Genomic DNA, 288,358 nt, shown 5'->3' with positions numbered 1-288,358 from the left:
CTCAGCTCACCTCTACTCACACACTCACCGCACACACTCACCTCACACACTCACCTCACCTCACACACTCACCGCACACACTCACCTCACTTCACACTCTCACCTCACACACTCACCTCACACACTCTCCTCTCCACACACACTCACCAAACATACTAACCTCACACCTCTCCTCACACACTCAGCTCACAAACTCACCTCACACACTCACCTCACCTCACACTCTCATCTCACACACTCAGCTCACAAACTCACCTCACACACTCACCTCACCTCACACTCTCATCTCACACACTCAGCTCACAAACTCACCTCACACACTCACCTCACCTCACACACTCACCTCACACACTCACCTCACACACTCTCCTCTCCTCACACACTCACCTCACACACTCACATCACACACTCACCTCACAACCTCATCTCACACGCTCACCTCCCCTCACACACTCACCTCACACACTCACATCACACACTCACCTCTCCACACACACTCACTTCACACACTCACCTCACACACTCACCTCACACACTCACTTCTCCTCACACACTCACCTCACACGCTCACCTCCCCTCACACACTCACCTCAAACACTCACCACTCCTTACACACTCACCTCTCCTCACACACTCACCTCACCTCATGCACTCACCTCTCCTCACACACTCATCTCACACACTCACCTCTCCTCACACACTCATCTCACACACTCACCTCTCCTCACACACTCACATCCCCTCACACACTCACCGCACACACTCACCTCACACACTCACCTCACACACTCATCTCATGCTCAGCTCACCTCTCCTCACACACTCACCGCACACACTCACCTCACACACTCACCTCACCTCACACACTCACCGCACACACTCACCTCACACACTCATCTCATGCTCAGCTCACCTCTCCTCACACACTCACCGCACACACTCACCTCATCTCACACACTCAACTCACACACTCACCTCTCCTCACACACTCACCTCACACACTCACCTCACGCACTCACCTCACCTCACACACTCACCGCACACACTCACCTCATCTCACACACTCAACTCACACACTCACCTCATCTCACACACTCACCTCACACACTCATCTCATGCTCAGCTCACCTCTCCTCACACACTCACCGCACACACTCACCTCATCTCACATACTCAACTCACACACTCACCTCTCCTCACACACTCACCTCACAGACTAACCTCACACACTCACCTCTCCTCACACACTCACCTCACTCACTCACCTCACACACTCACCTCTCCTAACAAACTCACCTCTCCTCACACACTCATCTCACACACTCACCTCTCCTCACAGACTCACCTCACACACTCACCTCTCCTCACACACTCATCTCACACACTCACCTCCCCTCACACACTCACCTCACACACTCACCTCTCCTCACACCCTCACCTCACACACTCACCTCTCCTCACAGACTCATCTCACACACTCACCTCTCCTCACACACTCACCTCACACACTCACCTCTCCTCACACACTCATCTCACACACTCACCTCCCCTCACACACTCACCTCACACACTCACCACTCCTCACACACTCACTTCTCCTCACACACTCACCTCACAAACTCACCTCTCATCACACACTCAACTCTCCTCACACACTCACCTCACACATTCACCTCACACACTCACCTCTCCACACACACTCACTTCACACACTCACCGCACACACTCACCTCTCCACACACACTCACTTCACACACTCACCTCACACACTCACCTCACACACTCACCTCTCCTCACACACTCACCTCTCCTCACACACTCACCTCCCATCACACACTCACCTCACACACTCACCTCACACACTCACCTCACACACTCACCTCTCCTCAAACACTTATTTCACACACTCACCTCACACACTCACCTCCCCTCACACACTCACCTCACACACTCACCTCCCCTCACACACTCACGTCAAACACTCACCTCACACACTCACCTCTCCTCACACACTCACCTCCCCTCACACACTCACCTCATCTCACACACTCACCTTTCCACAAACACTCACTTCACACACTCACCTCACACACTCAACTATCCACACAGACTCACCTCACACACTCACCTCACACACTCACCTCACACACTCACATCCCCTCACACACTCACCTCACACACTCACCACTCCTCACACACTCACTTCTCCTCACACACTCATCTCACAGACTCACCTCACACACTCACATCACACACTCACCTCACAACCTCATCTCACACGCTCACCTCCCCTCACACACTCACCTCACACACTCACATCACACACTCACCTCTCCACACACACTCACTTCACACACTCACCTCACACACTCACCTCACACACTCACTTCTCCTCACACACTCACCTCACACGCTCACCTCCCCTCACACACTCACCTCAAACACTCACCACTCCTTACACACTCACCTCTCCTCACACACTCACCTCACCTCATGCACTCACCTCTCCTCACACACTCATCTCACACACTCACCTCTCCTCACACACTCATCTCACACACTCACCTCTCCTCACACACTCACATCCCCTCACACACTCACCGCACACACTCACCTCACACACTCACCTCACACACTCATCTCATGCTCAGCTCACCTCTCCTCACACACTCACCGCACACACTCACCTCACACACTCACCTCACCTCACACACTCACCGCACACACTCACCTCACACACTCATCTCATGCTCAGCTCACCTCTCCTCACACACTCACCGCACACACTCACCTCATCTCACACACTCAACTCACACACTCACCTCTCCTCACACACTCACCTCACACACTCACCTCACGCACTCACCTCACCTCACACACTCACCGCACACACTCACCTCATCTCACACACTCAACTCACACACTCACCTCATCTCACACACTCACCTCACACACTCATCTCATGCTCAGCTCACCTCTCCTCACACACTCACCGCACACACTCACCTCATCTCACATACTCAACTCACACACTCACCTCTCCTCACACACTCACCTCACAGACTAACCTCACACACTCACCTCTCCTCACACACTCACCTCACTCACTCACCTCACACACTCACCTCTCCTAACAAACTCACCTCTCCTCACACACTCATCTCACACACTCACCTCTCCTCACAGACTCACCTCACACACTCACCTCTCCTCACACACTCATCTCACACACTCACCTCCCCTCACACACTCACCTCACACACTCACCTCTCCTCACACCCTCACCTCACACACTCACCTCTCCTCACAGACTCATCTCACACACTCACCTCTCCTCACACACTCACCTCACACACTCACCTCTCCTCACACACTCATCTCACACACTCACCTCCCCTCACACACTCACCTCACACACTCACCACTCCTCACACACTCACTTCTCCTCACACACTCACCTCACAAACTCACCTCTCATCACACACTCAACTCTCCTCACACACTCACCTCACACATTCACCTCACACACTCACCTCTCCACACACACTCACTTCACACACTCACCGCACACACTCACCTCTCCACACACACTCACTTCACACACTCACCTCACACACTCACCTCACACACTCACCTCTCCTCACACACTCACCTCTCCTCACACACTCACCTCCCATCACACACTCACCTCACACACTCACCTCACACACTCACCTCACACACTCACCTCTCCTCAAACACTTATTTCACACACTCACCTCACACACTCACCTCCCCTCACACACTCACCTCACACACTCACCTCCCCTCACACACTCACGTCAAACACTCACCTCACACACTCACCTCTCCTCACACACTCACCTCCCCTCACACACTCACCTCATCTCACACACTCACCTTTCCACAAACACTCACTTCACACACTCACCTCACACACTCAACTATCCACACAGACTCACCTCACACACTCACCTCACACACTCACCTCACACACTCACATCCCCTCACACACTCACCTCACACACTCACCACTCCTCACACACTCACTTCTCCTCACACACTCATCTCACAGACTCACCTCACACACTCACCTCACACACTCACCTCTCCACACACACTCACTTCACACACTCACCTCACACACTCACCTCACACACTCACTTCTCCTCACACACTCACCTCACACACTCACTTCTCCTCACACACTCACCTCACACACTCACCTCCCCTCACACACTCACTTCACACACTCACTTCACACACTCACCTCACCTCACACACTCACCTCACACACTCACCTCACTTCACACTCTCACCTCACACACTCACCTCACACACTCTCCTCTCCACACACACTCACCAAACATACTAACCTCACACCTCTCCTCACACACTCAGCTCACAAACTCACCTCACACACTCACCTCACCTCACACTCTCACCTCACACACTCAGCTCACAAACTCACCTCACACACTCACCTCACCTCACACTCTCATCTCACACACTCAGCTCACAAACTCACCTCACACACTCACCTCACCTCACACACTCACCTCACACACTCACCTCACACACTCTCCTCTCCTCACACACTCACCTCACACACTCACATCACACACTCACCTCTCATCACACACTCACCTCACAACCTCATCTCACACGCTCACCTCCCCTCACACACTCACCTCACACACTCACATCACACACTCACCTCTCCACACACACTCACTTCACACACTCACCTCACACACTCACCTCACACACTCACTTCTCCTCACACACTCACCTCACACACTCACCTCCCCTCACACACTCACCTCACACACTCACATCACACACTCACCTCTCCACACACACTCACTTCACACACTCACCTCACACACTCACCTCACACACTCACTTCTCCTCACACACTCACCTCACACACTCACTTCTCCTCACACACTCACCTCACACACTCACCTCCCCTCACACACTCACCTCAAACACTCACCTCCCCTCACACACTCACCTCAAACACTCACCACTCCTTACACACTCACCTCTCCTCACACACTCACCTCACCTCATGCACTCACCTCTCCTCACACACTCATCTCACTCACTCACCTCTCCTCACACACTCATCTCACACACTCACCTCTCCTCACACACTCACTTCTCCTCACACACTCACCTCACACACTCACATCCCCTCACACACTCACCTCACGCACTCACCTCACCTCACACACTCACCGCACACACTCACCTCATCTCACACACTCAACTCACACACTCACCTCATCTCACACACTCACCTCACACACTCATCTCATGCTCAGCTCACCTCTCCTCACACACTCACCGCACACACTCACCTCATCTCACATACTCAACTCACACACTCACCTCTGCTCACACACTCACAATGAGAATCCCTACGTGGTCAGTTTTCGGTAAAATATTAAGATGCCTACGTGGCAAAGAAGCAGAATGCAAAATGGTTAGAAAGGGTTAATTAGTTAGTAACTGAGATTGGTACAAGTGGCCTGGCCTCCTGCTGGGCCATATGTTTGCTTAGTCAGCAGGCCTGCATGGTCTTATCAATGATAGGTCTTTGATGTGAGTCAAGGACTGGTCTGAATGTCTCCATGTTTATGGCAGATCAATATAGGGAACGAGCTTAGCCAAAGTTGAAAGACATTCCAGGTTGGGAGATAAGGAACAGAAGGAACAGGGAAGAACATTCCAAGTTGGAAGGTGAGGAAGTTATCCCCTTTGATGTCTAACAGCAGCATGATCAGCACATGGACGATTTATGATTGGCCGGAAATAATGTAACCTCGCATGGCAACCTGTGCCCGGCTTATGATTGGTGTTGACCCTCGTTAAGTATGTTCCAATTGGTGTTGACCCTCGTTAAGTATGTTCCAACCCCTATTCATCTGTATAAAAACGTGTGGATTTCTGTATGTTTCTTGTTCTTGCTCTGCCAGCATAGAGGGACTCTATCAGGAGTCCAAATCAATGCTGCAGACTGAGAACCCTGCTATTAAAGATGTGTTGAATTTTAAAATGTATTCGACTTCAGTTTTTACTGAACCAGACTGAGGGGAAAGAATCCGGATCGTCAACCTCACACACTCACCTCTCCTCACACACTCACCTCACACACTCACCTCTCCTCACAGACTCACCTCACACACTCACCTCTCCTCACACACTAATCTCACACACTCACCTCCCCTCACACACTCACCTCACACACTCACCTCCCCTCACACACTCACCTCACACACTCACCTCTCCTCACACACTCACCTCACACACTCACCTCTCCTCACAGACTCACCTCACACACTCACCTCTCCTCACACACTAATCTCACACACTCACCTCCCCTCACACACTCACCTCACACACTCACCTCCCCTCACACACTCACCTCACACACTCACCTCTCCTCACACACTCACCTCACACACTCACCTCTCCTCACAGACTCACCTCACACACTCACCTCTCCTCACACACTAATCTCACACACTCACCTCCCCTCACACACTCACCTCACACACTCACCTCCCCTCACACACTCACCTCACACACTCACCTCTCCTCACACACTCACCTCACACACTCACCTCTCCTCACACACTAATCTCACACACTCACCTCCCCTCACACACTCACCTCACACACTCACCTCTCCTCACACACTCACCTCACACACTCACCTCTCCTCACACACTCATCTCACACACTCACCTCCCCTCACACACTCACCTCACACACTCACCTCTCCTCACACACTCACCTCACACACTCACCTCCCCTCACACACTCACCTCACACACTCACCTCTCCTCACACACTCACCTCACACACTCACCTCCCCTCACACACTCACCTCACACACTCACCTCTCCTCACACACTAATCTCACACACTCACCTCCCCTCACACACTCACCTCACACACTCACCTCTCCTCACAGACTCACCTCACACACTCACCTCTCCTCACACACTAATCTCACACACTCACCTCCCCTCACACACTCACCTCACACACTCACCTCTCCTCACACACTCACCTCACACACTCACCTCTCCTCACACACTCATCTCACACACTCACCTCCTCTCACACACTCACCTCACACACTCACCTCTCCTCACACACTCACCTCACACACTCACCACTCCTCACACACTCACCTCTCCTCACACACTCATCTCACACACTCACCTCCCCTCACACACTCACCTCACACACTCACCTCTCCTCACACACTCACCTCACACACTCACCTCTCCTCACACACTCATCTCACACACTCACCTCTCCTCACACACTCACCTCACACACTCACCACTCCTCACACACTCACCTCTCCTCACACACTAATCTCACACACTCACCTCCCCTCACACACTCACCTCACACACTCACCTCTCCTCACACACTCACCTCACACACTCAACTCTCCTCACACACTCACCTCACACACTCATCTCACACACTCACCTCCCCTCACACACTCACCTCACACATTCACCTCACACACTCACCTCTCCACACACACTCACTTCACACACTCACCGCACACACACACCTCTCCACACACACTCACTTCACACACTCACCTCACACACTCACCTCACACACTCACCTCTCCTCACACACTCACCTCTCCTCACACACTCACCTCCCATCACACACTCACCTCACACACTCACCTCACACACTCACCTCACACACTCACCTCTCCTCAAACACTTATTTCACACACTCACCTCACACACTCACCTCCCCTCACACACTCACCTCACACACTCACCTCCCCTCATACACTCACGTCAAACACTCACCTCACACACTCACCTCTCCTCACACACTCACCTCCCCTCACACACTCACCTCACACACTCACTTCACACACTCACCTCACACACTCACCTCTCCTCACACACTCCAGGAAGCTGTGGAAGCTACATCATTAAATAAATTTAAAACAGAAATAGACAGTTTCACAGAAAATTGGACATGAATTTATATTTGAGGTTAGGATCAGATCAGCCATGATCTTATTGAATGGCGGAGCAGGCTCGAGGGGCCGATTGGCCCACTCCTGCTCCTATTTCTTATGTTCTTATGTAAATAACCTTTGCAAATTTGAGGGAAGATTATCAGGGACACATCGGGAGGATTATCAGGGGCACAGAGTGAGGATTATCAGGGGCACAGAGTGAGGATTATCAGGGACAGAGAGTGAGGATTATCAGGGACACAGAGTGAGGATTATCAGGGACACAGAGTGAGGATTATCAGGGACAGAGAGTGAGGATTATCAGGGACAGAGTGAGGATTATCAGAGACACAGAGTGAGGATTATCAGGGACACAGAGTGAGGATTATCAGGGACAGAGAGTGAGGATTATCAGGGACACAGAGTGAGGATTATCAGGGACAGAGTGAGGATTATCAGGGACAGAGTGAGGATTATCAGGGACAGAGTGAGGATTATCAGGACACAGAGTGAGGATTATCAGGGACAGAGAGTGAGGATTATCAGGGACACAGAGTGAGGATTATCAGGGACAGAGTGAGGATTATCAGGGACAGAGTGAGGATTATCAGGGACAGAGTGAGGATTATCAGGACACAGAGTGAGGATTATCAGGGACAGAGTGTGAGGATTATCAGGGACAGAGAGTGAGGATTATCAGGGGCACAGAGTGAGGATTATCAGGGACACAGAGTGAGGATTATCAGGGACAGAGTGAGGATTATCAGGGACAGAGTGAGGATTATCAGGGACAGAGAGTGAGGATTATCAGGGGCATAGAGTGAGGATTATCAGGGACACAGAGTGAGGATTATCAGGGGCACAGAGTGAGGATTATCAGGGACACAGAGTGAGGATTATCAGGGGCACAGAGTGAGGATTATCAGGGACAGAGTGAGGATTATCAGGGACAGAGAGTGAGGATTATCAGGGACAGAGTGAGGATTATCAGGGACAGAGTGAGGATTATCAGGGACACAGAGTGAGGATTATCAGGGACAGAGAGTGAGGATTATCAGGGACAGAGTGAGGATTATCAGGGACAGAGTGAGGATTATCAGGGACAGAGAGTGAGGATTATCAGGGACAGAGAGTGAGGATTATCAGGGACAGAGTGAGGATTATCAGGGACACAGAGTGAGGATTATCAGGGACAGAGAGTGAGGATTATCAGGGACACAGAGTGAGGATTATCAGGGACAGAGTGTGAGGATTATCAGGGACAGAGTGAGGATTATCAGGGACACAGAGTGAGGATTATCAGGGACACAGAGTAAGGATTATCAGGGAGAGAGTGAGGATTATCAGGGACACAGAGTGAGGATTATCAGGGACACAGAGTGAGGATTATCAGGGACAGAGTGAGGATTATCAGGGACACAGAGTGAGGATTATCAGGGAGAGAGAGTGAGGATTATCAGGGAGAGAGTGAGGATTATCAGATACAGAGTGAGGATTATCAGGGACCCTCCTCCTCCAGAATGCCCTGCAGCCGCTCTGTTACATCCTTGACCCTCGCACCAGGGAGGCAACCTACCATCCTGGAGTCACGTTTGCAGCCGCAGAAATACCTATCTATTCCCCTTACAATTGAATCCCCTATCAATTGAGGAAGGACAGGCAAAAAGGGAAAGGAGGTGGGGCAGCATTGTTCGTAAAGGAGGAAATCAATGCAATAGTGAGGAAGGATATTGGCTCGGAAAATCACAATGTGGAATCTGTACGGGTGGAGCTAAGAAACACCAAGAGGCAGAAAACTTTGGTGGGGGTTGTCTACAGGCCCCCAAACAGTAGTGGAGATATAGGGGAGGGCATTAAACAGGAAATTAGAGACGCATGCAAGAAGGGTACAACTATAATCATGGGTGACTTTAATCTACATACAGATTGGTCAAACCAAATTAGCAATAATACTGTGGGGGAGGAATTCCTGGAGTGTGTATGTGATTGTTTTCTAGACCAATACGTTGAGGAACCAACGAGAGAACAGGCGATCCTAGACTGGGTATTGTGCAATGAGAAAGGATTAATTCACAATGTTACCAGGGCTGGAGCGCTTCAGCTATGAAGAGAGACTGGGAAGATTGGGTTTGTTTTCCTTGGAGCAGAGGAGGCTGAGGGGGGACTTGATTGAGGTGTACAAAATTATGAGGGGCGCAGATAGGATGGATACTAAGGAGCTTTTTCCCTTCGTTAAGGGTTCTATAACAAGGGGACATAGATTCAAGGTAAAAGGCGGGAGGTTTAGAGGGGATTTGAGAAAGAACTTTTTCACCCAGAGGGTGGTTGGAGTCTGGAACTCACTGCCTGAAAGGGTTGTGGAGGCAAGAACCCTCACAACATTCAAGAAGCATTTGGATGAGCACTTGAAATGCCATAGCATACAAGGCTACGGACCAAATGCTGGAATATGGGATTAGAGTAGACAGGGCTTGATGGCCGGCGTGGACACGATGGGCCGAAGGGCCTCTATCCGTGCCGTATAACTCTATGACTCTATGACTCTAATCTTGTTGTGTGATGTCCCTTAGGGAAGAGCGACCATAACATGATAGAATTCCTCATTCAGATGGAGAATGAAATAATTGAATCCGAAACTAGAGTCCTGAATCTAAATAAAGGAAATTATGAAAGTATGAGGTGTGAGTTGGCTATGATAGATTGGGGAACTTTACTAAAAGGGATGATGGTGGATAGGCAATGGCTAATATTTAAAGAGCAGGAATTACAGCAATTATTCATTCCTGTCTGGCACAAAAATAAAACAGGAAAGGTGGCTCAACCGTGGCTTACAAAAGAAATTAGGGATAGTATTAGATTCAAAGAGGAGACATATAAAATTGCCAGAAAAAGCAGCAAGCCTGAGGATTGGGAGCAGTTCAGAATTCAGCAAAGGAGGACAAAGAGATTGATTAAGAGGGGAAAAATAGAGTATGAGAGTAAACTAGCAGGGAACATAAAAACTGACTGTAAAAGCTTCTATAAATATGTCAAGAGAAAAAGATTAGTGAAGACAAATGTAGGTCCCGTACAGTCAGAAATGGGGGAAATTATAATGGGGAACAGAGAAATGGCAGAACAATTAAACACATACTTTGGTTCTGTCTTCACAAAGGACACAAATAACCTGCCAGAAATGTTAGGGAACCAAGGGTCCAGTGAGAGGGAGGAACTGAAGGAAACCAGTACTCATAAAAAAAATAGTGCTAGGGAAATTAATGGGGCTAAAGGCTGACAAATCCCCAGGGCCTGATAATCTACATCCCAGAGTAATAAAGGAAGTGGCCCTGGAAATAGTGGATGTATTGGGGATCATCTTCCAAAATTCTATAGACTCTGGAACAGTTCCTACAGATTGGAGGGTGGCAAATGTAACCCCACTATTTAAAAAAGGAGGGAGAGAAAAAACAGGGAATTACAGACCAGTTAGCCTAACATCAGTAGTGGGGAAAATGCTAGAGTCTATTATAAAGGATGTGATAACAGAACACTTGGAAGGCATTAACGGGATTGGACAAAGTCAGCATGGGTTTATGAAAGGGAAATCATGCTTAACAAATCTACTGGAGTATTTTGAGGATGTAACTCGTAGAATAGATAGGGGAGAACCAGTGGATGTGGTGTATTTGGATTTTCAGAAGGCTTTTGATAAGATCCCACACAAGAGGTTAGTGTGTAAAATTAAAGCACATGGGATTGGGGGGAATATACTGGCATGGATTGAGAATTGGTTGACAGACAGGAAAGAGAGAGTGGGAATAAACGGGTCTTTTTCCAGGTGGCAGGCAGTGACTAGTGGGGTACCGCAGGGATCAGTGCTTGGGCCCCAGCTATTCACAATATATATCAATGATTTGGATGTGGGAACTAAATGTAACATTTCCAAGTTTGCAGACGACACAAAGCTGGGGTGGAATGTGAGCTATGAGGAGGATGCAAAGAGGCTCCAATGTGATTTAGACAAGTTGGGTGAGTGGGCAAGAACATGGCAGATGCAGTATAACGTGGATAAATGTGAGGTTATCCACTTTGGTTGTAAAAACAGAAAGGCAGATTATTATCTGAGTGGTGATAGATTGGGAAAAGGGGAGGTGCAACGAGACCTGGGTGTCCTTGTACACCAGTCGCTGAAAGCGAGCATTCAGGTGCAGCAAGCAGTTAGGAAGGCGAATGGTACATTGGCCTTCATTGCAAGAGGATTTGAGTACAGGAGCAGGGATGTCTTACTGCAGTTGTACAGGGCCTTGGTGAGACCACATCTGGAGTATTGTGTGCAGTTTTGGTCTCTTTATCTGAGGAAGGATGTCCTTGCCATGGAGGGAGTGCAACGAAGGTTTACCAGATTGATTCCTGGGATGGCAGGACTGACGTATGAGGAGAGATTGGGTCGACTAGGCCTATATTCACTAGAGTTTAGAAGAATGAGAGGTGATCTCATCGAAACATATTAAATTCTAACAGGACTAGACAGATTAGATGCAGGGAGGATGTTCCCGATGGATGGGGAGTCCAGAACCAGGGGTCACAGTCTCAGGATACGGGGTATGCCATTTAGAACCGAGATGAGGAGAAATGTCTTCACTCAGAGGGTGGTGAACCTGTGGAATTCTCTACCACAGAAGGCAGTGGAGGCCAAGTCATTAGATGTATTCAAGAAGGAGATCGATATATTTCTTAATGCTAAAGGGATCAAGGGATATGGGGAAAAAGCGGGAACAGGGTACTGAGTTAGATGATCAGCCATGATCATTTTGAATGGCGGAGCAGGCCCGAAGGGCCGAATGGCCTACTCTTGCTCCTATTTTCTGTGTTTCTATGAAAGGGAGCGTGCAGTGGAGAGAACGGGCGGTGGAGGGAAGGTGTGGAAGGAGGGAGCGGGGGGAAGGAGGGAGATGGGGTAGGAGGGAGGGGGGAAAGGAGGGAGGGGGAAAGGAGGGAGAGGGGGGAAAGAAGGGAGAGGGTGGAAGGAGGGAGAGGGGGGATGGAGCTAGGGTGGGAAGGAGGGAGAATGGGGGAAGGAGGGAGGGGTAGAAGGAGGACGAGGGTGGGGAAGGAGGGGGTGGAGGGTGGGGGGTGGAGGGAGAGGGATGGAGGGAGAGGAGGGTGAGGGGTGGAGGGAGTGTAGGGAGAGGGGTGGAGGGGGTGGAGGGAGAGTGGTGGATGGGGTGGAGGGTGAGGGATGGAGGGAGGGGCATGGAGGGAGAGGGACAGAGGGAGTGGGACGGCAGGAGATGAATGGAGGATGACGGAGGGATGGGATGGAGGGGGAGGGATGGAGGGAGGGGGTGGAGGGGGAGGGATGGAGGGAGGGGGTGGAGGGGTCTGATGGAGGGAGGGGGTGGAGGATGAGGGATGGAGGGAGGGGGTGGAGCGTGAGGGACGGAGGGAGGGGGTGGAGGGTGAGGGATGGAGGGAGGGGGTGGATGGGGAGGGATGGAGGTAGGGGGTGGAGGGGGTGTGGTGGATGGAGGGGGTGGAGGGGAGGGACTGAGGGGGGGGGTGGAGGGTGAGGGACGGAGGGAGGGGGTGGAGGGGGAGGGAGGGAGGGAGGGGGGTGGAGGTGTGAGGGACGGATGGAGAGGGTGGAGGGTGAGGGACGGAGGGAGGTGGTGGAGGGTGAGGGACGGAGGGAGGGGGTGGAGGGTGAGGGACGGAGGGAGGGGGTGGAGGGTGAGGGACGGAGGGAGGGTGTGGAGGACGAGGGCCGGAGGGAGGGGGTGGAGGGGGAGGGAGGGAGGGAGGGGGTGGAGGGTGAGGGACGGATGGAGGGGGTGGAGGGTGAGGGACGGAGGGAGGGGGTGGAGGGTGAGGGACGGAGGGAGGGGGTGGAGGGGGAGGGCCGGAGGGAGGGGGTGGAGGACGAGGGCCGGAGGGAGGGGGTGGAGGGGGAGGGAGGGAGGGAGGGGGTGGAGGGTGAGGGATGGAGGGAGGGGGTGGAGGACGAGGGCCGGAGGGAGGGGGTGGAGGACGAGGGCCGGATGGAGAGGGTGGAGGGTGAGGGACGGAGGGAGGGGGTGGAGGGGGAGGGGACGGAGGGAGGGGGTGGAGGGTGAGGGACGGAGGGAGGGGGTGGACGGGGAGGGCCGGAGGGAGGGGGTGGAGGACGAGGGCCGGATGGAGAGGGTGGAGGGTGAGGGACGGAGGGAGGGGGTGGAGGGGGAGGGAGGGAGGGAGGGGGTGGAGGGGGAGGGCCGGAGGGAGGGGGTGGAGGGGGAGGGAGGGAGGGAGGGGGTGGAGGGTGAGGGACGGATGGAGAGGGTGGAGGGTGAGGGACGGAGGGAGGGGGTGGAGGGGGAGGGTTACGAGCGGTTCCCTTTCGCCGGGGCTCCGGGCGTTCTGTAAACAAAAAGCAAGACTAATTAATTACAAATTAATCAGAAATCAAGCTGAAACCATCTCCTAAATATAATCTAGATCTCCAGTAATTGTATTATATCTAGAATTAAATTACTACTAACCCATAAATAAATAAATCCATTTTTAAACACTGGAAATGGCAGTGCAGGCTGTGTGTCGGGACTGTAATATGTGGGAGTTTGTGGACAGCGAGACTGTCCTGGATTCCCACATCTGCAGTAAATGTCTCTGGCTTGAGACAGTCCGGCTCAGTCTTTGAGCTGGAGTGCGAGTTAGAGACACACCAACACATTCAGGAGGGGGAGAAATTTTTGGATAGTTATCACCAGAGTATGTTCACACCTCAGAGGAAATAAGAACATCAGAACATAAGAAATAGGAGCAGGAGTGGGCCAATCGGCCCCTCGAGCCTGCTCCGCCATTCAATAAGATCATGGTTGATCTGATCCGAACCTCAAATCTAAATTCATGTCCAATTTCCTGCCCGCTCCCCGAAACCCCTAATTCCCTTTACTTCTCGGAAACTGTCGATTTCTGTTTTAAATTTAAATTTAAATATGGAGAGGTTGGATAGACTGAGACTTGTTTCCCTGGAGAGCAGGAGGTTAAGGGGTGATCTTATAGAAGTCTATAAAATAATGAGGGGCATAGATAAGGTCGATAGTCAAAATCTTTTCCCAAAGGTAGGGGAGTCTATAACGAGGGGGCACAGATTTAAGGTGAGAGGGGAGAGATACAAAAGGGTCCAGAGGGGCAATTTTTTCACTCAAAGGGTGGTGAGTGTCTGGAACGAGCTGCCAGAGGCAGTAGTAGAGGCGGGTACAATTTTGTCTTTTAAAAAGCATTTGGACAGTTACATGGGTAAGATGGGTATAGAGGGATATGGGCCAAGTGCAGGCAATTGGGACTAGCTTAGTGGTATAAACTGGGCAACATGGACATGTTGGGCCGAAGGGCCTGTTTCCATGTTGTAAACTTCTATGATTCTATGATTCTAAATTTATTTAATGATGCAGCTTCCACAGCTTCCTGGGGCAGCAAATTCCACAGACCTACTACCCTCTGAGTGAAGAAGTTTCTCCTCATCTCAGTTTTGAAAGAGCAGCCCCTTATTCTAAGATTATGCCCCCTAGTTCTAGTTTCACCCATCCTTGGGAACATCCTTACCGCATCCACCCGATCAAGCCCCTTCTCAATCTTATATGTTTCAATAAGATCGCCTCTCATTCTTCTGAACTCCAATGAGTAGAGTCACAATCTGCTCAACCTCTCCTCATATGTCCGCCCCCTCATCCCCGGGATTGACCGAGTGAACCTTCTTTGTACTGCCTCGAGAGCAAGTATGTCTTTTCTTAAGTATGGAGACCAAAACTGTATGCAGTATTCCAGGTGCGGTCTCACCAATACCTTATATAACTGCAGCAATACCTCCCTGTTTTTATATTCTATCCCCCTAGCAATAAAAGCCAACATTCCGTTGGCCTTCTTGATCACCTGCTGCACATGCATACTAACTTTTTGATTTTCTTGCACTAGGACCCCCAGATCCCTTTGTACTGCAGTACTTTCCAGTTTCATGCTACTCACCCAGCCTGTCTATATCCCCTTGTAGGTTTTTTATGTCCTCCTCACTCTCTACTTGCCCTTCCATCTTTGTATCTTCTGCAAACTTTGATATGTTACACTCGGTCCCCTCCTCCAAATCGTTAATATAGATTGTAAAGAGTTGGGGACCCAGCACCGACCCCTGCTGAACACCACTGGCTATTGGTTGCCAGTCCGAGAATGAACCATTTATCCCAACTCTCTGCTTCCTGTTAGATAACCAATCCTCCACCCATGCCAGAATATTACCCCCACTCCGGTGATTCTTTATCTTGAGCAATAATCTTTTATGTGGCACCTTGTCGAATGCCTTCTGGAAGTCTAAATACACTACGTCCACTGGTTCCCCTTTATCCACCCTGTACGTTATGTCCTCAAAGAACTCAAGCAAATTTGTCAGACATGACTTCCCCTTCGTAAAGCCATGCTGACTTTGTCCTATTAAATTCAAAATTTTACCCACCACAGATGTGAGGCTAACTGGTCTATAATTTCCAGCCTTCTGCCTACTACCCTTTTTAAATAAGGGTGTTACATTCGCAGTTTTCCAATCTGCCGGGACCTTTGCCGAGTCCAGAGAATTTTGGAAAATTTTTACCAAAGCATCCACAATCCCGACTGCCACTTCCCTCAAGACCCTCGGATGTAAGCCATCAGGTCCAGGGGATTTATCCGCCTTGAGTCCCATTAATTTACTGAGTACCAATTCCTTAGTGATTTTAATCGTATTTAGCTCCTCCCCCGCCCTCGAGCCCCCTGTTTGTCCAGTGTTGGGATATTCTTAGTGTCCTCTACCGTAAAGACTTAAACAAAATATTTGTTCAGCATTTTTGCCATCTCCATGTTTCCCATCATTAATTTCCCGGTCTCATCCTCTAAGGGACCTACGTTTGCCTTAGCCACCCTTTTTCTTTTTATATAACTGTAGAAACTCTTGCTATCTGTTTTTATATTTTTTGCTAATTTATTTTCATAATCTATCTTCCCTTTCTTAATCAATCCTTTCGTTACTTTTTGCTGTCTTTTGAAGACTTCCCAATCTTCTATCCTCCCACTAAGTTTGGCTACCTTATATGTCCTTGTTTTTCGTCGGATACTATCCTTAATTTCTTTACTTAGCCACGGATGGCAGTCATTTCTTTTACACCCTTTTTTCCTCAGTTGAATATATATTTTTTGAAAGTTGTAAAATAACTCCTTGATTGAACACCACTGCTCATGTACCGTCTTACCCTTTAATCTATTTTCCCAGTCCACTTTAATCAATTCCACTCTCACACCATCATAGTCTCCTTTATTCAAGCTCAGTATGTTTGTTTGAGAACCAACCTTCTCACCCTCTAATTGGATATGGAATGTAACCATGTTATGGTCACTCATTCCAAGGGGATCCATAACTCGGACGTTATTAATTAATCCTGGCTCATTACACAGGACCAGGTCCAAGGTTGCTTGCCCCCTTGTAGGATCAGTTACATACTGCTCAAGAAATCCATCCCTAATACACTCAATAAACTCTTCCTCAAGGCTGCCCTGCCCAATTTGATTTGTCCAGTTAATATGATAGTTAAAATCCCCCATAATTATAGCTGTTCCCTTATTACATGCCCCGACTATTTCCTGATTAATACTTCTTCCAGCAGAGTTGCAACTATTAGGAGGCCTATATACTACTCCCACAAGTGTTTTTTCCCCTTATTATTCCTTATCTCTACCCAAACTGTTTCATTATCCTGATCCTTTGTCCCAATATCTTTTCTCTGTATTACAGTGATTCCTTCCTTTATTAACATAGCCACCCCACCTCCCTTTCCTTCCTGCCTGTCCTTCCTGATTGGTAAATACCCTGGCATATTTAATTCCCAGTCGTTGTCACCCTGCAGCCATGTTTCTGTAATAGCCACAAGATCATACCCATACGTAGTTATTTGTGCCATTAACTCGTCCATTTTGTTACGAATGCTACGTGCATTCAGATAAAGAACTTTCAAAAATGTTTTGTGACACTTAGTTCCTGCTTTTTCCTTTTTTAACACTTTACCTTTTACTCCATACCTTCTGTCCCTTCCTGACACGCTTTCCTCTGTCTCCCTGCTCAGGTTCCCAACCCCCTGCCACGCCTATCTGTTCCCCTTACAATTGAATCCCCTATCACTATAGCCCTGCCACTCTTCTTCCTCCCCTCCTGTGCAGCAGAGCCACCCGTGGTGCCCCGAACTTGGCTCTTGCTGCTTTCCCCTGATAAGCCATCTCCCCCAACAGTATATAAAGCAGAATATCTGTTTGAGAGGGAGATGGCCCCAGGGGACTCCTGCTCTACCTGCCTAGTCCTTTTACTCTGCCTGGCGGTCACCCATTTCCTTTCTTCCTTCATAATCTTTATCCCTGATAATCCTCACCCTGTCCCTGATAATCCTCACTCTGTGTCCCTGTGGAAGCTACATCATTAAATAAATTTCAAACAGAAATAGACAGTTTCCGAGAAGTCAAGGGAATTCGGGGTTACGGGGAGCGGGCAGGAAATTGGACATGAATTTAGATTTGAGGTTAGGATCAGATCAGCCATGATCTTATTGAATGGCGGAGCAGGCTCGAGGGGCCGATTGGCCCACTCCTGCTCCTATTTCTGATGTTCTTATGACCCAGTCAGCCAATCAGGGATGAGTATAATGAACACTACAGCGCCACCTAGTTTTCAGCCAGGAAAACTGCATCACGGCTCAGTGTAATAAACAGGAAATTGAAGCGTGACAGGAATTGTGTGACAGGAAGCAAGAGTGACATTTCCAGGCAGTGTGTGTTTTGGCAGCACCTTGAATCTATTCTCACTGTGGGGAACACTGGTAGAATGTTGTTATTCTTCACATCTTTTGCTGTCCTCATCTCTACCATTTAATCTGTTGGAGGAAATTCCTCTCCTCCCAGAGCCCCTTTTCCCTGCAGTCCTGCACCGTTTGATGATCTTTCTTCCCATTTTATTGCCCCGTTGCCTCATTCCGGGGACTTTCGTTATTTTTGGGAGGATATATTTATCTTCCATACTCTCCATTAGTGCAGCTTTCAATCAGTTCCAATTTCCATCGACAGATTCCTCTCAGTGATATTTCCCCATTAATTCCATCTCATCCCTTTAAAGTTTGTCTTTTTCAAACCAAAAGGTTCATATACTGAAAGTTAATTTTATAAAGTCTGTGTGGCCTTCTCCCTAATGCAGTATTGAGTGAAGAGGTGGGGAGAGGGTCCAGTGGGTCAGGAGGGCTCCTATAAACTAGACTCACAGCATCAAACACAGCCCATGATGCAATTACCTTTATTATTGGTTAACAGACTGAGTCAGTACAATCACCACAGGCAGTGAGTGCGGCTACAAACAAATCGAGGATCTGAATCCACTCCGGGAAAGGATCCTTGGAGCATCGCTGGATTCTTCTACCAGTCGTGCGGTTTGTAGGAGCAAATGAAGGGAAATTTGCATGCACAGGGCACATCATTCCATTTATCTGAAAAAAGAATTGATTTCGACCTTTACCCATTGGTGAATCAGGCTGCTGTTTGTGTAATTATTTCATACAATCCGAGATGATAAAGCACAGAAGGAGGCTATTCGGCCCATCATCCTTGTGCTGGCTCTTTGAAGGAACTTTCCAATCAGTCCCATTCCTCAGAGCCCTGCTAATTTTGTCTCTTCAAATATTTATCCAAATCCCTTTTGAAAGTAATTATTGAATCTGCTTCCTCCCCTCAGGCAGCACATTCCAGATCAGAACAACTCGCCGCCCAACATTTTTTTCCTCCTCATCTCCCCTCTGGTTCTTTTCCCGATTATCTTAAATCTGTGTCCTCTGTTTACTGACCCTCCTGCCACTGGAAACAGTTTCTCCATATTTACTCTGTCAAAACTCATGATTTTGAGCCCCACTATTAAATCTCTCCTTAACCTTCTCTGCTGGAAGGAGAACAATCCCAGTTTCTCCAGTCTCTCCACGGAACTGACTTCTTTCAGCCTTTCTATTTAGTCAGAAATATTAGCAATGGATCAATCTGTGAGTCAGTGTCTGTGATCCATTAATTTTACCAGTCTCTTCACCCATCAGTTCACCTTGTGAAGAAAATGAGCCACTTCCTGTTCTGATGCCGTGTACAGTCAGTCAGTGAGCGCCTCACTGAAATCCACAAACCTTACAATATTCAGTGGGGGTTTTGGACAGTTCCTGACTGAAGGTGTGGAGCACACCCTGGGCTGGATTTCCCAGTGTGGGATGGACAGGAAGTCCTCACCCCCAGCCCTAAACACTCACCTCCCCCACTGCACACGATTGGAGCAAAGTCTGGGATTTCTGGAACCAATTACAACATTTTAACTCTGGGACATGAACCCGCTGTGGAACGAGGGGGGAGGGGGGACGTTTCCAGCATCAGTAAAGTGAGGGGCGGATGCGGGAAGCTTGAGTGTGTTTACACAACATTCCCTGAAAATCAGAATGGAGTCCTGCCACTGGGAGCACGGCTCCAGCCTGACACATGTCAGGACCAACTCATTAAATGTGGGCCAGTTATAAGGCCCGCCTCGGTATGGCCTCATCACTGCAGGATCCACACAGATGGACAGTTGAGCAGGAACAGACAGTGTAGAGTTTACACCCAGTGTACGTCCCTGTGTCGGCAGTGTTCACACCCAGTGTACGTCCCTCTCTCTCCAGTGTTCACACCCAGTGTACGTCCCTGTATCGGCAGTGTTCACACCCAGTGTACGTCCCTGTATCGGCAGTGTTCACACCCAGTGTACGTCCCTGTATCGGCAGTGTTCACACCCAGTGTACGTCCCTCTCTCTCTCCCCAGTGTTCACACCCAGTGTACGTCCCTGTATCGGCAGTGTTCACACCCAGTGTACGTCCCTCTCTCTCCAGTGTTCACACCCAGTGTACGTCCCTGTATCGGCAGTGTTCACACCCAGTGTACGTCCCTCTATCACCAGTGTTCACACCCAGTGTACGTCCCTGTATCGGCAGTGTTCACACCCAGTGTACGTCCCTGTATCAGCAGTGTTCACACCCAGTGTACGTCCCTGTATCGGCAGTGTTCACACCCAGTGTACGTCTCTCTCTCCCCAGTGTTCACACCCAGTGTACGTCCCTCCATTAAACAGCTTGAGCTGGAAGCTGGCTGCAAATTGCTGCAAAAAGGGTCAGGAAGTCCAGTGCTGTCAAAGTCTAAAAATCACCCACACTGAGTCTCAGTCTCAATCCATTTGTTTGGATTAATTTCCCATTAAATACCATTTCTATCACACGTTTCAATATCAACTTACCTGAATTAATTACCACACAGTTCTCTCGTTCTTCATAATTATTGGGCTCACCCAGATGCCAGTTTGTGAAATCTGATAAAGATCCATCAGTCCAAAGAAAAGTCCCTTCCTGTGAGAGAGAAATAATATCATTTATAAATGTATATTCCTGCTCCAATGAACAATTTATGATATAGTAACTCAGAACATTACCTTGTGGCGGTCACTCAAACCAATCCAAACACGATTATTTGATTGGTGTTCTGCCTTTAACAGCCGTCCAATGAAATGATTCTGTTCTTCCCAATGTATGGAGGCAAGATGGCCGTCTGGAGCCAGTTGTTGGCAGGACAGCTTTAAATAAAAACAAAACATAACATTTGTTGTTTATCATCATTTCACATTGACTGTATTCAGATCTGTTCTAGAACGTTCTGCAGGGTCGCTGGAGTTGATTCTCCTGTTCTCCCCAACTTTTATCCATCCAGCTGCTGTCAATACAGATGTTGACGGCCACTGCAGTCCACGTCACTGTAAAGTGACAATGTCGACACTATCAGATTGATCAGAACGACAGACCACTGCTAATATTTCTAAGTGTGTATCTCCAGTTTAATTTAGTTCAGATAGAATTACTATCTGGAGATTGTGGCTTCATCTCAGGGTCACAGAGGGAATTAACAAGTTGATGCAGTGGGAGGTGAAAAGTTACCCAATGAGCTGCTCCGGTTTGACCTCGAATGTGAAAACAACAAATGAACATTAGGGTTTGACCACAGATTGAAAGGTGTGTGAAAACTGGAAGGTCATTCTAAAGGGGAACTTCAATCAACGAAACCATCCGAAAACACGCGTCAGGTTCCACATGGACGCTGACGACACCCAGCTCTACCTCACCACCACCTCTCTCAACCTCTCCTCTGCCTCTGATTTGTCACACTGCTTGTCCGACATCCAGTATTGGATGAGCAGAAATTCCCTCCAATTTAATATTGGGAAGACCGAAGTCATTGTCTTTGGTCCTCGCCACAAACTCCATTCCCTCGCCACCGACTCCATCCCTCTCCCTGGCCACTGTCTGAGGCTGAACCAGACCGTTCACAACCTTGGCCTTCTATTTGACCCCGAGTCGAGCTCCCAACACGATATCATCTCCACTACAATGACCGCCTACTTCCACCTCCGTAACATCACCCTTCTCCGCCCCTGCCTCAGCTCATCTGTTGCTGAAACCCTCATCCATGCCTTCATTTAACCTCCAGACTCGACTATTCCAATGCTCTCCTGGCCGGCCTTTCCATCTTGGGCCCTTTGTAAACTTCAGCTCATCCAAAACTCTGCTGCCCATTTCCTAACTCGCACCAAGTCCTGTTCACCCAGGAGAGCATTGCAACAGTTGAGTCTGGAGGTAACAGAGGCAAGGTTTCAGCAGCAGATGAGTTGAGGCAGGGGCAGAGACGGGCGATGTGACTAGATTCTGTTATTAGGGACAGAGTGACGGACACTTGGACAAATATGAACTGATCAGAGAGAGAGCCAGCATGGATTTGTAACGGATGAGACATGTCTGACGAAACTAGTTACATTTTTTGAGGGGAACTAACGTGGTGGATAAGGAAGTGTCGATGGATGTTATTTATATGGACATCCAGAAGGCATTCGATAAGGTTCCACATAAGAGGCTTAACTAAAATGAGAGCGCATGGAATTGGAGGCAACTTCTTGACATGGGGAGGGAATTGGTTTGGAGGAAGGAGAGAGAGAGTCGGGGTAATGGGCATGTACTCGAACTGGCAGCATGTGACCAGTGGGGGGAATTTTAATCCCCAAGAACGGTTGGATTGGGGGCGGGTGGGAGGTGAAAACCGCTGGTGTTTTGATCGCGACCCCAACCTGGTTCAAACACGCCCACAACCGGGTTTAACGTGGGCACGTTGGGATGTGTGCGCCCAAAGTACCAGCCAAGGTCACGTCCCTAATTAGTGCCAGTGAGTGGGTCGTTAGTGGGGCAATTAACATCATTAGTAGAAGTTACATTGAATTTGACCTAACTTTAAATTTCATGTTTCCAGTGGGGGTTTCCCGGGACTCGAGAATCTCGAGTGAAAGAGGCGAGGAGGCCTGGATCATGAGGTGAGTGAGGGTCTTTATTGCACTGCTTGTGGGCCCAGAGGAGCAGGAGTGTTTCCCCCAGACCCAACAAGACCACCTGCCGCGATCAGCCGATTCCCCCCCCGATGGCCGAGACCCTCCCCCCGATATCAGTGACCTTGGCCCTGCTGCTATCGCCCTCCCATCCAGCCCACAAAGATCCCAATCTCTCCCCCACCCTCCCCCCCACTCCCCATACAATCCCCGAGGTCTCAGATCTCCGATCTCTCCCCAGCTGCTTTCCCACCCGACATGCAGCCAATCCGTCAATCTGGCTGCTGGGCCCAAAACCAGGAAATAAAATCTTCATCATCCAATTGAGTTGTGATCGCAAATTCCAACCGGTCAACTTGACTCCCGAGTCTGGTGTCCAATAAACCTTCCCCCCTCTCTCTTCCCGGCTCCAAGTCAAAATCCAGACCATGATGTCCCCAGGGGACCTCAGCTTTTCACTCGATTTAGAAGTGACGAAGAAGAAGAAAGAGTGAGTCGTATATCCAAGTTTGCTGACGATACCAAGTTAGGAGGCACAGTAAATAGTGGAGATGGGAGCAGACAGTTGCAAAGGGACATTGAGAGGTTAAGTGAGTGGGCAAAACTGGGGCAGATGGAGTTCAATGTGACGTCATCCTCTTTGGACCTGAGAAAGATCGATCAGAGTATTTTCTAAATGGTGAGAAGCTCGGAACGTTGGAGCAGCAGAAAGGTTCACAAGTCCAAGTACAAAAATCACTAAAAGCCAGTGAAAGGTACAAAAAATAATTAAAAAGGCTAAAAGTACAGATTCACCAGAATGATACTGGGGCCAAACAGGTTAAATGATGAGGACAGGTTGCACAGACTGGGCTTGTATTCGAGTTTCGGAGATTAAGGGGTGATCTGAATGAAATGTTTAAGATGATCAAAGGAGTTGTTCGGGGAGATAGAGAGAAACTATTTCATCAGAACCTTAAAATTAGAGCTCGGCCGTTCAGGGGTGATGTCAGGAAGCACTTCTTCACACAAAGGGGAGTGGAAATCTGGAACTCTCTCCCCCAAAAAGCTGTTGGGGCCGGGGGTCAGTAGAAAATGTCAATAGTGAGATTGATCGATTTTTGTGAGGCGAGGGTATTAATGGGCACAGAGCCAAGGCGGGTAGATAGAGTTAAGATACAGATCTGCCAAGATAGAATCATAGAAAGATTACAGCACAGAAGTAGGCCATTCGGCCCATCGAGTCCGTGCCGGCTCTATGCGCGAGCAATCCATCTAGTCCCACTCCCCCGCCCTATCCCCGTAGTCCTACAAATGTTTTACTTTCAAGTACTTATCCAGTTCCCTTTTGAAGGCCATGATTGAATCTGCCTCCACCACCCCCTCGGGCAGTGCATTCCAGATCATAACCACTCAGTGTGTAAAAACGTTTGTCCTCATGTCACTTTTGGTAAAAGAACCAATCACCTTAAATCTATGTCCTCTGGTTCTTGACCCTTCCGCCAATGGGAACAGTTTGTCTCTATCTACTCTGTCTGGACCTTTCATGATTTTGAATACCTCGATCAAATCTCCTCACAACCATCTCTGTTCCAAGGGGAATAACCCCAACTTCTCCAGTCTATCCACGTACATAAAGTCCCTCATCCCTGGAAACATTGTAGTAAATCTCTTCTGCACCCTCTCTCAGGCCTTCACATCTTTCCTAAAGTGCAGTGCCCAGAACTGGACACAATATTCCAATTGTGGCCAAACCAGTGTTTTACGAAGGTTCATCATAACATCCATCCTTTTGTACTCTATGCCTCTATTTATAAAGCCCATTATCCCGTATGCTTTTTAACCGCTTTCTCAACCTGCCCTGCCACCTTCAATGATTTGTGAACATATACCCCCAGATCTCTGTTCCTGTACCCCTTTTAGAATTGTGCCCTCTAGTTTATATTGCCTCTCCTCATTCTTCCTCCCGAAATGTATCACTTCGCATTTTTGTGCCATGTGTCCGCCCATTCCACCAGCCTGTCTATATCCTCTTGAAGTCTATCACTATCCTCCTCACTGTTCACTACCCTTCCAAGTTTTGTGTCATCCGCAAATTTTGAAATTGTGCCCTGTACACCCAAGTCCAAGTCATCAACATATATCAAGAAAAGCAGTGGTCCCAGCACCGACCCCTGAGGAACACCACTGTACACCTCCCTCCAGTCCAAAAAACAACCGGTCACCATTACTCTGTTTCCTGTCACTTAGCTAATTCTGTATCCATGTTGCTACTGCCTCCCTTCGGCTCCATCCCTCCTCTTACATGTCTAAAGACGACTTTTGGATTCCCTTTTATGTTGTTCGCCAGTCTATTCTCATACTCTCTCTCATCCCTCTTTTTCCACTTTCCCTCTGAACTTTCTATATTCAGCCTGTTCTCACTTGAGTTATCAATCTGACATCTGTCATATGCACCTTTTTTCCACTTCATCTTACTCTATCTTTTGTCATCCATGGAGCTCTGGCTTTAGTTGCCCTACCTTTCTGCCTCGTGGGAATTTGCCAAGACTGTACCCGAACAATCTCCTCTTTTAAGGCCGCCCACTGTTCAATTGCAGGTTTACCTGCCAGTCTTTGATTGAATGGCAGAACAGGCTCGAGGGGCTGAATGGCCTCTTCTTGTTCCTATGTTCCACCCATCACCCCTGTGTTCACGCACCGACATTGATTCCCGGTTCAGGAACACCTTGGATTTAAAATTCTAACCCTTGTTTTCAAACCCCTCCATGGCCCTCGCCCCTCCCTATCTCTAACCTCCTCCAGCCCTACAACCCTCCAAGATCTCTGAGCTCCTCCAATTCTGGCCTCTTGCGTAACCCTAATTTCCATCGCTCCACCATTGGCGGCCGTGCCTTCAGATGCCTCGGCCCTAAGCTCGGGAATTCCTCTCTAAACCTCTCCGCCTCTCTCTCCTCCTTTAAGACGCTCCTTAAAACCTACCTCTGTGACCAAGCTATTAGTCACTTGTCTTAATATCTCCTTATGTGGCTCAGTGTCAAATTTAGTCTGATAATCGCTCCTGTGAAGCGCCCTGAAATGTTTTACGACGTTAAGGCGCTGTATGAACACAAGTTGTTGTTGTAAATATCAATTGGAAATCGCCATGTAGTTTGGAGTCAAGTTGGGAAATGGAGACATGAGGATTTCATTGTGTCAGGGAAGACACAAGAGGCTGTGAATAACTTGATTTGGTAAATGGTAAATGACCCAGGCACACACAGCAAACAAAGGCTGAGGCTCTATTGGAGGAATTGGGACCACAGAATGGTCAAGGGTGGAATGAGCTAGAATTCAGAAATATCAGGAGCCAGGAAGGGCCAGCTTCAAATAAATGAGGGAACAGCTTCAGCCAATCGACTTGGGAGTGTGGAGAATGGTGTTTCGAACAACACCTCACTGGAGGACAATTGGAGAACCTTTAAAGGCCTCGGGCCGGAACCCTGCAGCCCTTCCAGCACACTCCTGCTGCAACTTCAGAGGGTGCAAATTTGTCTGGGACCCGGATATACAGGGTCTCAATCTTGCCCTTGAGCCCTTGAGCCCTGGGCATCAGGAGTTGCCACATTCTCAGTCTCTGAGGCCTGCCAGAGTAGCAGTAACCCATCTGGTGAAAGCAGGTGCAGGAGGCTGCTGAGTGGTAGATGGGAAGGGGAGGGGGGCGGGGATGTGGTCTGGGCCTGTGAAGAGGGGAGACCCTTTTTATGCAAGAAATTTTGAGGCGACAGCCCAGTCTCTCCAGATCGGGAACCCAGTAACCCCACCTCCACCGACCCTCCCCTGACCACCAGTCTTGGCTCAGACTTTGTGCATGTGACGAACATTGCCCAATAGGAAGGGAGCAAATGAAATGACATGGGGAGACATTACTGACCATTGAATGAAAGTTTTCAGTTAACAAGACTAACCAATCACTGGATGTATCTGGATAGATTTTGAAAATGTCTGAAGACTTAGCTGAGCAGTTACAGTGTTGGGTTTTTAACACGATCTGCCCTCTCAATGGCCCCACAGCAGATCCTTTAAATGGACCTTGTCTCCTTTGATCTGAAGATCAGGAGACCAGAACACAATCGTATCCCCACCAAACTTCCACACAACACCTTTTGCAGAAAGTGTCACTGGATGGTGATCAGGATCAGGGACCAGTGCTGATTTTACTCTTTTCTAATCCAGAGACACTCTGACCCATTGTGACCCTCCCCACTGTCCATCGATGGGCCTGTGACCCTCCTTGTCTGTAGGTTCAATATCACAGTTCAGAGCCCTCAGTGTTTAATGTAGAATACAATGTAGATCACGTTTCCCAGGTGATGGAACGCACCGAGTCAATCAGAACTGTCCAGATACAAACAAGAAGGTTCTTTCATTCTCTGCGTCCTGTCACATTTAGAAACACTGAGGAACAAACAATAACTTAAAATGGAGACTCCAGGGACTTACCTCAGCTTCTATCCAAGTCTTTCTGTCAGGGACAAACTGGTAACAGGAGGAGACATAATTAAAATAAAACCAACCATTGGAACAAGGTCCTCTCTCAGGGACATCACGTTGGTCACGATCCTGATCCTGATCAGTCTCCGCCTCCTGTTGCTGATTCTCCGATGTTCCATTCAGAGAAACATCAGCTGCAGTTAAAGAGAATTAGATTAAAACAAACTGAATATTCACAACAGCAATCCCCAAACCTTCACTTTATTTCTGATTCAAGGAGTCAGTCTTTGTATTTGAGATAAATCTGAAGCCAGTGCCAATGCTCCCCATCAACTACCATCAGCCCTTTAAACACTGCCAGCCCCTGGACTGTGATGCACCCCCCGGTTAAAGGATACGTGTCGTAAACAGAATACGGTCTCTTCTTCCAATTAAAAGAAAGTCTATCCTTTATTAAGTTCAGCGTGGAGAGCAATTGAATAAACAGAGTACAATCAAACAGAGATGAATGTTCTTTAATTCCAGTCTTTCTCTGGGTACAGTAGAGACATCACCGTCACTACTGTACTCCCAAACAGCCAAAAGCGTGGTCTTTTTATGGACCTTTTCCTCATACTTTGGATGCACTCACCGAAACCTATTTAACACACACTGACTGAGCGTCTGTGTTACACTCAAACACAACTGGTTTTCAAACAGTCATTTCCCCACAAATATTGCAGTGTCTTTGTTCACTCAAACCATGTGTGACACTCCTCTCATACACTGATCTTATGCACATTACCGTGTCCTTGTTTCATGTGAAGTGTGACTTCCCTGTACTTGATCGATCTTTCCCTAGACGACCGTATTCTGTTTACTACACGGACTCGTTAACAGGGGGGTGCATCCCTGTCCAGTGTTTAATAACCCCAGGGGGGGGCAGTGTTTAAAGGTCTTTATTGGTTGTTTATCAAGTAACAAGATCAAAGGCGCCCAGTATAAGACATAAGGAAAGGGCATACAAAAAGGCAAAAAATGGCACAGATCCTGGCGAATGGGAAAGATACAAAGATCAACAAAGGTACATAGATCATTGAAGTGTCATGAACAGGTGCAGAAAATAATCAAGTTAGCCTAACATCTGTTGTGGGGAAAATGCTGGAGTCTATAATTAAGGATAGGGTGACTGAACACCGAGAATTTTCAGTTAATCAGAGAGAGCCAGCATGGATTTGTGAAAGGTAGGTCGTGCCTGACAAACCTGATTGAATTTTTTGTAGAGATGACGAAAGTAGTGGACAGGGGAATGTCAATGGATGTTATTTATATGGCCTTCCAGAAGGCATTTGATAATGTCCCACAGAAGAGACTGTTAGCTAAGATAGAAGCCCATGGAATCGAGGGAAAAGTACAGACTTGGTTAGGAAGTTGGCTGAGCGAAAGGCGACAGAGAGTAGGGATAATGGGTAGGTACTCACATTGGCAGGATGTGACCAGTGGAGTCCCGCAGGGATCTGTCTTGGGGCCTCAATTATTCACAATATTTATTAACGACTTAGATGAAGGCTTAGAAAGTCTCATATCTAAGTTTGCCGATGACACAAAGATTGGTGGCATTGTAATTTTATGTTTTCATCCACAAAGGGATATTGATAGATTAGGTGAATGGGCAAAACTGTGGCAAATGGAATTCAATGTAGACAAATGTGAGGTCATCCACTTTGGATCAAAAAAGGATAGAACAGGGTACTTTCTAAATGGTAAAAAGTTAAAAACAGTGGATGTCCAAAGGGACTTTGGGGTTCAGGTACATCGATCATTGAAGTGTCATGAACAGGTGCAGAAAATAATCAAGAAGGCAAATGGAATGCTGGCCTTTATATCTAGAGGACTGGAGTACAAGGGGGCAGAAGTTATGCTGCAGCTATACAAAACCCAGGTTAGACCGCACCTGGAGCACTGTGAGCAGTTCTGGGCACCGCACCTTCGGAAGGACATATTGGCCTTGGAGGGAGTGCAGCGTAGGTTTACTAGAATGATACCCGGACTTCAAGGGTTAAGTTACGAGGAGAGATTACACAAATTGGGGTTGTATTCTCTGGAGTTTCGAAGGTTATGGGGTGATCTGATCGAAGTTTATAAGATATTAAGGGGAACGGATAGGGTGGATAGAGAGAAACTATTTCCGCTGGTTGGGGATTCTAGGAGTAGGGGGCACAGTCTAAAAATTAGAGCCAGACCTTTCAGGAGCGAGATTAGAAAACATTTCTACACACAAAGGGTTGTAGAAGTTTGGAACACTCTTCTGCAAACAGCAATTGATACTAGCTCAATTGCTAAATTTAAATGAGATAGATAGCTTTTTGGCAACCAAAGGTATTAAGGGATATGGGCCAAAGGCAGGTATATGGAGTTAGATCACAGATCAGCCATGATCTTATCAAATGGCAGAGCAGGCACGAGGGGCTGAATGGCCTACTCCTGTTCCTATGTTCCAAAGTAATTCAACAGTCAACGAGGTTATCTTTGTTTGAGAAGACAGAGCTGGTCAAACTCCTTATTCTCCAGCAACACCATTTACATCTACACAATAGAAAGACAATTGACATGTTTCACATTGTTTGTTCCCAGGAACTCCCTATAATTTATACCAGTATCGATCATCTCTCTCACTTCCCTTTAATTGGGTGGCTGTTCAACCCTATCAGTCTTCACACTGTTTCTCTTCCCCTCATCGATGTCTCAACACCCCGAGGAGGAACTGGACACCCCCTGGATGGCAGCAGGTGCACGAGTTTCAGGCAGTGTGGGGCCAGAGATGCACCCACAGTGACACCAGTGTCCACTGGCCCCATATTAATGAGGGGCCTCACACTTACCCCCATACTCAGGGGCAGCGTCAGTCCTGGAGGGCACTGGTGGGCACAATCCCAACGTCACTCTCCAGATCGTGGCCCATGGGATTTCAGAGCCTGTTTCCCCACAGCGGATGGTGAGAATGTGGAATTCTCTCACAAACTGGTGATGAAACACAGTCCATCAAATCCAAAAATGGGAATGGGAGGGAGGGATACTGGAGGGTACGGGGAGGGAGGGATACTGGAGGGTACGGGGAGGGAGGGATACTGGAGGGTACGGGGAGGGAGGGATACTGGAGGGAGGGATAGAGTCAGATCAGACTGGGTGGGATATGAAGGGATTCGCAAAATTTCACATGTTCCCCCCACCCCGAAGATTTATTGGAGTTATTAAAGAAACCCTGGTGTGACTGTTTTAAAAAATCCAAGGTCTCTCAAAATGGCTGCAGTCAGACACATGGCCGAGGACCGGCAGATTTGAAATTGCATTCTCAACAACTCGGCAGGCTTCGTGTCTCAGACAGGTTTCTTTAAACAATGCAGCTGCATTCTAGCCCTGAGGCAAGCTATCAACATGGCCGGCCAACACATCAAAATTCGAGCAGGAAGTGATCGCAGGACAAAAGGTGAACCATCAAGGTACATTCGGAACAATGGTAAAGCAGTTAGCAAACAGATCGATACAGGAAATGGCCATTAATGTAAATGGGCCAGAGATGGGGTCCTTTGTCTTACGTTTCGTGCTTAAATCAAACAATGAAGCAAGCTGATAAGGTATGAAAAAAAAAACTGTTACCAAGAGGGTATAACTGGGGCTGCCCAGTATCTCTCTCCCCTCTTCTCTCTTCGCCTCTTGGCCCTGTCCTGTCTGTCTGCTAGCACCTAAGAAGGAAGGCCATTCAGTAAACCTCGCAACCACATGTCGACGGCAGCAGCAGGCACAGAGGCCAGGCCTTTTCATCTGTTTTCACCGGTGAGCATTAATTTTCTGGCCGCCACAAGACAACCTAGCATAAGTGTAAGGTTGGGGGTTAAAGGGGATATTGCTAAACTTGTGATTTTAGAATTTTCCCTCGATGTGTCCGTTTCTTCCAATCCGTTAAGCGTAAGACTGTATTACATCCATAGCGATTTCTTTTTATCTTCTGTATTATACTGTTTACCTTGTAGTTTTAGTTTTCTTATTAATAAACATTGGTTTTCCTTGTACCAATCCACTGGTCTGTTTGTCTGTCTTTGTTACCACTCGATAAGTCCTCAGCTCAGAATCAGGAAGGGGAAAGCGATTCGCAACCGCACTGCGGGCAGGGCAGCTCAGGAAAACATAACTGGCTGACCTATTATAAGCCCGAGAAACAGTAAAAAAGAAACCCCTTACAGATATTAAAGGGTATGGGGAGTGAGGGGGGAGAGTGGGATATTAAAGGGTATGGGGAGTGAGGGGGAGAGTGGGATTCGACTGGGTGGGATATTAAAGGGTATGGGGAGTGAGGGAGAGAGTGGGATTAGACTGGGTGGGATATTAAAGGGTATGGGGAGTGAGGGAGAGAGTGGGATTAGACTGGGTGGGATATTAAAGGGTATGGGGAGTGAGGGGGAGAGTGGGATTAGACTGGGTGGGATATTAAAGGGTATGGGGAGTGAGGGGGAGAGTGGGATTAGACTGAGTGGGATATTAAAGGGTACGGGGAGCGAGGGGGAGAGTGGGATTAGACTGGGTGGGATATTAAAGGGTATGGGGAGTGAGGGAGAGAGTGGGATTAGACTGGGTGGGATATTAAAGGGTATGGGGAGTGAGGGAGAGAGTGGGATTAGACTGGGTGGGATATTAAAGGGTATGGGAAGTGAGGGGGAGAGTGGGATTAGACTGGGTGGGATATTAAAGGGTATGGGAAGTGAGGGGGAGAGTGGGATTAGACTGGGTGGGATATTAAAGGGGATGGGGAGTGAGGGGGAGAGTGGGATTAGACTGAGTGGGATATTAAAGGGTACGGGGAGCGAGGGGGAGAGTGGGATTAGACTGGGTGGGATATTAAAGGGTATGGGGAGTGAGGGAGAGAGTGGGATTAGACTGGGTGGGATATTAAAGGGTATGGGGAGTGAGGGAGAGAGTGGGATTAGACTGGGTGGGATATTAAAGGGTATGGGAAGTGAGGGGGAGAGTGGGATTAGACTGGGTGGGATATTAAAGGGTATGGGAAGTGAGGGGGAGAGTGGGATTAGACTGGGTGGGATATTAAAGGGTATGGGGAGTGACAGGGAGAGTGGGATTAGACTGGGTGGGATATTGAAGGTTATCAAAGTCCGACAGCTGCTCATTTTACGACATTCCTTCAGGTTCCGGCCCTTTCTCTTCTCTCTAATTTACTCAGCGGCTGTTCCACTAACTCGTCACCTCACATCATTAACCTGTCCTCACACACCATCTTTGATTGACCCTACCTGCCACATCACTGACGAGCAATGCACTCAGAAGCAAAACCGTCCCCAGCATCATGTCTGCAGTGAAGTTCCTTTCCTCCAACCTGAAACACAAGAAAAAGATTGAACATTAGTGTCGAGGTTTCAAAGTAAAGGTGGGGATTTCCTGCTCCCATTCCTTCCTACCTCTCCCCCAGTTGTCCAATGTGATGAGGTTTCAGGAGCTGCTGCACATATATATAGCAGATTGTGCCACTGGAACCATTGACATCAGTTCCAATTGGCTGGACCAATAATGATGTCAAAATCACTGCTGGCCAATCAGTAACTGCCGACTCAGAAGAGGAGGGACTGGAAACCATGAGAATGTTCCGTGTGTTACACATGAGATTTTACAAGGTGTCACTTTACCTGCTGAGTGAGAAATGGAAAGTACAGTCATAGTTCCTGACCTCATTAATCAGCCTGTGAGTGAATGTATAGATAATATTAGGATTTAATGAATATTATCGAGGAGAACATTTCGGATTTAGTGAACAATATATTGAGGTGAAGACCCCAAAAATAAAAAGATAATAATTACAAAGACATGAGAATTTTTACACTGACCAATCCAATCCCTTTTGTAATCGATCTGAACCCCATCTATTCCCCCATTTCTCCCCATGGTGGAAGGTCTCCTCTGTGCACTGGCTGCAGTGAGATTGGAACCCGTTTGTAGAGAACAGGGTCGATTCGGAGTCATTGGCACCTTTCAAAAAGGAGCTGGATCGAAGGGCGATGGAGAGATGAGGAGATAACGGAACAGGTCAATGTTTTCCAGGGACAGAACAGAGCGTTCCCTAAACCAATAGGTCATGTTGGTGAAATGAATCAGTCACTGTAGAAGGGCTGTAGAAACCTTCACGGATACTAAGCCGGGCAGTGCAGGCAGACATGGCTGGGACTGAGCCTCAGCACTCCTACCAGAGGCCAGCAGAATGAGCAGGGAGCTCAACGACAGCTTCCCCATCGATGGTAGGACTTTCAATCTATGGTGTCCCACCACCAGTTATCTGCCGCTCGTGTCTGTTGGGTGCCAGCTTCTCCTGAAGGCAGAATGACTGTATTTTTGGATTATTGTGCATTTTCCTTTGGCCCTGAAGACAGTGTGAAATGTTACTGGAATATTGGGATAATTTTCCCATCAGGATATCTGGAGCAGCCCCTCGACCCTGGCCGATTCTGCAGGGTCCCTTCATTTAAATATTTTGAACAAATTCCTTGCGCATTGTCCTCAGTCCAATCCCTGTGAGTGTCACTTGTTGTTTAAAAATACTGGGAACAATCCCAAGTTTGTTACTTGACTGACAGGTGGGACAATGGTGCAGGGAGTGAGAGTGTCTGTAAATAATATCATTAATAAATCCCATTAGTTAATGTGGGGAAATAAACAAGCTGGATTAATATGTGCAGGAGGTGAGTTACACGGAAACATCTGATGCAAATCAGCTGATGTTAGTCCAACAGATAAAGATCAGTCTTGGCCTTTCTACTTGTCAGTGGGAATAAGATCTTTGCAAAAACAAACTCAGCCACTGTATCGGGCCTCAAACCAGCTGAGAACCTGTCTGCTCGACTCTCCACGAGCTTCACTTAACCCTTTCCACATGCTCCCACGAGGTAACCATCACACTTTGTACTGAAATAACTGCTGGTGATATCAGTGGGACAGACACTCGGTCTGTTCCTATCACACTCCACCATTCACTGCTGTAATGGAGGTCTTGACCCAGTTACAATAAACGGGTTATCTCCTGTGTTAAAATTGTGGAGAGGGGAAGGTGTTAACCGTTTCTTGCACTAATATCACCAACAATAACTTCAGGCTTTTATCATTACCCCATGAACCAACTGTTGTGAACTCGTGGGATTGGCTGAAAGCAGCAACTGAAGAAGCTGATTACCACCGACCGTCCTCCCTCAGCTGATGAATCAGTCCTCCTCCATGTTGAGCACCACTTGGAGGATGCACTGAGGGTAGCAAGGGCACAGAATGTACTCTGGGTGGGGGACTTCAATGTCCATCACCAAGAGTGGCTCGGTAGCAGCACTACTGACCGAGCTGGCTGAGTCCTGAAGGACATAGCTGCCAGACTGGGCCTGCGGCAGGTGGTGAGCGAACCAACACGAGGGAAAAACTTACTGGACCTCGTCCTCACCAATCTACCTGTCGCAAATGCATCTGTCCATGACAGTATTAGTAGGAGTGACCACCGCACAGTCCTCATGGAGATGAAGTCCCGTCTTCGCACTGAGGACACCATCCAACGTGTTGTGTGGCACTACCACCATGCTAAATGGGATAGGTTCAGAACAGATCTAGCAGCTCAAAACTGGGCATCCATGAGGTGCTGTGGGCCATCAGCAGCAGCAGAATTGTATTCCAGCACAATCTGTAACCTCATGGCCCGGCATATTCCTCACTCGACCATTACCAACAAGCCAGGGCATCAACCCTGTTTCAATGAGGAGTGTAGAAGAGCATGCCAGGAACAGCACCAGGCGTGCCTAAAAATGAGGTGCCAACCTGGTGAAGCTACAACTCAGGGCTAAATGCATGCTAAACAGCGGAAGCAACATGCTATAGACAGAGCTAAGCGATTCCACAACCAACGGATCAGATCAAAGCTCTGCAGTCCTGCCACATCCAGTCGTGAATGGTGGTGGACAATTAAACAGATAACGGGAGGAGGAGGCTCTGTAAACATCCCCATCCTCAATGATGGCGGAGTCCAGCATGTGAGTGCAAAAGACAAGGCTGAAGCGTTTGCAACCATCTTCAGCCAGAAGTGCCGAGTGGATGATCCATCTCGGCCTCCTCCCGATATCCCCACCATCACAGAAGCCAGTCTTCGGCCAATTCGATTCACTCCACGTGATATCAAGAAACGGCTGAGTGCACTGGATACAGCAAAGGCTATGGGCCCCGACAACATCCCAGCTGTAGTGCTGAAGACTTGTGCTCCAGAACTAGCTGCGCCTCTAGCCAAGCTGTTCCAGTACAGCTACAACACTGGCATCTACCCGACAATGTGGAAAATTTCCCAGGTATGTCCTGTCCACAAAAAGCAGGACAAATCCAATCCGGCCAATTACCTTCCCATCAGTCTGCTCTCAATCATCAGCAAAGTGATGGAAGGTGTCGTCGACAGTGCTATCAAGCGGCACTTACTCACCAATAACCTGCTCACCGATGCTCAGTTTGGGTTCCGCCAGGACCACTCGGCTCCAGACCTCATTACAGCCTTGGTCCAAACATGGACAAAAGAGCTGAATTCCAGAGGTGAGGTGAGAGTGACTGCCCTTGACATCAAGGCAGCATTTGACCGAGTGTGGCACCAAGGAGCCCAAGTAAAATTGAAGTCAATGGGAATCAGGGGGAAAACTCTCCAGTGGCTGGAGTCATACCGAGCACAAAGGAAGATGGTAGTGGTTGTTGGAGGCCAATCATCTTTGCCCCAGGACATTGCTGCAGGAGTTGCTCAGGGCAGTGTCCTAGGCCCAACCATCTTCAGCTGCTTCATCAATGACCTTCCCTCCATCATAAGGTCAGAAATGGGGATGTTCGCTGATGACTGCACAGTGTTCAGTTCCATTCGCAACCACTCAAATAATGAAGCAGTCCAAGCCCAAATGCAGCAAGACCTGGACAACATCCAGGCTTGGGCTCATAAGTGGCAAGTAACATTTGCGCCAGATAAGTGCCAGGCAATGACCATCTCCAACAAGAGAGAGTCTAACCACCTCCCCTTGACATTCAACGGCATTACCATCGCCGAATCCCCCACCATCAACATCCTGGGGGTCACCGTTGACCAGAAACTTAATTGGACCAGCCACATAAATACTGTGGCTACGAGAGCAGGTCAGAGGCTGGGTATTCTGCGGCGAGTGACTCACCTCCTGACTCCCCAAAGCCTTTCCACCATCTACAAGGCACAAGTCAGGAGTTTGATGGAATACTCTCCACTTGCTTGGATGAGTGCAGCTCCAACAACACTCAAGAAGCTCAACACCATCCAAGATAAAGCAGCCCGATTGATTGGCACCCCATCCACCACCCTAAACATTCACTCCCTTCACCACCGGCACACCGTGGCTGCAGTGTGTACCATCCATAGGATGCACTGCAGCAACTCGCCAAGGCTTCTTCGACAGCACCTCCCAAACCCGCGACCTCTACCATCTAGAAGGACAAGAGCAGCAGGCACATGGGAACAACACCACCTGCACGTTCCCCTCCAAGTCACACACCATCCCGACTTGGAAATATATCGCCGTTTCTTCATTGTCGCTGGGTCAAAATCCTGGAACTCCCTTCCGAACAGCACTGTGGGAGAACCTTCACCACACGGACTGCAGCGGTTCAAGAAGGCGGCTCACCACCACCTTCTCAAGGGCAATTAGGGATGGGCAATAAATGCTGGCCTTGCCAGCGATGCCCACATCCCGTGAACGAATAAAAAAAAGAAAGAGTAGACAAGGGTGATGCAGTGGATGTGGTTTACATGGACTTTCAAAAGGCCTTCGATAATGTGCTGCACAAGACTCATGACAAAGGTCAGGGCGTGTGGAGTCAGGGGCCAGGTAGCAGAATGGATTGAAAGAGGGCTACAAAACAGAGAACACAGGTTAGGAGTTCAGGGAAGTTTATCGGATTGGCCGACAGTGGGAAGTGGCAGAAATTATTTGACTCAAATTTGGAGTTGAAATTTCCAGATGATACCAATTTGGGGAGTACAGTTAATAATGTGGAGACTGGATCAAAACACAGGAAGACATAACCAGGCTGGCAGAGTGGGCGGGTGAAGCTGTGTAAGAATTCCACACTGTAATGGTCCTGAACAGGTGACAGCAGAGGAGGGTGACATCACTGACTAACTGACCGAGACGGGACAGAAAGTTCTTTCACTCCTCAGTTCTCACTTGTTCAGAAACAGAAGGTGTGGAATTGTTGCAACTTTCAGTCATTGGCTTGAAGCAAACCAGGTCTGTCCAATAGATTGTGTGAGGGGAGTGACGGGAACTGAAATTCCAGATACGATTCCTGATCGTGGAAGGGAACACATTTTTTTATCTGTTCTCAGGATGTGGGTGATGCTGACAAGGCCGCATTTATTGCACTGAAAAGGTGCAATCATCAGTGAACAGCCCCAGTCCTGACCGTATGGTGGAGAGAAGGTCACTAATGAAGGAGATGAAGATGGTTGGGCCGATGATGCTTCCTTGAGGAACTCCTGCAGTGATGTCCTGGGGCTGCGAGGATTGGTCCCTGACAACCATGACCATCATCCTTTGGGTCAGGTGTGACTCCAGTCACTGGAGGGGTTTCACTTTGAGCCCCATTGACCTCAGTATTGCTCGGGCTCCTTGGTGCCACACTCGGTCGAGTGCTGCCTCTATGTTGAGAGCAGCTCCTCTCACCTCTCCCCTGGCACTCGGCTCTTGTGTCCATGCCTGGATCAAGGCTCTGACGAGGTCTGGGGCCTCTCAGTGTGAAAGTAGATGGAGGTGCAGGACCTGCTGAACGATGTATCAGTTACCTGGTTAATGTATCTGTGGGCAGCAAACTGGCCGAGAATGCAGATGATCCCTATGCTGGTCTGGAGGCAGAAACGTTGAGAGGAGGTGACCTTGACTGCAGCTGGCAGTGCCATCCCTGTGGTGTCAGTGGGTTAAGAATTCATCGGATTAAGCAACAGTTATTTGTACAGTCGAGTGTGACGGCGACACAGTGAGAGCACGTGGAAAGGGTTAAAGGAAACTGCGGGGAATTTGAGTGGACAGGTTTTGATTTGGTTTGGAGCCGATTCGTTCCCACGCCCTCCATTTTAACTCACCTCAAATCAGGCACTGGAAGGCCACCCGTCCCAGAGGCGTGGGGACCTCATTTAAATAGCAAATGATGTCATCGGGACGTGCACGCCATTTTAACCGTGGGCCCGACTAAGGCCCAGACCGTCTCAAACCCAGCAGCAAAAGCGAGGAGCAGCACCGATCCTGGGCACAGGAGGCCCAGGAAATGTTAGCTTTCAATGTTCACATTCCTTTCTGGCCAGGAGGAGCAGGAGTGCTCCCACTGACCCCACTAGGACACCTCGGGCCTCCCCTCCTATCCCAATCCCCAATATTCCCATTTTACCCACATTTCCTTCTTTACCTTTACCTTTAAACTCTCCGTGGGGTCAAAGAGAGTGAGCGACAGAGAGAGAGAGAGAGAAAGAAAGAGAGGGAGAGTGATTGAGAGAGAGACCGGGAGAGAGAAAGAGAGAGAGACCGAGAGGGAGAGAGAGAGAGAGAGACGGAGAGGGAGAGAGAGAGAGAGAGCGAGGGAGATTGCGAGCAAGAGAGATTCTGAGACTGAGAGATAGAGAGAGAGACTGAGATAAAGGCGAAGAGAGAGAGAGAGGGAGAAAAAGGGAGAGACTAATGGACAGAGAGTGAGAGAGAGAGACAGATTGAGAGACTGAGAGAGAGAGAGAGAGAGGGAGAGAGGCACAGAGAGAGAGAGACAGGGAGAGAGATACATCGAGAGATAATCCCCAAAGCCTTTCCACCACCTACAAGGCACAAGTCAGGAGTGTGATGGAATACTCTCCACTTGCCTGGATGAGTGCAGCTCCAACAACACTCAAGAAGCTCGACACCATCCAAGATAAAGCAGCCCGCTTGATTGGCACCCCATCCACCACCCTAAACATTCACTCCCTTCACCACCGGCGCACTGTGGCTGCAGTGTGTACCATCCACAGGATGCACTGCAGCAACTCGCCAAGGCTTCTTCGACAGCACCTCCCAAACCCGCGACCTCTACCACCTAGAAGGACAAGGGCAGCATGTACATGGGAACAACACCACCTGCACGATCCCCTCCAAGTCACACACCATCCCGACTTGGAAATATATCGCCGTTCCTTCATTGTCGCTGGGTCAAAATCCTGGAACTCCCTTCCTAACAGCACTGTGGGAGAACCTTCACCACACGGACTGCAGTGGTTCAAGAAGGCGGCTCACCACCACCTTCTCAAGGGCAATCAGGGATGGGCAATAAATGCCAGCCTCACCAGCGACGCCCACATCCCATGAATGAATGGAAAATACACATAAAGCGAGAGACAGAGAGAGAGTGAGACTGAGAGAGACACACAGAGAGACAGAAAGAGAGACTGCGAGAGAGACAGAGAGAGAGCGAGACTGAGAGAGAGACACAAAGAGACACAGAGAAACTGCAAGACTGAGAGAGAGATACAAAGAGACACAGAGAGAGAGGGCGAGACTGAGAGAGAGCGAGACTGAGAGAGAGAGACACATAGAGAGACAGAGAGACTGAGAGAGAGTGCGACTGAGAGAGAGATAATTGTAAACAATTTTACAACACCAAGTTATAGTCCAGCAATTTTATTTTAAATTCACAAGCTTTCGGAGGCAACCTCCTTCCTCAGGTGAACGATGTGGATCATTTCCATATCGTTCACCTGAGGAAGGAGGAAGCCTCCAAAAGCTTGTGAATTTAAAATAAAATTGCTGGACTATAACTTGGTGTTGTAAAATTGTTTACAATTGTCAACCCCAGTACATCACCGGCATTTCCACATCGAGAGAGAGATGGACAGAGACTGTGAGAGAGAGAGAGAGGCACACAGTGAGAGACAGAGAGAGCGACACGGAGAGAAAGAGAGATAGATGAAGAGAAAGACAAAGAGTCAGAGAGAGTGAGACATTTAGAGTGAGACAGAGAAAGCAAGATACATAAAAAGAGAGACTTAAAGACAGAGAGAGATACATGGAGACAAACATAGAGAAACAGAGAGAGAGACACACATAGAGAAATAGAGAGAGAGAGAGACACAGGGGCCGATTTTCGGATGGCCGAGCGGGTACATTGGGGGCGGGGGGCTCCTAAAATGGCGGAATCGCGGAGCGGGATCGGAGCCCGGCTCCAACCTGCTCACTTCTGGGTTCCCCAGTGACGTGTTCGGGTGCGCGCAGCTCCCAAATGTGGGATTCCCACCGGCAATTAAAGCCGGCGAGATGCTGCTTTAGATAATTAGTCAGATACTTGAGGTACTTGAGAGACCTCATTGAGTGGAGATTTTGGCAGGGGTGCAATTTTGAAGGATCCTCAGCGTGTTTCCCGTGCTGTGGGAAACACTCCCTGTTGGAGCAGACGTGTTTCAGCCAGCAGCCAGTGGGAGATGCACAGGATTATTTGACAGTTGGGGGGAAAACCTTATTGATTGCAGCAGGGCACTCTGTCACTTCAGACAAAGTTTTGACTGCAACACCTTTGTCTTTCCACTCAAAATTATGAATTTATATCCTAAACTCTGCTGTGCAAACGCATTTACCTATTTTGCGGACCCCCTCAAACTCACACCGTCAGGATGGGGGAGACGCCATTACTGCATTCATCACTTCATCCGAGGACGAACAACATCACCAGCCTCGCCAGGCACGATGTCCACCTCCGCCACGTGGAGCTCCACAACACAGTGCTGCACCACAGGCACCTGCACAAAATAGTCGTGCAACTACACATACACCCACTGGAGGGTGACCGCATGGGTGGCATCAAGTGTGGGTGCTCATGGTGAACCTCATGAAAGGGACTGATTACACAAGCCAGTCTAGAATGGCCAAGAGTGACAGTAGTGGGGACAATAATAATATTTAATGTGCCATTAACAAAAATCAAATATAAATAAAAAACATGACAAACCATCAAACACCCTTGTGCATCCCCTTTGTGCTCACAAAACCTTCGCCTTACGTTTACGAGTACTCCCACGTGGTGCATCCCCTGAGGCTGCAGCAGAGGTAGTGTCAGGTTGCTCTCGTTCATGCCCTGACCGATTAGATGCTTTGGGCCTTCGCCCTCTGGGTTTCGATGCCCGTGAGGGCCCCTCCAAAGATTGCTCCACCTGCACCTGTGCAGGGGCAGACTCGGCCACCCGGAGAGGAGGCAGCATTGTGGGTACTGGGTGAGAGGGGGGCAACGGGTGAGACGTGGGTGCGCTTTGAGTGGCGTCCCCACTTCCATGTCCCCTTCCGCCATCATCCCTCCCCTGGGCCAGGCCCACATCACTCCTACCACCCTGCTGGATGACAGTTTGGAGGACACGTGTGAAGCCTTGTAAGGCCAGTGCCAGAGTATCTGCCTGCCTGTTTAAGGTGGCAGAATGTTGCTCACCCTGAGTCCGAAGGGCCGTTGTCAGGGCCTCAATGGAATCAATGGTGAGCCGTGCATGAAGCTCCATGGAGGCTAGCCTTCCCTCCATCGCAGACATTCCCGCACTTACCCACAGCACTATCTCAGAGATGCCCTCACGTCCCTGTGACACTATCTCAGAGATTCCCTCATGTCCCTGTGACACTATCTCAGAGATGCCCTCATGTCCCTGTGACACTATCTCAGAGATGCCCTCATGTCCCTGTGACACTATCTCAGAGATTCCCTCACGTCCCTGTGACACTATCTCAGAGATGCCCTCACGTCCCTGTGACACTATCTCAGAGATGCCCTCATGTCCCTGTGACACTATCTCAGAGATGCCCTCACGTCCCTGTGACACTATCTCAGAGATGACCTCACGTCCCTGTGACACTATCTCAGAGATGCCCTCATGTCCCTGTGACACTATCTCAGAGATTCCCTCACGTCCCTGTGACACTATCTCAGAGATGCCCTCACGTCCCTGTGACACTATCTCAGAGATGCCCTCATGTCCCTGTGACAGTATCTCAGAGATTCCCTCATGTCCCTGTGACACTATCTCAGAGATGCCCTCATGTCCCTGTGACAGTATCTCAGAGATTCCCTCATGTACCTGTGACACTATCTCAGAGATTCCCTCACGTCCCTGTGACAGTATCTCAGAGATTCCCTCATGTCCCTGTGACACTATCTCAGAGATGCCCTCATGTCCCTGTGACAGTATCTCAGAGATTCCCTCATGTCCCTGTGACACTATCTCAGAGATTCCCTCACGTCCCTGTGACAGTATCTCAGAGATTCCCTCATGTCCCTGTGACACTATCTCAGAGATGCCCTCATGTCCCTGTGACAGTATCTCAGAGATTCCCTCATGTCCCTGTGACACTATCTCAGAGATTCCCTCCTGTCCCTGTGACACTATCTCAGATATGCCCTCATGTCCCTGTGACACTATCTCAGAGATGCCCTCATGTCCCTGTGACACTATCTCAGAGATGCCCTCATGTCCCTGTGACACTATCTCAGAGATTCCCTCATGTCCCTGTGACACTATCTCAGAGATGCCCTCACGTCCCTGTGACACTATCTCAGAGATTCCCTCCTGTACCTGTGCCACCATTCCACTCATGCAGGAGTTGGACTCCTCCATCCTCTGCCCGATTGTGGAGAGTGCGCGTGGCACCTGTTCCAGCACCTCGCAAATGTGCTGCTGCCTCTCGATCATTCTCCTTTTAAAGGATGGCCCCCAGGGTTCAGCATTTGTGTCCAGCTGAGCAGAGCCTGGAGAAGAGTGCTCCCACTGACTCGGACTCTGCACAGCTGCCCCTGACACCAGTGTCTGCTCGTGCTCACATGTGTGTGGTGACTCACCATGTGCGACCCCAACTAACTGAGGACGGGGACCCACTGAGGTGTGAGTATCTGCGCTGGTGGATGGCTCGCTCAGATGTGACGGTGCCCCCTCAGAGGCCGGCAGGTCCTCTGAGGAATCGCCCTCCGCCGTCAGGGCGGTCGCTGAAGGCCCTGTAAGAGAACAGAAGGCAATATTAAGCATGATGACAGATGTTGGCTCGAGGTTGCAGAGGAGGTCACCAACAGGAGCAACATCTCCCACACCTGGATCCAGTGCAGGAAGTGTTTCAATGACCTAACCAGGTCAGCAAAAGTGAGTAACTTACTGATTCTCCTGCATTCCGTCTTCCACATCACCGTCCCACCCCCCAACTCATTCTGCACTGCCAACACTACTCTATCACATCACTCCTCACACCCACTCAAAGCTCATCCTCAACTTACCTGCTATTCCTCAGCACTTCCTCATCTCCCCATTAGTCACCCCACCACTACCACTCACCCCAATCCTGATTCAATGTGATGTCTCTGTCTGATATTCACCCTCTGATGCTCCTCTTTCACGGTCAGCCTCACCACTTCCTGGCACCACGGGTAGCTCTGCTGCACAGGCTGGGAGGAAAAAGAGTGGCAGAGCTATAGTGATAGGGGACTCAATTGTAAGGGGAATAGACAGGCGTTTCTGCGGCCGCAACCGAGACTCCAGGATGGTGTGTTGCCTCCCTGGTGCAAGGATCAAGGATGTCTCGGAGCGGCTACAGAACATTTTGGAGGGGGAGGGCGAACAGCCAGCTGTCGTGGTGCACATAGGCACCAACGATATAGGTAAAAAAGGGGATGAGGTCCTAAAAGCAGAATACAGGGAGTTAGGAGGTAAATTAAAAAATAGGACCTCAAAGGTAGTAATCTCAGGATTGCTGCCAGTGCCACGTGCTAGTCAGAGTAGAAATAGGAGGATATTTCAAATGAATACGTGGCTAGAGGAATGGTGCAAGGGGGAGGGATTCAAATTCCTGGGACACTGGAAACGGTTCTGGGGGAGGTGGGACCAGTACAAACCGGACGGTCTGCACCTGGGCAGGGCCGGGACCGCTGTCCTAGGAGGAGTGTTTGCTAGTGCTGTTGGAGAGGGTTTAAACTAAAGTGGCAGGGGGTTGGGAACCTGAGCAGGGAGAGAGAGGAAAGCGTAACAGGAAGGGACAGAAGGTATGGAGTAATAGGTAAAGTGTTAAAAAAGGAAAAAGCAGGAACTAAGCGTCACAAAACAGATTTGAAAGTTCTTTATCTGAATGCACGTAGCATTCGTAATAAAATGGACGAGTTAACGGCACAAATAACTACGTATGGGTATGATCTTGTGGCCATTACAGAAACATGGCTGCAGGGTGACAACGACTGGGAATTAAATATGCCAGGGTATTTAACAATCAGGAAGGACAGGCAGGAAGGAAGGGGAGGTGGGGTGGCTATGTTAATAAAGGAAGGAATCACCGTAATACAGATAAATGATATTGGGACAAAGCATCAAGATAATGAAACAGTTTGGGTGGAGATAAGGAATAATAAGGGAAAAAAAACATTAGTGGGCGTAGTATATAGGCCTCCTAATAGTTGCAACTCTGCTGGAAGAAGTATTAATCAGGAGATAGTCGGGGCATGTAATAAGGGAACAGCCATAATTATGGGGGATTTTAATTATCATATTAACTGGACAAATCAAATTGGGCAGAGCAGCCTTGAGGACGAGTTCATTGAGTGCATCAGGGATGGATTTCTTGAGCAGTATGTAACTGATCCTACAAGGGGGCAGGCAACCTTGGACCTGGTCCTGTGTAATGAGTCAGGATTAATTAATAATGTCCTAGTTAAGGATCCCCTTGGAACGAGCGACCACAACATGGTTGAATTCCATATCCAATTAGAGGATGAGAAGGTTGATTCTCAAACAAGCGTACTGAGCTTGAATAAAGGAGACTATGATGGTATGAGAGCGGAATTGATTAAAGTGGACTGGGAAAATAGATTAAAGGGTAAGACGGTACATGAGCAGTGGTGTTCATTTAGGGAGTTATTTTACAACTTTCAAAATAAATATATTCCACTGAGGAAAAAAGGGTGTAAAAGAAATGACAGCCATCCGTGGCTAAGTAAAGAAATCAAGGATGGTATCCGACTAAAAACAAGGACATATAAGGTAGCCAAACTTAGTGGGAGGATAGAAGATTGGGAATTCTTCAAAAGACAGCAAAAAGTAACTAAAGGATTGATTAAGAAAGGGAAGTTAGATTATGAAAAGAAATTAGCAAAAAATATAAAAACAGATAGCAAGAGTTTCTATAGTTATATAAAAAGAAAAAGGGTGGCTAAGGCAAACATAGGTCCCTTAGAGGATGAGACCGGGAAATTAATGGTGGGAAACATGGAGATGGCAAAAATGCTGAACAAATATTTTGTTTCAGTCTTTACAGTAGAGGACACTAAGAATATCCCAACACTGGACAAACAGGGGACTCTCGGGGGGGAGGAGCTAAATACGATTAAAATCACTCAGGAGATGGTACTCAGTAAAATAATGGGACTCAAGGCGGATAAATCCCCTGGACCTGATGGCTTCCATCCTAGGGTCTTGAGGGAAGTGGCAGTAGGGATTGTGGATGCTTTGGTGATAGTTTTCCAAAATTCCCTGGACTCAGAAGAGGTCCCGGCAGATTGGAAAACTGCTAATGTAACACCGTTATTTAAAAAGGGTAGTAGGCAGAAGGCTGGAAATTATAGGCCAGTTAGCTTAACATCTGTGGTGGGTAAAATTTTGGAGTCTATTATTAAGGAGACAGTAACGGAACATTTAGATAAGCATAATTTAATAGGACAAAGTCAGCATGGCTTTATGAAGGGGAAGTCATGTCTGACAAATTTGCTTGAGTTCTTCGAGGATATAACGTACAGGGTGGATAAAGGGGAACCAGTGGACGTAGTGTATTTAGACTTCCAGAAGGCATTCGACAAGGTGCCACATAAAAGATTATTACTTAAGATAAAAAATCACGGGATTGGGGGTAATATTCTGGCATGGGTGGAGGATTGGTTATCGAACAGGAAGCAGAGAGTTGGGATAAATGGTTCATTTTCGGACTGGCAACCAGTAACCAGTGGTGTTCCACAGGGGTCGGTGCTGGGTCCCCAACTCTTTACAATCTATATTAACGATTTGGAGGAGGGGACCGAGTGCAACATATCAAAATTTGCAGATGATACAAAGATGGGAGGGAAAGTAGAGAGTGAGGAGGACATAAAAAACCTGCAAGGGGATATAGACAGGCTGGGTGAGTGGGCGGAGATTTGGCAGATGCAATATAATATTGGAAAATGTGAGGTTATGCACTTTGGCAGGAAAAATCAGAGAGCAAGTTATTTTCTTAATGGCGAGAGACTGGAAAGTACTGCAGTACAAAGGGATCTGGGGGTCCTAGTGCAAGAAAATCAAAAAGTTGGTATGCAGGTGCAGCAGGTGATCAAGAAAGCCAACGGAATGTTGGCTTTTATTGCTCGGGGGATAGAATATAAAAACAGGGAGGTATTGCTGCAGTTATATAAGGTATTGGTGAGACCGCACCTGGAATACTGCATACAGTTTTGGTCTCCATACTTAAGAAAAGACATACTTGCTCTCGAGGCAGTACAAAGAAGGTTCACTCGGTTAATCCCGGGGATGAGGGGGCGGACATATGAGGAGAGGTTGAGTAGATTGGGACTCTACTCATTGGAGTTCAGAAGAATGAGAGGCGATCTTATTGAAACATATAAGATTGTGAAGGGTCTTGATCGGGTGGATGCAGTAAGGATGTTCCCAAAGATGGGTGAAACTAGAACTAGGGGGCATAATCTTAGAATAAGGGGCTGCTCTTTCAAAACTGAGATGAGGAGAAACTTCTTCACTCAGAGGGTGGTAGGTCTGTGGAATTTGCTGCCCCAGGAAGCTGTGGAAGCTACATCATTAGATAAATTTAAAACAGAAATAGACAGTTTTCTAGAAGTAAAGGGAATTAGGGGTTATGGGGAGCGGGCAGGAAATTGGACATGAAGCTGAGTTCGGATCGGTCAATGCCCTGTGGGTGGCGGAGAGGGCCCAGGGGCTATGTGGCCGGGTCCTGCTCCGACTTCTTGTGTTCTTTAGATTTGTGGTTGGGATCAGATCAGCCATGATCTTATTGAATGGCGGAGCAGGCTCGAGGGGCCGATCGGCCTACTCCTGCTCCAATTTCTTATGTTCTTATGTTCACCCAAAGCAATGCATTAATCGCTGGCCACTTCACCATCACTCACTCACACGTCTGCACTTTCTCCCCTTCGAGGAGAAGAGAGTGCAAAATGCACGTCAGAGGGTGAGGACTGGAGGGGGGGCTACAACAAGTGGTGGTCCTCACAGACAGGGATCAGGAGGTGCTGGAGATTGGCCTCACCCTCGAGTGCCTGTCCATCGGGGACGCCAAGACTGGCACCCCACAAACGTCTGGTGACACAACTTTAACATTCAGCACACACAATGTGAATTGATGTTAACAAGACCCGCCATCTTCAACACCTCAGTATGCTCATCGCAACATGACACATCTGTGATGATGCTTAATATTGCCTTCTGTTCTCTTCCAGGTCCTTCAACGACCGCAGTGACAGGAGAGGGCGATTCCTCAGAGGAGCTCCCGGCCTCTGAGGGGGCACCGTCACATCTTAGTGAGCCATCCACCAGCGCAGATACTCCCACCTCGGTGGGTCCTAGTTCTCAGTTAGTTGGGGTCACACCTGGTGAGTCACCACACGCAAGTGAGCACGAGCAGACACTGGTGGAAGGGGCAGCTGCGGAGAGTCCGCCTCAGTGGGAGCACTCCTTTCCAGGCTCCGCTCAGCTGGACACAGATACTGAACCCTGAGGGCCATCCTTTAAAAGGCGAATGATGGAGGAACAGCAGCACATTTACGAGGGACTGGAACACGGACCACACACACTCTCTACAATAGTGCAGAGGATAGAGGAGTCCAACTCCTGCATGAGTGGAATGGTCACACAGCTAAGTGTGGGAATGTCTGCGATGGAGGGAAGGCTAGCCGCCGTTGAACTTCAGGCACAGCTCACAAATGAGGCCATTCAGGCCCTGACAACGGCCGTTCGGACTCAGGGTGAACAACATTCTGCCGCCTTAAACAGGCAGACAGATACACTTGCACTGGCCTTACAAGGTATCTCATGTCCTCCAAACTGTTGTCCAGCAGGGTGGTACGAGTGATGTGGGCTTGGCCCAGGGAAGGGATGATGGCGGAAGGGGACATGGAAGTGGGGACGCCACTCAAAGTGCACCCACGTCTCACTCGTTGCCCCCCTCTCAACCGGTACCCACAATGCTGCCTCCTCTCCAGGTGGCCGAGTGTGCCTCTGCACAGGTGCAGTGGAGCAGTCTTTGGAGGGACCCTCATGGGCTCCAAAACACAGAGAGCGTAGGCCCAAATCATCGAAGCAGTCAGGGCATGAACAAGAGCAACCTGCCACTACCTCTGCTGCAGCCACAGGGGATGCACCACGGAGAGCGGGAGGAAGAGGAAATGGAAGGTTTTGTGATCACCAAGGGTTTGCACAAGGGTGTCTGACAGACTGTTATATTTTTCATTTCTATTTGGTTTTTGTTAAATTCACATTAAATGTTATCATTCTCACCACTACTGCCACGTCTTGCCCATTCTTGACTGTTTTTTGTGATCGGGCCCTTCCATGAGCTTCACCATGAATGGCGACACTTGATGCCACCCAGTGGGTCACTTTACAGTGGGTGTTTGTGTCGTTCCAGGACTGCTTTGTGCAGGGAGGGGTCGGGGGTGCTGGTGTTGATGCTGCTCTTTCCAGGTGGTCTGAGGACTGGACTGTTCACACTTTGTGATGTTGGGAGAACTGTTCACATATCAGTGACTCCCTAGCCTCACGGGCAGCCAGGTGAGCCGCTGCTCTGCCCCTGGGTTCATCACCCTCCTCCTCCTCCTCCTCCTCCTGCTCCTCAATGTGGATGGCAGATGTGGATGGGGCCTCCTCAAACAGCACCCCTCTCTGTTGTGCCATGTTGTGCAGGACACAACACACTACGATAAAGCGTCCCACTCTGTCTGGTGTGTATGGAAACGTTCCCCCAGAATGATCAAGGCACCTAAATCACATCTTGAGCAGCCCTACAGCAGGCCCAATTACAGACCTGGTGGCGATGCGGTTGTCTTTGTATCAACGCTGTTGCTCGGTGATGGGGTTCCTCAGAGGTGTCATGAGTCACGTGTGCAGGGGGTATCCCTTGTCCCCGAGGAACCAGCCATTAAGGGTGTTCGGTGCATGGAAGAGGCCTGGGATGTTGGATTCCCTCACAATGATGCCTCGAATCATTCTAATAAATCTCTTCTCCACCCTCTCTCAGGCCTTCACATCCTTCCCAAAGTGCGGTGCCCAGAACTGGACACAACACTCCAGTTGTGGCCGAACCAGTGTTTTACGAAGGTTCATCATGACTTCCTTGCTTTTGTACTCTATGCCTCTATTTATAAAGCCCAGGAACACATTTGCTTTTTTAACTGTTTTCTCAACCTGCCCTGCCACCTTCAATGATTTGTGCCCATACACCCCCAGATCGCTCTGTTCCTCCCCCGCTTTTAGAATTGTCCCCTCTAGTTTATGTTGCCTCTCCTCATTTTTCCGACCGAAATGCATCACCTCGCATTTATCTGCGTTAAATTTCATCTGCCACCTGTCCACCCGTTCCACCAGCCTGTCTCTATCCTCTTGAAGTCTATCCCTGCCCTCCTCACTGTTCACCACATTTCCAAGTTTTGTGTCATGTTTTGTTCGAGGAAACTGTCTCGAATAAATTCCATCAACTCGTCCTCCAAACGACCCGTGCCAATTTGAGGGAGGATTATCAGGGACACGGAGGGAGGATTATCAGGGACAGAGTGAGGATTATCAGGGACAGAGAGTGAGGATTATCAGGGACACAGAGTGAGGATTATCAGGGACACAGAGTGAGGATTATCAGGGACAGAGAGTGAGGATTATTAGGGACACAGAGTGAGGATTATCAGGGACAGAGTGAGGATTATCAGGGACAGAGTGAGGATTATCAGGGACAGAGAGTGAGGATTATCATGGACAGAGTGAGGATTATCAGGGGCACAGAGTGAGGATTATCAGGGACACAGAGTGAGGATTATCAGGGACAGAGAGTGAGGATTATCAGGGACAGAGAGTGAGGATTATCTGGGGCGCAGAGTGAGGATTATCAGGGACAGAGTGAGGATTATCAGGGACAGAGTGAGGATTATGTGGGACAGAGTGAGGATTATCAGGGACACAGAGTGAGGATTATCAGGGACAGAGTGAGGATTATCAGGGACACAGAGTGAGGATTATGAGGGACACGGAGTGAGGATTATGAGGGACACGGAGTGAGGATTATCAGGGACACAGAGTGAGGATTATCAGGGACACAGAGTGAGGATTATGAGGGACACGGAGTGAGGATTATGAGGGACACGGAGTGAGGATTATCAGGGACAGAGTGTGAGGATTATCAGGGGCACAGAGTGAGGATTATCAGGGACACAGAGTGAGGATTATCAGGGAGAGAGAGTGAGGATTATCTGGGGCGCAGAGTGAGGATTATCAGGGACAGAGTGAGGATTATCAGGGACACAGAGTGAGGATTATCAGGGACAGAGTGAGGATTATCAGGGGCACAGAGTGAGGATTATCAGGGACACAGAGTGAGGATTATCAGGGACAGAGTGAGGATTATCAGGGAGAGAGAGTGAGGATTATCTGGGGCGCAGAGTGAGGATTATCAGGGACAGAGTGAGGATTATCAGGGACACAGAGTGAGGATTATCAGGGACAGAGTGAGGATTATCAGGGACACAGAGTGAGGATTATCAGGGGCACAGAGTGAGGATTATCAGGGGCACAGAGTGAGGATTATGTGGGACAGAGTGAGGATTATCAGGGACACAGAGTGAGGATTATCAGGGACAGAGTGAGGATTATCAGGGGCACAGAGTGAGGATTATCAGGGACACAGAGTGAGGATTATCAGGGAGAGAGAGTGAGGATTATCAGGGAGAGAGTGAGGATTATCAGATACAGAGTGAGGATTATCAGGGACCCTCCTCCTCCAGAATGCCCTGCAGCCGCTCTGTTACATCCTTGACCCTAGCACCAGGGAGGCAACCTACCATCCTGGAGTCACGTTTGCAGCCGCAGAAATACCTATCTATTCCCCTTACAATTGAATCCCCTATCAATTGAGGAAGGACAGGCAAAAAGGGAAAGGAGGTGGGGCAGCATTGTTCGTAAAGGAGGAAATCAATGCAATAGTGAGGAAGGATATTGGCTCGGAAAATCACAATGTGGAATCTGTACGGGTGGAGCTAAGAAACACCAAGAGGCAGAAAACTTTGGTGGGGGTTGTCTACAGGCCCCCAAACAGTAGTGGAGATATAGGGGAGGGCATTAAACAGGAAATTAGAGACGCATGCAAGAAGGGTACAACTATAATCATGGGTGACTTTAATCAACATATAGATTGGTCAAACCAAATTAGCAATAATACTGTGGGGGAGGAATTCCTGGAGTGTGTACGTGATGGTTTTCTAGACCAATACGTTGAGGAACCAACCAGAGAACAGGCGATCCTAGACTGGGTATTGTGCAATGAGAAAGGATTAATTAACAATCTTGTTGTGTGGGGTCCCTTCGGGAAGAGCGACCATAACATGATAGAATTCCTCATTCAGATGGAGAATGAAATAGTCGAATCCGAAACTAGGGTCCTGAATCTAAATAAAGGAAATTACGAAAGTATGAGGTGTGAGTTGGCGATGATAGATTGGGGAACTTTACTAAAAGGGATGATGGTGGATAGGCAATGGCTAATATTTAAAGAGCAGGAATTACAACAATTATTCATTCCTGTCTGGCTCAAAAATAAAAGAGGAAAGGTGGCTCAACCGTGGCTTACAAAAGAAATTAGGGATAGTATTAGATCCAAAGAGGAGACATAAAACTGCCAGAAAAAGCAGCAAGCCTGAGGATTGGGAGCAGTTCAGAATTCAGCAAAGGAGGACAAAGAGATTGATTAAGAGGGGAAAAATAGAGTATGAGAGTAAACTAGCAGGGAACATAAAAACTGACTGTAAAAGCTTCTATAAATATGTCAAGAGAAAAAGATTAGTGAAGACAAATGTAGGTCCCTTACAGTCAGAAATGGGGGAAATTATAATGGGGAACAAAGAAATAGCAGAACAATTAAACACATACTTTGGTTCTGTCTTCACAAAGGACACAAATAACCTGCCAGAAATGTTATGGAACCAAGGGTCCAGTGAGAGGGAGGAACTGAAGGAAATCAGTATTTGTAAAAAAATAGTGCGAGGGAAATTAATGGGGCTAAAGGCTGACAAATCCCCAGGGCCTGATAATCTACATCCCAGAGTAATAAAGGAACATAAGAACATAAGAAATTGGAGCAGGAGTAGGCCAATCGGCCTCTCGAGCCTGCTCCATCATTCAATAAGATCATGGCTGATCTGATCCCAACCACAAATCTAAAGAACACAAGAAGTAGGAGCAGGACCCGGCCACATAGCCCCTGGGCCCTCTCCGCCACCCACAGGGCCTTGACCGATCCGAACTCAGCTTCATGTCCAATTTCCTGCCCGCTCCCCATAACCCCTAATTCCCTTTACTTCTAGAAAACTGTCTATTTCTGTTTTAAATTTATCTAATGATGTAGCTTCCACAGCTTCCTGGGGCAGCAAATTCCACAGACCTACCACCCTCTGAGTGAAGAAGTTTCTCCTCATCTCAGTTTTGAAAGAGCAGCCCCTTATTCTAAGATTATGCCCCCTAGTTCTAGTTTCACCCATCCTTGGGAACATCCTTACCGCATCCACCCGATCAAGCCCCTTCACAATCTTATATGTTTCAATAAGATCGCCTCTCATTCTTCTGAACTCCAATGAGTAGAGTCCCAATCTACTCAACCTCTCCTCATATGTCCACCCCCTCATCCCCGGGATTAACCGAGTGAACCTTCTTTGTACTGCCTCGAGAGCAAGTATGTCTTTTCTTAAGTATGGAGACCAAAACTGTAAGCAGTATTCCAGGTGCGGTCTCACCAATACCTTATATAACTGCAGCAATACCTCCCTGTTTTTATATTCTATCCCCCGAGCAATAAAAGCCAACATTCCGTTGGCCTTCTTGATCACCTGCTGCACCTGCATACCAACTTTTTGATTTTCTTGCACTAGGACCCCCAGATCCCTTTGTACTGCAGTACTTTCCAGTCTCTCGCCATTAAGTGGCCCTGGAAATAGTGGATGCATTGGTGATCATCTTCCAAAATTCTATAACTCTGGAACAGTTCCCACAGATTGGAGGGTGGCAAATGTAACCCCACTATTTAAAAAAGGAGGGAGAGAAAAAACAGGGAATTACAGACCAGTTAGCCTCACATCAGTATTTGTAAAAAAATAGTGCGAGGGAAATTAATGGGGCTAAAGGCTGACAAATCCCCAGGGCCCGATAATCTACATCCCAGAGTAGTGGGGAAAATGCGAGAGTCTATTATAAAGGATGTGATAACAGAACACTTGGAAGGCATTAACGGGATTGGACAAAGTCAGCATGGGTTTATGAATGGGAAATCATGCTTAACAAATCTACTGGAGTTTTTGGAGGATGTAACTAGTGGAATAGATAGGGGAGAACCAGTGGATGTGGTGTATTTGGATTTTCAGAAGGCTTTTGATAAGGTCCCACACAAGAGGTTAGTGTGCAAAATTAAAGCACATGGGATTGGGGGGAATATACTGGCATGGATTGAGAATTGGTTGACAGACAGGAAAGAGAGAGTGGGAATAAACGGGTCTTTTTCCGGGTGGCAGGCAGTGACTAGTGGGGTACCGCAGGGATCAGTGCTTGGGCCCCAGCTATTCACAATATATATCAATGATTTGGATGAGGGAACTAAATGTAACATTTCCTAGTTTGCAGACAACACAAAGCTGGGGTGGAATGTGAGCTGTGAGGAGGATGCAAAGAGGCTCCAATGTGATTTAGACAAGTTGGGTGAGTGGGCAAGAACATGGCAGATGCAGTATAACGTGGATAAATGTGAGGTTATCCATTTTAATTGTAAAAACAGAAAGGCAGATTATTATCTGAATGGTGATAGATTGGGAAAAGGGGAGGTGCAACGAGACCTGGGTGTCCTTGTACACCAGTCGCTGAAAGTGAGCATTCAGGTGCAGCAAGCAGTTAGGAAGGCGAATAGTATGTTGGCCTTCATTGCAAAAGGATTTGAGTACAAGAACAGGGATGTCTTACTGCAGTTATACAGGGCCTTGGTGAGACCACATCTGGAGTATTGTGTGCAGTTTTGGTCTCCTTATCTGAGGAAGGATGTCCTTGCCATGGAGGGAGTGCAACGAAGGTTTACCAGACTGATTCCTGGGATGGCAGGACTGATGTATGAGGAGAGATTGGGTCGACTTGGCCTATATTCACTAGAGTTCAGAAGAATGAGAGGTGATCTCATCGAAACATATTAAATTCTAACAGGACTAGACAGACTAGATGCAGGGAGGATATTCCCGATGGCTGGGGAGTCCAGAACCAGGGGTCACAGTCTCAGGATACGGGGTAGGCCATTTAGAACCGAGATGAGGAGAAATGTCTTCACTCAGAGGGTGGTGAACCTGTGGAATTCTCTACCACAGAAGGCAGTGGAGGCCAAGTCATTAGATGTATTCAAGAAGGAGATCGATATATTTCTTAATGCTAAAGGGATCAAGGGATATGGGGAAAAAGCGGGAACAGGGTACTGAGTTAGACGATCAGCCATGATCATTTTGAATGGCGGAGCAGGCCCGAAGGGCCGAATGGCCTACTCTTGCTCCTATTTTCTATGTTTCTATGAAAGGGAGCGTGCGGTGGAGAGAACGGGCGGTGCAGGGAAGGGGTAGAAAGAGGGAGGGGGGGAACGAGGGAGGGGGGAAGGTGGGAGAGGGGAAAGGAGGGAGGGGCGGAATGAGGGAGAGGGGGAAGGAGGGAGAGGGGGTAGGAGGGAGGGGGGCAGAAGGAGGGAGGGGGAAGGAGGGAGAGGGGGGAAGGAGGGAGAGGATGGGGAAGGAGGGAGAGGGGAAGGAGGGAGAGGGGGGTTGAGGGAGAGGGGGTGGAGGGAGATGGTTGGAGGGGGTGGAGGGTGAGGAGGGTCAGGGGTGGAGGGAGACGAGGGTGAGGGGTAGAGGGAGTGTAGGGAGAGGGGTGGAGGGAGTGTAGGAAGAGGGGTGGAGGGAGATGTGGTGGAGGGGGAGTAGGGAGAGGGGTGTAGGGTGAGGGGTGGAGGAGTGGAGGGAGAGGGGTGGAGGGAGAGGGGTGGAGGGGAGGAGGGAGAGTGATGGAGGGGTGGAGGGAGAGGGGTGGATGGGATGGAGGGAGAGGGATGGAGGAAGGGGTGTAGGGTGACGGATGGAGGGAGGGGGTGGATGGTGAGAGACAGAGGGAGGGGGTGGAGGGGGAGGGTTACGAGCGGTTCCCTTTAGCCGGGGCTCCGGGAGTTCTGTGGGACCGGAGTCGAGAGCTCCGTCCTGCGGTGAGCGGCCTCAGTGCCCGGGGTCTCGGTCTATCCCCGGCCCGGGGTCTCGGTCTCTCTCCGTCTGTCCCCGGCCCAGGGTCTCGGTCTCTCTCCGTCTGTCCCCGGCCCGGGGTCTCGGTCTCTCTCCGTCTGTCCCCGGCCCGGGGTCTCGGTCTCTCTCCGTCTGTACTGAGGGAGCGCTGCACTGTCGGAGAGTCAGTACTGAGGGAGCGCTGCACTGTCGGAGGGTCAGTACTGAGGGAGCGCTGCACTGTCGGAGGGTCAGTACTGAGGGAGCGCTGCACTGTCGGAGGGTCAGTACTGAGGGAGCGCTGCACTGTCGGAGGGTCAGTACTGAGGGAGCGCTGCACTGTCGGAGGGTCAGTACTGAGGGAGTGCTGCACTGTCGGAGGGTCAGTACTGAGGGAGCGCTGCACTGTCGGAGGGTCAGTACTGAGGGAGTGCTGCACTGTCGGAGGGTCAGTACTGAGGGAGTGCTGCACTGTCGGAGGGTCAGTACTGAGGGAGTGCTGCACTGTCGGAGGGTCAGTACTGAGGGAGTGCTGCACTGTTGGAGGTGCCGCCTTTCGGATGAGGCGTTCAATTGAGGCCCCATCTGCCCTCTCAGGTGGATGTAAAAGATCCCATGATGCTATTTGATGAAGAGCAGGGGAGTTCTGGCTCATATTCATCCCTCCATCAATATCATTTAAAAAAACAGATTATCTGGTCATTGTCACATTGCTGTTTGTGGGATCTTGCTGTGCATTTCGTATATTCCAACAGTGACTACATTTCAGAAGTACTTCATTGGCTGTCAAGCACTTTGGGACGGCCTGAGGTTATGAAAGGTGTGATAGAGAAGCAAGCCTTTCTTTTTCTCTTTATACATGAGTCTTTATTTAGATGTAAACAGAAGACAAATTATACAGATTGTAATATACAATTCTCCCCTCCTCCTTGTTCAATTGTGACTCACCTCACTTGTACCCTCCATCTGCACCCCCTTATTCCCACCTCCTCCCACTATGGGCAGGGAATGAGAAGCCAGAGGCTCCCTCACCCTCAACTTATTTTCCTCCTCTCCTGCCCCTCACTCTCCCTTTCCAACTGATACCCTCAAAGGTGCTTTATCTCAAAATTGAAATTACTTTGTTTTAAATAGAAATGAAATTTGAATGAGGAAAGACATGTTTGCCTGTTTGTCTAACTATCTTTTTCTCTTTCTCTGGCTCTGTCTCTCTATATCACAGGTATTAGAATCTGTGACTCACCAGTTTGAGCAAAATCACAAGCTATTTCAGACATGGAAGGAGATTCAGCCCATCCTAATTCACCTTTCGGCCAAGAAAAATAAATTACACGTGTAGTCCATGCACGGTGTTGAAACAGCTCAGGGTGAAGTTCCTTGAATTTAAAATTCTCATCCTTGTTTTCAAATCCCTCCATGGCCTCGCCCCTCCCTATCTCTGTAACCTCCTCCAGCCCCACAACCCTCCGAGATCTCGGCGCTCCTCCAATTCTGGCCTCTTGCCCATCCCCGATTTTAATCGCTCCACCATTGGCGGCCGTGCCTTCAGCTGCCTCGGCCCCAAGCTCTGGAATTCCCTCCCTAAACCTCTCCACCTCTCTCTCCTCCTTTAAGACGCTCCTTAAAACCTACCTCTTTGACCAAGCTTTTCGTCACCTGTCCTAATATCTCCTTATGTGGCTCGGTGTCAAATTATGTTTGATAATCGCTCCTGTGAAGCACCTTGGGACGTTTTACTACATTAAAGGTGCTGTATAAATGGGAGTTGTTGAAAGAGACCCAGGAATCTTAATAAACTCAACACTAAACATGTCCAACCAATGCAGAGCAAGAAATAACAAAACTGGATTAGCCCATAGGGTACTAGCTATATTGGTTAACTGGTGGTTTAGCTAGTTTGTGAACAGCTGGATTGGCCCTCAGGTGCTAGTTGTACTGGTGATTTAAAAAAGTTAATGTTTGTGCTATTTTATTTGTTTATGCTGTTAGAGACTGAGGGGCACATTATTCAGGCTGTTGGGGCATTGGGGAGGAACAGAGGTTCCAGTTGTCACCAGGGTATCAGATTGGAGGACGCAGATTCAGAACTAACAAGCTCCAGGATGCTCTCGGGATTAGAAGGAATTTCTGTTTTCACGAAGCAATGGATGTGGAACAGAATCCCAGCAACAGCAACTGAGCAGAGCGAGGAGTTTCAAACAAAGGAGCTTGCTGAAGATCACTTCACTGGTGAGATGTGGGTGAGAAAAAGCTTGGCCTTTCAATGCTGTTGATTGTGGGGGGAGGGATGAGTGAGTGAGGGGAGCACTTCTATAGTTTGAGATCTTGGGAAGGGGGCAAGTTAGAGTAGGAGATGGTGCAATGAGTCTTCGACACAGGGAGTGGGGCACATTTCATCCCCCGAATGGCACTGACCATAGTGCAATGGAGAAGATCGAGAGAGACGGGAGGGGTTGTGGCTGAGAGGTTGGAGGTGAATATGGGGATCCCTGATCAGACAACAAACATTACCCCTGAATCTGGGGGTTTTGCTCACTGGTAAAACTCTCCTGTATCTTTTTACAGTTTAGTTAACACTGGGGGCAGTTGAATGTTAATATTGAGGCTGACAGTAATCCCTGTGACCCTGCAGGTCTGTCCCATGAGGTTGGAGATCGGGAGGTGGGGGGGGAGTGTTGAGGGCTCAGCGTGGCTGAGATTGTGATTGGCTGGTTTTCTGTGTCCTGGGCCCTCTGTTTGTTTTAACCCCGCGGTGATGTGCTGACATGGCCTGGCTCTTTCTGCTGATCGATCACCTAACCCGACCCAGTCCATTGTCCTCACTTCAAAGAGAGGCAGTGAAGCAAAAAGCCCCTCTATTGGTCGCCCAGGGAATCCAACAATGACAGTCAAATAGTGACGTCCAACAAGGTGCACTAAAGCTGACCGACCTGTGGACAGTGAGAGGGCTGGGGACTTGGGACTCTGGCCGCACGATTCATCAGGCACCTGGGTGTCTGCCTGCTTGACTTGCGGGGGCATTGGGACGTTGACATTACCCAGCACAGACTGCAGGTGGGAGAGTGGGCAGGTACCAGAGGGAAGGGCAGTCCTCAATGGTCACTCCAAAGGAGGCATCAAGAAAGGTGAGACTTTCTAAACTGTATTTGTGAAAGTTTTTACAGATAGGATGGGCGCAAGATTCTGACCAGCAGCCCAATCCCAGCAGGACCCCACTGAACAGTGGCACCAAAAACCCTGAATTTACTGGCATCAAAGTGACTCCCCACTTCACCGCTGGAGGGTCCCTGCGTCACCTGAGACTCCAGAACAGCAAAGGAGCCCAAGCAACATGGAGAGTCTGCACAGGTATACTGAGCAAGAGCAGGTCCCCAAAGGGGCCAGCATACCCTGGAGGGGGGGGGTCTGAGGCAGGAGTCAATACTGTAGGGGGGTCTGAGACAGGAGTCAGCACTGGAGGGGGGGTCTGAGACAGGAGTCAATACTGGAGGGGGGTCTGAGACAGGAGTCAATACTGTAGGGGGGGTCTGAGACAGGAGTCAATACTGGAGGGGGGTCTGAGACAGGAGTCAGCACTGGAGGGGGGGTCTGAGACAGGAGTCAGCACTAGTGGGGGGTCTGAGACAGGGGTCAGTACTGGAGGGGAGTCTGAGACAGGAGTCAGCACTAGTGGGGGGTCTGAGACATGAGTCAGCACTGGAGGGGGGTCTGAGACATGAGTCAGCACTGGAGGGGAGTCTGAGACAGGAGTCAGCACTGGAGGGGAGTCTGAGACAGGAGTCAGCACTGGAGGGGGGGTCTGAGACAGGAGTCAGCACTGGAGGGGGGGTCTGAGACAGGAGTCAGCACTGGAGGGGGGGTCTGAGACAGGAGTCAGCACTGGAGGGAGGGTCTGAGACAGGAGTCAGCACTGGAGGGGAGTCTGAGACAGGAGTCAGCACTGGAGGGGAGTCTGAGACATGAGTCAGCACTAGTGGGGGGTCTGAGACAGGGGTCAGTACTGGAGGGGAGTCTGAGACAGGAGTCAGCACTGGAGGGGGGACTGAGACAGGAGTCAGCACTGGAAGGAGGTCTGAGACAGGGGTCAGTACTGGAGGGGGGACTGAGACAGGAGTCAGCACTGGAGGGGAGTCTCAGACAGGGGTCAGTACTGGAAGGGGGACTGAGACAGGAGTCAGCACTGGAGGGGAGTCTGAGACAGGAGTCAGCACTGGAGGGGGGACTGAGACAGGAGTCAGCACTGGAGGGGGGACTGAGACAGGAGTCAGCACTGGAGGGGAGTCTGAGACAGGAGTCAGCACTGGAGGGGGGACTGAGACAGGAGTCAGCACTGGAGGGGGGACTGAGACAGGAGTCAGCACTGGAGGGGAGTCTGAGACAGGAGTCAGCACTGGAGGGGGGACTGAGACAGGAGTCAGCACTGGAGGTGGGACTGAGACAGGAGTCAGCACTGGAGGGGGGACTGAGACAGGAGTCAGCACTGGAGGGGAGTCTGAGACAGGAGTCAGCACTAGTGGGGGGTCTGAGACAGGAGTCAGCACTGGAGGGGGGACTGAGACAGGAGTCAGCACTGGAGGGGAGTCTGAGACAGGAGTCAGCACTGGAGAGGGGGTCTGAGACAGGAGTCAGCACTGGAGGGGGGGTCTGAGACAGGAGTCAGCACTGGAGGGGGGACTGAGACAGGAGTCAGCACTGGAAGGAGGTCTGAGACAGGGGTCAGTACTGGAGGGGAGTCTGAGACAGGAGTCAGCACTGGTGGGGGGTCTGAGACAGGAGTCAGCACTGGAGGGGGGTGTTGTCTGAGACAGGAGTCAGCACTGGAGGGGGGACTGAGACAGGAGTCAGCACTGGAGGTGTGTCTGAGACAGGAGTCAGCACTGGAGGTGGGGGTGGGGGATCTGAGACAGGAGCCCATGATAGGGGAGAGTGTACATGGGCTGTGGGAGGAGATTAAATGGGTAACCCCAACAGCTCAGTGGATGAGCCCCTTCAATTGTGGCACTGAGATATACATACCAGAAAGGGTTCAGGTTCTATCCCTCATTTGTGCTGAATTCCCTGATCTCAATCAAGGCAGCCGAGGGGGTTACAATTGGCCTCAGTGCCCCTGGTCTAGGAAGTATGAATAAATCCGTCTGGGATCTAACCTCTGATCATTGCTTCTCTCCGGAGAAAGATGATAAGAATGATTCCTGCAATGTGAGGGTTGGGATATGAGGAAAAGCTGCCCAGCCTGAGACCTCACTGTGGAGAACAGGAGCGTGATTTGCCACCTGGGCCTGAGCTTTAAGGTTTTAATGGTTCTGGAGAAATTGGATCCAGGAGCGTTGTGTTGGGCCCAGGGTTCGAGGGCCAGGGAACAGTTTAAGGTGTCAGAGGAAAATAGAAGATTTTTTTTTAAGTGAAGAGAATGCTGGAATTGTGGAACAGATTGACAGCAGGGAATTGAAAACCATGGCAGCGTTTAAACGGGGACTGGCTTAATTCCTATCAGGAATGGGATTCAGGGCTATTGGATCCAGGATCACAATAAGGATACTGAGGGGAGGCTGGGAAGCCCTGCCCTCACATTACTATGAATGATAGTGGCCATGTGAGGCTATCCAGTCATAGGGCCAAGCCAGCTCCCCACCTGACACCAGCTGAGAGCACTGAGCACTGAGCAGGACTAGAGCTGAGACCTTCCTGCTTGGTGTGACTCTGTGACACATCACATGGTGCAGTTACCCTTGGGGCTAAGGGATAGCATGATTTCTATATTTAAAACTTATTCCCACATATCACTGAGAGATGGGGGTGACATTCTACCTCAGCTGGTGTAAAAAGACGGGCAGTGGTGGAGGGAACCCTTGTTAGGATACCAGCAGAATGTCCAATGGCATCTCAAACAGTATTTTCTGCTTTGTTTAGAATGGACAGCAATAGGGAACTATCAGACATTGCGCAGAGACTGTGGGACAATGATGTGAACAGACTTCAGCCGGGGATAGATTACAGGATCGACCTTCAGGTAGGTCAGAGTCAAAGGCAAGTTTATTTAGGAATTCTCCACAAACGCGATTTTGTTCCAACGAGCAGATTTTGTTTCCAGAGTGCTGGAAAAAGTGCTGGAAACCAATTGTTAATGTACACAAGGAGGAAGTTTCTCGTTTGGTCCTTCTCTCCAATCTGGCCTCAAGTCTCTCTGGTGCAAATCGTCTTAGAATCACAAATATTTCAGCTCAAAAGGAGGCCACTTGACCTGCTGTGCCAGTGCCAGTGGAATTGCCAGTGGAATTGGCAGTAGAATTGCTAGTGGAATTGCCAGTGCCAGTGACGTTGCCAGCTTCCCTTTGATGATCTCTACTCTAATCCCATTTCTCTGCTCTTTCCCTGAACCCATTAATAGCACCTTCCTATCTCTCCATTTTATCAAAAGGACAATGGTCAGTTCTTGTATGAATGTTCCTCCCTTGTCCCTCCTAAACATCCAAATCACCTCCCTGTCCCACCCATTCTCCCTCCTCCCTGTCCCACCCATTCTCCCTCCTCCCCGTCCCGCCCATTCTCCCTCCTCCCTGTCCCACCCATTCTCCCTCCTCCCTGTCCCACCCATTCTCCCTCCTCCCTGTCCCACCCATTCTCCCTCCTCCCTGTCCCACCCATTCTCCCTCCTCCCTGTCCCACCCATTCTCCCTCCTCCCTGTCCCGCCCATTCTCCCTCCTCCCTGTCCCACCCATTCTCCCTCCTCCCCGTCCCGCACACTCTCATAAGAGCATAAGAACATAAGAAATAGGAGCAGGTGTAGGCCCTACAGCCCCTCGAGCCTGCTCCGCCATTCAATCAGATCATGGCTGATCTTTGACCTCAACTCCACTTTCCCGCCCGATCCCCATATCCCTTCATTCCCCTAGAGTCCAAAAATCTATCGATCTCAGCCTTGAATATACTCAACGACTGAGCATCCACAGCCCCCTGGGGTAGAGAATTCCAAAGATTCACAACCCTCTGCGTGAAGAAATTCCTCCTCATCTCAGTCCTAAATGGCCGACCCCTTATCCTGTGACTATGCCCCCTAGTTCTAGATTCTCTGGCCAGGGGAAACAGCCTCTCAGCATCTACCCTGTCAAGCCCCCTCAGAATCTTATATGTTTCAATGAGATCACCTCTCATTCTTCTAAACTCCAGAGGGTATAGGCCCATTCTACTCAATCTCTCCTCATAGGACAACCCTCTCATCCCAGGAATTAATCCAGTGAACCTTCATTGCACTGCCTCCAAGGCAAGTATATCCTTCCTTAGATAAGGAGACCAAAACTGTACACAGTACTCCAGGTGAGGTCTCACTAAAGCCCTGTACAATTGTAGCAAGACTTCTTTACTCTTGTACTCCAACCCCCTTGCAATAAAGGCCAACATACCATTTGCCTTCCTAATTGCTTGCTGTACCTGCATGTTAACCTTTTTTTTCTTCTACCAGGACACCCAAGTCTCTCTGAACTCCAACATTTAATAGTTTCTCACCATTTAAAAAATATTCTGTTTTTCTATTCTTCCTACCAAAGTGAATAACCTCACATTTCCCCACATTATACTCCATCTGCCACCTTCTTGCCCACTCACTTAACTCACTATATCACTTTGCAGACTCTTTGTGTCCTCCTTCCAGCTTACTTTCCCACCTAGCTTTGTATCATCAGCAAACGTGGATACATTACACTCAGTCCCTTCATCTAAGTCATTAAATAGTAAATAGCTGAGGCCCAAGCACCGATCCTTGCTGCATCCCACTAGTTACAGCCTGCCAACCTGAAAATGACCCGTTTATCCCTATTCTCTGTTTTCTCTGCGTTAACCAATCCTCTATCCATGCTAATATATTACCTCCAACCCCATGAGTCCTTATCTTGTGTAACAACCTTTTATGTGGCACCTTATCGAATGCTTTTTGAAAATCCAAGTATACTACATCCACTGGTTCCCCTTTATCAACCTCAAAAAACTCTCATAAATTTGTTAAACATGATTTCCCTTTCATAAAACCATGTTGACTTGCCGAATCATATTATGTTACAAGTTCCTTACTGATGGATTCCAGCATTTTCCCGACGACTGATGTCAGGCTAACTGGCCTGTAGTTCCCTGTTTTCTCTCTCTCTCCTTTCTTGAATAGTGGGGTTGCATTTGCTACCTTCCAATCCACTGGGACTGTTCTAGAATCTAGGGAATTTAGGGAAGATCACAACCAATGCATCCACTGTTTCTGCAGCCACGTCTTTTAAAACCATAGGATGTAAGTCATCGGGTCCAGAAGATTTATTGGCTTTTAATCCCATTAATTTCTGTGGTACTTTTTCTTTACTAATAAAGTTCTCTAGATTCAGGAACTGTCCCTCTAGATTGGAAAATTGCAAATATCACTCTGCTTTTTAAGAAAGGAGAGAGAAGGAAACTGGGGAATTATAGACCAGTTAGCCTAACATCTGTTGTGGGGAAAATGCTGGGGTCTATAATTAAGGATAGGGTGACTGAACACCTCGAGAATTTTCAGTTAATCAGAGAGAGCCAGCATGGATTTGTGAAAGGTAGGTCGTGCCTGACAAACCTGATTGAATTTTTTGAAGAGGTGACTAAAGTAGTGGACAGGGGAATGTCAATGGATGTTATTTATATGGACTTCCAGAAGGCATTTGATAAGGTCCCGCATAAGAGACTGTTAGCTAAGATAGAAGCCCATGGAATCGAGGGAAAAGTACGGACTTGGTCAGGAAGTTGGCTGAGCGAAAGGCGACAGAGAGTAGGGATAATGGGAAGGTACTCACATTGGCAGGATGTGACTAGTGGAGTCCCGCAGGGATCTGTCTTGGGGCCTCAATTATTCACAATATTTATTAACGACTTAGATGAAGGCTCAGAAAGTCTCATATCTAAGTTTGCCGATGACACAAAGATTGGTGGCATTGTAAGCAGTGTAGATGAAAACATAAAATTACAAAGGGATATTGATAGATTAGGTGAATGGGCAAAACTGTGGCAAATGGAATTCAATGTAGACAAATGTGAGGTCATCCACTTTGGATCAAAAAAGGATAGAACAGGGTACTTTCTAAATGGTAAAAAGTTAAAAACAGTGGATGTCCAAAGGGACTTAGGGGTACAGGTGCATAGATCATTGAAGTGTCATGAACAGGTGCAGAAAATAATCAAGAAGGCAAATGGAATGCTGGCCTTTATATCTAGAGGACTAGAGTACAAGGGGGCAGAAGTTATGCTGCAGCTATACAAAACCCTGGTTAGACCGCACCTGGAGTACTGTGAGCAGTTCTGGGCACCGCACCTTCGGAAGGACATATTGGCCTTGGAGGGAGTGCAGCGTAAGTTTACTAGAATGATACCTGGACATCAAGGGTTAAGTTACGAGGAGAGATTACACAAATTGGGGTTGTATTCTCTGGAGTTTCGAAGGTTAAGGGGTGATCTGATCGAAGTTTATAAGATATTAAGGGGAACGGATAGGGTGGATAGAGAGAAACTATTTCCGCTGGTTGGGGATTCTAGGAGCAGGGGGCACAGTCTAAAAATTAGAGCCAGACCTTTCAGGAGCGAGATTAGAAAACATTTCTACACACAAAGGGTGGTAGAAGTTTGGAACTCTCTTCCGCAAATGGCAATTGATACTAGCTCAATTGCTAAATTTAAATGTGAGATAGATAGCTTTTTGGCAACCAAAGGGATTAAGGGATATGGGCCAAAGGCAGGTATATGGAGTTAGATCACAGATCAGCCATGATCTTATCAAATGGCGGAGCAGGCACGAGCGGCTGAATGGCCTACTCCTGTTCTTATGTTCCTATTAATTACTTTAAGTTCCTCCCTCTCATTAGACCCTTGGTTCCCCACTATTTCAGGTGTGTTTTTTGTGCCTTCGACCATGAAGACAGATACAAAATATTTGTTTAATGTTTCTGCCATTTCCTGATTCCCCATTATAATTTCTCCTGTCTCAGCCTCTAAGTGACGAAAGTTTACTTTTGCTACTCTCTTCCTTTTTACATACCTGTAGAAGCTCTTACAATTTTTATATTTCTTGCCAGTTTACTCTCATTCTACTTTCTCCTTTTTTATCAATTTTTTGGTCATCCTTTGCCGGTTTCTAAAACTCTCCCAATCCTCAGGCTTACTACTCTTCTTGGCAACATTATAAGCCTCTTCTTTTAATCTAACACTGTCCTTAACTTCTTTATTTAGCCATGAATGGATCACTTTTCCGTGGAGTTTTTATTTCTTAATGGAATGTATATTCGTTGAGAATTATGAATTTTTTTTTAATGTTTGCCATTGCTTATCTACCATCATATCTTTTAATCTAATTTCTCAATCTACCTTAGCCAACTCGCCCCTCATACCTAAGTAATCGGCTTTATTTAAGTTTGAAACTCTGGTTTCGGACTTAAGGATGTCACTCTCCAGCTCAATGTGAAATTCTATCAGATTATGATCACTCTTCCCCAGAGGATCCTTTACTGTGAGATTACTAATTAGCCCTTTCTCATTACATAATACAAGATCTAAAATAGCCTGTTCCCTGGTTGGTTCCACAATGTACTTTTCCAGGAAACTATCTCAAAAGCATTCCATGAAATCGTCCTCGAAACTAACTTTGCCAATTTGATTTACCCAGAATATATGATGATTAAAGTCCCCAACGATTATTGCATTACCTTTGTTATGAGCACCTCTTATTTCTTGATTGATACTCTGCCCAACAGTATAACTACTGTAAGGGGGCCTATAAACTCCCACCAGTGCTTTCTGCCCCTTGTTATTTCTTATCTCCTCCCATACTGATTCTATAAGGAGCAGGAGTAGGCCATTCGGCCCCTCGAGACTGCTCCGCCATTTAATGAGATCATGGCTGATCTAATTTTTACCTCAACTCCACTTTCCTGCCATTTTCCCATATCCTTTGACTCCTTTGCTGATCAAAAATTTGTCGGCCTTGAATGTATTCAATGACTCGGCCTCCACAGCTTTTTGGGGTAAAGAATTCCAAAGATTCACGACCCTCTGGGAGAAGAAATTCCTCCTCATTTCCGTCTTAAACGGGCGACCCCTTATTCTGAGACTATGCCCCATAGTTTTAGATTCCCCCATGAGGGGTAACATCCTCTCAGCATCTACCCTATCGAGTCCCCTCAGAATCTTGTATGTTTCAATAAGGTCTCCCCTCATTCTTCGAAACTCCAATGAGTATAGACCCAACCTGTTCAATCTTTCCTCATAAGACAACCCTTCCATACCCGGAATCAACCTAGTGAACCTTCTCTGAACTGCCTCCAATGCAAGTATGTCCTTCCTTAAATAAGGGCACCAGAACTGTACGCAGTACCCCCAACACCATGAGCTCTTATCTTGTGCAGTAACCTTTTATGTGGCACCTTATCGAATGCCTTTTGGAAATCCAAATATACTGCATCCATTGGTTCCCCTTTATCCACCCTGCCCGTTACTTCCTCAAAGAACTCTAATAAATTTGTCAGACATGATTTCCCCTTCATAAAACCATGTTGACTCTCCTTGATTGTATTATGAGTCTCCAAATGTCCTGCTACTACTTCCTTAATAATGGATTCCAGCATTTTCCCAATGACAGATGTTAGGCTAACTGGTCTGTAGTTACCTGCTTTCTGTCTCACTCCCTTCTTGAATAGGGGTGTTACGTTTGCGGTTTTCCAATCCGCTGGGACCTTTCCAGAATCTAGTGAATTCTGGAAGATTACAACCAATGCATCCACTATCTCTGTAGCCACTTCCTTTAAGACCCTCGGATGCAAGCCATCAGGCCCAGGGGACTTGTCAGCCTTTAGACCCATTAGTTTACCGAGTACTTTTTCTCCAGTGATAGTGATTGTTTTTAGTTCCTCCCTCCCCTTTGCCCCTTGATTTTCTACTATTATTGGTATATTATTAGTGTCTTCAACTGTGAAGACAGATACAAAATATCTGTTCAATTCCTCTGCCATTTCCTTGTTTTCCATTATTATTTCCCCAGTCTCATCCTCTAAGGGACCAATGTTTACTTTAGCTACCCTCTTCCTTTTTATATATTTGTGGAAGCTTTTACTGTCAGTTTTTATATTTCTTGCTAGTTTACTCTCATAATTTATTTTCTCCCTCTTTATTATTCTTTTAGTCATCCTTTGCTGGTTTTTAAAGTTTTCCCAATCTTCGGGCTTATCAGTAATCTTTGCCATGTTGTCTGCTTTTTCTTTTAACCTGATACCATCCTTGACTTCCCTAGTTAGCCATGGTTGGTTCACCCTTATTGTGGAGTTTTTCCTCCTCACAGGGATATATTTTTGTTGTGAGTCATAAAATATCTTTTTAAATGTTTGCCACTGTTTATCCACCGTCATACCATCTAATCTGTTTACCCAGTCCACTTTAGCCAATTCCACCCTCATTCCTTTATAATTGCCCTTATTTAAGTTTAATCTGGTAGTTTCAGACCCAAGATCCTCGCTCTCAAACTGGATGTGAAATTCTATCATGTTATGATCACTGCTTCCCAGGGGATCCTTTACTTTGCGATCATTAATTAATCCTGTTTCGTTCCCCATTACCAGATCCAAAATGGCCTGTTCCCTGGTTGGTTCCCTGACGTATTGGGGTACGGCAGCATAGTGGTTATGTTACTGGGCTAGTAATCCAGAGGCCTGGACTAAAATCCAGAGTCATGAGTTCAAATCCCGCCACGGCAGCTGGCGAATTTAAATTCAATTAATTAATTAAAATTCAATTAATTAAATAAAAATCTGGAATTAAAATACTAGTATCAGTGATGGTGGCCATGAAACTACCGGATTGTCGTAAAAACCCATCTGGTTCACTAATGTCCTTTAGGGAAGGAAACCTGCCGCCCTTACCCGGTCTGGCCTATATGTGACTCCAGACCCAGAGCAATGTGGTTGATTCTTAATTGCCCTCTGAAATGGCCTAGCAAGCCACTCAGTTGTAAAATCTCGCTACGAAAAGTCATAATAAGAATAAAACCGGACGGACCACCCGGCATCGGACCACTCGGCACCGGACACGACAACGGCAAAACACCAAGCCCAGTCGACCCTGCAAGGTCCTCCTTACTAACATCTGGGGACTTGTGCCAAAATTGGGAGAGCTGTCCCACAGACTAGTCAAGCAACAGCCTGACATAGCCATACTCACAGAATCATATCTTTCAGCCAACGTCCCAGACTCTTCCATCACCATCCCTGGGTATGTCCTGTCCCACCGGCAGGACAGACCCACCAGAGGTGGCGGTACAGTGATATACAGTCAGGAGGGAGTGGCCCTGGGAGTCCTCAACATTGACTCTGGACCCCATGAAATCTCATGGCATCAGGTCAAACGATGGGCAAGGAAACCTCCTGCTGATTACCACCTACCGCCCTCCCTCAGCTGATGAATCAGTCCTCCTCCATGTTGAGCACCACTTGGAGGAAGCACTGAGGGTAGCAAGGGCACAGAATGTACTCTGGGTGGGGGACTTCAATGTCCATCACCAAGAGTGGCTCGGTAGCACCACTACTGACCGAGCTGGCCGAGTCCTGAAGGACATAGCTGCTAGACTGGGCCTGCGGCAGGTGGTGAGCGAACCAACACGAGGGAAAAACTTACTTGACCTCGTCCTCACCAATCTACCTGTCGCAGATGCATCTGTCCATGACAGTATTGGTAGGAGTGACCACCGCACAGTCCTCGTGGAGATGAAATCCCGTCTTCGCACTGAGGACACCATCCAACGTGTTGTGTGGCACTACCACCGTGCTAAATGGGATAGATTCAGAACAGATCTAGCAGCTCAAAACTGGGCATCCATGAGGCGCTGTGGGCCATCAGCAGCAGCAGAATTGTATTCCAGCACAATCTGTAACCTCATAGCCCGGCATATTCCTCACTCTACCATTACCAACAAGCCAGGGGATCAACCCTGGTTCAATGAGGAGTGTAGAAGAGCATGCCAGGAGCAGCACCAGGCGTACCTAAAAATGAGGTGCCAACCTGGTGAAGCTACAACTCAGGACTACATGCGTGCTAAACAACAGAAGCAACATGCTATAGACAGAGCTAAGCGATTCCACAACCAACGGATCAGATCAAAGCTCTGCAGTCCTGCCACATCCAGTCGTGAATGGTGGTGGACAATTAAACAACTAACGGGAGGAGGAGGCTCTGCAAACATCCCCATTCTCAATGATGGCGGAGTCCAGCACGTGAGTGCAAAAGACAAGGCTGAAGCGTTTGCAACCATCTTCAGCCAGAAGTGCCGAGTGGATAATCCATCTCAGCCTCCTCCCGATATCCCCACCATCACGGAAGCCAGTCTTCGGCCAATTCGATTCACTCCACGTGATATCAAGAAACGGCTGAGTGCACTGGATACAGCAAAGGCTATGGGCCCCGACAACATCCCAGCTGTAGTGCTGAAGACTTGTGCTCCAGAACTAGCTGCGCCTCTAGCCAAGCTGTTCCAGTACAGCTACAACACTGGCATCCACCCGACAATGTGGAAAATTGCCCAGGTATGTCCTGTCCACAAAAAGCAGGACAAATCCAATCCGGCCAATTACCGCCCCATCAGTCTACTCTCAATCATCAGCAAAGTGATGGAAGGTGTCATCGACAGTGCTATCAAGCGGCACTTACTCACCAATAACCTGCTCACCGATGCTCAGTTTGGGTTCCGCCAGGACCACTCGGCTCCAGACCTCATTACAGCCTTGGTCCAAACATGGACAAAAGAGCTGAATTCCAGAGGTGAGGTGAGAGTGACTGCCCTTGACATCAAGGCAGCATTTGACCGAGTGTGGCACCAAGGAGCCCTCGTAAAATTGAAGTCAATGGGAATCAGGGGGAAAACTCTCCAGTGGCTGGAGTCATACCTAGCACAAAGGAAGATGGTAGTGGTTGTTGGAGGCCAATCATCTCAGCCCCAGGGCATTGCTGCAGGAGTTCCTCAGGGCAGTGTCCTAGGCCCAACCATCTTCAGCTGCTTCATCAATGACCTTCCCTCCATCATAAGGTCAGAAATGGGGATGTTCGCTGATGACTGCACAGTGTTCAGTTCCATTCGCAACCCCTCAGATAATGAAGAAGTCCGAGCCTGCATGCAGCAAGACCTGGACAACATCCAGGCTTGGGCTGATAAGTGGCAAGTAACATTCGCGCCAGATAAGTGCCAGGCAATGACAATCTCCAACAAGAGAGAGAGTCTAACCACCTCCCCTTGACATTCAACGGCATTACCATCGCCGAATCCCCCACCATCAACATCCTGGGGGTCACCATTGACCAGAAACTTAACTGGACCAGCCATATAAATACTGTGGCTACGAGAGCAGGTCAGAGGCTGGGTATTCTGCGGCGAGTGACTCACCTCCTGACTCCCCAAAGCCTTTCCACCATCTACAAGGCACAAGTCAGGAGTGTGATGGAATACTCTCCACTTGCCTGGATGAGTGCAGCTCCAACAACACTCAAGAAGCTCGACACCATCCAAGATAAAGCAGCCCGCTTGATTGGCACCCCATCCACCACCCTAAACATTCACTCCCTTCACCACCGGCGCACTGTGGCTGCAGTGTGCACCATCCACAGGATGCACTGCAGCAACTCGCCAAGGCTTCTTCGACAGCACCTCCCAAACCCGCGACCTCTACCACCTAGAAGGACAAGGGCAGCAGGCGCATGGGAACAACACCACCTGCACGTTCCCCTCCAAGTCACACACCATCCCGACTTGGAAATATATCGCCGTTCCTTCATCGTCGCTGGGTCAAAATCCTGGAACTCCCTTCCTAACAGCACTGTGGGAGAACCGTCACCACACGGACTGCAGCGGTTCAAGAAGGCGGCTCACCACCACCTTCTCAAGGGCAATTAGGGATGGGCAATAAATGCCGGCCTCGCCAGCGATGCCCACATCCCGTGAACGAATAAAAAAAAAAAAAAAAGAAACAGTCCCTAATACACTCTATGAACTCCTCCTCAGGGCTACTTTTGCCAATTTGATTTGTCCAATCTATGTGAAAGTTAAAATCGCCCATGATTATTGCATTACCTTTTTTACAAGCCCCCCTTATTTCCTGATTAATATTTTGCCCTACAGTGTAGCTACTGTTAGGGGGCCTATATACTACTCCCACCAGTGATTTCTTTCCCTTGCTATTTCTTACCTCCACCCAAATTGATTCAACATCTTGATCTTCTGAGCCAAGATCATTTCTCACTATTATACCAATTTCATCCTTTATTAACAGAGATACCCCACCACCTTTACCTTTTTTCCTAGCCTTCCGAAGTGTTAAATAATCCTGAATATTTAGCTCCCAACCTTGGTCACCTTGCAACCACGTCTCTGTAATGACCAGGAAGAAATGAATTCTACTTCCTGATCTTCCGAGCCATGATCATTTCTCACCACTGTCCTTATCTGATCCTTTATTATCAGGGCTACCCCCACCCCCCTCCCATTTTCCATTTTGTCTGTCTTTCCAAAACGTCAAGTACCCTGGAATATTTAGTTCCCAATCTTGGTCACCCTGCCACCATGTCTCTGTAATGGCCATCAGATCAAACCCATTTATCTCTATTTGTGTCACGAAATTGTCGATCTTGTTACAACTGCTTCGTGCATTCAGATAAAGCGCCTTTAATTTTAACTTTTTACCATTGGTCCCTGATGTGACCTCATTCGCTGATGCACTATTACCGTTAAACTCTGTGCCCCTTCCTGTCTCACTCTCTTTATCTTTACCCAAATCACTACACTGCTCTATGGCCTTGACTTTTCTCTTTAGATTTATAAATTTCCCCTCGCCTGACCCCTTCCCCCACTTTTTATTTTAAAGCCCTATCTACAGCCCTAGTTATTCGATTCTCCAGGATACCAGTCCCAGCCTGGTCTAAGTGGAGCCCATCCCAACGGAACAGCTCCCTCTTTCCCCAGTATTGGCGCCAGTACCCCATGAATCGAACCCCCTGTCTCCCACACACACACATGTCTCCCTCCTCCCCCTCCCCGTCCCTCACTCTCTCCCTCCTCCCCGTCCCTCACTCTCTCCCTCCTCCCCGTCCCTCACTCTCTCCCTCCTCCCCATCCCCGTCCCTCACTCTCTCCCTCCTCCCCGTCCCTCACTCTCCCTCCCTCCTCCCCGTCCCTCACTCTCTCTCCCTCCTCCCCGTCCCTCACTCTCTCCCTCCTCCCCGTCCCTCACTCTCCCCCTCCTCCCCGTCCCTCACTCTCTCTCCCCCTCCCCGTCCCTCACTCTCTCCCTCCTCCCCGTCCCTCACTCTCTCCCTCCTCCCCGTCCCTCACTCTCTCCCTCCTCCCCGTCCCTCACTCTCTCCCTCCTCCCCGTCCCTCACTCTCTCCCTCCTCCCCGTCCCTCACTCTCTCCCTCCTCCCCGTCCCTCACTCTCTCCCTCCTCCCCGTCCCTCACTCTCTCCCTCCTCCCCGTCCCTCACTCTCTCCCTCCTCCCCGTCCCTCACTCTCCCTCCCTCCTCCCCGTCCCTCACTCTCTCTCCCTCCTCCCCATCCCTCACTCTCTCCCTCCTCCCCGTCCCTCACTCTCCTCCTCCTCCCCGTCCCTCACTCTCTCTCCCCCTCCCCGTCCCTCACTCTCTCCCTCCTCCCCATCCCACACTCTCCCTCCCTCCTCCCCGTCCCTCACTCTCCCCCTCCACCCCGTCCCTCACTCTCTCTCCCCCTCCCCGTCCCTCACTCTCTCCCTCCTCCCCGTCCCTCACTCTCTCCCTCCTCCCCGTCCCTCACTCTCTCCCTCCTCCCCGTCCCTCACTCTCTCCCTCCTCCCCATCCCTCACTCTCTCCCTCCTCCCCGTCCCTCACTCTCTCCCTCCTCCCCGTCCCTCACTCTCTCCCTCCTCCCCGTCCCTCACTCTCTCCCTCCTCCCCGTCCCTCACTCTCTCCCTGCTCCCCGTCCCTCACTCTCTCCCTCCTCCCCGTCCCTCACTCTCCCTCCTCCACGTCCCTCACACTCTCTCCCTCCTCCCCGTCCCTCACTCTCTCCCTCCTCCCCGTCCCTCACTCTCCCTCTCTCCTCCCCGTCCCTCACTCTCCCTCCCTCCTCCCCGTCCCTCACTCTCCCTCTCTCCTCCCCGTCCATCACTCTCTCTCCCTCCTCCCCGTCCCTCACTCTCCCTCCTCCCCGTCCCTCACTCTCCCTCCTCCCCGTCCCTCACTCTCCCTCTCTCCTCCCCGTCCCTCACTCCCTCCCTCCTCCCTGTCCCTCACTCTCTCCCTCCTCCCCATCCCTCACTCTCTCCCCCTCCCCATCCCTCACTCTCTCCCTCCTCCCCGTCCCTCACTCTCCCTCTCTCCTCCCTGTCCCTCACTCCCTCCCTCCTCCCTGTCCCTCACTCTCTCCCTCCTCCCCATCCCTCACTCTCTCCCCCTCCCCATCCCTCACTCCCTCCCTCCTCCCTGTCCCTCACTCTCTCCCTCCTCCCCATCCCTCACTCTCTCCCTCCTCCCCATTCCTCACTCTCCCTCTCTCCTCCCCGTCCCTCACTCCCTCCCTCCTCCCTGTCCCTCACTCTCTCCCTCCTCCCCGTCCCTCACTCTCCCTCCTCCCCGTCCCTCACTCTCCCTCCTCCCCGTCCCTCACTCTCCCTCTCTCCTCCCCGTCCCTCACTCCCTCCCTCCTCCCTGTCCCTCACTCTCTCCCTCCTCCCCATCCCTCACTCTCTCCCTCCTCCCCATCCCTCACTCTCCCTCCCTCCTCCCCATCCCTCACTCTCCCTCCCTCCTCCCCGTCCCTCACTCTCTCCCTCCTCCCTGTCCCTCACTCTCTCCCTCCTCCCCATCCCTCACTCCCTCTCTCCTCCCCGTCCCTCACTCTCTCCCCCTCCCCATCCCTCACTCCCTCCCTCCTCCCTGTCCCTCACTCTCTCCCTCCTCCCCATCCCTCACTCTCTCCCCCTCCCCATCCCTCACTCCCTCTCTCCTCCCCGTCCCTCACTCTCTCCCCCTCCCCATCCCTCACTCCCTCTCTCCTCCCTGTACCTCACTCTCTCCCTCCTCCCCATCCCTCACTCTCTCCCCCTCCCCATCCCTCACTCCCTCTCTCCTCCCCATCCCTCACTCTCTCCCCCTCCCCATCCCTCACTCCCTCCCTCCTCCCCATCCCTCACTCTCCCTCCCTCCTCCCCGTCCCTCACACTCTCTCCCTCCTCCCCATCCCTCACTCTCCCTCCCTCCTCCCCGTCCCTCACTCTCCCTCCTCCCTGTCCCTCACACTCTCTCCCTCCTCCCCATCCCTCACTCTCCCTCCCTCCTCCCCATCCCTCACTCTCCCTCCCTCCTCCCCGTCCCTCACTCTCTCCCTCCTCCCCGTCCCTCACTCTCCCTCCTCCCCGTCCCTCACACTCTCTCCCTCCTCCCCGTCCCTCACTCTCCCTCCTCCCCGTCCCTCACTCTCTCCCTCCTCCCCGTCCCTCACTCTCCCTCTCTCCTCCCCGTCCCTCACTCTCTCCCTCCTCCCCGTCCCTCACTCTCCCTCCTCCCCGTCCCTCACTCTCCCTCTCTCCTCCCCGTCCCTCACTCTCCCTCCTCCCCGTCCCTCACTCTCCCTCCTCCCCGTCCCTCACTCTCTCCCTCCTCCCCGTCCCACGCCCTCTCCCCCCTCCCTGCATCCTCACTTTGCTGAAATCAAGACACATTGCACAGTCTGGGTGAATTGCCCTTGAGAGGATGGTTCACGTCGAGGGCAATTCGGGATGGGCAGTAAATGCCGGCCTTGCCTGCGACGCCCACATCCCATGAACGAATAAAAAAAAGTCTCTTCATTCTGACCGAGAACTTCAAAACGGTGGAATTCCTCACCTTCCTCGGTCTTCCCTTCGTCCTACGATCTTGGCCTCACCCAATCACTGCTTCTTCACTTGTCTTCTCTCCTCTTCTTTTCACCCTCACTGTTGTCCACGATCATGAGCGTCAGCCCCTCAGAGGTTTCTCAATAATGAAAAGAGTCTGTCATTCTCCTCAGAGAAGCTTCATCACTGAAAGTCTTCATTGGTGCAAGACTTGCTGGATGGAGGATGATGCAATTTTCATTATAACTTTGGCTTTTGTAAAGTGATTGCAAGGTCGTTCACAAGGGATTGTGCCACAGTGGTTGTGTACAGATGATGAAGCATGTGGCTTCAGTCAGCAGCTGCACAGGGAGTGTTTACAAATGAGGCTGTAGGTGACACTATTGTATTAAAAAGCAGACCTCAAAGGTAATAATCTCTGGATTATTCATGGGGCACTGGGCACCAGTAATGGGGAAAGTGGGAGCTGTACTGTTGGGATGGCCTTCATCTGAACCGTGCTGGGGCCAGTGTTCTGGTTGATCGTATAACTAGGGCGGTAGAGAAGGCTTTAAACTAAATAGTGGGGGCGAGAGATCAAGTAAGGGAAGATGTGATTAATTAAAGAAAGAAAACAAGGCAAGAGAGCAAGGTGGCAATAAGGGAAATGATAATCAGAGGGTGGCAGGAAGGGACAGAGCGTGCAAACTTAAGAGTGCGCCAGCAGATAAGGCTAGAGATTGCAAAAATAGCAAAAAGACAGCACTAAAGGCTTTGCATCTGAATGCGTGTAGCATTCGTAACAAAATGGATGAATTGACAGCTCAAATAGAAATAAATATGTACGATCTGAGAGCCATCACAGAGACATGGCTGCAAGATGACAAAGGCTGGAACCTGAATATTCAAGGGTACTTGACATTTCGGAAGGACAGGAAGCTCGGAAAAGGTGGAGGGGTCGCTCTGTTAATTAAGGATGACATGAGTACAATAGAGAGAAATGACCTTAGTTCTAAAGACCAAGATGTAGAATCATTTTGGGTAGAGATAAGAAATAGTAAAGGCAAGAAGTCACTTGTGGGAGTAGTTTATAGGCCCCCTAACAGTAACCACACTGTAGGACAGGGTATACAGGAAGAAATAATGGAGGCTTGTGAGAAAGGAACAGAGATAATCATGGGTGATTTTAATCTACACATAGATTGGAAGAATCTGATTGGCAAAGGTAGCCTGGAAGATGATTTCATAGAGTGCTTTCAGGACTGTTTCTTAGAGCAGCACGTTCTAGAGCCAACCAGAGAGCAGGATATTCTAGATCTGGTAATGTGAAATGAGACAGGGTTAATTTATGACCTCATTATAAAGGAGCCTCTAGGTAGCAGTGATCACAATATGATTGAATTTCGCATTCAGTTTGAGGGAGAGAAGAGTAAGTCTAAGACTCGTGTTTTAAACTTAAATAAGGGCAATTATGAGGGCATGAAGACAGAGCTGGCTAAAGTGAGCTGGGAAATTAGGTTAAGGGATAGGTCAGTAGAGATGCAGTGGCAGACATTTAATGAGATATTTCATAACACTCAGCAAAGATACATTCCAGTGAGAAAGAAGGACTCGAGGGGAAGGACGTACCATCCGTGGCTAACTAAGGAAGTTAAAGATAGTATCAAATTGAAAGAAAAAGCATACAATTCCACGAAGATTAGTGGCAGGTCAGAAGACTGGACAGAATATAAAAAACAGCAAAGAATGACTAAAAGAATAATAAGGAGGGAGAAATTAGAGTACGAGAGAAAGCTAGCTAGAAATATAAAAACAGATAGTAAGAGTTTCTCCAGGTATTTAAAAAGGAAAAGAGTAAGTAAAGTGAGCATTGGTCCTCTAGAGAGTGAGTCTGGGGAATTAATAATGGAGAATAAGGACATGGCGGATGAACTGAACAGATATTTTGCGTCCGTCTTCACTGTAGAGGATACAAATAACATGCCAGGAATAATTGTGAATCAAGAGGTGAAAGGGAGGGAGGAACTTAAAACATTTACAATCACCAGGGAAAGGGTTCTGAAAAAAATTATTAGAACTAAAAGCTGACAAGTCCCCAGGTCCTGACAGACGTCATCCTAGGATTTTAAAAGAAGAGGCTGCAGAGATAGTAGATGCATTGGTATTAATTTTCCAAAATTCCCTAGATTCTGGAAGGGTCCCATCAGATTGGAAAATAGCGAATGTAACTCCTCTATTCAAGAAAGGAGGGAGACAGAAAGCAGGAAACTACAGGCCAGTTAGCTTAACATCTGTCATCGGGAAAATGCTAGAATCTATTATTAAGGAGGTTATAGCAGGGCACTTAGAAAATCTCAATGCAATCAGGCAGAGTCAACACGGCTTTGTGAAAGGGAAATCATGTTTTACTAATTTATTAAAGTTCTTTGAGGAAGTAACAAGCAATGCGGATAAAGGGGATCCTGTGGATGTGGTGTACTTGGATTTCCAGAAGGCTTTTGACAAGGAACCACATTAAAGGCTACTACACAAAATAAGAGCTCATGGTGTAGGGGGTAACATATTAGCATGGATAAAGGATTGGTTAGAGAACAGGAAACTGAGAGTAGGGATAGGTGGGTCATTTTCAGGTTGGCAAGATGTAACGAGTGGAGTGCCACAGGGATCAGTGCTTGGGCCTCAACTATTTACAATCTTTATCAATGACTTGGATGAAGGGACCGAATGTATGGTTGCTAAATTTGCTGATGGTACAAAGGTAGGTAGGAAAGTAAGTTGTGAAGAGGACATAAGGAGTACACAAAGGGATATGGATAGGTTAAGTGAGTGGGCAAAAATTTGGCAGATGGAGTATAATGTGAGAAAATGTGAACTTGTCCACTTTGGCAGGAGGAATAGAAAAGCAGTATATTATTTAAATGGAGAGAGAGTGTAGAACTATGAGGTACAGAGGGATCTGGGTGTCCCAGTACATGAATCACAAAAAGTTAGTATGCAGGTACAGCAAGTGATTAGGCAGGCAAATGGAATGTTGTCATTTATTGTAAGGGGAATGGAATATAAAAGTAGAGATGTTTTGCTACAGTTGTACAGGGCATTGGTGAGACCACATCTAGAATACTGTGCGCAGTTTTGGTCTCCTTATTTAAGAAAGGACATAATTGCTTTAGAGGCGGTTCAGAGAAGGTTCACTCGACTGATTCCTGGGATGAGGGGGTTGTCGTATGAGGAAAGGTTGGACAGGTTGGGCCTGTAAACACTGGAGTTTAGAAGAATGAGAGGTGATCTTACTGAAACATATGAGATCCTGAGGGGTCTTGAAGGGGTAGATGCTGAGGGGATGTTTCCCTTGTGGGAGAGACTAGAACTAGGGGCCACAGTTTAAAAATAAGGGGTCTCCCATTTAAGACGGAGATGAGGAGAATTTTTTCTCTCTGAGGGTCGTGAGTCTGTGGAACTCCCTTCCCCAGAGAGCGGTGGAGGCAGGGTCACTGAATATTTTTAAGGCTGAGTTAGATAGATTCCTGATTAACAAGGGAGTCAAAGGTTATAGTAGGTAGACAGGAAAGCAGGTTGAGGTCACAATCAGATCAGCCATGATCTTATCAAATGGCAGAGCAGGCTCGAGAGGCCGAACGGCGTACTCCTGCTCTTAATTCATATTTTCATATGTACAGAAAAACAACTTCTAAAGAATGTTTTGAGAGGGTAAATAATGAAAGATTGGTCAAACTGGTTGGAGAATCAGTAACAAGGAGCGGAGGTGCCGTCTTTCAGGTGAGCCCTTTCAGGTGGACGTATAGATGCATTTAAGGGAAAGCTAAATAAACACATGAGAGAGAAAGGAATAGAAGGATATGCCAATAGGGTGAGATGAAGAGATGTGGGAGGAGGCTCGTATGGAGCATAAACACCGGCATGAACCTGTTGGGCCGAATGGCCTGTTTCTGTGCTGTAAATTCAATGTAATTCTATGTAAAAGATCCCATGACACCATTCAAAGAAGATCTCTCCGATATCTTGGCCAATATTTATCCCTCAACCACCATCACTAAAAAAGATCGCCTGGTCATTATCGCATTGATGTTGTGGGATCTTGCTGTGCTCAAATTGGCTGCTGCGTTTCCCAAATTACAACAGTGACAACAGTACAAAATGTACTTCATTGGCTGTAAAGCGCTTTGGGACATCCTGAGGTCATGAAAGGCGCTATATAAATGCAAGTCTTTCTTTCAGACTGAGGATTACCACTGGAACAATGAAAGAGGAAGTTGGAAGGAACCTTTTCACAGAGGATCATTAGAACATGGGTCCCTTGCAAGGGGCTTTACCTCTATTGAGGTCAACACATGAAAATTTAGAAGGGAATTGGGTAAGGATTGAAAAAGGAAGAATATAAATGAATAGAGGAAAAGGGCAGGGAAAGGGGATTAGTGCAGACACTGTCAGTTGAAGAACTAGCACTGGCACAGGCACGATGGGCTGAATGGCCTCCACCTGTGCAGTAATTTCTATGGTTCTATACAAGTCAGCCCCTTCTCTTTATCGTTGTTACCTACAGGAGAAAGCTAGACAAACATTACCCAACACAGACATCGCTGACGGACCATCACTCCCATTGTTTCTGTTTGTGAACGAGGACATTTTCAAAAAGAAAACATTTTCAGGTATGATCTGAGCCCTCGGTTACAAAATCAACAGGAGAACTCCAAGCAATGATCGGATTCAGTGACAGTGTTACAGGTTGAAAGTCCAAAGTGAGAAAAGGACATTCAGCCCATCTACCCCGCTACACGCAAAGCACACACATGAATACTGTAACATGGACAACGCCCAACAACCCCACTACATGCAAAGCACACACATGAACAATGTAACATGGACCCCTCTCACCTACCCCACTACATGCAAAGCACACACATGAACACTGTAACATGGACCCCTTTGACCTACCCCTCTACATGCAAAGCACACACATGAACACTGTAACATGGACCCCTCTCACCTACCCCACTACATGCAAAGCACACACATGAACACTGTAACATGGACCCCTTTGACCTACCCCACTACATGCAAAGCACACACATGAACACTGTAACATGGACCCCTTTGACCTACCCCACTACATGAAAAGCACACACATGAACAATGTAACATGGACCACTCCCACCAGTTTTTGGTCTTATACTTTAAATTCCTTTAACAACCTACCCTTAAAGAAAAAAAGCCGCCTTCTTGAACCGCTGCAGTCCGTGTGGTGACGGTTCTCCCACAGTGCTGTTAGGAAGGGAGTTCCAGGATTTTGACCCAGTGACGATGAAGGAACGGCGATATATTTCCAAGTCGGGATGGTGTGTGATTTGGAGGGGAACGTGCAGGTGGTGTTGTTCCCATGTACCTGCTGCTCTTGTCCTTCTAGGTGGTAGAGGTCGTGGGTTTGGGAGGTGCTGTCGAAGAAGCCTTGGCGAGTTGCTGCAGTGCATCCTGTGGATGGTACACACTGCAGCCACAGTGCGCCGGTGGTGAAGGGAGTGAATGTTTAGGGTGGTGGATGAGGTGCCAATCAAGAGGGCTGCTTTGTCCTGGATGGTGTCGAGCATCTTGAGTGTTGTTGGAGCTGCACTCATCCAGGCAAGTGGAGAGTATTCCATCACACTCCTGACTTGTGCCTTGTAGATGGTGGAAAGGCTTTGGGGAGTCAGGAGGTGAGTCACTCGCCGCAGAATAGCCAGCCTCTGACCTGCTCTTGTAGCCACAGTATTTATATGGCTGGTCCAGTTAAGTTTCTGGTCAATGGTGACCCCCAGGATGTTGATGGTGGGGGATTTGATGATGGTAATGCCGTTGAATATCAAGGGGAGGTGGTTAGACTCTCTCTCTTGTTGGAGATGGTCATTGCCTGGCACTTATCTGGCACGAATGTTACTTGCCACTTATGAGTCCAAGCCTGGATGTTGTCCAGGTCTTGCTGCATGCGGGCTCGGACTGCTTCATTATCTGAAGGGTTGTGAACATTTCTGACCTTATGATGTAGGGAAGGTCATTGATGAAGCAGCTGAAGATGATTGGGCCTAGGACAAAAACCTCTCTCTAACCCTCACTCCCCATGTTAATCTCTCTCTAACCCTCACTCTCCGTGTTAATCTCTCTCTAACCCTCACTCTCCGTGTTAATCTCTCTCTAACCCTCACTCTCTGTGTTAATCTCTCTCTAACCCTCACTCCCCGTGTTAATCTCTCTCTAACGCTCACTCCCCCTGTGTTAATCTCTCTCTAGCCCTCACTCCCCCTGTGTTAATCTCTCTCTAACCCTCACTCTCCGTGTTAATCTCTCTCTAACCCTCACTCTCTGTGTTAATCTCTCTCTAACCCTCACTCCCTGTGTTAATCTCTCTCTAACGCTCACTCCCCCTGTGTTAATCTCTCTCTAACGCTCACTCCCCCTGTGTTAATCTCTCTCTAACCCTCACTCATAGTGTTAATCTCTCTCTAACTCTCACTCCCCATGTTAATCTCTCTCTAACCCTCACTCCCCGTGTTAATCTCTCTCTAACTCTCACTCTCTCTGTGTTAATCTCTCTCTAAACCTCACTCCTCCTGTGTTAATCTCTCTCTAACCGTCACTCCCCGTGTTAATCTCTCTATAATCCTCACTCCCCGTGTCAATCTCTCTCTAAACCTCACTCCTCCTGTGTTAATCTCTCTCTAACCCTCACTCCCATGTTAATCTCTCTCTAACCCTCACTCCCCGTTAATCTCTCTCTAACCCTCACTCCCCGTTAATCTCTCTCTAACCCTCACTCCGCGTGTTAATCTCTCTCTAACCCTCACTCTCACACTTTTAAAATGAAATTGCTTGTTTATTCCCGCCTCATCTACACCTTCTGTTATTCCCAGACCTGGATCACGTACCCACTCCCCTTTCACTCTTTAATCCCTTGAGTTTTTCTTCATAACTCAATCCCCTAAAGACCTGAACCACCCTCGTCTCTCTCCTCTGACCCCCTCGAATGGATCTAGATATCCTGCTGAGTTGGGGTGCCCAATACTGGAGCCACACTCCACAACTGGCCCCACTGACCTGCACAATGTTTCTAGAACTTGTTTTGATCTGTAGCCCAGTTCTCTCCTGATTTACCTCATTAATAACGGCCCCACACTGACCAGATACTTCCTCGGTGTCAGTGACCAGACCCAAACATTTCATCCTCTGCCAACAGAAACCCTTCATGTGACACCATTATTTCTGAAATACATCACCTGACCTTTATATCCACAGTAAAACCAACTGCTGGATCTCAGCCCAGATACATCATTGGTCCAAGACTCCTCATACCCGCACCCTCTGATACGGCACCCTCCGATACTGCACCCTCCGATACTGCACCCTCCGATACTGCACCCTCCGATACTGCACCCTCCGACACTGCACCCTCCGATACTGCACCCTCTGATACTGCACCCTCCGATACTGCACCCTCCGATACTGCACCCTCCGATAATGCACCCTCCGATACTGCACCCTCCGATACTGCACCCTCCGATACTGCACCCTCCGACAATGCACCCTCCGACACTGCACCCTCCGACACTGCACCCTCCGACACTGCACCCTCCGACACTGCACCCTCCGACACTGCACCCTCCGACACTGCACCCTCCGACACTGCACCCTCCGATACTGCACCCTCCGACACTGCACCCTCCGATACTGCACCCTCCGATACGGCACCCTCCGACACTGCACCCTCCGACACTGCACCCTCCGATACTGCACCCTCCGACACTGCACCCTCCGACACTGCACCCTCCGATACTGCACCCTCCGACACTGCACCCTCCGACACTGCACCCTCTGATACTGCACCCTCCGACACTGCACCCTCCGACACTGCACCCTCCGATACTGCACCCTCCGATACTGCACCCTCTGACACTGCACCCTCCGACACTGCACCCTCCGATACTGCACCCTCTGATACTGCACCCTCCGATACTGCACCCTCCGATACTGCACCCTCCGACAATGCACCCTCTGACACTGCACCCTCCGACACTGCACCCTCCGACACTGCACCCTCCGATACTGCACCCTCCGACACTGCACCCTCCGATACTGCACCCTCCGATACTGCACCCTCCGACACTGCACCCTCCGACACTGCACCCTCCGACACTGCACCCTCCGATACTGCACCCTCCGACACTGCACCCTCCGACACTGCACCCTCCGATACTGCACCCTCCGACACTGCACCCTCCGATACTGCACCCTCCGACACTGCACCCTCCGATACTGCACCCTCCGACACTGCACCCTCCGATACTGCACCCTCCGACACTGCACCCTCCGACACTGCACCCTCCGACACTGCACCCTCCGATACTGCACCCTCCGACACTGCACCCTCCGACACTGCACCCTCCGACACTGCACCCTCCGATACTGCACCCTCCGACACTGCACCCTCCGATATTGCACCCTCCGATACTGCACCCTCTGACACTGCACCCGAAAATGCACACACCCTATAATACCCACTCCCTATATTACCGACTCCCTATAATACCCACTCCCTATAATACCCACTCCCTATAATACCGACTCCCTATAATACCCACTCCCTATAATACCCACTCCCTATAATACCCTCTCCCTATAATACCGACTCCCTATAATACCCACTCCCTATAGTACCCACTCCCTATAATACCCACTCCCTATAATACCCACTCCCTATAATACCCACTCCCTATAATACCCTCTCCCTATAATACCGACTCCCTATAATACCCACTCCCTATATTACCGACTCCCTATAATACCCACTCCCTATAATACCCACTCCCTATAATACCCTCTCCCTATAATACCGACTCCCTATAATACCCACTCCCTATAATACCCACTCCCTATAATACCCACTCCCTATAATACCCTCTCCCTATAATACCCACTCCCTATAATACCCACTCCCTATAATACCCTCTCCCTATAATACCGACTCCCTATAATACCCACTCCCTATAATACCCTCTCCCTATAATACCGACTCCCTATAATACCCACTCCCTATAATACCCTCTCCCTATAATACCCACTCCCTATATTACCGACTCCCTATAATACCCACTCCCTATATTACCGACTCCCTATAATACCCACTCCCTATAATACCGACTCCCTATAATACCCACTCCCTATATTACCGACTCCCTATAATACCCACTCCCTATAATACCCACTCCCTATAATACCCACTCCCTATAATACCCACTCCCTATAATACCCACTCCCTATAATACCCACTCCCTATAATACCGACTCCCTATAATACCCTCTCCCTATAATACCCACTCCCTATAATACCCACTCCCTATAATACCCACTCCCGATAATACCCACTCCCTATAATACCGACTCCCTATAATACCCACTCCCTATAATACCCACTCCCTATAATACCCACTCCCTATAATACCCACTCCCTATAATACCCTCTCCCTATAATACCGACTCCCTATAATACCCTCTCCCTATAATACCCTCTCCCTATAATACCCACTCCCTATAATACCCACTCCCTATAATACCCACTCCCTATAATACCCTCTCCCTATAATACCCACTCCCTATAATACCCACTCCCTATAATACCCACTCCCTATAATACCCACTCCCTATAATACCCACTCCCTATAATACCCACTCCCTATAATACCCACTCCCTATAATACCCACTCCCTATAATACCCACTCCCTATAATACCCACTCCCTATAATACCCACTCCCTATAATACCGACTCCCTATAATACCCTCTCCCTATAATACCCACTCCCTATAATACCCACTCCCTATAATACCCACTCCCTATAATACCCACTCCCTATAATACCCTCTCCCTATAATACCCTCTCCCTATAATACCCACTCCCTATAATACCCTCTCCCTATAATACCCACTCCCTATAATACCCACTCCCTATAATACCCACTCCCTATAATACCCTCTCCCTATAATACCCTCTCCCTATAATACCCACTCCCTATAATATCCTCTCACTATAATACCGACTCCCTATAATACCCACTCCCTATAATACCCTCTCACTATAATACCGACTCCCTATAATACCCACTCCCTATAATACCCACTCCCTATAATACCCTCTCCCTATAATACCCACTCCCTATAATACCCTCTCCCTATAATACCCACTCCCTATAATACCCACTCCCTATAATACCCTCTCCCTATAATACCCTCTCCCTATAATACCCACTCCCTATAATACCCACTCCCTATAATACCCACTCCCTATAATACCCTCTCCCTATAATACCCACTCCCTATAATACCCTCTCACTATAATACCCACTCCCTATAATACCCACTCCCTATAATACCCACTCCCTATAATACCCACTCCCTATAATACCCACTCCCTATAATACCCACTCCCTATAATACCCACTCCCTATAATACCCACTCCCTATAATACCCACTCCCTATAATACCCTCTCCCTATAATACCCACTCCCTATAATACCCACTCCCTATAATACCCACTCCCTATAATACCCACTCCCTATAATACCCACTCCCTATAATACCCACTCCCTATAATACCCACTCCCTATAATACCCACTCCCTATAATACCCACTCCCTATAATACCCACTCCCTATAATACCGACTCCCTATTATACCCTCTCCCTATAATACCCACCCCCATAATACCCACTCCCTATAATACCCTCTCCCTATAATACCCACTCCCTATAATACCCTCTCCCTATAATACCCTCTCCCTATAATACCCACTCCCTATAATACCCTCTCCCTATAATACCCACTCCCTATAATACCCACTCCCTATAATACCAACTCCCTATAATACCCTCTCCCTATAATACCCACTCCCTATAATACCCTCTCCCTATAATACCCACTCCCTATAATACCCACTCCCTATAATACCCTCTCCCTATAATACCCACTCCCTATAATACCCACTCCCTATAATACCAACTCCCTATAATACCCTCTCCCTATAATACCCACTCCCTATAATACCCTCTCCCTATAATACCCACTCCCTATAATACCCTCTCCCTATAATACCCACTCCCTATAATACCCACTCCCTATAATACCAACTCCCTATAATACCCACTCCCTATAATACCAACTCCCTATAATACCCACTCCCTATAATACTCACTCCCTATAATACCCACTCCCTATAATACCCACTCCCTATAATACCCACTCCCTATAATACCCTCTCCCTATAATACCCACTCCCTATAATACCCACTCCCTATAATACCAACTCCCTATAATACCCTCTCCCTATAATACCCACTCCCTATAATACCCTCTCCCTATAATACCCACTCCCTATAATACCCACTCCCTATAATACCAACTCCCTATAATACCCACTCCCTATAATACCAACTCCCTATAATACCCACTCCCTATAATACTCACTCCCTATAATACCAACTCCCTATAATACCCACTCCCTATAATACCAACTCCCTATAATACCCACTCCCTATAATACTCACTCCCTATAATACCCACTCCCTATAATACCCACTCCCTATAATACCCACTCCCTATAATACCCACTCCCTATAATACCAACTCCCTATAATACCCTCTCCCTATAATACCCACTCCCTATAATACCCACTCCCTATAATACCCACTCCCTATAATACCCACTCCCTATAATACCCACTCCCTATAATACCCACTCCCTATAATACCCACTCCCTATAATACCCACTCCCTATAATACCCACTCCCTATAATACCCACTCCCTATAATACCCTCTCCCTATAATACCGACTCCCTATAATACCCACTCCCTATAATACCCACTCCCTATAATACCCACTCCCTATAATAACCTCTCCCTATAATACCCACTCCCTATAATACCCACTCCCTATAATACCCTCTCCCTATAATACCGACTCCCTATAATACCCACTCCCTATAATACCCTCTCCCTATAATACCGACTCCCTATAATACCCACTCCCTATAATACCCTCTCCCTATAATACCCACTCCCTATATTACCGACTCCCTATAATACCCACTCCCTATATTACCGACTCCCTATAATACCCACTCCCTATAATACCGACTCCCTATAATACCCACTCCCTATATTACCGACTCCCTATAATACCCACTCCCTATAATACCCACTCCCTATAATACCCACTCCCTATAATACCCACTCCCTATAATACCCACTCCCTATAATACCCACTCCCTATAATACCGACTCCCTATAATACCCTCTCCCTATAATACCCACTCCCTATAATACCCACTCCCTATAATACCCACTCCCTATAATACCCACTCCCTATAATACCGACTCCCTATAATACCCACTCCCTATAATACCCACTCCCTATAATACCCACTCCCTATAATACCCACTCCCTATAATACACTCTCCCTATAATACCGACTCCCTATAATACCCTCTCCCTATAATACCCACTCCCTATAATACCCACTCCCTATAATACCCACTCCCTATAATACCCTCTCCCTATAATACCCACTCCCTATAATACCCACTCCCTATAATACCCACTCCCTATAATACCCACTCCCTATAATACCCACTCCCTATAATACCCACTCCCTATAATACCCACTCCCTATAATACCCACTCCCTATAATACCGACTCCCTATAATACCCACTCCCTATAATACCCACTCCCTATAATACCGACTCCCTATAATACCCTCTCCCTATAATACCCACTCCCTATAATACCCACTCCCTATAATACCCACTCCCTATAATACCCACTCCCTATAATACCCTCTCCCTATAATACCCTCTCCCTATAATACCCACTCCCTATAATACCCTCTCCCTATAATACCCACTCCCTATAATACCCACTCCCTATAATACCCACTCCCTATAATACCCTCTCCCTATAATACCCTCTCCCTATAATACCCACTCCCTATAATATCCTCTCACTATAATACCGACTCCCTATAATACCCACTCCCTATAATACCCTCTCACTATAATACCGACTCCCTATAATACCCACTCCCTATAATACCCACTCCCTATAATACCCTCTCCCTATAATACCCACTCCCTATAATACCCTCTCCCTATAATACCCACTCCCTATAATACCCACTCCCTATAATACCCTCTCCCTATAATACCCTCTCCCTATAATACCCTCTCACTATAATACCGACTCCCTATAATACCCTCTCCCTATAATACCCACTCCCTATAAAACCCTCTCCCTATAATACCCTCTCCCTATAATACCCACTCCCTATAATACCCACTCCCTATAATACCCACTCCCTATAATACCCTCTCCCTATAATACCCACTCCCTATAATACCCACTCCCTATAATACCCACTCCCTATAATACCCACTCCCTATAATACCCTCTCCCTATAATACCCACTCCCTATAATACCCTCTCCCTATAATACCCTCTCCCTATAATACCCACTCCCTATAATACCCACTCCCTATAATACCCACTCCCTATAATACCCTCTCCCTATAATACCCACTCCCTATAATACCCACTCCCTATAATACCCACTCCCTATAATACCCACTCCCTATAATACCCACTCCCTATAATACCCACTCCCTATAATACCCACTCCCTATAATACCCACTCCCTATAATACCCACTCCCTATAATACCCACTCCCTATAATACCCTCTCCCTATAATACCCACTCCCTATAATACCCACTCCCTATAATACCCACTCCCTATAATACCCACTCCCTATAATACCCACTCCCTATAATACCCACTCCCTATAATACCCACTCCCTATAATACCCACTCCCTATAATACCCTCTCCCTATAATACCCACTCCCTATAATACCCACTCCCTATAATACCGACTCCCTATTATACCCTCTCCCTATAATACCCACCCCCATAATACCCACTCCCTATAATACCCTCTCCCTATAATACCCACTCCCTATAATACCCTCTCCCTATAATACCCTCTCCCTATAATACCCACTCCCTATAATACCCTCTCCCTATAATACCCACTCCCTATAATACCCACTCCCTATAATACCAACTCCCTATAATACCCTCTCCCTATAATACCCACTCCCTATAATACCCTCTCCCTATAATACCCACTCCCTATAATACCCACTCCCTATAATACCCTCTCCCTATAATACCCACTCCCTATAATACCCACTCCCTATAATACCAACTCCCTATAATACCCTCTCCCTATAATACCCACTCCCTATAATACCCTCTCCCTATAATACCCACTCCCTATAATACCCTCTCCCTATAATACCCACTCCCTATAATACCCACTCCCTATAATACCAACTCCCTATAATACCCACTCCCTATAATACCAACTCCCTATAATACCCACTCCCTATAATACTCACTCCCTATAATACCCACTCCCTATAATACCCACTCCCTATAATACCCACTCCCTATAATACCCTCTCCCTATAATACCCACTCCCTATAATACCCACTCCCTATAATACCAACTCCCTATAATACCCTCTCCCTATAATACCCACTCCCTATAATACCCTCTCCCTATAATACCCACTCCCTATAATACCCACTCCCTATAATACCAACTCCCTATAATACCCACTCCCTATAATACCAACTCCCTATAATACCCACTCCCTATAATACTCACTCCCTATAATACCAACTCCCTATAATACCCACTCCCTATAATACCAACTCCCTATAATACCCACTCCCTATAATACTCACTCCCTATAATACCCACTCCCTATAATACCCACTCCCTATAATACCCACTCCCTATAATACCCACTCCCTATAATACCAACTCCCTATAATACCCTCTCCCTATAATACCCACTCCCTATAATACCCACTCCCTATAATACCCACTCCCTATAATACCCACTCCCTATAATACCCACTCCCTATAATACCCACTCCCTATAATACCCACTCCCTATAATACCCACTCCCTATAATACCCACTCCCTATAATACCCACTCCCTATAATACCCACTCCCTATAATACCCACTCCCTATAATACCCACTCCCTATAATACCCACTCCCTATAATACCCACTCCCTATAATACCCACTCCCTATAATACCCACTCCCTATAATACCCACTCCCTATAATACCCACTCCCTATAATACCCTCTCCCTATAATACCCACTCCCTATAATACCCACTCCCTATAATACCAACTCCCTATAATACCAACTCCCTATAATACCCACTCCCTATAATACCCACTCCCTATAATACCGACTCCCTATAATACCCACTCCCTATAATACCCACTCCCTATAATACCCTCTCCCTATAATACCCACTCCCTATAATACCCACTCCCTATAATACCCACTCCCTGTAGTACCCACTCCCTATAATACCCACTCCCTATAATACCCACTCCCTATAATACCCACTCCCTGTAGTACCCACTCCCTATAATACCCACTCCCTATAATACCCACTCCCTATAATACCCACTCCCTATAATACCCACTCCCTATAATACCCTCTCCCTATAATACCCACTCCCTATAATACCCTCTCCCTATAATACCCACTCCCTATAATACCCACTCCCTATAATACCCACTCCCTATAGTACCCACTCCCTATAATACCCACTCCCTATAATACCCTCTCCCTATAATACCCTCTCCCTATAATACCCTCTCCCTATAATACCCACTCCCTATAGTACCCACTCCCTATAATACCCTCTCCCTATAATACCCACTCCCTATAATACCCTCTCCCTATAATACCCACTCCCTTTAATACCCACTCCCTGATTCCATTCCCCTCTGATATTGAAAGTGGGAGACAAGGGGTGAATTTCATGCCCCCAGTTACTGATTTCACACAAAGCACAGATTAAATCAAAGACAATTTATGATTTCTTTTAGCTTTCATTTCTTTATTGAACAATTATGAAGCCGACACAGGGGAACCAGAGATCAGCACCCCAGAGGAGGAGAGGGAGATCCACAGCTTTCTGGACGCTGTCATGGAAACAGCGGTGCTGCAGGTAACATGATCAGTTGTCCACGGTAACTATTAGACAGTATAAATAGTAACTCCATCAGTTGTACACGGTAACTGTGAGACCATTGAGGGATATGATGAGATGTTGGCTCGATTGGATTATGTGATATGGTGAAAAGGTGGGTAGATGGGTTTGGGTCATATGGGGACTCGGTGGGGAGGTGGGGTGGAGGGTTATGGGGACTCGGTGGGGAGGTGGGGTGGAGGGTTATGGGGACTAGGTGGGGTGGTGGGATAGAGGGTTATGGTGACTCGGTGGGGAGGTGGGGTGGAGGGTTATGGGGACTAGGTGGGGTGGTGGGATAGAGGGTTATGGTGACTCGGTGGGGAGGTGGGGTGGAGGGTTATGGGGACTAGGTGGGGTGGTGGGATAGAGGGTTATGGGGACGAGGTGGGGAGGTGGGGTGGAGGGTTATGGGGACTAGGTGGGGTGGTGGGATAGAGGGTTATGGGGACTCGGTGGGGAGGTGGGGTGGAGGGTTATGGGGACGAGGTGGGGTGGTGGGATAGAGGGTTATGGGGACGAGGTGGGGAGGTGGGGTGGAGCATATGGAACGTAGATGGGGTTGAGGGGTATGGTGAGTATGTGGGTCAGTGGGTTTGATCTTCCAGGAACGGTTGGACCTGTTGGGTGATTGGCCTTTGCCAGTTCCTAAAAATTCTTCCATTTTCTTCTCAGATTGCTCACAGTTATTTAGTGGAGAAGGGAACGGGGAAAGTGACCAAGGAGGAATTCAAACAGCAGCTGTATGACATCTGGTTCTGCCTGTACGCTCGCAAAGGATCCAGTCAGTAAGTGATGTTAATAACAATTCAGAATCAAAGAGGATGTGTGTGTTTCTTTGTGTGTGTCTGTGTATCTGTGTCTGTGTCTCTGTGTGTGTGTGTGTCCCTGTAGGTCTCTGTATGTGTCTGTGGTCTCTGTGTGTGTCTCTGTGTGTATGTGTATGTGTGTGTGTCTGTGTGTGTGTCTCTCTCTCTCTGTATCTGTCTGTCTGTGTGTGTGTGTGTCTCTGTGTGTCTCTGCGTGTCTCTCTCTCTGTGTCTCTGTATGTGTCTCTCTGCGTGTGTCTCTGTGTCTGTGTCTCTGTGTGTGTCTGTGTGTGTGTGTGTGTGTCTGTGTGTCTCTGCGTGTCTCTCTCTCTCTGTGTCTCTGTATGTGTCTCTGTGTGTGTCTCTGTGTGTGTATCTGTGTGTGTCTGTGTGTGTGTTTGTCTGTGTGTCTCTGCGTGTGTCTTTCTCTCTGTGTCTCTGTGTGTGTCTCTGTGTGTGTGTGTCTCTCTCTGTATGTGTCTCTGTGTGTGTGTGTGTGTCTGTGTGTCTTTGCGTGTCTCTCTCTGTGTCTCTGCATGTGTCTCTGTGTGTGTGTGTGTCTCTCTGTATGTGTCTCTGTGTGTGTGTGTGTGTGTGTGTGTGTGTCTCTGCGTGTCTCTCTCTCTCTCTGTGTCTCTGTATGTGTCTCTCTGCGTGTGTCTCTGTGTGTGTCTCTGTGTGTGTCTGTGTGTGTGTGTGTGTCTGTGTGTCTCTGCGTGTCTCTCTCTCTCTGTGTCTCTGTATGTGTCTCTCTGCGTGTGTCTCTGTGTGTGTCTCTGTGTGTGTCTGTGTGTGTGTGTGTGTGTGTCTGTGTGTCTCTGCGTGTCTCTCTCTCTCCGTGTCTCTGTATGTGTCTCTGTGCGTGTGTCTCTCTGTGTGTGTCTGTGTGTGTCTCTCTCTCTCTGTCTCTCTGTGTGTGTCTCTCTCTCTGTCTCTCTGTGTGTGTCTCTGTGTGTGTGTCTCTCTGTGTGTGTCTCTCTGTGTGTGTCTGTATGTGTCTCTCTCTCTCTGTCTCTCTGTGTGTGTCTCTCTGTCTGTGTCTCTCTGTGTGGGTCTGTGTGTGTCTCTGTGGGGCCTGGCAGTGCACAACCAGGCAGTTACGATGGGAAGAGACCGAGCTCGACACAGGGATATCTGAGCCTGAATACTCACTGATCTGAAGCACCAACTGAGGCCAAGCTTTGCTCGTGCCGGTGACAGTGCTGTCACATGCTGCAGGCATCGAGCGGCCTGACACCGTGCTGAGGGTGGAGGGAGGCACATATCACTGGCCCAAGCTGGCACTCACTCTCTTTGAGGTCTGGGGAGACCATGGTCATAGTTTGGGCAGCTGCGATGCCTGTACTTACAGCTAACAGAGGATTTCGACAGGGCTCAATGTTTGGGTCATGATCAATGAGAGGTCAAGAGCGACTCAGAGAGGTCAATCTGTTAATGGAGAAAGGAGATGGACACAGTGCCCCTCGGCTGGGAGAAGATAAGCAGCCAGTGATCCTGCTCCATACCAGTGACCATCGCAGCAAAGACTTATAAATTTGGACATGGCCTCAGGACACGATGGGCTTGGTCGCAGTGCACTCCATGGTCAAATAGCCAGTTGCACCCAATGGCCCAGGATCACACAGGAACAATCATTACCTCTGTTAACCTCTGGATGGCAGCGAGAGCCCACTGGAACTGTACCCCAGTGAGAGTCAGTCCCTGTGGAACAGCAACCCAGTGAGAGTCAGTCCCTGTGGAACTGTACCCCGGTGAGAGTCAGTCCCTGTGGAACTGTATCCCAGTGAGAGTCAGTCCCTGTGGAACTGTACCCCGGTGAGAGTCAGTCCCTGTGGAACTGTACCCCTGTGAGAGTCAGTGCCTGTGGAACTGTACCCCTGTGAGAGTCAGTGCCTGTGGAACTGTACCCCAGTGAGAGTCAGTCCCTGTGGAACAGCAACCCAGTGAGAGTCAGTCCCTGTGGAACTGTACCCCGGTGAGAGTCAGTCCCTGTGGAACTGTACCCCTGTGAGAGTCAGTGCCTGTGGAACTGTACCCCTGTGAGAGTCAGTGTCTGTGGAACTGTACCCCAGTGAGAGTCAGTCCCTGTGGAACTGTACCCCTGTGAGAGTCAGTGTCTGTGGAACTGTACCCCAGTGAGAGTCAGTCCCTGTGGAACTGTACCCCAGTGAGAGTCAGTCCCTGTGGAACTGTACCCCAGTGAGAGTCAGTGTCTGTGGAACTGTACCCCAGTGAGAGTCAGTGTCTGTGGAACTGTATCCCAGTGAGAGTCAGTCCCTGTGGAACTGTACCCCAGTGAGAGTCAGTCCCTGTGGAACTGTACCCCTGTGAGAGTCAGTGTCTGTGGAACTGTACCCCAGTGAGAGTCAGTGTCTGTGGAACTGTACCCCAGTGAGAGTCAGTGTCTGTGGAACTGTACCCCAGTGAGAGTCAGTGTCTGTGGAACTGTATCCCAGTGAGAGTCAGTCCCTGTGGAACTGTACCCCAGTGAGAGTCAGTCCCTGTGGAACTGTACCCCTGTGAGAGTCAGTGTCTGTGGAACTGTATCCCAGTGAGAGTCAGTCCCTTTAGAACTGTACCCCAGTGAGAGTCAGTGCCTGTGGAACTGTACCCCTGCGAGAGTCAGTGTCTGTGGAACTGTACCCCAGTGAGAGTCAGTCCCTGTGGAACTGTACCCCAGTGAGAGTCAGTCCCTGTGAAACTGTATCCCAGTGAGAGTCAGTCCCTGTGGAACTGTACCCCTGCGAGAGTCAGTCCCTGTGGAACTGTACCCCTGCGAGAGTCAGTGTCTGTGGAACTGTATCCCAGTGAGAGTCAGTCCCTGTGAAACTGTATCCCAGTGAGAGTCAGTCCCTGTGGAACTGTATCCCAGTGAGAGTCAGTCCCTGTGGAACTGTATCCCAGTGAGAGTCAGTCCCTGTGAAACTGTATCCCAGTGAGAGTCAGTCCCTGTGGAACTGTACCCCAGTGAGAGTCAGTCCCTGTGGAACTGTATCCCAGTGAGAGTCAGTCCCTGTGGAACTGTATCCCAGTGAGAGTCAGTCCCTGTGAAACTGTATCCCAGTGAGAGTCAGTCCCTGTGGAACTGTACCCCTGCGAGAGTCAGTCCCTGTGGAACTGTACCCCTGCGAGAGTCAGTGTCTGTGGAACTGTACCCCAGTGAGAGTCAGTCCCTGTGGAACTGTACCCCAGTGAGAGTCAGTGCCTGTGGAACTGTACCCAGTGAGAGTCAGTCCCTGTGGAACTGTACCCAGTGACAGTCAGTCCCTGTGGAACTGTACCCAGTGAGAGTCAGTCCCTGTGGAACTGTACCCCAGTGAGAGTCAGTCCCTGTGGAACTGTATCCCAGTGAGAGTCAGTCCCTGTGGAACTGTACCCCAGTGAGAGTCAGTCCCTGTGGAACTGTACCCCGGTGAGAGTCAGTCCCTGTGGAACTGTACCCCGGTGAGAGTCAGTGTCTGTGGAACTGTACCCCAGTGAGAGTCAGTCCCTGTGGAACTGTACCCCAGTGAGAGTCAGTCCCTGTGGAACTGTACCCCAGTGAGAGTCAGTCCCTGTGGAACTGTACCCCAGTGAGAGTCAGTCCCTGTGGAACTGTACCCCTGCGAGAGTCAGTGTCTGTGGAACTGTACCTCAGTGAGAGTCAGTGTCTGTGGAACTGTACCCCAGTGAGAGTCAGTCCTGGCCTTGTGAGAGCAGTGAGAGTTCCGATTGCAGAGCCTGACACGCTGCCCTTATCTTCCTCAATCCAGCCCCGATTCGTCTGGTTTCGAGCACGTGTTTGTCGGTGAGACCCGTGGTGGGCAAAGGGTCATTGGATTCCACAACTGGATCCAGTTATACCTCCAGGAAAAGCTCGGACATGTGGATTACAGAGGATATAGCATGCAAAATAATCAGCTCACAGTGAGTAACACAGGGGACAGAGAGGGAAGTGAGTGACAGACTGGAATCTAATCGAGGGGTTCGGGGGGGTTTATACATAGAATAACAGATACCCGGGAGTGAGTTACAGACTGGAATCTAATCGAGGGGTTCGGGGGGTTTATATATAGAATAACAGATACCCGGGAGTGAGTTACAGGCTGGGATCTAATCGAGGGGTTCGGGGGGTTTATATATAGAATAACAGATACCCGGGAGTGAGTTACAGGCTGGAATCTAATCGAGGGGTTCGGGGGGTTTATATATAGAATAACAGATACCCGGGAGTGAGTTACAGGCTGGAATCTAATCGAGGGGTTCGGGGGGTTTATATATAGAATAACAGATACCCGGGAGTGAGTTACAGACTGGAATCTAATCGAGGGGTTCGGGGGGGTTTATATATAGAATAACAGATACCCGGGAGTGAGTTACAGACTGGAATCTAATCGAGGGGTTCGGGGGGTTTAGATATAGAATAACAGATACCCGGGAGTGAGTTACAGGCTGGAATCTAATCGAGGGGTTCGGGGGGTTTATATATAGAATAACAGATACCCGGGAGTGAGTTACAGGCTGGAATCTAATCGAGGGGTTCGGGGGGTTTATATATAGAATAACAGATACCCGGGAGTGAGTTACAGGCTGGAATCTAATCGAGGGGTTCGGGGGGTTTATATATAGAATAACAGATACCCGGGAGTGAGTTACAGACTGGAATCTAATCGAGGGGTTCGGGGGGGTTTATATATAGAATCACAGATACCCGGGAGTGAGTTACAGGCTGGAATCTAATCGAGGGGTTCGGGGGGTTTATATATAGAATAACAGATACCCAGGAGTGAGTTACAGACTGGAATCTAATCGAGGGGTTCGGGGGGTTTATATATAGAATAACAGATACCCAGGAGTGAGTTACAGACTGGAATCTAATCGAGGGGTTCGGGGGGTTTATATATAGAATAACAGATACCCGGGAGTGAGTTACAGACTGGAATCTAATCGAGGGGTTCGGGGGGTTTATATATAGAATAACAGATACCCAGGAGTGAGTTACAGACTGGAATCTAATCGAGGGGTTCGGGGGGGTTTATATATAGAATAACAGATACCCAGGAGTGAGTTACAGGCTGGAATCTAATCGAGGAGTTCGGGGGGGTTTATATATAGAATAACAGATACCCAGGAGTGAGTTACAGGCTGGAATCTAATCGAGGAGTTCGGGGGGGTTTATATATAGAATAACAGATACCCGGGAGTGAGTTACAGACTGGAATCTAATCAGGGGTTCGGGGGGTTAATATATAGAATAACAGATATCAGTGTCTTAATTCCCCTTTCTCATCCCCTTTCCCCTTCCCACAGCCGGACGAGAACAAGCACCTCCTCACGCTCCAGTTCAGCTGGAAGAATGGGATTAAGCCCCGGGGTAGCTGCTTCATGGGGGTGAGCCCGGAGTTTGAGTTTGCCCTCTACACCATCTCCTTCCTCAGCTCTCCAGGCCGACACCTGAAGCTGAGGTTCAGTCAGTACGAGGTGGAGATCGTCTGTCACAGCAACATCCACAAAAACATTGAGACCACCTACCCCATTCTGCTGCGGTATTTATCAGTCACTTCATAGAAGCACAGTAGGTACAGCACAGGAAGAGGCCATTCGGCCCATCGTGCCTGTGCTGGCTCTTTGAAAGAGCTATCCAATCAGTCCCATTCCCCTGCCCTTTCCCCGCAGCCCTGTAAATTTTTTCCCTTCAAGTATTTATCCAATTCCCTTTTGAAAGTTATTATTGAATCTGCTTCCACCGCCCTTTCAGGCAGCACATTCCAGATCATCACAACTCGCTGCGTAAAAGAATGTTTCCTCATCTCGCCTCTGGCTCTTTTGTTGATCACCTTAAATCTGTGTCCTCTGGTTACTGAATCTTCTGCCACTGGAAACAGTTTCTCGTTATTTACTCCGTCAAACCCCCTCATGATTTTGAACACCTCGATCAAATCTCCCCTTAACCTTCTCTGCTCTAAGGAGAACAACCCCAGCTTCTCCAGTCTCTCCACATAACTGAAGTCCCTCATCCCTGGTACCATTCTAGTAAATCTCCTCTGCACCCTCTCTAAGGCCTTCACATCCTTCCTAAAGAGCGGTGACCAGGATTGGACACAATCCTCCAGCTGAGGCCGAACCAGTGTTTTATAAAGGTTGAGCATAACGTCCTTGCTTTTGTACTCTCTGCCTCCATTAATAAAGCCCAGGATCCCATATGCTTTTTTAACAGCCTTCTCAACTTGTCCTGTCACCTTCAAAGATTTGTGTACATTCACCCCCAGGTCTCTCTGTTCCTGCACCCCCTTTAAAATTGGACCATTTCGTTTATTTTGCCTCTCCTCATTCTTCCGACCAAAATGCATCACTTCACACTTCTCTGTGTTAAATTCCACCTGCCGTGTGTCTGCCCATTTCACCAGTCTGTCTCTGTCCTCCTGAAGTCTGTTACTATCCTCCTCATTGTTTACTACATTTCTGAGTTTCGTGTCAGCTGCAAACTTTGAAATTCTACCCTCGAGACCCGAGTCCGGGTCATCAATAAATATCAAAAAGAGCAGTGGCCACAAAACTCAACCCCGAGGAACCCCTAAACCCTCGTGGACTCGGTGAACCACGGAAACAAAACCCAGTAATCGTCAGTTTTTAAATTAAAATTGTTCTGAATATTTTGCACATCAGGTGAGATCTGTAAATGAGATTCCACAGCTACTTTTCCATTCGTGGTCAAACACTCCCAGGGCAGGTACAGGGTGAGATACAGAGTAAAGCTCCCTCTACACTGTCCCATCAAACACTCCCAGGGCAGGTACAGCACGGGTTAGATACAGAGTAAAGCTCCCTCTACACTGTCCCATCAAACACTCCCAGGGCAGGTACAGGGTTAGATACAGAGTAAAGCTCCCTCTACACTGTCCCACCAAACACTCCCAGGGCAGGTATAGCACGGGTTAGATACAGAGTAAAGCTCACTCTACACTGTCCCATCAAACACTCCCAGGGCAGGTACAGCATGGGTTAGATACAGAGTAAAACTCCCTCTACACTGTCCCATCAAACACTCCCAGGGCAGGTACAGGGTGAGATACAGAGTAAAGCTCCCTCTACACTGTCCCATCAAACACTCCCAGGGCAGGTACAGGGTTAGATACAGAGTAAAGCTCCCTCTACACTGTCCCATCAAACACTCCCAGGGCAGGTACAGCACGGGTTAGATACAGAGTAAAGCTCCCTCTACACTGTCCCATCAAACACTCCCAGGGCAGGTACAGCACGGGTTAGATGCAGAGTAAAGCTCCCTCTACACTGTCCCATCAAACACTCCCAGGGCAGGTACAGGGTTAGATACAGAGTAAAGCTCCCTCTACACTGTCCCACCAAACACTCCCAGGGCAGGTACAGCACGGGTTAGATACAGAGTAAAGCTCACTCTACACTGTCCCATCAAACACTCCCAGGGCAGGTACAGCATGGGTTAGATACAGAGTAAAGCTCCCTCTACACTGTCCCATCAAACATTCCCAGGGCAGGTACAGGGTTAGATACAGAGTAAAGCTCCCTCTCCACTGTCCCATCAAACACTCCCAGGGTCAGGTACAGGGTTAGATACAGAGTAAAGCTCCCTCTACACTGTCCCATCAAACACTCCCAGGGCAAGTACAGGGTTAAATACAGAGTAAAGCTCCCTCTACACTGTCCCATCAAACACTCCCACGGCAGGTACAGGGTTAGATACAGAGTAAAGCTCTCTCTACACTGTCCCATCAAACACTCCCACGGCAGGTACAGGGTTAGATACAGAGTAAAGCCCCCTCTACACTGTCCCATCAAACACTCCCAGGGCAAGTACAGCACGGGTTAGATACAGAGTAAAGCTCCCTCTACACTGTCCCATCAAACACTCCCAGGGCAGGTACAGGGTTAGATACAGAGTAAAGCCCAAGACACACTGAGGTACTAACTTTTTAGCTGCTCTAATTGAATCTTTGTTGCTTTAAGCTGAGCTTGGTATCTCTCCCTGTTCTCCTGGGAGTTATTTTCTTTTAATTTGTAGAAGTACTTTTTTCAGTCTAAGTGGTCCACACCTGTGACCAGTTTGCCCCTGTGGTTTTGTTTTACTGTGTGCCCTTCTTTGGCCACTAGGGATGGACCTGGTTTCATTTTGCCTTGGAGTGGTTTGAAAGGCCTAGTCATTGGATCACGCAGTGCCTGTCTCTCACCCGATAAACATGCGGGTGCTGAAGGGTCCAATATGGTGTGTGGCTTGCACTCGCTCGGTCCATGCTGGGACAGTCCTGCTGCCAAAATGGTTTGGGCACCCAGGGGTCGTTCAGGGTGCGACTCGCACGCTGGGTCATGTGCTGATGAGGCGAGAGGCCAATTCTGCCTGTCCTCTTACTCATCAGCTGCTGCCATTGGGTTGAATTTGGCCAAAGATTTCCCATTCTCCCTCAGTGTTGGTAATTTGCCAGCCTGGCAGGATCGCCCACTCAAATCCTCCACCATTTTGGTAGATGTAGCCCTCCTGAAATCTGGACCCAGCGTTAAGTTGTCAGTCGCCTTGGTGTGGCTCATCAGATCGGATGTAATTCCGGAGTGACTGGTGCCCACCCGTCCCCACATGGAGGTCTAATACTGCTTCAGGGGCGCTGGGAGAAACCAGATCAAATCATCGACTCCCTCTACACGCATTGTGATAGGAAACAGCCGTTTACATTATCAACAAATTCTTGCAGCTGATCTGCAGGTGATTTCACCATTATGCAGTCAGTCTATCAGCTACCTGAGGGGTTTAATCTGAAATCTATCCAATTTATATTAATCGCAGACACTGATGTCAACTGTAAATTTATCAGCATCACTGCTGTCACCGTAGCATAACTGAAGAGCCTTTGTAACCTTTGTGATTTATTTCATCAATTAACCCCATCTATTAGTAATTTACACACTCAATCTTTCAGTTTAAATGCTGACAACTCTGGGGAAGATTTTCTACTGTAAGCCCACCCATTTCTTGCCTGTACAATCTGGGGGGCTCCTCAGCCATGCCTCGGACGCCCCAGACCCACCTGACACAATGTTGGGGGGGGGGCCTGTGAGTGGACGAGCAGCCCGCCCACCTGAAGCAGGCAGGAGGTTGCTTACATGTGTACATTGGTGTCCTACCCCAGTTGTAGGACCTCATACCCACCCCGCCCCCCCGTGGCAATTTTAGGTACAAATGGGTAAATTGTGCCCCTCCCATTTGCAGCAGGCGGTGAGGGACTGAGCCACGCTGCAGGGATTGGAGCAGGAGTTGCCCGGGCTTTCCGCAGCCCTGCGTGGGGGCGCTGCCCGCGAATGTTCATTGAGCATGCGGTGCCTCGCCTGAATTACACCGACGAGGCCCGAAGCTGAGAGTGGATCAGGCTTCCTGACACTGGCTTCAGGCTGGCAGCATGGCTACTCCGGAAATTCCCGGCCGGTTTGGGCGGAGGTAGACAATCCCCACCTTCCCGCGTATAACAGATTTGGACGTGATGCCAAATGGTAATCAATGCCTCATTTATTAATGGTTAAATCAAACATGCAAACGTACCAAATATTGGAAAACAATATTACCCCATTTGACCTCTGGGCAGAGTTTGTAATTAAGTTGGCGACATGGTCGTTTCAAGCTTTCCGACAGTGAGGGAGTTCTCTGATAGTCAGGTGGCCTTCTGACAGCTGGATGATCTTCGCTGATTCCTCTGCCTTGAGCTCAAAAGACGCTGGGTTTTTATGTCTCCCCTGGCAGGAACCTCACACCATATATGGAACAATATTCATAAGACCCTTATAGATTAACAAAGTTGTTTTTCAAAGAATTCAAGATGGTGAGCTTGTTTTAACATTCCTCATTTAACCACGAGACCCTTTGCAAGGTTGTTTTTCAAGGTGGACAATTTGTTTGACTGCACTCCTCTCACTACCTCGTCATGGCCCTCGTCTTATCGCTATCTTTGGATTATTGTTCCGCTTTCATAGAATCATAGGAAATTCACAGCACAGAAGGAGGCCATTCGGCCCATCCTGTCCACACCGGCCAAAAATGAACCACCCAGTCTAATCCCACTTTCCAGCCCTGTAGGTTACAGCACTTCAGGTGCACATCCAGGTACTTTTTAAATGAGTTGAGGGTTTCTGCCTCTCCCTTTCAGGCAGTGAGTTCCAGACCCTCACCACCCTCTGGGTGAAAAAGTTTCTCCTCAGCTCCCCTCTAATCCTTCTACCAATTACTTTAAATCTATGCCCCCTGGTTACTGATCCCTCTGCGAAGGGAAATAGGTCCTCCCTATCCACTCTATCTGGGCCCCTCATAATTTTATACACCTCAATTAAATTGCCCCTCAGCCTCTTTTGTTCCAAAGAAAACAACCCCAGCCTATCCAACCTTTTCTCATAGCTAAAATTCTCCAGTCCTGGCAACATCCTCGTAAATCTCCTCTGCACCCTCTCTATTGCAATCACATCTTTCCTGTAATGTGGTGACCAGAACTGTACACAGTACTCAAGCTGCGGCCTAACTAGTGTTTTATACAGTTCTAGCATAACATCCCTGCTCTTATATTCTATGCCTCAGCTAATAAAGGAAAGTATCCCGTATGCCCTTTTAACCACCTTATCTACCTGTCCTGCTACCTTCAGTGATCTGTGGACATGCACTCCAAGGTCCCTCTGTTCCTCTACACCTCCCAGTATCCTCCCATTTATTGTGTACTCCCTTGTCTTGTTTGCCCTCCCCAAATGCATTACCTCACACTTCTCCAGATTGAATTCCATTTGCCATTTTTCTGCCCACCTGACCAGTCCATTGATATCTTCCTGCAGTCTACAGCTTTCCTCCTCACTATCAACCACACGGCCAATTTTTGTATCATCTCCAAACTTCTTGATCAAACCCCCCACATCCACATCCAAATCATTAATATATACCACAAAAAGCAAGGGACCTGGTACTGAGCCCTGCGGAACCCCACTGGAAACAGCCTTCCAGTCGCAAAAAGCAAGCTTTTTGGGTCATTGTTTCTCCTTTACCAAGTATCTGCCCTGCTTCTCAATGAGGGTGACAAGGGGTCAGTCACTGGTCAAAGGTTAACAGTTTACAATTCAGCAAAATACACAGTGCAGCCTGCAGAGCATGATGGTAACATTAAGAAAATGATGTCAATTTTTCCCTATTTCCAATATTCTCACACCCGCACCATGTTTCGAAGGTTAATAAACAATTGTTGGTTTGTGACTTTATTGTCTGATTTCTTCTTTGACTATTGACCACACAGGGTTAATTGATTCACTCAGTCGTGTCTGTGGATCCTGGTGGGAGGTTCGTTGTGTGAACGTTAATATAATCCAAACTGGTTGAGATAAGACAGTTTGGTGGGTCAAATTTAGGTGTTGTTAACTCTGAGAGAGAGACTGGGTGGTAAACTCGAGGCTGTTCCTTAACAAGTGGTTACAGTGAAGGGTCAGGGATTTGTCTGATGCCCTTGATGGATATGTTTGTCAGGGAATTGATCCCAGTGTTCCTACAGAGTGAGTGAGTGAGTGAGGAATGAGTGAGTGAGTGAGTGAGGAGAGAGTGAGGAGTGAATGAGATGTGAGTGAGGAGAGAGTGAGTGAGGAGTGAGTGAGTGAGGAGTGGGTGAGGAGAGAATGAGGTGTGAGTGAGGAGAGAGAGGAGTGAGTGAGGAGAGAGAGGAGTGAGTGAGGAGTGAGTGAGTGAGGAAAGAGTGAGTGAGGAATGACTGGGGAGAGGGTGAGGAGAGAGTAAGGAGTGAGTGAGGAGAGAGTAACGATGTCCCATCTCCCCAGCAGGAGCCAAGCATAAGGCTGTCTACGGCTTCAGAGACTTGGGACTCGAACTCATGGGTACTTGCGTGAAATGAAGGATGTTTGAGGAACATCATAACTACGTGCAAGCTCTGAGGTCAATCACTGAGGATGTGCAACCACTGACAGCTGTGGATTTTGAGTCTACAGCTCAGGGAATCTTCTGTTCTTGCCAGGCACCAATAAAGCGTGTGGCAGCTTCATTGGAATCTGCTTCAGAGCCCCACCCAAGAATTGGCCAGGGACCACCCAGTGCCCCCACTTCCACTGATGCATGGACTGCAGCTCAGGTGGCTGTAGGGGAGAGAATAGAGAGCACCTTGTGAACCAGCTCCCAGACCCTGGGGTTCACGATGAAGGCTGCTGTCGCCAGAGGTTTCAGGGTCTGAGAGCTTCCATTAGACTAGCCATCCCACTGACCAGTGGGGACTCAGATCCAGGACGTAGTGAGAGGGCGATGGTTGGAGTCCACCTGCCTGATCCCATCATCTCCCAGGATAGCAGCATATTCCCGGCCTCCGGCCTTACCCCTCGGAGCACCAGATCAGGAGCACGTAGGAGGTCACACCAGGCTGCCCAGGAACAAGCTCCGGAGATGCAGCCTGCAGTGGCTTCCTGCTCAATCCCACCAACCTTTTGTAGAAAAGGAACCGTCAACCACCTCCCGCTATACTGGCCTGAGCAGAAGCACGAGAACAGGTGATGGAAAGGCAGGCGCAGTGACCTGGAAACACACACTGTTAGGAGAGAGTAGGTTGGCTTGTGTTCACTTTGGACTTTGTTATATTAAAACAGAATGTGCATTGACATGGGGCTTTCTTATTGATGGAGGTTAGAGTCACACAGGAAAGGGGACCACTCATTTGGCGATTATTGACATGGTCACTTTGGGGCAAAGTGGGCTGATGTCAAGTTCTAAGGTGAGTCCTGGACTGAAGAATTGTTCCCTATTTCAAGGTGGGCAGAAGAGACTGATGACTAAGGTAACTGTGAAACAGAAGAGAAGAATTCCGTGATGATCTGTGCTCTGAAGCCCCCCTTGTATCAGTGAAGCCTTTGAGTTCAGGTCCTACTTCTAACTCTGAAGCGGCACGAGATACCTGCTCAAGAATGTCCAAGTCCAGACCTTTTTGGATGATGACATTACGCAGGGCACAGCAAGCTGCAACAATATGTGACACACGATCTGCAGCGCCCCTTCCGACAAACCTAGTGCCCCTTTAAGATCCCAATGGTCCTCTCGATGACCAATGTTGTAGAGGACTCATTGTAGCATTCCTCTGCTGCTATCAGGGCCGCTCTGAGTGGGGTCATTGTCCACGGGAGCTGGGGTTAGGCCTTGTCAGCCACAAACCATCTGTTGACCTGAGTTTTTTCGTTGAAGATTTCGAGGAGGGCTGGACAGCAGCAACTTCCAGTCTATCTGGCGTTCATGTGTGGGATCCTTTGCAGGCTGTTGTACACAAGCTGAGCATTGAGGGAGTGGAAGTGCTCCATGTTGAGGAAGCTGAAGAGGGTTTTATGTAGGAGCTCACAAAGCAATTTGGATGCCATTGATCAGCCTTGGGTAATCCAGCAATCCTGTATAACTGGATGGCTCGATCTCACCACTGCCTGGCTGTGATGTCAAAGGTGATGAATTTAAGAACATAAGAACATATGAAATAGGAGCAGGAGTAGGCCATTCGGCCCCTCGAGCCTGCTCCGCCAATCAATCAGATCATGGCTGATCTTTGACCTCAACTCCACTTTCCTGCCCGATCCCCGTATCCCTCAATTCTCTTAGAGTTTCCTCAACATGGACGACTTCCACTCCCTCAATCTCAGCCTTGACTATCCTCAACGACGGAGCATCCACAGCCCTCTGGGGTAGAGAATTCCAAAGATTCATACCCTCTGAGTGAAGAAATTCCTCCTCATCTCAGTCTTAAATGTCCAATCCCTTATCCTGAGACTGTGCCCCCTTGTTCTAGACTCTCCAGCCTGGGGAAACAGCCTCTCAGCATCTACCCTGTCAAGCCCCCTCAGAATCTTATACGTTCCAATGGGATCACCTCTCATTCTTCTAAACCCCAGAGAGTATAGGCCCATTCTACTCAATCTCTTCTCATAGGACAACCCTCTCATCCCAGGATTTAATCTAGTGAACCTTCGTTGCACCGCCTCTAAGACAAGTGTATCCTTCCTTAGATAAGGAGACCAAAACTGTACACAGTACTCCAGGTGAGGTCTCACCAAAGCTCTGTACAATTGTAGCAAGACTTCCTTACTCTTGTACACTTTACATAGAATTACATAGAATGTACAGCACAGAAACAGGCCAATCGGCCCAACAGGTCTATGCCGGTGTTTATTCTCCACACCAGCCTCCTCCCATCCTACATTATCTCGCCCTATCATCATATCCTTCTATTCCTTTCTCCCTCATGTGTTTATCCAGCTTCCCCTTAAATCCATCCACACTATTCACCTCAACCACTCCTTGTGGGAGTGAGTTCCACATTCTCACCACTCTCTGGGTAAAGAAGTTTCTCCTGAATTCCCTATTGGATTTATTAGTGACTCTCTTATATTTATGGTCCCTAGTTCTGGTCTCCCCCACAAGTGGAAACATCTTCTCTACGTCTACCCTATCAAACCCTTTCATAATCTTAAAGACCTCTATCAGGTCACCCCTTCTCTTTTCTAGAGAAAAGATCCCCAGCCAGTTCAATCTTTCCTGATAGTTATAGCTTCTCAGTTCTGGTATCATCCTAGTAAATCTTTTATGCACCTTCTCAAGTGCCTCCATAACCTTTTTGTAATATGGAGACCAGAACTGTGCACAATACTCCAAATGTGGTCTAACCAAGGTTCTATACAAGTTTAACATAACTCCTCTGCTTTTCAATTCTATCCCTCTAGAAATGAACCTCGTGCTTGATTTGCCTTTTTTATGACCTTAATAGCCTGCGTCGCTCCTTTTAATGATTTGTGTATCTGGAACCCCAGATACCTCTACTTCACTGTCCAATTTAGACTCTTATTTTCCAATTTGGAATTTCTCGTTGGTTTTACACTCCTGAAAAGTGATCTCCCTATTAAGGGCAAGCACTGCTTTAAATTTGCCTCCCATCCCCCATTACTCCCCCGCGCTCCGTGAAGTCACCAGCAATCAAGAGTTGGATCACTTCTCTGCAGGTGCGTTAGATTCTTTAGTGAGGTTTAGAGAGCCCTCTGTTTGTTGCTGGGTTGTCTGACTGAAGCAGCCAGAAACTCTGTTTGTTTCCCAAATGTTTCGCTGTGATATCTCCGTGGAGCCAAATGTAAGCCTGGGGATTGGGAGAGATATAGAAACCAGCAAAGGATGACCAAAAAATTGATAAAAAGGGAGAAAATAGAATATGAAAATAAACTAGCAAGAAATATGAAAACAGATTGTAAGAGCTTCTACAAGTATGTAAAAAGGAAGAGATTAGTGAAAGTAAACGTGGGTCCCTCAGAGGCTGAGACAGGAGAAATTATAATGGGGAATAAGGAGATGGCAGAGACATTAAACAAATATTTTGTATCTGTCTTCACAGTGGAGACACAAAAAACATATCAGAAATAGTGGGGAACCAAGGGTCTAACAAGAGTGAGGAACTTAAAGTGATTATTATCAGTAGAGGAAAAGTATTGGAGAAATTAATGGGACTAAAAGCCAACAAATCCCCTGGACCTGATGGCCTACATCCTAGGGTTCTAAAAGAGGTGCCTGCAGAGATAGTGGATGCATTGGTTGTGATCTTCCAAAATTCCCTAGATTCTAGAACGGTCCCCATGGATTGGAAGGTAACAAATGTAACCCCACTATTCAGGAAAGGAGGGAGAGAAAAAACAGGGAACTACAGGCCAGTTAGCCTGACATCAGCAGAAGGGAAAATGCTGGAATCCATTATTAAGGAAGTGGTTACAGGGCACTTAGAAAATCATAATATGATTAGACAGAGTCAACATGGTTTTATGAGCATGGTTCGGGTACAGTCTATGCACATTCCCACAAGGCAGAAATGGATGACAAAAGAGATAGTGAATAAGATGAAATGGAAAAAAGGGGCATATGACAGATGTCAGGTTGATAAAACAAGTGAGAACCAGGCTGAATATAGAAAGTTCAGAGGGGAAGTGAAAAAGGAAATAAGAGGGGCAAAGAGAGAGTATGAGAATGACCAACATAAAAAGGAATCCAAAAGTCTTCTATAGGCATGTAAACAATAAAAGGGTAGTAAGAGGAGGGGTGGGGTCGATTAGTGACCATAAAGGAGATCGACTCATGGAGGCAGTGGGCATGGCCGAGGTACTAAATGAGTACTTTGCATCTGTCTTTACCAAGGAAGAAGATGCTGCCAGAGTCTCAGTAAAGGAAGATATAGTTGAGATACTGGATGGGTTAAAATTGATAAAGAAGAGGTACTAGAAAGGCTAGCTGTACTTAAAGCAGATAAGTCACCCAGTCCGGATGGGATGCACCCGAGGATGCTAAGGGGAGTAAGGGTGGAAATTGCGGAGGTACTGGCCATAATCTTCCAAACATCCGTAGGTACGGGGGTGGTGCCAGAGGACTGGAGAATTACAAATGTTACACCCTTGTCCAAAAAAGGTGTAAGGATAAACCCAGCAACGACAGGCCAATCAATTTAACCTTAGTGGTGGGGAAACTTTTAGAAATGATAATCCGGGACAGAATTAACAGTCACTTGGACGAGTGTGGATTGATTAGGGAAAGCCAGCGTGGATTTGTTAAAGGCAAATCATGTTTAACTAACTTGATAGAGTTTTTTGATGAGATAACAGAGAGGGTCGATGAGGGCAATGCAGCTGATGTGGTGTATATGGACTCTCAAAAGGCGTTTGATAAAGTGCCGCATGGTGGGCTTATCATCAAGATTGAAGCCCATGGAATAAAGGGGGCAGTAGCAACATGGATACAAAATTGTCTAAGTGACAGGAAACAGAGAGTAGTGGTGAATGATTGTTTTTCGGACTGGAGGTGTAAGATTCTCAAAATTCACAGATCCCCCAAAAACTCAGAGAAAAACCCTAAAGAAATTGACCTTTACCCTGAGTCTGGGAAAACTTTGGCCATTGACTATAATCCTAAAATGGAAGGATAGTTGAGAGGTCACCAGACGAAATCTACAACCCACACGTGGAAGGTGGGAGAATTACTGCTTCAGACATGTCTCTGTTTTAATGCAAAACGGACAGCAGGGGGTCGATAAGCACTCCCATTGAAAGAGATAACTGTTTCCAGACTGGTGGGGCCATGCTTTTGTTTTAATGCAAAACCTATCAACACCTAGGACGTTGGATACAAAAGGAAGCCTTATGTGACAAGCTCTAAATCAGAATTAAAAACAATGACACATTGGGAGAAGCAATTTGCAATATGATTGGGACCATCAAAAGGCCATCAAAGAACTTTGTAAGAACTGTTTAAACAGACCATTGTAGAAGAGACAGCCACAAGGCGAAAGCTCTCTCTCTCTCTCTGGCTTGCTGGCTCTGGTGGGCTGCTTGTGTTGGTTCTGCCTGTGTCTGGAAAGAAGAGCAGTTTGTAGTTTCCAGCAAACAACAAGGCGAGGGGAAGGCAGTTTGACAAGGAAGATCAGCAGCTCTAGAAGCAGGCCGACACACAAGAAGAAACTGTCTTGGTTCTGCCTGTGTCTGGAAAGAAGAGCAGTTTCCAGCAGACAACAAGGAAAGCAGTTCGACAGGGAAGGACAGCAGCTCTAGAAGCAGGCTGACACACAAGAAGAAACCAGAGCAACAGTCCCAGTGACCATCAGACACCTCGCGGCAACAAGGGCCTTACGAAACAACCAACCGAATATTACCACCAACCAACCGGGTAATATTGAGCCACCGCGATCAAAGAAAACCAACTTGGGAGAAAACCGAAGATCCGCAAAGTTTCCACTCTACAATCTATTTCTGACTTACCTCTGGGTGAATTACTATCAAGGTTTCGTTTGGTGAGCATTATCCCTGGTCCTTTAGAGTCCAACCTAACTAGTACAGTGGGATTTGGGAGGGGTGAGGTATCTTTCTACTGTAATTTCCCTCGTGTGTACTGGAGTGTTCCCCATTTTATTAGAGTGTTAAGATTGTTGTGTTGTATTTCCTCTCTTGAATAAAGGTCAAAGTTTCTTGCACCAAAACCAGTTGTCTGCTGCACTTTGTCACAACCCCCAAATAAGTCCAAGGTCTAGAACCCAGGGAGTGGGAGCGATTCGAACCGCTCAGTAGTCAGAGGTGAAGCTGACACACAGACCACCACCCCCTACAGAGGGAGGTGTACAGTGGTGTTCCACAGGGGTCGGTGCTGGGACCACTGCTTTTTTTGATGACTTGGACTTGGGTGTACAGGGTACAATTTCAAAATTTGCAGATGACACAAAACTTGGAAGGGTAGTGAACAGTGAGGATATAGACAGGTTGGTGGCATGGGCAGACACATGGCAGATGAAATTTAACACAGAAAAATGCGAAGTGATTCATTTCAGTGGGAAGAACGAGGAGAGGCAATATAAACTAGAGGGCACAATTCTAAAAGGGGTCCAGGAACAGAGAGATCTGGGGGTGTATGTGCACAAATTGTTGAAGGTGGCAGGGCAGGTTGAGAAAGTGGTTAAAAAAGCATACGGGATTCTGGGCTTTATAAATAGAGGCACAGAGTACAAAAGCAAGGAAGTCATGATGAACCTTTATAGAACACTGGTTCAGCCACAACTGGAGTATTGTGCTCAGTTCTGGGCACCGCACTTTAGGAAAGATGTGAAGGCCTTAGAGAGGGTGCAGAAGAGATTTACTGGAATGATTCCAGGGATGAGGGACTTTAGTTATGTGGATAGACTGGAGAAGCTGGGGTTGTTCTCCATGGAACAGAGATGGTTGCGAGGAGATTTAATAGAGGTATTCAAAATCATGAATAGACAATGTAGATAGAGAGAAACTGTTCCCATTGGCAGAAGGGTCAAGAACCAGAGGATATAGATTTAAGGTGATTGGCAAAAGAACCAAAGGTGACATGAGGAAAAACATTTTTACACAGCGAGTGGTTAGGATCTGGAATGCGCTGCCCGAGGGGGTGGTGGAGGCAGATTCAATCATGGCCTTCAAAAGGGAACTGGATAAGTACTTGAAAGGAAAAAATTTGCAGGGCTACGGGGATAGGGTGAGGGAGTGGGACTAGCTGGATTGCTCTTGCATAGAGCCAGGATGGACTCGATGGGCCAAATGGCCTCCTTCTGTGCTGTAACCTTTCTATGATTCTATGATTCTATGAAGGATGCCTCTGCTGGTTTTGATCAGTGCTTGTCTTTATATAAATCCTGATTATTTGCAGTAATGACCCTTGATTCCTAATTATGGCCAGCAGAAGCTCGCTCTGTATCCTCACTGACTCCCTGTCGAGTTTCTTTGCTAGTTTTATATTGGAGGGAAACCACAGTTCAATATCCCGTCAGGTATAAAGTTTAGTAAATGATGGTTCAGTTCGTTGGGTGTTTACTTTTTAGTTTGGTTGCTGTGCGTAGGACAATATTTGTGTGTTAAGAGAATGAGTTGGCTGAACTTGCAACAACGTCAGTTACAGGGTATGAGGTTGGATCTGTTTTGCGGGAACAATTTTGTTTTCCCATTAAACCTACCGAGAGTGAACTGGCGATTCTGCAGACCTTTTGACTAGACGTCTGTAGGAACTTCCAGTATAGGTATGTTGTTCCTCCAAGATCAAAGTTCAGGACATGAACTTATTCACGGAGGACAAGGAAGCAATGGGACCTGGTGCTTGATCTTCCCATTCTCAGTTGGTTCTTGTTGCCAAAGCATTAGTGTTTACGAAAGTGATGGACAGGGAAAGACCAGTTGGTCTATCGAGCCTGCCCCACATGATTCCCAGCACCCACCACCCGCCAGCAGTGATGGAATCTCCTGGCAGAAGCAAAAAATATTTTTAAAAACAACTCATTGGCAATTTATAGAGAATCATAGAATCATAGAAAGTTACAGCACAGAAGGAGGCCGTTCGGCCCATTGCATCCATGCCGGCTGAAAAAGCTATCCAGCTTAATCCCACTTTCCAGCCCTTGGTCCGTAGCCCTGTAGGTTCTGGCACTTCAGGTGCACATCCAGGTACTTTTTAAATGAGTTGAGGGTTTCTGCCTCTACCACCCTCTCAGGCAGTGAGTTCCAGACCCCCACCACCCTCTGGGTGAAAAAAATTCTCCTCAGCTCCCCTTAATCCTTCTACCAATTACTTTAAATCTATATCCCCTGGTCACTGACCCTTCTGCTAAGGGAAATAGGTCCTCCGTATCCACTCTATCTAGGCCTCTCATAATTTTATACACCTCAATTAAATCTCCCCTCAGCCTCCTCTGTTCCAAAGAAAACAACCCCAGCCTATCCAATCTTTTCTCATAGCTAAAATTCTCCAGCCCTGGCAACATCCTCGTAAATCACCTCTGTACCCTCTCTAGTGCAATCACATCTTTCCTGTAATGTGGTGACCAGAACTGTACACAGTACTCAAGCTGTGGCCTAACCAGTATTTTATGCAGTTCTAGCATAACCTCCCTGCTGTTATATTCTATTCCTCGGCTAATAAAGGAAAGTATCCCGTATGCCTTTTTAACCACCTTATCTACCTGTCCTGCTACCTTCAGGGATCTGTGGACGTACATAACACTATAAGACCATAAGAGATAGGAGCAGGAGTCGGCCCCTCGAGCCTGCTCCGCCATTCAATGAGATCATGGCTGATCTGATTTTTACCTCAACTCCACTTTCCCACCTTTTCCCCATATCCTTTGACTCCTTTGCTGATCAAAAATTTGTCTAACTCAGCCTTGAATGTATTCAATGACTCAGCCTCCACTGCCTTTTGGGGTAAAGAATTCCAAAGATTCACGACCCTCTGGGAGAAGAAATTCCTCCTCATTTCCGTCTTAAACGGGCGACCCCTTATTCTGAGACTATGCCCCCTAGTTTTAGATTCCCCCATGAGGGGTAACATCCTCTCAGCATCTACCCTATCGAGTCCCCTCAGAACCTTATATGTTTCAATAAGATCTCCTCTCATTCTTCGAAACTCCAATGAGTATAGACCCAACCTGTTCAATCTTTCCTCATAAGACAACCCTTCCATACCCGGAATCAACCCAGTGAACCTTCTCTGAACTGCCTCCAATGCAAGTATGTCCTTCCTTAAATAAGGGCACCAGAACTGTACGCAGTACTCCAGGTGTGGTCTCACCAGCACCCTGTACAGTTGTAGCATGACTTCCCTGCTTTTATACTCCATCCCCCTCGAAATAAAGGCCAATATTCCGTTTGCCTTCCGGATTACCTGCTGCACCTGTATGTTGACTTTTTGTGTTTCATGTACGAGGACACCCAGATCCCTCTGTACCGCAGCATTTTGTAGTATTTCTCCATTCAAATAATATTTTGTTTTTTTATTTTTCCTCCCAAAGTGGATGACTTCACATTTTCTCACATTATATTCCATCTGCCAAATTTTTGCCCATTCGCTTAACCTGTCAATATCCCTTTGCAGACACTTTGGGCCCGATATTACCATGGCGGTGGGGGGGCGATTGGGCGCGTGGGTAACGCGCTCGGTGAAATCAGTCTGCCCCGCGCGCAATCGCAGGCTGATTGGATTCACTTACCTCTTGTTCCGGGTTCCCCGCTGCTGAGCTGCGCGGCGGGCGGACTGCGCATGCGCAGTAAGGTCTGTCAGCTGGAGGAGCTCTATTTAAAGGGGCAGTCCTCCACTGACTGATGCTGCAAGAAATAGGAAAAATTACAGCAAGGAGCAGCCCAGGGGGAAGGCTGCTCCCAGGTTTAATGATGCCTCTCTCCAGGTATCATTGGATGGGGTGAGGAGGAGGGGGAGGACAGAGATCTTCCCCCCGGCGGGCGGGAGGAAGCGGCCTGCCTCTGCCACCAAGAAGGCCTGGCTCGAGGTGGCAGAGGGGGTCACCTGCACCACCAACATATCACCCACCTGCATACAGTGCAGGAGGCGCTGCAACAATCTCTGCACCGTCCCCCTCTTTTGTGAAGACAGATGCAAAGTATTCATTAAGAACCATACCCACATCTTCCGCCTCCACACATAGGTTACCTTTTTGGTCTCTAATAGGCCCTACTCTTTCCATAGTTATCCTCCTGCTCTTTATGTATTTATAAAACATTTTGGGGTTTTCCTTGATTTTAATTACCAGTATTTTTTCATGCCCTCTCTTTGCTTTCCTAATTTCCTTTTTAATTTCACCCCTGCACTTTCTATACTCCTCTAGTCTTTCTGCAGTATTGATCTTGGCTCAGAAGATCAAGATGTCGAATCAATTTGGGTGGAGGTAAGAAATAGCAAGGGAAAGAAATCACTGGTGGGAGTAGTATTCAGGCCCCCTAACAGTAGCTACACTGTAGGGCAAAATATTAATCAGGAAATAAGGGGGGCTTGTAAAAAAGGTAATGCAATAATCATGGGCGATTTTAACTTTCACATAGATTGGACAAATCAAATTGGCGAAAATAGCCCTGAGGAGGAGTTCATAGAGTGTATTAGGGACTGTTTCTTAGAACAATACGTCAGGGAACCAACCAGGGAACAAGCCATTTTGGATCTGGTAATGGGTAACGAAACAGGATTAATTAATGATCTCAAAGTAAAGGATCCCTTGGGAAGCAGTGATCATAACATGATAGAATTTCACATCCAGTTTGAGAGCGAGGATCTTGGGTCTGAAACTACTGTATTAAACTTAAATAAGGGCAATTATAAAGGAATGAGGGCGGAATTGGCTAAAGTGGACTGGGTAAACAGATTAGATGGGATGATGGTGGATAAACAGTGGCAAACATTTTAAAAGATATTTTATGACTCACAACAAAAATATATCCCTGTGAGGAGGAAAGACTCCACAAAAAGTGTGAATCAACCATGGCTAACGAGGGAAGTCAAGGATGGTATCAGGTTAAAAGAAAAAGCATACAACATGGCAAAGATTACTGGTAAGCCCGAAGATTGGGAAAACTTTAAAAACCAGCAAAGGATGACTAAAAGAATAATAAAGAGGGAGAAAATAAATTATGAGAGTAAACTAGCAAGAAATATAAAAACTGACAGTAAAAGCTTCTACAAGTATATTTTGTATCTGTCTTCACAGTAGAAGACACTAATAATATACCAATAATTGTAGAAAATCAAGGGGCAAAGGGGAGGGAGGAACTAAAAACAATCACTATCACTAGAGAAAAAGTACTCAGTAAACTAATGGGTCTAAAGGCTGACAAGTCTCCTGGACCTGATGGCTTGCATCCGAGGGTCTTAAAGGAAGTGGCTACAGAGATAGTGGATGCATTGGTTGTAATCTTCCAGAATTCACTAGATTCTGGAAAGGTCCCAGCGGATTGGAAAACCGCAAACGTAACACCCCTATTCAAGAAGGGAGTGAAACAGAAAGCAGGTAACTATAGACCAGTTAGCCTAACATCTGTCATTGGGAAAATGCTAGAATCCATTATTAAGGAAGTAGTAGCAGGACATTTGGAGACTCATAATACAATCTAACCCGTGCTGTACCTGCCCTGGGAGTGTTTGATGGAACAGTGTAGAGGGAGCTTTACTCTGTATCTAACCTGTGCTGTACCTGCCCTGGGAGTGTTTGATGGGACAGTGTAGAGGGAGCTTTACTCTGCATCTAACCCGTGCTGTACCTGCCCTGGGAGTGTTTGATGGGACAGTGTAGAGGGAGCTTTACTCTGTATCTGACCCTGTACCTGCCCTGGGAGTGTTTGATGGGACAGAAACAGGAAGTTCACCTGGTAGAACCAGAGATTAATCTCCCTCCCTAATTTAATTTTACATTGTTCAATCACATTGAATAATCCCTGAATATATTTTCTGTAGTTACACTCAGTGTAGAAATAGTTACGCTCAGGATGTTACAGAGATAGTGGATGCATTGGTTGTAATCGTCCAGAATTCACTAGATTCTGGAAAGGTCCCAGCGAATTGGAAAACCGCAAATATAACACCCCTATTCAAGAAGGGAGTGAGACAGAAAGCAGGTAACTACAGACCAGTTAGCCTAACATCTGGCATTGGGAAAATGCTAGAATCCATTATTAAGGAAGTAGTAGCAGGACATTTGGAGACTCATAATACAATCAAGGAGAGTCAACATGGTTTTATGAAGGGGAAATCATGTCTGACAAATTTATTCGAGTTCTTTGAGGAAGTAACGGGCAGGGTGGATAAAGGGGAACCAATGGATGCAGTATATTTGGATTTCCAAAAGGCATTCGATAAGGTGCCACATAAAAGATTACTGCACAAGATAAGAGCTCATGGTGTTGGGGGTAATATACTGGCATGGATAGAGGATTGGCTAACTAACAGAAAACAAAGAGTCGGGATAATTGCAACTCGTCAAGGCTTCTTCGACAGCACCTCCCAAACCCGCGACCTCTACCACCTAGAAGGACAAGAGCAGCAGGCACATGGGAACAACACCACTTGCACGTTCGTCCCCAAGTCACACACCATCCCGACTTGGAAATATATCGCCGTTCCTTCATCGTCGCTGGGTCAAAATCCTGGAACTCCCTCCCTAACAGCACTGTGGGAGAACCTTCACCACACGGACTGCAGTGGTTCAAGAAGGCGGCTCACCACCACCTTCTCAAGGGCAATTAGGGATGGGCAATAAATGCCGGCCTCGCCAGCGACGCCCACATCCCATGAACGAATAGAAAAAAGGGTCATTTTCAAAATGGCAATCTGTAACTAGTGGGGTGCCGCAGGGCTCAGTGCTGGGGCCTCAACTATTTACAATATATATCAATGACTTGGATGAAGGAACAGAGTGTCTTGTGACCAAATTTGCTGCTGATGCAAAGATAGGTGGAAAAGCAAGTTGCGAGGAGGACACAAAGGGCCCGATTTTACCAGGCCTGCGGGTTTCCGGCGGGTTGGGTTTCGGGAGCGTGGTCAACACGCTCGGTGAAATTAGTGGGTTGCCCGCGCGATCGTAGCAGGCAACACACTAATAGGAATCAATTACCTGCTCCTCCGGGGTCCACGGCGCTGGTCTGCGCGTCGGGCGGGCTGCTCATGCGTAGTACGATCTGTCAGCTGGAGGCTCTCTAGTTAAAGGGGCAGTCCTCCACTGACAGATGCTGCAACCAATGGGACAAATTGCAGCAAGGAGCAGCCCAGGGGGAAGGCTGCTCCCAGTTTAATGATGCTTCACCCCAGGTATCATCAGATGGGGTGAGGAGGAGGGGGAGGACACAGATCTTCCCCCCGGCGGGCGGGAGGAAGCGGCCTGCCTCTGCCACCAAGAAGGCCTGGCTCGAGGTGGCAGAGGGGGTCACCTGCGCCACCAACATATCGCCCACCTGCACACAGTGAAGGAGGCGCTCCAATGACCGCAGTAGGTCAGTCACAGTGAGAACACGAAGTCTTTCCCCTACACTCCGTCTGCCACAACACTGCCCCCACCCCACATCTCCTTCGGCACCGCCAACACTACTCTGTCACATCACCCTTCATACCCACTCAAACCCCATCCTCATCTTACCTCCACCTACTCACCTCGCCAGTACTCATCCCGCCACTAACACGCAACCCAATCCTCATACAATCTCATGGCTCCATCCCATACTCACCCTCTCGTGCATCTCTCTCACGGCCAGCCTCACTCAACCTGCCACCACCTGTGCTGCAGCCACAGGGCATGCATCACATATGTGCAGTAGGCAGCGTAAGGCAAACGTGTCGTGAGCATGAAGGGGATGCACAAGGGTGTCTGAGGGTTTGTCATGGGTGTTACCTAGATTGAATTTCAGAGCAACAAACATCACACATTATATTGGCACCACCACTGCCATGTCTCCGCGAATCCTGTCCGTTGTGTCCAATAATGCCCGCTCCTGGGTATCACTATGAGGACCCACCACTGATGCCACCCATCGTGTTACTGCAGAGTAGGTGCAGGTGTATTTGCAGGGCTCTTCCGCGCAGACAACTGAGAGACATCGGCGGTGTAGCCGGCTGCACCCTGGAAGGATGCGGAGGAGAAGGTGTGGAGGGCAGTGGTGACTTTGACAGCGACAGGTAAGCAGTTGGTGCTGGGGCCAGCCAGGAGCAGCTCTGCATGAAAGAGGCTGCAGATCTCCACGACTACATGTCGAGCGAATCTGCGCCTCCCTGTGCACTGCAGCTCGGAGAGGTCCGGGGAGCTGCGCCTCGGTCTGTGGACCATGTGGCGAGGGTAGTGCCCTCTGCGATGCGTCTCTCCCTGCGGTAGCCCTCCCTCCTGCTGTGCAGGTGGGCGTGCAACAACACCGTGTTGGGGGGCTCCACGTCTCTGCGGCGGACGGCGTGGACTGCGAGGCTGCTGGGGCTGGTCATGCTGTTCGTCCTCCGAGGGTGTCCACGCACCACCCATCTGGCAGGTGTTGGTCTGAGGGGTTGTGCAGGGTAGATGGGTGGTTCCTCGGACTGGGGCTGCGGTTTCGTGTCGGTCTGTCCTCTGGCTTGGCGGGGGGTGGTGGAGGGCAGGGGTTGCCCTATGTGACGCGGTGGCCTCCTGCGTGGGTGAGGGCTCTCCCCCGTGGAGTGCACCTTGGCACCTGCCACAGGCTGCTGGCTGCAACACGCCTGGTTGGAGAGAGACTGTTTCCCCCAGTGTGGGAAACTCACTGCCTTGAACCTAAAATCCGACACTTCCTCTTTTGACAGCTGCTTCAGCTCATTAACTGACCTCAACGAGCAAGGTAAGTACTCTCAAGTGGAACCCCGCTGGCTTCAATTGCCTGCGGGATTCCCACCAGCGGGGCTTGCGCGCGCAGCCCCGCACGTCAGCGCGGTACCCGGAAGTGGCCGGGATTTCGGCGCGATCCGGTCACGTGACCGGATATCGGGATTTTCAGGGCCCCCCCGCTGGAAACCCGCAGGAAACCCGACGCGAAAATCGAGCCCAGAGTGTCTACAAAGGGATATTGACAGGTTAAGCGAATGGGCAGAAATTTGGCAGATGGAATATAATGTGGGAAAATGTGAAGTCATCCACTTTGGGAGGAAAAATAAAAAAGCAAAATATTATTTGAATGGAGAAATACTACAAAATGCTGCGGTACAGAGGGATCTGGGTGTCCTCGTACATGAAACACAAAAGGTCAACATACAGGTGCAGCAGGTAATCGGGAAGGCAAACGGAATATTGGCCTTTATTTCTAGGGGGATGGAGTATAAAAGCAGGGAAGTCATGCCACAGAAACATGGCTGCAGGGTGACAACGACTGGGAATTAAATATGCCAGGGTATTTAACAATCAGGAAGGACAGGCAGGAAGGAAGGGGAGGTGGGGTGGCTATGTTAATTAATTTTTTTTTTTATTCGTTCATGGGATGTGGGCGTCGCTGGCGAGGCCGGCATTTATTGCCCATCCCTAATTGCCCTTGAGAAGGTGGTGGTGAGCCGCCTTCTTGAACCGCTGCAGTCCGTGTGGTGAAGGTTCTCCCACAGTGCTGTTAGGAAGGGAGTTCCAGGATTTTGACCCAGCGACAATGAAGGAACGGCGATATATTTCCAAGTCGGGATGGTGTGTGACTTGGAGGGGAACGTGCAGGTGGTGTTGTTCCCATGTGCCTGCTGCCCTTGTCCTTCTAGGTGGTAGAGGTCGCGGGTTTGGGAGGTGCTGTCGAAGAAGCCTTGGCGAGTTGCTGCAGTGCATCCTGTGGATGGTACACATGCAGCCACAGTGCACCGGTGGTGAAGGGAGTGAACGTTTAGGGTGGTGGATGGGGTGCCAATCAAGCGGGCTGCTTTATCTTGGATGGTGTCGAGCTTCTTGAGTGTTGTTGGAGCTGCACTCATCCAAGCAAGTGGAGAGTATTCCATCACACTCCTGACTTGTGCCTTGTAGATGGTGGAAAGGCTTTGGGGAGTCAGGAGGTGAGTCACTCGCCGCAGAATACCCAGCCTCTGACCTGCTCTCGTAGCCACAGTATTTATATGGCTGGTCCAGTTTAGTTTCTGGTCAATGGTGACCCCCAGGATGTTGATGGCGGGGGATTCGGCGATGGTAATGCCGTTGAATGTCAAGGGGAGGTGGTTAGACTCTCTCTTGTTGGAGATGGTCATTGCCTGGCACTTATCTGGCGCGAATGTTACTTGCCACTTTTGAGCCCAAGCCTGGATGTTGTCCAGGGCTTGCTGCATGCGGGCTCGGACTGCTTCATTATTTGAGGGGTTGTGAATGGAACTGAACACTGTGCAGTCATCAGCAAACATCCCCATTTCTGACCTTATGATGGAGGGAAGGTCATTGATGAAGCAGCTGAAGATGGTTGGGCCTAGGACACTGTCCTTAGGAACTCCTGCAGCAATGTCCTGGGCTGAGATGATTGGCCTCCAACAACCACTACCATCTTCCTTTGTGCTAGGTATGACTCCAGCCACTGGAGAGTTTTCCCCCTGATTCCCATTGACTTCAATTTTACTAGGGCTCCTTGGTGCCACACTCTGTCAAATGCTGCCTTGATGTCAAGGGCAGTCACTCTCACCTCACCTCTGGAATTCAGCTCTTTTGTCCATGTTTGGACCAAGGCTGTAATGAGGTCTGGAGCAGAGTGGTCCTGGCGGAACCCAAACTGAGCATCGGTAAGCAGGTTATTGGTGAGTAAGTGCCACTTGATAGCGCTGTCGATGACACCCTCCATCACTTTGCTGATGATTGAGAGTAGACTGATGGGGTGGTAATTGGCCGGATTGGATTTGTCCTGCTTTTTGTGGACAGGACATGCCTGGGCAATTTTCCACATTCCACAATAAAGGAAGGAATCACTGTAATACAGAGAAATTATATTGGGACAAAGGATCAGGATAATGAAACAGTTTGGGGAGAGATAAGGAATAATGAGGGAAAAAAACACTCGTGGGCGTAGTATATAGGCCTCCTAATAGTTTCAACTCTGCTGGAAGAAGTATTAATCAGGAAATAGTCGGGGCATGTAATAAGGGAACAGCTATAATTATGGGGGATTTTAACTATCATATTAACTGGACAAATCAAATTGGGCAGGGCAGCCTTGAGGAAGAGTTTATTGAGTGTATTAGGGATAGATTTCTTGAGCAGTATGTAACTGATCCTACAAGGGGACAAGCAACCTTGGACCTGGTCCTGTGTAATGAGCCAGGATTAATTAATAATGTCCTAGTTAAGGATCCCCTTGGAATGAGTGACCATAACATGGTTACATTCCATATCCAATTAGAGGGTGAGAAGGTTGGTTCTCAAACAAGCGTACTGAGCTTGAATAAAGGAGACTATGATGGTATGAGAGCGGAATTGATTAAAGTGGACTGGGAAAATAGATTAAAGGGTAAGACGGTACATGAGCAGTGGTATTCATTCAAGGAGTTATTTTGCAACTTTCAAAAAATATATATTCAACTGAGGAAAAAAGGGTGTAAAAGAAATGACAGCCATCCGTGGCTAAGTAAAGAAATTAAGGACAGTATCCGACTAAAAACAAGGACATATAAGGTAGCCAAACTTAGTGGGAGGATAGAAGATTGGGAAGTCTTCAAAAGACAGCAAAAAGTAACTAAAGGATTGATTAAGAAAGGGAAGATAGATTATGAAAATAAATTAGCAAAAAATATAAAAACAGATAGCAAGAGTTTCTATCGTTACATAAAAAGAAAAAGGGTGGCTAAGGCAAACGTAGGTCCCTTAGAGGATGAGACTGGGAAATTAACAGTGGGAAACATGGAGATGGCAAAAATGCTGAACAAATATTTTGTTTCAGTCTTTACGGTAGAGGACACTAAGAATATCCCAACACTGGACAAACAGGGGGCTCTAGTGGGGGAGGAGCTAAATACGATTAAAATCACTAAGGAATTGGTACTCAGTAAATTAATGGGACTCAAGGCGGATAAATCCCCTGGACCTGATGGCTTACATCCGAGGGTCTTGAGGGAAGTGGCAGTCGGGATTGTGGATGCTTTGGTAATAATTTTCCAAAATTCTCTGGACTCGGCAAAGGTCCCGGCAGATTGGAAAACTGCTAATGTAACACCCTTATTTAAAAAGGGTAGTAGGCAGAAGGCTGGAAATTATAGACCAGTTAGCCTAACATCTGTGGTGGGTAAAATTTTGGAGTCTATTATTAAGGAGACAGTAGCGGAACATTTGGATAAACATAATTTAATAGGACAAAGTCAGCATGGCTTTACGAAGGGGAAGTCATGTCTGACAAATTTGCTCGAGTTCTTTGAGGACATAACGTACAGGGTGGATAAAGGGGAACCAGTGGACGTAGTGTATTTAGACTTCCAGAAGGCATTCGACAAGGTGCCACATAAAAGATTATTGCTCAAGATAAAGAATCACTGGATTGGGGGTAATATTCTGGCATGGGTGGAGGATTGGTTATCTAACAGGAAGCAGAGAGTTGGGATAAATGGTTCATTCTCGGACTGGCAACCAGTAGCCAGTGGTGTTCCGCAGGGGTCGGTGCTGGGTCCCCAACTCTTTACAATCTATATTAACGATTTGGAGGAGGGGACCGAGTGTAACATATCAAAGTTTGCAGATGATACAAAGATGGGAGGGAAAGTGGAGAGTGAGGAGGACATAAAAAACCTACAGGGGGATATAGACAGGCTGGGTGAGTGGGCGGAGATTTGGCAGATGCAATACAATATTGGAAAATGTGAGGTTATGCACTTTGGCAGGAAAAATCAGAGAGCAAGTTATTATCTTAATGGCGAGAAACTGGAAAGTACTGCAGTACAAAGGGATCTGGGGGTCCTAGTGCAAGAAAATCAAAAAGTTAGTATGCAGGTGCAGCAGGTGATCAAGAAGGCCAACGGAATGTTGGCTTTTATTGCTAGGGGGATAGAATATAAAAACAGGGAGGTATTGCTGCAGTTATATAAGGTATTGGTGAGACCGCACCTGGAATACTGCATACAGTTTTGGTCTCCATACTTAAGAAAAGACATACTTGCTCTCGAGGCAGTACAAAGAAGGTTCACTCGGTTAATCCTGGGGATGAGGGGGCGGACATATGAGGAGAGGTTGAGTAGATTGGGACTCTACTCATTGGAGTTCAGAAGAATGAGAGGCGATCTTATTGAAACATATAAGATTGTGAAGGGCCTTGATCGGGTGGATGCAGTAAGGATGTTCCCAAGGATGGGTGAAACTAGAACTAGGGGGCATAATCTTAGAATAAGGGGCTGCTCTTTCAAAACTGAGATGAGGAGAAACTTCTTCACTCAGAGGGTAGTAGGTCTGTGGAATTTGCTGCCCCAGGAAGCTGTGGAAGCTACATCATTAAATAAATTTAAAACAGAAATCAACAGTTTCCTAGAAGTAAAGGGAATTAGGGGTTACAGGGAGCGGGCAGGAAATTGGACATGAATTTAGATTTGAGATTAGGATCAGATCAGCCATGATCTTATTGAATGGCGGAGCAGGCTCGAGGGGCCGATTGGCCCACTCCTGCTCCTATTTCTTATGTTCTTATGTTCTTAAATGTACAGGGTGCTGGTGAGACCACACCTGGAGTACTGCGTACAGTTCTGGTGCCCTTATTTAAGGAAGGACATACTTGCATTGGAGGCAGTTCAGAGAAGGTTCACTAGGTTGATTCCGGGTATGGAAGGGTTGTCTTATGAGGAAAGATTGAACAGGTTGGGTCTATACTCACTGGAGTTTCGAAGAATGAGAGGAGATCTTATTGAAACATATAAGGTTCTGAGGGGACTCGATAGGGTAGATGCTGAGAGGATGTTACCCCTCATGGGGGAATCTAAAACTAGGGGGCATAGTCTCAGAATAAGGGGTCGCCCGTTTAAGATGGAAATGAGGAGGAATTCCTTCTCCCAGAGGGTCGTGAATCTTTGAAATTTTTTATCCCAAAAAGCTGTGGAGGCTGAGTCATTGAATACATTCAAGGCTGAGTTAGACAAATTTTTGATCAGCAAGGGAGTCAAAGGATATGGGGAAAAGGCGGGAAAGTGGAGTTGAGGTAAAAATCAGATCAGCCATAATCTCATTAAATGGCGGAGCAGGCTCGAGGGGCCGAATGGTCACTCCTGTTCCTATCTCTTATGGTCTTATGGTCTTATGGAGTTCTCGGTGTCTGACATAAGCTTCCCTTTTTTGCCTTATCTTACCCTCTACGCTCCTTGTCATCCAGGGGGCTCTCGATTTTTCCATCCCACCCTTTTTCTTTGTGGGAACATGTTTACTCTGAACCCCTTGAATCTCCCCCTTAAATGCCTCCCACTGCTCTGACACCGATTTACCTTCAAGTAGCTGTTTCCAGTCCACTTTTGCTAAATCACTTCTCAACTTAGTAAAATTGGCCTTTCCCCAATTTATAACTTTTACTCCTGTTCTTTGTTCTTTTCCATAACTATGCTAAATCTAAGCAAATTATGATCTCTACCACCAAAATGCTCTCCCACTGATACCCCTTTCCATCTCCCCAGCTTCATTCCCTAAAACTAAATCCAGAACTGCCCCCTCTCTTGTTGGGTTTGCTCCGTACTGGCTAAAAAAGTTCGCCTGGATGCAATTTAAGAATTCTGGGCCCTCTATACCCTTCACACTGATTGATCGGTCATCACCCGATGTTCCTGCATCCATTTTCCAGTCGTGGGTCACTGGGTAGCTCTGAGGAGCAGGAACCCTTGGCTGATCCCCACCCCCTTCCCCTTGGTGCACAAACCAGCAAAAACTGGGGATGAAACCTGAGATTTTCCCTGGTCTGACTGGCTGAATTCCACACCAACCATTGCTGATCCCCACTGAGCCATCAAATGCTGCTATAGGAACATAGGAACATTGGAACAGGAGTAGGCCATTCATCCCCTCGTGCCTGCTCCGCCATTTGATAAGATCTGTGATCTAACTCCAGATACCCGTCTTTGGCCCATATCCCTTAATATCTTTGGTTGCCAAAAAGCTATCTATCTCACATTTAAATTTAGCAATTGAGCTAGTATCAATTGCCGTTTGCGAAAGAAAGTTCCAAACTTCTACCACCCTTTGTGTGTAGAAATGTTTTCTAATCTCGCTCCTGAAAGGTCTGGCTCTAATTTTAGACTGTGCCCCCTACTCCTAGAATCCCCAACCAGCAGAAATAGTTTCTCTCTATCCACCCTATCCGTTCCCCTTAATATCTTATAAACTTCGATCAGATCACCCCTTAACCTTCTAAACTCCAGAGAATACAACCCCAATTTGTGTAATCTGTCCTCATAACTTAACCCTTGAAGTCTGGGTATCATTCTAGTAAACCTACGCTGCACTCCCTCCAAGGCCAATATGTCCTTCCGAAGGTGCGGTGCCCAGAACTGCTCACAGTACTCCAGGTGCGGTCTAACCAGGGTTTTGTATAGCTGCAGCATAACTTCTGCCCCCTTGTACCCTAGTCCTCTAGATATAAAGGCCAGCATTCCATTAGCCTTCTTGATTATTTTCTGCACCTGTTCATGACACTTCAATGATCTATGTACCTGAACCCCGAAGTCCCTTTGGACATCCGCTGTTTTTAACTTTTTACCATTTAGAAAGTACCCTGTTCTATCCTTTTTTGATCCAAAGTGGATGACCTCACATTTGTCTACATTGAATTCCATTTGCCACAGTTTTGCCCATTCACCTAATCTATCAATATCGCTTTGTAATATTATGTTTCCATCTATTTCTATGGGTACGACATTTGTCTGAAGCTGACATCGAGCAGCCAGTCTGCTTCTTCGTCTCCTGCTGGACTGACCTTTCCATTTGGCTGAACTCCCAACCAATGTGAAGGGCTGTTGTCTCCTTGTGTTGATGCCATTTTCCCTTCCTATCTATTAAGTCGTTATTCCACAGACAGGGAAAATAAATCGATATCTGGAAGTTCAATAAGTATATTTTTAATCATACGATCAAAAACATGACAAGGCTTTGTGATGAGTTCCTCATTTTATACAAGTAGATGATGTTACCTTAATTTGTTACATATTGATGTGTTTAGTTATAGTGAATGGTTAGCATAATCCAAAATTACATACAGGTAAATGCAGCTAACATACAGGCAACCAATAGAATAACTAGCATAATCCAGGGGTTGATACCAACACTTGTCCAAGGAGCTGCTCTTCCGGGAAATATCAATCCAAAGGCTGCTGAACAAGTGGAGAAGAAATCAATCGCAGTGTGTTGTCCACTCGATGCTGCTTTGACATTTCAGTTCACTTTACAGCCCTCACGGCCAAAGCCTAGTGCTGCAACATTCCTGTAGTTTTAACCATGTTCCCACACAATAGTCAACCCCATGTATCTGAAAGTTACATTGGAGAATGCAGCTAAGCCAGAGTGTCTGAGAACCAGTAGGGTCTGGTGTGAACTACCTTTCACCTTTCAACCCACTTGAACCATGGGGTTAAAGACAAACTGAGAACCAGAAACTACACAACTGTCTGTATCCTGAGAATTTCTCCCAACCTCACACCTGTAGTTCCTGCGAGCCAGCAATCTGAAGATTCTGATATTCATTTGCTGGTATGTTTGCTCATTCACTAGTTATAGGAGCACACTGGCGATACTTTACCTGTTAGTAGGAGGGATGTCTCTTGTTAACACCGTAATCGGGTTGGCACGGGTCAGTGGGGAGTGCACCACACAGTAATACGTCCTGTGTATAGGGACGATGTCAATGTGTGTGAAGATTTCCTTTGTTTCGGGTTCTGGAGAATGTTCTTCCTGGACACATTTCTGATTTTGCTAGAAATATGGACACAGGAAATCTTAAAACCCATTCACACCATCTCTGCACAGAGGCACTCACGAGCGCAGTGAAACTCTGGACTCACCGGGTTAGTTTAACTGGAAGCTCCCAGTGTGCGAGTATTTCACTCCCTATGCCTCCATTAAACGGAGCAATGGGCAGGTAGAATAGATGGTTTGCATTCTCCAATTCCCAGGCAAGAATGACATTGGGTGGGGCACCAACTTCAGGAAGGGGTGAGGGTCACCCAGTCAGCACTTAGTCTTTTTCATATCAATTTCCCCTTCTCCCCCAGGTAGAACTCACTGTCTCTACCTGGGGTGTGGGATTCAAGGACATCCAGCACCCCCTGGTACCGCACCCAATGGCAGGTTTGTGTGTGTGACTCTGGATAGGTAGAGGTAGTGCCAGCATTCTGTTCAAGTCAAGAGCTGAGCACATTCCTGTTCTCGACCAACATCAATGCTCCAGAAGGAGCCACCAGGTAGTGAAAGTCACAGGGTATGCGTCTCCCCAACCTAGGTCACTGAGGTCAAGTGTAAGGAATCTTACAACACCAGGTTATCGTCCAACGATTTTATTTTAAAATCACAAGCTTTCGGAGATTATCCCCTTCTCCGAAAGCTTGTGATTTTAAAATAAAATCGTTGGACTATAACCTGGTGTTGTAAGATTCCTTACATTTGTCCACCCCAGTCCATCACCGGCATCTCCACACTGAGGTCAAGGTTAGTCCCTGCTGAGATCGGCTGACTCAACATAGGTTGGCGATCGAACCTGGCCTGTGTGGCTCGGTTATTCACCAGTTAAACCATGGCACCAGGGGCAGCATAGGACCAGAGTTAATTCCACTCAATCAACGGCTGGTACGAGGCGTGAGGAGGATCTGGGTGAGCCGGGTTCAACTGGTTCCTCTCATTCCCGGGAACTTAGGTTGTTCTTTTGTGTTGTCTCCACATTCCATCCCCCCCCCCAACACCCCACTATGGATTGCAGACCAACACACAACCCTTGTATAGCTCTCCGTCCAGTATCCAGGGAAAGTACCCTAAACTCTCCCATCGAAGCCCACCAGCCCACCCCTCCAGTACCCTAAACTCTCCCATCAAAGCCCACACCTCCAGTACCCCAACTCTCCCATCGAAGCCCACCCCTCCAGTACCCTAAACTCTCCCATCGAAGCCCATCTCTCCAGTCCTCTAACTCTCCCATCGAAGCCCACCCCTCCAGTACCCTAACTCTCCCATCGAAACCCACCCCTCCAGTACCCCAACTCTCCCATCGAAACCCACCCCTCCAGTACCCTAACTCTCCCATCGAAACCCACCCCTCTAGTACCCTAAACTCTCCCATCAAAGCCCACACCTCCAGTACCCCAACTCTCCCATCGAAGCCCACCCCTCCAGTACCCTAACTCTCCCATCGAAACCCACCCCTCTAGTACTCTAAACTCTCCCATCGATGCCCACCCCTCCAGTACCCCAACTCTCCCATCAAAGCCCACCCCTCCAGTACCCCAACTCTCCCATCGAAGCCCACCCCTCCAGTACCCTAACTCTCCCATCGAAACCCACCCCTCCAGTACCCCAACTCTCCCATCGATGCCCACCCCTCCAGTACCCCAACTCTCCCATCGAAGCCCACCCCTCCAGTACCCTAACTCTCCCATCGAAACCCACCCCTCCAGTACACCAACTCTCCCATCGAAACCCACCCCTCCAGTACCCTAAACTCTCCCATCGAAGCCCATCTCTCCAGTACTCTAAACTCTCCCATCGAAGCCCACCAGCCCACCCCTCCAGTACCCTAAACTCTCCCATCAAAGCCCACCCCTCCAGTACCCTAAACTCTCCCATCGAAGCCCACCCCTCCAGTACCCCAACTCTCCCATCGAAGCCCACCCCTCCAGTACCCTAAACTCTCCCATCGAAGCCCACCCCTCCAGTACCATAACTCTCCCATCGAAGCCCACCCCTCCAGTACCCTAACTCTCCCATCGAAGCCCACCCCTCCAGTACCCTAACTCTCCCATCGAAGCCCACCCCTCCAGTACCCTAACTCTCCCATCGAAGCCCACCCCTCCAGTACCCCAATTCTCCCATCGAAGCCCACCCCTCCAGTACCCTAACTCTCCCATCGAAGCCCACCCCTCCAGTACCCTAAACTCTCCCATCGAAGCCCACCCCTCCAGTACCCCAACTCTCCCATCGAAGCCCACCCTCCTGGTAAATTAACTCTCCTATAACGGTTATCTATTATCTTTTGAATAACCCCAGTGCCTTTGTCTCTTACTTTGCCTGATAGAGCAAGACATATTTGGAATGATCTATGTCTTGTTCTTTGTATATAAACGTTTCTGTTTGAAAATTGCTTTTCATTCATTTCCAGTTGTCTCCTTTGGCCCTTTTGGTCTGATTTACTCTGAAGTAATAGTCTGGGTATCCCATTTTAGTCTGGGTGTCCCTTATTTATCCCATTTAATATTGCTCATTGAGGTGCCCTCTTATGCCTTCTCTGCAGACTGTGGAGATTGAGCTCCCCTGACCTGCCGTCTTAGCTCACCACCCCTTACACATGGAATCATCCACGTTTGTCTAAAGGGGATTTTCCTGTTGGGTCAGACAGGGCCCAGTGCACTGGGGATCCAACACATTATCACAACCAGGAGCCACACCAGACCCACCTATGCCGCTCCCCTCCCTCTCCGCCCCCCCCACCCCCGCCTTGTTACTGGGAGGTAATGAGAGAAATTGGAGCCGTCACCCAAAGTCTCAATGGGGAAACGGGACTGGTGAATGGAGAGAATAGTTGGAAACAAACATGTCCACCTCACAGCCCATCAATTGGAACTTGAGGTTCTGTTGCAGGTAAACATGACCCTGCTGGTCCTGACATGCCCCTACATTATGTGGCCCTCTGCTCTGCCTTTACTTATGGTGAATGATTCTCGTTCCCTTTCGGAGGGCTCTGTGCTCCCTTATCGCAGCTCGGTCACTGTGGTACTATGAATCGTGGGTAAATGATGTTGTTGGGGACTCTAAACCCTGTGCGCATCATTACTTAAAGCCGAGGGGCCCAATTGTTTCTCTCACTGAGTCCCCTCTCCCTTCAGATATTCATGCTTCATTCATGCCCACAACCTCTTTTTCTAAGAAACAGGGTTCTGTCGCCCAGGACGGCAGAATTCAAACAACTGGGGAAATAATTGAGAGAAGTTCCAAGTGCTCTCCCCGCCCTCCGTCCCGTCGGGATCGAGCGCTCTCCCCGCCCTCCGTCCCGTCGGGATCGAGCGCTCTCCCCGCCCTCCGTCCCGTCGGGATCGAGCGCTCTCCCCGCCCTCCGTCCCGTCGGGATCGAGCGCTCTCCCCGCGCCCTCCGTCCCGTCGGGATCGAGCGCTCTCCCCGCGCCCTCCGTCCCGTCGGGATCGAGCGCTCTCCCCGCGCCCTCCGTCCCGTCGGGATCGAGTGCTCTCCCCGCCCTCCGTCCCGTCGGGATCGAGCGCTCTCCCCGCGCCCTCCGTCCCGTCGGGATCGAGCGCTCTCCCCGCCCTCCGTCCCGTCGGGATCGAGCGCTCTCCCCGCCCTCCGTCCCGTCGGGATCGAGCGCTCTCCCCGCCCTCCGTCCCGTCGGGATCGAGCGCTCTCCCCGCCCTCCGTCCCGTCGGGATCGAGCGCTCTCCCCGCCCTCCGTCCCGTCGGGATCGAGCGCCTCAAACAGCCGATTGATACGAAGATCACAGCGTTCCTGCAGCAATCAGGAGATGCCACAGAAATGTCTTTGACATTAAGCGGTGCAGCCTCGTGTCACCAGCGGAGGGGCATTATGGGGGCACTTGGGGTGATTGAGTCCCCACTGATAGAGTATTATTGGGCCAATCAGAGCTGCTTCTGGTGCATAGCAACTGATTATTGTTAAACAGAAGCAGCTCTGATTGGCCCAATGTGTCCACTTCTAGCAATCAACAACAACTTGCATTTATATAGCGCCTTAACATAGTAAAACGTCCCAAGGCGCTTCACAGGAGCGATTATCAAATAAAATTTGACACCGAACCACATAAGGAGATATTAGGACAGGTGACCAAAAGCTTGGTCAAAGAGGTAGGTTATAAGGAGCGTCTTAAAGGAGGAGAGAGAGGCGGAGAGGTTTAGGGAGAGAATTCCAGAGCTTAGGGCCGAGGCAGCTGAAGGCACGGCCGCCAATGGTGGAGCGATTAGAATCAGGGATGCTCAAGAGGCCAGAACTGGAGGAGCACAGAGATCTCGGAGGGTTGTAGGGCTGGAGGAGGTTACGGAGATAGGGAGGGGCGAGGCCATGGAGGGATTTGAAAACAAGGATGGAAATTTTAAAATCCAGGCGTTCCTGCACTGGGAGCCAATGTCGGTCAGCGAGCACAGGGGTGATGGGTGAACGGGACTTGGTGTGAGTTAGGATGCGGGCAGCAGAGTTTTGGATGAGCTCAAGTTTACGGAGGGTGGAAGCTGGGAGGCCGGGCAGGAGAGCATTGGAATAGTCGAGTCTGGAGGTAGCAAAGGCATGGATGAGGCTTTCAGCAGCAGATGAGCTGAGGCAGGGGCGGAGACGGGCAATGTTACGGAGGTGGAAGTAGGCGGTCTTGGTGATGGAGCGGATCTGTGGCCGGAAGCTCATCTCAGGGTCAAATAGGACACTAAGGTTGTGAACGGTCTGGTTCAGCCTCAGACAGTGACCAGGGAGAGGGATGGAGTCAGTGGCGAGGGAACGGAGATTTGAACATCCCGCACTGTGCTGAATTGGCCCCATAACGCCTCTCATCTGGCTCTGCGAGGCTGTGTTGGTGCCTCTCGTCCTTGGCCAGCTCGTCCTCCTTGCGCCTCCCCCCGACAACCTCTGCAACGCCCCCCCTAGTTTGGGAGCCTCTGATTTAAAGGGATAGATGACTACCTATTGGACACAGCCTGTTTTGCCGATGGGTTAGATTGTACCCATCGTGCTCTAACACAGCTGGTTCCTGCTCCCTTCTGATTATATTTCCTACAGAAACTGTTGCCACCTACAGGTAGCCTATGAGATGAGTGCTGGTATTTGTGTTAGTAATTCTGCCCTGTTAGGGCCTTTGTCCCTTCTCCGTCTAGTTACCAGCAGGTCATACACCCACTGCTGCATAACCTACAAATGCCCCTCGTAATTGGAGGTGCTGAAGGACAGCCTAGGGTGAGAGCTCCCATCTCACTGAGGGGGTGGGGTCCAGCCAATACTTAACATCCCTTCACCACAACTGAGGTTTGTCCCCACGCGCTAAGTGCTGTCTCAGCTCCTTACTGGCTCCGGGTTTAAATGAGGACAATGTAACAGGAACAGTTCCCACTAACTTTCATCCCCTTAATTCTTGTTAAAAAAAAATTCAGCCCAGTTGCTGTACACGAGTGAGCACAGAGTGTTGCAGCCAAGGAGATTAAGGAATGGCTAAAGATGGGATTCATGGCAGTTAGATAAAGCGAGAGCAGTGCATTAATGAAAAGTCCTCCCTGGTCTCTCACTGTGGGTATGCTGCACGTGTAAAGCTGACAGCCAGTCACTGCGCACTGAGGCACCAGTGTTTTGGACTCCTTGTCTCCCCTTGGCAGCGGGCGAGAAGCGAGCTTTAAATTGCAGATTTCATGCAGCTTTTTAAAAACCATGCACGTCGCAAGGAGCGTTCCCAGCCGGAGCACGCAAGGCGGAAGAGTTGGCGGGACTGTGAACTGGTGCGATTGGACCATGGGCAGTCCAGAACACTAGTGTCTTTCCTGACGGGAGAGGGACCCGAGGGGCAATTGAAGTTAACAGGGGAGCAGTCCTTTACAGTTTACCTGTAATGTCTGTGTGAAACGTCTAACTGTAAACACTTCCTCCCGCCCGAGAGAGAGAGAGAGAAACGCCATTTTGTGTTTCCATGCCCATGATGTCACTGACAGAGATGAGCAGGTTTGTGTTCTGGAGCAAGTCAGTCCATTTTAACTGGATGAGGGGGGTGATCAGAATGACTGGGGTGAAGCCTCGTCAGCTGCTCCCAGGAAAACACGTCAGTGCAACACATGCAGCAACGCAGTTTCCCAAAGACATGGTTCCCGCTACAACAAAAGAGCCGTTCTGAGGCGTGACTGACTCGATCCCACTGACAATCTCGGTGTCCCACCAAACAGGCTCTGTCTGCTGCACCAGTTAATATTTTTCAAAATTCTAACTGTGCTCTACATAAATGATGCTGGTATGATTCTCCCACCCCCCCCAAAACCCACCCCAGCCCCTCTTCTGATTGGTTAGGGGGCAGTGGTAACTTTTGGAATTTAGTAACGGGTTAGATTCAAGGTTGAAATAAGACAATGGCAGAAGTGGAGGTGGGTCGTTAAGGACGGAGCACATGCTGCATTCTCCAGTCTGTGCTGTTCCCAACAGCGACATCTCCCCTTGCTTTTCTATGTCTTAAACTGTATCTGTCCCCCCCCCCCCCGAACCCCGTCTATCCATCCAGGGTCAACCCCCACCTCGTCCAGGGTCAAACCACTTGTCCTGGGTCACTATTCTGAGGACAATTGTTAATCTAAGATCTTTTAAGGTGCAGAAAATAAATATTTTGAAGGGATGAGAATTTTAATTATTGATGGACGTGCTTTATTTATCGTTGAGAGGGGACCACTCCTCACTCTATTTACTGGCGATCCCCCCGGTGAGAGAGGGGACCACTCCTCACTCTATTTACTGGCGATCCCCCCGGTGAGAGAGGGGACCACTCCTCACTCTATTTACTGGCGATCCCCCCGGTGAGAGAGGGGACCACTCCTCACTCTATTTACTGGCGATCCCCCCGGTGAGAGAGGGGACCACTCCTCACTCTATTTACTGGCGATCCCCCCGGTGAGAGAGGGGACCACTCCTCACTCTATTTACTGGCGATCCCCCCGGTGAGAGAGGGGACCACTCCTCACTCTATTTACTGGCGATCCCCCCGGTGAGAGAGGGGACCACTGTCCGTCCGCACGGACATCTCCGCACCATTCAGCAGGGCTTTCCCTGAGGGGACTGATGGGGGGGGCACACACGAACACCTCATTAGAAGGTGCTTGGACACCGGGCATCGTGCCCCCAATTCCAGACACACCTGAAGTATAGAAGGTGAATTTATTCTACGTGCAGCTCTTGGGTGAAATCTCTCGTGATTTGTAATTTTCTATCTCTCTGTTTGTCCAAAAGCCTCTGAATTTGAACAGGTGGTTTAGAAACAACCTGTAACAGCAGCAAGAGGAGGGGATGGGGCCAGAGTTGGGTCTGGGATGGATATGTGCAGCAAACACAGGCTTGATATCAATGGGCTGTCAGAATCGATGCTAAAACCTCCCGGGGGGCCTCATGTATTGTATACCCTTACTAGGAATCTCTTGGTTTGATAGGAGTTAGTTTAATTTTTTTTATGTACAGGGGGCAGGGGTACAGCTCACAGCTGAGCCCAGGTCCAGAGAAACTATCATTGTATCCGCACGAGAACTGTCAAACCGCTACTCCAGGTAAATGTCTTCCGTTGGACAGGCGTATTCCAGGTGCTCCTGATAATATTCCTGAAAGGCTTGGCTGTAAAGCAGAAAGAGTGCGGTGTTATTATGGATGCTGTATGCTGTCTCATTGCTCCCCCCCCGCCCACCCCTGGAAGGTGCTGACTCTTACCGGGCTGCACGTTTTCACGGCCGCTGCTGGCCAATTGGCACTTCACCCAAATAACCTTTCTACACGTGTGGCGGTGAGTGTCGGCATGGGTGAGAGTTGAGCCTAGTCCTGTACCCACCCAACGCCTGAGCAAAGACCCACGCACGTTTCCAGCAGGGGGTCAGTGGACCGTGATTAGAAGCAAGGAGCCGGCTGATTTTATTCCACCTTCTTCTCCCGCACCCTAGGGTGCTGAGCCAAATTGTAGCACCACGAGTAGCACCTCAACGGTGACCGGCTAACTCAGACCAGATGGAATCAGGGACGCTCCTGTTCTGTATGGTGTCAGTGCCACACCCTCCGGTACCTGTGTTAACCGAGCCATTGTAAGCCAATTTCACTCCTCGACATTCCCTGGATCCCTCCGGTACGATGGAACTTCTAACACATTAAAGCACATGGGATTGGGGGGAATATACTGGCATGCATTGAGAATTGGTTAATAAACAGGAAACAGAGAGTAGGAATAAACGGGTCTTTTTCAGGGTGGCAGGCAGTGACTAGTGGGGTACCGCAGGGATCAGTGCTTGGGCCCCAGCTATTCACAATATATATCAATGATTTGGATGAGGGAACTAAATGTAATATTTCCAAGTTTGCTGACGACACAAAACGAGGTGGGAATGTGAGATGTGAGGAAGATGCAAAGAGGCTTCAAGGGGATATAGACAGGCTAAGTGAGTGGGCAAGAACATGGCAGATGGAATATAATGTGGAAAAATGTGAAGTTATCCACTTTGGTAGGAAAAACAGAAATGCAGAATATTTTTTAAATGGTGAGAGATTGGGAAATGTTGATGTTCAAAGGGACCTGGGTGTCCTTGTACATGAGTCTCTGAAAGCTAACATGCAGGTGCAGCAAGCAATTAGGAAGGCAAATGGTATGTTGGCCTTTATTACAAGAGGATTTGAGTATAGGAGCAAGGATGTCTTACTGCAGTTATATGGGGCCTTGGTGAGACCGCACCTGGAGTATTGTGTACAATTTTGGTCTCCTTACCTAAGAAAAGATATACTTGCCATAGAGGGAGTGCAACAAAGGTTCACCAGACTGATTCCTGGGATGGTGGGATTGTCGTATGAGGAGAGATTGAGTAGACTAGGCCTATATTCACTAGAGTTTAGAAGAATGAGAGGTGATCTCATTGAAACATACAAAATTCTTACAGGGCTCGACAGGGTAGATGCAGGGAGGATGTTTCCCCTGGCTGGGGAGTCCAGAACCAGGGGTCACAGTCTCAGAATAAAGGGTAGAAACATAGAAACTTAGAAAATAGGAGCAAGAGTAGGCCATTCGGCCCTTCGAGCCTGCTCCGCCATTCAAAATGATCATGGCTGATCGTCTAACTCAGTACCCTGTTCCCGCTTTTTCCCCATATCCCTTGATCCCTTTAGCATTAAAAAATATATCGATCTCCTTCTTGAACACATCTAATGACTTGGCCTCCACTGCCTTCTGTGGTAGAGAATTCCACAGGTTCACCACCCTCTTAGTAAAGAAATTTCTCCTCATCTCGGTTCTAAATGGCGTACCCCGTATCCTGAGACTGTGACCCCTGGTTCTGGACTCCCCAGCCATCGGGAACATCCTCCCTGCATCTAGTCTGTCTAGTCCTGTTAGAATTTTATATGTTTCGATGAGATCACCTCTCATTCTTCTAAACTCTAGTGAATATAGGCCTAGTCGACCCAATCTCTCCTCATACGTCAGTCCTGCCATCCCAGGAATCAGTCTGGTAAACCTCCGTTGCACTCCCTCCATGGCAAGGACATCCTTCCTCAGATAAGGAGACCAAAACTGCACACAATGCTCCAGATGTGGTCTCACCAAGGCCCTGTATAACTGCAGTAAGACATCCCTGCTCCTGTACTCAAATCCTCTTGCAATGAAGGCCAACATACCATTCGCAGACTAAAAGGTAGACCATTTAGGACTGAGATGAGGAGAAATGTCTTCACTCAGAGGGTGGGGAACCTGTGGAATTCTCTACCTCAGAGGGCTGTGGAGGCTCAGTGATTGAGTACATTCAAAACAGAGATCGATCGATTTCTAGATATTAAAGGCATCAAGGGATATGGGGATGGTGCAGGAAAATGGCGTTGAGGTAGAAGATCAGCCATGATCTTGTTGAATGGCGGAGCAGGCTCGAGGGGCCAGATGGCCCACTCCTGCTCCTATTTCTTCTTTTATATTATCTCAGTGTAAAATTTGAACATGGCTCCAGCAAGTTCTTACCCAAAACCATCTCCTTCACACGAACATGTGCCTGGCCTGCTCTCTGAGTTTATTTGGCTGTTTACCAGGGATTAAAGGGTTAAATTATGAGGACAGGCTGCATATTCATTCCCTTGAGTTTAGAGGGTTTGAGGGGTGATCGGAGGTGTTTAAAATGGTAAAGGGATTCGATAGGATAGATTTGGAGAAACTATTTCCTCTGGCGGCAGAGTCCAGAACAAGGGGGCATAATCTTAAAATTAGAGCTCGGCCAATTAGGAGTGAAATCAGGAAGCACTTCTTCACACACAGGGGAGTGGAAATCTGGAACTCAAAAGGCTGTGGATGCTGGGGATCAATTGAAACTTTCAAGACTGAGATCAATCGATTTTTGTTGGGTATCGAGGGGTACGGAGCAAAGGCGGGTAAATGGGGCTGAGGTACAGGACAGCCATGATATAACTGAAAGGTACAGCAGGTTTGAGGGGCTGAATGGCCTCCTCCTATTCCTATGTTTATCACTACAGGTGGCCATATGAGGTGTGGATTCCCCTTTGCTGCACCTGTAGGAAGCGCAGAGCCAGTCTTACTGAGGTGGGAACTCCTGCCCCATTTTGCTTTTTGTACATCCATTGGATGCCCCAGTGGAGTGGTACCTGGAGGCATCTGAAGCAAGGCCTGCGCCATGACCCCACGGGACAACAGGGTGTGCGGGGCCCAGGGAAGCCTGAAGACCCTTTGGGTGGGACCCTGCTTCTTCTCACGCTGCCAGTCAATCACCCGGAGGAACGTGGCTGTTAGTTCAGTGGACTTTCAATTGGACGATCACGGGACACCACTGGATGATCACGGGACACCACTGGATGATCACGGGACACCATTGGATGATCACGGGACACCACTGGATGATCGCGGGACACCACTGGATGATCGCGGGACACCATTGGATGATCACGGGACACCATTGGATGATCACGGGACACCACTGGATGATCGCGGGACACCATTGGACGATGGCGGGACACCATTGGATGATCACGGGACACCACTGGATGATCACGGGACACCACTGGATGATCGCGGGACACCATTGGATGATGGCGGGACACCACTGGATGATCACGGGACACCACTGGATGATCACGGGACACCATTGGACGATGGCGGGACACCACTGGATGATCGCGGGACACCACTGGATGATCACGGGACACCATTGGATGATGGCGGGACACCATTTCTGAGCGTTTGGATACCAGCAGACTCTCGCTGGGGTCCAGGAGACAGTCATAGGGTTTGGGAGGGGAAGGGATTGAGGGTGTTACAATGTAGTTTTAGAAGTCGGAGTGTTTTCTGCCTCGACCCTTCCCTTCCCCCCACCGCTGCCAGTGGTCGGCACCTACCCGATACACTCAGCGACACGGCGCATCGATCCCTCAGATACAAACACGTGGCAGGCAAAGCGGTTCACCACCGGGTGCTTGGTGATAAATCCAAAGTAGCTGAAAGAGACGTGACACAGTTAAAGGAGACACAATGCAGAGATCCTGTTAATGGGGCTCTGTTAGCAATCCTATTAAAGGGAAGACTCTACAGAGGTCCTGTTAAAGGAGATAAAACACAGGAGCCCCGATTTTAGCCTAACTTGCCCATTTTAAACCTTGTCCGATTTTACTCTCCATTGAGGTCAATGTTGCAATGGCGCGGGGGGGGGGGGTAAAGCTGCCGTCCCGCTGGGCCAGTCAGGCTGAAATCGGGGCTCGAGCTCCTATTAAAGGGGGAATACCACAGCAGTCCTGCTGAAGGGGACCCAGTGAGTTCCCCTGTGTCAGGGATGTAAAAGAGCGAGAGAACAAATAACCAAAACGAAGAAAATTGCAACCAGCGGTTATATTAAGAACAGGGACTTGCACAGTGAGACAGATAGAAAACACAGAACATTGTACAGACTCGGCCCAGGCTGACAGGCCGGGTTACAAGGGAGCCGGCAGCCTCAGTGGCTGAGTGTGGTATAACTACATGGACGTGGAGACGTCCTAACTGATGCTGCTAACGAATATGAGGCATTGGTGCCCAGGGAATCAGCAGTACCTGTAAAACACCCAGCTCAGGAATCTGAACCCTGGGCATGGCCAGGTCTGCGTCGATAATACTCCCCGAACAATCGAAGGCCGCAGAACGTGGAGAAGATAAACCATCTCAGCAGCTGAACTGTGAACCTGCTGCTAAAAACCACATCAGAAGAGAGCTGGAGCTGGCGATGATGGTGTGGAGCAGTTTGGTACAAGAGGAAACATTGAGCACGAGAATGATTCATAGAAATGGAGAAGTGTGAATCTAGGCTTCACTGGTTGTGAGAGAATGTTTGACACAGAGTGAAGATTAATGGACGTCCCTGCAAAACGTTTGAATTGATGGGAAAGAGGTGAAACCTTCTAGGAATCTACAGTAGGAAGAATGAGCAACAGGCAATGTTAGTTGCCAGCGGTGGCTCAGTGATAGAACTCTTACCTCTGACTCAGAGGGTTATAGATTCAAGCCCCACTCCAGGACTTAAACATATAATCTTAGCGAACATTTCATTGCAGTACGGAGGGAGTGTCGGAGGTGCTGTCTTTTGGATGAGACCTTAAACCGAGGCCCCGTTTTCCCTCTCATGGTGGACATAAAAGATCCCACAGCACTATTCGAAGGACAGCAGGGGAGATTTCCCAGTGCCCAGGTCAATATTTATCCCTCAACCAACATCAGTAAAAAAAGACAGATTATCTGGTCGTTCATCTCATTGCTCCATGTGGGAGCTTGCTGTCTGCAAATTGAATGCTGTGTTTCCTATATTACATAGAATTACATCGAATGTACAGCACAGAAACAGGCCATTCGGCCCAACAGGTCTATGCCGGTGTTTATGTTCCACACGAGCCTCCTCCCTCCCTACTTCATCTCACCCTATCCCCCTCTCCTTCTATTCCTCTCTCCCTCATGTGTTTATCCAGCTTCCCCTTAAATGCAACAGTCACTACATTTCAAAAGGACTTAACTGGCTATAATGCGCTTTGGGACACCCTGAGGTTGTGAAAGGTGCTATATAAATGCAAGTTCTTTCTTTCTGTAATAATGAGTGAATAAATGAATAAAGAACAGAGGAGGACTGCGACAAGGATTTTGTCCAATCTTATCAACCTATATACTCTGAATTAATTCTCAAACACACTGATCTTGAACCCAACTTTTAACTCATCCAAAGTTAAATTCATAAACAATCTGAGACACAATGATACAGGAGACACTTCCGAAGATAAATCAGCCAAGTTTGGAATATGGATTGAAAGTGAGTGATAAGGTGGTGAGGCCAGGAATCATCAGAAAGAGCGAGTTCCTGGAAACAGACCTGGGACTGAGTGAAATGGGAAGAAAGCAAATTGAAAACAGATGGATCACATGAACAGAGCAATTGCAAAAGACTGGCGATAAGACGGAGAATGGTTGTGTTGTGTGTCGTCTCCAATGATGATCAGGTGTGAAAACTGGACTCTGAGTCCCAAGAGAGACAGAGAGAGAGACAGAGATAGAGAGAGAGAGAGAGAGACAGAGAGAGAGAGGGGGAGAGAGACAGAGAGAGAGAGGGGGAGAGAGACAGAGAGAGAGAGAGGGGGAGAGAGACAGAAGCAGAGACAGAGAGAGAGACAGAGAGAGAGAGAGGGGAGAGAGACAGAGAGAGAGAGACAGAGAGAGAGACACACAGAGAGAGGGGGAGAGAGACAGAGAGAGAGAGACAGAGAGAGAGATAGAGACAGAGAGAGAGACAGAGAGAGATAGAGACAGAGAGAGAGAGGGGGAGAGAGACAGAGAGAGAGAGACAGAGAGAGAGAGTCACAGAGAGAGAGAGGGGGAGAGAGACTGAGAGAGAGAGAGAGAGAGTCACAGAGAGAGAGAGGGGGAGAGAGCAGAGACAGAGAGAGATAGAGAGAGAGAGAGAGAGAGAGAGTGGACTGCAGGTGGTTGACTTCAGGTCTACAGACAGGCTGAGACTATTGAATAGGAAGAGTGACCAATCAGAGGTCCTTCAGCTGGTCCGGGGAAAGATATGTCACAAGACCATTAATGGTTTGAGGTCACGGAGAACGTTAGAATTGTCACTATCTAGAAAATGTAACTATTATAAATAATAAAGTTGCTTGCAGTAATATAGCACCTTATAAACTATCAACATATTCAATTACTTTTTTTTCAAGTGCACTGATTGTTACGTAGGGAGACACAGCAGCCGTTCTGCAGCTGCTCTGGAGTTCTGGAGTTCTGGAGTTGGCCGAGAATCCACAAGCTTCTGACTCAGGTGAGGCTATTCACTGAACCACGGTGATGGCAATAAATCAAGAGGCAGAGAAAGATAAGAGATCATAGCCCAATGGTATGATGGGACAGGCAGGTGTGACGTCAGCAGTTAATGGATGATATTTCACACTTACCAGCTGTTTTTAGGGTGACAGCCACAGAATGAGATGTTCTTCATCTGGAAAAAATGGCTGCATCTTTCACTCTGGGAGAGAAAAACAAGAGATCAGAAGTCTGCACAGGTAGAATAGTTGTAAACAATTTTACAACACCAAGTTACAGTCCAACAATTTTATTTTTAATCCCACAAGCTTTCGGGGGCTTCCCCCTTCCTCAGGTGGTGTGGTTTTTTTCCACACCACCTGAGGAAGGGGGAAGCCTCCGAAAGCTTGTGGGATTAAAAATAAAATTGTTGGACTATAACTTGGTGTTGTAAAATTGTTTACAATTGTCAACCCCAGTCCATCACCGGCATCTCCACATCACAGGTAGAATAGGGCAACTCTCCCACTGCCGCGCCCGGCCGATCTCCTCACTAGTATCCTCCCACCTGGAAACATTCAACCAACTTCTACTGTTAAACCAAAGGATGAGTTGGCAGCTCACGGCGTGCAATGGGGCAAAAAGGAGCATGTGTCTCACACTTGGTATTGGGGGCCCATTGAGATTTTGCCCTTGTTGCACTAGAAGTCGGGGTGGGGGGAGAAATATCCTGCATTTATCACAAAGTTGCTGTTTTCAATCATTCACTCACTCGTTAGGCAGTGGCTGAATGATATGATGAACGAGGCAGACGTACATTAGGGTCATTCCCAGCTCCAGGAGGTCGACAAAATTCTCCCTCTCTCATTTCAATTTCTCCTGCCCTGAAGACGCTGACTCTCGCTGGGGTTCAGTGTCCCTCTAGTAACTCACCCAACTGGCCAATCTAAATGTGTGAACCTAGTTAATGAGTGTCTGCAGGCGATTTTAGCATGGACCGTTTACAGCCAAACCCAATTGGAACACTCCCAGGGAAGGTACAGCACAGGTTAGATACAGAGTAAAGCTCCCTCTACACTGTCCAGTCAAACACTCTCAGGGCAGGTACAGCACGGGTTAGATACAGAGTAAAGCTCCCTCTACACTGTCCCATCAAACACTCCCAGGGCAGGTACAGCACGGGTTAGATACAGAGTAAAGCTCCCTCCACGCTGTCCCATCAATCACTCCCAGGGCAGGTACAGGGTTAGATACAGAGTAAAGCTCCCTCTACACTGTCCCATCAAACACTCCCAGGGCAGGTACAGCACGGGTTAGATACAGAGTAAAGCTCCCTCCACGCTGTCCCATCAATCACTCCCAGGGCAGGTACAGGGTCAGATACAGAGTAAAGCTCCCTCCACGCTGTCCCATCAATCACTCCCAGGGCAGGTACAGGGTTAGATACAGAGTAAAGCTCCCTCTACACTGTCCCATCAAACACTCCCAGGGCAGGTACAGCACAGGTTAGATACAGAGTAAAGCTCCCTCTACACTATCCCATCAAACACTTCCAGAGCAGGTACAATAGACCCACCCATAGACAGAAGACAGATATGTCCATAGTAGCCAGACCCATCCATAGGCATTAGACAGGCCCGTCTGTAGACTGAAGACAGATGTGTCCATAGACAGTAGCCAGACCCACCTATAGACAATAGCCAGACACACCCGTAGACAGGAATCAGACCCACCAACAGACATCAGCCAGACCCACCCATAGACAGTAGACAGGCCCGTCTGTAGACAGAAGACAGGTGTGTCCATAGATGGAAGACAGGCCCGCCCATGGACTGAAGACGGACCCACCCATCGACTGAGGTCAGACGTGCCCTTAGACGGTGGACAGACTGGTTCATCAATAGATAAATGATAGATAAATGGATGGATCGACAGACAGGTGGACCAATATAAGATTTCACACGTGTTCCTACCTTGTCCTCTGGTCCATACTCGTTCAAACTCATGGCCAGTTTAACCCCTTGAATGCTGACCTCCAAATCGCAACTTGCTGGTGGGCGCAGGTGAACAGTTAACTTTCTAGTGGTAGCAATCTGCAAGAGGGCGACATTGAAATTAATATTAAACCCGGGAATTAGTCTATAATATTAAACCCTGGTATTAAACTATAATATTAACCCGGGAATTAGCCTACAATATTAAACCCGGGAATTAGTCTATAATATTAAACCCGGGTATTAGTCTATAATATTAAACCCGGGAATTAGTCTATAATATTAAACCCAGGAATTAGTCTATAATATTAAACCCGGGTATTAGTCTATAATATTAAACCCGGGAATTAGTCTATAATATTAAACCCGGGAATTAGTCTATAATATTAAACCCCGGTATTAGTCTATAATATTAAACCCGGGAATTAGTCTATAATATTAAACCCGGGTATTAGTCTATAATATTAAACCCGGGTATTAGTCTATAATATTAAACCCGGGAATTAGTCTATAATATTAAACCCGGGTATTAGTCTATAATATTAAACCCGGGAATTAGTCTATAATATTAAACCCCGGTATTAGTCTCTAATATTAATCCTGGGTATTAGTCTATAATATTAAACCCGGGAATTAGTCTATAATATTAAACCCCGGTATTAGTCTATAATATTAATCCTGGGTAACAGTCTATAATATTAAACCCGGGAATTAGTCTATAATATTAAAGCCCGGTATTAGTCTATAATATTAATCCCGGGTATTAGTCTATAATATTAAACCCGGGAATTAGTCTATAATATTAAACCCCGGTATTAGTCTATAATATTAATCCCGGGTAACAGTCTATAATATTAAACCCGGGAATTAGTCTATAATATTAAAGCCCGGTATTAGTCTATAATATTAAACCCAGGTATTAGTCTATAATATTAATCCCGGGTATTAGTCTATAATATTAATCCCGGGTATTAGTCTATAATATTAATCCCGGATAATAGTCTATAATATTAAACCCGGCTAATAGTCTATAATATTAATCCCCGGTATTAGTCTATAATATTAAACCCCGGTATTAGTCTATAATATTAATCCCGGGTATTAGTCTATAATATTAAACCCGGGTAATAGTCTATAATATTAATCCCCGGTATTAGTCTATAATATTAAACCCCGGTATTAGTCTATAATATTAAACCCGGGAATTAGTCTATAATATTAAACCCCGGTATTAGTCTATAATATTAATCCCGGGTAACAGTCTATAATATTAATCCCCGGTATTAGTCTATAATATTAAACCCGGGAATTAGTCTATAATATTAAACCCGGGTATTAGTCTATAATATTAAACCCCGGTATTAGTCTATAATATTAAACCCCGGTATTAGTCTATAATATTAAACCCGGGAATTAGTCTATAATATTAAACCCCGGTATTAGTCTATAATATTAATCCCGGGTATTAGTCTATAATATTAAACCCGGGAATTAGTCTCTAATATTAATCCCGGGTATTAGTCTATAATATTAAACCCGGGAATTAGTCTATAATATTAAACCCCGGTATTAGTCTATAATATTAATCCCGGGTATTAGTCTATAATATTAAACCCGGGTAATAGTCTATAATATTAAACCCGGGAATTAGTCTATAATATTAAACCCCGGTATTAGTCTATAATATTAAACCCGGGAATTAGTCTATAATATTAAACCCCGGTATTAGTCTATAATATTAATCCCCGGTATTAGTCTATAATATTAAACCCGTGTATTAGTCTATAATATTAAACCCGGGTAATAGTCTATAATATTAAACCCGGGAATTAGTCTATAATATTAATCCCCGGTATTAGTCTATAATATTAAACCCGGGTATTAGTCTATAATATTAAACCCGGGAATTAGTCTATAATATTAATCCCCGGTATTAGTCTATAATATTAAACCCAGGTATTAGTCTATAATATTAAACCCGGGTATTAGTCTATAATATTAAACCCCGGTATTAGTCTATAATATTAATCCCGGGTATTAGTCTATAATATTAATCCTGGGTATTAGTCTATAATATTAAACCCGGGAATTAGTCCATAATATTAAACCCCGGTATTAGTCTATAATATTAATCCCGGGTATTAGTCTATAATATTAATCCTGGGTATTAGTCTATAATATTAAACCCGGGAATTAGTCTATAATATTAAACCCCGGTATTAGTCTATAATATTAATCCCGGGTAACAGTCTATAATATTAAACCCCGGTATTAGTCTATAATATTAAACCCCGGTATTAGTCTATAATATTAATCCCGGGTATTAGTCTATAATATTAATCCTGGGTATTAGTCTATAATATTAAACCCGGGAATTAGTCTATAATATTAATCCCGGGAATTAGTCTATAATATTAAACCCGGGTAACAGTCTATAATATTAAACCCGGGAATTAGTCTATAATATTAATCCCCGGTATTAGTCTATAATATTAAACCCAGGTATTAGTCTATAATATTAAACCCGGGAATTAGTCTATAATATTAATCCCAGGTATTAGTCTATAATATTAATCCCGGGTAACAGTCTATAATATTAAACCCGGGAATTAGTCTATAATATTAATCCCCGGTATTAGTCTATAATATTAAACCCAGGTATTAGTCTATAATATTAAACCCAGGTATTAGTCTATAATATTAATCCCGGGTATTAGTCTATAATATTAAACCCGGCTAATAGTCTATAATATTAATCCCCAGTATTAGTCTATAATATTAAACCCAGGTATTAGTCTATAATATTAATCCCCGGTATTAGTCTATAATATTAAACCCCGGTATTAGTCTATAATATTAAACCCAGGTATTAGTCTATAATATTAAACCCGTGTATTAGTCTATAATATTAATCCCGGATAATAGTCTATAATATTAAACCCGGCTAATAGTCTATAATATTAATCCCCAGTATTAGTCTATAATATTAAACCCAGGTATTAGTCTATAATATTAATCCCGGGTATTAGTCTATAATATTAAACCCGGGTAATAGTCTATAATATTAATCCCCGGTATTAGTCTATAATATTAAACCCGTGTATTAGTCTATAATATTAAACCCGGGTATTAGTCTATAATATTAAACCCGTGTATTAGTCTATAATATTAAACCCGGGTATTAGTCTATAATATTAAACCCCGGTATTAGTCTATAATATTAATCCTGGGTATTAGTCTATAATATTAAACCCGGGAATTAGTCTATAATATTAAACCCGGGAATTAGTCTATAATATTAAACCCCGGTATTAGTCTATAATATTAATCCCGGATAATAGTCTATAATATTAAACCCGGCTAATAGTCTATAATATTAATCCCCGGTATTAGTCTATAATATTAAACCCGGGAATTAGTCTATAATATTAAAGCCCGGTATTAGTCTATAATATTAATCCCGGATAATAGTCTATAATATTAAACCCGGCTAATAGTCTATAATATTAATCCCCGGTATTAGTCTATAATATTAAACCCAGGTATTAGTCTATAATATTAATCCCGGGTATTAGTCTATAATATTAAACCCGGGTAATAGTCTATAATATTAATCCCCGGTATTAGTCTATAATATTAAACCCGGGTATTAGTCTATAATATTAAACCCGGGTATTAGTCTATAATATTAAACCCGGGAATTAGTCTATAATATTAAACCCGGGTATTAGTCTATAATATTAATCCTGGGTATTAGTCTATAATATTAAACCCGGGAATTAGTCTATAATATTAAACCCGGGTATTAGTCTATAATATTAATCCTGGGTATTAGTCTATAATATTAAACCCGGGTATTAGTCTATAATATTAATCCTGGGTATTAGTCTATAATATTAAACCCGGGTATTAGTCTATAATATTAATCCTGGGTATTAGTCTATAATATTAAACCCGGGTATTAGTCTATAATATTAAACCCGGGAATTAGTCTATAATATTAAACCCGGGTATTAGTCTATAATATTAATCCTGGGTATTAGTCTATAATATTAAACCCGGGTATTAGTCTATAATATTAAACCCGGGTAATAGTCTATAATATTAATCCCCGGTATTAGTCTATAATATTAAACCCGGGTATTAGTCTATAATATTAAACCCGGGTATTAGTCTATAATATTAAACCCGGGAATTAGTCTATAATATTAAACCCGGGTATTAGTCTATAATATTAATCCTGGGTATTAGTCTATAATATTAAACCCGGGAATTAGTCTATAATATTAAACCCGGGTATTAGTCTATAATATTAATCCTGGGTATTAGTCTATAATATTAAACCTGGGTATTAGTCTATAATATTAAACCCGGGAATTAGTCTATAATATTAAACCCGGGAATTAGTCTATAATATTAAACCCGGGTATTAGTCTATAATATTAAACCCGGGTATTAGTCTATAATATTAAACCCGGGAATTAGTCTATAATATTAAACCCGGGTAATAGTCTATAATATTAATCCCCGGTATTAGTCTATAATATTAAACCCCGGTATTAGTCTATAATATTAAACCCGGGTATTAGTCTATAATATTAAACCCGGGTATTAGTCTATAATATTAAACCCGGGTATTAGTCTATAATATTAAACCCGGGTATTAGTCTATAATATTAAACCCGGGTATTAGTCTATAATATTAAACCCGGGAATTAGTCTATAATATTAAACCCGGGAATTAGTCTATAATATTAAACCCGGGTATTAGTCTATAATATTAAACCCGGGAATTAGTCTATAATATTAAACCCGGGTAATAGTCTATAATATTAATCCCCGGTATTAGTCTATAATATTAAACCCCGGTATTAGTCTATAATATTAAACCCGGGTATTAGTCTATAATATTAAACCCGGGTATTAGTCTATAATATTAAACCCGGGAATTAGTCTATAATATTAATCCCCGGTATTAGTCTATAATATTAAACCCAGGTATTAGTCTATAATATTAATCCCGGGTAACAGTCTATAATATTAAACCCCGGTATTAGTCTATAATATTAAACCCGGGAATTAGTCTATAATATTAATCCCCGGTATTAGTCTATAATATTAAACCCAGGTATTAGTCTATAATATTAAACCCGGGAATTAGTCTATAATATTAATCCCGGGTATTAGTCTATAATATTAATCCCGGATAATAGTCTATAATATTAAACCCGGGTAATAGTCTATAATATTAATCCCCGGTATTAGTCAATAATATTAAACCCAGGTATTAGTCTATAATATTAAACCCCGGTATTAGTCTATAATATTAATCCCGGGTATTAGTCTATAATATTAAACCCGGGTAATAGTCTATAATATTAATCCCCGGTATTAGTCTATAATATTAAACCCAGGCATTAGTCTATAATATTAAACCCCCTGTATTAGTCTATAATATTAATCCCGGGTATTAGTCTATAATATTAATCCCGTGTATTAGTCTATAATATTAAACCCAGGCATTAGTCTATAATATTAAACCCCCTGTATTAGTCTATAATATTAAACCCAGGTATTAGTCTATAATATTAATCCCGTGTATTAGTCTATAATATTAATCCCGGGTATTAGTCTATAATATTAATCCCCGGTATTAGTCTATAATATTAAACCCAGGTATTAGTCTATAATATTAAACCCCGGTGTTAGTCTATAATATTAATCCCCGGTATTAGTCTATAATATTAAACACGGGAATTAGTCTATAATATTAATCCCGGGAATTAGTCTATAATATTAATCCCGGGTATTAGTCTATAATATTAATCCCGGGTATTAGTCTATAATATTAATCCCAGGTAATAGTCTATAATATTAATCCCGGGTATTAGTCTATAATATTAAACCCGGGTATTAGTCTATAATATTAAACCCGGGAATTAGTCTATAATATTAATCCCGGGAATTAGTCTATAATATTAATCCCAGGTAATAGTCTATAATATTAATCCCGGGAATTAGTCTATAATATTAAACCCGGGTATTAGTCTATAATATTAAACCCGGGAATTAGTCTATAATATTAATCCCGGGTATTAGTCTATAATATTAATCCCGGGAATTAGTCTATAATATTAAACCCGGGAATTAGTCTATAATATTAAACCCGGGTATTAGTCTATAATATTAATCCCGGGAATTAGTCTATAATATTAATCCCGGGAATTAGTCTATAATATTAATCCCGGGTATTAGTCTATAATATTAATCCCGGGAATTAGTCTATAATATTAAACCCGGGAATTAGTCTATAATATTAAACCCGGGTATTAGTCTATAATATTAATCCCGGGAATTAGTCTATAATATTAATCCCGGGAATTAGTCTATAATATTAATCCCGGGTATTAGTCTATAATATTAATCCCGGGAATTAGTCTATAATATTAAACCCGGGAATTAGTCTATAATATTAATCCCGGGTATTAGTCTATAATATTAATCCCGGGAATTAGTCTATAATATTAAACCCGGGAATTAGTCTATAATATTAAACCCGGGTATTAGTCTATAATATTAATCCCGGGAATTAGTCTATAATATTAAACCCGGGAATTAGTCTATAATATTAAACCCGGGTATTAGTCTATAATATTAATCCCGGGAATTAGTCTATAATATTAATCCCGGGAATTAGTCTATAATATTAATCCCAGGTAATAGTCTATAATATTAATCCCGGGAATTAGTCTATAATATTAAACCCGGGTATTAGTCTATAATATTAAACCCGGGAATTAGTCTATAATATTAATCCCGGGTATTAGTCTATAATATTAATCCCGGGAATTAGTCTATAATATTAAACCCGGGAATTAGTCTATAATATTAATCCCGGGTATTAGTCTATAATATTAATCCCGGGAATTAGTCTATAATATTAATCCCGGGAATTAGTTTATAATATTAATCCCGGGTATTAGTCTATAATATTAAACCCGGGAATTAGTCTATAATATTAATCCCGGGAATTAGTCTATAATATTAATCCCGGGAATTAGTCTCTAATATTAAACCCGGGAATTAGTCTATAATATTAAACCCGGGAATTAGTCTATAATATTAATCCCGGGTATTAGTCTATAATATTAAACCCAGGTATTAGTCTATAATATTAAACCCCGGTGTTAGTCTATAATATTAATCCCCGGTATTAGTCTATAATATTAATCCCGGGTATTAGTCTATAATATTAATCCCAGGTAATAGTCTATAATATTAATCCCGGGTATTAGTCTATAATATTAAACCCGGGAATTAGTCTATAATATTAATCCCGGGAATTAGTCTATAATATTAAACCCGGGAATTAGTCTATAATATTAAACCCGGGTATTAGTCTATAATATTAATCCCGGGAATTAGTCTATAATATTAAACCCGGGTATTAGTCTATAATATTAAACCCGGGAATTAGTCTATAATATTAATCCCGGGTATTAGTCTATAATATTAATCCCGGGAATTAGTCTATAATATTAAACCCCGGTATTAGTCTATAATATTAAACCCGGGAATTAGTCTATAATATTAATCCCGGGAATTAGTCTATAATATTAAACCCCGGTATTAGTCTATAATATTAAACCCGGGAATTAGTCTATAATATTAAACCCGGGAATTAGTCTATAATATTAAACCCGGGAATTAGTCTATAATATTAAACCCGGGAATTAGTCTATAATATTAAACCCGGGAATTAGTCTATAATATTAAACCCCGGTATTAGTCTATAATATTAATCCCGGGAATTAGTCTATAATATTAAACCCGGGAATTAGTCTATAATATTAAACCCGGGTATTAGTCTATAATATTAATCCCGGGAATTAGTCTATAATATTAAACCCGGGAATTAGTCTATAATATTAATCCCGGGAATTAGTCTATAATATTAAACCCCGGTATTAGTCTATAATATTAAACCCGGGAATTAGTCTATAATATTAAACCCGGGAATTAGTCTCTAATATTAAACCCGGGAATTAGTCTCTAATATTAAACCCGGGAATTAGTCTATAATATTAATCCCCGGAATTAGTCTCTAATATTAAACCCGGGTATTAGTCTATAATATTAATCCCGGGAATTAGTCTATAATATTAAACCCGGGAATTAGTCTATAATATTAAACCCGGGAATTAGTCTATAATATTAAACCCGGGTATTAGTCTATAATATTAATCCCGGGAATTAGTCTATAATATTAAACCCGGGAATTAGTCTATAATATTAAACCCGGGTATTAGTCTATAATATTAAACCCGGGAATTAGTCTATAATATTAATCCCGGGTATTAGTCTATAATATTAATCCCGGGAATTAGTCTATAATATTAAACCCCGGTATTAGTCTATAATATTAAACCCGGGAATTAGTCTATAATATTAATCCCGGGAATTAGTCTATAATATTAAACCCCGGTATTAGTCTATAATATTAAACCTGGGTATTAGTCTATAATATTAATCCCGGGAATTAGTCTATAATATTAAACCCGGGTATTAGTCTATAATATTAATCCCAGGTAATAGTCTATAATATTAATCCCGGGAATTAGTCTATAATATTAAACCCGGGTATTAGTCTATAATATTAAACCCGGGAATTAGTCTATAATATTAATCCCGGGTATTAGTCTATAATATTAATCCCGGGAATTAGTCTATAATATTAAACCCGGGTATTAGTCTATAATATTAATCCCGGGTATTAGTCTATAATATTAATCCCGGGAATTAGTCTATAATATTAATCCCGGGAATTAGTCTATAATATTAATCCCGGGTATTAGTCTATAATATTAAACCCGGGAATTAGTCTATAATATTAATCCCGGGAATTAGTCTATAATATTAATCCCGGGAATTAGTCTATAATATTAATCCCGGGTATTAGTCTATAATATTAAACCCGGGAATTAGTCTATAATATTAATCCCGGGAATTAGTCTCTAATATTAAACCCGGGAATTAGTCTATAATATTAAACCCGGGAATTAGTCTATAATATTAATCCCGGGAATTAGTCTATAATATTAATCCCGGGTATTAGTCTATAATATTAAACCCCGGGTATTAGTCTATAATATTAATCCCGGGTATTAGTCTATAATATTAAACCTGGGTATTAGTCTATAATATTAAACCCCGGGTAATAGTCTATAATATTAATCCCGGGTATTAGTCTATAATATTAATCCTGGGAATTAGTCTATAATATTAATCCCGGGAATTAGTCTATAATATTAATCCCGGGTATTAGTCTATAATATTAATCCTGGGTATTAGTCTATAATATTAAACCCAGGTATTAGTCTATAATATTAATCCCGGGTATTAGTCTATAATATTAATCCCGGGTATTAGTCTATAATATTAAACCTGGGTATTAATCTATAATATTAAACCCCGGGTAATAGTCTATAATATTAAACCCGGGTATTAGAGTCATAGAGTCATACAGCATGGATAGAGGCCCTTCGGCCCATCGTGTGCGCACCGGCCATCAAGCCCTGTCTACTCTAATCCCATATTCCAGCATTTGGTCCGTAGCCTTGTATGCTATGGCATTTCAAGTGCTCATCCAAATGCTTCTTGAATGTTGTGAGGGTTCCTGCCTCCACAACCCTTTCAGGCAGTGAGTTCCAGACTCCAACCACCCTCTGGGTGAAAAAGTTCTTTCTCAAATCCCCTCTAAACCTCCCGCCTTTTACCTTGAATCTATGCCCCCTTGTTATAGAACCCTCAACGAAGGGAAAAAGCTCATTAGTATCCATCCTATCTGTGCCCCTCATAATTTTGTACACCTCAAGCATGTCCCCCCTCAGCCTCCTCTGCTCCAAGGAAAACAAACCCAATCTTCCCAGTCTCTCTTCATAGCTGAAGCGCTCCAGCCCTGGTAACATCCTGGTGAATCTCCTCTGCACCCTCTCCAAAGCGATCACATCCTTCCTGTAGTGTGGCGACCAGAACTGCACACAGTACTCCAGCTGTGGCCTAACCAGTGTTTTATACAGCTCCATCATAACCTCCTTGCTCTTATATTCTATGCCTCGGCTAATAAAGGCAAGTATCCTATATGCCTTCTTTACCACCTTATCTCCCTGTTCCGCCGCCTTCAGGGATCTGTGAACTTGCACACCAAGATCCCTCTGACCCTCTGTCTTGCCTAGGGTCCTCCCATTCATTGTGTATTCCCTTGCCTTGTTAGTCCCTCCAAAGTGCATCACCTCGCACTTTTCCGGGTTAAATTCCATTTGCCACTGTTCCGCCCATCTGACCAACCCATCTATATCGTCCTGCAGACTGAGGCTATCCTCCTCGCTATTTACCACCCTACCAATTTATGTATCATCAGCGAACTTACTGATCATACCTTTTACATTCATATCCAAGTCATTAATGTAGACCACAAACAGCAAGGGACCCAGCACCGATCCCTGTGGTACCCCACTGGCCACAGGCTTCCAGTCACAAAAACAACCTTCGACCATCACCCTCTGCCTTCTGCCACTAAGCCAGTTTTGTATCCAAAGTGCCAAGGCATCCTGGATTCCATGGGCTCGTACCTTCTTGACCAGTCTCCTGTGGGGGACTTTATCGAAGGCCTTACTGAAATCCATGTATACCACATCCACTGCGTTACCCTCATCCACACGCCTAGTCACCCCCTCAAAAAATTCAATCAAATTAGTCAGACATGATCTTCCCTTGATAAAGCCATGTTGACTATCCCTGATTAATCCTTGCTTCTCCAGGTATTAGTCTTTAATATTAAACCCGGGTAACAGTCTATAATATTAAACCCGGGTATTAATCTATAATATTAAACCCAGGTATTAGTCTATAATATTAAACCCGGGTATTAATCTATAATATTAAACCCCGGTATTTGTCTCTAATATTAAACCCGGGTAACAGTCTATAATATTAAACCCCGGTATTAGTCTATAATATTAATCCCGGGTAATAGTCTGTACAATATTAATCCCAGGTAATACTATTTATAGAGCAAAAAGTTACAGTTCCATCCCTGGCCTGTGCTGATCTGACCTCAATCAGATCTCTCTCTGGGCTCTTATGTTTGGCCTTTGCGATCCCGACTTCAGGAGGAAACTAAAGCTGCCGAGCTTCCTGCTCCTAACTGTATGTCCTACCTTGCTCGTCCTGGGGTTGGTCTGTCTTTCCCTCTCCCCCTTTCACTCACTCTGCCCAGAGGTCACGTATAAAGTTTAAACTCCTGTCCCCGTTTATTCCCAGATTCCGGTTTTGGATTTATCTGCCAAACAGCACTTTCCCTCATCCCCAGATCCAGGAAATTCTAACCGGACAAACCAACAGGTGATGAATGAGTGTGATTAACTCTGGAGGGTGTGACTTGGGACCAAGACTTGGAAACGTCTGGTCTACAAACTTTTAACCCAGGTTTGATGTCACTTTCTGATGTGCCGCTCTTGCTCCTATTTTTAGGTCTGATGATCTGCACAATGAGTTCACCCTGCACCTACTTCTCTCAAAAAAAGGAAATTACTCCCCCCCCCCCCCCCGCCCCGGAGATTCTGGCCCTCTCACCTTCTGCATCGCAGCGCATAGGATGTCGTTGCCCTGGTGATACGGCACTTCCACAGATCCCAGGAATTGCACGTTGAACCTCTCCATCCACATGCTGCTCTTCTTTATCCCTGTATCAGCACACAACAGAGGAGACCTTAGAGACAGTAACCAGCCTGTTAGAGACTGAGAACATAAGAACATAAGAAATAGGAACAGGAGTAGGTCACACGGCCCCTCGAGCCTGCTCCGCCATTCAATAAGATCATGGCTGATCTTCGACCTCAACTCCACTTTCCTGCCCGATCCCCATATCCCTTGATTCCCTTGGTGTCCAAAAATCTATCGATCTCAGTCTTGCATATAATCAATGACTGAGCATCCTCAGCCCTCTGGGACAGAGAATTCCAAAGATTCACAAACCTCTGAGTGAGGAAATTTTTCCTCATCTCGGTCCTAAATGGCCGACCCCTTATCCTGAGACTATGCCCCCTAGTTCTAGACTCTCCAGCCAGGGGAAACAGCCTCTCAGCATCTACCCTGTCAAACCTTCTAAGAAGGTATATGGAGTTAGATCACAGGTCAGCCACGACCTTATCAAATGGCGGAGCAGGCACGAGGGGCTGAATGGCCTACTCCTGTTCCTATGTTCCTATAATTTTATATGTTTCAATGAGATCACCTCTCATTCTTCTAAACTCCAGAGAGTATAGGCCCATTCTACTCAACCTCTCCTCAGAAGAGAACCCTCTTATCCCAGGAATCAATCTAATGAACCTCTGTTGCACCCCTTCTCAGGCAAGTATATCCTTCCTTAGATAAGGAGACCAAAACTGTATACAGTACTCCAGGTGTGGTCTCACCAGAGCCCTATATAATTGCAGCAAGACTTCCTTACTCTAATACTCCAATCCCCTTACAATAAAGGCTAACATACCATTTGCTTTCCTAATTGCTTGCTGTACCTGAATGTTAACTTCTGTGATTCGTGTACAAGGACACCCAAATCCCTCTGATTAACAACATTTCTTAGTCTCTCATCTTTTAAAAAAAATTCTGTTTTTCTATTCTTCCTACCAAAGTGGATAACCTCACATTTCCCCACATTATACTCCATCTGCCACCTTCTCACCCACTCACTTAACCTGTCTATATCCCTTTGCAGACTCTTTGGGCTCGATATTAGGAGGGAGCGGGGGGTTGACTGGGCGCGTGGGTGACCCGCCCAGTAAAATCGGTGGGTTCCCCACGCGATCGCAGCCTAATTGGAACCACTTACCTTGGCTTCCGGGTTTCGCGCTGGAAAGCTGCGCAACGGGCAGACTGCGCACCCGCATTTAAAGGGGCAGTCCTCCACTGACTGATACTACAGAAAATAGGCAAAATTACAGCATGGAGCATCCCAGGGGGAAGGCTGCTCCCAGGTTTAATGATGCCTCACTCCAGGTCTTACTAGATGGGGTGAGGAGGAGGAGGAGGAGGAAGAGGGAGTTTGTGTTCTTTGTGTCCTCCTCACAGCTTACTTTCCCACCTAGCTTTGTATCATCAGCAAACTTGGATAAATTACACTCGGTCCCCTCATCTAAGTCATTGATACAGATTGTAAATAGCTGAGGCCCAAGCACTGATCCTTGCGGCACCCCACTAGTTACAGCCTCCAACCCGAAAATGACCTGTTTATTCCTGCTCTCTGTTTTCTGTCCGTTAACCAATCCTCAATCCATGCTAATATATTACCCCCGACCTCCAAGGGTTAAATTGTGAGGCGAGATTATACAAACTGGGGTTGTATTCCCTGGAATTTAGAAGATTAAGGGGTGATTTGATCAAAGTTTTCAAGATATTTAGGAGAACTGATAGGGTAGATAGAGAGAAACTATTTCCACTGGTTGGGGAGTCTAGGACTAGGGGACATAGCCTAAAAATTAGAGTCTGGACTTTCAGGAGTGAAGTTAAGAAACATTTCTACACACAAAGGGTGGTAGAAGTTTGGAACTTCCTTCCGCAAACGGCAGTTGATGCTAGCTCAATTGTTAATTTTAAATCTGAGATTGATAGATTTTTGTTAACCAAAGGTATTAAGGGACATGGGACTACAGCGGGTATATGGAGTTAGGTCACAGGTCAGCCATGATCTCAACGAATGGCGGAACAGGCATGAGGGGCTGAATGGCCGCCTCCTGTTCCTATGTTCCATGAGCCCTAATCTCGTGTAACAACCTCTTGTGTGGTACCTTATCGAATGCCTTTTGAAAATCCAAATATACGACATCCACTGGTTCCCCTTTATCTACCCTGCTAATTACATCCTCAAAAATAGATTTGTCAAACACGATTTCCCTTTCATAAAACCATGTTGACTCTGCCTAATCATATTATGATTTTCTAAGTGCCCTGTTACCACGTCCCTAATAATAGTTTCTAGCATTTTTGCTGCTACTGATGTCAGGCTAATTGGTTCCCTGTTTTTTCTCTCCCTCCTTTTCTTGAATAGCGGGATTACATTTGCTACCTTCCAATCCAGCCCATTAGAGACAGAGGTCAGCCCGTTAGTGACAGCTCCTGAATTCAGTCAACGGGACCATGGGTTCAGCTGGCTGGAATATTAAGGAGAAGGGACGCATTAACCCACTACGTTGGGGTCTGATGACCCCAGAAGCGGTGTGAGCCATTGTAAATGCTCGAGAGGAGGAAGGAGAAGGCCCTGAAAAGAGTGACTGCCAATTGATTTTACATTTTAGACCAAATCATTACAATTATTACAAAAGGATTAGACGACATGCTTCTTAAATCTTTGTATTTATGATGGAGGCTAGGATCTTCTCGGGAGGCCACCCAGAGGTGAGCATGTGGAATACAGTCGGGAATTCTAAGCCGATGCAGAGCTGCCGAGTGACGAGAGGCGGTAACATTACTTGCTGAGTTACACTGGAATGGCCTGTCGCAGTGCCGCCGAGCTGCATAACTGGTACTGCATGATGTGGAGATGCCGGTGATGGACTGGGGTTGACAATTGTAAACAATTTTACAACACCAGGTTATAGTCCAACGATTTTATTTGAAATCTACTAGCTTTCGGAGGCTTCCTCTATTTACCTGAGGAAGGAGGAAGCCTCCGAAAGCTTGTAGATTTCAAATAAAATCGTTGGACTATAACTTGGTGTTGTAAAATTGTTTATAACTGGTACTGCAGGCAGCGCTGTAAACCCCGTTCCAATGTAGATATATAAGAGATATTTGGGAATTGTTGGACCCTCTTCAGAGTGAACTAAAAATACAGCAGGATCAATTCTGCGATCTTGGGGAAAATGCAGCCACAATTGCGGCACCCACGGGCCCGCTTACCGTGGTGGAGGGAGGAGCAAACCGTGCTCGATTCGCTGGGCCCGGCTTATTTACATAATTTAAACGTGCTCTCTGCACACATTGAGTCTTGTGCAGGGAGTGTGAGAGAGACCTCACTGAATGCAGACTGCGCAACCTGTGAAGGAAAAGCAAACGGCTGCATCGACAAGCAAAATGTCGGAGCCTTTCTCAGGGTTCAAACGTAGTCACAGCGGCGTTCAGCCTTCGGAAAGGCTGTTATTGGAGCAATGTGTGGATGGGGCAAAGTCAAAACAACAACGGCAACTCCCATTTTCATTGCTGCTTAATCTAAGAACATTCCGAGGTCCCTGACTGGTGGATGAAATGGGCACTGATCCAGGAAAGGAGACTCAATGCACCAGAAGGCACAAATCAGCAGGATGGTTTGTCAGCCCGTTCCTCTCCCTGCCATGCCTTCTTTCATATTGTACCGCCTCAAACTTCTATTTCATATTAAAAATGCTGAGTGGTCACAATTTTGGTCTCAAAATACATTGAAAACCCGTGTCCAGGTTTTGTCAATGGGAAAATCCATTTTAAAAGTGTCAACAATTACCTGTAGTACCTTGTAACGCCCAAACGTGGCTCTGTGATTGCCACCTATAATGGCCAAAAGCCTGTCACGTAACGTTAGTGCAAATCCGTACTCGCTGACTGTATTCTCACTGTTAAAAGTCAGCATCTGTGTCAGCGTGAAGTTCCATTACAAATCCAGTCAGTGGCCATGCGGATTAAAGGATTATATAAATAAGTCTGTCTTAACGGTGTCAGGAATCCAGCCTCTTTATACTTTTTTAAAAATTCATTCATGGGATGTGGGCGTCGCTGGCGAGGCCGGCATTTATTGCCCATCCCTAATTGCCCTTGAGAAGGTGGTGGTGAGCCGCCTTCTTGAACCGCTGCAGTCCGTATGGTGACGGTTCTCCCACAGTGCTGTTAGGAAGGGAGTTCCAGGATTTTGACCCAGCGACAATGAAGGAACGGCGATATATTTCCAAGTCGGGATGGTGTGTGACTTGGAGGGGAACGTGCAGGTGGTGTTGTTCCCATGCGCCTGCTGCCCTTGTCCTTCTAGGTGGTAGAGGTCGCGGGTTTGGGAGGTGCTTTCGAAGAAGCCTTGGCGAGTTGCTGCAGTGCATCCTGTGGATGGTACACACTGCAGCCACTGTGCGCCGGTGGTGAAGAGAGTGAATGTTTAGGGTGGTGGATGGGGTGCCAATCAAGCGGGCTGCTTTATCTTGGATAGTGCCAAGCTTCTTGAGTGTTGTTGAAGCTGCACTCATCCAGGCAAGTGGAGAGTATTCCATCACACTCCTGACTTGTGCCTTGTAGATGGTGGAAACATAGAAACATAGAAAATAGGAGCAGGAGTAGGCCATTCAGTCCTTCAAGCCTGCTCCGCCATTCAATATGATCATGGCTGATCCTCTATCTCAATACCATATTCCCGCTCTCTCCCCATACCCCTTGATGCCTTTAGTGTCCAGAAATCTATCTAGCTCCTTCTTAAATATATTCAGTGACTTGGCCTCCACTGCCTTCTGTGGTAGAGAATTCCACAGGTTCACCACCCTCTGAGTGAAGAAATTTCTCCTCATCTCAGTCCAAAATGTCCTACCCCGTATCCTGAGACTGTGACCCTTCATTCTGGACCCCCATCCAGGGGAAATATCCTCCCCGCATTCAGTCTGTCCAGCCCTGTCAGAATTTTATATGTTTCAATGAGATCCCCTCTCATTCTTCTAAACTCGAGTGAATACAGGCCGAGTCGACCCAATCTCTCCTCATACGACAGTCCTGCCATCCCAGGGATCAGTCTGGTGAACCTTCGCTGCACTCTCTCTATGGCAAGTATATCCTTTCTTAGGTAAGGAGACCAATACTGCACACAATACTCCAGATGTGGTCTCACCAAGGCCCCGTATAACTGCAGTAAGACATCCCTGCTCCTGTGCTCAAATCCTCTTGCAATGAAGGCCAACATACCATTCGCCTTCCTAACTGCTTTGGGGAGTCAAGAGGATTGTGAATCTTTGGAATTCTTTGCCCCAAAAAGCTGTGGAGGCTGAGTCATTGAATACATTCAAGGCTGAGTTAGACAAATTTTTGATCAGCAAGGGAGTCAAAGGATATGGGGAAAAGGCGGGAAAGTGGAGTTGAGGTAAAAATCAGATCAGCCATGATCTCATTGAATGGCGGAGCAGGCTCGAGGGGCCCAATGGCCTACTCCTGCTCCTATCTCTTATGGTCTTATGGGGTCACTCACCACAGAATACCCAGCCTCTGACCTGCTGTTGTAGCCACAGTATTTATATGGCTGGTCCAATTAAGTTTCTGGTCAATGGTGACCCTCAGGATGTTGATGGTGGGGGAGTCGGTGATGGTAATGCCGTTGAATGTCAAGGGGAGGTGGTTAGACTCTCTCTTGTTGGAGATGGTCATTGCCTTGCACTTGTCTGGCGTGAATATTACTTGCCACTTATCAGCCCAAGCCTGGATGTTGTCCAGGGCTTGCTGCATGCGGGCATGGACTGCTTCATTATCTGAGGGGTTGCGAATGGAACTGAACACTCTGCAATTATCAGCGAACATCCCCATTTCTGACCTTGTGATGGAGGGAAGGTCATTGATGAAGCAGCTGAAGATGGTTGGGCCTAGGACACTGCCCTGAGGAACTCCTGCAGCAATATCCTGGGGCTGAGATGATTGGCCTCCAACAACCACTACCATCTTCCTTTGTGCTCGGTATGACTCCAGTCACTGGAGAGTTTTCCCCCTGATTCCCATTGACTTCAATTTTACTAGGGCTCCTTGGTGCCACACTCGGTCAAATGCTGCCTTGATGTCAAGGGCAGTCACTCTCACCTCACCTTTGGAATTCAGCTCTTTTGTCCATGTTTGGACCAAGGCTGTAATGAAGTCTGGAGCCGAGTGGTCCTGGCGGAACCCAAACTGAGCATCGGTGAGCAAGTTATTGGTGAGTAAGTGCCGCTTGATAGCACTGTCGACGACACCTTCCATCACTTTGCTGATGATTGAGAGTTGACTGATGGGGCGGTAATTGGCCGGATTGGATTTGTCCTGCTTTTTGTGGACAGGACATACCTGGGCAATTTTCCACATTGTCGGGTGGATGCCAGTATTGTAGCTGTACTGGAACAGCTTGGCTAGAGACGCAGCTAGTTCTGGAGCACAAGTCTTCAGCACTACAGCTGGGATGTTGTTGGGGCCCATAGCCTTTGGTGTATCCAGTGCACTCAGCCGTTTTTTGATATCACGTGGAGTGAATCGAATTCGCTGAAGACTGGCTTCTGTGATGGTGGGGATATCGGGAGGAGGCTGAGATGGATCATCCACTCGGCACTTCTGGCTGAAGATGGTTGCAAACGCTTCAGCCTTGTCTTTTGCACTCACGTGCTGGACTCCGCCATCATTGAGGATGGGGATGTTTGCAGAGCCTCCTCCTCCCATTAGTTGTTTAATTGTCCACCACTATTCACGACTGGATGTGGCAGGACTGCAGAGCTTTGATCTGATCCGTTCCGGTTTCCACCTGTGCCCCTGGAATTGGCTCCTGAACACCCACCAGAAGATATCGAGAACCTTCCTGATTTTGCAATAAGTTTATCTACCCGGCCCCAGGGGAGCATGGATTGCACGCCCCCAACATTCACCGCCCCCGACATTCACCACCCCCGACATTCACCACCCCCGACATTCACCGCCCCCAATATTCACCGCCCCCGACATTCACCACCCCCGACATTCACCGCCCCCGACATTCACCACCCCCGACATTCACCGCCCCCAATATTCACCGCCCCCGACATTCACCGTCCCCAATATTCATCGTCCCCAACATTCACCGCCCCCGACATTCACCACCCCCGACATTCACCACCCCCGACATTCACCACCCCCGACATTCACCGTCCCCAATATTCACCACCCCCGACATTCACCGTCCCCAATATTCACCACCCCCGACATTCACCGTCCCCAATATTCACCGCCCCCGACATTCACCGTCCCCAATATTCACCGCCCCCGACATTCACCGTCCCCGACATTCACCGCCCCCGACATTCACCGTCCCCGACATTCACCGTCCCCAATATTCATCGTCCCCGACATTCACCGTCCCCGACATTCACCGTCCCCAATATTCATCACCCCCAACATTCACCACCCCCAATATTCACCGCCCCCGACATTCACCACCCCCAATATTCATCGCCCCCAACTCAACACGCATGGATGCCCTCTGAACTTTGACCCTGATGTTACTTTCGGACCTACCCAGAAATTCCTTGGCCTGGTTGACCACTTCATGGGCGTAGTATGCCGGGAAGATCCCACACTCTCCTGTCCGCATGTTGTAGCCTCGGTACCAGTAGTCATCCTCCTCCTCCTCAACATACAATGGATCATCAACATCCAACTCCAGCTCATCCTGGTGACGAGGAATGAACCTGCAGGGAACAGGAAATGATTTGGTTACCCCAGGAAGTGAACAGCAGATCAAAGGAGTAGCTGAATCTGGAGAGAGAGCTCACGATGAGTTTGATAAAACGCGATCAGTGGGCACAGCAAAGACGGAAAGTGCGGCACACAGGAAGGAAAAATGGGCAGCACATGCACTCCAAGAATGGCATCAAATGACTGACGGGTGACGTTGATCCAGGTGTTTATGTTGGTTCAACGTTCAGCTTGTCCAGTCAGTGTGGAGCATCAATCAAAGCCAACAGAGTGCTGCACCACATGGCAAAGCTACAGAGTGCAAGTCAGAGAAAGTCATGACCAAACCGTACAGTCAGACCGCACCGAGAGTGTATAAAATGATGAGGGGCCTAGATAGAGTGGATAGGGAAGGACCTATTTCCCTTAGCAGAGAGGTCAGTGACCAGGGGACATAGATTTAAAGTAATCGGTAGAAGGATTAGAGGGGAGCTGAGGAGAAATGTTTTCACCCAGAGAGTGGTGGGGGTCTGGAACTCACTGGGAGGGTGGTAGAGGCAGAAACCCCCAACTCACTTAAAAAGTACCTGGATGTGCACCTGAAGTGCCGTAACCCACAGGGCTACGGACCAGGAGCTGGAAAGTGGGATTAGGCTGGGTAGGTCTTTATCGGCCGGCACAGACACGATGGGCCGAATGGCCTTGTGTGCTGTAAATTTCTATGATTCTAGTACGGTGTCCAATACTGGAACAGCAATCCAGAAATCATGAGTTCAAATCCCATCAGGGCCATTTGAGAATTTGAATTCAGTTCTAGAATTAAAAATCTGATCTCAGTAAAAGTGACCATGAAGCTGTCGGATTGTCACAAAATCCCAACTGGTTCACTGATGTCCTTTAGGGAAGGAAACCTGCTGCCCTTACCCGGTAATCGTAGCTGACTCTTAACTGACCTCTGAAATGGCCTTGCAAGCCGCTCAGCTGTTTGAAAATTCTACAAACGCGGACTACAGTGGTCCAAGACGAAGGGTCACCACGACCATGATGTCAGGACAACTGGAGGGCACGCAATTAACGCCAGCCTTGTCATCGATGCCCACATCCTGGTCGCCAAGATACGAGGAGAACATTCAAGTGCTGGAGACGGTGCAGTGAAGAGTCACAAGGCCCATCCCCAAGGTCAGAGGGACTGAGTTACAAGGAAAGACCAAAAATTGGCCTCTTCACCCCAGAAAGGAGGCGGCTGAGAGGGGATTTTCTGGATCTGTAAAACGATACGCTGCGCGGAAGAGGTAAATTCACAAAATATTTCAAATTAATCCATGATCGTAGGACGAGGGGGGTACGGGGTCAAATGTCAGGGAGTTCTGCATGAATGGTAGGGTAATGGAGGGGACAATCCCCGCTATCATTTGAGACACAGTTGGATGTTGTGATGCCTGTGAGTTCTCAGAACACCTTTTGATGGATGAACCCTAGCCCTGTCTCAGTGACCCCCCACTCTGCTCTGCAGCAAGATCAGAGTGATGCTAGGACACAGCAGCCCTGCAAAGCTCTCCCTCCAGTTTAAACCCCCTCGGGGCATGGTTCTTACCGGAACACCGCTCGATGTGTCTGCTCCCGTTCCTCGCCATTTATTGTACACGAGTAAAGACCAAACGATTCTGTACCTGTTCAGGAGAGAGAGCACAGGGTCACTCCAGCCAGCGGGTATCCCAGCCCGGCCATGCTCACCACAACAAGCAACCCCCAACCCCACACCCACACCCACATCCCTGCCCCTCACCGTAACACCCACCCCTCAACCCAACACCAGGAGAACTCCCACTGCTCTTCTTCAAATAGTGCCTGAGAGGGCAGACAGGGCCTTGGCTTAACATCTCATTTGAGAGACAGCACCTCCGACAGTGCAGCGCTCCCTCAGTACTGCCCCTCCGACAGTGCAGCGCTCCCTCAGTACTGACCCTCCGACAGTGCAGCGCTCCCTCAGTACTGACCCTCCGACAGTGCAGCGCTCCCTCAGTACTGACCCTCCGACAATGCAGCACTCCCTCAGTACTGACCCTCCGACAGTGCAGCGCTTCCTCAGTACTGACCCTCCGACAGTGCAGCGCTCCCTCAGTACTGACCCTCTGACAGTGCAGCGCTCCCTCAGTACTGACCCTCCGACAGTGCAGCGCTTCCTCAGTACTGACCCTCCGACAGTGCAGCGCTCCCTCAGTACTGACCCTCCGACAGTGCGGCGCTCCCTCAGTACTGACCCTCCGACAGTGCAGCGCTCCCTCAGTACTGACCCTCCGACAGTGCAGCACTCCCTCAGTACTGCCCCTCCGACAGTGCAGCACTCTCTCAGTACTGAACCTCTGACAGTGCGGCGCTCCCTCAGTACTGAACCTCTGACAGTGCAGCACTCCCTCAATACTGCACTGGGAGTGTGAGCCTGGATTATGTGTTCAAGCCTCTGGAGTGGGACTTGAACCCACGACCCTCTGACTTCAAGGTGAGGGAGTTACCCACTGAGCCACGGCTGAGAATATTTAAAATGATGGAAGGGTTTGAAGGGATAAATAGTGGCACTGGTTTCCACTGGTCAGTGAATCAGTAACAGGGGCAGAAACCCAGGGATGGCAGTGAAGGCATAAAGGGGAAGGAATATTTCACACAAAAGGGTGATAGAATATGGGATCCATTCCATAATGGCCGTTAGTCACAGCATCTAAGGGAATTGGAGAAACACTTGAAGGGAAAATAATAGAGTTTGGGGAAAGAGCGGAGAGACTGGATTGAAGCACACGGGTCCAGTGAGGAGCTAACGCTGTCACTGGGACAATGGGGTGCAGGGGCTCTTTCTGTGCTGTAGTTTTGAAGATTCAGAGACCATTAGGCCCAAACAGTTAGGTCCTTTTCATTGACCTATTCTCGATAATTTATTAAAATACACAGTTTCTGGGATGTGTCTGGTAGATTAAATGGGATGGGACGTGTTTAGTTGGTGCAGCCGGACAGACCAGGAAGCCCCAGACCCAGACCCAATCCCTGAGTTAACTGGTCTCAGCTCAGCGAATGGTATTGGTGCTACCATGGCCCCCAGTGTCGGGGCTCCCATTCCTGGTCCACACCCAGTGAACCCTCCAGATCGCGTGGGATGTGGACTGGATTGGGTGAGGACCAGACTCGATCTGGCCCCCAAGGTTCAATAGCTGACACATGAAGGAAATCCAGCAGAGTGCCTGCCCTGGGGGAGCTGCACCCCCACCCGAGTCAGTGCTTTGACAGAGGAGCAGAGAAAGATGGAGGGGAAGGAAGTCACTGTTCATTTGGAAACGTTTGAGGGGCACTCTGGATTGCAGTTCCGTTTCTGAAACACCCTTTCCTGCTGAATGATTTCTCCTGTTCCTCTCCAGAGCCCACGTCACCTCCAAGGCGATGGCCTCTCTCACTGCCAGTCTTCTGGCTTTTAAAATGGAAGATGTCGGCTTGACTCTGTTGGTAGCACTCTGAGTCCAGAGGTTCTGGATCCAAAGCCCCACTCCAGAGACTTGACTACATAACCTCCACTGACACTCCTATGTAGTACTGAGGGACTGCTGCCCTGTCAGAAGTCCAATCCTGCTTGGGTAAAATGTTTAGGGTTCTTTGACGCTTTATGAGGAAGAGCAGGAAATCTGGAAATAATAAGCTGGCATCAGTAAAAGTGACCGTGAAGCTGTCGGATTGTCGTAAAAACCCAACTGGTTCACTTGAGGGAAGGAAACCTGCCGTCCTTACCCAGTCTGGGCCTATATGTGATTCCAGGCCCACATCATCATGGTTGACTCTTAACTGCCCTCTGAACTGGCCTAGCAAACCGCTCAGTTGTATCAGGCAACTAGGGATGGGTAATAAATGCCGGCCTTGCCAGCGACACCCACATCCCAAGAATGAAAAACATTTTTTTTAAAAGCATCTAACCCGTGCTGTACCTGCCCTGGGAGTGTTTGATGGGACAGTGTAGAGGGAGCTTTACTCTGCATCTAACCCGTGCTGTACCTGCCCTGGGAGTGTTTGATGGGACAGTGTAGAGGGAGCTTTACTCTGCATCTAACCCGTGCTGTACCTGCCCTGGGAGTGTTTGATGGGACAGTGTAGAGGGAGCTTTACTCTGCATCTAACCCGTGCTGTACCTGCCCTGGAAGTGTTTGATGGGACAGTGTAGAGGGAGCTTTACTCTGTATCTAACCCGTGCTGTACCTGCCCTGGGAGTGTTTGATGGGACAGTGTAGAGGGAGCTTTACTCTGTATCTAACCCGTGCTGTACCTGCCCTGGGAGTGTTTGATGGGACAGTGTAGAGGGAGCTTTACTCTGTATCTGACCCTGTACCTGCCCTGGGAGTGTTTGATGGGACAGAAACAGGAAGTTCACCTGGTAGAACCAGAGATTAATCTCCCTCCCTAATTTAATTTTACATTGTTCAATCACATTGAATAATCCCTGAATATATTTTCTGTAGTTACACTCAGTGTAGAAATAGTTACGCTCAGGATGTTACAGAGATAGTGGATGCATTGGTTGTAATCGTCCAGAATTCACTAGATTCTGGAAAGGTCCCAGCGAATTGGAAAACCGCAAATATAACACCCCTATTCAAGAAGGGAGTGAGACAGAAAGCAGGTAACTATAGACCAGTTAGCCTAACATCTGTCATTGGGAAAATGCTAGAATCCATTATTAAGGAAGTAGTAGCAGGACATTTGGAGACTCATAATACAATCAAGGAGAGTCAACATGGTTTTATGAAGGGGAAATCATGTCTGACAAATTTATTAGAGTTCTTTGAGGAAGTAACGGGCAGGGTGGATAAAGGGGAACCAATGGATGCAGTATATTTGGATTTCCAAAAGACATTCGATAAGGTGCCACATAAAAGGTTACTGCACAAGATAAGAGCTCATGATGTTGGGGGTAATATACTGGCATGGATAGAGGATTGGCTAACTAACAGAACACAAAGAGTCGGGATAAAGGGGCCATTTTCAAAATGGCAATCTGTAACTAGTGGGGTGCCGCAGGGCTCAGTGCTGGGGCCTCAACTATTTACAATATATATCAATGACTTGGATGAAGGAACAGAATGTCTTGTGGCCAAATTTGCTGATGATACAAAGATAGGTGGAAAAGCAAGTTGCGACGAGGACACAAAGTGTCTGCAAAGGGATATTGACAGGTTAAGCGAATGGGCAGAAATTTGGCAGATGGAATATAATGTGGGAAAATGTGAAGTCATCCACTTTGGGAGGAAAAATAAAAAAGCAAAATATTATTTGAATGGAGAAATACTACAAAATGCTGCGGTACAGAGGGATCTGGGTGTCCTCGTACATGAAACACAAAAAGTCAACATACAGGTGCAGCAGGTAATCGGGAAGGCAAACGGAATATTGGCCTTTATTTCTAGGGGGATGGAGTATAAAAGCAGGGAAGTCTTGCTACAACTGTACAGGGTGCTGGTGAGACCACACCTGGAGTACTGCGTTCAGTTCTGGTGCCCTTATTTAAGGAAGGACATACTTGCATTGGATACAGTTCAGAGAAGGTTCACTAGGTTGATTCCGGGTATGGAAGGGTTGTCTTATGAGGAAAGATTGAACAGGTTGGGTCTATACTCATTGGAGTTTAGAAGAATGAGAGGAGATCTTATTGAAACATACAAGATTCTGAGGGGACTCGATAGGGTAGATGCTGAGAGGATGTTACCCCTCATGGGGGAATCTAAAACTAAGGGGCATAGTCTCAGAATAAGGGGTCGCCCATTTAAGATGGAAATGAGGAGGAATTTCTTCTCCCAGAGGGTCGTGAATCTTTGGAATTCTTTACCCCAAAAAGCTGTGGAGGCTGAGTCATTGAATACATTCAAGGCTGAGTTAGACAAATTTTTGATCAGCAAGGGAGACAAAGAGTATGGGGAAAAAGCAGGAAAGTGGAGTTGAGGTAAAAATCAGATCAGCCATGATCTCATTAAATGGCGGAGCAGGCTCGAGGGGCCGAATGGCCTACTCCTGCTCCTATCTCTTATGGTCTTATGGTTCTAATCGCCCATTAACGGGATGGTTTTTACTGTACTGCATAAAATGGACAACATCTTCATGAAGAAATGTTTTGTAAACCTCTTCTCCTTTCCCGATGTACACAGAATACATGAGAACATGAATCAAGGGATATGGGGATCGGGCGGGAAAGTGGAGTTGAGGTTGAAGATCAGCCATGATCTGATTGAATGGCGGAGCAGGCTCGAGGGGCCGAATGGCCTAATCCTGCTCCTATTTATTATGCTCTTATCCTGTAACATTTGTGCGTTACCATGACAATAATGGTAACACTGGTGATATTGATGCAAACGCAAGTTGTTATTGTTGTGAGGCTTATTTTGTCTCTCCTTTGCAAACATTAAAAGGTTTGGCAAACACTTTTTCATGGATGTGACCCTTTAAGTGTTTTTTAAACCCATATTCGTGTGTAATATTGGCTCCTGTCTTGCAGTGTACAGCCCAGTAACTAGTGGATTATCCAGGGGGCTGCATTCTCTCTCTCTCTGGCTCAGCAGACTATTCCCACTGAAATGGAAGGGATATGTCCATGATTACAAGGGATTTTCCATGAATCTGTGCCCACAGTATGGAATCCTCAGCAATGACATTACACAAATGAGCTCAAAAATCGTAGCTCAAAGATTTAAATGGCATATCTGCAAAATTATGCTAATTAGTGACACAGGCTATCAATATGGAAACCCTGAAAGCCTGTGGATGTGCCACCCAGTGCATGCCTGGACTTATAATGTGGTGGATCATAGCTCACTGGAAGATCGAGAAGTGCTGTTGACGAAAACATTGAGGAATTTCTTGGAAAATTGTGTGTCGGCCTCAGGCGATGAATCCTCCGAGGAATTCTCAGCGTCCTGTCTCCCCGTGCAGTCCCCGAACTCATTGTCCATCTCCAGCTCGTAGTTGTCGCACAGTGTCGAGATCTCACTGTCGTCGCTCAAGATGGACGTGCAGCGTTTCAAACTGACAAGCTCCAAAGTGGTGTTCTCATCTACCACCAGGGTGTACTTAATAGAATCGTAGGCCAGGGACTGGTCCAGCTGCTTGCCGACTTCCATGTGTAATGGGGGCAGTTCCTTCAGGCTGAAAGGTCCATTAGTCGGGTCACTAAAGGATATGGGTATTTTGGGGCTTGCATTAAACGTTGGAGAAGGTGGGCTCGAGCATCTGCTGGTAGAATCGGTCTCGTCACTGATTGGCGTGGATTTCATCTGCACCTCCGAGGCCAGCGCTCGAGAATATTTACTCAGTTCAGTTAACTTATCTTCTAGAATAAACGCAGTTTCCAGCTCTTCACTGAAACTTGGAGATCCTGTGTCACGAACTGGCTTCATCGCTTGAAGGGGTTCCACTGACTCTTCGTATTTGAAGCTCAGAGTGGAGCTTGGAACTGTGGCCTGCATGGCTGCTTTGTAGTCCCATTCATTTGTGCGATTATTCTTAAAATCCATATTTAGCTCTGCTTCTGCTTCACCGGAGCCAACTTTTGTTGGAGTAAATGTCACATTATAACTGTCTCCTGTCATGGCCGTGTCATCGGGTGGGTTACTCAAAGCCAGGTAGAGGGTGGGCTGTTTATTGGCTGGAGTTGGCTCTAGCCCAGGTTCCTTGACTATTGCCTCTTTTCCTTTCACTTCATCTCCTGAGCACATTAAGTCACCAAAATCATGGTTGCTGTCCATTATCTCAACGTCTAATTCAGGATGGGAAAGGTCTGCGTTTTCAGAGCCTTCCTGACCTGAGTTGATTGGGTGGCCTGGAGTGCGCAGTAGCTCACTGCCACTGACTGGCTCGATCTCAATGTCAGAGCATGAGGAAATGGTCTCACTGAATGAGTTAGTCTGCAGCCAACACTCGTCTTTGATGGTGTGGGAGCCTTGTGAGATCATTGTGTTGACCATGTTACTGAGCAGCCAAGGAGAGTCAGAGCCTTCACTCAGGTCAAGGTCTGAGTCATGATCAGAACATGTAGACTCAGAATCATTACTCAGTTCATCATCACTGTTCTCTTCTGCATTCTCTTGTGCTTGTGTTTTAGGGCTTGGAGCTCGAGATAGTGCATGATTTGGTGCAATATCAAGATATGTTGGCCTGGTGGTACCTTCACTGTTACTGTCTGGTTTGAACTCTGGAGTTTGTGGTGAAGTAACCTGGTCTTTAGCTTGGTCAGGATCTTGCAAAGACCCAGCCATAGCCTTGGGAAGTTGGTCAGTTATTAGCTCCGACTTCAAGTCTCTGGCAGAAATATCTGAATTGGTTTTGCCCACAGCAGAAAAGAATCTCCCTCTATGCCCACTGTTGAGGTCCCATTCGGTCATCGGTTCCAGAGAATCGACACTGGTATTATTAGCCACCTTTACCGAGTACAATCGATCTTTGACATTCGCAGTACTGATTTCTCCTTCCCAGTCAATCTCAGGATCAGAGTTGGGTGAGCTTGCTTCCTCGATTGAGTTGGTTAGGTGCGATGATCTACCACTGCTGCTCTCACTGGTAAGGTCTAACTCTGTCTCAGAGATGGAAGAAATCATGTTGCATGCAGCACTGTTTTCACATGGAAGTCTCTCTTCCAGTTCTTCCAATTCTGAGTCAGAACCAGACGAACCACCGTCCTCACTTTGGTATAACTGGATGAATTTCTTGCTGCTTTTACTGGTGAGGTCTGCCACGATGCCTGGGTCAGAGGAAGGAGATGCTGTATCGCTGTTGGAACTAGATGGCTGCACGTAGTCATCCGCAGTCACCTGTCTGATGTCATCGCGATCCAACTCTGACGCCACGTTGGGAGGAAAAGAATCCACTGCAGTGGCAGCAGCGGACTTCAAACTGGTTCTCTCGAGGACAGGTAGCACAGAAGTCGTTGGCTCTGAGTGTGGTCTGTGCATCTTACTCGCAAGCTCAACCCCAAACTCTAGTTCTAGCTCTGCATCAGACACCGGAGTACAGGAACCATTGCTGAGGTTAGATGATGATAAGCATTTACTGTCGGCAGCAAAGCTGTGATCAGGTTCAGCCTCAGTGTTCATCCCTAGTTCAGAGGCTAGTGTGTACGTTTCACTGGATCTATTACCAGAACAAGAATGTCCCTTGGAGCTACTGCTGGTCAGGTCATGTTCTAACTCTGTGTCTGAGCTTTGTGACGTGATATTGTCTGCAGGCTTAGTTGGATGTACATTGCCATCGTGACCAGCTTCCATTCCTGGGAAAGAGCTGGTCGACTTTCTATGAAAACCAAAAGACCCTGTCGGAGAGAGACAGTGTTTAGCGAGTTCTTTGTTTGCATGCAATGATGGACATGGCAATGATGGCGGCACAACATTCATATTATGATCCTCTATCAGCTGGTCAGCCTTGCTGTTACCGTATTCCAGAGTATCCCGACGATTCCCCTCAAAGTCGTACAGCAGGGGTTTCAGAGGTGACTGGGTTGTTGCGGAATCCGTGTGTTTCAGTGGTGATCCGTTGCCATGCCCAGAGTTTGGGGCAGTTGTGCACCAGCCAGCGGGGTGGACACTGTCCTGGACACACTGATGTGGAGGGGTTAGATGACCTGTAATGAAAAGTGAATTTCCATTAAAAGAAAGAACTTAAATTTCTAGAGCATCTTTCACAACCTCAGGGCATCTCAAAGCACTTTACAGCCAATGAAGTACTTTTTGAAGTGTAGTCACTGTTGTAATGTAGGGAAACGCGGCAGCCAATTTGTGCACAGCAAGATCCCACAAACAGCAATGTGATAATGACCAGATAATCAGTTTTAGTGATGTTGGTTGAGGGATAAATATTGGCCAGGACACCGGGGAGAACTCCTCTGCTCTTCGAATAATGCTGTGGGATCTTTTACATCCACCTGAGAGGGCAGACCAGGCCTCGGTTTAACGACTCATCAGAAAGACAGCACCTCTGAGAGTGCAGCACTCCCTCAGTACTACACTGGGAGTGTCAGCCTGGATTACGGGCTCGAGTCTCTGGAGTGGGACTCAAAACCACGACCCAGAGTTACCACTGAGCCAAGCCTGACGCCCAAAAGAAAAAAGATGCTTTTATTGATCAATTCTCAGAAAATTCTGAAAGCACTTCAGGTAAAATGGTTTACTTTGAATTGTATAGACGTGTTGCGTTGTCAAACACAGTAGTCATTTTGCAGAAAGCAGGATCCCGCAAACAGCTTGTTTTCTTCTTGCTGCTGCTGGTTGAAGAAGGAATATTGACCGAGGCACCAAGGAAGCCTCCTGCTCTGCTCCAATAATGCCATGAGATCTTTAACATCAACCTGAACAGGTAAATATTTGGTCCAAAAGAGTGACAGTAGTAAGGATGCTGCAAAAGCTGAATTTATTTGGTTACAGATGAGGAATAGGAAGGGAAATATCAGGTAGAAATTTGTCTGGGCCCATTTCCAATAGAGCTTTGGACATTTTTCCGGCAGCCTTGCAGTGCAGACATAGCCCTGCAAACTTGGTCATTTTTGCCCCTATTTTCTGTCTGGAAAACGGGCTCAATGAGAGCTGTGCCATGGTATTTGCAAGAGTGTGGTATTGGGAATGAATGGGTACATGAGAAGGAGGTGGAGCAATTAGAGAGGATAACGACAGACAAGCAAGGCGGGCTGCAAAATTGGTGGGAGCTCAAAGTGTAAAAGGCACCAGGCCTGGACGGCAGGTATCCAAGTATGATGGGGGAAGTCAGAGAGGGAATAGATGCTCTAAGCACAATCTTTCAAACATCTACCAATATGGAAGTTACGCCAGAGCACTGGAGTGTTGGCAATAGAACAGCTCCGTTCAAAATGGTGAAAGGGATAAAGCAGGTAACCAGAGGCCAGTAAGTCCAATTAACATCAGATTGGGTAATCTCCCACAGGTCATAACATACGATAAAATTAACACTCACCTAGAAAGACATGGGTTAATTAAGGACAGAGCCCATGGATTTGAAAAAGGTTCATCGTATCTGACAAATTTAATCGAGTTCTTTGAGGAAAAAAACAGAGATTTGATGAGGAAATGCAGGAAAAACCAATCCACCAACTCTCTGGAGTTGCAAAACTGTTTTTTTTTGGAGCTTTCTCCCCACTCCCCTGAAGGTTCTGACTCTCTCCCCCCTCCCCTGAAGGTTCTGACTCTCTCCCCCCTCCCCTGAAGGTTCTGACTCTCTCCCCCCTCCCCTGAAGGTGCTGACTCTCTCCCCCCTCCCCTGAAGGTTCTGACTCTCTCCCCCCTCCCCTGAAGGTGCTGACTCTCTCCCCCCCCTCCCCTGAAGGTTCTGACTCTCTCCCCCCTCCCCTGAAGGTGCTGACTCTCTCCCCCCTCCCCTGAAGGTGCTGACTCTCTCCCCCTCCCCTGAAGGTTCTGACTCTCTCCCCCCTCCCCTGAAGGTGCTGACTCTCTCCCCCCTCCCCTGAAGGTGCTGACTCTCTCCCCCCTCCCCTGAAGGTGCTGACTCTCTCCCCCCTCCCCTTAAGGTGCTGACTCTCTCCCCCCTCCCCTGAAGGTGCTGACTCTCTCTCCCCTCCCCTGAAGGTGCTGACTCTCTCCCCCCTCCCCTGAAGGTGCTGACTCTCTCCCCCCCTCCCCCAAAGGTGCTGACTCTCTCCCCACTCCCCCTGAAGGCTCTGACTCTCTCCCCCCTCCCCTGAAGGTGCTGACTCTCTCCCCCCCCTCCCCTGAAGGTGCTGACTCTCTCCCCCCTCCCCTGAAGGTGCTGACTCTCTCCCCCCTCCCCCAAAGGTGCTGACTTTCTCCCCACTCCCCCTGAAGGCTCTGACTCTCTCCCCCCTCCCCTGAAGGTGCTGACTCTCTCCCCCCCCTCCCCTGAAGGTGCTGACTCTCTCCCCCCTCCCCTGAAGGTGCTGACTCTCTCCCCCCTCCCCCAAAGGTGCTGACTCTCTCCCCCCCCCCTGAAGGCTCTGACTCTCTCCCCCCCCCCTGAAGGCTCTGACTCTCTCCCCCCTCCCCCAAAGGTGCTGACTCTCTCCCCACTCCCCCTGAAGGCTCTGACTCTCTCCCCCCTCCCCTGAAGGTGCTGACTCTCTCCCCCCCCTCCCCTGAAGGTGCTGACTCTCTCCCCCCTCCCCTGAAGGTTCTGACTCTCTCCCCCCTCCCCTGAAGGTGCTGACTCTCTCCCCCCCCTCCCCTGAAGGTGCTGACTCTCTCCCCCCCCTCCCCTGAAGGTGCTGACTCTCTCCCCCCCCTCCCCTGAAGGTGCTGACTCTCTCCCCCCTCCCCTGAAGGTTCTGACTCTCTCCCCCTCCCCTGAAGGTTCTGACTCTCTCTCCCCTCCCCTGAAGGTGCTGACAATTCATCTGTCACAGCTCTCTGAGTGCAGTTACTAAGTCGTGTGGACTGAGTTGAAACTGCTGGAAACTCATTTCTGGTCGGATTCTTGCAACTGGGAGAAAGATACTTTTACGTCTTCAGTCCGAGCTCGATTCAAACTGAGGTCCCAGAAGTGTACGAAGGTGTTGAAACCCATTGTACACTAGGCCCTGACAATGCTTTTAACGTGTTTGCCCGGTTGGTGGAATGGGACATCACACCGCAGAGCAGCAGGATTTGGGTTCATGCCAGAGATTCACCAGTGATCTCAACTGTGCCATACGGTGAAATCACCAAGAACGAGCGAGGTGTTCCGGGCAGTGGGGGAGGAAAGATGTGGCTCTTGGAGACTGAAAGAGATCAAAGAACTGAGGGAAAAGTTGCATCTTAATCCGGGTGAACCTTGGGCCTTAAGGACAAGTCCAGACGTTCTGTGTTTGTGACTTAAGCTGCTAATGTTGAGGTGAGCAGTTCACTTCCCAGAACTTTCTCCGTGATATTGACCTCTTTGGATGATGTGTGAGGATGGGGATGCAATGGAGTGCTCCCTCCCTCTTACCCCTCACCGATGACCATCCTGGGGGAAAACAGCTTCATAGAAACATAGAAACATAGAAAATATGAGCAAGAGTCGGCCATTCAGCCCTTCGGGCCTGCTCCACCATTCAAAATGATCATGGCTGATTGTCTAACTCAGTACCCTGTTCCCGCTTTTTCCCCATATCCCTTGATCCCTTTAGCATAAAGAAATATATCGATCTCCTTCTTGAATACATCTAATGACTTGGCCTCCACTGCCTTCTGTGGTAGAGAATTCCACAGGTTCACCACCCTCTGAGTGAAGAAATTTCTCCTCATCTCGGTTCTAAATGGCATACCCCGTATCCTGAGACTGTGACCCCTGGTTTTGGACTCCCCATCCATCGGGAACATCCTCCCTGCATCTTGTCTGTCTAGTCCTGTTAGAATTTTATATGTTTCGATGAGGTCACCTCTCATTCTTCTAAACTCTAGTGAATATAGGCCTAGTCGACCCAATCTCTCCTCATACGTCAGTCCTGCCATCCCAGGAATCAGTCTGGTAAACCTTCGTTGCACTCCCTCCATGACAAGGACATCCTTCCTCAGATAAGGAGACCAAAACTGCACACAATACTCCAGATGTGGTCTCACCAAGGCCCTGTATAACTGCAGTAAGACATCCCTGCTCCTGTACTCAAATCCTCTTGCAATGAAGGCCAACATACCATTCGCCTTCCTAACTGCTTGCTGCACCTGAATGCTCACTTTCAACGACTGGTGTACAAGGTCACCCAGGTCTCATTGCACCTCTCCTTTTCCCAATCTATCACCATTCAGATAATAATCTGTTTTTCTGTTTTTACAACCAAAGTGGATAACCTCACATTTATCCACGTTATACTGCATCTGCCATGTTCTTGCCCACTCACCCAACTTGTCTAAATCACATTGCAGCCTCTTTGCATCCTCCTCACAGCTCACATTCCACCCCAGCTTTGTGTCGTTTACAAACTTGGAAATGTTACATTTAGTTCCCTCATCCAAATCATTGATATATATTGTGAATAGCTGGGGCCCAAGCACTGATCCCTGCGGTACCCCACTAGTCACTGCCTGCCACCCGGAAAAAGACCCGTTTATTCCCACTCTCTCTTTCCTGTCTGTCAACCAATTCTCAATCCATGCCAGTATATTCCCCCCAATCCCATGTGCTTTAATTTTGCACACTAACCTCTTGTGTGGGACCTTATCAAAAGCCTTCTGAAAATCCAAGTACACCACATCCACTGGTTCTCCCCTATCTATTCTACTAGTTACATCCTCAAAAAACTCCAGTAGATTTGTTAAGCATGATTTCCCATTCATAAACCCATGCTGACTTTGTCCAATCCCGTTAATGCCTTCCAAGTATTCTGTTATCACATCTTTTACAATAGACTCGAGCATTTTCACCACGACTGATCTCAGGCTAACTGGTCTGTAATTCCCTGTTTTTTCTCTCCCTCCTTTTTTAAATAGTGGGGTTACATTTGCCACCCTCCAATCTGTAGGAACTGTTCCAGAGTCTATAGAATTTTGGAAGATGATCCCCAATACATCCACTATTTCCAGGGCCACTTCCTTTATTACTCTGGGATGTAGATTATCGGGCCCTGGGGATTTGTCAGCCTTTAGCCCCATTAATTTCCCTAGCACAATTTTTTTTTACTAATACTGATTTCCTTCAGTTCCTCCCTCTCACTAGACCCTTGGTTCCCTAACATTTCTGGCAGGTTATTTGTGTCCTCCTTTGTGAAGACAGAACCAAAGTATGTGTTTAATTGTTCTGCCATTGCTTTGCTCCCCATTATAATTTCCCCCATTTCCGGCTGTAAGGGTCCTACATTCGAAACAGGTTGGTACTCACCACTAGAGGAATGGAGCAGTGTCTCCTGCCAGCTAGCTTTCCTGGGAGAGAAACTGCCATTGTTATTGAGAGAATCCTGGAAAAAGAAGAACAGGAACCAGGGTGAAGATCGTGGGCACCTCCACGACGACCTAAACACAGATCTGTGCGAGATACCAGCCACCCTCTGGTACCTGGCCCAAGGTAACCCCACATTCTTCATGTTTGAGCCTAGACAGTGACCACTGGCAGGCAATTTGGCCATGGCAGCATTGCCACCAAGCACACTTTCTAAGAAGGGTCGGGGGAAGGTCACTGGTTGGTGATGAGAAGTGGGAACCCTGGCTGATATTTTACTCCCTTCCCCAATCCAAGTGCCCTGAATCCAGTTGTAACGCCTCACCTTAAATCAGCTAACTTCACAGAGAGAGAGGTAGAACCTGGGGCTCCATGACTCAGTAGCACACCAACTGGGTCATTTAGTGCACCCCTCAGCCATCAGGGAACAGGTTTACAGTGTCTGTGATAGCTGATGGTTCCCAATATCTCACAATGCTGTTTTGAGTGAAAGATCTTCCCCTTTCTCCGCCATGTTTCACTTGTGAGTTCTTTGCACCGACCTGTGAGTGGGAGAGTGGAGTGGTGAGGTTTAAGGTGGTAGGTCGGTTCTGCTGGCCGGTTGTGGCAGAGGGTGAGGGCAGCATCTCTGTTTCATCCATGTCGTCTGTGTCGTCAATCATTTCAAACTCCTGCAGATCATCCTGGAAGGAGCAGACCTCAGTCACAGCCTGTGGCGCTCCCTTCACATCTAGCATCAAACAGTCCTAGAGAGGGGGGCACAGCAGAGAACACTTATTAGAACATGGGGGCACTGAGAAACCAGAAAACAGGGTACTGAGAAACCCAACACAGGGGGACTGAGAAACCAGAACACAGGGGAACTGAGAAACCAGAACACAGGGGAACTGAGAAACCAGAACACAGGGGAACTGAGAAACCAGAACACAGGGGAACTGAGAAACCCAACACAGGGGGACTGAGAAACCAGAACACAGGGGAACTGAGAAACCAGAACACAGGGGAACTGAGAAACCAGAACACAGGGGAACTGAGAAACCAGAACACAGGGGAACTGAGAAACCCAACACAGGGGGACTGAGAAACCAGAATACAGGGGAACTGAGAAACCAGAACACAGGGGAACTGAGAAACCCAACACAGGGAGACTGAGAAACCAGAACACAGGGGAACTGAGAAACCAGAACACAGGGGAACTGAGAAACCCAACACAGGGGGACTGAGAAACCAGAACACAGGGGGGCTGAGAAACCAGAACACAGGGGAACTGAGAAACCAGAACACAGGGGGACTGAGAAAACAGAACACAGGGGGACTGAGAAACCAGAACACAGGGGAACTGAGAAACCAGAACACAGGGGAACTGAGAAACCCAACACAGGGGAACTGAGAAACCAGAACACAGGGGGACTGAGAAACCACAACATAGGGGGACTGAGAAACCAGAACACAGGGGAACTGAGAAACCAGAACACAGGGAACTGAGAAACCAGAACACAGGTACTGACATTCCCAACACAAGGGAATCATGAAACCAGAAGACAAGGTTCTGAGAAACCTAAAACAGGGTATTGAGAAACCAGAACACAAGGTACTGAGAAACCCAACACAGGGGAACTGAGAAACCAGAATACAGGGGAACTGAGAAACCAGAATACAGGGGAACTGAGAAACCAGAATACAGGGGAACTGAGAAACCAGAATACAGGGGAACTGAGAAACCAGAATACAGGGGGACTGAGAAACTAGAACACAGGGGAACTGAGAAACCAGAACACAGGGGAACTGAGAAACCAGAACACAGGGGAACTGAGAAACCAGAACACAGGGGAACTGAGAAACCAGAACACAGGGGAACTGAGAAACCAGAATACAGGGGAACTGAGAAACCACAACATAGGGAGACTGAGAAACCAGAACACAGGGGAACTGAGAAACCACAACATAGGGAGACTGAGAAACCAGAACACAGGGGAACTGAGAAACCAGAATACAGGGGAACTGAGAAACCACAACATAGGGGGACTGAGAAACCAGAACACAGGGGGACTGAGAAACCAGAACACAGGGGAACTGAGAAACCAGAATACAGGGGAACTGAGAAACCAGAATACAGGGGAACTGAGAAACCAGAATACAGGGGAACTGAGAAACCAGAATACAGGGGAGAACATTGCAGAAGCCCTAACTAATCTTCCAAAGTTCTCTCGATTCAGGATCTGTCCCTCTAGATTGGAAAATTGCACAAGTCACTCCGCTATTTAAGAAAGGTGAGAGGGGGAAACCAGCGAATTATAGACCAGTTAGCCTAACATCTGTTGTCGGGAAATTACTGGAGTCTATAATTAAGGATGGAGGGACTGAACACCTTGAAAATTTTCAGCTGATCAGAGAGAGCCAGCATGGATTTGTAAAGTGTCGGTCATGCCTGATGAACCTGACTGAATTTTTTTTGATGAGGTTACTAAAGTAATGGACAGGGGAATGTCTATGGATGTTGTTTCTATGGACTTCCAGAAGGCATTCGATAAAGTCCCTCATAAGAGACTGTTAGCTAAAGTTGAAGCTCATGGAATTGAGGGCAAATTAAAAACCTGGTTAGGAAATTGGCTGAGCAGCATAAACCAGAGTAGGGATAATGGGCCGGAACTCAATTTGGCAGGATGTAACTAGTGGTGTCCCACAGGGAGCTGTGTTGGGGTCTCAGCTATTCACTGTATTTATTAACGACTTAGATGACGGGATAGAGAGCCACATATCCAAATTGCTGATGACACAAAGATAGGCAGCATTGTAAGCAGTGTAGATGGAAGCATAAAATTACAGAGAGATATTAATAGATTAAGTGAATGGGCAAAAATGTAGAAAGTGGATTTCATTGTAAGCAAGTGTGAGGTCACCCACTTTGGACCTAAAAAGGATAGATCAGAGTACTTTCTAAATGGTGAAAAGCACGAAACAGTGGAGATCCAAAGAGACTTAGGGGTCCATGTACGTAGATCATTAAAATGTCATGGACAGGTACAGAAAATAATCAAAAAGGCTAATGGAATGCTGGCCTTTATATCTAGAGGACCAGAATACAAGGGGGCAGAAGTTATGCTGCAGCTATACAAAACCCTGGTTAGACCAGACCAGGAGTACTGTGAGCAGTTCTGGGCCCCGCACCGAGGAAGGATATATCGGCCTTGAGGGGAGTGCAGCGTAAATTTACTCGAATGATACCTGGACTCCAAGGGTTCAATTACGAGGAGAGATCACACAAACTAGGGTTGTATTCCTTGGAATTTAGAAGATTAAGGGGTGATTTGATCAAAGTTTTCAAGATATTAAGGGGAACTGATAGGGTAGATAGAGAGAAACTATTTCTGCTGGTTGGGGAGTCTAGGACTAGGAGACACAGTCTGAAAATTAGAGCCAGGACTTTCAGGAGTGAAGTTAGGAAACATTTCTACACACAAAGGGTGGTAGAAGTTTGGAACTCTCTTCCGCAAACGGCAGTTGATGCTAGTTCAATTGTTAATTTTAAATCTGAGATTGATAGATTTTTGTTAACCAAAGGTAGTAAGGGATGGTAAAAAGTCAAAAACTGTGGATGCCCAAAGGGACTTCGGGGTTCAGGTACATAGATCATTGAAGTGTCATGAACAGGTGCAGAAAATAATCAAGAAGGCTAATGGAATGCTGGCCTTTATATCTAGAGGACTGGAGTACAAGGGGGCAGAAGTTATGCTGCAGCTATACAAAACCCTGGTTAGACCGCACCTGGAGTACTGTGAGCAGTTCTGGGCACCGCACCTTCGGAAGGACATATTGGCCTTGGAGGGAGTGCAGCGTAGGTTTACAAGAATGATACCCGGACTTCAAGGGTTAAGTTACGAGGAGAGATTACACAAATTGGGATTGTATTCTCTGGAGTTTCGAAGGTTAAGGGGTGATCTGATCGAAGTTTATAAGATATTAAGGGGAACGGATAGGGTGGATAGAGAGAAACTATTTCCGCTGGTTGGGGATTCTAGGAGTAGGGGGCACAGTCTAAAAATTAGAGCCAGACCTTTCAGGAGCGAGATTAGAAAACATTTCTACACACAAAGGGTGGTAGAAGTTTGGAACTCTCTTCCACAAACGGCAATTGATACTAGCTCAATTGCTAAATTTAAATCTGAGATAGATAGCTTTTTGGCAATCAAAGGTATTAAGCGATATGGGCCAAAGGCAGGTATATGGAGTTAGATCACAGATCAGCCATGATCTTATCAAATGGCGGAGCAGGCACGAGGGGCTGAATGGCCTACTCCTGTTCCTATGTTCCTATGTTCCTATATGGGGCTAAGGTGGGTATGTGGAGTTAGGTCACAGATCAGCCATGATCTCAATGAATGGCTCGAGGGGCTGAACGGCCTCCTCCTGTTCCTATCTTCCTATGTTCCGAGAAACCAGAACACGGGGTTACAGAAATCAGAATTTTGAGCTCTCAAAAAGCTGGAGGAGGTTGCAGTGGTCGGGTAGATTCTGGCTTTGGAGCAATTTGTAAAGAAGGATAAGGATTGTAAAGTCACTATTTTTGGGGATGGGGAGGCAGTGGAGGTTAGTGAGGGGGGAGTGAGTGGGACTTCGCGCAGGATGGGATGTGGCAGCAGAGTTGTGGATGAGTTGGAGATTCTGTACGGGGGAGAATGGGACAGCAGAGAGGAGCGTTACAGAAGTTAAGCCCGGAAGTGACACACCTCTCGGCAGCTTGCCGATTGGGTAAATGGGAAATTTGATGGACAGCTGCGACTTAAAGGCAGTCTGCAATCTCTTAAAGGGGAGGTGCGCTTTTCAATGCTGGTTAGCAGAAAGTGACTTTCTGAAGCAGAAGGCAGCATAACTGTGATCAGGGCCGCTCAGATTCTCTGGTGCAGCTGTGAAGATGTTCGTGGATGAAGTGAGCAGCCCTACCCTCTGATGATGATGGGTGCCCAGACAGATGAGTCAGTAGCAATGAAGAGAGGTGGCAGAGCAAGTCAATTCCACAGCTTTGTTCCCAGGAACTGGCTGCAGGGCAGGAAGAAATGTAATGACCTCGCCAGGACAGGCAAGGTAAGGCTCTTCTTCACATCACTTTTGCTGTCTGTGTAGCCCTGCACTACTCCACATCAGCCCCAGAACTATCAACCCTTCCCTCCCCTGCTTCCCATGCCTCTCCTCCAATCACAATGGGACACTTCACTGCACCTCCTTTCTGCTGGCACTCACACCCCCATGGCCTCCGACTGCCCTCGTGACTAATTCCCTTTCTTGGCTTCACTTTCTGCTTCTTTCATCATGCACACTTACGCTCAGCTGCCTCAGACATCTTCAAAACCCTTCAATAGGGCACACACTAACCCACTGCCATTCTTTTTGCAGGAGAAGGTGGCACACAACAGGAGGGAAAGTACGAGAAGAATTTAGAAGAACAAAATTCTTAGAGGGCTTGACAGGGTAGAATCATAGAATCAAAGAAAGGTTACAGCATGGAAGGAGGCCATTTGGCCCATCAAGTCCATGGCGGCTCTATGCAAGAGCAATCCACCGGGTCCCACTCCCCCGCCCTATCCCCGTAGCCCTGCAAATTTTTTCCTTTCAAGTTCTTATCCAGTTCCCTTTTGAAACCCATGATTGAATCTGCCTCCACCACCCCCTCGGGCAGTGTATTCCAGATCCTAAACACTCGCTGTGTAAAAAAGTTTTTCCTCATGTCACCTTTGGTTCTTTTGTCAATCACCTTAAATCTGTGTCCTCTGGTTTTTGACCCTTCCGCCAATGGGAACAGTTTCTCTCTATCTACTCTGTCTGGACCCTTCATGATTTTGAATATCTCATCAAATCTCCTCACAACCATCTCTGTTCCAAGGGGAATAACCCCAGCTTCTCCAGTCTATCCACGTAACTAAAGTCCCTCATCCCTGGAAACATTGCCGGAAATCTCTTCTGCACCCTCTCTAAGGCCTTCACATCTTTCCTAAAGTGCAGAACTGGACACAATACTCCAATTGTGGCCGAACCAGTGTTTTATAAAGGTTCATCATGACTTCTATACTTTTGTACTCTGTGCCTCTATTTATAAAGCCCAGAATCCCGTATGCTTTTTTAACCCCTGCCATCTTCAATGATTTGTGTAAATATACCCCCAGATCTTTCTGTTCCTGTACCCCTTTTAGAATTGTGCCCTCTAGTTTATATTGCCTCTCGTTCTTCCTACCGAAATGTATCACCTCGCATTTTTCTGCATTAAATTTCATCTGCCACGTGTCCGCCCATTCCACCAGCCTGTCTATATCCTCTTGAAGTCTATCACTATCCTCCTCACTGTTCACTACCCTTCCAAGTTATGTGTCAGCCGCAAATTTTGAAATTGTGCCCTGTACACCCAAGTCCAAATCATTAATATATATTAAGAAAAGCAGTGGTCCCAGCACCGACCCCTGGGGAACACCACTGTACACCACCCTCCAGTCCGAAAAACAACCGTTCACCACTACTCTCTGTTTCCTGTCACTTCGCCAATTCTGTATCCATGTTGCTACTGCCCCCTTTATTCCATGGGCCGCAATCTTGATGACAAGCCTATTATGCGGCACTTTATCAAACGCCTTTGAAAGTCCATGTACACTACATCAATCGCATTGCCCTCATCGACCTTCTCAGTTACCTCATCAAAAAACTCTATCAAATTAGTTAAACACTATTTGCCTTTAACAAATCCGTACTGGCTTTCCCTAATCAATCCACACTCGTCCAAGTGACTGTTAATTCTGACCCGGATTATCGTTTCTAAAAGTTTCCCCACCACCGAGGTTAAACTAACTGGCCTGTAGTTGCTGGGTTTATCCTTACACCTTTTTTGAACAAGGGTGTAACATTTGCAATTCTCCAGTCCTCTGGCACCACCCCCGTATCTACGGATGTTTGGAAGATTATGGCCAGTACCTCCGCAATTTCCCCCCCTTACTTCCCTCAGCAACCTAGGATGCATCCCATCCGGACTGGGTGAGTTATCTATTTTAAGTACAGCTAGCCTTTCTAGTACCTACTCTCTATCAATTTTTAGCCCATCCAGTATCTTAACTATATCTTGCTTTACTGAGACTCTGGCAGCATCTTCTTCCTTGGTAAAGATAGATGCAAAGTACTCATTTAGTACCTCGGCCATGCCCTCTGCCTCCATGAGTAGATCTCCTTTATGGTCACTAATCGGCCCCACCCCTCCTCTTACTATCTGTTTACTGTTTACATGCCTATAGAAGACTTCTGGATTCCCTTTTATGTTGGTCACCAGTCTATTCTCATTATCTCTCTTTGCCCTCTGATTTCTTTTTTCACTTCCCCTCTGAACTTTCTATATTCTGCCTGGTTCTCACTTGTTTTATCCACCTGACATCTGTCATATGCCCCCTTTTTTCTGCTTCATCTTTCTCTCTATCTCTTTTGTCATCCAGGGAGCTCTGGCTTTAGTTGCCCTACCTTTCCCCCTCGTGGGAATGTACCCAGACTGTACCTGAACCATCTCCTCTTCAAAGACCGCCCAATGTTCAATTACAGTTTTGCCTGCCAATCTTTGATTCCAATTTACCCGGGCCAGATCAGTTCTCATTCCAGTGAAATTGGCCCTCCTCCAATTGAGTATTTTTACTTTAGAGTGGTCCATGTCCATTTTAGATGCTGAGAGGTTGTTTCCCTTGGCTGGAGAGTCTAGAACTGGGGGTGATAGACTCGCGATAAGGGATTGGCCATTTAGGACCGAGATAAGGAGGAATTTCTTGACACAGAAGGTGGTGAATCTTTGGAATTCTCTACCCCAGAGGGCTGTGGATGCTCAGTCGTTGAGTATATTCAAGACTGAGATCAAAAGATTTTTGGATACTGAGGGAATCAAGGGATATGGGGATAGGGCGGGAAAGTGGAGTTGAGGGAGGAGATCAGCCATGATCTGATTGAATGGCGGAGCAGGCTCGAGGGGCCGTATGGCCTACTCCTGCTCCTATTCCTTATGTTCTAAGAGAAGGTTCTGCCTCTATTCTGAAACTACTGGTGGAGGTGGCCATCAGCATCATTGGCAGAGAGAAGGCACACGCCATTGCAAATGGCCAGGCACAGCAACAACAACAACAACTTGCATTTATCTCGCACCTGTAATGTAGTAAAATGTCCCAAGGTGCTTCACAGGAGCGATTATCAAACAAAATCTGACACTGAGCCACATAAGGAGATATTAGGCCAGGTGACCAAAAGCTTGATCAAAAAGGTAGGTTTTAATGAGCGTCTTAAAGGAGGAGAGAGAGGTAGAGAGGTTTAGGGAGGGAATTCCAGAGCTTAGGACCTAGGCAGCTGAAGGCACGGCCGCCAATGGTGGAGCGAAGAAAATCAGGAATGCCAAGAGGCCAGAATTGGAGGAGTGCAAAGATCTCGGAGGGTGGTAGGGCTGGAGGAGGTTACAGAGATCTCGGAGGGTGGTAGGGCTGGAGGAGGTTACAGAAATCTCAGAGGGTGGTAGGGCTGGAGGAGGTTACAGAGATCTCGGAGGGTGGTAGGGCTGGAGGAGGTTACAGAGATCTCGGAGGGTGGTAGGGCTGGAGGAGGTTACAGAGATGGGGATACAGAGATAGACATCATGTTGTTTGGACGTCTTCGTTTCCTTCTCACTGTATATTAACGCTCTTATTCACACATGTGCACTCCTGCCGCCCGTGATCGCTGCCTCCCTTCCCCCACCACTGTCCTGTTCTACAAAGGAGACTAAAAAATAAATAACTGACAATACTGGGCCTCGTCTGGCCCTGGCTCCTGTTCCCGGGGGGGTGGGCCGGGGCGGGGCACAGGGTCGGGGGGAGGGGTCGGGGCGCGGGGTCGGGGGATGGGGTCGGGGGTGGGCCGGGGCGGGGCGCGGGGTCGGGGGATGGGGTCGGGGGGTGGGCCGGGGCGGGGCGCGGGGTCGGGGGATGGGGTCGGGGGTTGGGCCGGGGCGGGGCGCGGGGTCGGGGGATGGGGTCGGGGGTTGGGCCGGGGCGGGGCGCGGGGTCGGGGGATGGGGTCGGGGGGTGGGCCGGGGCGGGGCGCGGGGTCGGGGGATGGGGTCGGGGGTGGGCCGGGGCGGGGCGCGGGGTCGGGGGATGGGGTCGGGGGGGTGGGCCGGGGCGGGGCACAGGGTCGGGGGATGGGAAACCTCCACTTCTCCCCCTGTTCAGGCCTCAGGTTAAAATCATAGATGACGTCATCAGAGCAGGTGTCCTTGCCATCCGCAATTTAAAAATTGCAGCTGGCCAGATGGGGGCGGGGTAACTCACCCGCCCCATTTTAACTCCTCCATTGTTAAAATCAAGGCCTTTTTTTGCCTTCTCTTTAATTTAATAATTTCTGTGGGAGAATCCTTATGGTTTGCGCGTGGGTTCCAGACACTCTTTCCTTCACGGATTCTTGGTCTTCAAACTCTCCTCATATTTGTTTAGTCGAAGACATGTGGCACAGGCCATAGATCCAAAGGCTTGTTCTTCTTGCCTTAGCGTTAGGCCTTTGTATAAGGCTGTAAAATGAAAATCCTTCTTGAAATGTTTCTGTACCGGGTGATGCTGTAATGGCTGATCTCCAGTGTCAGTCAACATTAACATCAATGTTACTCTTTGGGCGGATGCAGTTTATTGGAGGATGGAAGGACCTGGGCCAGATGTTGGATGTGAATACTAATGATTGTTGAGCTGACGCTCTCTTCAATCAGCTGCTGTTGAAGAGCTCTGGCTGTAGACAGGTGCTGGAGTCCTCCCACTTCCTCACTACCATCAGTCTCCTCTCCCTCATCATACTGGAGGCCTCCAATGGTTTGCTCATTGAAGGCTCTAGTTGACCCATGGAGCTGATTGTAGTGTAGGTCAGTGGGTGTTCCTGAGAGGAGTCAGGAGCCAAGTATACAGGGGCTAGCCCTTGTCCCCATGCAGCCAGCCTCTCACTCGCTGTGCAGGGCCAAAGAGCGGGGGGAATGGAGGATTGGCGCAGTGTAAAAGCACTATGGCAGCTGCCAGGAGAGTGGCACAGACCGACATGACCTGCTGCTGAGGATATCACATACCAGCGACATATTAATGCTATGGAAACCCTTGCGATTCGTGAAGGCAGCGGGCTCATGTGAAGGAGACTGCAGGATGACGTGGGAGCAGTCAACGGGGCCCTGGGCTTGGAGGAAGCCTGCAATCTCTGGGAACCCCACTGCCTGAACCTGCTGTTTCCAGATGTCCATTGGGGAAAGTGATAGAATCATAGAATCATAGAAGTTACAACATGGAAACAGGCCCTTCGGCCCAACATGTCCATGTCGCCCAGTTTATACCACTAAGCTAGTCCCAATTGCCTGCACTTGGCCCATATCCCTCTATACCCATCTTACCCATGTAACTGTCCAAATGCTTTTTAAAAGACAAAATTTAACCGCCTCTACTACTGCCTCTGGCAGCTCGTTCCAGACACTCACCACCCTTTGAGTGAAAAAATTGCCCCTCTGGACCCTTTTGTATCTCTCCCCTCTCACCTTAAATCTATGCCCCCTCGTTATAGACTCCCCTACCTTTGGGAAAAGATTTTGACTATCGACCTTATCTATGCCCCTCATTATTTTATAGACTTCTATAAGATCACCCCTTAACCTCCTACTCTCCAGGGAAAAAAGTCCCAGTCTGTCTAACCTCTCCCTGTAAGTCAAACCATCAAGTCCCGGTAGCATCCTAGTAAATCTTTTCTGCACTCTTTCTAGTTTAATAATATCCTTTCTATAATAGGGTGACCAGAACTGTACACAGTACTCCAAGTGTGGCCTCACCAATGCCCTGTACAACTTCAACAAGACATCCCAACTCCTGCATTCAATGTTCTGACCAATGAAACCAAGCATGCCGAATGCCTTCTTCACCACCCTATCCACCTGTGACTCCACTTTCAAGGAGCTATGAATCTGTACTCCTAGATCTCTTTGTTCTATAACTCTCCCCAATGCCCTACCATTAACGGAGTAGGTCCTGGCCCGATTCGATCCACCAAAATGCATCACCTCACATTTATCTAAATTAAACTCCATCTGCCATTCATCGGCCCACTGGCCCAATTGATCAAGATCCCGTTGCAATCCCAGATAACCTTCTTCACTGTCCACAATGCCACCAATCTTGGTGTCATCTGCAAGCTTACTAACCATGCCTCCTAAATTCTCATCCAAATCATTAATATAAATAACAAATAACAGCGGACCCAGCACCGATCCCTGAGGCACACCGCTGGACACAGGCATCCAGTTTGAAAAACAACCCTCCACAACCACCCTCTGTCTTCTGTCGTCAAGCCAATTTTGTATCCAATTGGCTACCTCACCTTGGATCCCATGAGATTTAACCTTATGTAACAACCTACCATGCGGTACCTTGTCAAATGCTTTGCTGAAGTCCATGTAGACCACGTCTACTGCACAGCCCTCATCTATCTTCTTGGTTACCCCTTCAAAAAACTCAATCAAATTCGTGAGACATGATTTTCCTCTCACAAAACCATGCTGACTGTTCCTAATCAGTCCCTGCCTCTCCAAATGCCTGTAGATCCTGTCCCTCAGAATACCCTCTAACAACTTACCCACTACAGATGTCAGGCTCACTGGTCTGTAGTTCCCAGGCTTTTCCCTGCCGCCCTTCTTAAACAAAGGCACAACATTTGCTACCCTCCAATCTTCAGGCACCTCACCTGTAGCGGTGGATGATTCAAATATCTCTGCTAGGGGACCCGCAATTTCCTCCCTAACCTCCCATAACGTCCTGGGATACATTTCATCAGGTCCCGGAGATTTATCTACCTTGATGCGCGTTAAGACTTCCAGCACCTCCCTCTCTGTAATATGTACACTCCTCAAGACATCACTATTTATTTCCCCAAGTTCCCTAACATCCATGCCTTTCTCAACCGTAAATACCGATGTGAAATATTCATTCAGGATCTCACCCATTTCTTGTGGTTCCGCACATAGATGACCTTGTTGATCCTTAAGAGGCCCTACTCTCTCCCTAGTTACCCTTTTGCCCTTTATGTATTTGTAGAAGCTCTTTGGATTCGCCTTTGCCTGATCTGCCAAAGCAATCTCATATCCCCTTTTTGCCCTCCTGATTTCTCTCTTAACTCTACTCCGGCAATCTCTATACTCTTCAAGGGATCCACTTGATCCCAGCTGCCTATGCATGTCATATGCCTCCTTCTTCTTTTTGACTAGTGCCTCAAAGTGTTTGCTCTAAAAATCAAGGCACCTTGGATCAACTAGAGCCTTCACTGAGTAGACCATTGGACGCATCCAGTATGATGAGGGAGAGGACACTGATGGTGGTGGAGATGGTGAGGAAGTGGGAGGACTCCAGGACCTGCTTAATGTGAGCATGGACTGCAGGCTGTCTGATGTTACTGATATCCCCTGTGGAGCCTGGAAGGAGCTGGAGGCAGAGTGTGAGGGCTGCAGTGACCTTGACTACAACAGGCCGCGCTGCGCTCGCTGTGTCAGTGTGTCGCAGGTCTTGTGGCAGGAGGCAGCGTAACTCTGTGACAGACTCCCTGGAGAAACGCAGCCTTCTCTGCACTGCTCCTCAGGGAACTGTAGCTATGTGGCCCTGGGCCTGTACACTCTGTTGGGAGGGCTAAGTGTTCCTGCCTTCCTTGCTCGAGTCTCCCTGCAGGTGCAGCTCAGTTTGCTCCTTAAAAAAAAATCACAATTTAAAAACAAGTAAAAATGTCTCCCAGTGTTCTGTCTGACAACGTCAGAATATCCACTCAGATATCACTGGAAATGGCCGCAGCATGACTTGTGGTGCCCATAGTTTGTGGGCGGGGCGAGGAACTGGTGACAGCAATGGAGTCATGGTCATTGGACCCTAATTTGCTTCTGTTCATTCGGGCCCCCTGCCTGGATCTGCTGGGAGTTGCTTAAATCGAAGTTGGCCCGAAAATCGGAATGAGCGGACCCCCAGTGGGATTGGTGATCTTGTTCTCCACGCGATTCCTATCTTGCTCCCTGTACTTTCCAACCTGACTCTCCAGGAATTGGTCGTCGCGCCTCACCTACATCCTTGGAGTGAGCGGCCAGCACTGGTCGCGTCTCCACAGGCTGCTCACTCCAGGAGAAAACTGGATTTCAGACCGCCTGCCCCTCCGGCAGCCTTCGGGTGAGATCCGGGAGGGGGCGGTTAGAGTGGGCAACTGGGGGGGGGTGGGGAGCAATCGCAGGATTGGATTCGGGGGGCGATCAGAAGACTGGGGAGTCGGGGGGGGGGGGGGGCGGTGATCGGACGACTGGGGAGTCGGGGGGGGGGCTCTCCTGCTGATTCTGGCTCCATGGAAAGGTTAAACTTATCGTTAGTTGCCGGCCGCTGACTAATCCTGAGCTGATTGGATTATCGGTGAGTAATTTTGTAGAGTTCCTTCAACATTAACATGTGCGAGGGACCGAATGCCTGTTTTATGTGGCTGCATGGGATGCTTAAAAAAATGGGCCTGACGAATTTAGCAGTGGGCCCAATGCCAGTGCAGATTGAGCCCAATGTCCCACTGCTAAATTGGTATCGGTTGCACCCATTTTACACCCGAAAAACGGGAGCAACGCAAAGCAACTTCTACCCCTTCCTCTCCTCCTAGGCTCCAAGTCCCCCATCCTACACACTCGCCCTCCTCCCCACTTCCTCACTGCGTGGAGATAAAGACCCAATGCATCGTCTCCTAATCAAACTCATTTACTCTCAGGGCCTCTGGCCTGTCCTCCTCACCTCCCTCAGCCTTTCTTTCCCCCGCCTTCCACAAGCTTGGCGGCACCAAATCTTCAGATTCTTCAATTTACAAAAGCGGGTTTGAGTTAAGGCTGAGTCTGAGGACGGAGTCACTATTCTGCACTCAGGTCCATGGATGATGGACTCGGAAGGAACCCTGTCCCTTTAAACAACAGTAAAATGCCTGGACCGTATAATAAATCTTTATTCCGATTACACTGAGGGAATCGATGAGCTGAGTCAGCACTGGCCCAGGAAACTCAATCTTCTTGGCCTGGTACCCAAGCTCCGGAGGGACCTCTCATGTTTCACTAATGAGTCCCACAGTCCTTGAATAATTCAGTAAAATCTGCTTATGGCCTGGGTAATGGGCTAACGAAGCAGGGGGGGGGGGGGGAGGGGGAGAGAAGCCTGTCAGTGTCAGCCACAGAGAGACACTTTCATCAACCCCAACCAAACGTCAGACAAGACAGGGCACTTCCTAGACAACTATCAATTAACCAATGTTTAATTTTGAGTTTTAATTTAATTTCCCTTTGCATCTGCTCGCACCAATCCTCAGGTGAGAGGGAGGTGGGAGAGATGGGAGGGTCTGCTGCCAGGCCGTGGCCAGCTCGGCTGCTAAGGGTGGGTGTGTGTGAGTAGAGTGATTCCTTCTGAACTCCTGTCCGACCCTGTACAGGGCCCCTTCCCCACTTCTAATTCTCATCAGACATGTGGAACAATTTACATTGATAAACTGAGGTACAGTCCCCACCCCTTAAAATGTCCACCTTTAAAACGGGTACTGGCTTACATCAGCCAAAAAGCGAAAACCGCGAGCCATTTTCAGTGACGTCAGTTTCCGAGTTGCCGGTCACAGGGTCTTTGGTGCTCCGTTTATTTCGGGCGGAAACAGCTGGAGGCCAGTGTTTTACTGGAAAGAACAGCAATAACTGATGGCAACGCTGCAGATTATGGGCGCTCCCAACCTCCTGTGACTAACTGTTTACTTTTCTATCACCCTGAGGAAGCTATACCTGTCCAAACTGGACCCGCTCATGGCCAACTCTGCCAGCTGGGACTGGGAGTGGGATTGAGAGTTGGGACTGGGAGTTGGAGTGGGAGCTGGGAGTTGGGACTGGGAGTGGGAGTTGGGAGTTGGGACTGGGACTGAGAGCTGGGGGTTGGGACTGGGAGCTGGGAGTGGGAGTTGGGAGTTGGGACTGGGACTGAGAGCTGGGGGTTGGGACTGGGAGCTGGGAGTGGGAGTTGGAGTGGGAGCTGGGAGTTGGGACTGGGAGTGGGAGTTGGGAGTTGGGACTGGGACTGAGAGCTGGGGGTTGGGACTGAGACTGAGAGCTGGGAGTTGGGACTGGGAGCTGGGAGTGGGAGTTGGGAGTTGGGAGTTGGGACTGAGACTGAGAGCTGGGAGTTGGGACTGGGAGCTGGGAGTGGGAGTTGGGAGTTGGGAGTTGGGACTGAGAGCTGGGAGTTGGGACTGGGAGCTGGGACTGGGAGTGGGAGTTGGGAGTTGGGACTGAGAGCTGGGAGTTGGGATTGGGAGCTGGGAGCTGGGAGTTGGGACTGGGAGCTAGGAGTTGGGACTGAGACTGGGAGCTGGGAGTTGGGACTGAGACTGAGAGCTGGGAGTTGGGATTGGGAGTTGGGACTGAGAGCTGGGAGTTGGGACTGGGAGCTGGGACTGGGACTGGGAGTTGGGAGTTGGGACTGAGACTGAGAGCTGGGAGTTGGGAGCTGGGAGCTGGGAGTGGGAGTTGGGAGCTGGGACTGGGAGTGGGAGTTGGGAGTTGGGAGTTGGGACTGAGAGCTGGGAGTTGGGATTGGGAGCTGGGAGCTGGGAGTTGGGACTGGGAGTTGGGACTGAGAGCTGGGAGTTGGGACTGGGAGCTGGGACTGGGAGTGGGAGTTGGGAGTTGGGACTGAGACTGAGAGCTGGGAGTTGGGATTGGGAGCTGGGATCTGGGAGTTGGGATTGGGAGCTGGGAGTTGGGACTGAGAGCTGGGAGTTGGGACTAAGACTGGGAGCTGGGAGTTGGGACTGAGACTGGGAGCTGGGAGTTGGGATTGGGAGCTGGGAGCTGGGGGTTGGGACTGAGACTGAGAGCTGGGAGTTGGGACTGGGAGCTGGGAGTTGGGACTGAGACTGGGAGCTGGGAGTTGGGACTGAGACTGAGAGCTGGGAGTTGGGATTGGGAGTTGGGACTGAGAGCTGGGAGTTGGGACTGAGACTGGGAACTGGGAGCTGGGAGTTGGGATTGGGAGCTGGGAGCTGGGAGTTGGGACTGGGAGCTGGGAGTGGGAGTTGGGAGTTGGGAGTTGGGACTGAGAGCTGGGAGTTGGGACTGGGAGCTGGGACTGGGAGTGGGAGTTGGGAGTTGGGAGTTGGGACTGAGAGCTGGGAGTTGGGATTGGGAGCTGGGAGCTGGGAGTTGGGACAGGGAGCTGGGAGTTGGGACTGAGACTGGGAGCTGGGAGTTGGGACTGAGACTGAGAGCTGGGAGTTGGGATTGAGAGTTGGGACTGAGAGCTGGGAGTTGGGACTGAGACTGGGAGCTGGGAGCTGGGAGTTGGGATTGGGAGCTGGGAGCTGGGAGTTGGGACTGAGACTGAGAGCTGGGAGTTGGGACTGGGAGCTGGGAGTTGGGACTGAAACTGGGAGCTGGGAGTTGGGATTGGGAGCTGGGAGCTGGGAGTTGGGACTGAGACTGAGAGCTGGGAGTTGGGACTGGGAGCTGGGAGTTGGGACTGAAACTGGGAGCTGGGAGTTGGGACTGAGACTGAGAGCTAGGAGTTGGGATTGGGAGTTGGGACTGAGATCTGGGAGTTGGGACTGAGAGCTGGGAGTTGGGAGTTGAGATTGGGAGTTGGGACTGGGAGCTGGGAGTTGGGAGTTGAGATTGGGAGTTGGGACTGGGAGCTGGGAGCTGGGAGTTGGGACTAAGACTGAGAGCTGGGAGTTGAGACTGGGATTGAGAGCTGGGAGCTGAGAGCTGGGAGTTGGGATTGGGAGTTGGGACTGAGAGCTGGGACTGGGAGCTGGGAGTTGGGATTGGGAGTTGGGACTGAGAGCTGGGACTGGGGGCTGGGAGTTGGGATTGGGAGTTGGGACTGAGACTGAGAGCTGGGAGTTGGGACTGAGACTGAGAGCTGCGAGTTGGGACTGGGAGCTGGGATTTGGGAGTTGGGACGAGGACTGAGACTGGGCATTATCAGCTGGCTGCCCATATTGGTTCGCCTTGTTCACAAGTTTTATTGAAGCTGAAACTATCTGTGGATAACAGCCGCTGATATCATTTCAAGCTGGAGATGACATTGTTTTACAGCAAGGTATTTGACGGAGAATGACTGCACTGGACTTTAACTGTTTGACGATAAACTCCACCGATTGGAGTGCTCAGCACATACAAGCAGGCAATGGCTGTTGTACCGGATATCGGGTACAGTGAGCAGATCGATTCCGCACGAGCGTGCCCACTATAAACGGTGAGGACTGTAACAGGAGCGATTGCTCTTTGTTCATTTTTTCCTTCAATGCTGCTGACCAGCTGCCATTTGGGTATCAGCCATGGCTCAGTGAGCAGCACTCTCACCCCTGACTCAATGCAGAGCATGGGTTCAAATCCCACTCCAGAGACTTGAACATGTGATCTAGACTGACACTCACAATACTGAGGGAGTGCTGCACTGTTGGAGGTGCTGTCTTTTGGTTGAGATGTCTTCTGGTCTGCCCTCACATCTCATGGCACTATTCAAAAGAAAGAGCAGGGATTCCCCAGTGCCCTGGCCAATATTTATCTCTCTATTAACATCACTAAAAACAGGCTATCTGGTCATTTATTGCATTGCTGTTTGTGGGATCTTGCTGAATGGAAATTGGCTGCTGTATTTCCTACATTACAACACTGACTGTACTTCAAAACTACTTCATTGGCTGTAAAGCACTTTGGGATGTCCTGAAGTCATGAAAGGTGCTATAGAAATGTACCTTCTTTCTTTTTACTGGGCTTCAACATCTGGAACAGGGGTTTAAATCTAGCACCAGTGATGGTATTAAAGTGGTCTGTGTCTGCTGGCCTGAAGAGTCCAGTGTAGAGGGAGCTTTACTCTGTCTCTAACCCTGTACCTGCCCTGGGAGTGTTTGATGGGACAGTGTAGAGGGAGCTTTACTCTGTATCTAACCCGTGCTGTACCTGCACTGGTAGTGTTTGATGGGACAGTGTAGAGGGAGCTTTACTCTGTATCTAACCCGTGCTGTACCTGCCCTGAGAGTGTTTGATGGGACAGTGAAGAGGGAGCTTTACTCTGTATCTAACCCGTGCTGTACCTGCCCTGGGAGTGTTTGATGGGACAGTGTAGAGGGAGCTTTACTCTGTATCTAACCCGTGCTGTACCTGCCCTGGGAGTGTTTGATGGGACAGTGTAGAGGGAGCTTTACTCTGTATACAGTCATAGAGTCATAGAGTTATACAGCACGGATAGAGGCCCTTCGGCCCATCGTGTCCGCGCCGGCCATCAAGCCCTGTCTACTCTAATCCCATATTCCAGCATTTGGTCCGTAGCCTTGTATGCTATGGCATTTCAAGTGCTCATCCAAATGCTTCTTGAATGTTGTGAGGGTTCCTGCCTCCACAACCCTTTCAGGCAGTGAGTTCCAGACTCCAACCACCCTCTGGGTGAAAAAGTTCTTTCTCAAATCCCCTCTAAACCTCCCGCCTTTTACCTTGAATCTATGTCCCCTTGTTATGGAACCCTCAACGAAGGGAAAAAGCTCCTTAGTATCCATCCTATCTGTGCCCCTCATAATTTTGTACACCTCAATCATGTCCCCCCTCAGCCTCCTCTGCTCCAATGAAAACAAACCCAATCTTCCCAGTCTCTCTTCATAGCTGAAGCGCTCCAGCCCTGGTAACATCCTGGTGAATCTCCTCTGCACCCTCTCCAAAGCGATCACATCCTTCCTGTAGTGTGGCGACCAGAACTGCACTCAGTACTCCAGCTGTGGCCTAACCAGTGTTTTATACAGCTCCATCATAACCTCCTTGCTCTTATATTCTATGCCTCGGCTAATAAAGGCAAGTATCCCATATACCTTCTTTACCACCTTATCTACCTGTTCCGCCGCCTTCAGGGATCTGTGAACTTGCACACCAAGATCCCTCTGACCCTCTGTCTTGCCTAGGGTCCTCCCATTCATTGTGTATTCCCTTGCCTTGTTAGTCCCTTCAAAGTGCATCACCTCGCACTTTTCCGGGTTAAATTCCATTTGCCACTGTTCCGCCCATCTGACCAACCCATCTATATCGTCCTGCAGACTGAGGCTATCCTCCTCGCTATTTACCACCCTACCAATCTTTGTATCATCAGCGAACTTACTGATCATACCTTTTACATTCATATCCAAGTCATTAATGTAGACCACAAACAGCAAGGGACCCAGCACCGATCCCTGTGGTACCCCACTGGCCACAGGCTTCCAGTCACAAAAACAACCTTCGACCATCACCCTCTGCCTTCTGCCACTAAGCCAGTTTTGTATCCAAAGTGCCAAGGCACCCTGGATTCCATGGGCTCGTACCTTCTTGACCAGTCTCCTGTGCGGGACTTTATCGAAGGCCTTACTGAAATCCATGTATACCACATCCACTGCGTTACCCTCATCCACACGCCTAGTCACCCCCTCAAAAAATTCAATCAAATTAGTCAGACATGATCTTCCCTTGACAAAGCCATGTTGACTATCCCTGATTAATCCTTGCTTCTCCAAGTGGAGACTAATTTTGTCCTTCAGAATTTTTTCCAATAATTTTCCTACCACTGATGTTAGGCTCACTGGCCTGTAGTTCCCCGGTTTTTCCCTACTCCCCTTCTTGAATAATGGTACTACATTAGCGGTTCTCCAGTCCTCTGGCACATCCCCTGTGGCCAGAGAGGTTCTGAATATATGTGTTAGAGCCCCCGCAATCTCTTCCTTTGCCTCACACAGTAGCCTGGGATACATTTCGTCCGGGCCTGGGGATTTATCCATTTTTAGGCCTGCTAAAACCGCCAATACCGCCTCCCGCTCGATGTTAATATGTTCGAGTATATCACAGTCCCCCTGCCGTATTTCTATGTCTACATCGTCCTTCTCCATAGTGAAAACAGATGCAAAAAATTCATTTAGAACCCCTCCTACATCTGCCGGTTCCACACACAGATTGCCATTTTTGTCCCTAATGGGCCCTATTTTTTCCCTAGTCATCCTCTTACCCTTAATATACTTATAAAACATCTTAGGATTTTCCTTTATTTTGCTCGCCAGTGTTATTTCATGGCCCCTCCTTGATCTCCTAATTTCTTTTTTAAGTATCCCCCTGCACTTTTTGTACTCCTCTAGGGCTTCCTACGTCTTTAGCCTTTTGTATCTGCCAAAAGCCCTCCTTTTTTTCCTAATCCATTCTCGTATATCCCCTGACATCCAAGGTTCCCTGGAGTTCTTGGAACCACCCTTGACCTTTACGGGAACATGTTGCCATTGTATGGTCTCAATCTCCCTTCTGAAAGACTCCCATTGCTCCGATGCGGATTTTCCTACAAGCAGCTGATCCCAGTCCATTTTGGCCAGATCCTGCCTTATCCTATTAAAATCGGCCTTCCCCCAATTTAGAACCTTTATTTCCGGCCCCTCCCTATCCTTTTCCATGACCACCTTAAATCTCACCGAATTATGGTCACTGTCACCAAAGTGCTCACCTACTAGCACTTCTTCCACTTGGCCGGCCACATTCCCTAGAATTAGGTCCAGTACCGCCCCCTCTCTTGTAGGACTTTCTACATGCTGGCTCAAAAAGCTCTCCTGGATGCACGTTAAGAATTTTGTACCCTCTAAGCCTTTTACACTCTGAGTATCCCAGTTAATATTGGGGAAGTTGAAATCCCCCACTATTATTACCCTATTATTTGCACAATTTTCTGAGATTTGCCTACATATCTGTTCCTCTATCTCCCCCTGACTGTTTGGAGGCCTATAGTACACTCCCATCAAAGTGCTTGCCCCCTTTTTGTTTTTAAGCTCCACCCATATGGCCTCATTAGAGGAACCTGCTAATATATCATCCCTCCTTATGGCAGTAATTGATTCTTTAATTAATATTGCGACCCCCCCTCCTCTTATACCTCCCCCTCTGTCTCGCCTGAAGATTCTGTACCCCGGAATATTGAGCTGCCAGTCTTGCCCCTCCCTCAACCATGTCTCTGTGACAGCAACAATATCATACTCCCATGTGTTTATCAACACCTTCAGTTCATCCACCTTATTCGCAAGACTCCTTGTATTAAAATAGATGCCATCCAGCCTTGCCCTCACATATTTGCCCTGTCTTCCAAGCTGACTTGTTTTTTTCCCTATATTTGGCTGCACATCACCCCCTATTGTAGCTCCACTCTGTATCCCATCCCCCTGCCAAGTTAGTTTAAACCCCCCCCAACAGTGCTAGCAAACCTCCCCGCAAGGATATTTGTCCCGCTCTGGTTCAGGTGCAACCCGTCCGACTTGTACAAGTCCCACCTTCCCCAGAAGCAGGCCCAGTGATCCAGGAAACTGAAACCCTCCCTCCTGCACCAACTCTTTAGCCATGCATTCATCTGTTCTATCCTCCTATTTCTATACTCACTAGCCCGTGGCACTGGGAGTAATCCAGAGATTACAACCTTTGAGGTCCTGCTCTTTAATCTGCTACCTAGCTCCCTAAATTCTTGATGCAGGACCTCATCTCCCTTCCTACCTATGTCGTTGGTCCCAATGTGGACCATGACCTCTGCCTGCTCACCCTCCCCCTTGAGAATGCCCTGTAGCCGCTCAGTGACATCCATGACCCTGGCACCAGGGAGGCAACAAACCATCCTGGAGTCACGTTTACGGCCACAGAAACGCCTGTCTGTTCCCCTTACGATAGAATCCCCTACCACTATCTAACCCTGTACCTGCCCTGGGAGTGTTTGACGGGACAGTGTAGAGGGAGCTTTATTCTGTATCTAACCCGTGCTGTACCTGCCCTGGGAGTGTTTGATGGGACAGTGTAGAGGGAGCTTTACTCTGTATCTAACCCTGTACCTGCCCTGGGAGTGTTTGACGGGACAGTGTAGAGGGAGCTTTACTCTGTATCTAACCCATGCTGTACCTGCCCTGGGAGTGTTTGATGGGACAGTGTAGAGGGAGCTTTACTCTGTATCTAACCCATTCTTGATGCTGACACTGGGTGCCTGCAATGGAAAGTGTTCCTGATCCCAGTGCTAATATCCCTCACTTTGATGAGTACAAAATTCATTAAACTTTAAAAATACGGTGTGAATAGCTGATGTTGGATACTCCCCAGCCGGACCCCTTTTAAAAATCAATCAGTCACGCGGCTTTATAATGAAGTTGAGTTGTTGCATTGAATAAATTCTGTGAGAAGCTGCACTCGCAGTGAGAGACAGTCGGAGGATCGGGCTCTGGTTTTGCCCCCTAAATTCGAGGCAGGCCTCCCTGCCGGGAGCACAGGATTATTCAATCACCAGCATGATTCCCTCCTTTTTACTTTTATCTAAACATTGAATGTTGATGATTTCACAGTCGAGCTGTCTGGAAGCAAATTCAGAGCCCGGTGACTGGGGGGAGCTGAGAGAGAGCCAGTGATGCAGACAGTTTCAGTAATTGTCTCATTTCAATCCCTCTGCCTCATGCTGTCTACAAGCTGCCCCGTGCCTCTCCCGTGCCTGCCCCGTGCCTCTCCTGTGCCTGCCCTGTGCCCGGCCCATGCCTCTCCCGTGCCCTCCCCGTGCCTCTCCCGTGCCCAGCCCGTGCCTCTCCCGTGCCCGCTCCATGCCTCTCCCGTGCCTCTCCTGTGCCCGCCCCGTGCCTGCCTCATGCCCGCCCCATGCCTCTCCCGTGCCCGCCCCATGCCTCTCCCGTGCCTCTCCCGTGCCCGCCCCGTGCCTGCCTCGTGCCCGTCCCATGCCTCTCCCGTGCCTGCCCCGTGCCTGCTCCGTGCCTGCCCTGTGCCTGCCCCACGCCTCTCCTGTGCCCGCCCCATGCCCGCCCTGTGCCTGCTCCGTGCCTGCCCTGTGCCTGCCCCATGCCTCTCCTGTGCCCGCCCCGTGCCCACCATGTGCCTTCCACGTGCCTGCTCTGTGCCCTCCACATGCCTGCCCTGTGCCCACCCTGTGCCCACACCGTGTCTGCCCCGTGCCCTCCACATGCCCGCCCCATGCCCGTCCTGTGCCCGCACCGTGCCTGCCCCTCTGATTATCTCACTGGTTTCCAAAATCTACAGAAAAAAACACTGAATTACAAACATTTTTCAGAAAACAGCTCAAACCTCATCTCCCTGATCACACACTGGTCCAGCACTGTTGGAATGAAATTAGCCAATATTTCAGTTTCATTCTGCTGTCCTGACTGGTCAGACACCAATATCTTTCACTTTTATCTGTCTCCAATATTATTAATATTTCCATTGCCAATACAAGGAAAGGTCATTTAAAAGTGACTTGTTGGCCACTGCCACGCACAGAGATCCTGTGAACTCTCCAATGTTTGACCTACAGCGTTCATTATACCCTCCCCATCATACCCACCCTGGCGTTCATTATACCCTCCCCATCATACCCACCCTGGCGTTCATTATACCCTCCGCAACATACCCACCCTGGCGTTCATTATACCCTCCCCAACATACCCACCCTGGCGTTCATTATACCCTCCGCAACATACCCACCCTGGCGTTCATTATACCCTCCGCAACATACCCACCCTGGCGTTCATTATACCCTCCCCAACATACCCACCCTGGCGTTCATTATACCCTCCGCAACATACCCACCCTGGCGTTCATTATACCCTCCCCAACATACCCACCCTGGCGTTCATTATACCCTCCCCAACATACCCACCCTGGCATTCATTATACCCTCCGCAACATACCCACCCTGGCATTCATTATACCCTCCGCAACATACCCACCCTGGCATTCATTATACCCTCCGCAACATACCCACCCTGGCGTTCATTATACCCTCCGCAACATACCCACCCTGGCATTCATTATACCCTCCCCAACATACCCACCCTGCCGTTCATTATACCCTCCCCATCATACCCACCCTGGCGTTCATTATACCCTCCCCAACATACCCACCCTGGCGTTCATTATACCCTCCCCAACATACCCAAACTCACCAATACTCTAATTGAAAAGCCTATCCCTCCAAATACGACAGCCCCTCCAGTGATCAGGCTAGTACAGGAGACAATGTGTCTTGTACAATATTTGACAGTCTCAGTCTATCCTTCTAAGTTCCATTTCTCTACCCAATCCGTTATTTATCCAGCTCTTTTTAACAGCATCAATCAGTGTAGCATTCCTCTGATCACGAGTCTCACTTGGTGCTTGGAATTGGAACAACATTCAAATCAGAAAAATACATTTCAGAATGTTGTGAATGAAATGCTTTGCTCTTTACCTTCTCATAGGGATCAGAGTCATAGTTCAGCCCAATTCCACAGTCATCGGTAATTTCAGACAAGTCCTCATCATCAAACTCCTCCAGGCTGATATCGTGGGCTGGTCTGTGAGGGATAGAGACACGGTCACAATCAGAGAAAGACACATTCTGTGTGACTCCACACGATCGGTGTCTGTAACTAATCAACTGTGGAGGCATCACAGCCAATCCTGATTCCACACATCAACGATCTGGAACTGGGAATTGAGGGAACGATATCAAACTTTGCTCAAAACAACAGATTGGTGGGAGGAGGGGGTGGAAAATGGTGACGTGGATTGTGAAGGAATGAAGGAGGACAGGGATAGAATGGCTGGATGGACAGAATGGCTGGATGGACAGAATGGCTGGATGGACAGAAGGTGGTAGACACAATTCAATTTAGAAAAATGTGATATAAAACATTTGGAAGTAAGAATACGAAAAGGAGAAATGCCATAAATAGAAAGAGTGAGAGTGTGGTGAGCAGATACACGGCTCAGTGAAGGAGACAGCTCAAGCGGGTACGGCCATAAAAAGCGAAATGGAATCCTTGGTTTTGTACCTGAGAAATATATTACAAAAGCAAAGAGGGAATACTGAATGTGAACAAGACGTTGCTTAGGCCGTAGTTTCTCTCAAGGAGGCTGGAATATAAAGTTCAGTTGTACGGAGCCTTGGTCAGAACGCATCTGGAGATATTGCGTTCAGTTTTGGGCACCGCACCTCAGGAAAGATTTACTGGCCTCTGAGGGGGTTCTGAACACAGATTCGACACAATGATACCAGGGGTTAAGGGGTTAAATTATGGAGACAGATTGCATCAACCTGTTTTACATTCCCTTAACTTTAGAAGATTGAGGGGTGATCTGATTGAGGTGGGATTAGACTGGGTGGGATATTAAAGGGTACAGGGATTAAGGGGAGAGTGGGATTAGACTGGTGGGATATTAAAGGGTATGGGGAGTGAGGGGGGAGAGTGGGATTAGACTGGGTGGGATATTAAAGGGTATGGGGAGTGAGGGGGAGAGTGGGATTAGACTGGGTGGGATATTAAAGGGTATGGGGAGTGAGGGGGAGAGTGGGATTAGACTGGGTGGGATATTAAAGGGTATGAGGAGTGAGGGGGGAGAGTGGGATTAGACTGGGTGGGATATTAAAGGGTACGGGGAGTGAGGGGAGAATGGGATTAGACTGGGTGGGATATTAAAGGGTATGAGGAATGAGGGGGAGAGTGGGATTAGACTGGGTGGGATATTAAAGGGTATGGGGATTGAGGGGGAGAGTGGAATTAGACTGGGTGGGATATTAAAGGGTATGGGGAGTGAGGGGAGAGTGGGATTAGACTGGGTGGGATATTAAGGGGTATGGGGAGTGAGGGAGAGTGGGATTAGACTGGGTGGGATATTAAAAGGTATGGGGAGTGAGGGGGAGAGTGGGATTAGACTGGGTGGGATATTAAAGGGTATGAGGAGTGAGGGGGAGAGTGGGATTAGACTGGGTGGGATATTAAAGGGTATGAGGAGTGAGGGGGAGAGTGGGATTAGACTGGGTGGGATATTAAAGGGTATGGGGAGTGAGGGGAGAGTGGGATTAGACTGGGTGGGATATTAAGGGGTATGGGGAGTGAGGGAGAGTGGGATTAGACTGGGTGGGATATTAAAAGGTATGGGGAGTGAGGGGGAGAGTGGGATTAGACTGGGTGGGATATTAAAGGGTATGAGGAGTGAGGGGGAGAGTGGGATCAGACTGGGTGGGATATTAAAGGGTACGGGGATTGAGGGGGAGAGTGGGATGAGACTGGGTGGGATATTAAAGGGAAGGGGAGTGAGGGGGAGAGTGGGATGAGACTGGGTGGGATATTAAAGGGAAGGGGAGTGAGGGGGAGAGTGGGATTAGACTGGGTGGGATATTAAAGGGTATGGGGATTGAGGGGGAGAGTGGAATTAGACTGGGTGGGATATTAAAGGGTATGGGGAGTGAGGGGAGAATGGGATTAGACTGGGTGGGATATTAAAGGGTATGAGGAATGAGGGGGAGAGTGGGATTAGACTGGGTGGGATATTAAAGGGTATGGGGATTGAAGGGGAGAGTGGAATTAGACTGGGTGGGATATTAAAGGGTATGGGGAGTGAGGGGAGAATGGGATTAGACTGGGTGGGATATTAAAGGGTATGAGGAATGAGGGGGAGAGTGGGATTAGACTGGGTGGGATATTAAAGGGTATGGGGATTGAGGGGGAGAGTGGAATTAGACTGGGTGGGATATTAAAGGGTATGGGGATTGAAGGGGAGAGTGGAATTAGACTGGGTGGGATATTAAAGGGTATGGGGAGTGAGGGGAGAATGGGATTAGACTGGGTGGGATATTAAAGGGTATGGGGAGTGGGAGGGAGAGTGGGATTAGACTGTGTGGGATATTAAAGGGTATTGGGAGTGAGAGGGAGTGTGGGTTTAGATGGATTTGGATATTGAAGGTCATGGAGAGTGGGCAAGATAGTGGGATTAGACTGTGTTGGATATTCATGGGTATGGGGGCTGAGCAAGAGTGTGGGATTATACTGGGTGGGATTTTAAATGGTATGTGGAGTGAGGGGGACGGTTGGTTTAGACTGGGTGGGTTATTCAAGGGTATGGGGAGTGAGGAGGAGTCTGGGATTAGACTGGTTGGGATTTCACTCACTGTAATCAGGAATCTCACTCACTGTAATCAGGAATCTCACTCACTGCAATCAAGAATCACACTCACTGTAATCAGGAATCACACTCACTGTAATCAGGAACCTCACTCACTGTAATCAGGAATCACACTCACTGTAATCAAGAATCACACTCACTGTAATCAGGAATCACACTCACTGTAATCAGGAAACTCACTCACTGTAATCAGGAACCTCACCCACTGTAATCAAGAATCACACTCACTGTAATCAGGAATCTCAGTCACTGTAATCAGTGATCCCACGCACTGTAATCAGGAACCTCACCCACTGTAATCAGGAACCTCACCCACTGTAATCAGGAAATCCACTCACTGTAATCAGGAACCTCACCCACTGTAATCAGGAACCTCACCCACTGTAATCAGGAATCCCACTCATGTAATCAGGAACCTCACTCACTGTAATCAGGAATCATACTCACTGTAATCAGGAAACTCACTCATTGTAATCAGGAAACTCACTCACTGTAATCAGGAACCTCACTCACTGTAATCAGGAACCTCACACTCACTGTAATCAGGAACCTCACTCACTGTAATCGGGAATCACACTCACTGTAATCAGGAATCACACTCACTGTAATCAGGAACCTCACACACTGTAATCAGGAATCTCACTCACTGTAATCAGGAATCACACTCACTGTAATCAGGAATCACACTCACTGTAATCAGGAACCTCACACACTGTAATCAGGAATCTCACTTACTGTAATCAGGAATCTCACTCACTTTAATCAGGAATCTCACTCACTGTAATCAGGAATCTCAGTCACTGTAATCAGGAACCTCACCCACTGTAATCAGGAATCCCACTCATGTAATCAGGAACCTCACCCACTGTAATCAGGAACCTCACACACTGTAATCAGGAATCACACTCACTGTAATCAGGAATAACACTCACTGTAATCAGGAATCACACTCACTGTAATCAGGAATCATACTCACTGTAATCTGGAATCACACTCACTGTAATCAGGAATCACACTCACTGGGATCAGGAATCACACTCACTGTAATCAGGAATCACACTCACTGTAATCGGGAATCATACTCATTGGAATCAGGAATCACACTCACTGTAATCAGGAATCACACTCACTGTAATCAGGAACCTCGCTCACTGTAATCAGGAATCACACTCACTGTAATCAGGAATCATACTCACTGTAATCAGGAACCTCACTCACTGTAATCAGGAATCACATTCACTGTAATCAGGAACCTCGCCCACTGTAATCAGGATCCTCACCCACTGTAATCAGGAACCTCACTCACTGTAATCAGGAATCACACTCACTGTAATCAGGAACCTCACTCACTGTAATCAGGAAACTCACACTCACTGTAATCAGGAACCTCACTCACTGTAATCGGGAATCACACTCACTGTAATCAGGAATCACACTCACTGTAATCAGGAATCACACTCACTGTAATCAGGAACCTCACACACTGTAATCAGGAATCTCACTCACTGTAATCAGGAATCACACTCACTGTAATCAGGAACCTCACACACTGTAATCAGGAATCTCACTCACTGTAATCAGGAATCTCACTCACTGTAATCAGGAATCTCACTAACTTTAATCAGGAATCTCACTCACTGTAATCAGGAATCTCACTCACTGTAATCAGGAATCTCAGTCACTGTAATCAGGAACCTCACCCACTGTAATCAGGAATCCCACTCATGTAATCAGGAACCTCACACACTGTAATCAGGAACCTCACCCACTGTAATCAGGAACCTCACCCACTATAATCAGGAACCTCACACACTGTAATCAGGAATCACACTCACTGTAATTAAGAATCACACTCACTGTAATCAGGAATCACACTCACTGTAATCAGGAATCATACTCACTGTAATCTGGAATCACACTCACTGTAATCAGGAATCACACTCACTGGGATCAGGAATCACACTCACTGTAATCAGGAATCACACTCACTGTAATCAGGAATCATACTCACTGGAATCAGGAATCACACTCACTGTAATCAGGAATCACACTGACTGTAATCAGGAACCTCACTCACTGTAATCAGGAATCACACCCACTGTAATCAGGAATCATACTCACTTTAATCAGGAACCTCACTCACTGTAATCAGGAATCACATTCACTGTAATCAGGAACCTCGCCCACTGTAATCAGGAACCTCACCCACTGTAATCAGGAATCACACTCACTGTAATCAGGAACCTCACTCACTGTAATCAGGAACCTCACCCACTGTAATCAGGAACCTCACTCACTGTAATCAGGAACCTCACCCACTGTAATCAGGAACCTCACACACTGTAATCAGGAACCTCACCCACTGTAATCAGGAACCTCACTCACTGTAATCAGGAATCACACTCACTGTAATCAGGAATCATACTCACTGTAATCAGGAATCCCACTCACTGTAATCAGGTATCACACTCACTGTAATAAGGAATCACACTCACTGTAATAAGGAATCACACTCACTGTAATCAGGAATCATACTCACTGTAATCAGGAATCCCACTCACTGTAATCAGGAGTCCCACTCACTGTAATCAGGAATCATACTCACTGTAATCAGGAATCTCACCCACTGTAATCGGGAATCACACTCACTGTAATCAAGAATCTCACTCACTGTAATCAGGAATCTCACTCACTGTAATCAGGAACCTCAAACACTGTAATCAGGAATCACACTCACTGTAATCAGGAATCACACTCACTGTAATCAGGAACCTCACTCACTGTAATCAGGAATCACATTCACTGTAATCAGGAACCTCGCCCACTGTAATCAGGATCCTCACCCACTGTAATCAGGAACCTCACTCACTGTAATCAGGAATCACACTCACTGTAATCAGGAACCTCACTCACTGTAATCAGGAACCTCACACTCACTGTAATCAGGAACCTCACTCACTGTAATCGGGAATCACACTCACTGTAATCAGGAATCACACTCACTGTAATCAGGAACCTCACACACTGTAATCAGGAATCTCACTAACTTTAATCAGGAATCTCACTCACTGTAATCAGGAATCTCAGTCACTGTAATCAGGAACCTCACCCACTGTAATCAGGAATCCCACTCATGTAATCAGGAACCTCACACACTGTAATCAGGAACCTCACCCACAGTAATCAGGAACCTCACCCACTATAATCAGGAACCTCACACGCTGTAATCAGGAATCACACTCACTGTAATCAGGAATCACACTCACTGTAATCAGGAATCATACTCACTGTAATCTGGAATCACACTCACTGTAATCAGGAATCACACTCACTGGGATCAGGAATCACACTCACTGTAATCAGGAATCACACTCACTGTAATCAGGAATCATACTCACTGTAATCAGGAATCACACTCACTGTAATCAGGAATCACACTCACTGTAATCAGGAACCTCACTCACTGTAATCAGGAATCACACTCACTGTAATCAGGAATCATACTCACTGTAATCAGGAACCTCACTCACTGTAATCAGGAATCACATTCACTGTAATCAGGAACCTCGCCCACTGTAATCAGGAACCTCACCCACTGTAATCAGGAATCACACTCACTGTAATCAGGAACCTCACTCACTGTAATCAGGAACCTCACCCACTGTAATCAGGAACCTCACTCACTGTAATCAGGAATCACACTCACTGTAATCAGGAACCTCACTCACTGTAATCAGGAACCTCACTCACTGTAATCAGGAACCTCACCCACTGTAATCAGGAACCTCACCCACTGTAATCAGGAATCACACTCACTGTAATCAGGAATCATACTCACTGTAATCAGGAATCCCACTCATTGTAATCAGGAATCACACTCACTGTAATAAGGAATCATACTCACTGTAATCAGGAATCCCACTCACTGTAATCAGGAATCCCACTCACTGTAATCAGGAATCCCACTCACTGTAATAAGGAATCATACTCACTGTAATCAGGAATCCCACTCACTGTAATCAGGAATCATACTCACTATAATCAGGAATCTCACCCACTGTAATCGGGAATCACACTCACTGTAATCAAGAATCTCACTCACTGTAATCAAGAATCTCACTCACTGTAATCAGGAACCTCAAACACTGTAATCAGGAATCACACTCACTGTAATCAGGAATCATACTCACTGTAATCAGGAATCTCACTCACTGTAATCAGGAACCTCACATACTGTAATCAGGAACCTCACTCACTGTAATCAGGAATCACACTCACTGTAATCAGGAATCACACTCACTGTAATCAGGAACCTCACACATTGTAATCAGGAATCTCACTCACTGTAATCAGGAATCACACTCACTGTAATCAGGAATCACACTCACTGTAATCAGGAACCTCACACACTGTAATCAGGAATCTCACTCACTGTAATCAGGAATCTCACTCACTGTAATCAGGAATCTCACTCACTTTAATCAGGAATCTCAGTCACTGTAATCAGGAATCCCACTCATGTAATCAGGAATCTCACCCACTCTAATCAGGAATCTGACCCACTGTAATCGGGAATCACACTCACTGTAATCAAGAATCTCACTCACTGTAATCAGGAATCTCACTCACTGTAATCAGGAACCTCAAACACTGTAATCAGGAATCACACTCACTGTAATCAGGAATCATACTCACTGTGATCAGGAATCTCACTCACTGTAATCAGGAACCTCACACACTGTAATCAGGAACCTCACTCACTGTAATCGGGAATCACACTCACTGTAATCAGGAATCACACTCACTGTAATCAGGAACCTCACACACTGTAATCAGGAATCACACTCACTGTAATCAGGAATCACACTCACTGTAATCAGGAACCTCACACACTGTAATCAGGAATCTCACTCACTGGAATTAGGAATCTCACTCACTGTAATCAGGAATCTCACTCACTGTAATCAGGAATCTCAGTCACTGTAATCAGGAACCTCACCCACTGTAATCAGGAATCCCACTCATGTAATCAGGAACCTCACACACTGTAATCAGGAACCTCACCCACTGTAATCAGGAACCTCACCCACTATAATCAGGAACCTCACACACTGTAATCAGTAATCACACACACTGTAATCAGGAATCACACTCACTGTAATCAGGAATCACACTCACTGTAATCAGGAATCATACTCACTGTAATCTGGAATCACACTCACTGTAATCAGGAATCACACTCACTGGGATCAGGAATCACACTCACTGTAATCAGGAATCACACTCACTGTAATCAGGAATCATACTCACTGGAATCAGGAATCACACTCACTGTAATCAGGAATCATACTCACTGTAATCAGGAACCTCACTCACTGTAATCAGGAATCTCACTCACTGTAATCAGGAAACTCACTCACTGTAATCAGGACTCTCACTCACTGTAATCAGGAATTTCACTCACTGTAATCAGGAATTTCACTCACTGTAATCAGGAATCTCACTCACTGTAATCAGGAATCTCACTCATTGTAATCAGGAATCTCACTCACTGGAATCATGAAACTCACTCACTGTAATCAGGACTCTCTCTCACTGTAATCAGGAATTTCACTAACTTTAATCAGGAATTTCACTCACTGTAATCAGGAATCACACTCACTGTAATCAGGAATCTCACTCACTATAATCAGGAATCTCACTCACTGTAATCAGGAATCTCACTTACTGTAATCAGGAAACTCACTCACTGTAATCAGGACTCTCACTCACTGTAATCAGGAATTTCACTCACTGTAATCAGGAATTTCACTCACTGTAATCAGGAATCTCACTCACTGTAATCAGGAATCTCACTCATTGTAATCAGGAATCTCACTCACTGTAATCATGAAACTCACACACTGTAATCAGGAACCTCACCCACTGTAATAAGGAATCCCACTCATGTAATCAGGAATCTCACACACTGTAATCAGGAACCTCACTCACTGTAATCAGGAATCACACTCACTGTAATCAGGAACCTCACCCTCTTTAATCAGGAACCTCACTCACTGTAATCAGGAACCTCACTGATTGTAATCAGGAACCTCACTCACTGTAATCAGGAGTCTCACCCACTTAATCAGTAACCTCACTCACTGTAATCAGGAATCTCACTGACTGTAATCAGGAACCTCACTCACTGTAATAAGGAATCCCACTCATGTAATCAGGAACTTCACACACTGTAATCAGGAACCTCACCCACTATAATCAGGAACCTCACCCACTGTAATGAGGAATCTCACTCATTGTGATCATGATGTGGAGATGCCGGTGATGGACTGGGGTTGACAATTGTAAACAATTTTACAACACCAAGTTATAGTCCAGCAATTTTATTTTAAATTCACAAGCTTTCGGAGGCTTCCTTCTTCGTCAGGTGAACGACGAAGGAGGAAGCCTCCGAAAGCTTGTGAAATTAAAATAAAATTGCTGGACTATAACTCATTGTAATCAGGAATCTCACCCACTGTAATCAGGAATCTCACTGATTGTAATCAGGAATCTCACTCACTGTGGTCAGAAATCTCACCCACTGTAATCAGGAATCACACACACTGTAATCAGGAGTCTCACCCACTGTAATCAGGAACCTCAGCCACTGTAATCAGGAACCTCACTCACTGTAATCAGGAATCACACTGACTGTAATCAAGAACCTCTCACTGTAATCAGGACTCTCTCTCACTGTAATCAGGAATCACACTCACTGTAATCAGGAATCACACTGACTGTAATCAGGACTCTCTCTCACTGTAATCAGGAACCTCACTCACTGTAATCAGGAATCACACTCACTGCAATCAGTACTCTCTCTCACTGTAATTAGGAATCACACTCACTGTAATCAGGACTCTCTCTCACTGTAATCAGGAATCACACTCACTGTAATCAGGACTCTCACTCACTGTAATCTGGAATCACACTCACTGTAATCAGGAATCACACTCACTGTAATCAGGACTCTCTCTCACTGTAATCAGGAATCACACTCACTGTAATCAGGACTCTCACTCACTGTAATCTGGAATCACACTCACTGTAATCAGGAATCACACTCACTGTAATCAGGACTCTCACTCACTGTAATCAGGAATCACACTCACTGTAATCAAGAATCACACTCACTGTAATCAGGAATCTCAGTCACTGTAATCAGTGATCCCACGCACTGTAATCAGGAACCTCACTCACTGTAATCAGGAATCCCACTCACTGTAATCAGGAACCTCACCCACTGTAATCAGGAACCTCACTCACTGTAATCAGGAATCACACACACTGTAATCAAGAATCACACTCACTGTAATCAGGAATCTCAGTCACTGTAATCAGTGATCCCACGCACTGTAATCAGGAACCTCACTCACTGTAATCAGGAATCCCACTCACTGAAATCAGGAACCTCACCCACTGTAATCAGGAATCACACTCACTGTAATCAGGAATCATACTCACTGTAATCAGGAACCTCACTCACTGTAATCGGGAATCACACTCACTGTAATCAGGAACCTCACTCACTGTAATCAGGAATCTCACTCACTGTAATCAGGAATCTCACTCACTGTAATCAGGAACCTCACACACTGTAAACGGGAATCACACTCACTGTAATCTGGAATCACACTCACTGTAATCAAGAATCACACTCACTGTAATCAGGACTCTCACTCACTGTAATCTGGAATCACACTCACTGTAATCAGGAATCACACTCACTGTAATCAAGAATCACACTCACTGTAATCAGGAATCTCAGTCACTGTAATCAGTGATCCCACGCACTGTAATCAGGAACCTCACTCACTGTAATCAGGAATCCCACTCACTGTAATCAGGAACCTCACCCACTGTAATCAGGAACCTCACTCACTGTAATCAGGAATCACACTCACTGTAATCAAGAATCACACTCACTGTAATCAGGAATCTCAGTCACTGTAATCAGTGATCCCACGCACTGTAATCAGGAACCTCACTCACTGTAATCAGGAATCCCACTCACTGAAATCAGGAACCTCACCCACTGTAATCAGGAATCACACTCACTGTAATCAGGAATCATACTCACTGTAATCAGGAACCTCACTCACTGTAATCAGGAATCTCACTCACTGTAATCAGCAATCTCACTCACTGTAATCAGGAACCTCACACACTGTAAACGGGAATCACACTCACTGTAATCAGGACTCTCACTCACTGTAATCTGGAATCACACTCACTGTAATCAGGAATCACACTCACTGTAATCAAGAATCACACTCACTGTAATCAGGAATCTCAGTCACTGTAATCAGTGATCCCACGCACTGTAATCAGGAACCTCACTCACTGTAATCAGGAATCCCACTCATGTAATCAGGAACCTCACACACTGTAATCAGGAACCTCACTCACTGTAATCAGGAATCACACTCACTGTAATCAAGAATCACACTCACTGTAATCAGGAATCTCAGTCACTGTAATCAGGAATCCCACTCATGTAATCAGGAACCTCACACACTGTAATCAGGAACCTCACTCACTGTAATCAGGAATCCCACTCACTGTAATCAGGAATCCCACTCACTGTAATCAGGAACCTCACCCACTGTAATCAGGAATCCCACTCATGTAATCAGGAACCTCACACACTGTAATCAGGAACCTCACTCACTGTAATCAGGAATCACACTCACTGTAACCAAGAATCACACTCACTGTAATCAAAAATCTCAGTCACTGTAATCAGTGATCCCACGCACTGTAATCAGGAACCTCACTCACTGTAATCGGGAATCACACTCACTGTAATCAGGAACCTCACTCACTGTAATCAGGAATCTCACTCACTGTAATCAGGAATCTCACTCACTGTAATCAGGAACCTCACACACTGTAAACGGGAATCACACTCACTGTAATCTGGAATCACACTCACTGTAATCAAGAATCACACTCACTGTAATCAGGACTCTCACTCACTGTAATCTGGAATCACACTCACTGTAATCAGGAATCACACTCACTGTAATCAAGAATCACACTCACTGTAATCAGGAATCTCAGTCACTGTAATCAGTGATCCCACGCACTGTAATCAGGAACCTCACTCACTGTAATCAGGAATCCCACTCACTGTAATCAGGAACCTCACCCACTGTAATCAGGAACCTCACTCACTGTAATCAGGAATCACACTCACTGTAATCAAGAATCACACTCACTGTAATCAGGAATCTCAGTCACTGTAATCAGTGATCCCACGCACTGTAATCAGGAACCTCACTCACTGTAATCAGGAATCCCACTCACTGAAATCAGGAACCTCACCCACTGTAATCAGGAATCACACTCACTGTAATCAGGAATCATACTCACTGTAATCAGGAACCTCACTCACTGTAATCAGGAATCTCACTCACTGTAATCAGCAATCTCACTCACTGTAATCAGGAACCTCACACACTGTAAACGGGAATCACACTCACTGTAATCAGGACTCTCACTCACTGTAATCTGGAATCACACTCACTGTAATCAGGAATCACACTCACTGTAATCAAGAATCACACTCACTGTAATCAGGAATCTCAGTCACTGTAATCAGTGATCCCACGCACTGTAATCAGGAACCTCACTCACTGTAATCAGGAATCCCACTCATGTAATCAGGAACCTCACACACTGTAATCAGGAACCTCACTCACTGTAATCAGGAATCACACTCACTGTAATCAAGAATCACACTCACTGTAATCAGGAATCTCAGTCACTGTAATCAGGAATCCCACTCATGTAATCAGGAACCTCACACACTGTAATCAGGAACCTCACTCACTGTAATCAGGAATCCCACTCACTGTAATCAGGAATCCCACTCACTGTAATCAGGAACCTCACCCACTGTAATCAGGAATCCCACTCATGTAATCAGGAACCTCACACACTGTAATCAGGAACCTCACTCACTGTAATCAGGAATCACACTCACTGTAACCAAGAATCACACTCACTGTAATCAAAAATCTCAGTCACTGTAATCAGTGATCCCACGCACTGTAATCAGGAACCTCACTCACTGTAATCAGGAATCCCACTCACTGTAATCAGGAACCTCACCCACTGTAATCAGGAATCACACTTACTGTAATCAGGAATCATACTCACTGTAATCAGGAACCTCACCCACTGTAATCAGGAATCTCACTCACTGTAATCAGGAATCACACTCACTGTAATCAGGAATCATACTCACTGTAATCAGGAACCTCACTCACTGCAATCGGGAATCACACTCACTGTAATCAGGAATCTCACCCACTGTAATCAGGAACCTCACTCACTGTAATCAGGAATCTCACTCACTGTAATCAGGAATCTCATTCACTGTAATCAGGAACCTCACTCTCTGTAATCGGGAATCACACTCACTGTAATCAGGAATCTCACTCACTGTAATCAGGAACCTCACCCACTGTAATCAGAAATCGCACTGACTGTAATCAGGAATCTCACTCACTGTCATGAGGTACCTCACTCACTGTAATCAGGAATCTCACTCGCTGTAATCAGCAATCACACTCACTGGAATCAGGAAACTCACTCACTGTAATCAGGAATCACACTCACTGTAATCAGGAATCTCGCTCACTGTAATCAGGAACCTCACCCACTGGAATCAGGAAACTCACTCACTGTAATCAGGAATCTCACTCACTGTAATCAGGAATCTCACTCATTGTAATCAGGAAACTCACTCACTGTAATCAGGAACCTCACCCACTGTAATCAGGAATCACACTCACTGTAATCAAGAATCACACTCACTGTAATCTGGAATCTCAGTCACTGTAATCACTGATCCCACGCACTGCAATCAGGAACCTCACTCACTGTAATCGGGAATCTCACTCACTGTAATCAGGAATCTCACTCACTGTAATCAGGAACCTCACTCACTGTAATCAGGAACCGCACTCACTGTAATCAGGAGTCTCACCCACTGTAATCAGGAACCTCACTCACTGTAATCAGGAACCTCACTGATTGTAATCAGGAACTTCACTCACTGTAATCAGGAACCTCACTCACTGTAATCAGGAACCTCACTCACTGTAATCAGGAACCTCACCCACTGTAACCAGGAACCTCACTCACGGTAATCAGGAATCTCACTGACTGTAATCAGGAACCTCACTCACTGTAATCAGGAACCTCACTGACTGTAATCAGGAATCACATTCACTGTAATCAGGAACCTCACCCACTGTAATGAGGAACCTCACTCACTGTAATCAGGAATCTCACTGATTGTAATCAGGAATCTCACTCACTGTAGTCAGAAATCTCACCCACTGTAATCATGGATTCACACACACTGTAATCAGGAGTCTCACTCACTGTAATCAGGAGTCTCACCCACTGTAATCAGGAACCTCACTCACTGTAATCAGGAACCTCACTGATTGTAATCAGGAACCTCACTCACTGTAATCAGGAACCTCACTCACTGTAATCAGGAACCTCACTGATTGTAATCAGGAACCGCACTCACTGTAATCTGGAACCTCACTCACTGTAATCAGGAACCTCACTGATTGTAATCAGGAACCTCACACACTGTAATCAGGAGTCTCACTCACTGTAATCAGGTGTCTCACCCACTTAATCAGGAACCTCACTCACTGTTATCAGGAACCTCACTGATTGTAATCAGGAACCTCACACACTGTAATCAGGAGTCTCACGCACTGTAATCAGGAGTCTCACCCACTGTAATCAGGAGCCCGCTCACTGTAATCAGGAATCACACTCACTGTCATCAGGAACCCGCTCACTGTAATCAGGACTCTCTCACACTGTAATCAGGACTCTCTCTCACTGTAATCAGGAACCTCACTCACTGTAATCAGGAATCTCACTGACTGTAATCAGGAACCTCACTCACTGTAATCAGGAACCTCACTGACTGTAATCAGGAATCAAATTCACTGTAATCAGGAACCTCACCCACTGTAATGAGGAACCTCACTCACTGTAATCAGGAATCTCACTGATTTTAATCAGGAATCTCACTCACTGTAGTCAGAAATCTCACCCACTGTAATCATGGATTTACACACACTGTAATCAGGAGTCTCACTCACTGTAATCAGGAGTCTCACCCACTGTAATCAGGAACCTCACTCACTGTAATCAGGAACCTCACTGATTGTAATCAGGAACCTCACTCACTGTAATCAGGAACCTCACTCACTGTAATCAGGAACCTCACTGATTGTAATCAGGAACCGCACTCACTGTAATCTGGAACCTCACTCACTGTAATCAGGAACCTCACTGATTGTAATCAGGAACCTCACACACTGTAATCAGGAGTCTCACTCACTGTAATCAGGTGTCTCACCCACTTAATCAGGAACCTCACTCACTGTTATCAGGAACCTCACTGATTGTAATCAGGAACCTCACACACTGTAATCAGGAGTCTCACGCACTGTAATCAGGAGTCTCACCCACTGTAATCAGGAGCCCGCTCACTGTAATCAGGAATCACACTCACTGTCATCAGGAACCCGCTCACTGTAATCAGGACTCTCTCACACTGTAATCAGGACTCTCTCTCACTGTAATCAGGAATCACACTCACTGTAATCAGGAATCACACTGACTGTAATCAGGAATCACACTCACTGTAATCAGGACTCTCTCTCACTGTAATCAGGAATCACACGCACTGTAATCAGGACTCTCACTCACTGTAATCTGGAATCACACTCACTGTAATCTGGAATCACACTCACTGTAATCAGGACTCTCTCTCACTGTAATCTGGAATCACACTCACTGTAATCAGGACTCTCTCTCACTGTAATCTGGAATCACACTCACTGTAATCAGGAATCACACTCACTGTAATCAGGACTCTCACTCACTGTAATCAGGAATCACACTCACTGTAATCAGGACTCTCACTCACTGTAATCAGGAATCACACTCACTGTAATCAGGACTCTCTCTCACTGTAATCAGGACTCTCTCTCACTGTAATCAGGAATCACACTCACTGTAATCTGGAATCACACTCACTGTAATCAGAAAACTCACTCACTGTAATCAGGAATCTCGCTCACTGTAATCAGGAACCTCACCCACTGTAATCAGAAATCGCACTGACTGTAATCAGGAATCTCACTCACTGTCATGAGGTACCTCACTCACTGTAATCAGGAATCTCACTCGCTGTATTCAGCAATCTCACTCACTGTAGTCAGAAATCTCACCCACTGTAATCAGGAATCACACACACTGTAATCAGGAGTCTCACTCACTGTAATCAGGACTCTCACCCACTGTAATCAGGAACCTCACTCACTGTAATCAGGAACCTCACTGATTGTAATCAGGAACTGCACTCACTGTTATCTGGAACCTCACTCACTGTAATCAGGAACCTCACTGATTGTGATCAGGAACCTCACTCACTGTAATCAGGTGTCTCACCCACTTAATCAGGAACCTCACTCACTGTTATCAGGAACCTCACTGATTGTAATCAGGAACTCACACACTGTAATCAGGAGTCTCACGCACTGTAATCAGGAGTCTCACCCACTGTAATCAGGAGCCCACTCATTGTAATCAGGAATCACACTCACTGTCATCAGGAACCCGCTCACTGTAATCAGGACTCTCTCACACTGTAATCAGGACTCTCTCTCACTGTAATCAGGAATCACACTCACTGTAATCAGGAATCACACTGACTGTAATCAGGATTCACACTCACTGTAATCAGGACACTCTCTCACTGTAATCAGGTATCACACTCACTGTAATCAGGACTCTCTCTCACTGTAATCAGGAATCACACTCACTGTAATCAGGACTCTCACTCACTGTAATCTGGAATCACACTCACTGTAATCAGGAATCACACTCACTGTAATCAGGACTCTCTCTCACTGTAATCTGGAATCACACTCACTGTAATCAGGAATCACACTCACCGTAATCAGGACTCTCTCTCACTGTAATCTGGAATCACACTCACTGTAATCAGGAATCACACTCACTGTAATCAGGACTCTCACTCACTGTAATCAGGAATCACACTCACTGTAATCAGGACTCTCACTCACTGTAATCAGGAATCACACTCACTGTAATCAGGACTCTCTCTCACTGTAATCAGGACTCTCTCTCACTGTAATCAGGAATCACACTCACTGTAATCAGGAATCACACTCACTGTAATCTGGAATCACACTCACTGTAATCAGAAAACTCACTCACTGTAATCAGGAATCTCACTCACTGTAATCAGGACTCTCTCTCACTGTAATCAGGAATCACACTCACTGTAATCAGGAATCACACTCACTGTAATCAGGACTCTCACTCACTGTAATCAGGAATCACACTCACTGTAATCAGGACTCTCACTCACTGTAATCAGGAATCACACTCACTGTAATCAGGACTCTCTCTCACTGTAATCAGGACTCTCTCTCACTGTAATCAGGAATCACACTCACTGTAATCTGGAATCACACTCACTGTAATCAGAAAACTCACTCACTGTAATCAGGAATCTCACTCACTGTAATCAGGACTCTCTCTCACTGTAATCTGGAATCACACTCACTGTAATCAGGAACCTCACTCACTGTAATCAGGAACCGCACTCACTGTAATCAGGAGTCTCACCCACTGTAATCAGGAACCTCACTCACTGTAATCAGGAACCTCACTGATTGTAATCAGGAACTTCACTCTCTGTAATCAGGAACCTCACTCACTGTAATCAGGAACCTCACTCATTGTAATCAGGAACCTCACCCACTGTAATCAGGAACCTCACTCACTGTAATCAGGAATCTCACTGACTGTAATCAGGAACCTCACTCACTGTAATCAGGAACCTCACTGACTGTAATCAGGAATCACATTCACTGTAATCAGGAACCTCACCCACTGTAATGAGGAACCTCACTCACTGTAATCAGGAATCTCACTGATTGTAATCAGGAATCTCACTCACTGTAGTCAGAAATCTCACCCACTGTAATCAGGAATCACACACACTGTAATCAGGAGTCTCACTCACTGTAATCAGGAGTCTCATCCACTGTAATCAGGAACCTCACTCACTGTAATCAGGAACCTCACTGATTGTAATCAGGAACCTCACACACTGTAATCATGAGTCTCACTCACTGTAATCAGGTGTCTCACCCACTTAATCAGGAACCTCACTCACTGTTATCAGGAACCTCACTGATTGTAATCAGGAACCTCACACACTGTAATCAGGAGTCTCACGCACTGTAATCAGGAGTCTCACCCACTGTAATCAGGAGCCCGCTCACTGTAATCAGGAATCACACTCACTGTCATCAGGAACCCGCTCACTGTAATCAGGACCCTCTCACACTGTAATCAGGACTCTCTCTCACTGTAATCAGGAATCACACTCACTGTAATCAGGAATCACACTGACTGTAATCAGGAATCACACTCACTGTAATCAGGACTCTCTCTCACTGTAATCAGGAATCACACTCACTGTAATCAGGACTCTCTCTCACTGTAATCAGGAATCACACTCACTGTAATCAGGAATCACACTCACTGTAATCAGGACTCTCACTCACTGTAATCAGGAATCACACTCACTGTAATCAGGACTCTCACTCACTGTAATCTGGAATCACACTCACTGTAATCAGGACTCTCTCTCTCACTGTAATCAGGACTCTCTCTCACTGTAATCAGGAATCACACTCACTGTAATCAGGAATCACACTCACTGTAATCAGGAATCACACTCACTGTAATCAGGACTCTCTCTCACTGTAATCAGGAATCACACTCACTGTAATCAGGACTCTCTCTCACTGTAATCAGGAATCACACTCACTGTAATCAGGACTCTCACTCACTGTAATCTGGAATCACACTCACTGTAATCAGGAATCACACTCACTGTAATCAGGACTCTCTCTCACTGTAATCTGGAATCACACTCACTGTAATCAGGAATCACACTCACTGTAATCAGGACTCTCACTCACTGTAATCAGGAATCACACTCACTGTAATCAGGACTCTCACTCACTGTAATCAGGAATCACACTCACTGTAATCAGGACTCTCTCTCTCACTGTAATCAGGACTCTCTCTCACTGTAATCAGGAATCACACTCACTGTAATCAGGAATCACACTCACTGTAATCAGGACTCTCTCTCACTGTAATCAGGAATCACACTCACTGTAATCAGGACTCTCTCTCACTGTAATCAGGAATCACACTCACTGTAATCAGGACTCTCACTCACTGTAATCTGGAATCACACTCACTGTAATCAGCAATCACACTCACTGTAATCAGGACTCTCTCTCACTGTAATCAGGAATCACACTCACTGTAATCAGGACTCTCTCTCACTGTAATCAGGAATCACACTCACTGTAATCAGGACTCTCTCTCACTGTAATCAGGAATCACACTCACTGTAATCAGGACTCTCACTCACTGTAATCTGGAATCTCACTCACTGTAATCAGGAATCACACTCACTGTAATCAGGACTCTCTCTCACTGTAATCAGGAATCACACTGCCTGTAAACAGGACTCTCACTCACTGTAATCTGGAATCACACTCCCTGTAATCAGGAACCTGCTCAGCCATGGAGCCACCCAAGGTTGGATATCCTGCTGAGATTCACTGCCTAGGCTCACACACAAATAATGGTCAAGGTGACAGGGAGCAGCCAGAGCCCTGGGAATCCGTGGCCTCAGCACGGCTCAGAACCTTCGGGAATGAAAATTAGAGAGGATCAAAAACAGGCAGCTAAACCTGCTGCTGCTCTCGGGAACTGAGCAGCTGAGCTGGTAAACACATTACATCATTCTGCTTCCCTGCAATGACGTTTAAAAGGGTAAATTCCAGAGGGAGCCCTTGTTGCTCCAGGTGCTGCTATTTTACATCACAAAATTGGAATCTGAGCAGAACTTTTTTCTTGATATTCTGCCGTGGAGTTTCTCTCCGATTTGGAGCTTCTCTCCAGTTTGAAGCTTCTCTCCGGTTTGAAGCCTCTCGAGTCGCAAGGCCGGTCTTGTGACCTGCTGAACAGGGTGTGTCCCAGAGCTGCCCCTGGGACAGGGGGAACGGTGGGTCCAAACCAGCTTTGGGAGATCGGTTACCTTTGCAAAAATTTCATCTTTGGGCCTTTCGCTGACCCGTACCGGCGGTCACCGGGCGCGGAATCCACTGGATGGAACAGGGAGATAATGGGCAGAATTCCCAGGGGAATCTCAGAACACCCCGAAAATGCTGCTGGAATGCAACTGCCTTCCGGTGTCTGCCCAAAATTCTGATCCACCTGGCCACAGGTACACCTCATTCTGCCCTCCAGGGCCCAGAATTTCTATCTTCCATTTACAATGAAAAATCTTATTGTTTTCTTTTCTAACCATCAATGAAGGAATATTCTCTGATTGGTGGGATGTGACAAGCGGAGATCCCCAGGGATCTGTACTGAGGTCTCAGCTTTTCACCATATTTATTAATGACTTGGATGAAGGAATAGAGAGTTGTATAATCTAAGTTTGCAGATGACACTAAGTTAGGAGGCCCAGTAAGTTGTGTAGATGGGAACAAGTTACAAAGGGACAGTGACAGATGAAGTGAGTGGGCAAAACTGTGACAGATGGAGTTCAATGTGGGGAAGTGTGAAGTCATCCACTTTGGACCAAGAAAGATAGATCAGAGAGTTTTCTCAAGAGACTGGAAACTGTGGAGGAGCAGAGAGATTTAGGGGTCCAGGTAAACAAATCGCTCAAAGCTAGTGCACAGGCACGAGGGGCTGAATGGCCTACTCCTGTTCCTATGTCCTATGTCCCTATATTCCTAGTGCACAGGTACAAAAAGTAATCAAAAAGTCCAATGGCTTTTATCTCAAGGAGGCTGGAATACAAAAATGAGGAAGTGATGCTTCAGTTGTGCAGAGCCTTGTTCAGACTCTATCTGGGCACCAAATCTCAGGATGGATATTTTGGCCTTTGAAGGGGTGCAGCACAGATTCACCAGAATTATACCAGGACTTGAATGGTTAAATAATGAGGACAGGTTGTATAAACTTGGTTTGTATTCCCTTGAGTTTAGAACATTGAGGGGTGATCCAATTAAGATGTTTGAAATGATAAAGGGGTTCGATAGGGTAGAGAGAGAAACTATTTCCTCTGGTGGGGGGAGTCCAGAACAAGGGGGCAGAACCTTAAAATTAGAGCCAGGCCGTTCAGGGGTGATGTCAGGAAGCACTTCTTCACACAAAGGGGAGTGGAAATCTGGAACTCTCTCCCTAAAAGGCTGTAGATGCTGAGACTATTGGAGCTTTTAAGACTGAGATCGATAGATTTTTGTTAGTTCAGGGTATTAGGGATACGGATCAAAGGCGGGTAAATGGAGTTAAGATACAGATCAGCCAGGATCCAGTTGAATAGAGAACAGGCTTGAGGGGCTGAATTAAATCCTCTTGTTCCAATGTCCCTTTGAAGTTTGACCACTGGGGTGACTTACCAGAGGCACGTGATGCCCATGGGCTGTACCCCAGTGAAAGTAGCTCCTTCGGTGAGGGAGGCAGGGGACGAGAGGCGGGTGGGGGGGGGGTTTGAAATATTTGAGAGCAATTCTCATACCAATTCTTCATTGGATCTTTTTCACACACTAATCTGGGATCATTAAACATGGGTAATCTGATTGAAAATTAAAGTCCTTTCAGGAACAGGCCGATTATAATATTGCACCATGAATACCAACCATTCATCATTATCCTGCTTCACTCAGTCCTTCATTCCCACTTTGTTGACGGACGTGAACATTCAAAATATCAGGTTCTGCACAACCTTCCAAAGCATTTTTATATGAGGTGAAGCATATCAATACTGGGATTGGTACACATTCCACACTGTCCCATCAAACACTCCTGGGACAGGTACAGCACGGGTTAGATACAGAGTAAAGCTCCCTCTACACTGTCCCATCAAACACTCCTGGGACAGGTACAGCACGGGTTAGATACAGAGTAAAGCTCCCTCTACACTGTCCCATCAAACACCCCCAGGGCAGGTACAGCACGGGTTAGATACAGAGTAAAGCTCCCTCTACACTGTCCCATCAAACATTCCCAGGGCAGGTACAGCACGGGTTAGATACAGAGTAAAGCTCCCTCGACACTGTCCCATCAAACACTCCCAGGGCAGGTACAGCACGGGTTAGATACAGAGTGAAGCTCCCTCTACACTGTCCCATCAAACATTCCCAGGGCAGGTACAGCACGGGTTAGATACAGAGTAAAGCTCCCTCTACACTGTCCCATCAAACACTCCCAGGGCAGGTACAGCACAGGTTAGATACAGAGTAAAGTTCCCTCTGCACTGTCCCATCAAACACTCCCAGGGCAGGTACAGCACGGGTTTAGATACAGAGTAAAGCTCCCTCTACACTGTCCCATCAAACATTCCCAGGGCAGGTACAGCATGGGTTAGATACAGAGTAAAGCTCCCTCTACACTGTCCCATCAAACACTCCCAGGGCAGGTACAGCACGTGTCAATGTACGTGTGGATTGGTGTGTGTGCAGCTCTTTATGTCTGTCTTGTGAGTATATGTGTGTGTAGATGTATATATCTGTGTACCTTTGCATGTCTGTGTGTGCAACCATGTTTATGTACGCAGATGTTTATGTGTCTGTCAGTCTCACCTGTCTGCAATAAACAGGTGAGACTCTGTGTGTCAGTTCTGAGGACAATGTTGCAGATTTAGAGATGAGGAAGGTCACTGGTGACAGGAACGAGGACCATGTGGGTTTAAGTGCTGTTTACAGTAACTCACGGCCAGAGTACTGCAGCTTCCTGCATCTCTCCACCAGACATAACCAAGTAGAGAATCTGTCGCCAACTGAAAAGTGGTCAACGACTCTTTTCAGTTCCAACAATGATACGGATACAACAGACCAGACACTACCTGCCATGCCCGAACCCAGAGGCCCACGGTCAGCCCCAAATTGGGACTCAGGCCTGATTAGCACTTTATATGCGAGCTGCTGGTGCCTGTTGGTCCTTCGTAGGTGGAGCACGAGAGTTGGGCTGCTTGCCTCGCTTGCAATTGCCCAAAGGTAAGTCCCGGGAGGAAGGGTTGGAGCAGGCAACAACGGGGAGGGGGGAAGGCGATCATGTGGACTGTTGAGTTGGAGGGTGGGGGGTGCGCAGATTGGGCACAGGCCATCCCACTGCTAAATTGGTATAGGTCGTGCCCATTTCACACCTAAACACAATGTACACCAATCTCTACCACTCTCCGAATGGTGAGACTCCCTCTGTAAAGGGGGGTCTGATGTACAGACTCCCTCTGTAAAAGGGGGTCCCAGATGGATAGACTCCCTCTGTAAAAGGGGGTCCATGATGGGGAGACTCCCCCTGTAAAAGGGGGTTCCGGATGGGGAGACTCCCCCTGTAAAAGGGGGTCCCTGATGGACAGACTCCCTCTGTAAAAGGGGGTTCCAGATGGGGAGACTCCCCCTGTAAAAGGGGGTCCCTGATGGACAGACTCCCTCTGTAAAAGGGGGTTCCGGATGGGGAGACTCCACCTGTAAAAGGGGGTCTGATAGACAGACTCCTTCTGGAAAAGGGGGTCTGATGGGGAGTCTCCCTCTGGATAAGGGGGTCTGATGGACATACTCCCTCTGTAAAAGGGGGTCCATGATGGGGAGACTCCCCCTGTAAAAGGGGGTCCCAGATGGATAGACTCCCTCTGTAAAAGGGGGTCCATGATGGGGAGACTCCCCCTGTAAAAGGGGGTCCCAGATGGATAGACTCCCTCTGTAAAAGTGGGTCCCGGATGGGGAGACTCCCTCTGTAAAAGTGGGTCCCGGATGGGGAGACTCCCTCTGTAAAAGGGGGTCTGATGGAGAGACTCCCTCTGGAAAAGGGGGTCTGATGGGGAGACTCCCTCTGTAAAAGGGGGTCCCTGATGGAGAGACTCCCTCTGTAAAAGGGGTCCCTGATGAGGAGACTCCCTCTGTAAAAGGGGGTCCCGGATGGGGAGACTCCCTCTGTAAAAGGGGGTCTGATGGGGAGACTCCCTCTGGAAAAGGGGGTCCCTGATGGGAAGACTCTCTCTGTAAAAGGGGGTCTGATAGACAGACTCCCTCTGTAAAAGGGGGTCCATGATGGGGAGACTCCCCCTGTAAAAGGGGGTACCAGATGGAGCGACTCCCTCTGTAAAAAGGGGGTCCCTGATAGACAGACTCCCTCTGTAAAAGGGGGTCCATGATGGAGAGACTCTCTCTGTAAAAGGGGGTCCCTGATGGAGAGACTCTCTCTGTAAAAGGGGGTCTGATGGACAGACTCCCTCTGTAAAAGGGGGTCCCGGATGGGGAGACTCTCTCTGTAAAAGGGGGTCCCTGATGGAGAGACTCTCTCTGTAAAAGGGGGTCCCTGATGGAGAGACTCTCTCTGTAAAAGGGGGTCCCTGATGAAGAGACTCTCTCTGTAAAAGGGGGTCTGATGGACAGACTCCCTCTGTAAAAGGGGGTCCCGGATGGGGAGACTCTGTAAAAGTGGGTCCCTGATGGGGAGACTCTCTCTATAAAACACATACTAATTTCTACCTCTGCATCTTACAGTTACCCTCTTCAATGCTCCCTATCTGAGATCCCCCTTCCCAACCAGTGCCATCTCTATGAGCTGCCCACCTTGCCTTTATGACTCCCCTCCTCGCAGCAGCCCCTCCTCTCTGTGCTGCCTCCCTCCTGGTGTAGAATTTGCACTCCCCGAAGCACACACCCTGACCCCTGGTGTGCTCCTCACTGCCATTCCTGACTCCACTCTGTGAGCCGACTCTCCCATGCGCCACATGTGGAAATTCCTGATCTTGCAAAAATGAACGCAAGATCAGGACTGCCCGCCCACAATGAGTAACAGTTCACAGACTAAAGTGACAGGGTCAGGTAGGGACCGGGAGCAAAAGCAAGGAGCATCTCAGCGGGAGGGGGAGGCATGTCAGGAGTAGGAGAACCAAGAATTACCACAGCATCACACCTGAGCCGTGTGCTGACTGGCAGGGTGAGTGCACCTCCATCCTCTACACTGAGTTCATGTAACCGCCAGAGTCTCCAGTGAGGTTACCAGATGGGACACAACTATGTATATGTGTGCGTGAGTGTACTTGTAACTGCGTGTGTCTGTACGTGTAGATATTTCTTTATGTAGCTGGTTGCGTGTATATTTACCAGTGTCTGATCCTATGAGTATGTGAGTTAACAGATGCATGTGTGTCGCGGGTGTGTGTGAGTGAAAATGGATGTGTACCCAGTTGGGGGTGTAGGTGCATACAGTGATGCGCATGTACATAGGTGTGTGCTAATGAGTGTATGTGTGGGTGTGTGTGTGTGTAGATGGGTGTGTCTTTGCATGAATATATGTGCTTTGATAGGTGTCAATGTAAATGTGTGTGAGATCAGTGTGTGCATGTATCTGTGTGTACATGTATCTGTGTGTACATGTATCTGTGTGTACATGTATCTGTGTGTACATGTATCTGTGTGTACATGTATCTGTGTGTGCATGTATCTGTGTGTACATGTATCTGTGTGTGCATGTATCTGTGTGTACATGTATCTGTGTGTACATGTATCTGTGTGTACATGTATCTGTGTGTACATGTATCTGTGTGTACATGTATCTGTGTGTGCATGTATCTGTGTGTACATGTATCTGTGTGTACATGTATCTGTGTGTACATGTATCTGTGTGTGCATGTATCTGTGTGTACATGTATCTGTGTGTACATGTATCTGTGTGTACATGTATCTGTGTGTACATGTATCTGTGTGTACATGTATCTGTGTGTACATGTATCTGTGTGTACATGTATCTGTGTGTACATGGCTGTAGGGGTGTTTAGATGGAGCGTGTGTAGATAGCAGTGCGCATAGATGGGTGTGTCCATAGATGTATATGTGTGGGGGGATGGGTGTGTGTGTAGGTGGATGTGTGTATATGTGTCTGTGTGCACAGATGGGTGTTTATACATAGATGTGAGTATGGTGATGCGTGTGTGCACATAGATGGGTATATGTTTGTGTAAATGGGTGTATGTGTACAGATCAGCATATTTGAAGGATGGATGTGTGTGTACAGGTGGGTGTGTGTATAGATAGGTGAGTAATTATATGTGTGTATGTGTGCGAATGTGTAAAGTTTGTGTGTAGATGGGTATGACATGTGTGTATGAATGGGTGTGTTTTGTGGTTCGGTGTCTGTCGATGGGTGTGTGCGTATTGTAGCTGGGCGTGATTGTGTAGTTGGGTGTGTGTGGACGGTTGTGTGTGTATGTGTGTGTGTAGATGGGTGTGTGAGTGTAGTTGGGGGTGTGTGTAGAGGGGTGTATACGTGTAGAAGGGGGTGCGTGTAGATGGGTGTGTGTGTGATGTTAGGTGTGTGTGTGATGTGTGTGTGTAGATGGGTGTGTGTGATGTTGGGTGTGTGTAGATGGGTGTGTGTAGATGGGTGTGTGTGATGTTGTGTGTGTGTAGATGGGTGTGTGTAGATGGGTGTGTGTAGATGGGTGTGTGTGTTATGTTGTGTGTGTGTAGATGGGTGTGTGTAGATGGGTGTGTGTGTGTGTGTGATGTTGTGTGTGTGTAGATGGGTGTGTGTAGATGGGTGTGTGTAGATGGGTGTGTGTGTGTGTGATGTTGTGTGTGTGTAGATGGGTGTGTGTAGATGGGTGTGTGTAGATGGGTGTGTGTGTGATGTTGGGTGTGTGTAGATGGGTGTGTGTAGATGGGTGTGTGTAGATGGGTGTGTGTAGATGGGTGTGTGTGTAGATGGGTGTGTGATGTTGGGTGTGTGTAGATGGGTGTGTGTGTAGATGGGTGTGTGATGTTGGGTGTGTGTAGATGGGTGTGTGTGTAGATGGGTGTGTGTAGATGGGGGTGTGTAGATGGGTGTGTGTAGATGGGTGTGTGTAGATGGGTGTGTGTAGATGGGTGTGTGTGTAGATGGGTGTGTGTGTAGATGGGTGTGTGTAGATGGGTGTGTGTAGATGGGTGTGTGTGTGATGTTGTGTGTGTGTAGATGGGTGTGTGTAGATGGGTGTGTGTAGATGGGTGTGTGTTGATGGGTGTGTGTGTGATGTTGTGTGTGTGTAGATGGGTGTGTGTAGATGGGTGTGTGTAGATGGGTGTGTGTGTGATGTTGTGTGTGTGTAGATGGGTGTGTGTAGATGGGTGTGTGTAGATGGGTGTGTGTAGATGGGTGTGTGTGTGATGTTGTGTGTGTGTAGATGGGTGTGTGTAGGTGGGTGTGTGTAGATGGTTGTGTGTAGATGGGTGTGTGTAGATGGGTGTGTGTAGATGGGTGTGTGATGTTGGGTGTGTGTAGATGGGTGTGTGTAGATGGGTGTGTGTAGATGGGTGTGTGTGTGATGTTGTGTGTGTGTAGATGGGTGTGTGTAGATGGGTGTGTGTGTGTGTGTGATGTTGTGTGTGTGTAGATGGGTGTGTGTAGATGGGTGTGTGTGTGTGTGATGTTGTGTGTGTGTAGATGGGTGTGTGTGTGATGTTGGGTGTGTGTAGATGGGTGTGTGTGTGATGTTGGGTGTATGTAGATGGGTGTGTGTAGATGGGTGTGTGTAGATGGGTGTGTGTAGATGGGTGTGTGTAGATGGGTGTGTGTAGATGGGTGTGTGATGTTGGGTGTGTGTAGATGGGTGTGTGTAGATGGGTGTGTGATGTTGGGTGTGTGTAGATGGGTGTGTGATGTTGGGTGTGTGTAGATGGGTGTGTGATGTTGGGTGTGTGTAGATGGGTGTGTGTAGATGGGTGTGTGTAGATGGGTGTGTGTAGATGGGTGTGTGTAGATGGGTGTGTGATGTTGGGTGTGTGTAGATGGGTGTGTGATGTTGGGTGTGTGTAGATGGGTGTGTGTAGATGGGTGTGTGTAGATGGGTGTGTGTAGATGGGTGTGTGTAGATGGGTGTGTGATGTTGGGTGTGTGTAGATGGGTGTGTGTAGATGGGTGTGTGATGTTGGGTGTGTGTAGATGGGTGTGTGATGTTGGGTGTGTGTAGATGGGTGTGTGTAGATGGGTGTGTGTAGATGGGTGTGTGTAGATGGGTGTGTGTAGATGGGTGTGTGTGTAGATGGGTGTGTGTGTAGATGGGTGTGTGTAGATGGGTGTGTGTAGATGGGTGTGTGTGTGATGTTGTGTGTGTGTAGATGGGTGTGTGTGTAGATGGGTGTGTGTAGATGGGTGTGTGTAGATGGGTGTGTGTGTGATGTTGTGTGTGTGTAGATGGGTGTGTGTAGATGGGTGTGTGTAGATGGGTGTGTGTAGATGGGTGTGTGTGTGATGTTGGGTGTGTGTAGATGGGTGTGTGTAGATGGGTGTGTGTGTGATGTTGTGTGTGTGTAGATGGGTGTGTGTAGATGGGTGTGTGTAGATGGGTGTGTGTAGATGGGTGTGTGTGTGATGTTGGGTGTGTGTAGATGGGTGTGTGTAGATGGGTGTGTGTGTGATGTTGTGTGTGTGTAGATGGGTGTGTGTAGATGGGTGTGTGTAGATGGGTGTGTGTAGATGGGTGTGTGATGTTGGGTGTGTGTAGATGGGTGTGTGATGTTGGGTGTGTGTAGATGGGTGTGTGTAGATGGGTGTGTGTAGATGGGTGTGTGATGTTGGGTGTGTGTAGATGGGTGTGTGATGTTGGGTGTGTGTCGATGGGTGTGTGATGTTGGGTGTGTGTAGATGGGTGTGTGTAGATGGGTGTGTGTAGATGGGTGTGTGTAGATGGGTGTGTGTAGATGGGTGTGTGTAGATGGGTGTGTGTAGATGGGTGTGTGTAGATGGGTGTGTGTAGATGGGCGTGTTTGACACGGTTGACCACACCATCCTTTTCCAACGTCTCTCCTCCGTTGTCCAGCGGGGTGGGACTGCCCTTGCCTGGTGTGTAGATGTGTATGTGTAGTTGGGTGTGTGGATGTGTGTGTGGATTTGTGTGCATGTATGGGGGTGTGTGTAGATGGGCATGTGTGTATGGGTGTGTGTGTGTGTATGGATGGGTGTGTATGGGTGCGTGTGTATGGGTGTGTATGTATGGGTCTGTGTATGGGTATGTGTGTGGGTGTGTGTGTATGGGTCTGTGTATGGGTGTGTGTATGGGTGTGTGTGTGTGGGTGTGTGTATGGGTGTGTGTGTGGGTGTGTGTGTGTATGGGTGTGTGTATGGGTGTGTATATAGGTCTGTGTATGGGTGTGTGTATAGGTCTGTGTCTATGGGTGTGTGTGTGGGTCTGTGTATGGGTGTGTGTATGGGTGTGTGTGTATGGGTCTGTGTATGGGTGTGTGTATGGGTCTGTTTGTCTGGGTGTGTGTGTGTATGGGTCTGTGTATGGGTGTGTGTATGGGTGTGTGGGTGTGTGTGTATGGGTGTGTGTATGGGTGTGTGTGTGTATGGGTGTGTGTGTATGGGTTTGTTTGTATGGGTGTGTGTCTGGGTCTGTGTATGGGTCTGTATATGGGTGTGTGTCTGGGTGTGTGTGGTGGGGGAAGGGACTAATTAAATTCCATCATGAAATAAAGATCAATAAATAACACAAATCACATGCTGATATTAAAAGCTGAGGTTCTAATTTCCGAACAGGCCGCACTCCCTGCACCCTCACTCCGCACCCCCTCACTCCCTGCACCCTCACTCCGCACCCCCTCACTCCCTGCACCCTCACTCCCCTCACTCCCTGCACCCTCACTCCGCACCCCCTCACTCCCTGCACCCTCACTCCGCACCCCCTCACTCCCTGCACCCTCACTCTCCCTCACTCCACACACCCTCACTCCCCGCACCCTCACTCCCCTCACTCCCTGCACCCTCACTCCCCTCACTCCCTGCACCCTCACTCCGCACCCCCTCACTCCGCACACCCTCACTCCCCCGCCACAGCCCCTCGTCCTTTAGAAACATTGAGAAATGTGAGTGAGAAGCGGCCGGGCCCGACACTCGCCACCCGCCGGCCGCTTCGGTCGGAATGAGTTTTATGCCTCTCTCTCTCTCTCTCGGCCTTGTGATATTCCATCCCTGAGACATTCTCTTAACATCACGGCTTTGAATCATTGGCCCCGCTGGCAAATATTTAAACTTCAATCTTTAAAAAGATGACATGAAATGCTTAAAAAAAATAAAGACCCCAATGCCACAGTATTTAGATGGCGTATTGTCTCCGGGTTCAGCTAACAGGAAACAAGAAGAGATTCAGTGCTGAAATACAAGAGAAGCGAGAGGGAGAAAGCCCGCGGAGACATGAGCACAATGCTCGCTCGATACTCCAAAGCCTGCGCTTACCTGCAGCCCGGAGGGGAGAGAGAGTGGAAGGTTGAGAGGGAAAACATTTCACTGGGATCCGCCATCTTCTGACGCAAATATATATATAAATAAATAAATAAATATATAAACCCAAGGACACAAGAGGCTTTGGAACTGATGGGAGGGAGGGAGGGAGAGGGAGAGCGAATCAAAGCTTGCAATCCAGGAGCTCTGCACAAAAACACACCAGCAGCTCCCGAGACTTCCAATTTCTCAGCGGTACCAGATTGGGGGCAATCTTATCTAAAGATGTGGGAGGGGAGGGGAGGGGAGGGAGCAGCTCTGCAGAGAAGCACCTTCACCTCCAGCACTGGCCCGGCTGCATCACCCTGCTGTCCCGGGACCCGCTGCCCTGCGCATTGAGTTGGGGGGGGGCACTGGTTTGGGTCGGAAGCTCAGACGATCTGTTTGGGAGGGAGGGAGGGGAAGGAGGGAGGGGTTTTTTTTTGCAGAAAGCGAGAACCTTATTTTTTTTTTTTGGAGGCTGCATAAACCGCCTTGGGAAACAGCTGGATCCCCCCCACCCACCCCCACACCCCCACCCCCACCACCGCTGCACTGCACACAGCCAGCTCCTCACATTGACTGTGCAGAGGGACGCTGCAGATAAAGCGAGAGGGAGGGAGGGAGGAGGCATCAACACGTCACGGTGAGGAGGAGAGGGGGGGGGGGGGAATTATTATTTTTTTATTCACCCCCCCCCCCCCCTCCCCTCTCTCTAAGTCTCTTTGCAAATAACCCATGAGCTGCAGAGTCTGGCCCCCACCCCCCACCCTCCTTTAGTGATCCTCAGCCCCCGCCAGTCAACACCGTCAAAAGGGGATTTGCAAGCGGGAGCTGTCCACAGCCCCGAGGTGCTGAAATTTTCATCAGTTCCCCGCGGTCCTGGGCCGTGAGCGTTAACGTGCCCTCCCCACGCAGCTCACCCCATTGAACAGCAACTTGCACCTTTTAACGTAATAACACCGTCACCAAACAACATCTGACACATTTAGGAGATATTAGGGGCAGCTGACCAGAAGCTTGGTCAAAGAGCGAGGTTTTAAGGAGCGTCTTACAGGAGGAGAGAGAGGAGGAGAGGTTTAGGGAGGGAATTCCAGAGCTTATAGTGATGTATGTCCAACCTTTCAGTGAATTAAAAATCTTCGCCATGGAGAGGGAGAGGATTATTACATCCTTGTTGTTCATGCACCTGCTCAAGGCTTGGGCCAAACTCTCCCGAATAGAATAAGTCAGAAATCCGAGTAGTTCCAAGGATTTAAACGCTGGTGAACTTCGATTTGTTTTTTGTTCAGACTACTAGCAGCTCTCCAGTGGCGATGCTGACAGTCAGTTACAGGTTGCCCTCTTGTAAACAGGTGAAGGGGTCCTGGGCTGTGGATATGGAGGAGGGCTGCACACCTCCATTGAAAGAATTTGGAAACTGGTTTGTAAGAGAGCTACCTGTTTAAAAACAAAAACACAAAAGAAGGTGTTTAATATAAGAACATAAGACTATAAGAAGGAGTCGGCCATACAGCCCCCTCGAGCCTGCTCCACCATTCAATCAGATCATGGCTGATCTTCGGCCTCAACTCCACTTTCCCGCCCAATCCCCATTTCCCTTGATTCCCTTAGAGTCCAAAAATCTATCTTCTTTCTTCTTCTTTGGCATTCCCACAGGGTCGAGGATGACTTGCTTCCACTCCAGGAGGGTGGGTTCTGCGGTGGCTGAATAGTCCAATCCAGGAGCCGCAGACTCTGCCACAGGTGGGGCAGGTGGTGTTTAATAAGGTGGGTGGGTGAGACGCTCTGGATTCTGCGCTCTTTCCTCTGCTTACGCATGGCCTCCACATGCTCCACACGGTGACGCTCGAGGTGATTGGCGCCTTCGCGGATGCTTCTTCCCCAGTTTGGGCGTTCTAGGGCAAGCGATTCCCACGTGTCAGTGGGGATGTTGCATTTTTTTTTAGGGAGGCTTTGAGAGTGTCCTTATAGCGCTTCCTCTGCCCTCCTGGTGATCGCCTGCCATTGCAGAGCTCGGAGTAGAGCACTTGTTTAGGGAATCTTGTGTCGGGCATGTGGACAATGTGGCCCGCCCATCGCAGCTGGTTGAGCGTGACCAGTGCCTTGATACTGGGGATATTAGCCTGGGAGAGGACGCTCACATTGGTACGCCTATCCCGCCAGTGGATTTGCAGGATTTTGCAGAGGCAATGTTGGTGATATCTCTCCAGGGATTTGAGGTGTCTGCTGTACATTGTCCATGTTTCTGATGTGTACAGGAGGGCGGGGACCACAGCTGCTCTGTAGTCCATGAGCTTGGTGCTGGATTTGAGGTCTCGGTCTTCGAACACTCTGTTCCTCAGGCGTCCAAAGGCTACACTGGCGCATTGGAGTCGATGTTGAATTTCATCGTCGATGTCTGCTCGCACCGAGAGGAGGCTCCCAAGGTATGGGAAATGATCCACGCTGTCCAGAGGCTCACCGTGGATCTTGATGGTCGGGGGACAGTGTTGTGTGGCAGGAGCGGACTGGGAGAGGACCTTTGTTTTCCGGATGTTTAGCCTGAGGCCCATTCTCTCATCCACCTCGGTGAATGCGTCGACGATGGTTTGTAGCTCGGCCTCTGAGTGTGCGCACACGCTGGCATCGTCTGCGTACTGCAGCTCGATGACAGAAGTTGGGGTGGTCTTGGTTCTGGCCTGGAGGCATCGAAGGTTGAACAGTTTCCTGCTTGTCCTGTAGGTTAGCTCCACTCCGGCGGGGAGCTTCATGGTGATGGGGTGGAGTGTTGCAGCGAGGAAGATGGAGAAGAGTGTTGGTGCGATGATGCACCCCTGCTATCTCAGCCCTGAATATACTCAACAACTGAGCATCCACAGCCCTCTGGGGTAGAGAATTCCAAAGATTCACAACCCTCTGAATGAAGAAATTTCTCCTCATCTCAGTCCTAAATGGCCGACCCCTTATCCTAAGACTATGCGCCCTTGTTCTAGACTCTCCTGCCATGGGAAACAACCTCTCAGCATCTATCCTGTCATGCCCTTTCAGAATCTTTTCTAGACAGACATTGAAAGACAAAGCAGAAGTATGGGGAGAAATCTTCTCACAAACACTGAAATAGGAAACAGGAAACAAGCCTGAAATGAAGTCGAGTACAATGGGGAGTGCAGAGATCTTAAGGCCAGGTCTGTGCAGCAGAAAAGAAACAAAATGAGCATTGTAGACATGACCCAAAACAAAATGCCTCATGATCCCATGAGCACAGATTCCAGTTGTCAGCTCTACGTGAACATTATGCCAGTCAAAATAAAAAATAGGCCGCAAAGCCCAGGAAAGGCAGCTTAAAAAGTGAATTCAGCCCAAAACCATAGCACAGGCTTCTCAGAGATGAAGACACCTCTTGATCAAAAATATTCAGGAAGTTCCAAAGACACAAACCACAATTTTACAGATAGATTTATTAATTTTGTTATGAAGTCTGTAATTTTTTATTTTAGGAAGTTAATTTTTATTACTATACTAGCTGATTTCCCATAGCACTGAAATGAAATAAGTGTTGTATCATAGCATAATAGTAGGTACAGCGCAAGAGGCCATTCAGCCCATCATGCCTGTGCCATCTCTTTGAAAGAGCTATCCAATCAATCCCATTTCCCCTGCTCTTTCCTTCAAGTATTTATCTAAATCCCTTTTGAAAGTTACTATTGAATCTGCTTCCACCGCCCTTTCAGGCAGCGCATTCCAGATCATCACAACTCGCTGCAAAAAAAAATGTTTCCTCATGTCGCCCCTGGCTCTTTTGTCGATTACCTTAAATCTGTGTCCTCTGGTCACTGACCCTTCTGCAACTGGAAACAGTTTCTCCTTATTTACTCTATCAAAACCATTGATGATTTTGAACACCTCTATCAAATCTCCCCTTAACCTTCTCTGTTCTAAGGAGAATAACCCCAGTTTCTCCAGTCTCTCCACATAACTTATGTCCCTTATCTCTGGTACCATTCTAGTAAATCTCCTCTGCACCCTCTCTAAAGTTTGATGCCCAGGATTGAACACAATACTCCATCTGAGGCCTAACCAGTGTTTTATAAAGGTTTAGCATAACTTCCTTGCTTTTGTCCTCTATTAATAAAGCCCAGGATCCCATATGCTTTGTTAACAGCATTCTCAACTTGTCCTGCCACCTTCAAAGGTTTGTGTATGTGCACCCCGAGGTCTCTCTGTTCCTGCACCCTCTTTAAAATTGTTATATTGCCTCTCCTCATTCTTCCTACCAAAATGTATCACTTCACACTTCTCTGCTTTAAATTCCATCTCCCATGTGTCTGCCCATTTCACCAGTCTGTCTCTGTCCTCCTGAAGTCTGTTACTATCCTCCATTGTTTACATTTCCTAGTTTCATGTCATCTACAAACTTTGAAATTATACCCTCTATACCCAAGTCCGGGTCATCAATAAATATCAAAAAGAGCAGTGGTCCTAATACTAATCCCTGATGAACACCACTGTATACTTCCCTCCGGTCTGAAAAACAACCGTTCACCACTACTCTCTGCTTTCTGTCCCGTAGCCAATTTTGTATTCAGGCTGCCACTGTCCCTTTAATCCCATGGGCTTTAATTTTGCTAACTAGTCTATACACATCAATCGCACTACCCTCATCAACCCTCTCCGTTACTTCATCAAACATGATTTTCCTTCAACAAATCCATGCTGACTTTCATTTATTAGCCCATACTTTTCCAAGTGTCAATTAACTTTGTCCCAGATTACTGTCTCTGGAAGTTTCCCCACCGCCGACATTAGACTGACTGGCCTGTAATTGCCGGGTTTATCCCTCTCCCCTTTTTTGAACAGGGGTGTAACATTTGCAATTCTCCAGTCCTCTGGCACCACTCCCATATCTAAGGATTGGAAGATTGTGGCCAGAGTCTCCACAATTTCCACCCTTACTTCCCTCAGTAACCGAGGATGCATCCCATCTGGACCGGGTGTCTTTTCTACTTTGAATACTGCCAATCTTTTAAGTACCTCCTCTTTATCTATTTTTATCCTATCCAATATCACTACTACCTCCTCCTTTACTGCTACAATGGCAGCACCCTCCTCTGTAGGGAAGATGGATGTGAGGTATTTGTTTAGTACCTCAGCTATGCCCTCTGCCTCCACAGGATCTCCTTTTTTGTCTCTAATAGGTCCTATGCTATCTTTGACTACCCTTTTACTATTTATATGTTTATAAAAGACTTTTGGGTTCCTTTTTATGTTCGCCGCTAATCTATTCTCATACTTCACTTCAGATGAAGTGGATTTGGCCGGGAGCGGGGGGTAATTGACTGGGCACATTTGTTACGCTGTAATTACATCATCCTGGACGTGTTAACGCTGCAGCATTTCCACTGGGAGGGGGATTGTCTTTGTAGTATGACATTTACATAGGCAGTTCCCATTATAAACATGGACATAGGAATCTAGAATGGAGAAATTGAAACTGATGTAAGATTTTTTTAATATATTATGGTCAATCTCTTGTGACGTTGCACATAGGGAGTCAGAACTAAGTGTAGGAAGATCTTTAGTACATTACTAGTCAATATCTTATGGCATTGCACACAATCTAAGTTACAGAACAGTCTCTCTCACTATCTTCATTAGCAAAAAGCAAATAAACTACAGCTGCTGGAAAACAGAAAATGCTGGAAAGACACAGCAGGTCAGACAGCATCTTTCTCTTAATATCTTTATAAAAACATTTACTGTTAGCTTCAATATCCCTTGCAAGCTTTTTTCATATTCCCTTTGAGATGAAAGCAGTCAATGAATGGAGAGCTAGCTGATTGAGTGGATAGTATGGCTCATACTAAAAATAAAGTCTTTCGATGGAAAAACAAAGCATTTTTAAATAGGTCAAGTGTTTTATGCCAATATTATAGCAAATGCTTGTGGAATTGATTGAGTTGTTTACAAGGGAGACAAGATAGTTGGGAAGCAAGAGTGTTCAGGGATTGGAGAAAGGGCAGCGAATGGGGATTAAAGAGGTGGAGCTGCCATGGTCAACAAAATGGAAGAGAGTCAATGAGCCAAATGACCAACTCCTGTTCCTACTTGCATTTATTCAACCAATGATCATGTTGAAACAGGTATACTTCACACTCTGACTTATTGCGATAGTACAATGCCGTTTGTAGGCAAACACAGGTTATAATAACGGAGGGCCAAGCTTTCACCTATGCTGCGGTAAACCAGCCAGACAACTCCCTCAGTTACTGTCCCTCCCCACAAGGAGACATGTGGACTGCAATTAGCATCTGGCCGTAGCAATAAGGCAGAGATGAGGAAATTGGTGGTGATCTGAATGTATGCACCATTACTTTGTCAGTGCAATCTACCTTGGGGTACGGGTCCCACAGGCACCAACTGCCCTCCAGGTACCTCATCCAAGTGGCCATTCTTCATGTGCAAACCTCGGCCACGAGTGCCAGCAGGATATTTGACAGTGGGAGGCATCACAATCATGGCCGATCTGGATACTTTACAGCGGGAGTTACTGGATAGTGATCATTCCGCTGTTTATTAAACACTTAATCTGGAACGTACTGCCTGAAAGGGCGGTGGAAGCAGATTCAACAGTAACTTACAAAAGAGAATTGGATAAATACTTGAAAAGGAGAAATCTGCAGGGCTATGGGGAAAGAGCAGGGAAGTGGGACTAATCGGGTAGGTCTTTCAAAGAGCCGGCAGAGGCACAATGGGCCAAACGGCCTCCTTCTGTGTTGTATGATTTGATTAGCTTTGGCTACTTCAGCCACTTCCTGAATTGCCAAACTGTGGGATATCAGTCCTTGAACTTGATCTCTTCCTGATCACAGTAGACAGTAACTGCTCTTCAGGATAAGGGGTCGGCCATTTAGGACTGAGATTAGCAGGAATTTCTTCACTCAGAGGGTTGTGAATCTTTGGAATTCTCTACCCCAGAGGGCTGTGGATGCTCAGTCGTTGAGTATATTCAGAGCTGAGATCGATAGATTTTTGGACTCTAGGGGAATCAAGGGATATGGGGATCGGGCAGGAAAGTGGAGTTGAGGTCGAAGATCAGCCATGATCGGATTGAATGGCGGAGCAGGCTCAAGGGGCCGAATGGCCCACTCCTGCTCCTATTTCTCATGCTCTCAGGCCTGTCTTCTATGGTTGTGTTCTAGGCCAATGACTATGCTGCTTATTCCATTGTCCCAACCTCACTGGAGAGCCAATGAACGTTGAACCAATTCTCCTCATGCTACTTGTCAGCTAAAATCAGGTCCATGTAAGCCCCAGTGATGAGGTCTTCTTTCTTTATCCCCAGATCACCCATCAGCTTCTTTGCTATGGCTTCTCCTTCTTCCAGGCTTTGGTCTTCATTGAGAACCACCTTGGAGGAACCAGATCAACCGTTAAACACAAAATCACACAAGATATATCATTTTCAAAATAGGATCCAAGGCATCATTACACACATGTATGTCTTAATAGACCAAAGCTATTCTCACAGAATATAATCCCTATGAGTCAGAACCCATCCCATTCACAATCCCAATGGAGTGACTTCCTTCCCATTCTCACTTGTCTATCACTTCCGTTTCATACCACTTCAAGTAATGCTTGCCTGTAAATGACCACCAGGTAATCGACTAGCAGTGTGTGTAAAGCCTTCTCATGCCCCAGCTGGTGTTTTGTCCAACTATTTATGGATTACTCATGTGCTAAAGATACAATGCACACACATGGCGTTTCTTACTAAACAACTTTTGTAACCTAACATGAACCAAACACAAGGAGGACTTTACCAAATCCTGTGTATTAGCGCTAATAAGTTGCTTGGAGTTCCTGACGGCCCCGTGGGCAAGAACATCCCCGAATGTGGAACTGAGCCACAGAGACCTGCAGCTTTCAAGTTTGATTCTTGGTCTATGCTGAGTTAACTGATCTCAGTAAGGGTACTATGGAGGGGGTAGAATAATCAGGCAGGATATACATTACATACATATATACAATTGGTGGCTGTGATACCCTCTGTGGCTGAATATTCAGTTGACGCTCACTGTCTAGGTTCATACAAAGTAGAACTGTACCACAGTCAGTCGATGGCTTCACCAGAGCAAGGAAAAAAGGAAGTATCATTGGTTTAAAGTTAATGTATTTCGAGTGTCTCACCTCCAACTCCATGAAGCTCCCTAACCCTTCCACTTGATCCACATGAACCCGGGTTCGCCCAACCATGTACAACCAGCGCACTTTCTTCACCACACCTTTCACTCCCAGAGCATCAGACAGGACTTTCTAAACAGAGAGAAACAAACAGTTAGAAGTTTGCACCCTATTCGAGTGCAGCAATCTTGTTTGTTTCAGGACTTTCCCCTTCATTAGGGGAACATTCAGCAAGCAGCTCTTGTTCGACAATGCAGGGAAACCTAGAGAAAGCATGATGCAAGAGAAAATTATAGTACTGCACACAGAACTGACACCATCAAGGGGTTGAAGGGCAGAATCCTGGCGTAGAGCCTCGCCAGAGAACACACTGGGAAAAACTACAGGTGCACTCCCACTATTCTCTATCCACAGGTAGAAAATCACAGGGAGCGTGCGCGTGACTTTCTGATGTGTGCTCTTGGTTTCTACCCCAGACTGTGTAATGATGAGTGCTCTCTCTAGTCTGTTGTACAATCTGGATGGGATTAGTCATTTTTAAAATCAACTGTATAAACATGAGCAGTCCAACAAACAATGACACTCAGGAAGCTCCTGTACAATGCATTTATAATATTCCTACTGCTATTAAGCTTAGTCTTCGTATAGAGAACATGGTGTCAGGTCACGCCCTGCTCTGATGTACATCACTGCTCTCCTCAGCAACAGTTGGATCTGAGCCAGAGTCTGTCTTTCATTTCCAAAGACTCATAGTTTAAAATCAGTCCAGAAAAATGGGACACAAAACATCTGTACCACAGCAATGGTGCACAACAGTGAGAACATTCAAGTAATAGTAAAACAGGGATACTCTTTTGCGGTTGTTTTTGCAGCTGAGCAGAGGGGGCTTTGTGCAGCATCAGGCCCATTCCATACCTCACCTCATTGGCTTTCCCTTGAATCCAATGATTTGAGAAATAATATTGAACTTTGCCAATGATATCAAATTAGGGACCATGGCAAACGGTGAGGAACAATACAGGATGCCTTAGACAAGTTGGCAGACTGGGCAGGTAGAGGGCAGATGCAGTTTAATGCAGAAAAATATGCAGTACTATATTTTGGGGAGAAAAAATACCTTAGATGGTAAGTTGCTTAACAAGGTGGAGGAACAGAGAGATTGAGGAGGCAGATACATAAATCTTTAAAGCAGGAAGTGTAGGTGGAAAAAGGCAGATGGGATTGGGGTTTTATGTATAGGGATAGCGAATATTAAAGTAAGAAAAGGTTGAACTTGTACAAGGCATTTGATTATTGCAGGCATTCTGGGCACCCCATTTTAGGAAGGATAACAGAAGGTATGAAAAGGGTGCAGCAAAGATTCAGCAGGATATCAGGATGAGAAATTATAATTAAGAAAGACTCAAAAATTGGAACTTTTTAAAAGTTAAAGGGGGAATCTATTACTAGTTTCCAAAATTAAGAAAGATTTTGAGGGGATGTTCGTGAAAGATTGCTCACGCTGTGATAATAAAGCATAGAATCGGGATCATCAAAGATCAAAGGGGGAACTTAGAAAAAACCTTTCCACAAATAGTATGCTTCACCACAAAGGGGCTATTGAGGCAGAGACTATATAATTTAAACTGGAATCTGGTAAGTGTGAAAAGGAATATAAAAGGAGGGAAGGCCAGGTAATGGGATTCGATTAGACACATCCAGTTGAAGAGATAGGGCATACACGTGCACCACTCCCTTCTGTGCTGTCGGTTCTGGCATTCATCCATCAAAAGCAGAAACATTTTCCAAACAAATAAAAGCCCCACAAATACCACTCTCAGCATCAGGGATCCACAGTGACAACACAGGAAACAGATACCGAGATCACAAAGACAGATGGGGAGTCCTTCAAAGAGACTCCAGTACACACCGTGAGCCCATCTGGATCCGCTGTGGGGGATATTGAATAGTCCGAGAGCTTGGGTCCGTCCACATCAGCACGCTGATAGAATATGAGCTGGCCGCCTCCATTCTGGAAAAAGAAATTGTAAATAAGATGCAAGAACGGAGCGAACAAGAGGCAAAAGACAGAAGAGAGAAAAAGAAATACTTTTTATAGCACCATATCATGTCCCAAAAACTACACATACAATGAATTACTTTAAAGTACGTTGAGTAGAATGGGCCTATACTCTCTGGGGTTTAGAAGAATGAGAGGTGATCTCATTGAAACATATAAGATTCTGAGAGGGCTTGACAGGGTAGATGCTGAGAGGTTGTTTCCCCTGGCTGGAGAGTCTAGAACTAGGGGGCATAGTCTCAGGATAAGGGGTCAGCCATTTAAGACTGAGATGAGGAGGAATTTCTTCACTCAGAGGATTGTGAATCTTTGGAATTCTCTACCCCAGGGGGCTGTGGATGCTCAGTCGTTGAATATATTCAAGGCTGAGATGGATAGATTTTGGGACTCTAGGGGAATCAAGGGATTGGCTGTTGCGATGTTGGTCCAAACATGAACCTGAATTCCAGAGGCGAGGTGAGAGTGACTGCCCTTGACATCCAGGCAACATTCTACCAAGGAGCCCATGTAAAACTGAAGTCATTAGGGATCAGGGGGGAAACTCTCCAGTGGCTGGAGTCATACTTAGCACAAAATAAGATGGTTGTGGGTTGTTGGAAGCCATCCACCACCTTAAACACCCACTCCCTCCACCACGAGAGCATCATGGCTACAGTGTGTACCATCCACAGGATGCACTGCAGCAAGTTGCTACGGCTTCTTTGGCAGCACCTCCCAAACCCACGACCTCCACCACCTAGAAGGACAAGGGCAGCAGGCACATGGGAACAACACCACCTGCACGTTCCCCTCCAAGTCACACACCATCCCGACTTGGAAATATATCGCCGTTCCTTCATCGTCGCTGGGTCAAAATCCTGGAACTCCCTTCCTAACAGCACTGTGGGAGAACCTTCACCACACGGACTGCAGCGGTTCAAGAAGGCGGCTCACCACCACCTTCTCAAGGGCAATTAGGGATAGGCAATAAATGCTGGCCTTGCCAGCGACGCCCATACCCAGAGAATGAATTTTAAAAAAACTCCCGATAGTAGTGATGTAGTGGGAGGATGTATAAATACGGAGATCGGTGAAGCATATAGCAAAAACAATGTGGTTAATTTTCAGACAGACTGGGAGAAGCAGAACACCTCAAGTGGTAAAGGCAATGAATTTCTAGAATGTATTCAGGACAGTTTTTTTAAGAATATGTTTTAGAACCAACAAGGAAACAGGCCGTACTGGGTTTAGTGATGAGTAACAAACCAGAATTAGTTAACAGTCTGACAGTAAGGGAGCATCTTGGTAAGAGGGATCCATAATAAGAATGAATTTGATATTAGATTTGAGAAGGAGCAGGGAGTCACAAACCAAGGTTTTAAACTTAAGTACAGCAAACTTCAAAGGGATGAGAAATAATTTGACCACAGTAAACTGAGTTCAACTGTTAATGGGTAAACCTACAAATAAGTGGGAAGTGTTCAAAGCACCTGGTTTGATACAAAACCAGTACATATCAGTAAAAAGTAATGGCTCCACTTGTGTAATTAAGCAACCAAGGTCAACAAATGAAATTAAAGACAATACAATATCGAGCTAACAGAAAAGGCTTACACAAATCCAGGGGAGGTGGAAATCCAGCAGACTGGGAGAGCTATAAAAAGCAATAAAAGTAATTAGGTGAGAAATGGAATATGAAAAAAAGTGGTCAAACCATCCAAAAATTGTGACCCCTTCTTCCCCTACTGGACTAATCATAAGCAGTCCCGATCAGACCGGACAATATACAATTGCTCAGATCCACAGACCCATGCCTGGAGGATCTGTACACCCCCCCCCCACCACCACCATCATGGTGGCAATCTTTTTTTTATATTTGTTCATGGGATGGGGGCGTCGCTAGCGAGGCCGGCATTTATTGCCCATCCCTAATTGCCCTTGAGAAGGTGGTGGTGAGCCGCCTTCTTGAACCGCTGCAGTCCGTGTGGTGAAGGTGCTCCCACAGTGCTGTTAGGAAGGGAGTTCCAGGATTTTGACCCAGCGACGATGAAGGAACGGCGATATATTTCCAAGTCGGAATGGTGTGTGACTTGGAGGGGAACGTGCAGATGGTGTTGTTCCCATGTGCCTGCTGCTCTTGTCCTTCTAGGTGGTAGAGGTCGCGGGTTTGGGAGTTGCTGTCGAAGAAGCCTTGGCGAGTTGCTGCAGTGCATCCTGTGGATGGTACACACTGCAGCCACAGTGCGCCGGTGGTGAAGGGAGTGAATGTTTAGGGTGGCGGATGGGGTGCCAATCAAGCGGGCTGCTTTGACCTGGATGGTGTCGTGCTTCTTAAGTATTGTTGGAGCTGCATTCATCCAGGCAAGTGGAGAGTATTCCATCACACTGCTGACTTGTGCCTTGTAGACAGTGGAAAGGCTTTGGGGAGTCAGGAGGTGAGTTACCCACCTTCAGATTGCGCAGTTTGAGACGTCCTTTCGACACCTCGAAGAAGGTATCTTCTTGCATTATTAAAGTTCCCTCCGATTGGCTTAGTCTTTTCGCATTTCCGATCAGCTGATCCCAGTCATGGACCACAGCTTTGATCTCCACGTTGCGAGGCATCGGGAACTGAAACATGGAGAAGCTCGAGTCTGAAACCTGCCATACAGAGGGAATTTTAAAACAAATCGACAATTCTCCCCAACGGGCAGGAAACGTGCCTGGTGCTGAACCACAGGGAGGTCCCAGGTTCAGTGCCTACTCTGTACTATGCCAGCTCATCTCAGCCACAGTTGCAGTTAACAGATTACAAGTCCCCTCAGGGCTCCTGCTCCACTTCACTGTCCAGGGACTCAGTTTAGACTCTCACATTGGGAATGGCCACATGGATGAGATACCAAAACTGCATTAAATAGGGGGTGAAAGGGGAATTCAAAACAGAAGGAAGAAAAAAAAATGGCAAGGCAGTTCATCAAGCCCACTCCTTCCACAGCCCATGGCAACACGATTAGATCATGGACACTATACCCTTTCGTGGACTCCACCCACCCATTTAATCTCATTCGACAGTCTCAATTGTGACCAGCACTAACAGGGGTAGGGTGGGAGGCCAGGGTTTCTCAGACACTGGTGTTGATTCCATGCTGCCTACGTCTCCATGGCTTAGGGGGTGCCAACTCTGATTCGACATATTCCTGGAGGTTTCATCATATGACTAATTTGATTGAATTTTTTGAGGGGGTGACTAGGCGTGTGGATGAGGGTAACGCAGTGGATGTGGTATACATGGATTTCAGTAAGGCCTTCGATAAAGTCCCCCACAGGAGACTGGTCAAGAAGGTACGAGCCCATGGAATCCAGGGTGCCTTGGCACTTTGTATACAAAACTGGCTTAGTGGCAGAAGGCAGAGGGTGATGGTCGAAGGTTGTTTTTGTGACTGGAAGCCTGTGGCCAGTGGGGTACCACAGGGATCGGTGCTGGGTCCCTTGCTGTTTGTGGTCTACATTAATGACTTGGATATGAATGTAAAAGGTATGATCAGTAAGTTCGCTGATGATACAAAGATTGGTAGGGTGGTAAATAGCGAGGAGGATAGCCTCAGTCTGCAGGACGATATAGATGGGTTGGTCAGATGGGCGGAACAGTGGCAAATGGAATTTAACCCGGAAAAGTGCGAGGTGATGCACTTTGGAGGGACTAACAAGGCAAGGGAATACACAATGAATGGGAGGACCCTAGGCAAGACAGAGGGTCAGAGGGATCTTGGTGTGCAAGTTCACAGATCCCTGAAGGCGGCGGAACAGGTAGATAAGGTGGTAAAGAAGGCATATGGGATACTTGCCTTTATTAGCCGAGGCATAGAATATAAGAGCAAGGAGGTTATGATGGAGCTGTATAAAACACTGGTTAGGCCACAGCTGGAGTACTGTGTGCAGTTCTGGTCGCCACACTACAGGAAGGATGTGATCGCTTTGGAGAGGGTGCAGAGGAGATTCACCAGGATGTTACCAGGGCTGGAGCGCTTCAGCTATGAAGAGAGACTGGGAAGATTGGGTTTGTTTTCCTTGGAGCAGAGGAGGCTGAGGGGGGACATGATTGAGGTGTACAAAATTATGAGGGGCACAGATAGGATGGATACTAAGGAGCTTTTTCCCTTTGTTGAGGGTTCTATAACAAGGGGACATAGATTCAAGGTAAAAGGTGGGAGGTTTAGAGGGGATTTGAGAAAGAACTTTTTCACCCAGAGGGTGGTTGGAGTCTGGAATTCACTGTCTGAAAGGGTTGTGGAGGCAGGAACCCTCAACATTCAAGAAGCATTTGGATGAGCACTTGAAATGCCATAGCATACAAGGCTACGGACCAAATGCTGGAATATGGGATTAGAGTAGACAGGGCTGATGGCCGGCGCGGACACGATGGGCCGAAGGGCCTCTATCCGTGCTGTATAACTCTATGACTCTATGACCTCCTGTCTCCACACGCACCATTGGTTACCCGACACGCCCATCCACAGAGCCCCACCCCCACACTCACCATTGGTCACCTGACATTCCCATCCTCACAGAGCTCCGCCCCCACACGCACCATTGGTTACCTGACACGCCCATCCTCAGAGCCCCACCCCCACCATTGGTCACCTGACGCACCCATCCTCACAGAACTCCGCCTTCCTACAGCCAATCAGGCGATGAACAGACTGCATTATAGCACAAAAGAGTGACAAATCCCCAGGACCAGATGGTTTCCATCCCAGGGTTTTAAAGGAAGTCGGTGAGCACATTGCGGATGCCCTAACTATAATCTTTCAAAGTTCTCTCGATTCAGGAACTGTCCCTCTAGATTGGAAAATTGCACACGTCACTCTGCTTTTTAAGAATGGAGAGAGAGGGAAATCGGGGAATTATAGACCAGTTAGCTTAACATCTGTTGTAGGGAAAATGCTGGGGTCTATAATTAAGGATAGGGTGACTGAACACCTCGAGAATTTTCAGTTAATCAGAGAGAGCCAGCATGGATTTGTGAAAGGTAGGTCGTGCCTGACAAACCTGATTGAATTTTTTGAAAAGGTGACTAAAGTAGTGGACAGGGGAATGTCAATGGATGTTATTTATATGGACTTCCAGAAGGCATTTGATAAGGTCCCACATAAGAGACTGTTAGCTAGGATAGAAGCCCATGGAATCGAGGGGAGCGGGGGGAGGGTGGGAGGGGGGCCCATGGAGGGAGAGGAGGAGGAGGAGGAGGAGGGGGGGGGGGAGGAGGAGGAGGGGGGAGGGCCCATGGAGGGATTTGAAAACAAGGATGAGAATTTTAAAATCGAGGCGTTCCCGGACCGGGAGCCGATGTCGGTCAGCGAGCAGGGGGGGGGGGGGGTGAACGGGACTCGGTGCGAGTTCGGATACGGGCAGCAGAGTTTTGGATGAGCTCAAGTTTATGGAGAGTGGAAGGCGAGAGGCCGGCCAGGAGAGCAATGGAATAAAAACAGCAAACGCTGGAGCTCAGCAAGTCCGGCAGCGTGTGGAGAGGAGCAGAGTTCCTGTCAGGATGCAGACACTGCCTGAGATTCTCCGGCACCGTCTGCTTTTTATTTCAGATTTGCAGTATTTTCGCTTCTGAGAGTTGGAATAGTCGAGCCTGGAGGGATCAAAGGCAAATCGCCAATTCTTCCTTCACTAAAAAAGTTCGAAGGAAATGAAAAATAAAACCAGGTGATTTTTCTCGCGGGTTTTTGCTGTCCGGGAGATCAACCGCTAATTGCTGGAGACTCCAGGCCAATCCTCGAGGGTTGGCAACCGCACCATGGCTGCGGGCGGCCACAACGCGGTTCCGGTACCTGGAGTGGGCAAGAGCGGCTTCACCCGCCTCACGGCCCCCGCTAACGCTCGGCTGCTCCCGGTCTGACGGCGCCCCAGGCCCGATCATCGGACGCTCCGCTCCCGCAGCCACAACCACTTCGCGCTCTTTCCATTCTCAGTGTCTATTGGTCGTTGCACTTGTCAATCACTTCATCGCCGCTTGACGGACCAATCACAAAGCGGGAAATGGCACACGCCCCTTCGGAGGCGGGGCTGTCAATCAAATCGTGAGCAAAAGCCCCGCCTACTGGTTTTGATTATCCACGCCGTTGATTGGCCAAGCGTGCTATCAATCAAACGGACGGCGATTTCCCGCTCCTATCTTGCGCTAATCGGATCACGCTATTGGTTTGGACAGAGCCCATTGGCCAAAAGTAACCGCCCATCAGGATTCGCCCCTCCCCCTCAAGCATTGTCCACGCCGCGGCTGTTTTCAGAAGCGCCGTAGTTGATTGGCTGAGCGTCGCCGTCAATCACCCGGTGCGGCAGAAAGCCCGCCCTAATTGCCTGACGGTGACGAGTCACGTTGGGAGGTAACCGGTGCCTGATTGGTGGATGTCAACTGTCAATTAGCTGCGTGTCCCCGCCCCCTGCGGGCTGGCCTTATTCCGGCGGGGAGGCGGAGCCCTGCGTGGAGTAAAGAAAAGGGGAAAGTCACCGCGGCCTAAAGGCAGCAGCAGCGGCGCCCGTGTCCTCACCGGCTTCCCCGTCAGCCACAGCCTGGTCGCACACATTGCCTCGGCCTCGGCTTATTCTACTGCCCCAGTCCCGAAACACACCGTCGGCCTCCGGCCGCCTGTCTCTCCCCCGCCCCCCCCCTCAGCCTTCGCTCGGTGCCCGGCTTAAAGGGGAGGTCGCAACACCCCTTAAAGGGGACCCAGTGTGGCGCAGACTCTTTTTTATTTATCGGATCATTTAATTAAGCTCATTTTACCGTCGATCAAAAGCCTCGGGTGTTTGCAGACGGTGGGCGGTGTTGAGTTTGAGAAGCGCCCGCCCGCCCGCCCGGCCCGGCCCGGGACACGGCGAGTCAATGGAAGCGAAAGGTTTCTGCAAGGGAGACGGTGCCTGCAACGCAGTGGCGCCGGAGCCTCACCGGCTGCGGACCATCGGCAGCAGGGACCGCTCCCCCAACCCCAGCCCCAGGGGCGAGGAGCCCGACACCAACGGCGAGGACTACGAGGATTCGGAAGCCGAGCAGTATCGGGACGGCCGGAGCGAGGAGGTGAACTGGGAGAGCAAGGTCCAGTCGTACGCCTGGTGCAAGGAGTTCCTGGCCGGGTCCTGGAAGCTGATCACGGTGGAGGAGTTCCAGATCTCAGTCGTCAGGTAAGAGCGACCGCCGCGGAGGCTCGGATTCATGCCCCACCTTTTAAAGGGGGATAAAGCATCTTGAGACATTTCCCCCAATCGACATGACGGAGACTGACACCGAGCCAGCCAGGGGGCAAGGACAGAAATCAGCTCAAAATGGTGTTGTCAACTGTCAGTGCTGGGGGATGGAGCACTTTAAATATCAGGCACCCCAATGTCCCATCAAACACTCCCAGGTACAGGGTTAGATACAGAGTAAAGCTCCCTCTACACTGTCCCATCAAACACTCCCAGGGCAGGTACAGGGTTAGATACAGAGTAAAGCTCCCTCTACACTGTCCCATCAAACACTCCCAGGGCAGGTACAGCACGGGTTAGATACAGAGTAAAGCTCCCTCTACACTGTCCCATCAAACACTCCCAGGTACAGGGTTAGATACAGAGTAAAGCTCCCTCTACACTGTCCCATCAAACACTCCCAGGGTCAGGTACAGGGTCAGATACAGAGTAAAGCTCCCTCTACACTGTCCCATCAAACACTCCCAGGGCAGGTACAGCACGGGTTAGATACAGAGTAAAGCTCCCTCTACACTGTCCCATCAAACACTCCCAGGGCAGGTACAGCATGCTATGCTGCGGGAATAATGTCACATATTAACTACATGAGCTGTCTGGTCACTATCTGACATAACAGCCCCCGCTGTAAAGTACAGAACGAACTCACAGTAGGGACACCCTGACCAACTCCACGTTACATACACAAGCAATTTCAAGGCTGTGATCACAGAGCAGGATTCAGCCTTTGGTCATCATGCTGGGTTTGCCTCTACTGCTGTGGACAATTCAGGGGACAGTAGCCCAGTGGTTCAGGTCCTGGACTAGCAACCCAGATGTCACGAGTTTAAATCCCACCAGGGCAAGTTGCGAAACTGAATTCCACAAATCCGATAATTTGAGGGCTGGCACCAGAATAAATAATCGTGAAATGCTGTCAGATTGTTGTGAAAACAGAACTTGTTCACTAATGTCCTTCATGGAAGGGTACCTGCCATCCTTAACCAGTCTAGCCTACATGTGTCTCAAGTCCTGCACTATATGGTTCACTCTTAGTGCCCTCAGGGAACCTAGAAATGGGTAATAGATGTGACATTGTTCCCACAGCATGGCCCCGAGTTTATTTACTGCTTCTCTGCCCAGAATTGTCACCCATTATATTGATTCAGTCTGTGAAGAGTCATGGGATGTTTTTCTAGGTTAAAGGCACTATATAAATGCAACATTTACCACACTGTGGAATGAAATAGCTAAACTATCAAATTCAGCTTCGCCTTGCTTAGTATCTGATCCAGATCATAAGGAGATGCTATTGGTACATTTTGGGTTATACTATTATACAAGTAGATATAGGGCAGTGTGAGTCAACTACTGTAAAGGAAGACACACTGACTGTATATGAGTCAACCTGAGAAGGTATCTTCATCAGGTCCAAATTTGTAACACCCGCTCATTCATCCCCTCTAATTATCCCCACTCCTGATGACAGACCTGTACCCGCCAGTACTGTACCCCAGCGTTATACTGGGACAGACCTGTACCCGCCAGTACTGTACCCCAGCGTTATCCTGGGACAGACCTGTACCCGCCAGTACTGTACCCCAGCGTTATCCTGGGACAGACCTGTACCCGCCAGTACTGTACCCCAGCGTTATACTGGGACAGACCTGTACCCGCCAGTACTGTACCCCAGCGTTATACTGGGACAGACCTGTACCCGCCAGTACTGTACCCCAGCGTTATACTGGGACAGACCTGTACCCGCCAGTACTGTACCCCAGCGTTATACTGGGACAGACCTGTACCCGCCAGTACTGTACCCCAGCGTTATACTGGGACAGACCTGTACCCGCCAGTACTGTACCCCAGCGTTATACTGGGACAGACCTGTACCCGCCAGTACTGTACCCCAGCGTTATACTGGGACAGACCTGTACCCGCCAGTACTGTACCCCAGCGTTATACTGGGACAGACCTGTACCCGCCAGTACTGTACCCCAGCAGCTGAGCAGGCTCACAAGCATTTGAAAGTAACAAGTCTGATAGGACCTTTATAAAATGTGCAGCATTCTAACTCTCCTGTATCTTCAAATCTATTAATTGGCTACTACATCAACAGGGAGGGAGAGAATGAACGTTTCTGGTCTGTGACCTTCCGCCAAAGCTGGAATAAGTTTGTGATTTAACAGTTTTTAAGCAAGTGCAGAGCCAGGGAAAAGGTGCGGGGGGGGGTGGGATGGGGGAAAAGAGGACAAAAGGGAAGGTCTGTGATAGGGTGGAGGGCAGGAGTGAACAAATGACTAAAGGGATGATGGTGCAAGGCAAAAGGGGGTGGTAATAGGACAAGGAAAGAAACAAAAGATGGGTCTCGAGGAGGTGTAAATCATTCCAGCAGAACCATTACCAGCACCTGCTAGTCCAAAAAAATGGGAGCAATGGTTATGATCTGAAGTTATTGAAATCATTGAGTCTGGAAATTTGTAAAGTGTCTAATCAAAAGATGAGGTGCTGTTCCTTAAGCTTCCGTTGAGCTTCATTGGAACAGAGTGGGAGCAGGATGGAGAATTAAAATGGCAAGTGACCAGAAGCTCAGGCTCACGCTTGTGGACTGAGTGGAGGTGGTCAGCAAAACTATCACCCAGTCTGCGTTTGGTCACCCCAGTGTAGAGGAGACCGCATGGTGTGCAGCGAATACAGTATAGTAAATTTAAAAGAAGTACATGTAAATCACTCTTTCACCTGGAAGGCGTGTGTGGGGCCCTGGACTGTGAAAGGGCAATTGTTGCATCTCCTGCGCTCGCGTGGGAAGGTGCCGTGGGAAGGGGAGCGAGTGCTCCCCTCTCTCCGGAAGGCTGATGGTGTTGTCTAACATATGCCTGGAGCAAAATGTGGCTTGTTTTATAGGCCAGAAATGAGCAAACCATTGAATCTGTACTGCTTTCTAAGATGTGTTTTTCTGCGTTGAGTTGAATTGCCTATAGTATTTATTTTCCTTAACCAAAGGAATGCAAGTAATGTGGAGTTAACCATTTTCTTCAAATCTTCCAAATGTTAGAGTTCATTTGCCTTGTGGTTATAGTCTGAATTGAAGAAATCACACCGTAGGTTCAGAGGAAAGCCCACAAGGTTCTAATTTCTGTTCTAGTTCCTGTTGTACAGTGGCGATTGGCCAGATTTGCAGATGCCACTGAGTTGGGATGTTGAAAGAGAATCTAAATAAAATTTGCAAGTGAGCACAACAGAAGGTTCATGAGACACACCCCTAGTGTCAGAACACTAAGTTATAAGGAAAGCTTACAAAAATTCTACAGCCTTGAAACGAGGCCAGTGAGAGGGGACCTTGTAGAGTTGTATAAGGTTCTGTCAGCCTTGGCTCGGTGGTAACACTCTCCTCTCTGAGTCAGGAGGTCGTGGGTTCAAACCCTACCCTAGAGACTTCAGCACGTAATCCAGGGAGGTGCCGTCTTCAGCCCTCAGGTGGATGTAAAAGATCCCATGACATTATTGGAAGAAGAGCAGGGGAGCTCTCCCCGGTGTCCTGGCCAATATTTATCCCTCAACCAACATCACTAAAACAGATTATCTGATCATTATCTCATTTCTGTTTGTGGGATCTTGCTATGTGCGAGTTGGCTGCTGTGTTTCCTATAATTTTCTTTTACACAGCGAGTTATGATCTGGAATAAAAACACAAAGTGCTGGAAATACTCAGAGTCAGGCAGCATCTGTGGAGAAAGAAACAGAGTTAATGTTTCAGGTCGATGACTCTTCGTCAGAACTGGAAGGAGTTGAAGATTAAACCGTTTTTAAGCAAGTACAGGGTCGGGGGGTGGGGAGGAAAGAACAAAAGGGAAGGTCTGTGATAGGGTGGAGGGCACGAGTGATTTTAAATAACAGAAGGAATGATGGTGCAAGGCAAGGAGGGTGAAAAGAAATTAGCAAAAAATATAAAAACAGATAGCAAGAGTTTCTATAGTTATATAAAAAGAAAAAGGGTGGCTAAGGCAAACATAGGTCCCTTAGAGGATGAGACCGGGAAATTAATGGTGGGAAACATGGAGATGGCAAAAATGCTGAACAAATATTTTGTTTCAGTCTTTACAGTAGAGGACACTAAGAATATCCCAACACTGGACAAACAGGGGACTCTCGGGGGGGGAGGAGCTAAATACGATTAAAATCACTCAGGAGATGGTACTCAGTAAAATAATGGGACTCAAGGCGGATAAATCCCCTGGACCTGATGGCTTCCATCCTAGGGTCTTGAGGGAAGTGGCAGTAGGGATTGTGGATGCTTTGGTGATAGTTTTCCAAAATTCCCTGGACTCAGGAGAGGTCCCGGCAGATTGGAAAACTGCTAATGTAACACCGTTATTTAAAAAGGGTAGTAGGCAGAAGGCTGGAAATTATAGGCCAGTTAGCTTAACATCTGTGGTGGGTAAAATTTTGGAGTCTATTATTAAGGAGACAGTAACGGAACATTTAGATAAGCATAATTTAATAGGACAAAGTCAGCATGGCTTTATGAAGGGGAAGTCATGTCTGACAAATTTGCTTGAGTTCTTCGAGGATATAACGTATAGGGTGGATAAAGGGGAACCAGTGGACGTAGTGTATTTAGACTTCCAGAAGGCATTCGACAAGGTGCCACATAAAAGATTATTACTTAAGATAAAAAATCACGGGATTGGGGGTAATATTCTGGCATGGGTGGAGGATTGGTTATCGAACAGGAAGCAGAGAGTTGGGATAAATGGTTCATTTTCGGACTGGCAACCAGTAACCAGTGGTGTTCCACAGGGGTCGGTGCTGGGTCCCCAACTCTTTACAATCTATATTAACGATTTGGAGGAGGGGACCGAGTGCAACATATCAAAATTTGCAGATGATACAAAGATGGGAGGGAAAGTAGAGAGTGAGGAGGACATAAAAAACCTACAAGGGGATATAGACAGGCTGGGTGAGTGGGTGGAGATTTGGCAGATGCAATATAATATTGGAAAATGTGAAGTTATGCACTTTGGCAGGAAAAATCAGAGAGCAAGTTATTTTCTTAATGACGAGAGACTGGAAAGTACTGCAGTACAAAGGGATCTGGGGGTCCTAGTGCAAGAAAATCAAAAAGTTGGTATGCAGGTGCAGCAGGTGATCAAGAAAGCCAACGGAATGTTGGCTTTTATTGCTAGGGGGATAGAATATAAAAACAAGGAGGTATTGCTGCAGTTATATAAGGTATTGGTGAGACCGCACCTGGAATACTGCATACAGTTTTGGTCTCCATACTTAAGAAAAGACATACTTGCTCTCGAGGCAGTACAAAGAAGGTTCACTCGGTTAATCCCGGGGATGAGGGGGCGGACATATGAGGAGAGGTTGAGTAGATTGGGACTCTACTCATTGGAGTTCAGAAGAATGAGAGGCGATCTTATTGAAACATATAAGATTGTGAAGGGTCTTGATCGGGTGGATGCAGTAAGGATGTTCCCAAAGATGGGTGAAACTAGAACTAGGGGGCATAATCTTAGAATAAGGGGCTGCTCTTTCAAAACTGAGATGAGGAGAAACTTCTTCACTCAGAGGGTGGTAGGTCTGTGGAATTTGCTGCCCCAGGAAGCTGTGGAAGCTACATCATTAGATAAATTTAAAACAGAAATAGACAGTTTCCTAGAAGTAAAGGGAATTAGGGGTTATGGGGAGCGGGCAGGAAATTGGACATGAAGCTGAGTTCGGATCGGTCAATGCCCTGTGGGTGGCGGAGAGGGCCCAGGGGCTGTGTGGCCGGGTCCTGCTCCGACTTCTTGTGTTCTTCAGATTTGTGGTTGGGATCAGATCAGCCATGATCTTATTGAATGGCGGAGCAGGCTCGAGGGGCCGATTGGCCTACTCCTGCTCCAATTTCTTATGTTCTTATGTAATGGGACTGGTTAAGAAACAAAAGATGGGTCTAGAGGAGCTGTAAATGGCAACAGCAGAGCCATTACCAGCACCTGCTGTCTGGGAAAAATGGGAGCAGTGGTTCTGATCTGAAGTTATTGAAATCAATGTTGAGTCCAGAAGGTTGTAAAGTGCCAATCGAAAGATGAGGTGCTGTTCCTCGAGCTTACGTTGAGCTTCATTAGAACAGTGTAAGAGGCCGAGGACAGAGTGGGAGTGGGACGGGGAATTAAAATGACAAGTGACCGGAAACTCAGTCACGCTTGCGGACTGAGCAGAGGTGTTCAGCAAAGCAATCACCCAATGTTACGATCTGGAATGCGCTGCCTGAAAGGGCGGTGGAAGCAGATTCAATAATAACTTTCAAAAGGGAATTGGATAAATACTTGGAGGGGGAAAAAATGTTGAGCTCAGTTTAATGTTTCATTGAAATGATGCCATTTTTGATTATGAGCTCAAATGGGGCCTGAGCTGAGTTTAAACCCCACATCCTACCCATTACCAAGACCACCATTGCCCACCTCTGATCCTACCTCAGCCCCTCGTGTTTGTGTTACCTCTAAACTTGATTATTCTGATTCCTTCTGGCCTCCCATCCGCCATCATCCACCAGATAGACTTCTCAAACACAGTCACCTGGATCTCATCCTGCACCAAGTCTCACTGGCTGGTTGTCTCTCAATATATCTCCTCATCTTTGTCTTCAAATCCCTCTCTCTGCCACTTGTTCCAGCCTTCAATTTCCTCCCAGACCCAAGTCTAACCTCATGTATGTTCTCTCCCTCCACCCCTCCATTTGTCCCTGCTTTCTGGGACTCCCAATCTAAAACCACTCTGCTTCTCTTGCCTTTCAAAAGCCTTCTCAAAGCCCAACATTTTGGCCTGGCTTTCAGTCCTCCCTTCTAATCTATCTCTTTCCACTTGTGGAGCATCTTGGAATGTTTTTTTTACATTAAACGCTGTATAAATGTTAGTTGTTGTATGTTGACAGTGATTTTATAAAGCCGCCTATTCACTCAGGTGCATTTAATGCAGATGTTTTTCTGAAGAGGGTAGCAGGTGGCTTGCTCTGAGAGCCTTGGAAAATGCATCCTGGAGACTGATGTTTTACACTGATCAATCACAGTTTCATGGTGACAGGTAACTGAAAGCTGTGCAGAGGCAGAAAGGATTTGCATCCAGATGAAGATTTATCCAAGTTGATCTATTTTTACTTGGTTTATAAAACTGCAGTGATAACATTCTGGTGCCAAATTTCTTTTTTTTTAAAAAAGAAATATAATTTAACGGGGAGAGGAGGAATAACTCGAAGGACAGCGCGATACTGGACGGGTCGATTACCTATCTGCTGTTTTCAAGCACTCTACTAATAATGTCAAACAAAGAGCTAACCAGCGAGATATGATGGTGGGTCTGTTCTTCCCCCCCCCCCCCCCCCCCCCCCCCAGGTCATGTATTGTGGCTTTGTACAGCTCAAGACTGGAGGGGATTTGAGGAGATGAAGAATAAGCACATTGTGCCACTGAGCAGAGAGGTGCAGGCTACCTCCCACTTGTGCCTCTTCTCAGGTCATGAGATCTGACTGCACTGTTGGTTGAGACTTTGGGCACTTCCCTGCAGAAAGGGCAGAGAATTCACATCTGGAATGGGGTGATCACCAGAATGATACTGGGGTTTAAATGGTTAAATTATGAGGACAAGTTCAATAAACTTGGTTTGTATTCCCTTGAGTTTAGAAGATTGAGGGATGATCTAATCAAGGTCTTTAAAATGATTAAGGGATTCGATAGGGTAGATACAGAGAAACTATTTCCTCCGGTGGGGGAATCCAGAACAAGGGGGCATAATCTTAAAATTAGAGCCAGGCCATTTAGGGGTGAAATCAGGAAGCACTTCTTCACACAGGCTAGTGGAAATCTGGAACTCTCCCCAAATAGCTGTGGATGCTGGGGGTCAATTGAAATTTTCAACAACGAGATCGATAGTTTTTTTTGTTGGGTAAGGGTATTAAGGGATATGGAGCAAAGGCGGGTAAGTGTAGTTGAGGTACAGATCAGCCATAATCTAATTGAATGGTGGCACAGACTCGATGGGCTGAATGGCCTACTCCTGTTCCAACCCCTGGAAAGAAATTGATATTTACCTGCAGGTTTTCTGTTCTTGACAAACCTGGTCAGGGAGTTCCATAGTTTTGGAAGGAATGAGTCAGACCAGGAGACAATGTGATGAGTCGATTTCAACACAGGGGGAGGAATGGGAGGTGTGGAGTTTGAGTTACAAGAGAGGGGCATTGGAAGTAGCATTGACAATAGAAGCAAGATGCAAGCAGGAAATTGGAAGGAGGAAGAGTCAGAGGTGATACTTGGGTTTCAGTGAGATTAGGGTGGGATGAAAATGGACAGAAATGAGATTTGGGGTGAGTACCATGAATGATGTATAAATGAGGAGTCAGCAGGTTACTGGTAACAATTGCCCAGTCGACGGTTTTAGGAGTCAGTGAGCTGAACTGACGCGTGGCTGCTGACACATTATTAACTTAATCTTTGTCCATTAAACCTTTGGCATATATCCAGGCTTTGAATTATCTGACACATCCTCATGTGTATGAGTAATCGATTCTGGAAAATCTGAGTCAGTTGCACTTATGTCCCACAAGTCAGTGATTTGGCTGTTGACCGATGGTCTGAGATAGTGTGCTGCAAACAGTGCAACCATTGGTGGTCTGAGAGATTGTTTCCCCTGGCTGGAGAGTCTAGAACTAGGGATCATAGTCTCAGGATAAGGAGTCGGCCATTTAGGACTGAGATGAGGAGGAATTTCTTCACTCAGGGTTGTGAATCTTTGGAATTCTCTACCCCAGAGGGCTGTGGAGGCTCAGTCGTGGAGTATATTCAAGGCTGAGATCGATAGATTTTTGGACTCTAAGGGAATCAAGGGATGGGAAAGTGGGGTTGAGGTCAAAGATCAGCCTGAAGATCTGACTGAATGGCGGAGCAGGCTCGAGGGGCTGTGTGACCTACTCCTGCTCCTATTTCTTATGGCCTTATGTTTTTAGAGCAACCATTGGTGGTCTGAAATAGTGCTTCCAAACAGAGCAACCATTGGTGGAGCCGTTGAATTTTGAATTTGCTTGAAATGGACAGTTTCAAGATATACCGCAGTACAGTCAGTGGGTGTGTGAATGGGTTAAAGTCTGTCCAACTGGACATGAATCACTTATTGCATGTTGTTTGGAACCATGGAAATATCTGAGTCAGAAGCTTGCTCTGAGGTAACTGATGATTCAGCCTGTGACTGTGGACTTTGGTGTCACCACTGACAATCTGCACTTGCTCATTAGAACACTAAAGAGGCAACAGGCCATATCATCATGCATGGGGCAAGGGTTATGGGGTTTAAACTTTGAGTGTTTTACATTTTATTTACTTACAGTCCCACAGATTTCTTCCCTTTAGGGCAAATGGTTATCTGGAAGGTAATACATGCTTGTAGTGAGTTACAGGCTGGAATCTAATCGAGGAGTTTGGGTAAGGTTTTTTTTTAAAATGTGATTGAATCTGATTATAGTGTCAGCGGATGAGGATGACCTGCTGGTCACAATCTGAAGCTTACTGCTGAGCAGCACTGAGTACAGACACTCCTTTTACATTTAATGCAAACCTATAGGCATTCTTTCAGCACTCATTCAGTAGCTCTTAGTCAGCAATTTGTTCCAGTTGATGTGTGTCTGTCTGTTTGAGCAGCGCAGCAGCTGTTTAAATCCTCTGCTGCACTACTTAAAATGGTCATCCTGTGGGAGAAAACAAATGGAGAACAAAGGATACCCACCACTGTCCCAACATTAACCGGCCAGTGGAACCAACGCAAATCCTGCAGGCTTGATCGAACTGGGGGTTGCAAAGAGGGTTGGATCCTTGTGTCCTCATGATGGTTACAGGCTGTTTGCACTGTATGTAATTACGGAAGACTTCATATAGTTTTATTCATTTTTGTTCTGCCAGCAGCAGTTGTTGCAAATACTACCCCATCCCCACTGATTTCTGCACGCTAAGAATTCACATTGTATTTAAACAAGAACAACGTCCATTGTCCCATCAGTGCTGTTCATACAGTGAAAAGCTGGCTGTGTGGAATTTCGTACAGAGTCCATTTGAGCTGCAGGAAACACCCAGGGTTACAGTCTTACATTGTGCTGTTTTTATAGTGTACTGGTGCAAATTAAACTTAGTGACTGCACCATATGTGCCATTAGCTTTGCGCTTGAGACACCATGGAATTTGAGCTGTCAGGCAGGCTCAGTGGGGCGCGGATCTGTGTCTGCGCTTATCTTAGGGTTGTTTAAATTCCACTCCTAACTTTGCAGCTCTGTGGATGGGCCTGTTGCAGTGCTGACCAGGAATATCTTCTCCTCCACCGCCCTCTCTTCTCCTTTCCCTCCCTCCCTCCCTAACCCCCCGCCCTCTCTTCTCCTCCTTTCCCTCCGCCCTCTCTCTTCCTTCCTCATGCTCACACTCTCACGATGGCTGGGGAGTCCAGAACCAGGGGTCACAGTCTCAGGATACGGGGTATGCCATTTAGAACCGAGATGAGGAGAAATGTCTTCACTCAGAGGGTGGTGAACCTGTGGAATTCTCTCCCACAGAAGGCAGTGGAGGCCAAGTCATTAGATGTATTCAAGAAGGAGATCGATATATTTCTTAATGCTAAAGGGATCAAGGGATATGGGGAAAAAGTGGGAACAGGGTACTGAGTTAGACGATCAGCCATGATCATTTTGAATGGCGGAGCAGGCCTGAATGGCCTACTCTTGCTCCTATTTTCTATGTTTCTATGTCTAAAATGGCAAAAGACCAGCAGGTCAGGGTCACGCTTGTGGACTGAGCGGAGGTGTTCAGCCAAGCGATCACCCAATCTGCGTTTGGTCTCCCCAGTGTAGAGGAGACTGCATTGTGAGCAGCAGCTACTGTATATTAAATTGAAAGAAGTACAAGTAAATCACTGTTTCACCTGGAAGGAGTGTTTGGGGCCCTGGACGGTGTGAAGGGAGGAGGTTAAGGGGCAGGCATTGCATCTCCTGCACTCCCATGGGGAGGAGTGCAGATGTTGGGGGTGATGGAAGAGTGGACCAGGGTATCGCAGAGGGAGCAGTCCCTTCGGAATGGTGAAAGGGGAGGGGAAGATGTGTTTGGTGGTGGGATTGTGCTGGAGGTGGTGGAAATGGTGGAGAATGATATGTTGAATGTCGAGGCTGGCTGGGTGGAAGGTGAGGGAAGGAGTACCCTATCTCCCTTCTGGAAGGGAAGGGGTGAGGGCAGAAGTGCGGCAAATAGGACAGACATGGTCCTGTCAACTACAGTTGTCAGGAATCCTCGATTTGAGGAGAGAGGAAGACACATCGGATGAATTGGTGTGGAAGGTGGCATCGTCAGAACAGATGTGACGGAGAAACTGGGAGAAGGGAATAGAGTCCTTACAGGAAGTGGGGTGGGAGGAAGTGTAATCAAGGTAACTGTGGGAGTCAGTGGGCTTATAATAGATATTAGTTTACAGCCTATCCCCAGAACCTGTATTAAGGGATATGGACCAATGGCAGGTATATGGAGCTTGATCACAGATCAGCCATGATCTTATCAAATGGTGGAGCAGGCACGAGGGGCTGAATGGCCTACTCCTGTTCCTATGTTCCTAAATGGAGATAGAGGAGTTGAGGAAGGGAAGAGTCGGAGGTGGACCATGTGAAGCCAACGGAAGGGTGGAAATTGGAAGCAAAGTTGATGAAATTTTCCAGTTCAGAGTGAGAGCAGGAAATGGCACCGATAGTCATCCATGTACCAGAAAAAGAGGTGAGGGAGGGGAGCTGAGTAGGACTGGAACAAGGAATGATCCACGTATCCCACAAAAAGGCAGGCATAGCTAGGACCCATACAGGTTCTCATAGCGACACCTTTTATTTGGAGAAGTTGTTCAACGTAAGAACAAGTCCAGCCAGGTGGTGGTGGATGGGGACTGGTTGGGCCTCCGTTCAAGGAAGAAGTGGAGGGCCCGCAGGCTGTCCTGGCAGGGGATGGAGGTATAGAGGGACTGGACGTCCATGGTGAAAAGGAGACAGTTAGGGCCGGGGAACTGGAAACTGCTGAAGTGGCGGAGGGCATTGGAAGAGTCATGGATGTAGGTCGGAGAAGACTGGAGAAGGGGAGGAAAAAAATGAAATAGAGATAGGAGGAAATAAGTTCCTCGGGGCACGAACAGGATAGAACGATAGGACTGCCCTGGGAGACCCGTTTGTGGATCTTGGGAAGGATGTAGAAGTGGGGTTTGGGGACTGGGGATGGGGTTGGGGGGGGAGAAAGAGATTTAAGAGGTTTTTTAAAATAATGAAGAGTTTTGATGGGGTGACTAGGGAAAGACTACTTCCCCTGGTTGGGGAGACAATGACGAGAGAATAAATATTTAAAGCAAAAGATGATAAAGGGCCACGGTGAGAGTGTGGGGCATGGGATTAATTTTCGAGCAAAGAGCCAACACCAACATGATGGCTAAATGGCTTCATTCTGTGCTATAAACTTCTACAGTTGTTAATATCGTTTTCAAAGCTTTGTGGAGTGGGTTCTATCTGGTGCACTATTGTATCTTTCAGAGACGGGATGAGCTAAGGATATTTCTTGTCTTGGCAGTGTTCCGAGTAGTGTATTACATTAATTCTGAACATAAGAAATAGGAGCAGGAGTAGGCTACACAGCCCCTCGAGCCTGCTTCGCCATTGTCAGATCACAGCTGATCTTTGACCTCAACTCCACTTTCCCACCCGATCCCCATATCCCTTGATTTTCCCCTAGAGTCCAAAAATCTATAGATCTCTGTATTGAATATACCCAACAACTCAGCATCCACATCTGGGGTAGAGAATTCCAAAGATTCACAACCATTTGAGTGAAGAAATTCCTCCTTATCTCAGTCTTAAATGGCCGACCCCTTATCCCGTGACTATGCCCCCTAGTTCTAGACTCTCTGGTCAGGGGAAACAGCCTCTCAGCATCTACCCTGTCAAGCCCCCTCAGAATCTTATGTTTCAATGAGATCACCTCTCGTGCTTTTAAACTCGAGAGTATAGGCCCATTCTACTCAATCTCTCCTCATAGGACAACCCTCTCATCCCAGGAATCAACCTAGTGAACCTTTGTTGCACCCCCTCTAAGGCAAGTATATCCTTCCTTAGATAAGGAGACCAAAACTGTAGAGAAGTAGTACGACTTCCTTACTCTTGTACTCCAACCTCCTTGCAATAAAGGCTAACATACCATTTGCTTTCCTAATTGCCTGCTGTACCTGCATGTTAACTTTTTGTGTTTCTTGTACGAGGACACCCAAGTCTCTCTGATTTAAGAATGGGACTTTTGACTTGAGAAACCCAGGTGAAGGGCCAAGGCCCCCAGTACAGGTTGGAAGGAGTGGCAGAGAAACACAAGTAAGTGGGGAGGGTGTAATTAGGTGATGCTGTAGCTGGGCGAGGGGGGGACCGTACACTTTTGAGTGTCTGGGACAGAGCAGGAGACGGTGCACGTGTCCTGATTTTAACAGTGAAGGAAGAGTGAGCATTTGGAGCTTAGGGGGAGCACATCTGAGGAACAACAACAGCACCGATAAAACGCAGAGAGATGAGGAGCAGCCTGTGGTTGTGGGCATCTAGTTAAAGATTGGAGCCCAATAGTGACTTGACACATTCAGCTCCAAATCTCGTCAACTTTTGTACTTGTAATGTAGAATTACCCTGTAACAACCAGTTACCTTCAAGTCTGACATCAGTTTCCTGTGTTCGGCATAAATCAATACCTTCGTTGCCAAACTTGAGGCTTGGCACCAATCAGGGATTTGGCACATCCTGACTACAAATAACAGTTATTCAAAGAGGACAAAAAAAGCTTGGTGTTGTGGAAGCATAGAAACGGGTCCTTTGGCCTGTCGAGACTGTACTCGTGTTTTTCTACACAAGTCTCTAGCTGATGTAATCCCACACCCTGAATATTCCTTTTTCGAGCAACTATGTAATTGTCGTCTTTTAAAAGAGTTTGTGCTTCAACAATTGTTTGTGGCAGAGAATTCCACATTCTAATCACTTAGTGTTTTTCTAACCTTTGCCTCTGTGAGACATGAGGATAAAGCTACAGGTTCATGCTGGGGTACAGGCCTTGGACAGCACCAGCTCTCTGCTACACCACCTAAATGCCAGTACTTTCATGGACAGTCAGTATCTGCAGGCAATTTGACCACAGAGAGCATCACAGCTGATGCCACCAGCCATTCACACCACCCTCTCCTCCTCCTCCCCCCCCCACATTCTCCAGGATAGTGGTTGGGAGCAGGAACCATGGCTGACTTGCCTCTTCCCCACTAGCCCTGGGATAATAACGCCAATGGTAACCCTCCACTTGCCATCCCAGCAGAGATTAGCTAACTCAACAAAGAGCTGGGATTGAATTTAGGACCTTTTGGTTTATATAAGCTCAGTTGGACACTGGCTGATGTGCTTAACGATGGAGCCATCGGACAGGTGTAGGCATTTATTGCAATGTGTTTGGGCCAATAAATTGGCTGCTGCATACAAAGTGTGAAAAGTGAAATGATGGGGAAGCTTCTGAAAACTGCCAAGATGGGCTAACTTCTCTCTCTCTCTCTCTCTCTTCGTGTGTTCCTCTCTCCTCTCTTTCCTCTCTCGCCGTGTGTGTTCTCTCTCTCTCTCGTGTGTGTTCTCTCTCTCTCGTCGTGTGTTCTCTCTCTCTCTCGGTGTTTCTCTCTCTCTCGTGTGTTCTCTCTCTCTCTCGTCTCGTGTGTTCCTCTCTCTCTCTCTTCGTGTGTTCTCTCTCTCTCTCTCGTGTGTTCTCTCTCTCTCTCTCGTGTGTTCTCTCTCTCTCTCTCTCGTGTGTTCTCTCTCTCTCTCTCGTGTGTTCTCTCTCTCTCTCTCGTGTGTTCTCTCTCTCTCTCTCGTGTGTTCTCTCTCTCTCTCTCGTGTGTTCTCTCTCTCTCTCTCGTGTGTTCTCTCTCTCTCTCTCGTGTGTTCTCTCTCTCTCTCTCGTGTGTTCTCTCTCTCTCTCTCGTGTGTTCTCTCTCTCTCTCTCTCTCGTGTGTTCTCTCTCTCTCTCTCTCTCGTGTGTTCTCTCTCTCTCTCTCTCTCGTGTGTTCTCGTCTCTCTCTCTCTCTCGTGTGTTCTCTCTCTCTCTCTCTCTCGTGTGTTCTCTCTCTCTCTCTCTCTCGTGTGTTCTCTCTCTCTCTCTCTCTCGTGTGTTCTCTCTCTCTCTCTCTCTCTCTCTCTCGTGTTGTTCTCTCTCTCTCTCTCTCTCTCTCTCGTGTGTTCTCTCTCTCTCTCTTCTCTCTCTCTCGTGTGTTCTCTCTCTCTCTCTCTCTCTCTCTCTCGTGTGTTCTCTCTCTCGTGTGTTCTCTCTCTCTCTCTCTCTCTCGTGTGTGTTCTCTCTCTCTCTCTCTCTCTCGTGTGTGTTCTCTCTCTCTCTCTCTCTCTCTCGTGTGTGTTCTCTCTCTCTCTCTCTCGTGTGTGTTCTCTCGCTCTCTCTCTCTCGTGTGTGTTCTCTCTCTCTCTCTCTCTCTCTCGTGTGTGTGTTCTCTCTCTCTCTCTCTCTCTCTCTCGTGTGTGTTCTCTCTCTCTCTCTCTCTCTCTCTCGTGTGTGTTCTCTCTCTCTCGTGTGTGTTCTCTCTCTCTCTCTCTCGTGTGTGTTCTCTCTCTCTCTCTCTCGTGTGTGTTCTCTCTCTCTCGTGTGTGTTCTCTCTCTCTCGTGTGTGTTCTCTCTCTCTCTCTCTCGTGTGTGTTCTCTCTCTCTCTCTCTCGTGTGTGTTCTCTCTCTCTCTCTCTCTCTCGTGTGTGTTCTCTCTCTCTCTCTCTCTCTCGTGTGTTCTCTCTCTCTCTCTCTCTCGTGTGTTCTCTCTCTCTCTCTCTCTCGTGTGTTCTCTCTCTCTCTCTCTCTCGTGTGTTCTCTCTCTCTCTCTCTCTCGTGTGTTCTCTCTCTCTCTCTCTCTCTCTCGTGTGTTCTCTCTCTCTCTCTCTCTCTCTCTCGTGTGTTCTCTCTCTCTCTCTCTCTCTCTCGTGTGTTCTCTCTCTCTCTCTCTCTCTCTCTCGTGTGTTCTCTCTCTCGTGTGTTCTCTCTCTCTCTCTCTCTCTCGTGTGTGTTCTCTCTCTCTCTCTCTCTCTCGTGTGTGTTCTCTCTCTCTCGTGTGTGTTCTCTCTCTCTCGTGTGTGTTCTCTCTCTCTCTCTCTCTCTCGTGTGTGTTCTCTCGCTCTCTCTCTCTCGTGTGTGTTCTCTCTCGCTCTCTCTCTCTCGTGTGTGTTCTCTCTCTCTCTCTCTCTCTCTCTCTCGTGTGTGTTCTCTCTCTCTCTCTCTCTCTCTCTCGTGTGTGTTCTCTCTCTCTCTCTCTCGTGTGTGTTCTCTCTCTCTCTCTCTCTCTCGTGTGTGTTCTCTCTCTCTCTCTCTCTCTCGTGTGTTCTCTCTCTCTCTCTCTCTCGTGTGTTCTCTCTCTCTCTCTCTCTCGTGTGTTCTCTCTCTCTCTCTCTCTCGTGTGTTCTCTCTCCTCTCTCTCTCTCGTGTGTTCTCTCTCTCTCTCTCTCTCGTGTGTTCTCTCTCTCTCTCTCTCTCTCTCGTGTGTTCTCTCTCTCTCTCTCTCTCTCTCTTGTGTTCTCTCTCTCTCTCTCTCTCTCTCGTGTGTTCTCTCTCTCTCTCTCTCTCTCTCTCTCGTGTGTTCTCTCTCTCGTGTGTTCTCTCTCTCTCTCTCTCTCTCGTGTGTGTTCTCTCTCTCTCTCTCTCTCTCGTGTGTGTTCTCTCTCTCTCGTGTGTGTTCTCTCTCTCTCTCTCTCTCTCGTGTGTGTTCTCTCTCTCTCTCTCTCGTGTGTGTTCTCTCGCTCTCTCTCTCTCGTGTGTGTTCTCTCTCTCTCTCTCTCTCTCTCGTGTGTGTTCTCTCTCTCTCTCTCTCTCTCTCTCGTGTGTGTTCTCTCTCTCTCTCTCTCTCTCTCTCGTGTGTGTTCTCTCTCTCTCGTGTGTGTTCTCTCTCTCTCTCTCTCGTGTGTGTTCTCTCTCTCTCTCTCTCGTGTGTGTTCTCTCTCTCTCTCTCTCTCTCGTGTGTGTTCTCTCTCTCTCTCTCTCTCTCGTGTGTGTTCTCTCTCTCTCTCTCTCGTGTGTGTTCTCTCGCTCTCTCTCTCTCGTGTGTGTTCTCTCTCTCTCTCTCTCTCTCTCTCTCGTGTGTGTTCTCTCTCTCTCTCTCTCTCTCTCGTGTGTGTTCTCTCTCTCTCTCTCTCTCTCTCGTGTGTGTTCTCTCTCTCTCTCTCTCTCTCTCTCTCGTGTGTGTTCTCTCTCTCTCTCTCTCTCTCTCTCTCGTGTGTGTTCTCTCTCTCTCTCTCTCTCTCTCTCGTGTGTGTTCTCTCTCTCTCTCTCTCTCTCTCTCTCGTGTGTGTTCTCTCTCTCTCTCTCTCTCTCTCTCGTGTGTGTTCTCTCTCTCTCTCTCTCTCTCTCTCGTGTGTGTTCTCTCTCTCTCTCTCTCTCTCTCTCGTGTGTGTTCTCTCTCTCTCTCTCTCTCTCTCTCTCGTGTGTGTTCTCTCTCTCTCTCTCTCTCTCTCTCTCGTGTGTGTTCTCTCTCTCTCTCTCTCTCTCTCTCTCGTGTGTGTTCTCTCTCTCTCTCTCTCTCTCTCGTGTGTGTTCTCTCTCTCTCTCTCTCTCTCTCTCTCCATATAGTGGTGGCCTCAGTAACCTGCTGTACCTGTGCTCACTGCCGGACCATGTCCTGAGTGTGGGGGATGAACCTCGCCAGGTTCTGCTGCGTGTTTATGGAGCCATCCTACAGGTAAGAGCTGCTGACTGATTCGGGATTAAAAACCCCAAGCTTTTTAAAACGCCCGTGCAGCTTTTAAACTCTGTTGATCTTTCTTGACATTTATTCCATTACAAATGTCGTTCTTACTTTTAAAGAATACCCAATTCTCTTTTTTTTTTCCTCGAATTGCTGGGATATGGTTCCACAGCCACTCTCCTCTCTCTCTGGGACCTCGCCCAAGCCCTAGATGGAGAGTGTCTGCAAACTGCTTGACTGTGGAGACACCACCGCTGAATTAGACCCTGTACAAGTCCACCTCGTCCAAAAGGGCTGAAGAATGGATATCTCGGCTATCTTTCCACTACCCGAGAGCAGCGGCAAATTATTTTGTTTATTTTTATACCCTAGATTTGCAAACTTGTAATATTTACAGTTTGTGTTGTAATTTCAATCTGGGCTAAAGTTCAGGGCTTGGGAAAGGAATATGAGCCTGCTGACGCTGCAGAACTGAACACTTGTGGAGCAGGGTTTAACTTTCACTTTTTTTTGGCAGTCCCAACTTATTTCTGGCTACTGGTTTGAGAGGCAGCCCCTCACAGCAGCACCTGAACCTATAGCACCAGGCTGCAATGAGAGTCTCCTGTTTTCTGGCTGGGAAGGGTCCTAACTGAGTTGAGTTGGGGCAGTCTCAACCCCACCTTGACTAAGCTCAAAGCTACGGCACAACACTGGACAATTGGCCATCTCGCTTGGAGTTCGTGGGAGTGCCTGTTTCTAGATGATGCACAAGTATCGTCAGTCACTCCTAATAAGCAGACCTAATGTCCCCTATGATCCAGAATCTCCCTTTTACTGTCCAATTTCTCGTTAAACAATTGCACAACCTGGGGATTATAAACACAGAACTGTGTACACTGGTGACTAATATCACACAGCGCTGCCACGCACAATCTGCTTTCTTTACAGGAGGTGGACTGGAAATCACTCTCTATTGAGACACAACACAACTGCAAACCAACAAATTGGCTTTTTTATATTCATTACATGGATGAACAGAATACAGTTTTCAGAGTCAGATCAGCCAATTTCCTACACTCTCCCATCTTTTCTGTTTCACTCGCCTCCAACAAGTGCGAGAAGCTCATGGATTTTTTTTTTGTCACCAAGGCATAGACTTTGGGGGTGATTTTAACCCCCTCGAACGAGTGGCTTGGGGGTGGGTGGGAGGTTAAAATAACTTTTTGGAGCGGGACCGCATCCCGGCTCCAACTCCCCCACTTCTGGGTTTAACTCAGGCAGGTTCGTATGCGTGTGCACATCAGACACCAGGAAGTCCTGCCCCCACTTAAAGCCAGCGGGCCGATACTTAAAAGGGCAATATGCCTCTTGAGGTACTTAATATTTTGTGTATTGGAAAACTTAAATGAATTTACCTTTACCTGTGCGGGTTTCCCATCGCCCCTGATCTCCGATGCTAGCTGGACCATACACCACCCACCCCCCAATCTTCGTTGCTGGCTGGACCCCCAATGTTGTCCCCCCCCCCCCCCCCCCTTCGGTTTTTTGCAATGCGCTCGCTCTCCCTCCTGCCCCCCCCCCGCCCCCCCCGATTTGCAGCTCCTTTCACTGCTGACAAACCATCAATCTGGCTGCCTGGCGCATGGGAAACCTGGGAGCTGAAATATTCACCTTCAAATGAGTTGCGATCGCAGATTGAGACACACTCAATTCGCTTCCGGGTTCCCCACGTGAATATCTGTGGATGTGTGGGGTACCCAGCTCCGAGTTTAAAAAAAATCATGCCCCTTGTGTTCAGCTGCCTCTGCTACCTCCCCTTTCCCATCAAGCCAAACCCAACTCCCCCCGTTACAATTAAAAATAATAGATGCACCCATAATATGCTCCAGCTGTAAACATACGTTCACGCTAGCTATTCCACAGCTAACTGGTCCTCCTGTTCTGTTGTAGCCATTTTGAATTGACGTTCCAATTTTGTGTTTGAGAGAGGGGGGAAAGCAGCTCCCCTTTAAGACTGAGGTTGGGTTTGGCCTGCTGGTTGTCAGTCGCTGCGGTTTTCAATTTGGTCCTACACCTCCAGGGAAACAGCACATCTCCCATCGTTTCTTTCAGCTAGAATAGCTAACATTGAATAAAAACCACTTTTGCTGATTGCTTGGAGTTTTACTCTGTACCTAACCCGTGCTGTACCTGCCCGAGGAGTGTTTGGGCAGACTGGATGACTATTGGGAAAATATTAATTCCCCAACTCTGATTCCTTACCATGAGCATAAAAGTGCAAGGTTTTTTTTTGTCTGGGGATAATCCCAGTCTGAGCAGAAATCCTTTGCAAGATATGCTGCATTAGTGAAGAATCCATTTGTTCTCTCGTCATTGCTGGAGAATGTGTCCAATTGAGAATTATGTTTGTAACAGTGAGGAGACTGTAGCTTTAGACTCCTGGACACTGTCCAATTGCGGATCAGGCTCACTTTATTCCAGCTTCCCCAGGCACTCCTCGCACAGCGGGCCCCTGTTGGGGCACAGTTGCCCACGGGGCTCCACATGACCGTTCTTCATTCTTCTTGTTGAAGGGCTCTGCAAACAGAGGCCTCACTCACAGTGGAGCCCAGTTCTCGTCTGATGTCCATCCATGTGTATTTTTCGGTACAATCACTGATAGTGATTGGGAACGGGAGTCCTGGCTGATTTTTGTTTCCCTTTCCGGAGCCCAGGACTGCTGAAGCAGAATGTAACTCCCCTACACTCTGCCCAGCTCAGACTAGATGTGGCTAAAATTGACAATCTTTTACCCAGGGTGAATATCGCTTAGTTTTGAAAGGCCATTACCTGAATTTATTTTGAAGTGGTTATTGTATCAGGTGTGATTTATGCGACTGGTGTGACCGTAAACTTAACTTGTTTTTGTCCTTTGCAGGGTGTGGATTCTCTGGTTTTGGAGAGTGTTATGTTTGCTGTTTTGGCAGAACGTGCCTTGGGACCAAGATTATATGGAGTGTTTCCACAGGGACGTCTGGAGCAGTACATTCCAGTATGAACTTGTTTCTCTCCTCTGCCATTTATTGGACGTAGTCTCTCGAGTTGCTTCGCGACTATTTCTCAACAAACGTGTAACATCAGGTCCCAATCATCAACCCTCTTGTGGGAATGTCCTTGCACATCAGATGCCTTGGCAAACTGATGGCTTGCATTGGGATTGGTGCAATGGGCTGGGGGCAAACTGATGGCTTGCATTGGGCTTGGTGCAATGGGCTGGGGGCAAACTGATGGCTTGCACTGGGCTTGGTGACTGTGATTGTGACTGGCATTGGGGTTAGTGGATGCTACTGATGCACTAAGTGGCCAAAAATGGAATTTATTCAGTGTTGCTTTTTGCAGCCTGCCCATTTTTTTTCTCTTGCTCCTCCCACAAGTGGGGCTAGTCTGCTCCCCTCTCCATTCTCGATGGTGGCTGGTGGGAGATTGCATCTCTCGTATTATCCATCTGGCACCTTGCAGCACAGCCGGGATTGGGAGCTCCGCATCATGGCGAATGGAACCAGCCTGTTCCTGTGCTGGGTATCCCGCCTTGTAAAATGTTCACAGTGGAAAGTAAGGGTAAGGGAATGGCAGTTTACTCGCTCCTGTGTCACTCCCATCTTTTAGTGTCTTATCCTCCACAGGACACCCTCTCTGTGTCCAAGTTAATTTCTTCACAACATGATGTAAATCATTGTCACTTGTGAGTGATGTTACAGACGGTAACAGCTGTCTCTTCTCACTCCGCAGACAGGAGAGGTTTGTCGTGCATTTTATCATGCGGACAGCATCTTCATTTCTGTTTGCTGAACTCCTTTAACCATCCCATAATCCTGTTTTCTCCTCCTTTCCTGAAGACACAGACTGTTGCTGGGCTATAGATCCATGTGGGCTATAGCCCTCTGGTACCCTGATCAAGTGTACTGATGCATTTAAGGGGAAGCTAGATAAGTGCATGAGGGAGAAAGGAGTAGCAGGATATGTTGATAGGGTGAGATGAAGTAGGGTGGGAGGAGGCTTGTGTGGAGCATAAACACCAGCATAGACCAGATGGGCCGAATGGCCTGTTTCTGTGCTGTAAATTCTCTAGTTCCATGTAAAAGTGTCCCTAGGTAACGAGATTCAGCAGGCTGATCAACGGTGGAGGAATTCATTGCAGTCAAGCCCAGTCTCATCCTCAACTGACGTTCACACTGGTTCACTTTTCAGTCATTGGACGGCAATTAGGAGAGGGAGCCTAGCGGATTCCTCCCCACCCTGGGTGGCTCTGCCCCCCACCCCCTGGATCTCTGCCATACCCCCCACCCCCCCCCCCCCCAGTTTGTTTGTTCTTTCTCTCTCTCCTTTTTTTCTCCCCTCCCCATGCCTCCTTCCCTCCTGCCAGATTGCACATGTACTCTGACGACACCCTGCTCCACCCCTCTTCACCACCCCTCTCCACTGTGCCTCTGCTGTCAGACTGCTTGTCCAACATCCAGCCTCTGATGCACTGCAATTTCCTTCAACTATATTTTGGGAAAATTGAGGCCATCATCTTTGATCCTCGCCATAAGCTCAGTCCCCTTGCCCACCAGTTCCATCCCCCTCCCCAGCCATGGTCTCGGGCTGATCCAGAGTGCCTTATTTAACTCCAAGCTGAGCTTCTGACCCCATTTTTAAAAAAATTCGTTCATGGGCTGCGGGCGTCGCTGGCGAGGCCGGCATTTATTGCCCTTGAGAAGGTGGTGGTGAGCCGCCTTGAACCGCTGAAGTCCGTGTGGTGACGGTTCTCCCACAGTGCTGTGGGAGCCTCCATCACAAAGGAACAGAAAAGGCCGACATCCACCTTCCCTGTGTCACGTCCTGCATTTACCCACCAAGCCACGGGGAGACGATTGTCATATTTCTAATAGATTATACAGTGGTGGTGGCCCTAAAGCAACCCAGCTGTTTGGAGACCTGCAGCCCTACAATGTGAGGCATCTTTATTTTAAAACAGGCTCAGGATATCAGATCAGTAAAGTATTAGAATTTGAATTCTACTGTGGGATATTGATGTACGAAAACTTAGTGCATTAGACGAAATTCTGTTATTTTTGGCAGTCAGTAGCATTCTTGCGCCTCAGACGTTTGTAGGTTCAAACCCTGCTCCTGGACATGGACATGGGATCGAGACAGACTCCTCGGTACAGTGGCGAGGGAGTGCTGCACTGTCTGGAAGCACCGTCCTTTGGTTGAGACGTTAAACCGAGACCCCGTCTGCTGCTTCCATTGGTTCTGGAGCACGTTAAAGATTCTGTGGGGATTTAAATTTCCTCCTGAACTAGTGGAAAAAATGGAGTTATCCCAGCGTCCTAGTTAATAAAGGCCCTCCACCCACCTGAAACAAATTAACCGTTGTTCATCTCCCCGCTATCGGTGGGATCTTGTGCAGAGTGGCTCCTGAATTTTCCTACATAAATTGTGCTTCATTATACTTCATTGTATGAGCAGCCCTGAGGGGTGCCCAGAGTTTCCCTCTTGTCTGCTATTATAGTGAAGTTGTTGGGTTTTTTATATTTTAAATGAATTTCATGAGCATATTAAGCATTTATACCCAAATATTCCAGAGGAATGTCAAGGTGTTATGTTGTGGAGTGAAGTTTTTTTTAAGGACAGATGAAAAGACTGTAAATGTTTAACTCGTGTCACCAGAGCCGCCGACTGCTAACGGAAGAGTTGGGGTTTCCGGATTTTTCCGCGGAGATCGCTGTGAAGATGTCTCGATTCCATGGAATGGTCATGCCCTTCAACAAGGAACCAAAGTGGCTGTTTGAGACCATGGACAGGTACAGCGGCGAGAAACTGCGTCATGTGGGGTGGGGTGGGGTGAAGATCAAGGACGGGTTGTTGAAATGCTCCGTCCTCCAGCAGTCACCAAAGGGTTCATTCCCTCTCTCGCTTTTCGTAAGGCTAAGCACTGCACCTTGTGCTTCTGACTGTGACACTGACTTCATCACCCTGCTGTTGTGATGGTTGGAACTGTTGGAAATGCACAGCCAGTCAGTGTGTGAGCGAATGGGAAGGGACAAAATAGCAAATCGTCTGGAGGTTTTTTAAACAGACTGGTGTAAATACTGACTGACTGACCCGAAACAGAGAGAGGGGGCCAGAACTGCAGGCAAAAGCAGAGTCCAAATCCACAGGCTACCATAGCAGAGAGGCACCGATGGGTTTAATAGTCCCTACGCTGGGTGATAGACAAAGGCAGTTGGTCAGGCTGTGAAAGGGCATTGCAAAGTCAAACAGTATCACTCCATATTAGTTCTGCAATATACTTCAGCTAACTCAGCCTATTTATCGGAATGTGTGAACTCCTCATTCTTCATCTCGCTATGATCGATGCTCCTCTGAACTTTACTCTCTCCTTCCCCCTTGTGTCCCAAATACGCTGTCCTGCCTGCACGCTCTCTGCATTCTCCCGTGAAAATCCAAACTTGTGACGGTTCATTATGGCTCAGGTGCTCATTGGACTAAGCTAAAGAGCAGGCAGATGACAGGTTTAAACCCCAGTTTGTGCCGAGTCAGCTGATCTCCGCCAAGGGGTAAGGGGGCTACAATTGGTTTACGTGCCATTGGGTTCAGGATGAGTGAAAATCGGTTAATGTTCCTGCTTCTAATCACTGTCCAGTGATCCCCACTGGAAGATGTGTACACGAGAACATCTGGTGCAGACCAGGTTATTCTCTGCTGTGAGGTCCTTTGTTTGAATAGCCGGCCAAGGCTCCCAATCAACACTGTAGAACGGGCATGTGGGTGGGTGACGGACGCCATGGAAACGTACCCAAGTATCACTGCCTTCAGTAGAGATGGGAAGAAACTGAGCAAGGAAAGAAGTAGGAATGTGTATGCACCTTATGCCTTGTTGTGGCAATGCCATTGAGCTGGCCCAGGCTGTCAGTTGGCAGTGGAGTTTGGTTGTGCCAGATTGTGTTTTATAAATAAATAGTAAAGAAAGAATAAACTTGTATTTCTACAGCACCTTTCATGACCTCAGGGCATCTCAAAGCACTTTACAGCCAATGAAGTACTTTTGCAGAGTAGTCACTGTTGTAATGTTGGAAACATGGCATCATTTTGCACACAGCAAGATCCCACAAACAGCAATGAGATAAATGATCAGATAATCTGTTAGTGATGTTGGTTGAGGAATAAATATTGGCCCCAGGACACCGGAGAGAGCTCCCCTACTCTTCGAATAATGCCGTGCGATCTTTTACATCCACCTAAGAGGGCTGAAGGGGCCTTGGTTTAACATCTTAACCGAAGGTCGGCACCTCTGACAGTGCAGCACTCCCTCAGTACAGCACCGACGTGTTGGCCTAGATTATGTGCCCAAGTCATTGGAGTGGGACTTGTACCCATGACTTTCTGACTATAAGACACGTTTCTTCTGGCTCCCTCACTAATTGACTCCATCAAAAACTCCTCTAATCGTAAAAATCTCTGCATAGAAGGAGGCCATTGAGCCCAGCCAGAGCTGGTGCTAACGCTACACCAGAGCCCTCTACTCCAATCCCATTTGACTGCTCTTTCCCCAAACCCTTTACTAGTTTCCCTTCAAGTGTTTCTATAATTCCCTTAAACACTGACTGACTCAGCTCTCAACAGCCCCTCGTGGAATGGATCCCATATTCTAATAACCTTCTGTGAAACATTCCTCCTCCCCTTCCCCTTTATGCCTCCAGTACTAACTGAGTTTCTGCCCCTGTTGCTGATTCACCGACCAGTCAGTCAAAAGAGGCAAACCCCTGCCCCCTGCCCCCCACCCCCCCCCCCCCCCCATTCCTCTCACTCACTTTCTCTCTCCACCACCACACCCACTCCCCCACCCCCCCCCAAAAAACCTTGGTTCACATTATCTCCCCGCCTTCTAATCCCACTCTACCTGAAAAGTGTACTTGGGGTTTGATTCCCTGTGTGCAACATGGTGGGAGATCGTCTGTCATGTATTAAAAAATGAGTGGTCACAACACTCGAATGGTATTGTAGCTGTGAATGTGACATTGTGACCTGGTAAGTGGGACTCTCCCAATGACACGTGAACTGCAGTTAAATCTGTTTATTTGAGCGTTTGCTGCAGCTGCTAAAATTCACCCCCAGGTGGTGCTCGCCCGTGTATTTGCTAGAAGTCGATGGAGACCTCGGGATCTTGCTGAATAAAGTGAAATGTTTGTTTTGTCCTGAGCTCTGCTGGCCATCTTCCCGCAAAATAATTTCTGAACTCTACTCTCGCCTAATTGTTCTGATCGACAAAAGCTGAATCATGGCTCTGCTGCATTTTCCAACTGGCCCTCCCTAACCTCAGGCTGACGATCCCCGGACTGCTTCCCCCTGTTAACCTCTGCTGCACTTTGAACTGACTGATGTCCTGAGACCGGCCCCCCCCGTGCCCACCGTTGGATCTCCTGATTGTGCGACTGACTCTCTACTGGCCCGCCCTGTCCCTGATTGGCCTGCGCTGTCCCGATGACCCATCTCAGCATTTCGCAGATGCCCCCACCCACCAAGAAACATTTATACAGATGGCAACCCCACCCCCCAAACCTGCCATTCCACAGTCTAATCTCTCGCCCCATCTACAGTCTAACTATTGTAGATAAATACCCCGCTTACCAGTGTTTGTTGCTGTCTTCCCCCAATCTTTCCTCTCTTTGAAGACCAATCTATGAGCAGCTGTGTGCTTTGCCTTTAAATGTTGTAGCAGCAAACTGTACCATTTCTTCTTTAGATTTGAGAAAAGGCTTTGACTTTATAAATCCGACCTGACTTGATGTGTTCCTGAAAAGGGTCATTTGGGGTAAGTGGTGTCCAAATGGGCCCTCAGTCAGTGAAGGTGCAATCTTCTTATTAGAGCTGATCTAAAATAGATTTAATGAAGATCATCTCTCTCCTCTGCTGTGAAGGTATCTCAAGCAGATAATGGGGCTATCGTTCATCAGGGAGACGCACGTGAAAAAGTTTAACAAGCTGAAGAGTTTCAACCTGCCAGCTGAGCTGGCAAGCTTGAGGTAAGACAGTGCTGGGTCACCACTTACTGTTGGATAATGTACAGGTACAGTGTGCCCAGGTAATTGGCAGGGGCTTTGGTATGTGTGTTGGGGAGGGAAGGAAGAGAAAGATATTAGATTACACTGTTTCTGAAGTACCTTTTTCTCCATTACTGTGCCTCACCCACCGCCTTCTCCTGGGATCAGCTTCCTTTCCCAACTCGCTGTTTTCTCTTTTTCAGGTCACTGCTGGAAGCCACTCCATCTCCTGTGGTTTTCTGCCACAATGACGTTCAGGAAGGTACGGAGCTGTAGAATAAATACACCTTCCGGGCTTTGCTTTAACTGACACGGGTTCTTAACAGAGCTGGCAGAGGTGAGCAACAGATTTCTGTGGCCACTGCCTGCAGTGGGTTCAGGCAGTACCCACACAAGATACCTCTACCAAAGAGTCTCTATTCTCTGCCAGTGTTTGCGCAGGACAATTCGCTTCCCCTTGTATCATGTCTAAATGTACCGATGTCCTATGGGGGAGGGGAGGAGATTTGATGCCAAACGAGAGCTGGGTCGGGTGTGGGGGAGGAGAAAGACTGAATGCATGCCCCATCGGAGCGGACTTAAGGAGGCTTTTAAAAAGAGCGAGAGATGGAACGAGGCAGTGTGGTTTCGGGAGGGTGGTTGAAGACCACACCACCGATGGAGCAAGATCAGAGTTCAAAGAGCAAAGGGCGTGAGCTGGGACGTAGTCCTGTGCGAGACACTAAACAGGTGACTAAACTTCAAAAGTGCTTCATCCTGAGTACCATATAAATACAAGTTAAATTGTTTTTTATTTTGTACTAAAGTAACTGTACTGTGGACTTGGACAGAATCCTGTTTCATGTCACCTGTAGTGTTTGAGGTGGGAGAGGCCTTGCTCTGGGCTGCGGCCCATCTCCAAACACTGCAGCAATGGATGGAGCGAGTGTGAGCCTCCCTCCTCCTCCTGTAACCTGCAGGATTAAACCCCAAGCCCTGCACTGTTCCATTGTCCTGGTTTCTCCCCATCTCCTTTTATATTCTTCGTTAAATGACTTGTGTGGTACCTTTGTGAATGCTGTAATCGATTTTAGCTTTGGTCACTACCTGTGAAGGGTTCGGATGCAAGGGGACATGAGTTTAAGAAGTTGGGATCTGTTTTACTCGAAGGTTGAGATGTGCAGTAAGTTGCCACTGAATCATTGTACCTGCTTCTAGCTCTCCATCTCCTGCCACTGGTCCATATTCTTCAACGTAGACCATTGAACAGTATTTAAATACTGTGCTCGTTGGCAGTGTGCAGAGTGCATGGAGGAGGTGCTCTTGGGCCATACGGCCGACCCGGAATTTTAAAATCCGTTGCGTGGCCTCTCCTAAACCCCCAACACACTTTCTCCACACACGTATAGTGTTCAAGTTTAAATTAATTTTCCCACTATTTTTTAAAAAAAAAACACACAGCACAAGTGTGTGAGTGGGGAACTAAAGCAGCATCATGTCCTGAAAAGTATTTCCTGTTCACAATCGAAAGAAAGGAAGAGGGAGAAATTTACCTAAAACCATTTTTAGCCTTGAGACCCCCCCGTGCTGAGGAGCTTTACTTGTTGACCTGATTCGAGTCCCTTGGGTCTTTGTTAGTTTCCTTTCAGCTGATCAGCACTTCCTTGTCCCCATGTGACCCAAAATCTACCATTCCTGTAATCTGCCCTTGCAACGGCCATATTCGGGGGGATTTGTGTCCCAGATTTACTACAGACTTGTGCAATACAAACTCTCCACACTATAAAGTCTCAACTATAAACCTTGCATCTAATGTGTCCCTCTACTCACTGATCTACATTGGCTCCCGGTCTGGCAACACCTTGATTTTTAAAATTCTCATCCTCGTTTCCAAATCTCGCCATTGTCTCACCCCTCCCTATCTCTGTAACCTCCTATAACCCTCCAAGATCGCTGCGCTCCTCCAATTCCGGCCTCTTGTCCATCCCTAATTTCCATCGCTCCACCATTGGCGGCCGTGCCTTCAGCTGCCTAGGCCCTAAGCTCGGGAATTCCCTCCCTAAACCTCTGACACTCCGCCTCTCTCTCCTTTTGCGACGTTTCTTTAAAAAAAAACCTGCCTCTTTGGCCAGGCCTTTGGTCACCTGTCCTAACAGCTCCCTATGTGGCTTGGTGTCACACTTTTTTTTGATTACGCTCCTGTGAAGCGCCTTGTGACGTTTTACTACGTTAAAGGTGCTATATAAATGCAAGTTGTTGCTGTCTGCACCCTTTTTTTCCACTCCACCCCCCCCGGGGTCCCAGAGGTCCTGTCACATCCACATTTTCTTGTGACACCAATAAAAATGAACTAGGAGAGGTTTGTGCCATTGATTTGAAGCCAGGCCCCCAGGAGAATGGCCAGTGTTTGATCCACTGCACCATCTGGGCACCAATGATATGATTTCAAAATTCCCATCTTTGATTTCTGATCTCCCTCCGTGGCACCGCCCTTGGTGAACTCATCCTGCCTCATGACCCTGCAGCACCTCCAACTCTCAACACCAGACGGACTCACCACTCGCTCCCTCTGCTCCACTACAAGGGCCGTGCTTATAGCTACTGTGCTCTGCCCTCTGCAGCTACTTGCCCAGATCCCTCCCTCCTTCCAGACACCCCTCCAAATCTCCTTGTTGACCGTGCCTTCGGTCCCCTCCCCGACTGCCTGCCGCCCGTCCCTCCTGTTTAACGCGTGCTATCCCGTGCTAGGTTTATGCTGCTACTTTGAGACCTTCTAACCCCACGAGTCGGCCCCTGGAAATTGTTGTGATGGTAAATCTGGTTGTCGGGATGGTTGAGCTGGGAGGGATGAATTCTCCTTCCCCCATCTGCATCTAATTTATGATCTAGCAACATCGGCGTTGCCAGCCTTAATGCTTGTGTTGAAATAACAAATTTATCAAAACGCGTCTAAGCCTGTCGCACAGTGAAGTTCAGTCCCTATTATACAGGTAATGTGTGCAGCACGATCCCAGAAACAAGGATTAGACGATGTGACGTGCTTGCTCTGGGAGTTGGTGTAAGGGAGGAATATTGGCTCGGACACTGGGAGAACTCCCTGCTCTTTCTGCATTGGTAGAGCAGACAGATGGAGTGTCGGCCGAGATTATGGGGCTCTTGCCACAGGTCCAGAGAGCTTGTATACAGATCAGGAGAGCCACCAGCTGAGGCTAGTGTCACATTACCTTTCCGGACTCTGTTCAGCCACCAGAACAGGCAGACGGGATCTCAGTTTAACTAAAGCACTGATCCTTCTTGGCTCATTGAAATTTTGTCCCATACGTCTCGCCCCAAAAATACCAGCCAGTGTCTCCACCGAGAGTGTTTGAGTCCTGTCGGGTCCTGTGCTCCTGGTCGGGGTAGGCCACTGTCTGGTTAGGATCGTGGTCCTCCGTGGAGGCCTTGAGGTTCCCCCCGACCCTGACTGGGTCAGGACCTTTGCACTGTACTATTGTGCTGTAAGTCAATCGCTGTGTTTCCTTCTCCGTCCCTCCTCCCTCCCCTCGAGTTATTGATGAGTGACTCTTTCTCTTCCAGGAAACATCCTCTATTTGGCGGGCAAAGATCCCTCGTCCACAGACAAACTGATGCTGATCGATTTTGAGTACAGCAGCTATAACTACAGGTAACGGCCGTTCCCAGGGTTTGAGTTGGAGGTCTGATACATGTGGAAACCAGTCAATAAGCAGAAGTGTCCAAACCGAGCTGCAAGAGCAGTTTCTGTTTGCCTGATGCGGAGTGCGCACACACTCCCTGTAGGGACATGTCCCTCTTGCACAGGTCCAGAGAGCTTGTATACAGATCAGGAGAGCCAAGGTTTGGGGATCCCAACGTGTGCGCTCGGGCATTGCTGGGTTATGACCAGGTAAAACCACTCGCAGCCCACCAGCACAGATCACCTTTCAACTGGGACCGCCCAACACGTTAAGGCTTCAATCTACGATGTTACCTAGAGCCAAGTGGGATGAATCTCAGCCTGCAAATGACTGGTCTCCCTCTCCTGGACAGGCTATTCACCACAGGCAGGACTGGTCCTGACCTCAAACACAATATCCTGCAGGAGTAACAGCTCGTAACTGGGAGCTTAACGTTTAGTTTTCCTTTTACTTAACAATGGCGGGGGTGCAGTTAAATGGTGGCGGGGCGCAGTTGGATGGATTTATGGATTGCTTTTGGGGTTTGGGGGAGGGAGTGAGCAGGTATTTAAAGCGCTGCTGATGCTCTGACTTTGCGTGATCGCAGGGGATTTGATATCGGGAACCATTTCTGTGAGTGGATGTATGACTACACGTACGACCAGTGGCCGTTCTTCAAAGGCAGTCTGGAGAAATACCCCAACCGTCAGCAGCAGGTAGGCCCCCCCCGCAGGGAAGTTACAGTCTCTGAGCATTGCCCCCGGACCGTCCCCCTCATTGGGTGTGTGTGTTGTGACTCGATCCCAGGCTGAGGAGTTTACTACCAGTTACATCCTGTGTTTGAGGGAGATTATTCCTGCCCCGGTGAAGGGGCCTCCTCCTCTCCAGCTGTTTATTCAGACGGATGGTGAATATCCCGGGCTTGTTTGAAGTGAGACCTCTTCCCCCTCAGGCTTCTTGGACCAGTTGTATCATCCGATTGTCTCCCCTCTAATCTTGTTGTGTGACATCCTGTGCCACCCTCTGATGGATCTTTTAATCAGCTTAGTTTCCTTTTAAGCGAGCTCTTGTTTAGATCCTCGGTGCTCCTGTATTGCAGGCCTGTCTCTGACTGCTGAATTTCTACTTCATTTTCAGCTAACTATTGCAGAATCCCTAGCAAAATGATGTCCCTGTTCTAGGGCTCCAACTCCTTTTTGAGTGAGCTGGTCATTCTGTGATAACCTGCTGTTTAGATTCTACCCGTAGAGTAGTGTCACTGACCTGGAATTCTTGGGCTGGCTGTCAAATTATTCTTGGACTCTCGGGGAATCAAGGGATACGGGGATCGGGCGGGAAAGTGGAGTTGAGGTTGAAGATCAGCCCTGATCTGATTGAATGGTGGAGCAGGCTCGAGGGGCTGAATGGCCTACTCCTGCTCCTATTTCTCATGTTCTTGAGGCAGATTCACTCTTGCACCAATTGTTTAAATTCTATAAGCACACTATGCTTATTCTTTGTGGAAATACATTGATGCAGTAAGGGAAGAGGCAGTCACTAATTCTTACTGTTTAGTCTGTCCACTGTCCGACCTACTACAAGAGAAAGAGACTCACATTTCTATCGCGCCTTTTATGACCTCAGGACGTCCCAAAGCCAATGTAAACATTCACAAACCTCAATGTGATAATGACCAGATAATCTGTGTTTCACTGATGTTTGTTGAGGGATAAATATTGGCCAGGACACTGGGGAGCTCCCCTGCTCTTCTTCAAAATAGTGCCATGGGATCTTTTACATTCACCTGATTTGAAAGGCAGCACCTCCGACAATGCAACACTCCCTCAGTGCTGCACTGGGAGTGTCAGCCTAGATTATGGGTTCAAGTCTCTGGCATGGGACATGAACCCACGACCTTCTGACTCGGAGGCTTGAGTGAAACCACTGAGCCATGGCTCACACACAGGAATCATTATCTTAACAGCAGTGTGCAATTGCTTTAAATGTCGGGAGACAACACCTCATCAAATTAATCGAAATTTAAACACTGGTTGAGAACTACATTTAAGATTTAAATCATTTGATTTGTCAGTTCCCCTCCAAGTCACTCACCATCCCGACTTGGAAATATATCGTCGTTCCTTCATTGTCACTGGGTCAAAATCCTGGAACTCCCTTCCTGACAGCACTCTGGGAGAACCTTCACCACACGGACTGTAGCGGTTCAAGAAGGCGGCTCACCACCACCTTCTCAAGGGCAATTAGGGATGGGCAATAAATGCCGGCCTCGCCAGTGATGCCCACATCCCGTGAACAAATAAAAAAAAAAGTTCGGTGGACTGTCCCCTCTAAATTTTCTTATGAACAACAAATGCAGTTTGAAAGCTTCTTGCTTCACAAAAAAATGCCTTTTGACTATCCTACTTCTCCACAGCTTCACTTTATCCGACATTACCTGTCTGAGTACTCGGGCAATAAGGGAGACTCGGTGCATGAGGACCAAACGAAGATTGAAGAGGAGATGATCATTGAGATCAACAGGTGGGAGCACTGAAGTGTGTGGGGGTTTTCACCGGGAGTTGTAATGGCGAGAGGCGCTGGCAGTAAATCGAGTATAAACGTAGAATAATCTGATGGAAAAGCAAAAATGGCTAGAAATCAGAGTGGGAACTGTGTCGCACCGTGGGTCAGCCAGTGACCTCTGGGACCTGGATTCAAATCTAACCCAGACCCAGGGTTAAAGATGTCTCTGCTCTGCTGCCTGTAAGGGTCCTCTCTGAGCCTGGGCAATGTCAGTCCAATTCCCGCTGGGCATTGATCCATGGCACAAAACCACCAATAACTGGCTCCAAATTGTCACTCTTAGCCCAGAGAATGGCTGGTGTGGGCTGCTGGAAAGGTGCCACACTGGGGGTAGTAGGGGCTGCTTGTGTGAGTTTGGGCTATGGCACATTGGGGTAAAGTAGGCAGAGTTTTGCTCTGTATCTAACCCCTGCTGTGCCTGCCCTCGGAAGGTGCTGTTTGAATGATAGAAGCTTGCAGCACATGAGGCCAGTTAGCCCACCGTGCCCGCGCCAGCACTTTACTAGAGCAATCAAACTAATCCCACTGCCCCGCAGCATGGTGTCGAACCATGGAGGTTGGTGGCAGGGTGCCTCGGTGGGAAGTCTTTCTATTTCCCACCACTGACAACCTGATGAGGACAAACTTCACACACTAGAACTAGGGGTGTTCAGTGGGCCCGGTAACAGCTGAACAAAACGGATGTGTTAACTCTCCCACCCGAACAGGACACACGGAACAGTTTGTTGTCTGATAACTGGTGCACTCCCACCTCTGGCCTTTTCTCTCTCACTTTCCATATCCACACTGTAGCAAAACACATGTAATTGTGGGAGTAAAACTGCGCTGACAAGCTACAAATGTTATTTTTGGTTAGGGTGCTAACTCATTATTTTGTTTAAGGTTTGCCCTGGCCTCTCACTACCTGTGGGCACTCTGGGCGATTCTACAGGCCAAGATTTCTACCATCGAGTTCGGATACTTGGTGAGTTTCCGTGTGTGTGTCTTTTTTTTCCGGCCCCCCTCTCTGCGTGTGTGGGCTTTTTTTCCTCTTTTTCTCTCCTCTCCTCTTTCTTTCTCTCCTCTTTTTCTTTCTCTCCTCTTCTCTTCCTCTCTTTCTCTCCTTTTTCTTTTTCTCTCTCTCCTCCTCTCTTTTTCTCTCTCCCTCCTCTCCTCTCTTTTCTCTCTCTCTCTTTTCTCTCTCTCTCTTTTCTCTCTCTCTCTTTTCTCTCTCTCTCTTTTCTCTCTCTCTCTTTTCTCTCTCTCTCTTTTCTCTCTCTCTCTTTTCTCTCTCTCTCTTTTCTCTCTCTCTCTTTTCTCTCTCTCTCTTTTCTCTCTCTCTCTCTTTTCTCTCTCTCTCTTTTCTCTCTCTCTCTTTTCTCTCTCTCTCTTTTCTCTCTCTCTCTTTTCTCTCTCTCTCTCTCTCACTCTATAACCAATGCAGAGAGCACCATCTACTGGTGAAAAGGTGTGACTGCCCCAGCACTTGTCCCACACATTAGGGTAGATGTTTATTGGGGCCGATGGGCAGACACCAGATGGTCATACCCCTAAAACGGTGGGTGGGGGGCAGCTTTTTGCCCCGTTCCCGCTTGCGATCCAGATCACCGCCTGAATTGGGTGGTAAGTCTGTGTAATGTATAAATCGGGGTCCTGTGATGTACATCCCTTTTTAGGACGGTACTGAGTGGAGCAGGTGCAGTGCAGGCCCTGTACGGTATCAGCTGGCAGTGAGGCCCAAGAGGAACCCGCAGGTTACACTAACTTATTTTAGTGGGGCCGGGAGGAGCACTGGATCTGTCCCACCCGGAGCACTGGATCTGTCCCACCCAGATCACTGATCTCCCTCCACCTTCCATCCCAGATGCAGCAGGGCTGAACCAGGGAGCTCCTGTTCCTGCTGACTGGCCCTCCAAGTGGACCAGGCCTCCCTGCGGGACTATCGGGCGCCCAGAACCCGCTCACAGTCCAAATCTACCCCATTAGGTTCTATCCCCTCTTCTACTTCCTGCAGTCGGGCAGTAATGGAACTTTAATTTTATTTTGATAGTGTTATTTTCCCAGCTTCCTCCTCTCGAAGTTGCTAATCTGTTTTAGTAAATTCCTCTACTCCCAGAGCCCCCTATTCCCGAGTGCTTCATCCATCCTTACTGCGTACGTAGAACTGAAATACTTTCCAGTGGGGTCCCTGGAGCCCGGGCTCATTTCTTTGTGTTCATCATCCCAGGGAGTCTGAGGCCAATTCTGCCGTTGCTGCACCAGCTGAGATCGGCTACTTCTGGCCAGGCTAGGGGTGAAAGCTCGATCCTCGAGTGCTACAATGGTTAGTATCCTCCGCCTCCATTAGGGGCAGCTAATCCCACCCTCCCAGTCTGTACGGTTCAGGGCCACAGAGGGTGGTGCTTTTATAGAGAACTTGCTGTACAGAGGTGTTGAAGTGAAGTCTCTGTGTTTCAGGATTACGCCCTGTACCGACTGGAGGCCTACTTTGAACAGAAGAGAGTATTCGCTTAACTCACTGCAGGGGGAAAACGTTTGCAAACCTCATTCTTGGACATGAATTTAAAATGTTTCTTATTCTTTCCTTGCTTTTTTTTAAAAATACATTTTGCGTTCCCTCTGAATTGGTCTGTGACCATTTCACACTTCATTGGTGAGCTATTATGAGGTTTAAGTCCCTCAGACAGACGCAAACAAAAATCAAAGTCAATTTACGTGCGACAAGTGTTGATCAACTTTTTTTTAGTCGAGAAGGGGAATGTCACCTTTCTATAACTGGACCACAGCTGCTCCCACATGTGGGGGTCGTGCACATGTAGCTTATATTATCGTACTGCATACCTTAGTCCTTCCTGTGCCCAGTCAGTCTCCCAATGGCATGAGACGTACAGTTTAACAGTACTGCTTTTAGAAGATGCAGTCTAAAATGTAATGTATCCATTTATATTGATTCTGAGCCGATTTTAGTAGTGAAATATTGCAGTACATGACCCTGAGGGCTGGGCATTAGTGGGCCCATTCACACTGTCAGTATTAATGGCTCCTATCACTCTGATCCTCCTAGAGAACTAAAGTTATTTTACAAGTTTCTATTGTTGGTTACAAAGACACACAAACACCCAAGTGAGATGGTAACTAGGGGGTTGCTTTTTAAAAGCACCCAGCCCCACGTGATGGGACAATATAAGGGTGCCACTGAGCCATACAGACCAGGGAGGTCTCTGGTTTAAGCCCTGGTCTGTGCAGAGGCAGCTAATCTCAGCTATGGGGGAAGGTTGGTACAATTGCACTGAGTTAGAGGGGAAATCAGCCAGGGTTCCTGCTCCTGATCACTGCCCCCCTGCTTTGTGGAATGTCAAATGAGGACAGGATCGAGGCTCTGTGTGAAGACTCTCACAGCTGAATACCCTGCCGACAATCGCTGTCCAGACCAGCACGCGAAGGAGGACTTGGCTGAGGCACCGCGGGGCGGCTGGTACCCTGTGGAGGTGAGGCAAGGAGGCCTGTGTTTTAACTAAATAAATAAAGCTGCTGTTGACTGTACCTCAGAGCGTATCTCAGCATCATTAATACCGCAAGATCGAGCAGCCGAATGGAGTAGTTGCCGGTCAGTCGCCTCCCTCTGGGCTTGTTGTCTCTTGCTGTGTGCTGCAGCTAACAGCCCCCACTCATTCCATGCCACCACCACCCCCTGCCCCGGTCCCCACTGGCTCAGAGTCCTAGGCCCAGTAATCCGCGTCAAGTGTAGAAAGCTGCTACAGATGGGAGTCACGATTTGAAATTTAAAACACTACGGCCAGGAGCTGGACCCCGGCCGCCTGCCCAATCACTGCTCAGTGTAATAAACAGGAAATTGAAGTGTGACAGGAATTGTGTGACAGGAAGCAAGAGTGACATTTCCAGGCACTGTGTGTTTTGGCAGCACCTTGAATCTATTCTCACTGTGGGGAACACTGGTAGAATGTTGTTATTCTTCACATCTTTTGCTGTCCTCATCTCTACCATTTAATCTGTTGGAGGAAATTCCTCTCCTCCCAGAGCCCCTTTTCCCTGCAGTCCTGCACCGTTTGATGATCTTTCTTCCCATTTTATTGTCCCGTTGCCTCATTCCGGGGACTTTCGTTATTTTTGGGAGGATATATTTATCTTCCATACTCTCCATTCGTGCAGCTTTCAATCAGTTCCAATTTCCATCGACAGATTCCTCTCAGTGATATTTCCCCATTAATTCCATCTCATCCCTTTAAAGTTTGTCTTTTGCAAACCAAAAGGTTCATATACTGAAAGTTAATTTTATAAAGTCTGTGTGGCCTTCTCCTATCTCAGCTTTTTGGAGGACGAGCCGCCAGAGGGTGTGAGGCAGGTCAGTCTGCCCACCTCTCCTACCCACAACTGCGGTCAGACGTCTCATCCCTCCCTTCGGCAGGCAGCCAGCGCTTGCAGGAGCTCCTAATTCCGAGAGAGTCCACAGCCTCAGGCCTGACCAAAGACGCTGCAAGAAGGTTCTTTCATTCTCTGTGTCCTGTCACATTTAGAAACACTGAGGAACAAACACAATAACTTAAAATGGAGACTCCAGGGACTTACCTCAGCTTCTATCCAAGTCTGTGTGTCAGGGACAAACTGGTAACAGGAGGAGAAATAATTAAAATAAAACCAGCCATTGGGACAAGGTCCTCTCTCAGGGTCATCACGTTGGTCACGATCCTGATCCTGATCAGTCTCCGCCTCCTGTTGCTGATTCTCCGATGTTCCATTCAGAGAAACATCAGCTGCAGTTAAAGAGAATTAGATTAAAACAAACTGAATATTCACAACAGCAATCCCCAAACCTTCACTTTATTTCTGATTCAAGGAGTCAGTCTTTGTATTTGAGATAAATCTGAAGCCAGTGCCAATGTTACTTTCAATGTTCCATTTTAAACGTCCGTGCCGGCCTGATCAATGT

At 47.6% G+C, this 288,358-nt stretch overlaps 3 protein-coding genes across 3 annotated transcripts; 2 read left to right on the top strand and 1 right to left on the bottom strand.

Annotated features, from left to right (window-relative positions):
- The first annotated feature begins 62,377 nt into the window (after window positions 1-62,377).
- On the top strand, window positions 62,378-98,843 carry endou2 (endonuclease, polyU-specific 2). The gene is made up of 6 exons (XM_068005304.1): window positions 62,378-62,476; window positions 80,883-80,988; window positions 92,345-92,466; window positions 93,163-93,275; window positions 97,049-97,202; window positions 98,586-98,843. The coding sequence occupies exons 1-6, from the start codon at window positions 62,378-62,380 to the stop codon at window positions 98,841-98,843; spliced, it is 852 nt and encodes a 283-aa protein (XP_067861405.1).
- A 36,433-nt stretch (window positions 98,844-135,276) lies between these two features.
- mapk8ip2 (mitogen-activated protein kinase 8 interacting protein 2) lies at window positions 135,277-239,482 on the bottom strand. Its single transcript, XM_068005303.1, has 14 exons — window positions 239,356-239,482; window positions 234,319-234,424; window positions 202,800-202,905; window positions 179,064-179,267; window positions 178,465-178,540; window positions 176,297-176,386; window positions 170,474-173,269; window positions 165,233-165,308; window positions 163,480-163,652; window positions 155,836-155,945; window positions 144,181-144,300; window positions 142,360-142,430; window positions 139,294-139,392; window positions 135,277-135,543 (listed from the first exon to the last, which is right to left on the bottom strand). Exons 1-14 carry the CDS (start codon window positions 239,480-239,482, stop codon window positions 135,471-135,473), a joined length of 4,227 nt encoding a protein of 1,408 aa, XP_067861404.1. The 3' UTR covers window positions 135,277-135,470.
- Window positions 239,483-249,622: 10,140 nt separating this feature from the next.
- Window positions 249,623-286,953, top strand: chkb (choline kinase beta). Its single transcript, XM_068005268.1, has 11 exons — window positions 249,623-250,355; window positions 268,055-268,163; window positions 271,069-271,182; window positions 273,843-273,976; window positions 277,094-277,198; window positions 277,420-277,478; window positions 280,772-280,859; window positions 281,477-281,585; window positions 283,283-283,389; window positions 284,314-284,395; window positions 285,868-286,953. Exons 1-11 carry the CDS (start codon window positions 250,060-250,062, stop codon window positions 285,922-285,924), a joined length of 1,260 nt encoding a protein of 419 aa, XP_067861369.1. The 5' UTR covers window positions 249,623-250,059; the 3' UTR covers window positions 285,925-286,953.
- The last annotated feature ends 1,405 nt before the right edge of the window (window positions 286,954-288,358 follow it).

The sequence above is a fragment of the Heptranchias perlo genome, chromosome 24 (assembly GCF_035084215.1).
Source record: "Heptranchias perlo isolate sHepPer1 chromosome 24, sHepPer1.hap1, whole genome shotgun sequence".
Lineage (NCBI taxonomy): Eukaryota > Metazoa > Chordata > Chondrichthyes > Hexanchiformes > Hexanchidae > Heptranchias > Heptranchias perlo.
Note: the sequence above shows the minus strand (reverse complement) of the source record. Positions and strands in the feature narration are given on the sequence as shown.

What these genes read in the sequence shown, in the direction of transcription:
- endou2 (XM_068005304.1), top strand. Translation starts at nt 62,378, where the DNA reads ATGGACAGCAATAGGGAACTATCAGACATTGCGCAGAGACTGTGGGAC. An exon ending in ATTACAGGATCGACCTTCAG is followed by an intron (nt 62,477 to 80,882) that starts GTAGGTCAGAGT and finishes TGTTACCTACAG; the next exon opens with GAGAAAGCTAGACAAACATT. An exon ending in TGCAAAATAATCAGCTCACA is followed by an intron (nt 97,203 to 98,585) that starts GTGAGTAACACA and finishes CCCTTCCCACAG; the next exon opens with CCGGACGAGAACAAGCACCT.
- mapk8ip2 (XM_068005303.1), bottom strand. Translation starts at nt 239,482, where the DNA reads ATGATTGTGATGCCTCCCACTGTCAAATATCCTGCTGGCACTCGTGGC. An exon ending in TGTTTACAAGAGGGCAACCT is followed by an intron (nt 202,906 to 234,318) that starts GTAACTGACTGT and finishes TATCCCTCACAG; the next exon opens with ACCAGCCCACGATATCAGCC. An exon ending in ACACATCGAGCGGTGTTCCG is followed by an intron (nt 163,653 to 165,232) that starts GTAAGAACCATG and finishes TGTTCCCTGCAG; the next exon opens with GTTCATTCCTCGTCACCAGG.
- chkb (XM_068005268.1), top strand. Translation starts at nt 250,060, where the DNA reads ATGGAAGCGAAAGGTTTCTGCAAGGGAGACGGTGCCTGCAACGCAGTG. An exon ending in TTTATGGAGCCATCCTACAG is followed by an intron (nt 268,164 to 271,068) that starts GTAAGAGCTGCT and finishes TGTCCTTTGCAG; the next exon opens with GGTGTGGATTCTCTGGTTTT. An exon ending in CCACAATGACGTTCAGGAAG is followed by an intron (nt 277,479 to 280,771) that starts GTACGGAGCTGT and finishes TTTCTCTTCCAG; the next exon opens with GAAACATCCTCTATTTGGCG.